General features: G+C 45.3%; 5 protein-coding genes and 1 long non-coding RNA gene across 17 annotated transcripts in view; 3 read left to right on the top strand and 3 right to left on the bottom strand.

The window, feature by feature from the left end:
• The window catches only part of LOC116992497 (beta-1,4-galactosyltransferase 4-like), a 29,337-nt gene extending 2,875 nt beyond the window's left edge, over positions 1-26,462 (top strand). For 2 of the 4 annotated variants that reach the window (XM_033052185.1, XM_033052186.2), the window contains exons 2-7: positions 12,437-12,917; positions 14,411-14,643; positions 18,049-18,236; positions 21,101-21,223; positions 25,311-25,415; positions 25,845-26,462. In XM_033052185.1, coding sequence (XP_032908076.1) covers positions 12,650-12,917; positions 14,411-14,643; positions 18,049-18,236; positions 21,101-21,223; positions 25,311-25,415; positions 25,845-25,986 — 1,059 coding nt within the window. In that variant the 5' untranslated portion in view covers positions 12,437-12,649 and the 3' untranslated portion in view covers positions 25,987-26,462. Of the gene's footprint in view, positions 1-6,761; positions 6,779-9,581; positions 9,815-12,436; positions 12,918-14,410; positions 14,644-18,048; positions 18,237-21,100; positions 21,224-25,310; positions 25,416-25,844 lie in introns of those variants that run through there. The other 2 variants (XM_033052188.2, XM_033052187.2) reach the window with 2 other exon arrangements.
• A 1,472-nt stretch (positions 26,463-27,934) lies between these two features.
• LOC116992994 (beta-1,4-galactosyltransferase 3-like) lies at positions 27,935-58,516 on the bottom strand. Of its 4 annotated transcripts, none has more exons than XM_033053198.2 (6): positions 58,498-58,516; positions 34,779-35,014; positions 33,010-33,200; positions 32,253-32,375; positions 29,493-29,597; positions 27,935-28,600 (listed from the first exon to the last, which is right to left on the bottom strand). In XM_033053198.2, exons 2-6 carry the CDS (start codon positions 34,968-34,970, stop codon positions 28,441-28,443), a joined length of 771 nt encoding a protein of 256 aa, XP_032909089.1. In that variant the 5' UTR covers positions 34,971-35,014; positions 58,498-58,516; the 3' UTR covers positions 27,935-28,440. The 4 variants fall into 4 exon arrangements, with proteins under 4 accessions (XP_032909089.1, XP_032909086.1, XP_032909087.1 ...); XM_033053195.2 differs by lacking the exon at positions 58,498-58,516 and adding an exon at positions 45,327-47,174; XM_033053196.1 differs by lacking the exon at positions 58,498-58,516 and adding an exon at positions 45,327-47,174 and having other exon boundaries at positions 27,935-28,582.
• On the bottom strand, positions 34,993-90,358 carry LOC116992993 (galactosylgalactosylxylosylprotein 3-beta-glucuronosyltransferase 1-like). 3 transcript variants are annotated; one of them, XM_033053194.2, is made up of 6 exons: positions 90,267-90,358; positions 62,156-62,300; positions 61,300-61,838; positions 59,801-60,097; positions 58,498-58,605; positions 48,684-54,574 (listed from the first exon to the last, which is right to left on the bottom strand). In XM_033053194.2, the coding sequence occupies exons 2-5, from the start codon at positions 62,265-62,267 to the stop codon at positions 58,519-58,521; spliced, it is 1,035 nt and encodes a 344-aa protein (XP_032909085.1). In that variant the 5' UTR covers positions 62,268-62,300; positions 90,267-90,358; the 3' UTR covers positions 48,684-54,574; positions 58,498-58,518. The 3 variants fall into 3 exon arrangements, with proteins under 3 accessions (XP_032909083.1, XP_032909085.1, XP_032909084.1); XM_033053193.1 differs by having other exon boundaries at positions 62,156-62,304; positions 90,267-90,335; XM_033053192.2 differs by lacking the exons at positions 48,684-54,574; positions 90,267-90,358 and adding an exon at positions 34,993-35,014.
• Positions 90,359-112,162: 21,804 nt separating this feature from the next.
• On the top strand, positions 112,163-213,333 carry ARHGAP31 (Rho GTPase activating protein 31). 3 transcript variants are annotated; one of them, XM_033053188.2, is made up of 12 exons: positions 112,163-112,208; positions 188,151-188,253; positions 188,734-188,878; positions 193,377-193,459; positions 194,058-194,165; positions 195,817-195,962; positions 197,250-197,448; positions 199,201-199,325; positions 202,112-202,171; positions 202,963-203,583; positions 203,915-204,225; positions 205,867-213,333. In XM_033053188.2, the coding sequence occupies exons 1-12, from the start codon at positions 112,202-112,204 to the stop codon at positions 208,327-208,329; spliced, it is 4,371 nt and encodes a 1,456-aa protein (XP_032909079.1). In that variant the 5' UTR covers positions 112,163-112,201; the 3' UTR covers positions 208,330-213,333. The 3 variants fall into 3 exon arrangements, with proteins under 3 accessions (XP_032909079.1, XP_032909077.1, XP_032909078.1); XM_033053186.2 differs by lacking the exon at positions 112,163-112,208 and adding an exon at positions 150,277-151,429; XM_033053187.2 differs by lacking the exon at positions 112,163-112,208 and adding an exon at positions 182,550-182,762.
• A 6,435-nt stretch (positions 213,334-219,768) lies between these two features.
• On the bottom strand, positions 219,769-246,830 carry LOC116992992 (uroplakin-1b-like). Of its 2 annotated transcripts, none has more exons than XM_033053190.1 (11): positions 246,742-246,830; positions 245,409-245,876; positions 245,071-245,133; positions 243,713-243,795; positions 225,925-226,012; positions 225,213-225,413; positions 223,672-223,746; positions 223,044-223,154; positions 222,582-222,761; positions 221,740-221,823; positions 219,769-221,104 (listed from the first exon to the last, which is right to left on the bottom strand). In XM_033053190.1, exons 2-11 carry the CDS (start codon positions 245,571-245,573, stop codon positions 221,054-221,056), a joined length of 1,101 nt encoding a protein of 366 aa, XP_032909081.1. In that variant the 5' UTR covers positions 245,574-245,876; positions 246,742-246,830; the 3' UTR covers positions 219,769-221,053. The 2 variants fall into 2 exon arrangements, with proteins under 2 accessions (XP_032909081.1, XP_032909080.1); XM_033053189.1 differs by lacking the exon at positions 219,769-221,104 and adding an exon at positions 221,129-221,538.
• Positions 246,831-247,007: 177 nt separating this feature from the next.
• LOC116992995 lies at positions 247,008-259,078 on the top strand. The gene is made up of 2 exons (XR_004417145.2): positions 247,008-247,068; positions 258,678-259,078. It is a non-coding gene; the product is annotated as an uncharacterized LOC116992995 (long non-coding RNA).
• Positions 259,079-286,599: the final 27,521 nt, after the last annotated feature.

Genomic DNA, 286,599 nt, shown 5'->3' with positions numbered 1-286,599 from the left:
TGTTTTTGATTTATGTGGGTATTTCCTTGTCATTTTTGTAAAAGCTGTTTCCTTTTCACAAATGCATTTCAGTTAGAAGTAAGACATTTGCTACTTCAACTTTGGAAAGCTTGGGGTTTTTGTTTTTCTCTTTGGTTCGAGTTGGCATGTCTTTCTCTTTTAAATAATATGTAGGAGAAAAATAGAAATTGAGGGGTGCTTGATTGCTGGCTTTCCATTATATGATCTTAAGTCAAAGTTACCTGTATGAGTTTGGTGAACTTGGCTTTTGTTAGTTTGAAGGAGGTGTGCCTGGAGATTCTGTAGCCTGGTTAAATGATGCAAGAATCTGGTTAAACACCTGTTTTGTGTGGTTTTTTTGGTTTTTTTTTTTTGGCAGATAGGAGTCCAAAAGTCACCCAGCAGGTCTGCAACTGGGATAGCTGGCATTTTTTTGCTTCAGAGACTGGAGGTTTTGCCCTGCATATAAATGGGATCTTGAAAATATTGTGAAATGATAGGAGAAAGAAAACACCCTAAATATGTTGAAAACCAAAAAGAAAAAAGGTGAAGGAAGCTAATTTAGCTTCTGTTTGAAATGCTTTGGCATGTCTACAAGTAACATGCCTTATAGCTGCAGTTGGGTCATCTTGGTATCCTGAGGGCAACAGCTGGGTAATATTGGTCAGGCAGTGAATTGTGGGATAAAGTTATCATGCATTATAATTCAGCTAATCCTTTTAAACTGATACAATGGTAATTGTAAATGTGTGCAGTTACAAGTAAGAGCAATGTATTTGGAGCTGATGTTGGTGGGGCATCATCAGCAGTAATCTTGTGCTTCCCCTCAGTCTCCAGTCCTGTAGTTGACTTGTGAACTCTTGCATCTAATTTTATTAATTAGTAAGATAGGAAGGGATAAGACCTGCACAATAATGAGAAGTAAAGGGTTGGAAAGGAGACACTTCTCCTTGCTCTGCTTCTGAGTTAAGTATCATCCCTCTTGACCTTTTCTCTTCTTCCTGGAAAGAGAGCGAGCCTGTCGGCTGCTGGGGTGAGGAGGATTGGAGAGACAGGAGCTCTGTAGTCCTGAGAGCGTAGGAGAGGAGGAACCCAATCACATCTTGTTTAATTCTCCAGACTCCCAAGCAGTATCTGGTTAGGTGGTGGAAGGAAATTAGTAGCTGAGTGTAGGAGTGATAAGCTGTCTCCCTCTGCCTGAAGTTTTGCTGAGATACTTTTCCAAAAGGTAATAATATCCTGACTCTCAGGAGTGTATTTTTCAAATTATTTATGCAAGCGTTTGATTAAAATTTCTTATTGCAATGTTGTACTATTTTTGAGCTCCAAAATGTTGTTCTAGGCCATAACACTTCCAAAGGGTTTGAGTCAGAGCTCTTAAATTGTACGTTTGAAACCCTTCTACTGCATAAAGATCCATCTGTAGATTGGTCGAAAACTGTCATAGGTGTAAATTGTGTTTTAGCACAGAAAAAGTCCCATACCTTTAATAGCTTAACAAAGCCATGCCATCTGTACAGCTTTTTGATTAACGTCTTTGCAGTAGGCCCTGAGAATTTGTAATCCTTACTGGGATAAGACTGCAGAAATAATAAAAAAGTAAATCTGATCGTGCCTAAGGAAACTTTGGCTGGAATGTCTTTGGTGCAATTCTCATGCTGAAGCACCTTAATGAGAAACAAAAAATGGGATTCTGTTTTCAATTATGCTTTCATAATGCGTGTTCAACTCTATTACAGTAATTTCACGACTATAATGTGCACTGGATTATAGGGTGCACTTCCGGGTGTTGGCAAGTTTCCGAACTTTGTCCATATATAAGGCGCAGTGGACTATAAGGTGCACTTTTTTTTTTTGCAGAGAGGATCTGTGCGCAACAAAGTAACAAGTTAGTAACGGAATCGCTTGATCGCGGGGTTTACTGGCTCTGCTCAAGTTGCAAACATTGTTTACAGGTTGGTGTAGCCTTTAAACACAGCCCCTGGCGCCCTTCCCGTGCCGTAGGCCCCGGCACTCCCGCCCGGTGCCGGCTGGAACGGCTCTTGCGGCTTGGCTTGCGCTTCTGAGTTGGCAAATTTCTGAACTTTGTTTATATATAAGGTGCACCAGATTATAAGGCGCACTTCCGGATTTCGGTCAAAATTTTAGTCAAAAGGGTGTGCCTTATAGTCGTGAAATTGCTGTAATTTTCTTTTTTTTTTTTTTACAACTTTTTTCATAGATACTTGTAAATTGAAAATTATAAATGTATTAAGTAGATGCAGGTACTACTTCTGTATTCCTTTAGCTAACTGTAGTTGACACTTTCATTTAAAAAATGTGTTATGAAGCCCAAATAAGAATATGCAATATTGTAATATAGTGGTTTTCTCAGATGTTATTTTACTGTGCAGGAGAGAGTTGAGTGAGGAATTTGACCAGGAATGTGTTGAAGTGTTTTTGTAAAGTGTCAAGACCTCTGACGTCTGTCATCTATACTGACTGATGCCACTCCAGCAAGGCAGCAGCTGCCAGAAAAAGATAGGGTATTGCTGAGTTGAGTCATGACCTGAGCATTCCATTACACATGAAGTTCCTATGTTCAGAGAAATCTGTTTTATCATGTGTTTTTTCAGGATATTCCACTCACCTTGGATAGGAACGTGTTTTTAAAAAGTGCTATATTTATTTAAAAATACTTCTATGGTAAGCATTAGGGAGCAATGGGCTGTGCCAGAGGTTTTTGCTGTATCCCTCACTCTGTTGTTTTGGCTGGGCTCAGGCTGACAGTGCCATGTCTTACAGTGAGGTCAGTGGCTCAGCTGTAGTTGTGTAACAAGAGAGGCCATTCATAAATGTGTTTCTTGGCCTAGAGATGCTAGATTGCATTTCCTAGCATATCAGAGTTCACTGTGCCTTGGGAAAGTGACAACTGTACCGCAGGATTGGAGTAGCACCCACTCATTTGCTATGGCTGGGGAGAACTCTCTCACCTGAGTGTACAGTAGTCAATCTCATGTTGTAGCAGGAGGAGATGCCTTGAAAGAAGCTGCAGCCTATGGCATCCTGGCCTAGATCAGCAACCTGATCCTGCCCAGCAGGATTAGGGTAGTGATTATTCCCCTGTGTTTGGCAGTGGTGAGGCCACACCTTGAATCATGTGTCCATTTCTGGGCCCCTCACTACAAGAAAGATTTTGAGATGCTAAAATGAATCCAGACAAGGGCAACAGAGCTGGTGAAAGGTCTGGAGCACAAATCTGATGAGGAGCAGCTGAGGGAGCTGGGTTTGTTTAGCCTGGAGGAAAGAAGACTGAGGAGAGACTTGACCTCTCTTTAGAACTACCTGAGAGGGTTGGTCTCTTCTCCCAAGTATCGACTGATACTTGGACAGAACAAGAGGAAATAGCCTCAAATTGCACTGGGGGAGGTTTAGATTAGATGTTGGGAAACGTTTCTTTATGGAAGAGATTGTCAAGCCCTGTAGCAGTCTGACCTTTGAAGTGGTCAAGTCGTTGTTCCTGGAAGTATTCCCAAGACTTCTAGATGTGGTGCTTAAGGACATGGTTTAGCGGTGGGCTTGGCAGTGGTGGATTAACAGTTGGACTTGATCATAGAGTTTTTTTCCAATCTAGATGATTCTATAATTCTGTGACCTATATTCCTTGTCCCTCTGCACTGTTGTGGGTTGGGAAGTGGATAAGGTAGGAGTGAATGAGTGAAGTTGAGCCTGGAAAGAAGGAAGTGGAAGGGAAGTGTACTTCTTGTCTCTCACCATCCCACTCAATTTTTAATTAATAACAAATTCATTTTCCCCAAGTTGAGTCTGCCTTGTCAGTTGGAAAGTGACCTCTGAGTATTTACTTCCCCCTCTTCTGTTCAGGAGTGATAAAGTGAGAGTCTAGCAGCCAGAAGATCAGGAACACACATTTAAAAGACAATGGACTTCACACATACCAGTGCTGCATTTGTCTACCTGTGGAGACAGTTGTTCAGCTTATTGATCATAAACCAGAGCAGGCTGGAACACGGGAATAGCACTCCTTGTTCAGGGTAGTGTTGAGTGTAAGAACAGTGGTGTCCATGTTAGGAATATGCAAGATAATGAGACATTCCTATTTTCTTCAATGTCTTGCATTAAAAATGTTTGGAAAGTCCTCTTTCAGTGCTTTTCTGATATGAAGTTCTCTTTGTGTGAAATGGATTTATTGTATTTAGCTGCCAAGAGTTTCCTCATTTATATCGTTGCAGTTGGTTTTTCTGTGCTGCTCACACTCCTGGAGACAGTAAGTTGTGTAAGTTAAAATATTCAGGCTATTGCCCTGGTTTCACCTGAGATAGGATTGCAGTAATTTCATGAGTATAAGGCGCACCGGAGTATAAGGCACACTTTTTTTTTTTAAGTGAGGATCTGCATGCAACAAAGTAACGAATTAGTAATGGAATCACACGATCATGGGGTTTACTGGCTCGGCTTGGGGCTGGCCGGCCCCGGCCCAGCTCGCTCGGGGCCAGGCGGGCTCGGCTTGGGGCTGCTGCAGGCTCGCACTTCCGGTTTGGCAAATTTCTGAACTTTGTCCATATATAAGACACTTCAGGGTATAAGGTGCACTTCTGGGTTCGGACCAAAATTTTAGTCAAAAGGGTGCACCTCATATGTGTGAAATTACCGTAATTTTCTTCCTAGTAGCTGGTACAGTGGTGGGGTTTTTTATTTAGTATGAGAATAAGGTTGATAACGCAGGGATGTTTTGGTTGTTGCTGAGTAGTGTTTACCCCAAGTCTGGGCTTCTCCGTTTCCCTTGTTCCACCAGTGAAAATGCTGGAGTGGTACAAGAATTTGTGAGGGGCACAGCCAGAACAGCTGACCCAAAATGGCCTAAGGAATATTCCATACCAAAGGGCATAATTGTCAGTGTATCAGCTCTGGGGAAGGCTGGCCAGGTGCAGCTGCTGGGCATTGGTGAGCAATTGTGTCGTGTCTGTTTTATATTCTAATTATCATTATTGCCCGCAGTTATTCTAATTATTATTTTCTTCTTTTTCTGTCCTATGAAATGGTTTTCATCCCAGTATGTGAGTTTTCTCACTTCTACTTTTCTGATTCTCTCCCCCATCCCACTGTTGGTGGGGAGTTGAGGGAGTGGCTGTGAGGTGTTGCCAGCTGGGGTTAAACCATTGCAGTTATTTCCTGGTATGTTATGTATTCTTTTATTTATTTTTTTTTTATGTTTGTAATTCAGAGAGTTGGAGCTGCCAGTACCTTTGTTTTTTTATATTGAGTATCAAGTAGTTATCAAGCAATAAAGAGTGTGGAGCCAGCACATCTGTGTATCTCTTTGTATTCTTGATGTGACTGGAATATTTTAGCTGGCAGCGGCTGTTACTGTAATCAGGTCCCACAAGCGTGTGTACCTTGGTCTGTTTCTTTTTAACTCATACCTTTCCTCTTTAAAATTGCCTGCTTTCAGGCAGTTTGCAGAGTATTACCAGTCATTGTCTGGAAATATCTCTTATTCTCCCAAAATAACTATTCCCAGTCAACTGAAAGCTGAACTACTGTTTTTCTGGTGGTTGTTGTGCTGGGTTTTCTGACATTTTTCCGTGGGAAGCGTAGACAAAGGATTACAGAAGGTTGCTAAAATTCTACTTGCTTCCCAATCCAGCTAGCTCCATGTTTTCATGAGAGCTTGTGCTGGTGCAGAGAAATTATAATTTGGAGACTGGACCAGAGAGAAAGATGAGACGGTGACAGTCAAGACCCAGACTGGTCTGGCTTTGTGACTAACCAGTTGAAACAAGTGGTAGTGCTAAAGGTTCTTTCTGCACTACTGAGTGTCTGAAATGAGGAAGCTTTTTTCTGAATTTCTTGTGCAGTCCTGATAATAGATAAGATCTCTATGGCACAGAGGAGGTGCCACTGACTGGGGAAGCCTTGAAATACCTACCTACTTGGAATGCATGTATTGCACAAAGAGTTCAAACAGGTTTGAGTTAGAAGAGATTTAATACTTGTCATGAGACTGTACCTATAATTTCTCTCCCACCCTTTACTGCAGTCCACCTTAACCATATACCCTGTGTTTACTCAGGTCGTTGCAATGCTTTATCCCTGGTAGTCTGAGGGAGCCCCGGATGGGTGAGATGACAAAATGACACCTCTGTTTCCACCCAGCAGATCCTGTGGGGTTAGGGGTTACTAGAGGAGTTTTACAGCTCTGAGTGGTAGAAAAAGCACCAGTGAGGGACAACCTAGTAATAGGATAAAGAGGGTTAGTGAGCCAGGCTGTTTGGGTCCATGGTGGGACTATCGTCAATGGGTATGTCTAGGTGATAAAAGGAGTGTAGTGGAGCACTGGGACTTCTCTGCAGATATGGACAAGAGGGTGGGCAATTTGATGTGTGTAAGAAGAATGACATCTCTAATGTTTAAAATCTCCAAATGGAGAAGATGCCAAAAGGACAACAATAGATTGTAGTTTGCTTTTTGGAGCAAAGGCTTGAGCCTGTGTTTCTAATGGAAGGGTTTGTTGTGGGAATTATTTCTGAGCAGTATGGCTTCTGTCCCAGTATGCCTGAGTGCCTGTGTGCTGGTTCTGCTGTGCTAGGAGGAAAGGAGGGAGGCTGGCTGCCATCCCAGCTGGTTTGTGAGCTTAGGGAGGGGCATGTGGGAGAGCACCACAGAGCCTCTTTGGCCTGAGGAAAAGTGGGATGGGTTTGCTTTTTTTTTAATGCCCCACCCCCCCCCTCCCCCCCAATCCTGTGATATTGAGCTGATTCTTTCCTGCTGCCTGTGAGAGGTAACAGAGGTCTCTTTATGGTATGGGGTTTCCTAGATTAAAAGTGTCTACTGCTTGTGAAGTGCTCTCTTGAAGTGCTCTCCATAGTTCTTTGAGTGAGTGCTTGGGAAAGAGGGATGTAGCAGAAGCAGTGAGTGGTTTAATGTGCTTTCTTCATTTGGCTTGAAATTCTGAGAAGTGGAAAGGAAGTTTGTTTCAGGATTGGATTTTTTTTGTTTGTTTTTCTTTTGAAATAGCATCATTTCCTAGTGCAGTTGGTGGGTTTTAAATAGGAAGAGGTAATAGGATTATGAAAGTGTTGTGTGAAAGAGGTGTTAAAAGTGACTGGCTTAGTGCCCTGCTAAGAAATTAATCTGTTGAAAAGAAAGAGGTGCCTGTGAAAGGAGCAGGTATAGACTCATGTAAAACTTGAAGACTTGATCTGTCATGCATAGGAAAGCTGATACTGTACAGTGATCTTTCTACCTTGCTAGTTGTCAGGAATTTTAATTCTTTCTTGGTGGATTTCATGAAGAAGACTACTACACTTGCTGAGGTACTCAGAGCTAACCCATTGCTGCTTTTGATTTTGGCCTAGATAAAACAATAAATAATCGTCTGTTTAGTACAGAGCTGATTAAATGCAGTCCCAGGGAACTCTTTCACGCTTCATTTCCTGCTTATAGTTTTTAGAGTTAGGTTGAAGTGAATGCTCGTTGCTGCTGAACATGTTCTGCTGCCTTTGGAATTTGTGTGTGAGCTTGAGGAGCTTGCAGGGGCGTCTAGAAAATCCTGCGTGGGAAATCTGTCCTTACTTGACCATGTGAAACAGGTAGTCAGAAAGTTGGTTTGTGTAAATTAAAAATTAATTTTTCTGTTGTCAGCTGAAAATATCTTTCTGGAGCTGTCCTGCAGATGTTCCCTACAGGGTGAATTTTTAAAAATATGAACATGTGAAAAGTAAAATTTAGGCACCATGTTCTCACTGATTATTTATACTGTTAGGCATAACTTTTTTTGGATAAGTAATCACTTGATTCTAAGCTTTGGCATAATTATCATAAAGACATAATATCTAAATATGTGTCAGGGAAAAATCACTGTTTGGAACATGAGTTTTTATCAACTCCAGTTACTTACTAAATTTTGTTCATAAGGTTACTTTCCTTCATTAGCATCTAGATCAGGGCTATCAGTTCTCAGTCTTCTGGCTGATACTGACTTTGTCTAGGAATTCTCCTTCGATGAAAAAGAACAGCCTTTGGTCCAGTATTCCTGGGCATTTCTGAGCTTGGTAGTGCTGCTGGTTTCAGTACAACCTTCAATGCATAGGTTGACCCTGCAACCCTTACATGGGGAACTACCTTGTATGTGTATTGCTTGCTCATTCTGTGCTTGCACAGTGTGTCAGACTCCAGTGCATGTGTATTTCTGCTGGGATAACCCTGGATGAGTATGGATGGGGTTTTGATCTTCTTAGTTTGCTTCAGAAGAAGTCTTGTCTATGCTGGAACCTTGCTTACTATTTTGGACTACCTGCATGGAAAAGGGCAAGTTAGGGCTTCATGTTTGTGCTATCAGGCTCAAAGATGAGAAATGAATGCCCCTGTTCCTGGAGGAGTCATACAGCTCTGTGTCCTGGATGGGTTCCTGCAGATAAATCTTATAAGCAATGCCAGGAACCTTCCAACAAAGGAAGGAGTGTTTGACATGTGATTCAAAACACATAACAGGCTATAGAACTTGAGTGTCAGACAAGCTGCAGAGCACAGGGGCAGTTGGTACAGATGTGATATTGGGAAAGGCTGAACATTCACTATTTTTGTGCCCCAACATGATCAGGAAGCTATTTAGAATTTTGTTACACTGTCTGTCTAGATACAAGTATATCTACATGTAGATGGAGACTTTTACCTTTTCCATCGATTTTAGAATTCTGGCCGATGCCATATTTCCATAACTGTGGCTTTGTTCTGTTTAATTTTTTTAAATTATGCATCTTGAAATGGGTACTGTGGTGATTTTGACCTTGTGGTCTGAAGGGCCATACCCTTCTAGCCAGCTGTAACTTTCTACACTAGGTTTGGTTATGCTTCATTGAGATTTTTTTTACAAGAAAGTTACACTTAGTTTCATAGGAAAGTTTCTTTGGTCTGTTTTATGAAGGTTACATAAAACTAGAGTCAGATTTCAGAGCTGTGAGAAGAGTTGCACAAGTGTTCTCCTACCCATGTTTGAGGGTTGGTCACCCTGAATTATGAAATACAGGAGGAAAAAGAACCATGTTTCCAGCTTCTGAGATACTATTGTTTATAACCAGATTTGTTCAGTATTGAATTACTGTTTTCACATGGTATAATGTATGACTAGGTGGCCTTTTTTCACCACCACCCCCAACCAATATATCAGCCATAATCAAGGGATACCAAAGATGAAAAGATGTGCTTCATTAGCTGCATCAGGAACAAAAAGGAAGATGGGAAATTGATTAGTGGGACAGGGGACTTGGTTGCTCAGGATGTGGAAGGGACTCAGCTACTGAATGTCTCTTCTGCCTCAGTTGTTACTGTCAAGACTATTAAGGCTGGAGTAGATTTTGCATGACTATTTTAGTCAGTATTTGATTAAGACTATTCCCTTAATAATGCTTTTATGTTAGTATAAAAGCCAGAGTTATAATACATACTTCTCCAAGTATGGCTTTTTAGCAGCAGACCCTGAGCCTAACTTTTGCTTTTTTTTAACTGAGGTCCAAGCTCTGGTCTTCTTGACTCTAGGTTAACTGTCTGACTTAGTAACCAAGGTACTTCAGGTTTGCTGAAAGATGACTTTTTTAAACTGAATAGTCCTTAGTGTGAAATGGTAACACAACACCCTCCAGAGAGGCAGTGGCCAAGGTTTTTCTTTTTGTTTCTTTGACAGGCAAGTTCGTATTTAGGGCTAACTTCTTGCTTGTCCTTTTATTCTCGGTTATTGTCGTCTTAAGTTCCCAAGTTCTCGGTCTTTGACAGGAGTTGTAAAAGTGACAGCTCTTCACTGTCATTTTCATTCATAAAGGTACAGTTCTTCTACATTTTTTCCTTCTCTGTTGGTAGAATCAGGTTTGCCTTTCTGTAAACATGCCATTCTCATTTTTCAGGGGAAAAAAAGCCAGGCAAACAGCCTTTTAATCTCTGAAGTAATAACCTAAGGTAAACTGGTGGGTGAATTAATTCATCTGTTTTTCCATTTAAAATACAAAAATACCTTTGTGTGTCTGCATTTTGAAATACGTGCTGTATTCTCCATAGATAACACACACACAAAAAAAAATCAAACTGCAGGATTCTGAAACATGAATTATTGCCCTCCTACATAAGTGTTGTGATGAGCTGAAGGTGACTAATGGTTGTGCTCATGTGTGCATATTTTTGCTGCCCTGTTGAAGGGCTCAAATGTATTTTAAGCACGAGCAGCATTCTGTTGCTGACATAGAAGCCAGTGGAGATGTGAGTTTAGTTATTATGGGAAATTATTCACACTGACGGTAGTATAATGTGAGCATTTGTCAGAGATAAGTAACGTGAACTTTCAGTAGTAACTACTTGTAGTCTTGCAAAGCTGACAAAGGAAATTCATATGTGTGAGATTTGGAATAGGAGTGGAGGAGAGTAGAAATAAAGTTGGTGTAATAAGTTCATACTTTATGTCCATAATTTTAACATCCTAGTACCTTAGCAATTTTACAACTGCTCTTCTTTTACAGTTCATGCTCTTACTGATATTTTAACAAGAAAAACAAAATATTTCAGAAACTGCTTCTTCTGACTAGTACTGCTGCCTGCCTCCTGGTGTTTCTTTATATCTCTATATTCCCATGGATAGTTAGTTTTAAACTTTATTTATGAACGAAAGAATTTCTCGTGGAGGACAGCCCATTTGCAGTAATCTTAGTACCAGTGGTGAGCAATGGTTTTAACTCTTTTTTAAAGATTATATTCCATTTCTGGGAAGGTGGGAAGCTGTCAATATAATAAAGACCTTTTGATAGTCATTTGCTGCATGTTAAGTTCGGTATCTTTACTTTTATGTTGTCCTTTTCAGTCAAGGTTAATCTGGAGTGCACTTGGATTGGGTGATAGAGAAGGAAATTCTCTCCTCATGCATGCACTTTATGCAGTGAGACCTTTAGTTTGTTTTGGGCAAAATTGCACCCTTTCGGGGAAGTGCTTTACCTGATGAATGCTGCATAGTAGCTGAGAGGCCATGAAAGGCAGCAATTTATATTATTCCATAGAAACTTGTAGGTAGAGTTTAGATAAGCAAATTCTAAGGTCTTTGATTTAATAATTACAGGCTAATATTACCCACGAGGTCCATGCTCTCAGATGATTCATAGAGCCTATCACTGATTTCCTGTGTGCAACTATTGCATGGTGTAAACTGATGGGGGGCGGTGGACTTTTTCTCTTTTGAGTCCCTTTACTTCCTTAGAGAATTGCTGTGTGTTGCATGTGAATGGGGAGAGCAGATTGGCTCTTCCATGAAGTGCCTGCCAGGAGGGACAGCAGCTGGTAACTCCCAGTGAACCCTAAAAGCTCAGGAGTTCATCTTGTTAGTCCTGGGTCAGGCTCCCATTTCCATGGATCAGCAAAATTCTCCAGAAGACACCGGGCCTGAACTAGTGAAAATGTGGAGTTACTGTACTTCTTGTGCCTGTGATATCTCTCCAGGGTTTCATGTACTTCAGAGGCTTGTGTAAAATAACCTTTTCCATGTTTTTGTGTTTATTCTCTTGATCTAGCCTGTTTCACATGCATTGTCTTTAATCACTGCCTTTAATTCACTTAGCTTCAGTCCTTGTTCTTCTCAGAGGTGGCGGTTTGCTTGTGTTTTCTCTATCAGACCTCTCTTTTATTAAAATTTTATTCTTTCTCTATTATGATATGATAACAGCCAAAAGAAGTAGAGTGGTAACTATAGTATGATGGCAGTGAAAGGCTTTATGAAAATAGAACCCTTGAAAGAGAGCAGGAAGTGGAATAAAGTATTGGCTCCTCAGACCTAATGCTTTTGAAAAACTGAACCTTTCCCTTAAAAAGCATGAAGATTTTCTCCCTTCAACTGTGTGTGAGAGGGGGAATACTGGACAAAGACACCGAAGGTGGTACTGAAAGGCAGCAGATAAAGAATAATGATTTCTGATACCAATCAGGTGTTGTGGGTTTCACACTGCATTGTGCAGAGCAACCTAGCATCAATAATAGTCTTTCAGGAGAAAACAGTTTATTTTTGCAGAGATTCATGTGGTTTTCATTTTGGATGGGCTTTACTCATAGCAAACAGAATCTCTTGTTTTGCAGCTGTTGTTAATTTTGGAAGGAACAGAAGTAGCAAAACCTGTGTATTGCCAGGCACTGTACACAGACATAACATGAGGTAGTGCTTGCACTTTCTGATCTGAAAAAAAAAAGAAGAAAGATTGAGAGAGAAGAACAAAACAGAAAAATTATTTGCATAAAATCATGCAGCTGGTTTGTGGCTGAACTAAGACCAAAGCTCAGTGTCTTGGTTTCTGACCAGTTGCTCATACTTGCTGTTCCTTTTATGTATGGTCATAACCTGTTTTCATGAAGTCTGTGAAGGTGTAGCAGTGGAGAAACTAATTATCTCATTCCCTTTTTTTTTTTTGTGGTCCAGGTTAAAGTCATATTTTGTGACATTTGAAGAGCAAACAGTACTATGGCCCCATGAATTTCAAAACTGCAGGAAGTGCAACAGCCCTCCCTACCTCCAGCTTTACTTCCCTACTGTGACATTCTTATTGGGAACTGTGGTTTCATCTTCACTGGATATGCAGTAACCTGCCTCGGCATCAGAGCAGAGGAAGCAGTTTGTGGATCAGGGAGAGCCATGGCCTTGGGCTTGAATGTTTTCAACCTCTTCTATAAGTTCAAAGTGTTGGTGCTTGTCACTTTGTTTGTGATGGTTCTGTGGACCACATTCAGTTACTTAGTGGACACCAGACAGGAAATTGCTAAAGCTAAGAGCATGGTGGAGTTTTTCAGGAAGGTAACTAGCCTGGAGCACAGTCAAAAGGAAGAGAAGATTGAATCCACTGCAGATGTTCCCATGGTGAAGTCATTTGAGGGTCCCTGCCCAGCTCTGTCTCCATACCTTCGTAAGTGATGGTGTTTTCCTCTCTTCTCTGACACGTTGGTTTACTGTAGTGCTGCTGACTTGGGTTTCTTCCTAGCCGTATTCCAATTGCATACCTTTCCTGTGAAACCAAAACAAGCAGTTGCAGTTAGTGCTTCTGGGTGAGGGAGTGTCTTGTGGCACCAAGTGCCTGTGCTGCTCTCTGCATTTGTTGATAAAACAGCTTTGGTAACACACCAGTGACTCGGCTACTCTGAACAGTGTTTGCACTCTGAGGCTTTGTCTGTCCTGGCCCCCTAAAATCCAATGGGGCGGGCAGGAGGCTGGGAGTGGACACAGTCCTGACTGCTGACCCCAGCTGACTGCAGGTGTGTTCCATACCCTGTGACTGTGCCACTCATCATCCTCAGCAGTAAAAGCTCAGGGAAAGGAGAAAGGAGGGATGTTCATGGTGGCAGTATTTGTCTGTTGGATGTGCTGAAGCCCTACTTCCCTAGATGTGGCCAGATACCTGCCTGCCAATGGGGATTAATGAAGGATTTTTTCTTTTTCCCTTGCTTACACATACATCTTTTGCTATTTTAAAAAATTAAATTATTTTTGTCTTAACTGCAAGTGTTTTCATCTTTCCTCATTTTTTTACCTTTCATTATTAAATATACTTTTGTGTGTTTATATTGACAATGGAAGGACTTCACAGCTCTGTTGGAATTAGCCCTAATTATGATGACAGTTCAAATGGGTGACTGTTTTCTTGGTTTCTTATATTATTCTACTCTTTTCTTGGCTTGGTACTGCTAGCAGCACCAGGTTCCTACTTTGTAATATCATGTCATTATCTTCTTTCTCTTCCTTATCATGAACCTGATAAGGGATTTGTTTGGGAAACTGGATTCTTCCGTGATGTAGTCCAAAAGCTTCTGTCTCTCTGCACAACCTCACCCCAAGACACATTTGGTTAAGTAAATGCAACAATGGCTGTAACCGTCACAGTTGCTTGTATGGTACTTTTTCATGAACTTGCTGAGTCCAGAGGAGCTGAGATGATAGCTCAGTGCAAGAGAAGGGATGAGAATTTCAATTTGGCTACAGAAAGCCTTGGTATGTTTTATCTTACTAATCTGTAACCTTAAGCCTGTCATCCTTTTCTTGTGCTTTAGGTACCAATGACTTCTTACAGCCACAGTCCTATGTCTCTTTCCACTTTATTCTCCTCTGCTTTGCCCTGTTAGCCATTTCTGGCCAATCTTTCTGCAGTAGCTTAGAACTTCTCTTGGACTTTTTAAAAATATGTTTTATTGCCACTACTTCATAGTCAGTTTAAGCAACAACATGCTTGACACCCTCTCCTTCCACTGCCTGCATAAAATCCTTGTACTTTTCTCTTGGAAGGGAGGGAAACCAGTTGGGGCTTGAACCTGGTTTTCTTTCACTGGTTGCATAGTGCCTCATTAAGCGACTGGACCAGCCACAAGCTGAAAGGACTCAGGAAAGGTTCTTGTGCTTCTCTTACAGGAGGTGCCAGCAAACTCTCCTTCAAGCCATTGGTTACACTGGAAGAAGTGCAAAAGAAGAACCCTCTGGTAGCCAAGGGCCGGTACCACCCTGTGGAGTGCTCAGCCCTGCAGCATGTAGCCATCCTTATCCCACACCGCAACAGAGAGAAGCATCTGCTGTACCTCCTGCAGCATCTCCACCCCTTCCTGCAAAGGCAGCAGCTGGATTATGGCATCTATGTCATTCATCAGGTGACGCAGCTGTGCAGAGCTTCTTTGGGTGAGGGTGATGGCTCTGTCCTGCAGCCTCAGGAGAGGCTTCTGCTCTCTCAGCTGTCTGACATCAGTCCTCCTAGCCTGCCTCTAGCAATTCTGCTTGCTGAGGAACACAGCAATGCCTGCAACCACTGCTGGTGGCACTCTGAATCTCAGGACTGGGGTGTATTGGCCTGGGAGTGTCTTTAGCTGGTGTTCATTTCTCAGTCTAAATAACTTGATGTTTCTGAGTCAGTGTGCAAGGTAAGCATCTTTTGTGCAGCTAATGTCACCTCTTGCAGTATCCACACGTGTAACTAGGCTGGCCTGTTCTGTCTTCACATTTGGAGTAATTTGGATAGAAGACCCCAGTTTGTCTCTAGCCCTTCTCTCCAGTCAGGCTCTTGTCCTTATTATGTTGTATGTATCATGTGCTTTTATTTTTGCTTTCTCAAACTAAACATGAAAGCTGCTGCTTGTAGCTGATTTATTTGCCCAGCAAGTGCAGTGGGAAGTAGTCATCATGGAAGAGCAGTTGGTTCCTGAAAGATTTATTTATTTATTTGCATTCTTTCTAGCAATGCTGTTTCAGTGGCTAAAACCTAAGCATTGTCTTAGATCAAGGTCTCATGTTCAAATTGCATGTGCTAAAAGCATTATCTATTGCTCTTTTGTAATATGTTGTCTTTTTCTTGATCTTCTGTTATGTTTACTTTCTTTTACTGTCATTTACTTATATGTTCTGCTTTGACTCTGAAAAGTTCTTTGAGATGGCAGAAGAGAAAGGTGATAAATTAATACAGTTTCTCTTCCCTCCTGATTAAAGGGCCTAGAGTCAATTAATCAGTATGAGGCAGTACTTTCTAGGTGAAAGCTTCTACTCTTACACTTTGGAATGTCTCAGCTGAACAACAATAAAAGTAATGGTATGAGATTTTACTTGGAATGAACTGTTCTTTCATTGTTTAGAGTCATCGTGTGGCCTCCAGAGTGGAAAAACGAGGGTTTTTTCCCCTGGATTAATATGTACTATAGTCATACATTTGCTGGCTCATTCTAGCAGGCAGCAGCAGTTAGGAATAAATTATTGGGATAATGGGAATAGCTTTTTAATTTATTTAAATATGTGAAGTGGAGAACTGCTGTTGTCATGTTAGCAAAAAGTAATACAGAAGTATAGAAGTTTTGTCTAATGAGTGCAGCAGTGTCAAGTCTGAACTCGTTCTATCAGAGATTGTGCTTGGAAGCCTTCACGTAGATAGGCATGCCCAGAGACTGGAAAGTGGGTCTGACTCTTCTGGGGTAAATCCATCTTTGCTCTCAGTTTGTGATGTCATTAGTTCTAAGTCTCTTTTGAGGAAAGACAAATAGGATTTAACTGTTAAAATACAGTCTACTTCACAGGTAGATTAAATGGACCTTTTGTATTTTTTTCTGTGAGCCACTGAAGGGCTTACTCCAGATTTCTTCTTTATGGGCTGCTTTTAGCAATTCTAAAGTCGTGCTTCTCTAAATGTGTGCATACATGAATGTTGCACTCAAAACAGTGTGAGTTTGTAATCCCTAAAGGGTGAATAATTTCTTTCCCAGCATAAATTTGTCTTGTGGTCAGTGTTACTCTTCGATAGAAACAAAGGGAGACAATTCTGTCCTCGATAAAAAATGAGTAAGTTTTGTTTAGTATGTGGTCTGACATGGAAAACTGCCCTTCCTGGAAAGCAGTATCAGCTGGCCTTTGGTTGCTGTGGTGGCTTGCACTGATGAGGAAAACAGAACTTCAGCAGATGGAAGAGGCTGTCCCTGAATTGGGATGGATTTGATAATCAATACAAGTGATGTTCTCCAAATGTACCTTACCAGACATCTGATTTATTCTGTTCACTCAATAACCTATGTTTTCATCCTCAGGAAGAGGATGTATTTTTTTATATGGGATGTATTTTTATATATGGGACATTAAAAAAAAAAAACAAACACCCCATTCAGAAATTTGATATCCTGGTTTTGGGTGAATTGTATCTACGTTTTTTACTGGAAGATTCCTCTCTAGAGGATGGATGCAGTTGATTATCCATCTCGTAATTTTTCAGAATGAACACTGTATTGTATTTTTCAGACTGCAGATATCGAGTCATAAATCCCCAAAATCTTCTTTATTCAGGAGCAGATGATTTTTTTAGTGAACAAATCCTACTTTAGAGCAGAGTGTTACTTTTTAGAAAAATAAAATATGCTCTCTATATAACACCTTTTCTTAACAGCTCACCTTCTCTCAGCCTGGGGAGGCCAACTTCTTTCTTATTTTCTCTGGACCCCTTTCTGTCCAGGCACCTTCTAGAAAATTTGCTAGAATTCCAAGCAGTTTCTCTTGAAAATACTGTTTTTATTATTCTTTCAGTACACAGGTTCCTTGCTCTGGAAAATAACTGTCCTGTCTATTTCTGGGAGGGAAGGGGTTGGCCCTCTGGTTCCAAAGTGAGAACTTGAGGCAAATTTTCACTTTGTCCTCAAGAGCAGAAAGCCTTCTGTAGACTCCTACAGTGTGCAGCCAGGTGAAAAATGAAAATAGCAAGATAAACACACATCTTGCTCCAAAGTGAATATTGATATAAGCTTAAAGAACTGCCAGGTTTGTGTGGATATACTTATATCTCAGAGGTGAAAAATTAGATTTTTGAAAAGCAAATACTAAATAACTTATAGCAAAAGCAAATGATGAAGCCTAGTAAAAAGGCGAAGCTCTGTGCTAGGAGCAAGTCACCCTGCAACAGTGTAATCAGGTTATAGGTAGGAGGTAAAAATGAAGAGACCTGGTTTTCATTCCCGCTCTGCCACCTGTGTGTGAGCTGAGGAAATACAGGGAACTCTTCCAGCATTGCAGTTCTCCAAACTGAGGGCATAGGCATAAATCATTGATGGCAAGGGCTCTGACATCTAGAGATTAATTAGCATGGGATTGACATGGGGGTTTGGTTTGGTTTTACTTTTTTTGAAAAGAATGTCCATGAGCCTTACTGACACAGTTGTATGGAGCGCCAGTTTCTAGACTGTACTGATATCTCTTCTGTTGTGGAGCCTGATGGTAATTCTAGCACGAGGGGCAGAGGGATGGTTAAGCCATGGAGCAGTCGTACTTGCAGTGTGCCCAGCTTAGCACAGGCTTTCCTGGCCCTGGGTGTGTTTGTGATGAATAGAGGCTGGAGAAACGCTTGGCACAGTTGGTCACTCAGATGCTGTGTCTGGTGTTATAGGGCACTCTGTGCATTTACTGCTCTCCAGGTGCTGGAAAAGCCACATGGGTGTGGTTGCAAGCCACACAGTTGGAGCAAATGCCTGGGAGCAGCTCTGGTTCAAAAGCTGTGGCACCTTCAGAGTTGTTTTTTTCCATTTTTTTTTCCACAGGCTGGCAACACCAAATTTAATCGAGCCAAACTGCTGAATGTAGGATACCTAGAGGCCCTAAAAGAAGTGAACTGGGACTGTTTCATTTTCCATGATGTGGATCTGGTGCCAGAAAATGACTTTAACATTTACATGTGTGACACACAACCAAAGCACCTTGTAGTTGGAAGGAACAATACTGGATACAGGTAGGAAACCAGGAATATAGAAAGAATACCAACAGGGAAATGCAATGTTACTGATAATGTTCCTCTTCTGATGGAGGTGTGTGCTGGTATCTACCCTTCCTCGTGACACTAGGTTTCTGGTGGTAACACATTACCTCTCTGGAGTACAGAACTGCACAGACACCTCTGCAGTCAGCCCTGTGGTCACCTGCACAAATGATTATTGCCATTGTTCTAGTTTCTGGAGTTTGACTAAGGGCTGTTTTGAGAGGAAAGTAATGTGCCAAAGGTTGTGCAGAGACCTTCTGCCAAAACTAGGTACACGTTTGCAGTTTTATGATCTGTGATTTGAGGGTGTGATCTTACTATAACAGAACTTGTCACTTCTGCTTTTGAAGAGGTAATGTCTGATATTGAGAGCTCAAGTGTGGGCATTTGCCAAGGGATAGGGCTGCCCTTTAATTATTTGACTGAACAGTGTATAACACTGGGTAATTCTGATTTTTAAATGAGTCCCCTAAGTGCTCATGCGATATAAATAGTTTCTCTCCACCTTGGAGAGAAAAGGCTCCTGAACTTGGTGAATTTAATGACTAAGAGTGTTTTCATTGAACTTGTTTCTTTCAAGATTCAGTTCATGTCACATCACTCTAAATATTGGTTAGAAGTGGGCTTTTCAAAAGCTGATCTCAAAGTACTTTGAAGTAAAGCTCTGCTTTGCTTCTGCATTTCCTTTGTTTAATATATGAGAAAGAGGTGGGATATGCCAAAGTGACACAGAATAATATTCATTTTCCAGTCATTTAGTGAAAACTGGAATAAGTATGTAAGTGTTAAGCTTGTGACAGGCTTTTGGAGCACTTGCTCCAAAAAGTGTTCTACTGGAATGCTGGTGGTTTGAGTTTGATAATTCAGCTTGAATTTATAATTACTACTTTTTCTGTGTCACTGCTTGTGTTTACATATCCATGAAGTGGGGTTAATAGTGCTCTGCTTCCAAGGCATGTCTGAAGGAATTCAGATTCTGAGCTCAGGAATGATACTTGAACTGAGCTGGTACCACAGGTTGAAATCCCAGTTGGGTGACCTCAGTGTTTTGCTCCAGCTGAGGTGAGCATACTGAGACATGTTGCTCAGATGAGATAGAGAAAACTGACCCCATCCATGTTCTGTATTAACACAAAATGTCCTGGGCAGAAATGTGTGTTGGTTTGTGTTTTGTGGGAATTTTTTTTTTTTGGGGGGAGGGAGGGTTTTTGTTGGGTTTTGTGGTTTTTTGTTTGTTTGTTTTTTTGGTCTGTTTTGTGGTTTTGAGGTTTTATTAGTTTCCTGTTGAGGGGGGAAGTGTTTGTTCCATGGGACTGTATTCTATTGTGATGCAGTGTGCAGTAATCTCAGCAGCCATGTGCCTTTGGAGATCCAGTGCCTTATCTTTAGCGACAAATTTCAGCTCAGTTTTGGATTCTTTGAATAGAATACTTATATATTAAAGCTTTGAAAATAAGGTTGGGAAAACTCTTATTGTAATAAAGGTTTTTCCTTGAAACCAACACAACATCTTTTCCTCCTGACCATTACTATTGTTTGTATTCTTCAATCCAATTTTAAAAATTCCAAAGGAGCTGATGTTCTCTTGCCCTCAGGGAAGGGGTGGTTACAGGGGTTGTTACAGAGATGTATTTTTGCAGGTGATGTCAGCTGGGAGCAAGCTATGCCTGGGGCCTGCCAGCTCTGTACTGCCTGAGGAAGACTGAGTGGGTAGCACTATCCTGGTTACAGGATCACAGAATGGATGAGGTTGAAAGGGATCTCTGGGAACCATCCAGTCCAACCCCTCTGCCAAGGCAGGGTAACCTAGACACAGGAACTCAGTCAGTTGGGTTGGGAATGTCTCCTGAGAGGGAGAGTCCACAACTTCCCTATGCAGCCTGTTCCAGTGCTCTGCTACCCACCATGGGAAGTTGTTCTTCCTCATGTTGAGGTGAAACTTCTTGTGTTTTAGTTTATGGCCATTGCTCTTCATCCTGTCAGTGGAAACCATTCAAGAGTCTGGCACCATCCCCTTGGCACCCAATTTGCAGATATTTATTTGCATTGATGAAATCCCCTCTCAGTCTTCTCCAGATTAAACAGGCCCAGCTCCTGCAGCCTCTTCTCATAAGAGATGCTCCAGACCCCTCATTATCTTTGTGGCCTCTGCCAGACTCCAGCAGTTCCTTGTAGTAGAGACAGTGTTATGTTACCTTAGGACCAAGACAGAGGAGGGCATCATAAAAAGCAATTAACAGAATGGCCTAAGAAGATAAACATTATATGTAAACATCTTTTAAAAGTAAATGCATTTTTCAGGATGGGGAAAGAAGAAGTTAGAAATTAATCTCCTTTAGAGCTGAGCTCCATTACATTGGGCTACTAAGTGACTTGCACTGTATTTTACCTTGGAATTGTTATTGCAATATCCAGTATCGAATGTCCCCTTGCTGTTATCTGATTTCTTTGCAAGATTTTCAGATTCAGCTCTAAAATAATCAATGACTTGCTGTTATTGCAGAGTTTCCACTAGATTAGTCATAGCTTTGTTGCTTTTCTATACCTCAGAGTCCCTGAAATGAAGTACCTGTTTGGCTGGTAAGGGGAATTGTATAAAGGGAGAGAAGCTTCTGAATAAGATGCTGTTCTCTCAGGTGGAGAGGTAATTTTTTCTGGCCAAAAGCAATTCACTATCTTTTTGTGAAAAGAGGAAGGGAACAGGACCATCCTTTTTGAGGATATGTGCACCATTAACTCTGTGAAAGACAAGTCTGTATCTGGGGTATCAGGGTGATGTTTTTGTTGTTGACAGAATTTGACTTTTAATTTTTCATTCTCTCTTCTTGTATGTCTAGGTTACGGTACCGGGGATATTTTGGAGGTGTAACTGCTCTTACAAGAGATCAATTTTCCAAAGTGAATGGATTCTCTAACAACTACTGGGGTTGGGGTGGAGAAGATGATGACCTTCGAATCAGGTAAACAATGAGGAATTAGTTTGAAGAAAAAAAAAAATAAAATTGGCACAACTTCATACTAAGCCTCCAAGAGCACAACACCCCAGGGGCCTTCAATCAAAACAGCATTAAACAGTATTGCAGTGGAGATGTGAAGTGCAAGATGCAGTTCTGTGAGCAGTTTCCTTGTTGCTAAGGTTAGGTATGTCTGATGCCGAATCCTCTTCCTCACAGCTCTGTTGGCTGGGTGTGGGTTATTTGGTTGGTTTGCTTTTGTTTCAGACACACAGCATTTGTATTCTCACTTGGAAATTGGTTATAATTGAACTCTGGAGTGTGGTTTGCTGGAGACACACAAATGTATTGAGTTCCAGTGCTTTGCTAGAATGTGTAAGTGTTTTGGTGGGACTGAGTGTTTTGTATTCCTCGACTACTGAATTTACTTCAATTAGGGCTTAGTTTTTGTATTTGTGTGGTGGTGATTATAGTGAAGATAGCAAATAACTTGAATTTTAGAAAGGCTACAAATACATGTACAGTAATTTCACAACCATAAGGCGCACCCCCGGGGAGTCGGCAAAATTCGCAACTTTGTAGATCATATAAGGCGCACTGGACTATAAGGCGCACTTTTTTTTGCAGCTAGGCTCCACCCCCAGCTCCCCCCGCGCGGTTGCTGGCTGAGGCCCCGCCTCAACCCAGCAGCCATGGGCCCCGGGCCCACCTGTACCTGGCAGGAGGGGGTGCCTCGGGCCCCCAGGCCCGCCTGTACCTGGCGGGGCTGGGGCATGCCTGCCGCCCCTCCGTGCCGCCTCTCCGGGGCCAGGCTGTGGCCACCGTCCCTCCGTGCCGCCTCTCCGGGGCCAGGCTGTGGCCACCGTCCCTCCGTGCCGCCTCTCCGGGGCTGGGCTATGGCTGCCACCCCTCTGTTCTGTGTCTCTGGGGCCGGGCTTTGGCCGCCGCCCCTCCATGCCCCCTCCACGGGGCCGGGGTGTGCCTCTGGAGGGGCCATCCTGCCTCCACGGGGCTGGGGCGTGCCTCTGGAGGGGCCGTCCCGCCTCCACGGGGCCGGGGCGTGCCTCTGGAGGGGCCGTCCCGCCTCCACGGGGCCGGGGCGTGCCTCTGGAGGGGCCGTCCCGCCTCCACGGGGCGGGGCGTGCCTCTGGAGGGGCCGTCCCGCCTCCAAGGGGCCAGGGCGTGCCCGCTGCCGCTCTGCCCCACCTCCACCTGGCAACCGTGGCCCTGCTGGCTCCCCCCATGGCTCGCCGCTCTCACTTCTGGGTAGGCAAATTTCTGAACTTTGTCCATCAGATAAGGTGCACCGGACTATAAGGCGCACTTCCGGGTTCTGGGGAAAATTTTAGTCAAAAGGGTGCGCCTTATAGTCGTGAAATTACTGTATGCACTTTGCTCTTTTGAAAACTCATTTTGCAGATGTGCTTGTCAAAGTAGGTGAAACCTGTTGACTGGAGAGGTTTAGTGGGACAAAGAAATCAACCAAACTTTTATGTTGATCTTTTACCCTTTGCCTAGGAATAAGTCTCTAATCCTGCATTGCTATTAGTAAACGGAGAAAAAGCCACAAGCAAACAGCAGATAAGAACCCACAACTCCACAAGCTCTGCTGGCAGAGCCTATCAGTTTGTAAATTGCTTTATACTGTCATTTTAAAGTTGTTATCCTTTTCAGTTGCTTAAATATGCAAACATTTTGGGGTCATAAAATATATATCCCTGATGATGTTATATAAATATACAGAGGATTAAGTGTGTTAAAAGTTAGCATCTTCTAAATGGAAGTGTTTCTCAGTGTCAGTTTAGCAGATTGGTCAACTCTACCTCAAAAAATCTGAAATGTCTGCTGGTGGCATGGATTTCTGTCCCTTAACCACAACTATTTTTTCCTTCTTACTCCTGCCTAGACACACCAACTTCTCTGTGACCTCCTGGGTGCTGACTTTTCTCATTTAGGGGGTGGCTTGGTGCTATTTTATTCCCTAGTTTCCCAGTGATAGTTCTTTCAGATGTTCCCATGGGCAGCAGAGAAGCAGCAGGATTTACTGAGGATCTCTGACTGTTTGCAAGGGGTTGGAAACAAGTGATGTTTTTATGTGGCACTTTGTAACTTTGCCGCTCTTGAGGTCTTGGTGGGGAAACCAAGTCATGACCCAGTGTGTACTCTGCAACTGGACTTGGCTTGTGCTTTTCCTCTTGGCTGGGCCGGTGACCGAGTTTGCAGGGGTAGGTAACTGCTAGTTTGCTGTCCGGTGGGTTGTTGTGCAGGGATCCTTGGAGCTTTCCCAAGGGAAGTCAGCAGATGGCAGCATCCCTTTGGTACCCTCAGAATTCAGGGCCGGGGACTCTCACATTCTACTGTTCTGCCTCTGGAACAAATCTGATGGTCTCTTTTAGGCTCCCTTATAATGCATGTATCACAGAGATTCTTCCCATCATTTGTTGGAGTTGTTAGGTAACTTACTGCTACAAAGTCATGGAAATCTGTAAGGAGCTCAGTTTTTTCAAATCTTGGTTTCCTATTTTTCTTGTAGCTGATGAGTGACTAGCAAAGAGGTGGACTTATTCCTTAATTCCCTTGTCATAAAGTTTCTTTCTCTCTGGTGTTAGGGCAAAGTTGTGCTCCACAGATATGTGTAAGGTCAAAAGCTCCAACTACAGTAATTGCACGACTATAAGGCGGACCCTTTTGACTAAAATTTTGGTCCGAACCTGGAAGTGCGCTTTATAGTCCAGATACGCCTTATATATGGACAAAGTTCAGAAATTTGCCAACCTGGAAGTGCCAGCCGCGACCGCCCTGAGCCACAGGAACTGTGACCCCCCCTGAGCTGCCACAGCCCTGGCGCTGCAGGAGCCCCGTGCTGTGAGGGGGAGGCAGCACCACGGTGCTGCAGAGCTGCGAGGGGGAACGGCACGGTGGCAGTGCCGAGCTGCGGGGGACAGGTGGCACGGTAGCAGCGCTGAGCCGAGCGAGGGACAGGCGGCAGGGCGGCTCCGCAGAGCCGCAAGAGGGAACAGCATGGCGCCACAACAGAGCTGCGGGGGACAGGTGGCACGGTAGCAGCACTGAGCTGCGCAAGGGATGGCGACAGGGCGGCTCTGCGGAGCCGCGAGGGGGAACAGCATGGCGGCACAACGGAGTCGCGAGGGACAGGTGGCACGGCAGGAGCGCCAAGCCGTGCGAGGGACAGGCGGCCCTGCAGCAGCATGGAACCGTGCCAGCTGGCACTGGGGGCAGGCGGGAGTGCCAGGGCCCACTGCATGGGGCTGCCTGGGGCTGCCTTTGAAAGCCTACGTCGATCTGTTTCAAAATTGTGCGCATTCCAGTAAACTCCACGATCGCGGGATTCCGTTACTAATTTGTTATTTGTTGCGCGCAATGCGGCTCATCAATGCAAAAAAAAAAAAATGTGCCTTATAGTCCGTTGCACCTTATATAATGTACAAAGTTGCGAAATTTGCCGAATCCCAGAGGTGCGCCTTATAATCCGGTGTGCCTTATGGTTGTGAAATTACTGTAAATGCCTAATGTCAGACATTTAAATCTGTGCATTAGGGCTCAATGCTTCTGGCATTGTTCTCAGAGAAATTTTCTTCATGTGAACAAATAAGTTTTGCAGCTGTCTGCCAGCTATTAAAGAAAACAAGCTTTAATTTTTTTTCTAAAAATTCTAAGTGGAGGACTATAAAGTAGAGCGGTTTTATCGCAGGAGTTGAGATGAACTTGTTGCAGAACATGTGGAGACTTGCAGGGCAGTACAGAGTAGTCCAGTCAATATTGATATAAATGTGCTCTGTTGTATAAAGTGTACTTAAAGTTCTACATCTCTACTGTAGTAGCTACCTGCTTCTGTTCAAAATAAAGGTGTATCTACCATCCCCCAGAGACCTGTTCTCTAGGAATGCAACTCTGAGCCTCATTTCTCTGGCAAAACAGGCTGTGGAAGAGATGGAGATGAGCTTTTACAACTCTCTATATTTGCTTTCACAGCATTTACAAGAGATGAACTCTCCAATTGTTGGTTGTTTTTCATTAACTCCTGGTTTATATGTGTTGTCTTCCTCACAACACTTCTCATTGCTTCTTGCAGGGTTGAGATGCAGAAGATGAAAGTGGTGAGGCCGCCTGCTGATGTGGCCAGGTACACAATGATCTTCCACAACCGTGACCATGGTAACGAGGAGAATCGAGAGAGGTAGGTCAAGAACAGGTTTCTACCTTGCATTGTCTTGGTTTGTGGCTGGGCAAGGCACCTGGGAAACAAGTTCTTTGCTCTAGGCCAAATAGGCTTTTTGTGGTACCCAGAGGGTCTAGGGAACACCTCTGTGATAACACTGTTCACAGCTGGCAGCTGTGATCTTCCTAGAACTGACTAGGTAGTGTTCCCTAGAAACTTCCAAAATTACACTTACATAGGTATGATTCAAGTATTAATTCAGACATTGAGCCAAAGGATTTTTCTCCCCATAGGTGATTGTGCTGAAAACAGGAAAAACGGGATTTTGAATTCCCAGTACATAGAAAATGGCAGCAGCTTTGCTTCCAAATTTACTACCATTAGGAAAGAGTTCAAAACTCCTCTCTTGTGCATGTGAGTGAAAATTTTTCTCCTCTTTGTCCGCAGGATGAAGCTTCTCCGCCAAGTCTCTAGAACATGGAAGACAGATGGGCTGAATTCCTGTTCCTATAAACTGCTCTCTGTGGAACACAACCCGCTGTACATCAACATCACAGTGGACTTCAGTGTGCAGCCCAAGGTCTCATAGGGGCCACCACCTCCCAGGTTATAGGAAATGGCAACAGATCTCCTTTGTGGCTGCTGTCTGAGCAGATGACTTCCAGCACCTGCTTGGAAGAGTCCTTCAGTAGGACAGGAGAAAGTAAAGTGTTCCTTCACAGCATCTCATTGAGTGGTTGAGTTTCCTTTTGTGAGGAGTTATGGACTGACCCAAGGGACAGGTCCTTGTGTTATTCTATGCATTTTTTGCTGGGACACTGGAAAAAATGTCCTTGTTTGGACCAGTCCAGAGGAAGGAACCAAGTCCCTGAAAAACAATTTGGTTTTGTAACTATTTCTAGTTATTTGTGGTCTCATTAAAAGCACAATAATTCTTCAAAAACTACAAACTTGATGAGAAAAGTTGTTTTTTTCTAGCCTAAGGAAAAATTGCTTATGTGTGAGGGAAGGGCGGTAATGGGTAAGGAGATGTTACAAGTTTCTCAATAAATGCAGTCCACTGAACTCCAGAGTGTCCTGTCCTTCACACCATAGTGTCCCCTGCTGAGGGACTGCTGATGCCATGTCCTGTGGCAGTGATGAGTCTCATTCTGCAGCAAGATGCCTGTTACTCTCCAGGGATCAGGAAGGAAAGGCAGTGGCCAGCTACGCTGGAGAGGGAGGAATTCCTTGCCACATTTTAATGCTTTGTTAGCTGTTAGCAGAGTGTGTATTTGTATACATACCCAGGCCATTATCATCTGTGAGTCTTGCTTAAGAAACAGGTGGAAGGCTGTGGATAACCAGCTGTTCTCCTGTGCTGCTGGATTTGTGCAGAAGTCTTGATTAGAGCATTTGACTTACTGCATTGTATTTAACTGTCTTTACATGCTGATGTGAAGCCAGACTTCGAAGAGTTTCTTTTAGGACATTATTCCAGTTGTGGAGAAGATTAATTAAATGTTTGTTAAGTGTAGTGACATAGACGCAGCTTTTCTGTGAGGAAGGAATTTTTGTATCTTCAAGTAACAAGCCAAAAGACCCAGTGTTACACTCTCAGAATAACTGGACGTGGCAGGCAGTGCTACAGACTGAGTTGGCAGAGAAAGAAAGTTTACAGCAAGGGCAAGAGTTTGGGCAGACTGTGTCAGTCTCACAGTAAGGTAAGTACAAATGCATTCCTGCTAGAGCCACAGCTCCACTCTTGACATGTTTGACTTAGAGGGAAAAACTAGTATTTAATTTTTCATAAGTATTTTATAGTGAAGACAGATCAGCCTTGAATGATACTTAATGATTGAGCAACAGCTGTAACAGTAGATTACAGTAATTTCACGTGTATAAACCACACCCTTTTGACTAAAATTTTGGTCCCAACCCGGAAGTGTGGCTTATACTCCAGAGCGTCCAATATATGGACCAAGTTCTGAAATTTACCAACCTGGAAGTGCGAGCCGTGGGCCGAGCTGAGCTTGCGAATTGAGCACCTGCCAGTAGAACCTGTGATCATGTGATTGTTACAAATTGGTTACTCTGTTGTGCGGTGGGGAGAGGCAGACTTCTGGCAGCGCGGCACGGCGGAAGGTGGGGGCTCCCTCCCGCTGGCAGCACGGCACGGGGGAAGATGGGCTCCTGCCAGCACCATGGGGGGAGCGGAGCTCGCAAATTGAGTACCTGCCAGTAAAACCTGCGAATCGCGTGTTTGTTACAAATTGGTTACTTTGTTGCGTGAGCATCCTCACTGTGAACGGAAGTGCGGCTTATATGCCAGTGCACCTTATATATGGACAAAGACCTAAATGTTGCCGACATCCAGATGTGCAGCTTATAATCAGGTGGGGCTTGTAATCGTGAAATTACTGTAATTTCCCTGCTCTGCGCAGGAGGTTAGACTAGGTGACACCTCGGGTCCCATTCAGTCTGCATTACTTGCAGCTACAATAAAATAATTTAAACAGTGGTGGTTCGGGTCAGAAAAAAAAATCAGGTATTTAAACTCTGGTTTGTCTGGTTTCAGGGCAACTTTCTCTTTTATTACACTCTTATTCAGTACTCTTAAGCCAAACACATAACTCTATTTTACTCAAATTCACAAAAGGTATTTATAGAACTGTAACTGGCTTCAACACCTTCTCAGAATCCAACATGTCAGAGGCCAATCCAACAGAATAGCTTGCATCCCAATTAACACTTAAATATAAAGCAGGACAGAGCTATCCAGCTACAAAGGACACAAAGGTTCCAGAAAACTTGGATCAGTTTACTGTTACAGAGAGATAGCTCAGGAGTCAGTTTTACAGTAATTTGGACAATTTTTATGATAAGCCATAGACTGTTGAGTGGCTCTCATACCCTGTTTCTGGAGCCTGTTCTAAATTTGAAACAGTCTGAAGAAAAGTAAAAGGCAAAAGGGTTAATCTCAGGTGGGGCACTCCACAGGAAGGTGGGAGTTTTTGACTGATTGCCTATGTGGCACCCAGCCTCTGCTTTTGTTGTCAGTCTCTTAAGAAAATGGGGGGACATAGCCAATGTCCACAGTGATCTTGGTATAAAGAGGGTGCTTAGTCCTGGAAAGGAGCCTGAACTGTAATGTATTCATTCCATCAGTTTTCCATGTTTTTCTGGTCTTGTGTCGGGAAGGAGGCCTGAGGGAGGAAGAATACCTGCAATTAGAAGAAAGAAGGTAACATTTGCAGCTGAAGCTGCAGAAGAACGAATCTTCCACCTGGCAGAAAAGCCCTGAGACAATTCTTCACACAAGAGAGACTGAACAGATTAGAGTGAGTTCACACTGAGTATTCCAAACAAGGAGGACAATTCAGACTGGACCCTGATCAGAGACCAGTGAGGTGGCAGCTACAGTCTCCAAAAGCCAAGAAGCTGTCAACAGCTTAGACTAGGGAGTGCTAAGCAGAAGTTTGCAGCCACGGTGCGCATAGGCTGCTATAGGTAGGTTTTGACAGGGTTGTTATGGAAACCTGAGTTTTGAAATGATAAAGAGAAATCTGCATTGTCGGTATGAGAAGCTGCCACCACACTTGATCCAACACCCTCCTCCAGCTCTTCTATATAAAACAGTCTTTGATAAAGTCTCTCATAGCATCTTTCTCATTCAAAGTAGAATATTGCTTTCCACTATTTTAATGGCACATTGTACCTCCACACAGACTGAACAGCAAGCTGTTAATACTGGGAATTTGTAACACAGTGGTTCTTTAAAACTGAAATCTCCCTATTTACAGGACAGGCAGTATTTTTTTCTTTAAGTTTTGCTTCCTGTATAATTTCATGTTTAAATCTGATGTGTTAACTTCCTAGCTGGCATGTGTCCTTCACAATAGGAAGAAAAGGCAGGAACTAGGAGAAACCCTTCAACTGTGAAGACAGGAGCTGAATGATTCAGTTAAAACTGACAGGGGGCTGCTTTTAAATAGCCTTCTTAAAGCAGAAAAAAAGTAGCAGTGACATGAGGTATATGTAGCCTGTGCTGGGGAAGACGACAGCAACAACAACCCTGCCACAAGGCCCGGAGCAGCCCCCAGCCCCACCAGGTACCTTCTCCAAGGCTCTTGGATCTCTGTCTCTTCATTGTAGTCTATCACTTGGTAGCGTCCAAGGTGAGGTGATGTCCGGACTATTTTCATTCCTGCTAAGTGAATCCTTTAAAACACCACAGAAAAGTGTTTACTTAGGCATAGAGATGCCACTTTCAGGCTTATGGTCAGACATGATTTTCAGTGCTAATGCAATAAAAACAAAGTGCAGCACAGGGCCACATGATCTTCTCTAGCAAGCTCTAGGCCAGGCTTGGGCTAGAAAGCTCCTAGCTGCAATGCACTTTGTCAGGTCACAAGGGGATTAGAGCAAGGGAATGAACTACAACATACACAGCATTTGAGAGCAGTTCCTAAGAGCAGAGCTTTTGCTGCCTAGAGGTCCATCACCTAAACTTTAAAGGGAAAAAAAAACGCCAAAAAAACCACCCTTGCAGTTTCTGAAAGGAAGCCAGTTCTGAGTTTCAAAAAGTTTCAAAACCAGATTAAGCCTCTCTGTGCTTTGAGAAGTGTCATTCATTCAGATGGCCTGATTAGACTGGCTCATGAAAGATTAGGGATAAATACAGGCACCAGACAAACATATGTAAGCTTAGCTGCAGGACAGTTAGATAAGAAAACTTCTAAACCCAGCATTTGGGTGACTTTCAAGTAATCCACAGCTCACTGCCAATAGCACCTATGTTACTTTGCATTTAAAGGTGCCTTTAATAGTGCTAGGGCTACCAAACTTCTGTTGCCACAGGACAGCTCTTAGGCAGAAAAAATTCCTGTGTATATAAGAATGAGTGTTTGCTCAACTGAGGTTATCTAACTAGCATATTTGCAGCATTTGACTACGTTCCGTCAGGATTTGACTATGTTCCATGAGGATCTGATATAGCAGGAATGTTATAAAGCTGAAAGGCTACAGAATTGAAAATATTCGTTAGGCTAGAGCCATTAAGTGATTATAACACTTAACTGACAGTGTTGCAGTTCTGTAATTTCAGATGGAGTTTTAGGCAAAGTTTATTTGTTTTCTGAATATAAGCTTATGGCACATTCAATCATAAAGAGATAAAAAAGAACACTAAACTAGCTTTGCTGTTACAGTTTTTACATTGCAAGTAAGACTAAAACTGAACTGTTAATACATTCATTTACTGTTAAGAAGAGCCCAACAACTTTCCTGTAGCTGAAAATCTTAACATATGAGTGGCTCCAATTAGAATAGTGTTTTCTTCTTATAAAAGGTAGATCCTGGTATTTGCTACAACTTGTATTATAGCGTACTGCAGTCTGCCAACTATAAGTAGCAGCTGGTAGTTTTTTTAATTAACTCTGCTTTTAATAAGCACCATCCCAGGAAAAAAAAATCATCTTGGCACAGAATTCTAAAAAATTGGACATTGAAATGTCAAAAAAAAATCATTAATTTTTTTGCTACATGGTAAGAAGTGCTTGAGCACCTCCTAAAATCCAGATCCCAGCTGGTCATTGAAGAACAGTCAATTCATTCTAACTTCTGTAGGTTGAGACTTCACAATGTGAATAAATCATTAAGCATTGTCGATGGCCTCCATGTGATGGCCTCCGTGTATCTCTGGGCCAAAACATTGCCAATCATTAGTGTAACTTTTCTCTGAAAACATAGGCTCTAATTCCCTTCCAGAAAGGGCTATTTTGGGAGCTATATAATTCACTTGCCTTCCAGGATTCTCTTCAAAGGAGTGCACTCCTATGCATAACTGGCATGACTCTACCATGGGTACCAAAAGCCAAATTAGATGCCTAAGATATACTAAGAACAGCTGAATAGACCAGCATTGTAGTACTTGATGTAAAGATCTATTTTCCTGGCATTCTATTCCTTTCATAAATGCCTCTAAACAACCATACAACCTTTTAGTTGGCTTTTTCTGAAAGGCAAAGGAGGAATTCTGTGTTAGAAAATCTGGCTTTTAATTCCCAGATGAATAATGCTTTGAAAAAAACCCATGTAACTTGTCATATTATGTAAGACAAAAACAACAAAGGCTTCCATGGTCAGTTTAGTTTTATAAACTCCTTATGAGCCTGCCTCAGTGCTGGATCATAAAGGTGCACAGTACAATTCCAAAGCTGAATAGAGATGCTGCAGCCATGATTCTGTACTTCAAGAATTTGCATTAGACAGAGCACCTGGAACTAAACTCATCTATAGAATGCTGCTGCCATGGCAACCAAAGTACAAGAAAAAACATCAACTCTTGCTGTCACTGTCTCACACTGATACACAGGCTCCTCCATCACCCAGCACTGCAGACAAAAGACAGAATTCCTCGTGTTCCTTAATGCCAAGTATCAGTGATTAGGTAACACTTGGAGCAATTTAAATGCACTTAACTTAAATTCCCAGCTGTCTTGAGAATTATTTAAGTACCTTCTTATTCCTCAAGCTTGCAAATTCCTTCCCTCGCTTGGGGCTGTCAACATCAGTGGAGGCACTTATGGTTATAACACAAGTGGTTATAACCCCTTGCACTGAAGGCAGAAGGATGTGAAATAACATTCTGCTCCCCAGAAATGAGAAAGCTTTGCTTTCCTAGCACACAGTGATTGGATTCATAAGTTCTGAGCATCTTCTGACATTAAACATTCCCAATACCAACAGCATTTAGGATTATAATGATACTGGCAAGCACTTCAAGGAACAATGTCTTTGGTTCCTTTCTTAGGGTGCTGCTATGCTTCACTTGTCAGCTTAGATCCACTTCAAGCCTGTCCTGTGCGCTGGTACCTTGTAGCAATGTCATCATTTTCACCACCATCGCCCCAGTACGTGTTGGGAAACCCATTAATCTTCATGTAATGTTCTGGAGTCAGAGCAGAGACGCCCCCAAAAAAGGACTTGTATGGCAGACTGAAAGAGAAAACAAACAGGCAAACAAACAGCACCTTCCAAAAAAACTCAATCATGAAAAACCAGTTCACTACTGAAAGTTCACTATTGAAGACTAATGCCTGTCCTCCACAACTAACAGTGTGATCCAAGTCACACATACATTAATTGCATACTTGCAGGCACTGTATGACAACACCAAACCCTGAAAGAGTAAACCCAGTGTAATTCCCATCATGCTCCATTCCCCTCATTGTTTCCCACCACCTTCCCCTAAAACTGACCAAAGAAAAACTGGTTTCAAATTTCGTATCTTGGATCAGTTTTAAGTACCTGTATCCTGCCACATCATATTCCACACGATCCGATAATCCCACCTCTATTTCTATTTCTAAAAATAGAAATAGAAACCTGACAGTCATTTGCCAAGCTGAGCTAACTTGGAACAGGGAACTACAGGCAAAGAAACATTAAAGTCTTTATGCCTGGGTCAAAAATATCCTTTTCTAGGAAGTCACTACAGCAAAAAAAAAAAAAAAAAAAAACCACACAGAAAACCTCGTAAAGGCTGTGTCTTTCACTGTTCCCACCATACTTTCTAACAGAAAGTGAAACAGCTGGAATATATCCACAGAAAGAAAATGGAGGCACTTACGTGTACTGAAACTTATCCATGGCACTGGCCATGTGCTTGGGATAATATTCATCACAAATGTAGAGGTTATAATCATTTTCAGGCACCAGGTTAATATTATGTAGGACAAGGCAGTCCCACTCTTCATCCTTCATGGCTTCCCGGACACCAACATTAAGCAGCTTTGCTCGGTTAAATGAGCCAGTCCCCACCTGGAAAAGAAAACCTACATTTCTTCACTAAAACCACAAAGATGATAACTCAGATAAAATTTGTTTTAGTCAAAAAGCCTTATTCAATTGAATGAATTAATACTGACTGCAAATTCCATGCTCTCAGCTTTGAAAATGTCACCCATCCTCTTCACAACATTCTCAACAATTGTCAGCTTTGCTGTGTCTGCCAGCATGCGCTGTGCACATTTGGTACCTGAAGAAGGCTGACCTTCAAGAGACCCATAAGCCAATCCTCAGGTGCACATTTGCACAGCAAGACTTTTGCCCTGACTACTGTTTACTAAAACTTACAAATGAGAAAAAGATCTTGGTCAAACAAAAAAGCCTCTTTGCCCTCCCAATAAACTATTGGTTTTAATTGATGACTCAAAAACTTGCTTCCTTGCCACTCATCTTTTGCAACAACAGTCCATGTCAGGTACAAAAGGCTGTCTGACCTGTACAGACTGCTCCGCAGGAGGGCCAAGCCACATGTTTGTATTTGATACAGACTAAAAATATCCAGCTTCACTTCAGCATTAAGTCTCCAGGTTTTGCTCAGTAGTCACACTGACAAGCTGCAGACAAGCCACATGCAAATCTCAAAAAGAGGAAAACACAAGTTATCACCGTCCTGGGTTACAAAAGGAAAGTGCTAATGTGGGGTGTAACCAAACTCTGTATTCTACTTTCCTTTACGTCATTTTTGGACAAACTCTTAATGATGGGTCGATCAGCTCGTAGCAGCCACCCAGTGTGCAGCCACCCCTCAGGCTGGTTGTTAAATCACATAAGGAAAAAAAGACGCAGTCCTGCCGAGGCAGGATAATGTTCTTTTTCTTCTCACCAGCGACTCAGCTGTGGTAACGCCCTCTGGTGAAGCAGCAGTCCCACCCATCCTGAAGGGTCTCTGCTAAAGTGCCATCATGAACTCAATGGCACCAGCAGAACAACCGGCAGCAACAACCAACAAGGACTCTAAAAATGTGCTGTCCCTCGTAGGACTACATCACTCCGTTGTGAAACTCCTTGCCTTCGGACACCACCACTGCTTGAGGGACCCAGAGGAGGACCAGATCTACAGGATCACTGTTTTTGACACTGCAACCATCACTTAATCAGACTGTGACCACCATCCTGACCAACAGGAGGACAGGACTGTTACTCTGACTTTGTCACTTTAAGCCAGTGTTTCTGTATTAATACATTTATTGTAATCTTTCTATGAAGCTGTAATTTCAACCTGAAATCTTTCTCAAGGTAATTGTGTGGGGGTTAATTTCTCCCTCTGGTTTGCTTTCAAACCAGCACAACCACTTAGTGACAAATTTATACACCCAGGAAAAAAAAAACACAACAGAACTGATTAACAGCAGAATCTTGATCTTGATCTTGAGAAGTGATATGGTATTTCAATCTTTAGCAGGCATGGAGATGGGACAGCATATCTGACCTCCTCTGAGCCCATGCATAAAATAGTATTTCCACATCAGAAGAGTCACATTTCTTGTTCAGAACCCAACCCTTTAGTCGTGCAGCCAAGCTTCCCAGCAGGCACATTTGACTTGGATTTACCTGCTGAATCAGGTAGATAGTGTAACTGAGCTGCTGGCGCTGCAGGAAAGGATGGATATAGTAGAGAAGATGATGAAGGTACTTCTCCTGGTTCCTGTAGACCACAAGGATGGCAGATTTGTAGCGAGCAAAGCAGTGAGGTGGCTTGTAGTGGCCACCAGACTGAACAAAAGGATTTCTTTCCATGATCATCCTTTCACTAGGGAGCACCCTGAAGGTGATGGTTAATGGACCAACTGTATGGAGAGACAGAAAAAAGTACAAGTGAAATCAGTGATGTTTCTCCACCTTTTTTCAGACCTACTAGATCAGCTACCCATGTTTGCTCCTTCAGACAGTAGCCCCACCAGAGATGAGTTAACAACATCTATGCAGATGTGGCTCCTTGATGAATTTCACTGCTGCCTGCTGGCCACCTCTCCTTGCTCCACACCGAGTGGTGCCCAGCTCAGCACCAGGACACACTGCCTGCCAGGCATTCTGAGTCCTGGCATGGCCAGCAAGTCCCACTGGGCTGCTGCACACCTGCTTCTCCCTGGCACTGGCTACCTACTACAGTCTTGTGTTGCTTAGATTAGATCCTTGAATAAATGTATTCACTGAAAGAAATAACGCTGAAAATTATTCAAGATGAACAGACACATCTGCTTTTGCTACCCATTTAGAAAATTTCTCTAAGCCTCTTTCAAAAGATGTGCAAGTGGCTATTCAGCAGGTCAGGGGAGGAACAGTTTAAAGCCTGGATGAATATGACTGCTTTAGGAAATGTCAGCTCTAATTTAAAAGCATTTCAAGTTCAATTTGATGTTATAATCACATGCCACAATGGCTGAATTTACCATATTATTTCATTTGATACACTGTGATAAGCAGGCAGTAGTTCAAAATGTTGGGAGAAACAGATGACAGAAGTGAGTAAGAAGAAAGATGTTACATTTTCAGGAACAGGCACAGGATAGCAAAAGAAACTATAGATGATTGTTCCTCTACTCAGCATTTCATTTTTAAATACAAAATATACTGGCTATGTTCAAGTTTTTTTCCTAATTTAAAAAAAAATCTGCATTTTTACATGAATTCTTCCATTCTTCAGATGGAAAAATACTGATCAGTCATTAGTGAAAAAGAATCTATATAAACTGTCAATACCCATTTTAACACAAATCATATTGTTACAATATGAATAAACAAATTCCACAATTATCTAAATGCCTGTCCTCCTCGGTAGTGACAAAAGCTTCCAGAAGTAGCAGAAGACTTGTATTTATACACAAATCAGTGTGTCTTAATGGTTTCCTACAACTATGAACTTTTAAGAAAATAAAACACAGATGCAGAGCAAGATTAACATCCAATGCTTAAATGAACTAGGGAAGAACTTTTGCCCAAATCATAATTAGAAGCTGGTAATTTCAAATGATAGTTCTATCCAAACATTCTTTGCAGGCTGTGCTACCAAAGGCAAAATGGTTTTTTGCAGCAGAAGTCTGTAAGGCAAGTCTGGTGGTGGTGTTCTGGTTTGTTTTTTTTCAATAGCTATAAACAAGATTTTCTTTTTTTTCCAAGCTGATAATTAACGCTATGGCTGCTTTCAGTATCTTGTAAGTCAGATTCCCCCTCAAACCACTGAAATAAATTATTCTCTTAAAAACATTCTGATAATGAAGCCTGAGAGAGGGCAAATATTTAGACCTAGTGTTTAGAAGCTTTCATTTGAGCAGAAGAAAGTACAGGTGTGTTTTAAGACTAAATAAGTGAATCCAGAATATGTTTCTTCTAATCCATCTTACATTCAAGTCTCTGCTACAATTCTAACAAAAACAAAGAAAAGAATTGAGCTTGCCCACACCCATATCCTGTTTAACTGACACAGAAGGAAGCAACATCCCTCCACTGGTTGTGGGCAGTTTGGCTTTTTCTAAGTTTGGTGGCTTGGTTTTGGGTTGGTTGCAGGTTTTAGAGCAGTAACAAGACTTAAGGACTAAATTTGCCATAAAATCCAAAGTGTCCATTTTGAACCAGGGAACATTTTGCTCTGAGGAAGTTTGCTACTATGAGGTACACCTCACATTTCTGATGGGAAAACCTATATTTGATAAGTGTCTCCTTTCCTACTTCAAGGAACACACAAATGGCATTTCCTGAAGGTCAATAAGAAGAGCCACTGATCCCATTTCTAACATTGGCAAAAAGTCTGGTCTGAATCCCACTGCACGGGTTTTGTTAATTGGTTTCTGTTTGTTAGTTTGTTTTCAAAAAGAAAGCATGACTTTTGCTTGTCAGCAAGATTTTGCAATAGCTGACTCTTAAATATCACTTTCCAGTCCTTCCCCAACTATTTAAAATACAGAAGAATTTGATTTTCACTGTATTACCTGCAGCAGGAAGGCCATATATTTGTACCCAAAACAGAAGGGTGATTCTTCAGAGAATCATTCTGTGGGCTATGAACCTAGGTCACATTTACAGTGAAGATTTCATTATGTTATTTCCTATTCCTGTGCATGCAGTTTCCCTTTCCACTTTTAAGACCCCCACATTTCAGTCCAGCAACCTGTAGCACATGTTGCTCTTTAGATTTCTGGACTCACTAATTATCAGATCTTTCAAACTAAAGCACCATTAACCACTGATTTGATGACAAATGAAGCTTTGCTAAAGAAGTATTATATATTATATTCATACTATATTTCAACTATAAATCATTGCTCTATGGAAAATACAAGAAAGGGAATTAATACCTTTTATTCTCCCACAAAGGCAGGGTTTTGTTTTCTATAAAACAATTGGGACTCTGTGTTGCAGAGTAAGATTCTGCAGCAATAATCCTTAAATTCCAGAAAAAATACAGTCTTAATTTGAACATGAGGGTATGAGTAAGATAATGTGAATAGCTTCACTCCTGCTCTCTCATTCCATAGCGTATCATTACCAAGCATACCATTCACGAGTGTAACATTTGCATTTTCCAGGTTTTTCAAGATATCGTGCTCCCCCATGCCATGCTGGCTCCATACTGCAAACAAATCAGCTCAGAAACTCAATCTAGAATATACCAAGGAAAGGAAAAAAACAAAACAGTGTGACTTACAGTAATTTCACGACTATAAAGCGCACCCTTTTGACTAAAATTTTGGTCCGAACCCGGAAGTGCGCCTTATAGTCTGGTGCGCCTTATATAATGTACAAAGTTGCGAAATTTGTCAACACGGAAGTGTGAGCCATGAGCCGAGCCGCGAGGTGGGGGCGGCACCATGGGAGCACCGAGCTGCGAGGAGGGGCGGGAGAGCGTGGCTGCAGCCGGTAGGAGCCATGCAGGGTGGGCGGGACCGGGCAGCCCCTGGCCAGCAGGAGCCATGCAGGGTGTGCGGGACCAGGCAGCCCCCGGCCAGCAGGAGCTGTGCAGGGTGGGTGGGACCAGGTGGCCACAGGCAGCCCCCGGCAAGCAGAAGCCGCACAGGGTGGGCAGGACTGAGCAGCCCCCAGCCAGCAGGAGCCGTGCGGGGAGGGAGGGAGTGGGCGGCCCCGAGCCACCCTGAGCCACAGGTGGCCCCGAGCCGCCCTGTACCGCCATAAGCCGTGGTGGCCCTGAGCTGCCTTGAACCGCAGCAACCCCGAGGTATGAGCTGTGGCCACCCTGAGCCGCGGCAGCTGTGAGCCACGGCCACCCCGAGCTCTGCCTCGCCAACCAGGGGCAAGTGGGAGTGCCGGGGCCCGCGCATGGGGAGGGCGCTCAGGGCTGCGTTTAAAGGCTACACCAATCTGTGAAAAATGTTTGCAAATTGAGCACCTGCCAGTAAACTCCACGATCGCAGGATTCCATTACTAATGAGTTACTTTGTTGCACGCGGCACAGATCTTTGCTGCAAAAAAAAGTGCGCCTTATGGTCCGGTGCACCTTATATAATGTACAAAGTTGTGAAATTTGCTGACTCCTGGAAGTGTGCCTTATGGTCGTGAAATTACTGTATATTCCCAAAACCTCTGGCTGCCCTACACTCCTTGGCTACAAGCTACATTCTGGCTCTCATGTCTCCCTGCCGTCCAACTAACAAAACGCTAATGCAATCTAATACAATTAAATCCCAAATGAAAATAGAGTAGTTGCAGGCTAGACCAAAGAGGGATAAATAAAACTGCCAAAGCACAGCCTTGGAAAAGGAGGAAAAAAACCATCATACACATATTAGGAAGCACAGCATCCCTGCTGAGGCAAGGTACACAATCAATACCCTGAAGTGTCCAAGCAATTTTTCCATGGTCTGGTTCCTAAGATGTTTCTGTGCCTGTACCATCACACAGAGAGTGTTTAATGAATATGAAACTTCAGCGTATAGACTTAGGTCTCCAGGTCCCGGGTTGTGCTGTCAACTGGCGCCAATGACAGCACACTCCCTTCTTGCTTCAATTTCTAGGCAACATATTTGTCTGTCAGGGGATCTATTGACTTTGACGGTAACTCCAGGACTTCTGAACTCCTCGCTATATATTTAGTTTGCAGCTGTAATGACCAAGTCTAATCACAATAATCAGAACTTACACAAGATGAACAAAGAGGAACAGTAGCATAGGTGAATGCTGCACTCAGATACTGCAGCACCACACACTACATTAACAGAGTCATATTTATGTACAGTAATTTCACGATTACAAGCCACACCGATTATAAGCCGCGCTTCCACGGTGTCGGCAACATTTCGTTTTTCCTCCATATACAAGTCGCACCAGATTGTAAGCCGCGAGGATCTGTGTGCAATTTTTACAAAGTGGCCAATTAGTAACAGAATCATGGGAATGCAGGGTTTACTGGCTCGGGGCCGTGAGGGCTCGGCCCGGCCCCCCCGCCACCGCCGCAGAGCTGCCCCGGCCCAGCTCGGCTCCCGCCTCCCCCGCCGGGGAACGGCCCCAGCCCAGCTCGGCTCCGGCCTCCCCCACTGTGGAGCTGACCTGGCCCGGCTCGGCTCCCTCTCCCCCGCCGGAGAGCTGCACCGGCCTGGCACGGCTCCCTCCTCCCCCACCACCCCCTCCCCCACCACGGAGCTGCCCCAGCCCGGCATGGCTCCCCCCTCCCCTGCTGCGGAGCTGGCCCAGCCTGGCTTGGCCCTGCCGACACAGAGCTGTCCTGGGCCAGCACGGTTCCCTGTTCCCCCACCGGCCTCGGCTCCGCTCCCCCACAGCCGCCAGGGGCGGCCCTGGCCCTGCTCGGGGCCGCGCAGGCTCGGCTCCGCTCGAGGCTGCTGCATGCTCACATTTCCAGTTGGCAAATTTCTGAACTTTTTTTCATATATTAGCCGCTCCAGAATACAAGCTGCATTTCTGGGTACGGAGCAAAACTTTAGTCAAAATGGTGCGGCTTATGATTGTGAAATTACTGTAATTCTACCAGTGCTTGGGGGAAAAAAATTAAAAATCAGACCAATAGCTTTCATTTAAACATCAGTTTCTAATAATAGAATACAAGGCTGCTACAATGGCACCTGAAAATAAATCTCAGCATTTAGCACTGCTACCTTTTTATTTGTCTTTCAATCCAAGAGAAGAAATGCTGGCAGCATTAGAAAATGTAGCAGGAGCTATTCAATACAACAGATGGTCCTGCTCATGAAAAGGTTATGACAGATGGGAGTGAAAAGCAGTAACTACTATATGAAGGGCTCAGAACAAATCCTTTCATAGCATGAGCAAATTATAAACAGCAGAGTTACAGACAGAACTTTCAGCTATTAAAGTCCTCAAGGGCCAAACCAACTTGTTCAGCACATACCATTCATGAAGGAAGGTACCCCTTTAGACCAAAACAGGAATAATAATATAAAGCCAAGTCTTCCAGCACTAAACTTCTTCATCATGAACTGAAACAAGACATCTTCCATGCAATGTGAGAAAGTCAGATTTTGAATTTAAAAGCTACTTAGTTATGTTTAACAAAGTATAGCCCTGGCATATAAGCACTTCACTTTTTCTAAAAACATAGGAGGAAGAAGCAGGCAACAGGTTATTTGTTTAGAAACTTTAACCTTTGAGGAAAGGTGAGTAATTTATTCACAATATTAATGAAGGCATTGAATACCTGCAATGCTTTTCAAGCCATTGGTCACAAAATGTTCAGTGGACACCACTAGGTGTTTAAAAAGTACCACTAGTCAGCAGGAGTTTAGTTCCTCTAAGGCAGAGATGATTAGCAATTATACTTTAATTCTTACTTCACAGCCCTGGAAGGACCAAGTTGCTGCAAATTCAGGAGACAGGAAATAGATGATCTGCAAGCTGATTTACATTAAAACAGTTATCCAAATGATCTACTACATACATAAATGGAAAAAGTGCTGCACTTCATAAAAGCCCCAATGCAGAAACCATTTAAGGTATTTGGCATCCTTCCAGGCACTTTAACACGCTTTAGAGTGAGCACAGTGACTTATTATCAGCTCTGAACTGCAGGCTGAGTCCTCAAGAATTTATTTGAAATCTCATTTAATAGAGTTTATGAAATGAATATTAAAAGGCATTGCTCTCTCCAATATAATGCTTCCAAGAAACATCAGTTTCATGGAAGATGATGGAAACAACTATTCAAGGCATTTATAAAGTATTTAAATCTCAATTCACATCTATCCATCAAGTACAAAACAAAGGACAACTCCCTCACAAAACAGCAAGCTTCTCAGTTAAGAAAAAAGCAAAACACCCAGAAGAGGCTGGCATGCAGTGATAGACGTAATAATTTACTTCCTATATTTACAGAGAAATATCAGAGTAAAAGCTAAGTTGTAGCAGAGACCTAATTTTTCCTAAGCTGAATTTGTACCAGTGCTCCAAATTACTTGTATTTCACTTCAACAATGGTTCATATGCCCAACTCAGTATTTTCATACAGCAAAGCTTACACAATGACTTTGTGTCACGGTTGGCTTTTTTTTTTTCTCCCAGACAGCTTACTGTTTGCTTCTGTCTATGACTAACATTATGTTTCCATTTTAGCTCTGAAGTACTGCCTGCAGGACATCCCCTGTTCTCAGCTCTCAGTGAAGGGCAGAAGTTCTTGATTTCCCAGCTTTAAGAGCACAAATTAGTGTAATTTTACTTTGCATCTGCCTCCTCCATGTACATCACTACTTTTACTTATCTGATGGTTTGCAGGCAAGCTGCAGAATTGTTTGGTTCTTTTTTTTGACACTAAAGCTGTCTCATTTCACTCTTTAGGACAGAGAATTTTTATCAGTAGTGGAAACAAATTAGGCGCAGTCACGTTTCTGCTGAGCTTTTTCAAATAAAACAATTCAGCCTGAAACAAGGACTTGTAGCTTCCCGGAATTAATAGTCTGCAGTGCACTGAGGCCATGACACCTGGCACCTGAGCAAAAAGGCTCCATGCTACCAGGATTTCAGGATTTACTAGAGACATTTCTGAGGGAAATTCTGAAACGCATGCCCAAAGCTATCCTACAATTTCATCATACATACTGTGTGTATTTAATTTAATTGTGAGCAACAGGGGAAGGAAGAAAACATCTCAAATGAACAAGCATCATTACAAAGATTCAGACTGAGCAGGCTCATCCAAAGGGTCCCAGCAGAGTTCTCCAGTCTTATATTAGATGCTTGACACAAGAGCACTAGCTTCCCACAGAACTTCCACGTGAACCAAGGTCAACCATTTGCTCCTAATGAGTTCCATATGCAGTGATCAGCTTTCCTACAAAAGCAGGGCCACTACTGAGCAGAAGTCCAAGGCTAGGTGTATACAACATTTAGACATGCAGAAACCTGTGCAGTATAGAAAAACCTCACAAGAATAACTTACTACACAGTAGTCTACGAAGATGATACAAACCAGCTACAGCAGCGCATGCTGATGGAACTTAATCCATTCATGGCCAGCTGAGTCAAAGGGATTCACTATTGCCTGAGCACCACCACTTTACTAGCAACACACCTGCTTTTTAGGTTTGACTTCGTACTGTAATATATGTTGTTATAATTCGTGTTTATATAATATAAGGAGGTTGTATGAAATAAAATAAAATAAAAAGGAACCACTGCCGCCAGCACCCAGAGCCATAGACAAAGGCCTTAATTAGCATATCAACAAACCTAGCTCAATGATCCTGAAACCACTCGACAACCTAACAGGAAAAGATCATCGATAAAGAACATATCAAGTACCACATACCAGACAGCCAGGAGGTTCCTGGGAGTTCCCCCATATCAATGCTAGTTCCCGTAAATCCAATCACCTCCACCAGGAAAAATTGCATTCCAAAGCTTCGGTTCCCGTAAGCGAGAGACAGCACTCCCAAGGGAAATTACACCTCAATACAGAGCAGACACAGCCCTCATCAGGATTCATCGACGCGCAGGAAGGACCTTTTGTCCAGGGCAGCACCAGAAAAGGGATTTACAGTAATTTCACGAATACAAGCCGCAGCAATTTGACACAAATTTTGGTGGAAACCCGGAAGTGCGGCTAATAGTCGGGGGCGGCTAATATGTGAATAATTTTCTGACATTTACAACCCCAGACATGCCAGCCAGGGCGCCGAGCCAAGCACTTGCCAGTAAAAGCCGGCATTCCGTGATTGTTACGGTGTTACTGTGTTGCCCTGGCTCCCTGCAGGCAGCACGGGGGGCGGGGAGAGAGGCGGGAGAGCTCCTTCTTCCCTCCTCTGCCGCAGCCCAGGGGAGGACGGGTGGGGGGGCGCGCCACCATTGCCGCAGTTCGGGGAGGACGGGGGGGGGCGCCGCCATTGCCGCGGCTCGGGGAGGACGGGAGGGGGGCTGTGCCGTCACTGCCGCGGCCCGGGGAGGACGGGGGGGGGGGGGGGGCGCGCCGCCATTGCCGTGGCTCGGGGAGCCAACGGGGGCCCTGCACCGCCATTGCCGCGGCCCGGGGAGGACGGGGGGGGGGCTGTGCCGTCATTGCCGCGGCCCGGGGAGGACGGGGGGGGGGGGGGGGGCGCGCCGCCATTGCCGTGGCTCGGGGAGCCAACGGGGGCCCTGCACCGCCATTGCCGCGGCTCGGGGAGCCGATGGGGGCCCTGCGCCGCCATTGCCGCGGCCAGGGGAGGACGGGGGGGGGGGGGGGGGGGCGCCGCCATTGCCGCGGCCCGGGGAGGGGGGGGGAAGTGCGCGCCGCCATTGCCGCGGCTCAGGGAGGAGGCGGGGTGCTTTGTCCGCGCCCGCTGCCGGCGCCACGGGCGCAGGAAAGCTCCGTCCCCGCCCGCCGCCGCTGCCGTAGGAGCGGGGGAAGCTCCGTCCCTGCCTGCCACCGCAGGGCAGCGCCGACCCAGGGTGACCAAGCCCAGTGGCAGCGGCGGGTGGCCCCGAGCCCAGTGGCAGCGGCGGCCGGCCCTGAGCGGCAGCACTGGGCTGGGCCACCTGGCCCCGTCAGCAGCCCTTAGCGGGCCGAGCCTGCACAGCCTTAGCTCAGCCAGTAAACCCCGCCCTCCCGTGGTTCTGTTACTAATTGCACGCGGGTCCTCGCTGCGAACGACAGAGCGGCTTATATTCGGGTGCGGCTTATTTATGGACAAAACCGAAATATTTGCCAACACCCAGAGATGCGGCGTATACTCAGTGCGGCTTGTATTCGTGAATTTACTGTAATCTAAATATGAGAATCTGCAGCAGAAACAAAGGAAACTCTCGCCTCAGGCCAGAAAAACTGTATAAAGCTGGACTCTCCGAGATGGCAGGGTGTGAACACGGGGGGTGGGGATCTGATGCGGTAGAGGTCAGATCAGCGTGTGTGTCCACAGTGCCGACCCCAGGCTCGGCGCTGTCGTGTTTTCGCTTGTGGCTTCCCAGGACCGTATTTTCGGTCGTAAAAATAAAAGTTGCTGTTTTGCTATTTAAATTCGGCTCGATTCGGTTATTATCTATAACAGTACTGATTTAAAATTTCTCAACTGTTTTAGTAGTCCAAAGCTGGATGAATGCTGCTTCTAAAATCAGCTCTGGTGTGGTCCTACTGTGAATATAAATTAACCTGCGACCAGACTTTCAAGTCTAACAGAGAAGTTTCTAAGCCTACAGGATGTGTAACAATCATAGACTAAAAGATGAAGAGCAAGGTGCCAAGCTACATCCTCACACAACCTCCCTAAGCTGATTTAAAGTCAATTTAATCAATTTATATTGAACTACAAGCTTGATATAAGGCTAAGACAAAGAACCCAGGAGTTATGGTCAAAGTCAGAGGTCAGTATTATGCAATTTCTGAATCACTGGGCTATTTTACACAGGACTGCCAAGGAAAAAAAAAGCATTACTAACTTGATATTATCACCATGCACTGTTTTCACTCTTGCTCTAAAATCTTGACATCTATGTAAACAAACTCTTAATATTGGGAATTTGCAGGTTAGTAAAATACTTTTCCTCACATGAGCAATAAAAATAACACGAGAAAATTTAGCCATTCTAAGTACATCAGCACACCAGTTTCAAATTTTGACGAAGATACAACCTACATTTATGACACGTTCAGGGTTATGAAAGAGGTTCTTTCAAATCACTTTTCCAAGGTATTTGAAGGTTAATACCTACCCAGGACTGGGGACTGCGCTGAGCAGTACTGCATCGTGTCCTCATCGGGAACTCGGGTGAACAAGCTGAGGTTTGTGTACACATCATGGGGCTTCGAGTAATCCGCCACCCGAGGCGACTCTAAAAACCCGCGAAACACATTCGAAGGTCCACCTCGGTAGAGGATCAGGACAAATATTGCTTGGAAGACAAATACAAACAGCAGGAAACAATGACTTTCCATGCGAGAGACGAACATAGTTTTTAGCCCATGCTCCAGGATCAGGGCGGTGAGGAGATGAATTGCCTTCCATGGGCTGTCGTTCCACGTTCTGGGCTACATCGCCTTGCAGACCTTCTCCTTCTCCTCCTCCTCTCCCTCCTTCTCCTCCAACTTTCTGAAGCGGCAGAGTGCTCCCCTAGCTAGGCTTCGTCAGGACGCCGAAAGCCAGACGTCCCCTTCCCGGTGCGAGATGTGCCAGGCAGCCTGGAGGAGGGAACGAGCTGTCCAAAACCACCCCCGCTCAGAGCTCCGGGGAAGCGGCACGGGCTCGCTGTAGCAGAGACGCAACACCCGCCCTCCCCTGCCTGACTTCCGGCGAGACTACAGCTCCCAGAATGCAGGGCGGGGCAGGGCGGACCTCGGCCGGGCCGTGCTGCCGCGCGGCATGCTGGGAGATGTAGTTCTTTCTCCCCTTCCCTCAGCGGCCGCCGCTGTGGGCGAGGTGCAAGAAAGATGGGGCGGCTGCTGTACTGCGTCCCGTGTTGTCTCCTCGGTCAACAGCCGACTGCTGTCTCCACTTTAAATTGATTAGTAAACTGGTCAGGGAGAGATGAATGGAAATGTAGACATTGCAATGGACTGCCCAGGGAGGTGGTGGAGTTTCCATCCTTGGAGGTGTGTAAGGAAAGACTGGATGTGGCACTCAGTGCCATGGGCTACTTTTCATGGTAGTATTCGGTCATAGGTTGGACTCGATAATCTCAGAGGACTTTTCCAAACTGATGGATTATGTGATTCTATGGAATGGATACACCTCAGCCAGTGCCAAAGGGACCACAGCAGCCTGGCCACTGAGAGGCCTCCTGCCACAGCCATGCTGCCCTGAAAAATTTCAGCTTTTATGCCCTTCTCTTCTCTGGCTGATTTTGTAAAGAAATGGGGCTTAGATTTTGCTGTCACTCACTGCCTGCTCTCATGTGCCCCCTTTTGCTTAAATGCAATTAGCATTTTACAGATACTAATGAAATAGAGAAATTGAGAATTAAGAATCAAGCATCAAGAAATGCTTTGACTAAAAAGGGGACTGAGAAAACTGTATTGTTTGCTATAATTTAAGGTGCTTACAAGAACAGGAGGAGAGCAAGGCTACAAGGTTGGGTCAAGGGCTGGAATGTTCAAACAGGATGCAAGGACAAAGACACCACAGGATAAGGGGGTCCTCAGACTCCTGAGACCAGGAAAACTGATATCAAACTCCGGAACATGAACGAAGGACTAAAAAGAGAGCATAGGCAAGGAGGCAAGGTGAAAAGTTCAAACTGAGAGGAAAACTATTTACTTCATCCTAAAGACCCCCAGACGTCTGCCAGAGCAACCTAAAAGGAGCAATGCGCAGTCGAAAAGAGGCGTGAAAGTGATTTCCATATGAAGCGGGGAGAGGCAATAAACATGTATTAGGTGAATTGTGTATTCCTAGTTTGTAGAGAATAAAAGGAGAGGCGCAGGTCACCAAAGGTGTGCATGTTTTTGGAGGAGCTATCCCCCATGCACCTCAGCACTGAATAAATCCATACCTACAGTAATTTCACGAATACAAGCCGCAGCAATTTGACACAAATTTTGGTGGAAACCCGGAAGTGCGGCTAATAGTCGGGGGCGGCTAATATATTAATAATTTTCTGACATTTACAACCCCAGATGTGCCAGCCAGAGTGCCGAGCCAAGCACCGGCCAGTAAAAGCCGGCATTTCGCAATTGTTACAGTGTTACCGTGTCGCCCTGGCTCCCTGCAGGCAGCACGGGGGGCGGGGAGAGAGGCGGGAGAGCTCTCTTCTTCCCTCCTCTGCCGCAGCCCAGGGGAGGAGGGGGGGGGGCGCCGCCATTGCCGCGGCCCGGGGAGGAGAGGTGGGGGGGGGGGGCGGGGGGCGCCGCCGTTGCCGCGGCTCCGGGGAACCGACGGGGGGGGGGGGGCGCCGCCATTGCCGCGGCCCGGGGAGCCAACGGGGGGGGGGGGGGGGCGTCGCCATTGCCGCGGCTCCGGGAGCCGACGGGAGCCCTGCGCAGCCATTGCCGCGGCCCGGGGAGGGGGGGGGAAGTGCGCGCCGCCATTGCCGCGGCTCGGGTAGGAGGCGGGGTGCTTTGTCCGCGCCCGCCGCCGGCGCCACGGGCGCGGGAAAGCTCCGTCCCCGCCCGCCGCCGCTGCCGTAGGAGCGGGGGAAGCTCCGTCCCTGCCTGCCACCACAGGGCAGCGCCGACCCGGGGTGACCGAGCCCAGTGGCAGCGGCGGCCGGCCCCGAGCGGCAGCACCGGGCTGGGCCACCTGGCGCCGTCAGCGGCCCCTAGCGGGCCGAGCCTGCACAGCCTTAGCTCAGCCAGTAAACCCCGCCCTCCCGCGGTTCTGTTACTAATTGCACGCGGGTCCTCACTGCGAACGACAGAGCAACTTATATTCGTGTGCGGCTTATCTATGGACAAAAATCGAAATATTTGCCAACACCCAGAGATGCGGCGTATACTCAGTGCGGCTTGTATTCGTGAATTTACTGTACTCTTAAAACTTATTTTGTGGGTTAAAGAATGCTTTTCTGTGCTTCACTAAATTCCTACATGGCTTCAAAGAAGAGCTGGCATTTGCCGTGTTTGCACTGGGGAGAGAGTTAAGAGGAAATCTGTACCTGTGAGGGGGAGCGGGCTCCCTGACCTCAACATCCTGCTCCAAGGCATAGCCCCTGCCAGGCAGCCAGCCCATGTGTGCTGGCCCAGACTAGGCACAGCACTGAGCAGGCTGCCCAGACGGACTGTGAGTCTCTTTCCCTGGAAATATTAAAAAGCTGTCTGGACGCATTTCTGAGGAATATGTTTTAGGGGACCCTGCTTGAGCAGGAGGGTTGGACCAGATGATCACCGGTGATCCCTTCCAGTCTTATCTGTGAAGTGATTCATGAAGCGTGTGTTGCTGTTTGCCTTCCTAATGGGATGGCATGGGAAGAAAATAGCAGGAGAGAGTGATATCACTTTTATGAGGAGTTGGACATACTGTTGCTTCAGAGTTGGACTAAGATGTATGGGACGCATCTATGGGAAACTTGATCTCAGTCATTTTCCTGTGCAGAACAAACCATTATTCAAATAAAGTGGATTGCTTAAGGCCTGGATGCAAATTGTCATCATTTCACATTTAATTTTGACTTAATTGGGTTTTTAAATAAAAAAATATAGAGGATAATTTTTCCCCCGGGCAGTCTTGCTTTACTGAAATCCATGCAATGCTTCTGCCACAAAGGTTGCTTTATTTGTACACCACAACGACATTCTCCTTGGGCCATTCCCTCTACAATCACAGTAAACCCACCCTGCTTGCCTTCACCTCCATAAAACCAAGAAACTGTTTTGCTGATAGCTCCATCAAGTACAATGCCAAGGACAGGAAAGAATTAATCTCTGCATCAGCTGTGAAACAAAGAAAGGAATCAAGATTTTCATGGTATGACCTGGGGCTGCAGAGGGCCATTGTTTCAGGGCCAGCAGTGCTTTATGTTTCTCTTGCAATCCCTCCTTGGGTCATAGTAGGAAACCTCAATGTAGAAAAAAATTTGGACAAAGCATGTCTGCCTCCCTCTGTCTTGGAGAAGGGAGCAGCTGGACCTATTAGAATTGCCCCACATCAGTGGCTCTGCTATCTTCCCTGCAGTCAGGGCTTAGTTGTAAAAATTGCCACACTGTGCCAGTTCTTGGCAGAAGCAGGTCAGATGGAAACAGCCTACTCCTGTATTTTCACCTGTGTGTATATTTGTTCTCCAGACTGGAAAACTAAATACAACTAGGCAGATCAGCTGTCTGCAGAGGTGCCAGCCAGCACGTGTTTCTGTGCAGGCTCGGAGAGCTGCATCTCGAGGAGTGTCTCCCTCAGAAACCTTCCAAACCAACTACAGTTCCTCTCTTTCCCCATCAGCACTGAAATGAGTGGATCATAAACCCAACCATGAACCTTTTCCTCACCAGCAAGCAAGCAAGCTGGGACCGGAGAGCAAAGTACAGGTCAGAACTTCCTGGTGCCAGCAGGTCTGAGCCTTTTCAAGGTCACAGTGCTCCTGTTTTAAACAGAGCTGGGGAAACTAGGTTGTGTTTTGAATTAAAAATTAATTGGATTGCTTAAATGCAAAAAAAAAAAAAAAAGTAACGGTCTCCACTGGAGTGTGGAAGGGAGGTGGCAGGCATTTTAGCAACCTTTGCACAGAGATTTATTGAGGGCAGTGATGGAGGAAAACAATGTGAGACTGGATCTGTAAGAACCAGGCACTGGGCTGGCATTACATCACAGTCAAAGGTCTGCCTTTCTCATTTTCACACAGCTTCCTGGGAAATTAAATTGAATGCATACAAAAAACCCCCACAAAACAACCAAACCCAAAAATCCAACCAAACCACACACCGTCTTCAAACACAGCTTGAAATTAAGTTTATGCAAGTGCCTCTGGATTGTCCCAAGGGAGGAAGTTTTTCCTCCCTCCAAATGCAGTTTCACCTCCAATCAGGCCTTAACATGATGAGAGACTGAGAGAAGTGCCTCACTCTCTTTAGTAAGATTCATTCTTGCTTGATCATTTTCTCTCCCATTCTCCTCCATGCCCTGTCTCCTGGGGGTTGCACTAAATCTCTGTTAAAAGTGCAGCAAAGTGACTTTGGGAAGCTCTGCATTGCAAAGGCAGGACCTGAGTAGGGGAGGAACAGATGGTGTAACAGAGTGATTGATACCAGGCTGTATGCTTATACAGTGCTGGTCAATGTGCATCATCCAGTGCCCTCTCAGTCCCCAGGGTTTCCTTTAAGGCAAGAGGAAGGTAACATTACTCCTTCTAAAGGTGGATGCTTTTAGCCAAGCAGAGTTGTCTCTTATTTTTGGGGAGTGAGGTGGTTTTAAATCATGACACTGTGTTTTCTAGTGAGGTGGATGTTTCAAATACTTTGGACCAGCAGTTCTTTCTCAGCCTTTTGCAGGATCTTGGCTTGTAAACTTCACATTGTTCTTCTAGCAACCCTTTGTGAATGTGTTTTTATCACACAGATATGAATTTGGCTTGTTCTCTGGTATACTAAATTTTCAGCAAGGCTTCCTCAGAAGAATTTTAAAACTGCTTCCATGTTTCTGAGAGGTGGATACCCTGCTGTTAAAAAACTCGGAGAGCTGATGTCATATAACTTGGACCAGTGACAGAGTAAATTATTGAGTGCTTTAGAAACAGGACCTGGATATCCAAGCTTCTCCCAGGTTTGTGGAATAGCTGACAGTGGGTTCCTGTCAGACTGACATTTCACTAATACAGCTTGCAGCACCCTTCCTCTTGGGATAGAAAACTGACTGCCTGGCCTATATTTTTACCACCACTCACTTCTGAGTCATGGTAAGAGCCTTTACAGAGCAATCTCAGTAGGGATGGGCACCATACCCAAAATGACTGCTAGAGATCATGAGAGACCATGGAGACTAGGTGATATTCTCCTGTCTCCTATTTCCTTTATCTCCATAATGCAGACACTGGTCTCAGGGACCTGAAATGTTTTTGCTTGACTTTCTCTTGTAACATTTAGGTCAGAGGAAGAGTAACCTTGAAATGAGAACACCTAAAATAGATACGTTTCCCATTATAGATTCCACTGTGTTTTCCTGGAAAAGGAGTAAGCACTTAGGCTGCAGACAAGACAATGCAATATCATACTATTCACATCATATTTAATAATGCTCTAGTACCATTCAATATAAATAAATAACCCTTAAAAAGTACTTTCTCAACATTCTATTTTGTTCACCAATAGTATTTTCTGTAACAGGAAATGTTAGTAATATTTGTTGGTTGGTGAGCTGGATGAATCTCACAGAACATGAATATCAGGTGCTAATATGCTAGTAAAAACCAGGCACTGGGATGCCTTCTCTTGTTTAAATACTTCAGGCTTGATCTGCGGCTTCCCTTCCTACTGCACTCACTTCCCCTGAAGCCTGTAACCCTCACAGCTGCTTCTGTCCTGGGCTCTCCCACCCTGCTGTGCTGGTGAACAACCATCTTAACTTGTGATGCCTGTTACTTAACCACCCTTAGCTGATGCACCTCGGCCAGCAGCAGCCCTTGCTGTCCTCAGGCTGCTCTACAGGAAAAAGAGTATTTGTGCTGAACAGGTCCGTCTGTCTGCTAGTGTGGAATATCAGCTGTGTACATTCATGCTGTCCATACAAGGTCTCAGTTCTGCACAATGTAGTGACTGACAGAACTTCTTGATTCACAGAAGGTTTGCTCCACAGGGCCAGGCTGAGGCAAGAATGGCGATGGTGCAATAGGGCTAGTCTTGAGAGCTAACTCTGACCAAGACTGAACTGACAGCATAGTACAGACAGAAAGAGTAACTTTTCTTTCTTGTAAGGATGTAGACAGAACAACTCTCTAAAAACATATGTGTAGTGGGATCTGTTGCAATGGGAACAGATCCTTGCTACAAACACTCACTGGCAGTGCCTAAACCCTATGTAGGACCTGTGTGAGATTAAAGGCCAGAGAATTAATCAACACATCTCCTCCTGTTCATATGGGCAGAAACTTTGCCCATCTCAGAGGAGAAAATGGAGGATCATAAATCAACTCCTTTATTCCTTTGCTCCTGCTCATTCATTGTAACCACAAAGAAGGGGACTTAATCTTGAGTTAATGCTGGGTAGAAGCACTGAGCCCACCTGCCTGGTGGTAGGATGGGCTGGCAAAGCCCACTGGAGTGCAAGCCCTGCTACCTTCTGCAGAGGGCAGGATGGAAAGCTCAGACAAATGCAGAGTGAAAAGAATTCTGTGATTGCTGGACTTCCTTCATGCTATCTGGTGCCAGTAAGCTCTGTAAGGACCTTTCTACAGTCCAGAGAATACATTGCTTTCTCAACCCATTCAGTATTTTCTTCATACTGAGAGAGCTGGCAGGGTGGCCTTGTACTGCTGGTATGTTCATCCAGACAGACCCTGGCCTTAGCCTCACTAAATGCAGTCTCTGTTTTCTAGTTGTTGCCTGTTCTTTGATTTCTCCCGTGTCTCTCTCTGAAAGGAGGCCTCTCATCCCCTTTGCTCCTCCCATACTTTGGCCCCATGCTACAGCAGGATGCACTGTATGCTCCTTCTCTATTGAGGGAATATGGACCAACTCCCTCTCTCAGATACCCTTCAAAGAGCCCCCTCCATGGACACTTCCTGAGATCCTATGGGGTCTGTCTGCTGAGGCAATCGTTTGCTCACTGTGATTGCTTGGGAGCCAGAAACTTAGTGCCACCCACATTTGTTACATAAAAGAACTGTAATTTCCTTTGCTGTATTGCCCCCCTTGCTGTGTTGCTGATTATTTTGCCAGTTGAAGACACCATTGTAAGGAAACCCCAGGGAGCACAGAACATATCAGTGAACACCAAGCTCTACTGTTCTGAGGCAAGAGGGAAAAAATTCTTTCTTCATGAATATCTCATATGACCTAAACTAAAACCCCAAACTAAACAAGGAATAGGCCGAGAAGATTTCTAGTATAAATAAATCAACAAATAAATAAGTTTCCTGCTAGCCCTGAATTTCTTGGGCAAGGGATGATTCAGTTGCTTATAACTTTCTCCCAGCTGTGAAATCCTTGATGTGTTTTGAACGCCTTAAGCCTTGTTTCTCATGGCCTGAGTGAAGAAGGTTTTAAAGATCCGCTCAGAGGGGTTTCTGGGTCATTCAAGGAATCTTCCTGGATAAGTCACAGTGACACCACTCCTCACACACACATATGGTACCAACACTTGTGCTTTTAATCCAGTTCATCCTTTCTTCGTTTCTCATTTGCACCTCCTGTTTTTAAGGGCTGCGTCCCAGCTGGCTGTCTTCCAGTTTTTTTGAGGGAAAGGGAAACTCTTCCACATGACACTGACTCCTCTCTCTTCACAGCACCACACACTCCTTTCAAAGATCAGCTGGAAAACCTTGCCACATTTGTTATTTCAGTTGTCATGTATGTGCTCAAGATAGGTTTCCTAATGATGTCTCCACATTCCTTGATGTTCTCACAGCAGATGACTGCAGGATGAGGGTTCCTCTTCTCTGAGCACTTCTCACCCACCTCCGTCTCAGAGAGTTGTCTTCCTCTCTGGAGGTCTAGGAAGCAAGTCCATGCACATGATTCGAGGCTCCTGAAGCACCTGATGGTGCTGCAGCAGGCTTCCAGGCCTTGAACACGTTCAAGTCCATCCATATTTGTCCCTACTTTCTGCTCTCTCCAACAAGACATGGAGGCATGGCTTCTGAGGTACAGTACCTGCTGTGTCTCCCAAGCAGGAGAGGAACTTCATCCAGAGGGGTCTGTGCCTGGGGATCTCAAATGGCATTTTCCAAAACAACCTTAAGTGGGGACAGTAGAAGATCTGAGCTGAGGGATGGGCACTAGATCCCTTCTGACCTCCCAAACCCCAAATGAGGTTCGTCAGCACAGCTTCCTCTCCAGGCTGAAGGCTGATCTGTGTACATATCGAAGTGCATCCCTCCGAGGGAGAGACTCTCATGCCAGCTTTGCTTCAAAGCTGTTTTGAGAGCACACCAGCCTCAGGCCAACAAGTCCATGTTTGTGCTTTAGTGACAACTCCTGTCTTTGAGCTACTACTGTTCACAGTTGCTGTACTGAAGCTCAGGTTTCACAATATGCCAGGAGAGACCTTTGGAGGCACCTGCACACATCCTGAATTTCAGCCTCTGTGCTGGCACAGCAGACAATGAAGATCATGTCTAGTAAATTTTAACAAATGGTTAAAAGTCCAGGGCCCAGTGGGGAAGGGAAGCACTCCTCTCCTAGGTGGGGAGGATCTCAGAGCACCACCTCAGCTCTGTCCCTCCTTATTACCACCTCTTTGGGCAAGGGAGCTGTTTGGCGTGGTGACATTTGGGGGTGTTTATCATCCTCCAGCAGTGGAGCAGAGTGCTGGGCAGGACAGGCAGGGTGCACAGTTACTATATGGCTGCTGATGAACTTCAGGAACAATCACAGCCCTCTGCCTCTGTCAAAACAAACACAAGGTGAGGTAAGAAGGTGTAAATACAGCATCCAGTGTAACAGAGCTCTCCCCCTGGCATGGGCAAATACCTTGCAACTGTCAGTGAACATGTTCCTCAACAACACTGTGCATGGCTTTGGGCTGGGATATAGCTGAAGAGCTGCTTGTTTTAGCTGCACTAGAGTCTTAGCTGGGAAATTTTATTTATGAATTAGAGAAAGTTTCTGACAGATTTTTTTTTTGTCTGCACTTAAAGTCATTATTTTAAGTTTTTGGATAATTTTTTAAATAGTAGAAGAATGAGATCTGAGGATTTCTATTCAGTCTGTCTGGAAGCTGTTGAAATGCAGATGAACCTTCTCTGTTTCCAAATTTCACAATAGCAGAAGTCCTATGCTAACCTAAGCATGCTCTTTTTTGGAGGCCTGTAAATAGAAGTTAGCAATAAGAATAGGTAGTTTTTATAACACAAGTCTTCTGTGATAGTTTTCAGGACTTTAACAAAGAAAAATATGAGGTCAAATTAATCTCCATCTTCTGTTCGCAGAAGGCAAAGCCTGTGTTTTGAGGGTGTTTCAATACAGTTGGCAGGCATGTATGCTGTGATAGTTTTTGGTTGCTCTGTGGCAAGCAGCCATGCAAGCAGTCCAATTAGAGATTAGGAGTACCAAATCCCACACCAAGCAACCTCTGCCTGACTCACATCTGCAGGATTTAAAGGGAAGGAGGGCTCTGGGAGGTTTTGGACTTAACTGGCTTGATCTGATCCTCAAGGAGGACTAATTGGCAGGAGGGAAAGATGGAAATATTCTTCCTATTGTGTCTAAGAACAGAAGAGTCTCAGGGGAGCAATTTTGCCTCTTTTTTGTTCTCAGTACTGGCTTATCTAGATCAGGTCTATCAAGGTTCTGAAGCTCAGCAGCCTTGATAGTAAGGACCTCCAATACACTGCAGCCTTCAGCAAAGATCTCAATTTAAAATTTTAAGAGATGCAATCTAACGATTTTGCTTGAGTACCCTTGATTGTCAAGCAATTTACTTTGCATGTGTCTCCTGGAGTACAGTAATTTCACGATTATAAGCTGCACCATTTTGACTAAAATTTTGCTCCCACCCCGGAAATGTGGCTTACACTCAGGAGTGGCTAATATGTGAAAAATTTTCTGAAATTTCCAACCCCAGAAGTGCAGCCGAGGTGCCGAGCATCTGCCAGTAAAACCCGGCATTGCACAATTGTTACAAATTGGTTACTCTGTTGCGCGGCGGGTGCAGGCCAGCTTAGTGCCGGCAGTGCTGGCGGGGAGGGAGGCGGCGGGGTTCCGTGCTGCCATCCCCGCGGCCCAGAGCACAGGCGAGGGGCTCCGTGCCGGCAGCGTTGGGGGGGGAGGGAGGCGGGGGCTCCGTGCTGCCATCCCCGCGGCCCGGGGTGAAGCGGGGGGCTCCCGCCCCCGCCTGCCGCCGCAGGAGCAGGCAGGTTCTGCCCCCGCCTGCCGCCACGGGAGTGGGGGGGCTCCTTCCCCTCCTGCCGCCGTGGGAGTAGGGGTGCTCCTTCCCCTCCTGCCGCCTCCACTGTGAGTGCCAGTGGGCTCCATCCCCACTTACCACTGCGGGTGCCGGGGGGTCCATCCCCGCCTGCCGCCACAGGGCAGCGCTGGGCCGGGGCGAGCGAGCCTGGCGGCAGCGGCAGCCGGCCCCGAGCGGCCCCACCGAGTGGCCCCACCAAGCTGGGCCACCCAGCTCTGTCGGCAGCCCTGAGCGGGCCGAGCCTGCACGGCCCGAGTCGAGCCAGTAAACCCCGCCATCCCGTGATTCTGTTACTACTTGGCAACTTTGTTGCACGTGGGTCCTCGCTGCAAATGACAGAGCGGCTTATAATTGGGTGCAGCTTGTGTATGGACAAAGAACGAAATGTTGCCGACACCCGGAGATGCGGCTTATAGTCAGTGCTGCTTGTAATCGTCAAATTACTGTAGATGCCACCTGCAAACTTGATGTGTCAGAGCAGCTGGCGCACATGACGGACAGTGGTGCAGAAGGGATTGTGGTCAAACTGACTTCTAATGAAAGTGCAAAAGATCCTTAAAAATCAGCAGGGCTGATCCAGTCAACAATCTGCTTGAAACCACTGGAGAGGACGGCTTGGATAAAGGTACAAGTTCTGCTGAGTGAATCAGTGGCAGTGTCTTGATCTTTTAGATTGGTTGCTTTCTTTTCCCACAACAAATGACTCATGGGGAGCCATTCTTATGAGACTCCATAGCTGGTGCATTGCATTTCTTATGGAGGATGGCTGCGTGTTTGGCCAAGGAGAGAGGTGAGGACAAAAGTGCCTATCTATAAATGGCACATTTGTGAAAACATCACATCCACATTGTGCATCTCCAATGGAGCAGTCAGCCCCTCCTCTGGCAAGTAGGCAAGGAGGGTCTAATCTATCTGAGTTTATATAGGCCTGTTCATCTTGTACAAAGCAGGTGATTCCTCCAGAGTTAACTGGACTGCGAGTATTTATGAGCCGAGTTTGGGCAATTATAGCTTTAGGTAACTGCAGACCTAGCACGGGTGAGTGTGCGAAATGATCCTGTTGCTGCTAGTGGATCTCACAAAAGCACTGGTGAAAAGAGGAGCTGCAGGCTAAGCACAGGTATCTTGCATCATTTATGGGTTTCTAGGATATCTGTAATATTAATAACAAGCTGTCAGAAATGGTACAGGGTTTGTGCCCTGTAGGAGGGACAGGTAGGCTACCTCAGGGTCTCTATGGTGGCACCAGGTGTTCGTATCTAGATAATCGACTCCAGTCCCTTCCATCTGCTGCTGGGTGTGCAGGCACTGGTATTCCTTTGCACTGTTTGTGTGACTGTCACTCAGAGATCATGAGGTGCTGTGGCATGAGTGCAGCTACTAGTGATGCACACAGGAGATCAGTGCAGGAGTTGAAATACTTGTGATTGCCCATATAAAAGCTGACAGTTTTACTTCTACTGGTAGAGCTGTGCTGAGCTGAGTTGTATTTTGGGGTCAAAACTAAAAGCACTCTTGGAATATCTTCCAAAGTAGGACTAAATCATTCAGTATCCTCTGCCCTGACACTGATATAAGTAATTTAAGAAAGAGCTCAGTACTCTGAATTTGGGATACTTTTATTCTTTTGGGACTTTTGGGGCAGGAATCTGCCCTTGAGATCAGAGGGCATGGCATCTGAATGCATCTTCATCATCATTTTCTTTCTAAGAACATCAGTGATCTCTGATACATTCCTGCCTCACCCATGATGATTGCCATAATCCCCCATCCTGCTACTGAACCTGGCTCTGTGAACTGCAGAGGCACTTCCTGGTATATTCACTATCTCTCTTCAGCAGCAGATGTACTCCTAGCTCTGGTAGCTCAGACTGAGAGAGTCTGTGTAGGTTGTGCTTTGCTGGTTCCTGTATTGAGGTGCTTTAAGGATTCCATCAGCCTTTCCCTGCTGCACCCACACCACAGCTGTTCATGCAGGATAAAAACTGAAGGAGGGTGCATGAAGCACTGCACAGGTGGCAGGGCTGCTGAGAAAAAAGATTGCCTGGAGAAGTGTGATCTCATTGGACAACTCGTACACCAAAGGGAGTTTGGAGCTGGATGAAAGAGTCCAGGGGCAAGGAATTTGGCTTGTCATTAATACCTGAATGAAACTGGGGAATTCTGCTGTCACTTTTCTCTCTGTCAGACAAAACTCCCGTGTGGTCTGCAAAGAGGCTTGAATGAGCAAGAAATACAGAGCATACGTGGATAAAGATGATAATCTACTTCTTGTCCAAAGGGTGGCATGGTGAATTACCAGAATAGTCACATATGCAGTTTTTCAGGAAATAATAGCAGAAATAAGGAAACAGCTACAGATTATTTGTCTTGCTGAAAATAATAAAGACAAAAATACTCACATTTTGGAGCTGGCTCTCTACTTACACCTCTACTCTGGGATCTGTAAACCCACGCTTGCCTTCATTAACCAGAGTGGGCCTCTCAGTTCTTGTGTGCCAGACCAACACCTAGAGGGAAGCACAAAGAGTTCAGGCATTCTCAATAGCATGGAAACAATCAGAGTGTTGCACCCATTCGGTGGGATCCTCAGACAAGTGAAGCTCACAGTGGTTTGAAACGTGTGATTCAAAGGGGTTGATCCTGGGAGACACTTCCTGGGCACATGAAACGTGAAAAGGAGGAGGAATCATTCTAGAGCAAAATTCCAGATTCAACCCTGTAGGAGACTGTAGGAGGCAACAGTGGGCAGGACGGTTGGGACAGTCTAAGATATTTCTAAAGCCAGGTCTTGGAACTAAACTTGTGGTTTATTGCAAAAGGGTGTGGGTAAAAGGGCCCTGCCTGGAGCTGCCAGCCGCAGCTCAGAGCAGGGCAGTAAGAGGGTAAGGAGGTAAGAGAAAGAGTACAGAGCTAAGAGAGTGGTAGAAGAGAGAGCTAAGAGTGAGGTAAGAGGAAAAGCTAAGAGAGAGAGTACAGAGCTAAGAATTAAGAGAGCTAGGTTCCCGTTACAATACAATAAACCTTCTTCTGTGTTGAATATTCTAATTTCCACTAACCAATCTAATACAAGATGCAAATCCTATAGCATTTACATACAGCCTATAAGAATCATTACATTACCACACTGTGTTACACTTTAAACCCTAAAAACTACTCTTTGGACCCCTTCTGCCAAGCTAGCAGGGTCTTCTCTGACCTTTGGACCTGCTTGCAAGCAGAGGGGATTAGTTCAGTCAAGAGGGGATTAGTTTCAGCTGGCCATTCTGTTGTTTTCTAGTTATTTAGTAACTAAGGTTTGGTATCTCAAAGATGGCTTTCATTTCAATCTCGTTTATATTTTCCATATTCTCAAAATCTTTTGCCAGGCAACCATATTTATAAGGTTTTCCTGCTTCATCTTTCCCAACACAAGCCTCTGCCAATCCTCCTGGATTTTGGAGAAGCAATCTGGGCACATATTGTACATCTGAGATTCTTTATTAACACAGAATGCCTAGCACTGCTCCTCACCTCTCTCTAAGCTTCACATCTGTGAAGAATTTAGCAGGCTTTGTCCATCTGTCTGTCCCAGCATCATTTTGCATTGACATGTGCCAGCACAAGGCAGTCACACTGACAGGTGGAAGTGTGTGGCAGGATGTTTTAAAAGCAGCCAACATCCAGCAAGAAGACTGTATCTTTGAGATTTCTTGTCCTACTCACCTTTGTGCAGTTAGCTGCTTTGGGCTCCAGCCCATCCATAGTCACCAAATCTTTCAGCAGACTGGTCTCCTGGTAGCCTCCTTTAACTCCCTCCAGCTTGAAACTGGCATGAGGCTTCTCCAAAATCAACTTGATGCTGACAGCAAATCCGGCCATGTCAATAGCAAATGGACGATTAGGGTCAAAGACGGTTTTCCAGCCCACCACCTTTCCTGCTGGGTTCACTTTTGGGGATTCATACCGCAGCCCTCCGACAAAAGCCACTGGCCAGACTGAGACCCGCCTTGTGTAGCGCATCTGTGTGCCAGAAAGAGACAGTGCTGTGAGAATTCAACTCCACTATGTTTGTCCCAACCAATTAGTTGCTCTGCTTTCATTGGCACCTGTCCTTTCCCATTGACTTCCCACACAATCACAATTGCTCTCAGCAGCACAAGCTCTAGTTCACCTATGCTGCTGCTTGAAAAGCTAGGGCTTCCACAGCACCAAGGCAAATTCTTAGCACATTATTCTCGAAAAACACACTCACTGCTCTTCTGTGCCCACATTCAGTCCCTCAGAAGAATGAAAACCTCTGGTTTTCTCATGCCATTTGAATTTTTACCTTTTATGGTAGAATTTTATAATTTTGTAAATGCCAAATACTACTTTTACCAGGCCTCTAGCTCTGTATTATCAACTCCACTCACTCCAGCTTCACACTTATAGAAGTAATTCCCCTAACTCATTCATCTTTGTCCTCATCTATTCTAATTTCTCCCCCCACCTCCTGCCTTGTTTTTCCATCCATTGCTACTCCCTAGAAGTGTGGGGGTTTATTGAAATTTTCAGAATGGATATGGAAGGAAGTAAGAAAGGATGAGCTTAACAGAGACCTAACAACTCTGAAAACTGGAAATATGTTCTGATGCATAATTCTGCTCTTCAAGCGGCTTAGTACAGTTTGGCTTATATTGGTGACAAGAGAGTTTACTGCATTTTTGCAAGTTTACAATAAGCTTGGCATCTCACAAATGCCAGGTCTCCAACAGAAGTCTGGGCAAGCTTCGGTCATCCGAGAGGCACAGCCCTGTTGTGGTCGCTGGAACCTAGAGAACTGAAGAGCAGTTAAGGAGTAAAAGTGGATAGAAAGTCAGACAACTTTTCTATTATCCCCTACCCATCATGCCCCTACAACAGTGCAGATTTACACCTTGCCAGAAGTTTGTCTTTGAGCTTATTTAAATTAGGTCAGCTCTCCCTGAGGCGAAGCATAAATTCTGAGGTACATATCCTGTGGTCCCTGGCAAGAGGAACTCCAGCTGGTGCAATGGTGTGTGAGTAGCTGTTCACATCTGCAGCCTATAGAAAGGCAAATGTGTTCTTTGCCCTTTCAGCTTGCATCTGCCCTATATCCAGCTGCCACTCCATGCAGAGTGGTGAGGTCTTTGCAAGTTCAACTTAAGAGTCTCTTAAACTCTAGCCTGCTTTTCTGTCCCATGTAATTTTAGATCTCTTACCTCTTCAAAGAGCTCCAGGCTGTAGGTGTTATCATCATCAGCAAAATAGACTACGCCTTCTGGTGGTGCGGTGTTGCTGAAGCTGTCCCTCAGCCAGTGCAGCCCCAGGTTCCTCTGTAGCGTACCCCTTGGGGTGTGGGATGGGATCCAGGACAGACCCAGCTTCAGGCTCTTGGGTGTCTCCACGTTGAGGTGGGTGAAGTTGAGCCCAGCCTTCTCCAGCAGGTTGGATACAAGGTTGGTCCTCCGTGGAGAGTCCTCCACCACCACCCAGTGCAGGTTCTGTACATGGAGGAAGGTGTTGGCCAGACGGGTCAGCTCAGCTTTTTGCACTGGCCGGGTGTAGGTAGGGGTGATAACAAAAATGGTTGGCAGGGTGTCTGACCATGGGGGAGGCCTGGAGTACACATAATTCTGGATGATTTTAGGCACTGCCCCTATGCTTTGCTGCTGCCGAGTGCATGATGGGAAGCCGCCTTCTCTCTGTGCAGATGTACCATTAAGGAGAGCTTTAGAGGTCACGTTCTCATCTGTCTCTTCTGGGACAAAACAAAGGAAGAAAGAGGGAAAAAAAGAAGACGTCAGAGGACTAATAACTAACAGGCTACCTCCTATCCAGGGAGGCACACTTCTATCTGGAGTTAGTGCTGCATCCTCTCTCCAAAGTCAACCTAAGGTGCATGTTTAACATGCTCTTAAGATCAGTTTATGTTCCTGCTGTCAGCAAACCCTGAGTGGGCCTTCAGGCAAGTCTGTCTTTGTTTAACCCTTCCTGTGAGAGAGCATCCCTGCTGGGGGTTTGCAACAGAAGTCATCACAGCTGCCAGCACATTGACAGCAGAACTTTTACACTTACTTCTCAGCAGGTTGAGGTAGTGTGTGGTTGGGTACTGGTGCCACAAGGTTAGGAGAAGGGCCCATGGCAAGGCAATCAGGAGCGTGGTAAGAAGGTTACGTCTCCTCAGCATGCTGCAGGGAGCTTCCAATGCCCAGGCATCTCTCTACCTTTCAGAAAAGGAAAAACAGTAAGGCCTCCAAAATACCAGTCACCAAAAATGCAGGGAGGCATGACAAATGTTTGGCTCCAATGCAGTGAAGTGCTGTCTACGTTTACAAGGAACTCCAATAAAGTTTACAAGGAGCTCCATTAACATTTCAGGTCCAATATGGAATAGAAACTTTTAGCTATTTCTGTTGCTCTAAAGAACTCCCCATTATCCCACGATGAAACCACTGTCCTTGAGTTAGGGTTGTTCACGTTGCTGATTCTGAAGCTGGAGACGACTGTTACTTGTCCCCCTCTTTGAGACTTGTGTTCATTCCTGAGCTTTGTGGTGACCATTTAATTTGCTTCTTTTGTACAACTTTTTAGAACTGTGTGCAAGGTTTGTGTACTTGAATGTGCAACTGGACAACATAGTCAGATGTCATGTATCCTCTAGATAGCCAGCACCTCTTAACACTTCTGCAGGGCTAATTCACATTCCTTAGGCAGATGCTTTGAGGCAATCAGGCATGCACGCTATCACCTACCAAGTGTTCCATGAAATCCCTGCCTTGGTCATTCCACTGTGCTGGTGATGCCTGCTGAATGCTTAATTATCCCACATCCCTTTCTACTTGTAGTTTGCAGTGTTTGGCCATTGCAGCATTTAGTTGAAATCACAGACTTTGGAGTACCCAACAGGCCCTTCCAGGTTCCCCTGCACTCCTAGGCTGAAGGCATTTTGAGGGAAGAGATTGATGACATCATGCTGATACAAAAGATTGAAAGGAGGTTCAAATTGTTTGGCTCTAAATTCCTGCTCTGCTAGAGATTTTTAAGTGTACTGAAGGCCAGTCAGCTAAAACCAAGATCCTCAAAGGGATACAGGCACATTTTGTTCAAAAGCAACTCCTTGCCCAGGATTTGGGTCCAGCAACTCCTCATCTGTCCAGAGGGAAATGATTGCCTTGCGTCAACCTTAGAGAGTTGTATGAGAAGAAAAATGACAACTGGTCATTTTTCTGATCTATAAGGGCTCTGCAGTGACAGCAGCCACAGGATACTCCTGAAAGATATTAGGAGATGCTATTCTAAATTCATCCTCTGCAACGTCTTAGAATCTGTCTTTAATTGTTTCTCTGACATTTTGTCTTGGTGTCCTGAAAAAAACAAGGATTATGCAATTTCAGGGCTCATCAGTGCCCTACCACGATTAACTATTAGTCCTATTTCAACCACATCTGACAGGAGACTAGCATGTCTCAGCAAGTCCTCTGATGGGCAAGTGGATATTCATAAGCCCTGTCAAGGAAATTACTCCAACACAGGCTCATTCCTTGTTAGACACCAATGGTACCAATGCAGGAGCAATCCCTTAGGGAAACATATTCCCACTGACTGTTACCCAAGCCAACCATTAATGTTGTTGTAATATATGTTGTTATAATTCGTGTTTATATAATATAAGAAGGTTGTATGAAATAAAATAAAATAAAAAGAACCTCTTAAACACCAAGCACCCAGGGCCATAGACAACGGCCGTAATTAGCATATCAACAGACCTAGCCCAGGGATCTCCGAAAGGGAAGGGAAGAGATCATCGATAAAATACCTGCCAAGTACCAATCACCTCCGATGGTTCCCACAAGCGAGAAGACAGCACTTCATTACACATCAATATGGAGCAGACACAGCCTTCATCAGCATGCAGGAAGGACCTTTGTCCAGGGCAGCACCAGAAAAAGGATTTAATCTAAATATGAGAATTTGCAGCAGAAACAAAGGAAACTCTCGCCTCAGGCCAGAAAAACTGTATAAAGCTGGACTCTCCGAGATGGCAGGGTGTGAACACAGGGGGGATCTGATGCAATAGAGGTCAGATCAGCGTGTGTGTCACCCAGCACCGATTTCCCAGGCCGGTGCTGTCAGGATTTTCGCTTGTGGCTTCCCAGGACCGTATTTTCGGTCGCAAAAATAAAAATTGCTGTTTTGTTATTTAATTTGACTTGATTCGGTTATTATCTATAACAATCTGCTGACCCCGACGTGATCCTGATTTGGGGTTTGGGTGGGACCCGCTTTCCGTCCAGGAGGGGCCTCGCTGATTTCAGTGACCTGGCGGGATCGGGGAACTCCCCAGCACCATTCAGGAACCCAAACTAAAACCAGAAGCCACAACTGAAAAGGGGGGAAACGGGCCCACAGCTCTCGGATAACCATGGCAACTTTTCACTCATAAAACTCGACGTGCACGAAGAATCCACGCAGGAAAAGGAACCGTAAGTATTGCGTGGTTGAGTGAGGTGCAACTGAGCGCGTAAGTGAGACGTGATTTGATCACGGAGCGAGTCCGGACCCCAAGATCGCAGTTCCACCATCCCGCGAGGGATGTGGTCGGTCGCGGGGGAAGCGAATGTTACGTGTAAAAATTCTTTCTCACGTGTCAAGCCTAAAACTAAGGGTGTTTTGGGGATCAGGAGGGAGGTACGTTTCCCAGGATTTGGAAAACTGGTAAACCTCTCGGTTAATGGCTAGTTCAAGCCCAAGAAAAGAGAGCTCGTCTCCTTTCTAAAAGCTCCATGGAACGGTTCTCTGTGTGAGGTGAGTAGATTGGACAAATTGAAATAAATAAAGTTTAAACTGCAGTTCAATACTTCTCAGATTCAGAAGGTCCCGCCGTGAAACACGATAAGAAGGTATACTAAGGTAGCTTCAGATTTTTTTATTTGTAAAAGAAATGGGACAGAAAAAGAGTAAACCCCAGGGGAAAAACCCCGGAGAAACTGAAAAAGAAAAAAAAAAAAAAAAAGGTAAGTTGCCGTAAATAACAAGGGACAGCCCACTGGGTTGGATGATAGAACACTGGGAGGGGAGTCCCGATAAGAAAAATAAGTCTAAAGAAAAATTAATCCATTATTGCATAAAGATTTAGGGAACGGGGGGAGCAGCTGCGGATTCCCTGTGTCCTCCACTTCCAGAGCGGGGGGGGGTCGGCAGTAAAGGCGATCGGGAGAGAGTATCGACGGCGTCAGGGGGAGCGAGCGGTGTCTGTGTGTTACGGCAGAGTGTGCAAAGATATGAGTGAGGGAATGAGCAGCCAGACCGAGCGCAGAGGTGCGGGTCTGGGAGCGTGGCCTGTGGGGACTGGGTGGGGCTGAAGGGCTGCGGGGACTCAGCGTCCGAGCAGGAGCGGCCTGACCCCTGGTCCCTGCGAGGCTGCGGGATGCCCTGGCCCTGTGCTGCTGCCCGTGCTGCTGCGAGCACCGGTGGGGGAGGAGCGGTGTTTAAACTGTAACAGGACAGAGACTGGCCCTTGGATACAGGTCTGACAGAGAGAGGGAGAACAAGGGTAGAGAAATATCTGGGAAATGCAAATTGTATGTAGAAAAATTAAGCTTCTGTTTTCTTGTGAATTCTGCTAGAAAATGAGAGTAATACAGAAAAAGCCGTGAAAGTTTGCTGAATGTGTGAAATGAGTTTGAAAAGCATGAGTTTCTGATTGTGTTTGTAATTTACTGGGAAAGTATTTAACGGAACATTGAAGAGTGTGGTGAGGAGGTAGAAGAAAGGGGGAAGAGAAAGATTCCTTCGTTCCAGGTTGGGATTTTGAGTGCTTGGGAGAGCAGTCGGGACAATCTGGGGAGATGATTCGGAATTCACACTCATGTGTGCTGTTCCCTGTAAATCAATCCTGCTCCCCAGCACACGTAAAGAGAAATGCCTGGAAGAAAAGAGAAAGAGACCTGGCCCTTCCCAGGAAATGTGTGCTGGTGCTTTAGTTGTTGCTAGAAGATGTGCAGGGACAGCGCTGAAGTGATTTGAGGTTGTGAGCAGAGCAGCTGGAAAGGGTGTTACTGTTTTATTTTGCTCCTCTCAGAAAAACTCAGCCCCTTTTGAGGAGAGGGGCGTCCTCACGGATAGTGCTGGGAAATGTCCTGGTATTTAAAGTGAAAACCGATAGTGCTACTCCACTGTGACCAAGTGTGGGGATGAAACCTCATTCCCAGGTGCTGTGTGAGTGCAAGGTCCCAGCTCCAACGGCTCTTTCCAGCCCTCTGGAGCTGTGTGTGCAGTGCTGGTAGTAGCACTAGTGTCCCTGTACTCCCCAGGACTGTCAGAGGCAGTGGGGCACTTGGATTTCTAATATGGTCTAGTTGAATTAACCTTGTTCATTAACAAAAGCTGAATTAGAATGGTCTTAGGAGTGTTTCACGTGTGTAGCTATCCCTAAACCAATGAAGTTGCAGTTGTTTTTGATATGTGTGAAAAGGGTGTAGAAAAGAGCATTCTGCTCTGTGTCTACCTTCTTCCCACCATCCTGAAGGAATTTAATCTTAAATCCAGAACTGTCTGGATGTGATGTGTGGCAGGTGCAAAGCAAGTTGTAGAGCTAAAGTTTTTGCAGGAGCTGTTGGTGTGTGAATTTTCCCTTCTCAAAGGCCTGTGCTTTGGTTTTTCCTTTTCTTTAACCTGTTTAAGTTAAGAAGAGATGTACGTTTCAGTAAAGTAAGATGGTCCAGGAAAGGATCTGGGGGGCAGAGGTCAGAAATGGGATGTTTGGGCCTGGGAGAGGATGTGGTGTCCCTGTGAGAGTAGAGAGTATCTGTGTAAAGGTGGAAGAGAAGTTTCATCGGGATATGCAAACATAGATGGGAAAACAGGGGAAGTATTTAAATCAGAGCCCCTCAATGCGAGTTGGTCAGCTCAAGCATGTGAATTGTATGCAGTTTTACAGACATTAAAAAAATATATATTAAAAGGAAAGAGAAGAAGGATATGAAGGATATTTACTCAAAATGCTCCTTTGGGGTTTACCATACACAAAAATACAGCTGGGAGATCAGGTCCTCATTAAAACCTGGAAAGAAGTTCCTCTCTCTCCTCACTGGGAAAGTCCTTTTCTTGTCCTTTTAACCACAGATACAGCAGTCCGGACAGCAGAAAAAGGCTGGACACATGCCTCCAGAGTGAAAAAGATAGAGACAACTGAGGAAACACCCAAGTGGAAAGTGGTTTCCTCCCCTGGAGACCTCAAGATAAAATTGTGCTGAACAAGCCGATAAGCAATCTAGACCAAATACAGTGTATAGCTTCTGGGTGCAGGTGTTTCCTTTTGTTCATTTCAGGTGCCAGATCTGTCGTGGGGTTTGGGTTACACATTGTGTACAGGGGGTCCAACCTGGAGGGCTCTGTACTAAGTGTTTTGAAAAAGAGCTGTCTCTGACTGACCGAATTCTAGTGCTCGCCACTGAATTGAATATCGTTGAACTAGATTCTGTAGAGCAGTTTCTTTTATACCAACACGGGATTAGTGGGAAACTAAATTGCAGAACTGAAATTTTAAGAGTGCCGGAGAACAAATAAGGTACCTTGTTGGACGGACACCATAAAATTATCAAGGTGGGATGTCTTTAAGAGGCAATATGCAGCTCATTGGTCCCCTGAAGAATACCTCTGCTGCCAAGAAGATGGTTTCCCTCGCTGCTAGCAGCAAACTAGTGGGTGTAGGCAGAGAGGTACGCCTGTGGGGAATCCTGGTGAGCCTGAGCCTAGTCATGTTCCCACCGATTAACGCATACCCAAGGAATTCTGCAAACCGTACGGCACAAAGCCATAACAATGAGTGTGGGGGATGCCCACTAATTAGCACCCCAACTCGCTCTGTCCTGGCCAACTGCACCCGTAAAGGAAAGGAGGAGTACTGTACCTTTAATGGCGCTCAGTATGTGAAGTGTAAATGGGGAAAGAAAATTATATGCTATGATCTCAAGGCAAGACATGGGAAAGGGCAGTCAGAGACATTTGCTCACAATATCCAGAAGAGAAATGCCAATCAAACACCTCTTCCCACTTGTGGACAATGCAATCGCTCGGTGTGGGTAGGGGGAAAACAAAAGTCGATATTTGTGGCTTATTTTCAGGTGAATGAATTATGCAATGACAATACCCGATCAGGTATGTGTGTCATGGAAGGAAAAACATATTGGGTGGGCAAAAATCTAAAGTTTGAGAATGGGTTGATCTCAGATGGTAAACCAATCATCATCGACTTACTTGAAGAAAATGATGAACGGGTTTGTGCCCAATTTGATAACACTTTTTGTTTCTCCAGAAATAAGGAAGGCATGGATCCTGAAAGTAAGATAGAACAAATAGCCTTAGAAATTAAAAGACAGGAGTCAGAAATGAGAAAGAGGAGACTAGAATAGGAAAGATTAAGAACATTAAGTGAGCAATATGATTTACTCGAAAAACAGTACGACAATTTTGGTCTGCCAAGATCGGACAAAAATTTGTTTATTGATTTGATGCAAGAAATTGCAACTGAATTAGGATTGTCCAACTGCTGGATTTGTGGAGGACTCAAGTCAGCAGAAAAATGGCCCTGGAAAGGTGAGAGTTTAACTCCAGAGCAGCTCCTAAGGTGGGACAAAACATGAATCTCAAAGTCACTCCGAAGACCTGAGGGTTGGGTCTTAGATAAAAGAGCCATTGGGACCATTTGTGTCAGTCAGGAGGGCAAGGAATATACAGAGGTGGTGGGATAAACCCCGTGCATCTCCACCCTAGCAGTAAACTCAAACAACAAAAGCAAAAACTTGACAGCCAGGCACCCCCGTTGGATACTAGAGCCTAGAAAGAAGGAATAATTGTGAATGGAGTGACAAAATTGGACTTTGTTGGAACAAAGGCTCTGGAGCTAACCTTACCAATCACTAGGAGAGATAAGTACTTATTGGACCAAACCAGAAAGCACAGAAATCACCTGGAAAGCTCCAGATGGGATATACTGGGTGTGTGGAAGGAAGCATACAGTGAATTACCACAAAGGTGGAAGGGGTCATGTACTTTGGGGATAATTCAGCCTGTTTTCTTTACCTTGCCAAGATCTGACAGTGGATGTTGGGGGCACCCCTCTACGAGACACTGAATGGGAAAAAAGAGAATTGAAAAAGATACTCCCTGATGTGGGTGGTAGCCAAACTTGGGGAGGGGAAGAATGGCCAGCTGAGAGAATAATAGAGTATTATGGTCCTGCAACTTGGGCACAGATGGAGTTGGGGTCATGGACTCCAGTGTACCTGCTAAATAGGCTAATAAGGCTGCAGGCAGTGGTGGAAATTGTGTCCAATTACACTTCAGATGCTCTCAAATTATTAGCTAAACAGCACTCCCAGATGTGAGCTTTTGTATATCAAAATAGAATCGCCCTAGACTACTTGTTAGCTGAAGAAGGAAGGGTTTGTGGGAAGTTTAATGAATCCGAATGTTGTGTGGAGATTGATGACTATGTAGAAACTATAAGGGATCTTGCTACAGAGATAAAAAGGGTGGCACATGTCCCTGTCCAAAAGTGGAATTCCATTCTCCAGGCATCTTGGTGGGAACAGTTATTCTCGGGAGCATGGTGGAAAAAGATTGTGTTCTTTATCCTGTGCTCAGTAGCTGGAGTCATCTTCCTACCATGCTTGATACCTTGTTTCATCAGATTAATACACTCAGTAGTGCAGGGCATGCAAATAGCTGCTATGCCCATGGACCCAGAACTTGCATCTGGGAGAGCGAATGGCAAGGCATCCAAATTGCTAAAATTGGGAGAATGGGAGGTGGATACTAGCGCAGTAGAGGCACTTGCAAAATTTGAAGAGTAAATGGGGAAAAATAAACACCCTTACATAGATTATCGAGAAGAGTCAATGGAGGAATGGGATAGCAGTGATGAATCTGAAGAAAATTGAGAGGGGAACATGAATTAATTTGGTTATATAGAAGGGGAGGGATTGTAATATATGTTGTTATAATTCGTGTTTATATAATATAAGAAGGTTGTATGAAATAAAATAAATAAAAAGAACCTCTTAAACACCAAGCACCCGGGGCCAGAGACAACGGCCGTAATTAGCATATCAACAGACCTAGCCAGGGATCTCCACAAGGGAAGGGAAGAGATCATCGATAAAATACCTGCCAAGTACCAATCACCTCCCGATGGTTCCCACTAAGCGAGAAGACAGCACTTCATTACACATCAATATGGAGCAGACACAGCCTTCATCAGCATGCAGGAAGGACCTTTGTCCAGGGACAGCACCAGAAAAAAGGATTTAATCTAAATATGAGAATTTGCAGCAGAAACAAAGGAAACTCTCGCCTCAGGCCAGAAAAACTGTATAAAGCTGGACTCTCCGAGATGGCAGGGTGTGAACACAGGGGGGGATCTGATGCAATAGAGGTCAGATCAGCGTGTGTGTCACCCAGCACCGATTTCCCAGGCCGGTGCTGTCAGGATTTTCGCTTGTGGCTTCCCAGGACTGTATTTTCGGTCACAAAAATAAAAATTGCTGTTTTGTTATTTAATTTGACTTGATTCGGTTATTATCTATAACAGGTGTTAAATATATAATGTTTCTTACATCCTCACTCAGGAAATACCATGATGCCTGTTATAGGAAAGAAATGAATCAAGGCAAATTAAAAAGATTTAAGAAGCAATTTTTATTTTTGCAACCGAAACATGGTCCTCAACAGCCACAATCAAAAAGGACAGCACCAAGCCCGGGTTCGGTGCTGGGTGAACACACACACTTTGATCTGACCTCTATCACATCAAATCCCCCTGTGTGTACAAATGCCATCCTGGGTAGCCCGTTTTTATACAGTTTTTCTGGCCTGGGGCTAAAGTCCCTTCGTTTCTGCCATGGATTCCCATATTCATGTAGTTTCCAGTTTCAGTGCAGCTATGAATTTTGATGTGTGCAGATTTTTGTGTACTGGAACTGGGTATTGAAATGCAGGTTTTCCTGAGGACCCTGGTTATCTTGATTGGTGACGATTATCAAGTCCTCATGGCCGGGGAGTTTCCTGGACTGTTCCATAATGAGTTACCTCCATTGGGGCTGGTTCTATTAACTTGCTAATTGCGCCTTTCTTAGGCATCTGCAGCGCTGGAATCCAGTGAAGGCAACCTTTCTCCTCTCTGTGGCTCAGCGTACCTAAAGTTCCTTTATTAAATTCTTTATCTCTACAAACATTATTTATTTTTCACAAATCACTAATTACTTTATAACATATATCACAATGCCCATTTCACTACTCTCAAACTACAGAAAACTAGTGAAGAAGTGGACCAAAGGAAGCTGTGTGGCCAGGGGCACACAGCTTGTGCAGCAAACATCCTGGCTCTGCTTAACTTCATTGCTTTTTGATGACTGGGTCTGGGGCAGGTACAAGAGTGTCCTTCAAGCTTTAGTGCCAAAGGCATAATATTTAGTAAGCTACAGATTCAGGCTGAATACAGGGCAGGATGATGTTACCTGCACCAGGGATTGCTTTCCCTACAGGAAATCTTTTCTCTTACCAGCATAGCAGTGCAGAGTAAAGCTTCCCATCACTCATGGTTGTGAGAACAGTCAGAGCTACAAAAGAAATCCAAGGATTGCTATTAACTGCAGATACCTAGGCCCACCCAGGCCCTGGCTCAGGATCATCACAGCTCCTTGCTTCCTCTAGTATGCTTGCAATTACCAGTGTCTTTGCACCAGAGTCAAGCAGCCAGTGCTTTTTCCCTTTAATAAAGGTCTTGATTATACAGACACAGCTTCTGTGCAGCAGATCTGCTACTGCTGCAAACTCAGGTTGCTTCTGGAGGGAGAAAGAAGAGGACACAGCCCTGGCAGCCATGTTACCAATACAGCACAGAGAGGAGAGGGGATCAGTTAGAAGAATTTTTAATGAATTCCCTTTCTAGTTCTTTCTCCTCCTCCCTCTTCCAGACAGCCCTGTTCATGCTTCCCAAACACTGCAAACAAGTGGAGATGATGTCTGTGTGTGCAGCTCCCTGGTGCTCCGTGCTCATTTATTTCTGCATGCACATTCTGTCTATTGCTTTTCCAAAGCAAGCAAGGCTGAAAAAATTAAACCCTGCATAAAGCCCCAGGTAGCTTGAACCTCACAGAGGAGCTGACTTCTACCCATTAAAAAAAATCTCTATTGGAATACTTTACTTTCTCTTTAAAATGTTACTTTGTCTCCCCCACTGTCTCCCCTGCATCCATTATGCGTGGTCTTCTCTGTTGCTTTATAGCTTTCATCTGCCTTTTCTTAGGTCCTTCAGAGTTTCTTCCCTGTTTCCAGAACTACGAGAATCCCCTGGATTACTAATAATTTTAGCCTTTGTCTTCTGTCCTTACCCACACAAAGGCCCTTTGCATTCTCTTAATGTCCACCCCTCATGGAATATTTCCAACAAAGTGGTCCATTAAAGCATCAGTCCATCTTTTGAAACGCAGCATCAAAATCCAGTCACATATTGATGCCTCTGGGTAGCCTGGTGATGGCCCCAGTGGGGCTTACAGAGGCTTTACTGCACATATTTTTACCTACTTTTTATAATTAAAACAAAGTCTCCTAAGTGGTTCAGATTAATTGCATGCCTGCTGGCAAACATTACAGTGTGTATTCCTGGCACAACCAACTACCTTCCTTCTGCCTTTAATTCCTCTCAGAGTAGATCCTATTAAATGAATTCAAGATCAGAAGAAATTTTTGTGATCACCTAGACCCATCTCCTGTGTTCATCTGGTAATTCCTGGGTTTAAGCTGTAGAGGGCAGGGACCATCTGTTAATGCACTTATACAGTCCAGCACTGATCCCAACAGGAGCCTTTGATGTCATGGCAAATATTATTGATTGTACTCTCTTGCTGGCTGTTCTCCTCCCTTGCTATTTCTCCTGTCCTGTTTATTCCCCATTATCTTTCCTTTTATTCTTTTCCCCTAGTGTCTCCTGCAGCCCTTGTCTTACACACCCTCAACAACATTAGCTGAATGTTTGATGGATGCCTTCAATATTCTGCCTGTAGCCTTCTTGTAGCCTTCTTGCCTGTTTTCCAATTACACATCCCTCTTCTTAATTTTATCCATCAATCTTCTGTTTTCCATTAAAAAATAAACTTACACACAGAGCACAAAGCTGAGTATGATAGGGACAAAATGTTTCTCATACTACTGTGGCTTCACACTGCTTTGTCAGACTTCTCAGCTCCTGGGATGCAACACCATTCAGTCTCCATTTAGGCTCTTGTGCTGACGCAGGGGACATTATTCTGAAAGGATTCAGGAGAAGACGGTGAGAGAAGCATACAGGAGGAAGAGCTGGATTCCCCAGAGTAATGCTGAAGAGAAGCAAGATCTGTCTGGCTGAGGTTCAGACCATTGCATGTGACTGATCCCTTCATCTGTTGTTGACTAATTAACAACAGAGTGCAATTTGTTACAGGCAGGACAACCCAGATGTTGAGAGAGGGATAAGGATTCCAAGGCAGCAAAATTACCCAGGCAGCGACTTTCTCCCCAAGTTGCAGAGTGTTTGAAAGGACATGCTGGGTGAATGGGAGAAAGGGCAAAGTTAGGGAGAGGACACAGCTGACTGAGGATTATAAGGCTGACACGTTTCCCAGTGCCTCTGATTTTCCAACAGCCCTGTTGAGAAGCTGCTCAATTTACATCCTTTTTGATAACTCAAAAATGGTTAGGATCACACCGTGTTTGGCAGTTCTCCCTCTGAGGTTTTGGTTCTGCCCTCTGTCTGCCTGATCCAGAAAGAGAACCACACCTTTCAAAAAAGTGTGCTCTGCAAGGAAGGTGATTTTCCAGCCTCTGGTTCAGGGCAGCTGGCCTGTCTGAGCCAGGCTTAGAAGACTCTGAATGTTGGACCAACCCCAGCCCCAGGGCTGTACGGCTCTAGTCAGAGACACAGGCTCTAAAGATCCTTACCTTCCCAGAGGGACAAATTTTACAGTTCAAACTGTCCCTTGGGAATATCCCACCATCCAGTGTAACGATTTTCTAGGCAAGCACCCAAAGTAAACTACTCTGAGGTAATGGAGCCAAAAGTTTCAAGAAATGCTCCCTAATCTTGGATTCAGCCATGTTAGCAAGCCTAGCATTTTGTGTGTGCCCTGAGAGGAGACAGGTTTGGAGAGGGGAGGAGACAGGGATGTGAGGAGCAGGGCTGGAGCAGACCTGCAGGTAGATGCAGATGACTCTTAATTTCACACACCAAAGCTGTCAGCAGGGTTTTTGGTTTGTTTTGCCTGCATTTTGCTGCCTCTCTCCACCTGCCCCTAGCCACATTGAGGAAGTCTATGCAGATTTCATTAGTTCTCTAACTCCCAGTGTGGGAGATGTGATGCTGAAGGCAGAGCAGGGAACTTTCAATTATTGATGAGAGCAACCTCTCTTAAACAAGGAATGCATAATTCATGACCACGCTGGTATTTGTGGTGAGTTGCTGCCTTGCTGAAATGCACAGGAAGCCACTGTCCCCTCTCCCCTCATTCCCATGGGCCCATCAGAGTCTTCAGCCGAAACTACAATAGTCCTAAAAACTGAGATAGGCCAAGATGCTGCAGCACTTCCCCTCACCAGGTAGCTGCTGTCCTGTTTGAGATGTGCACAATAAAGTGGGAGGATGGATTCAAGGAACCACAGAAGTGGGTGGAATGGATTATTGCTCTGGGATAAGCATGGGTAATTACTGTGCAAACACAGCCAAAACAGGGTATTTCTCAGTATTGAGACTCCTCCAACCCCCAGACAGGTCTTCAGGAATGGCATCATGGCATTGTTGTAGGACAGAAGGGTAGGTTAGATCTAAAGGACAGTGCCTGAGGGTTCACATCCAGCTGTATTTCTTGTGAGGTGGGAAAGAGAAGGGAAAAAGGTAGATTTGATTTTCTGCTCAGAAAGTAGCAATTTCTCCCCTAAACTCTGCTGGAACTGGGTGACTGAAAACCAAAGGGGAAAAAAAAAGCAGCAGATTTTCTAGGAAGGGAAATATTAATCATACAATCATGGACTGTTTTGGATTGGAAGGAACCTTAAAGATCATCTAGTTCCAATCCCAGTGCTATGGGCAGGAACACGTTCCACTAGACCAGGTTTCTCAATGCCCTATCCAACCTTGCCTTGAACACTTCCAGGGATAGGCTATCCACAACAACTCTCGGCAACCTGGGTCATTGCCTCTCCACCCTCAAAGTGAAGAATGTCTTCCTTTAACCAAAGCCTACCCTCTTTCAGTTCGAACCCATTCCCCCTTACCGTTTCACTACATGCCTTTATAAAGAGTCCCTCTTCAGCTCTCTTGTAGCCCCTTTTAGGTATTTGAAGGTGCTCTGAGGTTTCCTCAGAGCCTTCTCTTCTCCAGGCTGAACAGCCCCAACTCTTTCAGCCTGTCTTCATAGGAGAGGTGGATGGAACAGGGAAGAGAAAGGCTCAGATCCCCACTGGGATCCCAACTGGGATCTTGACCTCCCAGTAGCCCAAGAATAGTAGGAGACTGTGTTTCTGTCCCAAGGTGTAAGACTGCCCTTCTGCTGGGGGTTTTAATAATTTCTCTGCTGCAGGTCTGGTGAAGGGCTGCAGGAAAATGACACCCACAATGTGAATAAGGTGAGCACTCCCCTACTGCTCATGGGGAGAGAGGGCAAAGGAAAATTAACCAAGTCCCCTGGAGAGACAAAACCCAGGAAACTACAAATAATAAAACAATACATGGAAGGATGGCCAGGTCCTTCCCCTTAGCAGGAAGAGCAGAACTACCAGCAGTTGTGTAGTTTTAAGGTTCAGCCCCATCAATACTCTGTCCCTTCGTGCACAGGCTCTTGTGGGGACAACTTCCCTGGGAAGTGAGTCACTCGCAATGAAACAGATTCCCTTCCCATGCCCCTTTGCCTTTTCCTCAGATGCAAAGAAAGGCTTTATCCTCTCCTGCCAGCTCTGATCCCCTCACCAAACAGGAGCACAGTTACTTCAGCCTAGAAGCCAGGCTTATCACTCAGGAATACACCATGCACAACCCATATCTCTCCACTGCCCACATGAGCGTTCCTCAAAGCTTAGTCTGTAAACAGCTTGACAGCACCTTTCCAAAGAGCATCCTTGTCCTAGACATGTGGCTTGTGTGTGGGAGCCTGGACTGGAGGAGTGGGATGCTTTATACAGGGATTTCTTCCAAGTAAAGAAACAAAAAAAAACCCAACAGAAAACAAAAGAGAAACTTTGGCGGAGCTACAGTAACTTCACGATTATAAGCCGCACCATTCTGACTAAAATTTTGGTCTGAACCCAAAGTGTGGCTTATATAGGACAAAGAACGAAAAGTTGCTGTTTTAGTTTGGAGGGCAGGTGTCTGCTGAGAAAGGCAGGAACTTCTCTTTGAAATGGAGAATGTAAACCCCCTCCCTCCAAATTATTTAATTTTGAAATCAAAGGGCTTTCAGGCAAAAATATGGGAATTAGGAATAACAGTTCTTTTCTAGGGAAATTAAAATAGAAATACAATACTACAAAGAAACAAACTCCAAACCCTGACAAAGTCAGAGTACAACCTGACACCATGTCAGGCAGGGTGTTGGTAGCAGTCCCATTAAATGGTGGCTGCAGTCTTCTTGCAGTGACAGATGTGGTTCAGTTGAAGCAGTGGTCCTTAGAAGGTGCAGTTTCCCTCCGGAGGTCCAGTGGTGATGTGGAGAAATCCGGTTTTCCTCTGGAGTCCAGTGGAGAAAGGGGCTACCTTAGTGTCCCAAAACCTCTCTTTTTATTTTGGTAAGAAATGTTGGGCTCTTCCCCCTGGCTGGAGCAACTTCCAATGGGATGGAGTAATTTTATCAGTCACACAGTGGGACTGAATGGGCCATTAGCAGAAAATGACTCGCTGGAGGAAGGATGGGTTGTGAAAAGATAAAGAACAATGCCCCCTCTGGCTTCAATGGATGGCCCATTAGCAGAATATATCCTGCGGAGATAAGGATCACTGCTCCCACCCTCAACAGATGGTGATAGAATAGATACCTTTTATCACACTCTGTATTGTAATGTGGGGCTTATAATCAGGTGTGGCTTATGTATGAACAAAGAATGAAAAGTTGCTGACACCCGGAAGTGCGGCTTATACTCGGTGCGGCTTATAATTGTGAAATTACTGTAATTAAATCTGCTGGCGAGGTCCCATGGTAGCCAATATTTTAGAGATAGCACGTGGCTCAGCCTGCTATCCCCAGGTAGGTCAAGAGTATCCAGGCACTGGGCTATCAGCAGGAATGGAGGTAACCCAGTTTGAATACAGACTAGTCCTTGAACTTGCCTACAAAGCCCATCCTTGCAGGGAGCCTTCCAGAGCCTGAAAAAGGAGTTCTAAGCCAGGCTTTTTTAATCAGCCCAGACCCAAATGTCCTTCATGATTGATCCACATAACCTGTCACCACATTCCTGCCCCCTGAGCATAGGTGAGGGACAGAGGGACACAGCCCTCAGCCTCATCGCTGCACTGCACTGCAGAGCCATAATCCACGGGTGCCAGAAATGCCTAGAGAAAGATTAGCAGCTCAGGCCTGAAGAGAAGCAGGATGTACCAGATGTCTCCAGAGAAAGCTAGTTCTCTCCTGAAAGACCTCTAAGCTTGGAGTTATCCTCTCTTGAAAGGGAACTCAGGGGCTTAATTCAGACATCAGTTTTTCTTCTTTGCTGCTGAGCTCTGGCAGAATTGAGGTTCTTTTTAGATGCTGATGACTATCACAGAATAATAATTCCAAATGTATCAGCATGAATCAGCCCAATATCTGCATTAGCCAACAGAAAGAAAAGTTGTGGGGTTTTTTTTCCCCCAAGGAGGCAAAATAATTCTAAGGAAGCAAAAACAATAGTGGATTTTTCCAAAGTTTCTGTATATCTCATTCAGAGTTTTCCCTACTGAGTTAACAGCTGATGCCTGTTCAGCAGGAGTGTTAACTAATTTTACAGCTTTTTTACAAAGGCAGAAAGGAAAAACCCATAGTATTTCCTTCTAGAACATTTTTAAAGATGGAGAGGAATTACTTTTTCAGAGAAAAAGGCATTAGGCATTATTTGATGGATAATTACATTTCACAGGTGCTTGTTATGGGGAAAAAATTAAAATTGATCATGAGCTCCCTTGTAAAGATATGGGGCCCAAAGGCCAATGCTGTTCCTCTGGTAGCAGCCAGGATATAGCGACGGGCTTCGATCTGAGCTATGTGTCAACATGACATCAAATGCAGACCTCCAGAGGAACATGCTATCACTAATGCACACTCTTGATTGATTTAGACAGCTTATTTTCCTCCTGCCTTCAAAGGTGATGTTGAAATGCTCTTCCCTGCTGGACTTCCCCATTATTCCTAGGGATAGCAAAAGAAAGCAAAGGAGAAACTGCTCTGGCTAAAATCACAGTGTAAATGAGTGGGGCAGCAGTTATGCCATTTATAACACCAATGTAGCTAGATATGTCTACTGTCTTCCCAAAATCTGTGGAAATACTGGCATTTTAATGGTTACATGTATGTGCTGGCCCCCTGAAGAATCAGAACCCTGATCTGTTATTGTATGGAAAGAACTGTGGGCAGAGAAAGAGTGCAGTGTAAAGGCAAGAAGCCCCCTGAGTTTTTATTTGGGAATGCTGGCTAAATTATGCCATCAGTAAAAGCGATTGTGCAAACAGCAACATTGTGTGGAATGTTCTTGTGGGTGGCTGCTCCGTATGGATTAAGACAGAGAGGACACTGGACAGCACTAATGCCACATCATGCAGGTGTTAGTTGTGTGAGATTAGAGAGAGGAGAAATGGCACTTTAGTGTCTTTGATAGACATTTTTCTGTTGCAGCTCTCTGAGCTGTGAGAAATATGCTTACTTTGTAAATGGCTGAGATGGTCCAAAATGCTAATTCTGATTTCTTCCTCCAAATAAATCATCAGCACTCATATTTGCCACTTGCACTGCAGCATCCAAGTGTCGTGCAGACACTTTTAGAAACAAATGTAGAATGTATAAATTAGCACCTAGAGAATTGTCTTCTGCCAAAGATAAGCATTATGGTCTGCTGCTTGATTTGTACCTTAAATGCCACAGCTGATCTGTATAGCTTGGGCTTGATTTAAAGAAACACTAGAATGAAAATTAGAATCAGCAGACAGTGTTTATTTGTCTGCCTTCTGCATGTGAAATAAAAAGAGAAGAAGAGAGCAAAAGAAATAAGGGGCAGGAAGCTGATGGTCAGTGTCTTGCTAGGACTGTCCTAAGAGAGAAGCTGTTGACTCTGGAGTACAGGCAGGCCATGTTTAAATTATGTGCCAAGGTATCTGAGATCAAGAGACCCATATGTAATTCCCATCTTCTGGGAATGCCAGGGGAGCAATACCTAAGTTGGGTACTAGCAGCAGCTACTAATATATATCCCTGCATCATGATCAGAGTAAGCTTTATTTTGTAGAAAAAGTAAGCAGTGGATTCATTTGGGTGAACAGATGGAACTGAGGAGTAGCAAAAGCCACATGCCCCTTTCTAACAACAATCCAAACCTACCAGAAAAAAAAGGTGTGGGTTTTGGTTTCTGTTTTTCCATGTCTTGCACAGTTAAAATTGAAGAGTCTATTGGGAAGGCAGGGAAGGCTGTGAGAGAATTGAGGGCAGATGAGCTCACAGCATGAGAAACAAACTGCTCTCTCTTAGAGTGCATGGAGCTTGCCATAGGGCTTGCTTGTATAGGGCTTGCTCTCTGCCATGCTCCTTAATTGCACATGAAAGCAGCACGGTCTAAAAGTGTCTTTGCATATAATGTTGATAAACCTTTCCTTGGGAGGGAGGTCAGCCTGTGCTGTATTGTACTTGTGGGCTTATCTGTGAAAAATTGTGTGCTTCAGGCTGCCCTAGGCCTGGATGCAAAAGGGGGGTTCTTATTACCCCCAGGCTGCTGAGTTGCCTGCTCTGTTTCCTGAGATGGGAGTATCGTCTTTGCGCAAATATAACCACGAGAACCCTGGGAAATGTGTCTCCCCTGCTCTTACACTTCTGTACTCAGGGCATGCTGGGCAGTGCTATCCTTCCTTCCTTACCTCCACATTCATGCGCTGCCAGTTGGCCTTTAATAACTGATGAACAGATACTTCTGGCTGGAGAGGGAAGATGAGCTAGGCTTTTTTTGAACACTTCTCTGAAGTTTGAGAGCCCTTGGAGCTTCAAAGGCAGACCAAGTTGGCGTGGAAGTTCAGGGCAGACAAAGAGTGGATTCTTGTTAAAACCAGAAATGGGCTGCTGCTGTAAATCTGAGAGGTGGATATGAATCTCTCCTGATTCTGAGGATAAATCTGGCTCCCCCCTTGGGCTCAGGGAAGGAAAGTTCTCTCTGGTTATGAGGATATTTGTGGAGGTCAACAAGCCAGGTTAGGTTTTTCTAGCTTCACATATGTACATGTGAACTAACTCCACCCATTACCAGCTCTGCAAATAATACCCCTGAAGGGCCAGCGACAGCTTCTCAGCAGAGGATACATCCAAAAATTGCTTGAGAAGTAAGAAGGAAGAAACTGGATTTTTGCTTCTGCTGCTGTAACTAATTTCTAGGCCTTTTGTGTTTGTTCTGGTGCTCAGGTTAGCACCCATGTTTGGGTTAGGAAAGAAATATTTGATATATGATTTTATCAGTCTGGTAAGTGCACTGCAGAAGGGAGTATAAAAGCAGAAATCTTGCCTAGTGACTATTTTGCACCAGTATTTAATAGATTCATTACTTGGTTTGACTTCAAGAGAGCTACAATCCAAGTCTGGCTTGGCTTGGTGGCTTGATGGACTATTAACAAAACTTGTTGAGATGGCAGCTTATCTACCACAGAACAGGAGTTGGTGTTGACAAAAGAGCCACCAGCATCCTTTGCAACATGTCCAGAAGAGGCTGCTACATGGGAAAAAGTGTACAGGGTTTGCCTAGCAGGCTGACATGATGAGGAACACAAGTGTGGAGACTGGTCATGATACAGGATCAGTCTTGGATTTATTCTCAAGAGGGTGACAAGAGAGGCTCTTTGAGGTGGTAAGAGCAATTTTAAATTATCCTTTCCCAAGGAATCCTGGTAAAACTATATTCATTCCCAAAAGTCAGCACAGACGTCAGCAGTGATGATCTTAGCAAAATGCTTTTCGGTGTCCTATGACTTCCCTTGTAATGGAGCTGCTGATGCATATTGAGTAATAAGAGATTTATTGTGTTTTCCTGAATGCTCCAAGAGTCCTGTTCTAACATAGAAATTAAAAACCTCACTTTGGCCGTAAAAAAAATCCAGTTAAATTTGGATGTCATGCTGCTGAGCACTGTAGGTTTGAGGAAAATAGAAAACAGTATGAGAGTTGCTAACCAGAATGGGAAGCACACTGGGATTACTGGAGGAATTACGGAGAAGCTTGTGGGGTGCTACAGTTCAAGAGGTGCTGGTATCCCATGCTGGAGGGCAGACATGAGTTAAGGCAGAGCAGGGGACTGGATTGGAGAGACCACCTGAAATTGTTCACAAAACAGAAAATGTGAGAAGTTGGTGGGAGTAGGATGGAGGAAGTGGTTCGAAGGGCAAAAAGAAAACAAAAATAGGCTGGGGGAACAATGTTGGCCAGGCTGAGATCTGCCACTTACTAACACTTGACAAAATGCAAATAATTTCTCCTTGCTAAAGATCTGCCAGGGGATGCCTCAGCTATCTGGGGTCAATGATTAACACTCCTACCTCCTTTCTTATTGCTCCAAAGAGAGAAGGAGCTGGCACACATGTCTGAAGGAGGAAAAATACTTGTTGTGGACTGTGGAGCAGCAGTATTTGCCAGCTTGCCTCTCACTGCCTAGCCCGAGCCCTGAGATACAGCTCAGCTGGGCTTGTGTTTGGCTTCAGCAGACATGGCTTGTGGGCTTTGTAGAGGTGCACACAGATAATCAGGATTTGGTGTCTATTTGCTTACTCATTTCAGCACCTGCTGTGAGATTTGGATGTTTCTAAGGATTCTGTATTAGCTTTAATGACTGAAAAATTATTTCAATGCTTAGTGAAGAAGATGCATGATGCATCGTTGGAGCCGCTTAGCAACAGGACTCATTAAGACACATATTAGTACAGAAAGATATCCTTGCCCCAGTGCCCTCTTGGAATGGCTATCTATTCATCTAAACAAGAGGAAGGTCTTTGCTGGCCTCCTCTGAGGCCGGAAGATAAAGCAGTCAACTGTGAAACAAGATTTCTTGGTTCTTTTTCTGGCTTCAACTATGTGTCAGTATGTGGATCTGGGCAAATCACCTGCTTGAGTGCCTCAGTTTCCCCACAGGCAAGGTAAGCACAACAATGGATAAGCACTCTGGGGAAATGACTTTGAAGTGCCTAAGCTCATTAGAGAAAAAAAACAACCAGTGCAATGAATAAAACTCTCTCAGCCCCTTGCTGGTAGTTTGTACTAACCACACCCGTTCATTTTGTCCTCCTGAAGCCCCACATACAGTTAGTTAATTATGGGGGAGAAAAGAGATCTTCTCCTAGCTCATTACCTCCTGGTGGTAGCCAAGCACAGATGTTAAAACTTGTCATTTGGCTCAAAATAATTAATTTTAGGCAAAGCATTTCTGGTTATCCTTCAAGGAAGGAAAGGTCTTCCAGTTCTGGGGCAGGATCTAATTTTGCTTGAAGGAACACTGTTAAATACCACGTCTGAGAGGAGAACAGTAATACTTTGTGTTTTGTTCCCACAGTCATTCACTGAATCTCTCAGGCAGCAACATCCTTTGGAGGAAAAACAGAAGTGGAGAAAGCAGGTGTAAGAGCAGACATTTCAGTCTACAGTGAAAAAGCTGAGGCATTCCTGATTCTTCGGCTTACATGCAGGACATTGAACTTCATACCTGGATGCACAAGCCTTGGTCACACTGGGCTAAGGGTGAAGGAAACATAAATGAAAGGAAGACAAAGGAAGAAAAATAGGTGCAGGTGAGAAACTAAGATGTGACTGGAAGTGATTCCTGAGGAAGGGAAAGGGAACAGAAGAAATGACGTTGATGGGAATGCAAAAGTCAGAGAAAGGAGGAACAGGAGACCAAGTGGGATAGCAAGCAGGAAGGCACAGTCAAATCATCCGAGTGCTCTCTGAAGAGATTGCCTATTTTGTTTCTGCCTTATTTTTGTGTGTCATCTTGCCTTAAAATTGAAGAATGTGGCAGCACAGCACTGGCACTCTGATTTATTAATTCCATCCCATCCCACAAGCCGATAAAACAAAAGCATCCGTGTTTGCTCAACAGAAAACAATGAAGGGCCTCATTCACATCAGAGGTGGAGAGAGAAGCTGGCAGATACAGGAAAGTCCTCGTCTCCTCCTTCCTTTTCACCTTTGTGTGGATCTGACCTGGGGGAAGGGCCCTGGGAGAGAAGGATCCAGGGGATGAGATCTCAGCAGGGAGAAAGTTAAGATCACCCTGGCATTTGTGCTGGAGAAAGTGTAGGGGAGACACAACACAATGGCTGGACCAGGGAGGAAGGCACCTCAGCATAGCAGAGAGGACAAGATCCCTTGCTGCCACCGAGGCTCACCTAGCACTGGTCTCTGAAGTGGCACTTTGTGCAGTATTACCCCAATGAGCATCATTGCTGTGGTCACAGTCAGAGCATTCATGAAGCCTAACACTGTTGTCTAACCCATAGCTATGAATATAACCATAAAAATAAGTTAAATCTGCCAGTCATAGGAGAAATACCCCTTTATAACTGTTTTTAGCTTTCAGATAGAGGGAGGGTCAGGACAAGATGAATGTTAACTATCCTACTTTAACAATCAGGGAATAAAGGGAGAGAGGAGCTAGCAACCTCTACTCCTGCCAGGCAAGGATCAACTGTGCTGTTTCTACCAAGAGGCACTGGGATATTTTTGTTGGGAGCAGAGGACCTTGTTAAAAACTTGCCCTTAAGGACAGTATCTTTAGAAGCCAAACTGCTCTGCAACACCCCAGGCGAGCATCACCTCAGAGGAAGCAGGGTCTGCAAGTCACTGATGCCTGCCTGATCCTTGGATTTTCCTCCAAGTTCTCCCACACAAGGATTGACAATGAGCAATCCTGCTTTACTTAGCAAATCACAGTTCCCATGTGTCCTGTACTCCCACACACAGACCCACCGTGAACTTACAGAACAAGACAACACTGTTGCTCTAAAATCTTTTATCAAGAGCTGATATTGCCCAATGGCTAACCCTGTCCAGCTCCAAGTAATCTCAGCACTCTGCTTGGCTAGAGGTTGGCTGTACTGAGAATAAATGCCCTTGCTCTCACTGACAAGGGGTAACATCCAAAGAAAACCATTTCCTTTTGCAATGCATAGATCTTTTTGCATAGATCAGCACCACATAAAGTTGCCAGGATACTGGCAGTTTGCTAAAATCTCCATAATGGGCAGGGGAAGTGGCAGCATAAACACCACTGGACCAGCTCAAACCTCAACAGAAGTTAATCTGAATCCAATCCAGCTGACAAAACCCAAACCTACAAGAGCTAAGTACCAGCACACAGGCTGGAAAACAGTTTCTTTTGCCTGGAAATTAAAATATGCCCCAGTGATCTTCACTTGGACATGTGTGTGTCCTTTTGTCCTTTGTCTTACATTGATCATTGTGGGTTTTGGAAGGTATAAAAAATCCTATGCTAGAGGATGTGGGAGGTTTAACCCTGAAGATTTAGATCTATTTTAAGTGGATTGCCCTGTCCAGTGATGAACAACCTACTATCACAATCACAATTTCTCCTTTTCCTGAATCCTATGCTCAACACCAGCAGCATCTTGTAGCACAGAGTTCCTTATGTCACAGTGCACAGCATGGGAAAATACTTACTTTTATCATCAAATTGCTACCTTTCATGTTTTCCTGAATGCAGTCCAGTTCCTCTATTGAGAAAATACTTGTAGAGAAGCACTCATTCTCCCTCTTCTGTTTTGTTGATTGCTTTGTTTTTCACTCCAGTGTTCCTCCTCATGTGTCTACCTGAGGTAACTAACCCCATCTTAAGGAATCTCTCTATGTGCACCACGCATTAGTGGGATTACCTGATCAGAGCAGGGATGAGCAGCAAACAAAATCTGAAGGTCCCTGTGCTGGGAGCTGTGGATCACAGTTCTGTGTCTCAGACCTGGGAAGCTGTGTCTTGTGAGGAAACTTAGCTCATGTTTTACAAATCTCAGGAATTTGCAGAGTGCAATGTTTTCATCTCAGGGAGAAAGATGATCAGACAGCCCCCTACACTGCATGGTGGAGGGAGCCAACAAGACAGTTGAACACTTGGGAACATTGGCAAAGTAGATAAATTTGAGTTTACAGAAAGGCATTTGGGAGCACTAATGTCACATGAGAGCAAGCTAGAAGGGACTTCAAGCTCTTAATTATTAGCCTATGCAGACTAAGATTAAAATATCAAGTTTTTATAAATGTGCTGACCATGGGTTGAGGTGCTGTTTGGAGATGTACCCCAACCTGGAGGAATCAGTGGGGTCTGACCAGGGTCCCTTTGAAGAACTGGCCTTAAGCAGTCATGTGTGCACCCAAGACGAGGGTGCTGACAGCCACAGATCTCGTCCATGCCCTGTGTTCATTAGTCTTTTGTGGTACTGTAGGTTTTAAATTGCATTCATGTTAGGTTGAGCTGCTTCCCAGCAAGTGCTTCCCAGAGAAGCAGGGGCCGCTCGCCTGTGAGACAGATGATATGGGGCTGTCTCAGCTCTGATGCGATGAACTGCTGTGTCTCCCTTGTAAAGAGGGAGTAGTCATCCTGACAAACAGCTTTTTATGTGGGCAGGGAGTGCTCTTAATCACACACGCACAGTACTTGGAGATCTCAGGATGGGAAGTGATGCAGAAGAGCGTAATGCTTATTATTAGGCAGAAAGGTCAGGAGCAAAAAGGGCAGAGTGATTTTAGTCTTCTCTGGGGCTCTGGAGGTGTGTGGGACCCAGATTCCAGTCTGGCTTATTACCTCTTTTTTAGGCTTCTTTTATTAGGAACAATTAGATACAAGGAGGAAGGGGACAGATATCATCTTTCCTGTGTACATCTTGCAGAATAATTACAGAGCTTTCTTAGAGCAATTTTGCATGCTCAGTAAAATCTTTGAAGCCTATCAAATATCTCATCCCTTGTAGGCATACATATAAAGGCTTGCAGCACATCTTTATTGACATCCTAAATATTGTGAACAGGAAAGACCATCAAAAGTGCTAAGGAGAGGAAGTAGTTCCAGGAGGTGGATGGAGTTATGGGGTGGCTTGGAATAGGAGCATTGCTTCCCAAAGCACTGGAGGAAAGCAGGAGGTGGCTGCCTGCAGCACCGTCACCCTGGGAGAGAGGGGCAGCCAAGGCTGGAGTTATGAAGGCACAGAGAAACACAGGGATGTGTAGAGCACTGTCACAGGCAGGAGATTACTGTGGTGAAAAGGGGAGGAAGGCCATCCAGGGGTACTGCTGGAGTGTAATCCAGCTGTAGTCCAGCCCAGACTCCTGCCAGCAAACTGCCTGCTAGATATGACTTTGGTCTCAGACACTAAGGACATCTCCTGGCCTGCTGCTGAAGCAGAGGAAACTTCCCTGCCAAAAGGCACCTTTACCAGTGCAAAAAGAAAGGATACACAGCAGACACAGCCTTGAGCTGTCCAGTACATCCTCGGACACTCTGCAGGGAAGATGCCATTAGAGAACACCGGCACTAGGCACCAAAATACAGTAATTTCACAAATACAAGCCGCACTGAATATAAGCCGCATCGCTGGGTGTTGGCAAACATTTCGTTCTTTGTCCATAAATAAGCCTCACCTGAGTATAAGCGGCTCTGTCATTCGCAGCGAGGACCCGTGTGCAACAAAGTTGCCAAATAGTAACAGAATCACGGCAGGGTGGGGTTTACTGGCTTGGCTCGGGCCGTGAGGGCTCGGGGCTGCCGACAGGGCTGGGTGGCCCAGCTCGGCGCTGGCGCTCGGCGGGGCCACTCGGGGCCGTCCGCCGCCACCACTGGGCTCGCTTGCCCTGGCCCGGTGCTGCCCCGCAGCGGCAGGGGGTGCACAGAGCCCGCCGGCACCCGCAGCGGCGGTGGGAGGCGGGGATGGAGCCTGCCTGCTCCTGCGGCGGTGGCATGCGGGGATGGGAGGCCCCCGAGCCGCGGGGCCAGCAACATGGAGCCCCCCGCCTTCCCCCTGGGCCATGGGGCCAAGCAGGAGAGAGCCCTTGCCTCCCCCCAGCCATGGGGCCAAGCAGGAGAGGGCCCCTGCCTCCCCCCAGCCGCAGGGCCAAGTAGGAGAGAGCTGCCCCGCCTTCCCCCAAGCCGCGGGGCCAAGCAGGAGAGAGCTGCCCCGCCTTCCCCCAAGCCACGGCGCCAAGTAGGAGACAGCCCCTGCCTCCCCGCAGCTGCCGGGCCAAGCAGGAGAGAGCTGCCCTGCCTTCCCCCGAGCCGTGGGGCCAAGCGGGAGAGAGCCCCTGCCTCTCCCCGAGCCATGGGGCCAAGTAGGAGAGAGCCCCTGCCTCTCCCTGAGCAGCGGGGCCAAGCAGGAGAGAGCCCCTGCCTCTCCCTGAGCCATGGGGCCAAGTAGGAGAGAGCCCCTGCCTCTCCCTGAGCAGCGGGGCCAAGCAGGAGAGAGCTACCCTGCCTTCTCCACCCCCTGTGCTGCCTGCACAGAGCAGCTCCACCCACCGCGCAACAGAGTAACCAATTTGTAACAACCACGTAAATGCAGGGTTTTACTGGCAGGATGCTCGACTTTGCAGTTTGCACTGACTTGGTTTGCACTCCTGGGGTTGAAAATGTCAGAAAATTATTCACATATTGGCCGCTCCTGAGTATAAGCCGCATTTCCGGTGTGGGAGCAAAATTTTGGTCAAAACGGTGCAGCTTGTATTCGTGAAATTACTGAACCATGGAAAGCATATGAATTTAAGGGCTGTACATTGTGGAAGTGTTTTCTCTCTTGCATACATTTAGCTGCTGTATAGCTCTGTACAGCTCCCTAGGCAACAGTCTTCCCAGATGACACTGTAACAAAGCCCAAAGGTGCAGGAGCTTCCCTCATTAAAACAAGCCCTTGTTGTGGGAGCTGAGTGTCCTCAGCTCAACTGCTTTGCTTTCTATCCTGTGGCTGTTAAACTGTCTTGCAAGCCAGGCTGAAGCCCTTTGTTGTAAAGGTGGCTGCATCTCAGCTGTGCTCTGTCAGCTGGTTGAATTGCTTTGGGATTGCCAAGTTGCCTAGATGATTTTGCTAATATTATTATTACTACTACTATTATTGTTACTACACTGAAAATGCCAAAGAAGAGCTTTTACGTTGTCTCACCAGATTCCTGAAACACCCAATACAACGTGTTAGCTGCACATCTACCTCTGTATGCTAACTGCTCTGCAGAGCCTTAATTCAATGCAGACTGAAGTGCCCTGAAAGCAACACCAAAGTCACTTCTGGGAGCAGGGCGGAGAGGGTGGAAAAGGGCAGGAATCACAGTCACTGAGCTCCTGGCCTCCCACCAGGCAGGCACAGTGTGTGCTCAGCTACTGATGCTCGTGCTTGGTCTGTACCCTAGGTGTGCCTGCCAACAGATAGATTCCAGGAAACCATGGAACAGGCACCAACCAAAGGTTATGGAGCCCCCACATCCTGCTTCGGCATGGAGAAAAGGGGATTGGCAGCATGCATGGCTGCAAACAGATGTGACATAGGCTGTCACACACAGCTCTGCCAGTGGCCTTCTCCTGCCCTGTAACCCTCTCTATTGCCTGAGACTGAGGTCCCCATAATTTCCTACTGAGGAATCACATTTTGGAATAATGATGGCTTCCCTCCTGTGAGGTTCCTATCCTGCTGTCTCTGCACTTGTCTCCTAGCTTGCGGAGCTCCTACATGGCCCCTGTTCCTAGTCCTGTCTGAGGCTAGTGAGATCAATGCCTTTGCACTTCTGCTAGCTGTGCAGAGGTACAAGGTGTGAACCTCCCCACCCATTTTGCTCTTTTTGCATCTGATGAGATTTAAGCCCAAGCAGAACAGGGTGAACAGACTCATGTGTTAAACTGCTGTACCTTGCTACACTCCCTGCATATGTGCTTTGCACGAGGATACCTCCTCTGGGTCCGAGCTGAAAGCACCTGCAGGGGCTGCATTGCTCACTCTCCCCCACTTATTTGCTGAGCTGTGTGGACCTCACGTTATCAGATGGGTATTTATAGCTTGTCATTATTGTTCCACTGTGGTGATGCTTGGTGCTGCCCTGCTGATTCCAACACCCCTTCTCTCCAGCTGCACAGAAATCACCCCTTGGCAGGTTTCCCTAAGAAGTTACTGAGAAACTCGCTGCTTCTCTCCAGATTTGCAGCACCTTGAGGGGATTCTCTTTGTCAGGCATTAGCTGCTGAGCCTCCCCCTCTTCTTCCCTGGCCTGAGGCTGGATGGGTGAGTGGCTGGAGTGCGAAGCCGAAAAAAAGTTCTTTCCAACTCACCTAGCGAGATCCACACCAAAGTGCTCCAGAAAAACAGCAAATGCATCCCTCGGTAGACGCCCGTGTGCGAGGCAGGGGTAGGCAACGGCAGAACCCTTCCCCAGACCTCCTACTTTTGCCCTCTCCCACCTCTCTAGAGGTGCACACTGGGGACGCCCACTTGGGGTCGGTTCCCAGCGGGGCTACCTGTGCCTGCACACAACCCCCCTCGTCGCCCTTCTGTAATTTGGTTTCTCTGGTATTTGTCACCAAGAGACGAATAAAACCTCTCCGGGAGCAGCGGTGTACCCGGGACCCGCGTTTGGGTACCCTAGCTCGGAGATCCCGGTGGCGATATTCCCGGGTGGACACACACCAGGAATGGGGGCATTTCCCACGGCTGGAAAATTCCACCCCGGGAGTGGGATGTCGCTCCCCTGGAACGTGTCCTGACCAAGGGTGGGGGGATGCAACGATAGGGGTTCCCTGTCAAGCGCGGAATCCGTTCGGGAGCTGAGCAGGGATGAAGTTCGTGGATACAGCAGCCGGTCGCGGGGCAGGGCACTCTTCCAGCGCCAAGCGCCGGGGACAGCAAGGTCACCACTGTATCCAGGCGCCGCTCCCACCCCCAAAGCCCCCGGTGCCCGAGCGCAGGATCTCCGCTCACCTGGTGAGATGGGCCGGTCACGGCGGAGACGCCGGGGCGCCGGGCGCGGGGCGGCAGCGCGACAGGGGCTGCCGGGGGAGCATCGCCCGCCGCCGGGCGGAGGAGTGTCCTCCCTGCGCCTTGGGAACGGCACCGGCCCGTCGGCGGATGGCGGCGCCCTCCTTCAGACGGCGCCGGCGATGCGGATACGCGCGGCGAGGAGCCGATTTAAGGCCACCCCGTGCCGGGGGTGGGGGGAGCGACGAGGGCCGCCCGTAGCGGCTCCTGCGCGCCGCGCTTCCCGCGGGGCCACCTTAAGCGGGGAAGAGGCGAGCGCGGAGCCAGCGAGGAGTGGGTAGAAGGCGACCCAAGCCGGGAAGAGGGGGAAAGACGAGCGGGGCCAGGCACAGCCGCAGCGCTCTCCCCACCGCTCGCAACGGGGACGAGCACCCTCGAAGGAGGTGGGTTCCCTGTCCCGGACCAGCCGCTGCTCTTCCCGCCGAAGGTGGGGTTTTTTTAGCCCGTCCCGAGGGTCTCTCTTTGTCTCTGACCGGTGCTGGGGTAATTTCCTACTCCGGCTGCTTCAAGATAGAGCCACCTGTCATGGCTGTAGCCCATGCGGATTGGCTGTACCTAGGTAACCTAGGAGTTACAGCCCGAACCCAGCGGCCACAGCGTTTCTGGGATTTGGACCCCCCAGGTGCTGCTTGATGCGCGCATCGCCATTGCGTGCCTCAGTTTCCCTGAGGTGGGTTGATGGTGATGTTGGTGCAACCACTTGTCACTGTAGCAGCCGCTAGGCCATGCCTTGCTCTGGCCACGCCTTGCTCTGGCCACATGAACAGCCACAGCCAATGCTTTGTCTGGCGGCCTCTGCCTCGGAGCAGATTAAGTGGGAGCAAAAGACTGGCCCGTTTCAGTTTTCCCCTTCCTACCTCCCTTAGGAGCTGTCTCTCGGCCATAACTGAGAGCCATCTCGGTTCAACCATGCTGCTTGAAGAGGGGTGAGAAGCAGCTCTTCCTTCACCCTCCCAGCTGGGCTGGATGCACAGAGGGCAGAATTGAGGGCTGTCACACCTCAGCCATGCTCTAGACTTCTTGCGCTGGGCTGCACAGCACACATCTATCCCTCCCTTACCTTTCTGAGGGTTGTGACTGCCATATTTCAGAAGTTTCTCCTGAAGAGGTTTCAGCAAAACAGCTCTCAGCAAACCATGAGGCACAGAAGGTAGCACAGTCCCAGGCTCAGGTGGGAGTTGTTGATCACATTTGGCTTCAGGGAACAAACCTCCTGCCATGCGATGCAGGAAGCAGGACAAAATATTATGAGATCCTTGGCTGGCAAGTCTTGGAGAGCAAGAGAAGTCTGTCTTCTTAGGATAGCTGGCAGGTCTTGGCCTCGTTTCTTTCTGGAGCAGGCATTTCTGGAAACACCTTGGAAAGAGGACATCAAGTGACATTTTATAGCCAAATGACATTTACAAAGTGGAACACAGAGGCGAACCCAACACAGGCAAAGCAGCAGGCCAGTGCCAGTGCCTTTGCTCGCCCACTTCTCCCTTTACCAAGGGGACATTTTGAGTGGTTGTGTTCAGTTCCCAGGAGGACTATGATCATGCACACCACTACGGTGCTTATGGCTGTATAGACCATTGGCTGTGTCCTTCTGTACCTCTCCCCCAGCTGAGCAGGGCGCGAAGTGCTGCTCTTCACCAGGTGTATTGAGGGATGCTCTTATTCTGCCCTGGCATGTCCTTAATGGTAGGAAGCCATCCATCCATCCATCCATCCATCCATCCATCCATCCATCCATCCATCCATCCATCCATCCATCCATCCTCAGTGTTGGAGGCACGAAGTCCCCAGGTTGCACAGTCAGCCCAGAAGGGTTCTATGTGCTTGTGGATGAAAGCCAGCATGTGGGTGTCAGGAAAATGGTGAGATGCTTCCCTCAGATGGCTCAGCAGAAGCCTGAATTCCTCTTGCACTACTGGCAGAAGCATTACCCAGCTCCAAGAATGAATTAGCTGGATTGTTCCAGCTTTGCAGCACCTAGATTTCAGGAAAATCTGCATCAAAGGAATTGATTGCCTATGCCTATAAGGCAATGAATCTTTCAGAATTCCCTGGGATAAGGCACAGACTTTATCCTCATGTGGCTAGGGAAAGAACTTGGGAAGGAGTTAATTGACTAATTGTTAACCACAGGTATCTTGGGTGGTTAGCTCTTGGGAGCTGCAGGCAATCCTTGGGTGAACATCCTAACCCTGGGACCTCTCTAGGAGAGGTTGGTTAAGGACTTCTACTCCTAGTTTCTCTCTGGAGTGAAAAAGCATGAAGATGAGGTCAGATCCAAGGCTGCTGGAAACTTTGGAAGTCCAAACCACTCAAGCGTTGCTTACTCATACTGGAGGCTCTCCCTTTTTATGTACCCAACCTTTGACATGGCTGTTTCACTGTTACACACAGAGCCACAGTTTAGTCAGTCTATCCTGTAGTTGGACTTGGAGTGCTGAGAGTCAGCAGTGCAGGAAGATGTTTCCTCTTATGCCACAGTCAGAGCTGGCTCCTGGTAAAAGCTATGCACTTCTGCAATGAGACTCAGTTCTGGTGCAAGTGGGTCTGTGCAGGGATATGTTTCTTGGATAGGGCATCCACAGTAGATTTGTTGGAGGGGACAGTGGAGTATCCAGTGTGCTACAGTCTTCTTTATCCCTCCTGAAGGCAGTGGCTGGAGCAGTCCTAACCACATGGCAGTGGAGATGCTTCCTCCTTCCACTGCCACCACAGCTCTGTCCAGCACAGACATATGCAACAGTACACACTATGATGCTCTGGGTGGCAGCTCTTCCCTGGCATGCTATTCTTTCCTAGGCCATCTGCCCCTCTCTCTACCCATACTTCCTCCACTGATGTTGCCACTAAGCTAAGCTCCTTCCCAAGTGATAAGTGCTTCAAGATCCTGGGAGAGATGCTGTTGGAGAAGGTAGCTTATGGTTGCAATCTGTGTGAAATTTGTTCCTGCAATTTGCTTTTCTTCCTTTTTCATGCCATGACCTAAGGGGCCTGATGCTGTGTCAGCCTTGAGGCAGACCCACAGACCACATCCCTGAATCTTGCAGCAGTAAGTCACAGGAGAGGAAACACTGTGGAAGATGCTCACTGACTTGTGCTGCAGAGGAGGAAGCTGTGCTGCAGCATTGTGAGCCTCCTGAGGTCTTACTCCATTTGGGCTGAATGCCTGCAGCTACTCCCCACTCTCCTGACTCACCCCTTCTGTTGCAGCTCTTAGAAGCAATGCATGGTCAGTACGTGTCTGAGGCACCTTATAGGATGGGGGGAGCGAGTTGTTCACACTTTCACTCTTCTTTTTGACAGGGCATTTGTCTACAGGGCAGCAGGGGCCTTGCTGGTGTCCTCTGCTGTGGGAATGTGTGTGGTGCTATGTTGTTGGAACCATCTGTTCCCAGCTGTGCTGAGAACTTGCCTCTTTAGTGCCTTCAAAGCCGGGGAGAAGCAAAGAGAGCCATTTCTGATTCCCAGCTGGCATGGTATATTTTGCAAAAAAAAGAGCTGACAGGAACCCTGGAGAAAGGCACACAGGGGATGTGGATTTGGGAGGGAAACCTACTGAAAAGGTCAGTCAAGAGTCATGCCTGCACCTGACATGGTCTGTGAAGTATTGCTAAGTAGTGGCATCGCACAGTCTCTGTAAATACAAATCTCAAAACACTACACACACATATTAAAGTGATATGTGAAATGGGAAGGTGGCACCCTTACTGCTGAGAGGGAGGATAAGTCCTGGAGGAGACAAGTTATTCCCTCAAACTTACTTCTGAAATCCATATCTGAGGGATGCAATGAGATACCACAGGTCTTGCCTGCCAAGCCCCTCCCTGGTTGGGCTACATACAGCCTGATGGTATTTTCAGAGAGCTTGCTGAACTATCTTCTCCCTAGTCCACACCTCTGCCCCAGGACAGACTCCCTCCCAACTCCTTTTCTTCCCAATTTTCTGGATGTGGTTAAAGAGTAATGCCAGGGGATGAGGAGGGGTGTCAGGTGCATCTCTTCCAAGGTCCAAAGCTGCAGCGGGGACTCTCTCTCTCCTCATTGTAAATCTGCCTGAGAATATATGTGGCACAACAAGCAGTCCTAGATCTAAAATCTGCCATCTTTTGAAGAACCTGTGCTTCAGTGAAGCAGCCAGCAGTTGCTGCCTGAAGAAGGCTGAAAAGCTACTATGCAAAGCTCTGCAGTTTCATTTCTCTCACCCTTGAAGCACCAGAGCTGTACACTAATCAAGCTATTTCTGCTAGACGCTTGGGAGGAAAGAAAGAGAGATTGTTAGTGTTAAAGCTATTTTTAAATACTTTGCAGACTCTTGAATAGGATGATGATGTGGGCCGAGTACGGATCCAGACAGAGACAGATTGATGTGTGGTAAACATATCTGCTATTCTGCAGCTGGGAGGCAGCTCTTTCTGCAGCACCACTCCAAAGGTGCAGTAAGGAGCTGCTGTGAGGGCTCTGCTCACAGCCTCTGACAGGACTTTGGCTTGGTGCTTCCAGCACTCTCTGCTCCTTCATTGGCCACCTGCAAGGCAGTGTTACTGCAGAGGGGTTTAGAACTTGCAACTCCTCAGGAATCAGCTTCCAGTCGCACAACATGTGTAAGAGTTGCTGTATTGCAGGCCAGAGCCCTCAAACAACTTCTGTGTGGGGGGGAGCAATTGCCTGCTTCTGCATGTACCTTGCACCATAGGGATGGGATCTGTCCATGAAAGGCTGGAGAGCGCCTGAGTGACTGCCTTTCCTCAGATCCTCCTGCCCACCAGCTAAAGAAATGCAGAACTAGAGAAAGTCCCTCATCCCTCCAGGAGAGAATGTTCCCATGTGATAGGGAGAGAACAGAATGGGAGCAGGGAGGTGAGAAGGAGAGTCATACTGATGGAGAAGTTTAAAGAAACCCTGAACCTGCACGGGGGCTCCTTGTGCACCCCAAAGATTGCACTTCAGCATTCTGCCTCTCTGGAAAAGTTTTGCAAAGGGAAAATGTTATATACCTTTTGATCTATTTGTGACCAATTCTTTAGTGTCAAGCAGACAGCTTTATCCTGAGGGTTGATCTCTATAGAATGGCTTAAAAAAGGAAGATACTCTCTGTTAAACTGCCAACTTTAATAATTATTTCTACGCCCTTCTGTCAGTCTCATCTCCATTAAATTCCATAAGACTTTTCTTAAAGGTAAGTAACTGCTTTCGTAAGAAACTAAATCTTAAGTGAGCTATCTATTGAAAACATGTGTGGATCCTCCATCCCATTACAGTGAATCGATGCACGAGTAGTTTTGAAAGCACTGTCATAGAGACCCTGACCTCAATAAGGAGATGTTGCTATTCAAAACACCGTGACTACAGCACTGCCATTCCTAACAGCCAGTATTAATCTTGCATCCAGAAGGATGTGAACGGCCCTGCTTTCCATAACTGCTCTCCTGACAGTGATGTCAAATCCTTTTTCCAAAAGCTGATCGTGACATGTCCTTTGTCTGTTCCTTCTGGGAGGCGGAGGGAGGTTGGGGGTGGAGAACAGAGCGCAGTTGTCACCCAGCTCCTTGGCTGTATGAGAAAGTGGCTTCTGTTTCCGAGCTTCTCTCTGCTCCACATCTTTCATCAACATCGAATTGAACAAGACTTTCTTTTGTATGAGGGAAATGAATGGTCCGTGCAAGTGCCCAATAGCACTGCTTACCCAGTCTCGGACCTGCCTCACAGAGTATGGGCTTGTCCTCGAGGCACACAATCACCATCAGTTGTACGTGCCCCCAAGGCTGGCCTTTCCTCTTGGCACTGGACACAGGGGGGCAGAGTCCATGCATCCATCCAGCCATGGAAGGAGACAAATGTCAGGGCAGTACTGCCCTCTGCAACATCCAGTGCTGCATCTATGCAACATCTAGTGCCTGGGGAGGGCTTTTCTGCACTTGGTGTCCCCCACTTCCTGATTTAGTGCTTGAATGCAAGTCTGAGCATGCCAACACTTCCATATAGTCACAACTGTGAAGTCCTGTATGAAAGACCTACGTATAGAGGTCAGATAGGAAATTTCTCGATGTGGTGATGTTCTGATCTGGGTAACAGCTCTAGTTGCAACTTTTGGTCTTTAAATGAGAGGCAGCCAGAAATCCCTATGGATTCTCCGAGTCAGCCACATGCCTCCTCCAACACAAGCATGCAAAGTCATCTCATAAATGCAACAGAAGCTTTTGATCATCGTCTGCTAGAACAGAGTCTGCCTTCTGCTGTAGGTTATGCATCACAGAGATATGCATACTGGTCTTTGCTGGTGAACAATTAGATGTTTGTTCATCCAACCTTCTAGTGCATATGGGGCCCTCTGACTATGTCATATACTGATGCCAGCCATCTGAGGCTGGGTAACCAAGTCTGGGCAGAGCCTTCCGTCTTAGAAGGGCTGATTCTGTTGATGAGAAAGCAGAATTTGTCAAGGCAAAGAAGTACATGGTGTCCAGTTTTCTTTGCAATGCCTTTTCTTCTAAGCCTGCAAGCTCTCCCTCAACAAGAACAGCCTCTGCTACTCCAGTGTAATCCTACTTAGGTTTCTGCTTGGGACATTGTGTGGACATTACAGATTCAGTCCATCTAACATTCTTTGCTCTCTGGAAATCTCTTGAGCACTGTTCAGGCCAAGGTGATTACAGCTGTGCTGAGTAGAGCAGCAAAAAAAACCCAAGCCTGAGCCAAATGCCAAGACAGGCTGTTTCTGTGTTAGTCAGCAATGAAGAAGTCTGTGTCCATGGGAAAAACCAGGATATGAACAGGACAAGAGGCTGCAAATGTATCTGTAGAAGAACTAAGGACTCTTGGTGATTGCTGTATTGTGCTACACCAGCAAATAGAAAGGCCACTGTGCTGGGCTCTTTGTTAAAGACATCTCAACCTCTAAGCTGTCAGGTTTAGGTGCTTGTAATGCTTGGCCAGTTAACAATAACTTTTTTTCAGTTCCTGAAATATTGCAAAGTGTGCTAGACCAGTGTGACATGACAATGACATAAGAGGGCTCAGAAAGTTTTCAGACCTCTGGGCAAAGGATTATACTCCTGCTGATGGACTGTCTTTAAGAACAAGAGGGAGTGCCACCCGACCTGAAAAAGGTGGAAAGACTCTATGAGCAAAGAAATGGAATGAGTTCATGAGCACTGATAGGGAAGTCCATTCTTCTCCATCCTACTCCATCTGTTGACCTCATCTCAGCACTGCAGAGGACGCTCTGCGTGGGAGATTCAAATGTTAGTCCAGACTTTGGGCTTGCTTGGCTCTCAGCACCTCGCCCACACAAATCCTGCCAGTAGTCATTATTGTGATGTCTTCAGAGCTAGTTCCAGTGAGAAATATTGGGAGAAAATGATGGGTGGATGTAATATAATGTACTAACAGCACATGCACCTTGTACGCCAGTCTTCATTTCAGTCTCATTTGTGATGAAAGTCCTCCTTGCTATTTATTTGCTTTTCATTTCAGAAGCAGAAAATGATCAGGTGAGGGATATGGAATGAACACAGATGTGCATACGCTCCATGTATGTATGCATGCATGTCTGTTTGTACCTGTGTTGCACAAGGAATAAAGTCAATGATGCCCCCTTGAGTAAGTCACGGGTCACATGTCACTTGTATTTGAAACTCTAATTTTTTCAGACAAGATTGATTTTGTCAATAGGGCATCCATATGAAACACTGTCCTAAAAAGAGCTGATACTCTGAATGAGAAAAAGACTACATATGTACAGTAATTTCACAAATACAAGCCGCACCATTTTGACTAAGATTTTGTTCCTAAACCGCAAATGCGACTTATACTCAGGAGCGGCTAATATGTGAAAAATTTTCCGACATTTACAACCTCAGAAGTGCCAGCCAGAGTGCCGAGCCGAGCAGCTGCCAGTAAAAGCCGGCATTTCGTGATTGTTACAAAGTGTTACTCTGTTGCACCATGGGTGGAGCCTGGCTCCCTGCAGGCAGTACGGGGGGCGGGGAGAGAGGAGGGAGATCTCTCTCCTTCCCTCCTCTACCGCAGCCCGGGGGAGAGATGGGGGGCTCCCGCGCCGCCACTGCCGCAGCTCGGGGAGGCGGCAGGGGCCCCGGGCCGCCATGGCCGCGGCTCGGAGAGGCGGCGGGGGTCCCGGGCCACGGGAGCGGGGGGGTCTCCATCCCTGCCTGCCACCGCGGGGCAACGCCAGGCCGTGGTGACCGAGCCCAGTGGCAGCGGCGGCCGGCCCCGAGCGGCCCCGCTGAACGGCAGCGCTGAACTGGGCCACCTGGCCCCATCAGCAGCCCCGAGCGGGCTGAGCCTGCACAACCTGAGCCGAGCCAGTAAACCCCGCCCTGCTGCGGTTCTGTTACTATTTGGCAAATTTGTTGCACGTGGGTCCTCGCTGCGAATGACAGAGCGGCTTATACTCGGGTGCGACTTATTTATGAACAAAGAACGAAATATTTACCAACACCCAGAGATGCGGCTTATACTCAGTGCGGCTTGTATTCGCGGAATTACTGTACTTTTGTATCCTTTAAGACTTGAATACTCCAGGAAGCTGAATTGTGTGGCAATAGAATAGCAGTTACTGTTCTAGCTATGTTATTTAAAGTCCGTCATGTGCACAATCTGTTCTGGAATAGGAATAATCACTCCAAAGTAGGAAAATGCTTTTATTCTAGAACAGCATCTCCCCAAGGATGAATTACACTGAGAGCAGAATGTGAACTAGTTTTTCCTGCCTTAGCAGACTTTAGGATGTAAAAATTGTTTTCTGATCAGCACCAGAATAAAAATCAAATTATTTTGAAATTTTTATCAGTGAAAATAGATCAGTGAGATCAGGAAGAGCTCCTTAGCAGCCTACTGATCAGTATCTGCTGTGGGTGAACAATCCACAGTTTGAGGTCCCTTGACTCTCTGATTCATGGATGGAAATCCATTTACTTGGAAATCCTGCTTAGAGAGAAATGTCCTGAAAACACTTCACTGTAAAAAGTGTGTGTTCTGACTCTTACTATCTTCTTAGTTTATTTTTCTTTTAATTTGAAGTGTGCTTGTTCTTGAGAAAAGTTTCATTTTGATAAAATCAGTTGGTATTTTGCAATGAAACACTGGTTTGTTAAAAAATTCGTGACCAGCCTTAGCACTATTAGCATAGATTTAAAGGTATAATTATCTAACTATAGTTATGCTGGTCAGTTCCCTGAGGTACTGAAGCTCTAAGCTCATTTCTTCGTGTGTGTGCAAGTTCAAATGATAATGCAAGTCAAGTAATCCTCTCCCCTGAACATGGGCATGAACTCTTCCTTGTAACTACCCTCGCTAGTGGTGCGTGGTAGCACTTACCTGATCCTGCTATGCAGCCCCCCGGGCTACCCTTCCCAGGCTCACATATGCTAACAGCTGGGATTCCCCTGAGGCTCCTTTAGACCCTCACCTTCCAAACAAGAAAAATTCCTAACCACTGCATCCCTTACCCCCATGCTCTGCATTTGCAGCCCTGCCAGCACCCAGGACTGCTCTCAGGCTGGTGACCTTGAAGCAGCGAGCTCTGTTATCTCCTCACCAGCCTGCTTGCCCACCAGCTTGCCTTTACCTTCCCAGTGCATCCTCCCCCTCCACAACCACCACACTTGGAGCCTGTTGTAGCATCTGCTGACCTCTCAATTGGAGTCATAGTGAATGCTGCTGCCCTCAACTAACTTCAGTATTTATGATGACATCCCATTAGCACAATCCACACTAATGACTGTGAAAGATGCATCCATTTCCATTTTCTAAAGGCCTTCCACTAGCTGGAATCCAGCTGCAAGATGAGGCTGGGGAGGGTAGCAGGGGGACAAATCTTAGTGTTGACAGAGCAGAGCATACATATCATTACTGAGTGCTCTTCTCTCTAGCAGCTCAGCAGCTTCCAGGGGTGAGTGAGGGATTACTCTCTTGGCAGCTCAGCACTTGGTTGGGATGCTGCAAGGTATGAGCTGGTCCGGGGAGGGGGGGAATTGTCTCCTTTTTGCCATCTGCATGAACAGCACAGCTTTCCAGTTCAACAGACTGCAATTGTCCGAAGCTGCCATTTCTCTCTGAAGTATGTTGAGAATTAAATCTGCAGTTGCGTGCCTGGTGTGGAAGAGCCAGGAAACAGGATGCAAAAAGTTCATGGTCAGTATGGTGGGGAGAGGAGACAGGATTGGGGAATCATGATGCAACCTCTCCCTACTCTACACAACACTCAGTTCACCTGGTGTGCAGGTCTCAGCTCCTGGGGTCTATGTCTATAAGGTCTCTGATGTGTCCTCCCCAAATGACTCCAGTAAGGAAGAACTAACTTCTCCCATATGTCCAGCACTCTTGCCCACTCCTTTCCAACACCTCCTTAATTCAAATCTTGTGTCCCTTTGTCTCACTGAAACTACAAAGGAACAGAGAGACTTCAGTGTCAGTGTTGTGTAGAGAGAGGGAATGGGTCCATGGAAGATGCTCAAAGCTCTTGCTATGATGTCATCTTGTCAGTCCAGATGGAGATAAGTCAGTTCTGTTGCACTGAGACAAAAAAATGAGGGTTACAAGAAATCAGGTTTGTATCCTGAGCCAAATCCTGATTTCCTGCAGCAATTCCTGATGGGTGTTTTGGTTCAGGTGAAGGCAGAAGAGAAGGCAGAAACCCAAGGCAATCAAACATAGTAATGCCATTCCCTTCTTAGGACTTCACACCATTTTCTCCTTGTCCCTCTCAAATTGTGACTCCAAAACCTCCCACCCACTGCTGGCACAGACCACTCTGTGCTACCCACAACAGAGGCCCACTATACAAGTGAAATTAAGTGGAGAGAGCTTCCATCTCTACTATCAGGAAACTTTTCCTCAACCCAGTGGCCATAAAACTGATACTGAGTTGTAAATATCCTCTTTTGCTCCTAGCTTGTCTCCTACCTCTCTAGCAACCTTACCCTTTAGCTATTGATGAATAGCTGTGTTTGCTTTTGGTCATCTGTTACCCTACAAGTATAGATTCAACTTCTGTAATACTTGCTGTAAATTTGACCTTCTAGCTCTCTTACTGGTCTCATAATTTTTCTCTGATCTTCAGTTCCAGAAATTGCCAGAAGTGCACAAGTACACAGTTCATGTAAACTCTTGCCTGTCAGATTTCCTCCCCTCTTTCTTAGGTGCGCAAAGCAACAAGGACCATTTTCAGCACATTTTTGTGTTAAAACCTTCTGTTTACTTGGTACTTCCTCTCCCTAGGGCCTATGCTGTTACCTGAAACATTTCACATATCTTCTATTTGCTAAGTATGTGCTAGCAATATTTTAGCCTTTACTTTTAAAAATTAATCCCATCAGGATGTTTCTTGCTGAAGTTTCCAGTCTCTCTTGCTCTGTTCCTGGTTTGCTTTGGTCTTCATTATTTAATCCCCAAGGAACCATTAAAGGTTTCTATAGTCCTCCTTTGATTTCTCTCCTTGTCTCAATGCCTGTATACTTTCCTTTTGCATTTTAATTCATTGAGAAGTTCTTTGCTTATCCAAATGGGCCCTATACTAAAATACCCAGTCTTCCTGCTGAACAAGATTGTTTGTTCTTGAGCTCTTGATAATGTTGTTTTAAGAATCAATCAGCCCTGTTGGTATCTTAGCCCCTCACAGCAACTTCTTTTTCATATGAATCTTCTTAGAAAGTCTCTAAAAAAGAATCCAAATTAGTTCTGGGAAAATCCAGGGTGTTAACTGCTGTTTACCTTCCCAAACATTCTCTAGATCTTAAACTCAGTGATTGCATGGTCCCTGTGGTCCAGACTACTTTCTGTGACATCACTCACCATTATTACCCCTGTCTGTGGGAAGGAAGAGCATTGCTTTATCCCTGCAGTGTTTTGAGGTTCCTAGGACATACCTAGGTTTCCTGTTGCTTTCCCAGCAGATGTCTGGATGATCGATATTCTCTGTGAGGATCAGCATCTGCACTAAGGAGATTTCTGTTAACTGTTCTTAAGAAGCCTTATTTATTTCCTCCTCTTGGTCAAGGGGTTTGTGATGGAACCTCAATGCAACCTCCTCATGTTTCTTTCTTTGCCCCTGCCTGTCCTTCCTTAAGAACATCCATGACCTCCAGTTGTGAGTAGCATCCAACCATATTTCTGTGATCTCACATGATCCTTCCTTGCTCTCTGCAGTCTGGAAGATGGGGAAGAAGCTAGATGAAGAGCACAGTCCCTTCATGTGAATTCCCTTTGGGTAGGAAACTGCTTGCACCATGTTGGTTCCCAGCTGTGTTTGCTTATCTTGTGGTCATCAATACTGTGGCACACTGGTTCCTCCTCTGCTGCAGCCTGGAAAACTCTATTGCCTGGTGTTACTGAGCAGAAGGAAGTGATTTCTGAGGCATGACAGCAAAACGAAGTTAAGCAAACACAAAAAGACAGATACTGAGATGTTCAGATTCAGAATGAGGATAGAAATAATAAATAAGCCTTAAGAATAAAACGTTTTACAGTTATAACCTGTTTTTCACTGCTACCCTCTAAGAAGATGGGTACTGTAAATCATATACTGTGACAAGGTGGTCTTGCTAAAAGCAAAATGATATGTGATGTGAGTAAGAGATTCATGGCGCAGTGGAGGACTGTCTTGTCTTGCTTGTTTGGCTGAATTTTGCGAGAAACTGTTAGACTCTGATTAGCTCTGATAATATGACCTGGTGGCCAGAGGGACCTCTACTACACAGCACTACTGCAGAAAGAGCTATGCAAGGCTTGGTTACACATTTCTGAGTAGGCTGAGAAACACTGATGGAGTAGAGTACTTCCAATCTTTCCTCCCCCCAAGAAAAGCCATTTGAAGGTCTTTTGATCATCACTGGATAGAAAAATTAGTCAAGAGGATGAATCAAGCCCTAAGAAGAAATGTAAGCAGGTGAATGGAGCTCAGGTTATTTTTGTCCTACATTTTTTGTGCCCAGTGGGAGGTTGCACATGATTCAGCAAAACCTTCTCTGTTTGATGTCTTGAATGGCAGACAATCTAAAGCCTTCTGGATTTCAGTCCAAAGCTAAACCCCAAACACTTCCATCACAGTTTAGAGATAAGAGAGAGAAGTATAAAGAAAAATCCCAGACAAAAAAAAGCAAGGCAGGCTGGCTGATAAAACTTACCAGTCTGGCAATGAGGAAGAGCTTTATTGTTACTACCTGCAAATGAAGATAAACTGCAAAATAGCAAGAGCTGTTTGGGCTGAGCAGGGAAGGAAGTTGTGAAGATTATGGGATTGAGCAGTCTGAGGAGACTCTTTGAAGTTGATTTACTATGTCTCTGGCCTGAATGAAATCCCAGGAAGCTCTGAACTGCACTGTGGATGTGGAAAAAAAGAAGACCCCTCTTTTTAAGTTTTTTTTGTAGGTAAAAATACATAGTTGTGGAGGGAACAGGGGATATATAGCCAAAGGGGCAGTTAGCAGGAAGCGCTAACATCTTTAGCAAGTTTGTCAACATATTTGTATATATGTGCAATAGGCAGCAATGAAGGGCAATGCATCACATCAAAAAGACATGCTTCTTCCCACAAAACACTCCTCCAAGTGTTGGGTGAAGGAAGGAAGCAGCACAGCTCTTGGTGTCTGCAGTGAACAGAATCACTGCTTTTTCTATATCTTCACATCACCTGGTGCTTCCCTTTGAAGCACCAGCTACCCTCTGCTTCACTGAGGTGAAGATGTGCCAAACAGAAGCAGTTACTTATGAGACCTTGCCAGGGTTTATGGCTGATTGCCCTGGAACTGGGAGGCAAATGGATATCTCTGCAAGACACCTCTGCAAGATTACACTGATGTCTGGACTCTTGAGGCCACAGGTGGCCTTCCAGCATCTCATGGATTTATTTCTGCAGCTCCAAGTGGAGGATACAGCAGCCTAAAGGACATGATCTCTTACAGAACTGACTGCAACAATGTTCAACCTCAGTGGAATTAATCTGAAAACTAAAGAGTCGAAGCTGGGATAACTATTCTATCGTCCTGCTAAATATACACTGACTGGTACAGAGAGTTGATACTTAAAGTATCTTAAGGACACTGGCAAAATCAAAACCAAGTAGTTTCTAAAGTTGAAATTGTAGGGGAAATGCTGAATTACAGTAATTTCATGATTATAAACCGCACCTGATTATAAGCCGCACTTCCGGGTGTTGGCTATTTTTCGTTCTTTGGCCATATATAAACCACACCAGATTATAAACCGCACTTTCATTCGCAGTGAGGACCCGCGTGCAACAAAGTAACGAATTAGTAACAATCGCGTGATTGTGGGGTTAACTGGCAGGTGCTCAAATTGCAAACATTTTTTACAGATTGGGGTAGCCTTTAAACACAGCCTAAAAACTAAAAAACACACAGAGAAAAATCACTCACTTTTATTAAACCTGTCGGCTCCACTCTCGCCCAGGTGAGGGGAGGGTGTGGCCCAGGGGGGCGAGGGCAGCAGGGCCGGGTGGGCTGGGGACCTGCTGCCCTGGACTGTCGGAGGTGGCAGGGGCCACAGGCGGGAAAGTTTCCTGGCGAGCAGCGGAGCCCCCCCAAGCACCACACCAGCCCGCCCCGGAGCCAGGGTGGCCCTGGCATCAGGCAGGCCCCGCTCCTCACCAGCCGGGCTGGTGCCCTGCCTCAGGTGCTGTGCGGCAGCGGGCGGGAGAGCAGAGTCTGGGCCCGCCGGTGTCCGCGGCCGCACTGTGTGCATGGAGTGAGCGCGGTGCCGGTGTTGGTGACATTAATCCTTTCAGTGAAAGATTGTGGCAAGAAATCTATGTAAGGGGCGGTGAGATCTGATGCATGAAGACAGTTTAAAACAACTAGAGATGTGTACTGTAGCTTGTCTAAACAATTCACACCTGCCAAGTGACACCCACACATTTTATTGTGCCTGTCAGTCTGCCCAAGCCCAGAAGGGAGGAAAAAAGCTGGTTTTCTTTTTCTCCTCACTACTCCTGTTACTGCCCTTCTGGGCATTTGTGGGGTAGGTAACCTGCCTTCTCCTACTGACCCACTTGCTGAGGTGTCTCTCATGCTGAGATACTGCATCTTGAAAAAAAGAAAACCAGTCAGGTATAGCTCTTTGAAAAGGGTCTCTGTGGAGGGTAGCAGACAAGCAATGAAGAGTACTTGTGCCAGGGCTTCCCCAGGGCAGAGTATAGAAAAAGTTATCTTCAAGGAGCAGTACACAAAGATCACAGCTTTTTATATCTCTGACTACTTCAGACCAAAACTCCAGACCAGAGAAATAGTTTTTTTCCAAGCCTCATGATTTTTCTCTGACTACAGGTCCTGCAGCATTGATGTCTGTCTGAACACAAACCATGCTTGTGGCATGATATTCTCCTGGAGCAGAAAAGGCAGTGAGGGCTTAAAAGAGGCATATTCTTCCTCTGCCCCTCTTTTCTGACTTCATTGCATCTCATCATCTTCTTTCAGGAAGAAGATGAGAGACAAATAGGGAATACATCTATCTTTCATCCTTCCCTTCAAGCACAGAAAACTGCAATGAGAGCAAATTGTGCTTGAGTTACGTTTACCAAGCCCTTTTAGGCCTTGGGAAGGGAAATAGCCTACTGCTAATGCCACCTTGAGATGCAGATTTTCGGAAAGGAGAAGTAGAGCTCAGCCAGGAGCTGCAGGAGCAGATCTGGAAGAATGAACTTGCTCTGGAGATGAGGGTCTCCAAAACATCTGCGGAAAGGACAACATGTTTTTGGGGCAAACATGAAAGAAAGTACAAGCATCAGTTGAATAAGGCTTTAAGAGGAGAGCTGGGAAATCTTCATCTTCAACAGGGTCCAAATCACTTTGGCTTTATGCATCTTGAAACAATGAGTGTAAGGTCTTTTTTAATTCCCCCAGCCACATATATGGATGCAGACAGTGGTAGAATGTCCTTCTGCATATGTCTGTGTGTGTCTGTGAGAAAGAGGGAATAAAAAAATGCACAGTCATCTTCTTTGCTTGGTCTAAGGTATGTGGGAAGGCATCTGACTCAGCATTTGGGCCAGAGACAGAAGTAACTTAAGATAAAAGTTGGAAGATGATACAGTTTACAGGGAATCTTAACATAAGCTGTAAAGGGTTTCATAAATATTGTTCCTCTGGTTCTTCGACTTACAGCAGGTTGTGCGCCATCTAAAACCAGGACAACTCAGAGAGGTTTGCAGGAACACAAGAAGGGGTGGTCCATCAGCCTGGCTTAGCACTATATCATTAAACAGAACTCTGCCTTCAGCTCTTCCTGGGAGATTTCATGCATCTGATTTACTGTCATAAATAAGATATCAAATATTAATACGAAATATTGCCTCTACTTCAAGAACAGAAGCTGTTCTTGCCGTAAACTCCAGACTTTCATTAAACAGGCTGAGGCTGCAGCTGTATTTTTTCTTATAAAAACAGATCACTTTTCCTGTGTCAGGGCATTGCTGTGGTAGAGTTATGAGAGAGGGAATATGAGAGAAAATGGTATGGAGCAAAAGAGATGATGGAAGAAGAGATAGAGGGAACAGAAACTGGAAAGTAGTAGCTGGAGAAAGATAGATCAAAGAAAGGAATGAAGATGTACTGATGATGGGGAGGAGAAAAGAGGTAAAAGGATGGAAAAAATATGTAGCAATTACATTGGCGAAAGAAAGAGAAAAGGCTTGTTTCTGATTTGCAAGGCTAACACATGGTCCTGAGGGGATCAAGCAACTACTCTGGAGATTATGGAAAACTGCATATAATTAATAACCAGCGGCAAGATAGAGTCGAATTTTTTTCCTTTTGGCATTTTCAATTCTTTTCCCGTTACTCAGACTGCAAGTTCACCAGATCGATCTTCAGGAGCCAGTCCCTGGGCTGACAGCAGAGGAACAATATCCAGGCATTCATACCTCAATTGGGAGGTGAGGTGCTGTGGTGGCCTCTGGCAAGAGGGCACTACCACGTGGTGTATCACTGGTGGGGATACCTCATAAATCTGGGCAATTCCTACCCTCCTATGGTCTGGGCTGTGCATCCAGTCCTGGCTCGACCCATAAACCAGCCCCCAGCTGCTTTGGAAGTATTATTGGTGCTGTTTTGTCCTGTGAATTAAAGATCTTTCCTGGTTCTGCGCTGCCTTTAGTTGGTTCTGCTTTTTACAAATTCTTTCCCTGCTTTACTACAGCACAACACAATACTAGCAAGTAATGCCAGAGACTTTGAGCAAAGATGGACTTCCAAATGAGCAGTGACAAACACTCTCCACAATGCTATTCCACAGGTGATCTTGTGGTTGTGTTTTGCTGATTTCTAGGGGATTGCTATCCAAACCTCTAAAGGCAACAATAAAGAAGACAGATGAAGGAGCAGCACAGTGTTAGGTTTTCGTTCTTTAAGGTCCCCATCTGCTTCCACAGTGGATGGTCAGTAGAAAGGAATAACACATTTGCAGGTGGCAGAAAAAGACCTATTTTTATTTTTCTGGAGATTAGATTTTTACAGTGAGGCTCATTTGACCAACAGAACACAAATGCAATTCCTGGGCCTGCTACATTTCAGCTAAAGGAATCACAGTTTGATCAAACAGTCTGACCTTCTGTGCACTGTGGGTCTTTCATATTCTTATTCCATTGCACTATAATGGCAGGAAGAATTAGTGTTTCATGAAAATATCTTTTTTTTTAGATGAGCATTAGTCTTGATTCAAGGAGAGCAGGGGATATGACGTCCACATCTTATGTCAGTGCTGTTTCCTGGCTGACCATCCTCTTTGTTGAAATTCATGCTTTGCCTCCAGTCCAAATTTGTCCAGCTTTCAATGACTCCTCCACTATTTCTTTTCTGCTAGATTAGAGAGACCTCTTTAGTAGCTGTTTTTTTCTCCCATGAAGGTACTTGTAAGTGGCAATCAAATCACTTCTCTGTCTTGGTTTTAGTAAAGATTCTCTGAGATTCTCATAGAAAGGCACTTTCTTCAGACCTCTAAAGATTTTAGTTGCTATTTGTTTTTCTCTTTGATTTTTAAGCATCCTTCAAAGGATGGACACCAGAGCTGAAAGTGGTATTCTTGACGTAGTCTGATTAATGAGGGGAGACCCCATTGCAGTATACAGCTTCTGTGTGTGGGGAAGTGGAGGGACAGTACTGATGTCTTCTTGCTGACAACCAGGACCTGAGGAAATGGCTTGAAGTTGTGCCAAGAGAGGTTTAGTTTGGGATACTAGAAAAGGTTCTTCACCCAGAGGGATGGTTGGGCACTGAAACAGGCTCCCCAGGGAAGCAGTAACAGCATCAAGCCTGACAGAGTTCAAGAAGCATTTGGATAATGTTGTCAGGCACAGGGTGTGACTCTTGGGGATGTTCCTGAGCAAGACCAGGAGCTGGAGTCCATGATCGTTGTGGGTCCCTTCCAACTCAGCATATCCTGTGATTCTGTAATACTCTCATGCAAACATAAATAACTCTTTTACAACAGAGAAGTAAGAAAGACTTTTTCCTTCTGCATTGGAAGCTCTTATTATCTCTCTTTGTCAAAAGGTGATACAAGGTGATCATTGCTTGTCTGGCTTTGTCACTAGAAACATTCAGAGTTGACGTATCACAAGACACTTGTGGTAGGACTAGCTAGTGCTCTTTCTTCTTAGTTTTTTATTGAGCCATGTCAAAATGGTTTTGTCTATAAGCATCCACTTGCTGTTGGATGCAATTCAGGGTCCATGACGGCTTTTTTCCTTGTATTTACTGCTCCTGCCAAACTTTATCTCCCTATAAATTTTACTGACTGTGATTTTTTATTACTGCCAGATCATTAGCCATCAGGCCCATTTCTGATTATGGAGCTGTGTGAGACACCATCTCCATCTGAAGAGTTGTTCTTCCCAACAATTCTTTTTAAAGGCCTTAAGCTGTTTATTCTTAATCCATTTATGATGTGCTTTATGGATGTTGTAAAATCATCACAGGTATATATTTTTTTTTAAATAAGAATATCATGCACTACTAAGTGAAGAGAAATCTGTGTGGTTAACTTCTTCAGCTAAACTTGCAAGTCCAGAAAAATCACAACAGATTTGACATGTTGATTGTCATTAATTATATATTTCTGCTCGTTACTTTGTCAGCAACGGGCATCTGGCTATCTGACCTACCAGTGGAACAAGTTTCCTGCATTTTTTTTCTACATTAACACAGCATTATAATTTTCTCAGTCTTTTGAGATTTTGCGTCCATGCCAAGATTTGTTTACTGCAGTTTATTGACTCTAATCAATAGGTGAGACAGTGAACTTCTTTGGACTCTTGGGTAAAAAGTAATTCAGATGTGGAAACATTAAAATATCTAACCATAGCAGATAGCTCAAGACACTAACGGACTGGAAAACACTTCTTCATCCTCTTAAAATGTTGCTGTGTTTTAAAAATACAGACCAGAGGAAGTACTTAAGTTAGTCTCTGTTTTTTCCAATATATAATAAAATATTATTTCCACTATCTATCTATCTATTTCTATCATGAACCTTGATAGAATTTATTTTGTTCCTTATACACTTAAACTTCTTACTGTCCTTAGTCTTACCACATACTTATTTTCAACTTACATTTAGTTTCCTTTATCAGTTTTCTATATTCATGACTTCTAATTTATATTGACTGTCATCTGTTTTCTGATACAGTATAACTCATTTATTGTACATGTCTTCCCAGTTTCTGATTGCTGCTTTGATTTTGCAGCTGAATAAGGATGATGAGCTCTCAAGGCAAAGCATCCCTTTTGTTGATTGAAAATATGTACAGTAACTTCACGACCATAAGGCGCACCGGACTATAAGGCGCACCCCCCGGGAGTCGGCAAAATTCACAACTTTGTAGATCAGATAAGGCGCACCAGACTGTAAGGTGCACTTTTTTTTTGCTGAGAAGATCCGTGCTGCGCGCAACAAAGTAACAAATTAGTAACGGAATCCTGCGATCGTGGAGTTTACTGGCATGTGCTTGGATTGGAAACATTTTAACAGATTGGTGTAGCCTTTAAACGCAGTCCCAAGTGCCCTCCCCGTGCGCAGGGCCCGACACTCCCGCCCGCCCCTGGCTGGCGAGGCAGGGCTTGGGGCGGCAGTGGCTCACGGCTGCTGCAGTTCGGGGTGGCCACGGCTCACATCTCGGGGTTGCTGCGGTTCAGGGCGGCTCGGGACCATCCGTGGCTTGGGGAGGCGCAGCACTACCCATTCCCTCTCTCCATATGTGGCTGCTACTGGCCGGGGGCTGGGCAGTGCTGCCCAGCCCGCACAGCGACTGCTGCCTGGGGGCTGCCAGCTCCCCCTACTCCTTGCAGCTCGGCGCTCCTGTGGCACCGCCCCACCTCGCAGCTCGGCTCATGGCTCGTGCTTTTTTTTTGCATCGAGGAGCTGCACCGCATGCAACAAAGTAACAAATTACTGGCAGGGGCTCAGTTTGCAAACATTTTTCACAGATTGTGTAGCCTTTAAACGCAGCCCCAGGTGCCCTCCCAGTGTTGCGGGCCCCGGCACTCTGGGCCCGCCCCTGGCTGGTGCGGCTCCTGGCTCCCACTGCGTAGCTGCGGGTCCTGGCTTCCCCTGCCCAGCGGCTGCAGCTGCCGTGGGCCCAGGCACTCCCACCCGGCGCTGGCTGGCACAGCTCGAGTTCTTCTTCCTCCTGCGCCCGAGCCGGGACTGGCGCCAGCCGCCTTCTTGTTCTGCCCGGTTTCTCGTTCCGCCTGGCACCACCCAGCTTCCCGTTCCTCCTGTGCCTGGTGCTGCCTGGCTTCTCGTTCCTCCCCCGCCCAGCACTGCCCAGCTTCTCGTTCCACCCGGCACCAGTCAGCTTCTCGTTCTGCCTGGCTTCTCGTTCTGCCCGGCACTGCCCGGCTTCTCATTCCTCCCCCGCTCGGCGCCGCCTGGCTTCTCATCCCTCCCCCGCCTGGCGCTGCCCAGCTTCTCGTTCGTCCCGCGCCCGGCACCGCCCACGCTTCTCGTTCCTCCTGTGGCTGCAGTGGCCGCGACTTCCCCTGGCCACAGGGGTCGCACTGCCGCCACTCTCCCCCAGCAGCCCGAGTCGCGCTGCTGCTGCCCTGATGCCGCCGCCGGGCGGGCTCTGCTCAACTTGGGGCTGTTGCGGGCTCGCACTTCTCGTTCCCCCAGCAACCGGGCTGGGGTGCCAGGCTTCTCATTTCCCCCATGCCCGGGCCGGGGACAGCACCGCCTGGCTTCTCGTTCCCCCCGCGCCCGGGGTGGCGCCGCCCGACTTCTTGTTCTGCCTGGGCTGGGGCCGGTGCTTCCCTCCCTCCCTCCCTGTCTGCGTGGCTCCTGCTGGTGCAACTGCCCGCTCCTGCCCCCCCTCACGACTCAGCGCTCCCGCGGCACCGCCCCCTCATTGTGGCTCACACTTCCAGTTTGGTAAATTTCACAACTTTGTAGATAAGGCGCACCGGACTATAAGGCGCACTTCCGGGTTCAGGGAAAAATTTTAGTCAAAAGGGTGCGCCTTATAGTCGTGAAATTACTGTACTTTTTTTCTAGCAAACTTTTCTGTAAAACCTGACAATTTTCATTCATCTTTCATACCTATTTTTTCCCCATTAATTTCACTTGTATTTCTCTTTCGCTGTTGAGAAATTAGCTCTTTGCCACTGCCCTCTGTTTGCCCACATTTAATGCAATCATCTCACGGTCATTATAATTTATAATTTTAGAAACTTTTAAACTCTGTCAACCCCAGCGTATATGCTTATAATCAAAGCTCATTAGAACAGTGCTTTCATTTTTTTAACCCTTCTGCATTAGGTATGAAGAAGAGACAGGTGCTTAAACAATAACTCACCTTATTTTCTGCTTTGATTTAGCACTCTGGAACATCCCTGTACCTGCATGCCTCCTGAGTTATGTTAGGTAACGTATGCATTCAACATCCTTTGGTTCTGGATTATCGATAACTCTAAATCAAATAATGACATCTTTATTGCAGGTTGCCATCTCCACTTCTTTTTTCTGCTCACTTATTCCTAAATCAATTAAACGCATGGATTTTAACATTCCAGACGTGTGAATTGTCCCACCAGGTTTCAGCAATGCCAATTATACCAATGAGTATTTCTAATTCTTTTGCTTGTTCAGAGTCTCTTTGCGCTGCAACGTGAGCAGCTGATACATTTCTTTCCCTATATGCTGTCATCTCAGTGCAGTTTCTCTGTGATGAGCTGTGTTTCAATGTCAGTTTTTCACTCTTGCACTCATGGCTTGTCTCACAGGGTGTGGAGTGTGTGATCTGGTGTCAGGATTGTATCAACATCCATGTTTTATAACAGTGCTAGAGGCTAACTTTTAAGATGGCTTGCTCTTTTGCTTATAAGAACCATAAAAATTACTGTATTGGAACTTGGCACCTGTCAAGTCCATCTGTCTTCAGTAAGCTCACGATAAGATATTTAATGCCAAGACATGCTAAAAAAAGGAAGGCAAAGATGTCTTTGTTTGTCATATTTGCAGTTGCAGAGTTTTGTGGCACACTTCTTGCGCTTTGGTCCAAAGATAAGATTGAGTCCAGGACACAACTAGATCTGTGCAACTGTTCTGGAGGGAGGAATTCCCTTAGATAGTAGCCATAAGGCAAGACAGAATATTTCTCTACCTGCTTTTCAGCTAAATGTTTTTTTTTTGTCTAATTGCTTTCCCTCTAGCGAATTATCACAGGGTTTGTTGAAATGGGACCAGTGGTGCTGGCCATGTCACATGCTCAGTTGTTTGACAATACACTGGGAATCAACTGCATCTCCCCATCTTCCCAAGGATTTTCAGAGGGCAGTGTTTTAAATTATGCAGGCAGGAGCTTCCAAAGCAGATGAGCAAATGTCCATGATAACAAGATGCCTTGTCTGCAGCCTCTCTGGGGCCTGGGTTACAGGGGCTGTTTGCTGAGCAGGGGACAGACAGATGGAAGAAAGTCCTTTCAGCAGAGGACATCAAACATCAATAATAAATGTGAGACTAGAGATCCGGAAGTAGTGATAGTCGTATACAAATAGATAGAGTGATAATATAGATTGAAATTTCTTTATTATTCCTTGAAAAATTTTTGGTTTTTATAAATGGCCAATCCCACAGATGTGATCTCACTCATCAGTTTCAAATTCTTGAGATCACCAGGAAAGAGAAGTTGACCCAATTGACAAGTGGTTTCTCAGCCCATAGCACACTTGTTGGGGTCTCCAGGAGCAGGCCAAAGGGAGAGAGCCAGCATTGGTTCTTCCTGAAGCAAGAGAAGCATCTACTCAACCAGCATCCTCACCTCTTCTGTAAGGGAAAGACTCCTTGGTCACACTCCAACAATGGCTAATAGGGAACCAACCCAAGCAAGGAAAAACAACTCCTTAGCAAAACACATATCTTTATCAGAAATTTGCTTGTGGTCCATGCTTATCATTAGACTCTCAGCCTAATGTTTTATCACTAAGTGCAACACCAGACAAAGATGTTATTTGGTCATATGCCTCAGTTTGCTCTTGTTCAGCATAAACAAACAAACAGTAAACACCCGTGAGGGCAATGAGAGGTTTATCTGGGAAATGCAGTATGTAAAATGGCAATTACTCTGAAATCTGCTTCCAGTGTATGTTCACAACACAGCTTCTGTGCAAAAATATGTGGGATATTGTTGTCCAGCTTTCTGCAAGCCATAGTTTCCATTGCCATTGGACACGGGTCAGGATGGGTGTCTTATTATTCCTTTGCCCCAGACAGCAAACATTTTCTCTGCCTGCCTTCACCTCTTCCCCTGCCACATTCAATACATTGCAAGTGTCAAGTCACCAAGTGCCAGCACTTGTGTCACTCTGGGCTAAGAAAAAACCCAGGTACCTGCTGCAATGCAAATCATTCAGGAGATTCTTGGTCACCTCTCTGCTGATTCAAGCATATAAAAGAGAATACATCACAGGAAGGCAAAAATCAGCTGTTTCCTCAGCCTTTCATCTGTGTTTGTGAATGATAAAATGGGAGAGGAGCTCAGCTCCATCTGAACAGAATTAATTGTGGCTGGATTGTCAGCGGTGCTATGGGCGAAAAGGTTTAGCAGTAGTGTGGGTGAAGAGAAGCATATGTGTCACAACAGCTTAAGGCTCCTCTGTGTTGGGAGGGGGTTCTGGATTGAAACCGTGGGATGATGAGGAGTGTCAGGTGACTGTTACCTTTCCTGGCATACTGACATCCCAGTGAAGACTACAGACAAAAAAATCACAGCACTGCACTGCAACATGCCTTGATGATGCTTAAAGAGTGCTTGTGGAGGGAGCTGGCTTAAGACATGGGCACCACAGTTCCTACTGCCTAAGCTCTGAGCACAGCATGATTTACATCCCAAACCTTCGTGTGCAAATGTACTCCATGGCTTCAGGTCTGAAGTGTCAGGATTTATTCTACCAGACTGAGATAATATGACAAGTTTGCATCTTCAACTAGATCTCACAAATTCCACCAATTTCCCCAGTATGTAGCTCTACTTTGGTCCATCGCTAGTGGCTCTCTTTCTTCCAGCAGGAATGAAATATTCATGGTAAATAAAAGAAATAGCAGATAACACTTAGGTGTGTAAACTGTCCTATGGGTCATATATTAACCCTGCAGTGGGAAGAACCAGGAGTATGACCAGAAGTTTAGCTTGCAATGGACAAAAATCCTGCAGGCTTTCATGATGGACACACTACTATCCTGCTGCTACAAAGCAGTGCTGTGATTTGGGAACATCTGAATCCAAGAATTTTCCAAGGTGATACAGTCCACTCCCTGCTAACAAAAGCAACTGTATCACAGGGCTTCTTGTAAACTGATCAAGTCCCCAGTAGCCCCATGCGGTTTGACCCCTCTCTCTCGGATGCCAGGAAAGACTAAAGGCTATGAAAGACTTTGAAGCATAAAAACAAAGAAGATACTTGCCACAGTGGCAAAGAACGTTCAGCTGCTGAATATTGATATATTCAACGGAATCATCTCACTGAGCCCTAAATGTTGCAGAACCCAAATTAGCAGTCCCTAACAATCAGGTTATCGAAAACTTTTGCTAAATTCCAATGTTAATCCAAACCAAACAGGCAGAGGAAAAGGAAGAACTATATGTGTTGGTAGAAATATTTATTGAAACTTATGTTTGTAAATGTAGAATTTTCATTCTGTGGTGGCTTCTGCTGACTGAGAGTGGTTACATCTGTTGCACTGGATAGTGAGGCTGAATGCTGAGTGGATGCTTTGTGTCTTTAAGTCTGTCTGTAAAGCTCAGTTTTAAAAAATGCTGCATTAAACACTAGTTATTATAATAATATACACATGCAAAAATGATCCAGGCCCAGAATTTTCACAGTGTTTGTATTGTTGGGAAGAGTCCCAAGAAATGCTAACCCTATTTTTGGTCTTCCATGTGCTGTTACATATTTCACTAGCCTTATTCTTCTTATGTGTATCTTCTTTAAACTAAGAGATCACATCCTTCTCAATCTTTCTTTAACAGGACCGTCCCAAGCAGATAATCATTCATGTCACACATCTCTGAGCTACTTCTATTTCTAGTGCTACCACTTGATGGCTGGTGACTAGGAATGAACACAATATTCCACATGAAAGCACACTATTGATTTATTGAATGGCTTTATATTTTCAGTAATCTCTTTCATGCACACTTTCTTGTTGCTGATGCTAGAGGAGTAAATGGATAAAAAATGTCTCTCAAATGCACTAAAATGGAAAATCTCAAGTATAATCATTTCCTCCCTCTGGGAAAGTATCACATCTGACACTCTCTGTGTTGCAGAAAGTGTATATCCATCTTTGATTTTCAGAGGTGAACTTTTGACTTTCAGTATGACTTACAAGAAACTTGCTATTTATTGTGTTACTGCCCATTTGCAAAATACCTGAGAACTGGGATTCAGTTAGCCGAAAATGTGAATAGCTTTGTGTGGGATTAGTGTGGGGGCGGGCAGGATGGTCGGGACAAACGGGGAGATCTCAATAGGCAGGTCTTGAAGTTTGCAGTTTATTGCATAGGGTGTGGATGAAGAGGGCCCTGCTTGGAGCTGCCAGCCGCAGCTCAGAGTAGGGCAGAAGGAGAGTGCAGGGTGATAGAAATTCTAAGTAAGAGGACTAGGTAAGAGAAGTAAGAGCTAAGAGAGGGAATTAAGAGAGTTAAGAGAAGGAATAAAGAGTTAGGAGAGCGAGTTTTCTGTTACAATACAATAAATCGTCTTCTGTGTTGAATATTCTAATTTCCACTAACCAATCTAATACAAGATACAAATTCTCTAACATTTGCATGCAACCTATAGAAATTGCTATATTACCATGTTTTACTGCTTTCTTATCTCTAAACCTTATCTCGGACCCTTCATGTTATGCCTGGAGAGGGTCTCTGCTGGCTCTTTGGTATTTGTGGCATCTGGCATTATCTAAACAAAGAAAGGAGGCCTTCAAGCATCCACATTGTTGCTCTCAGCCACACAGTCGAAAACTGCTATCATTTCTATCTCGCTTATGGTTTCCATATTCTCAAAATCCTTAACTAGACAATCACATTTATAGGATTTTCCTGATTCATCCTCCCCAACAGCTTTGATTGGGCTGAGATATGTTAAAGAAGGGAATGCTAAAGGACTTTTCTTTGCCAGAAACCATTTCTGTAAGTGTATTTTAGCAGTAGTCATCTATAACTGTTTAAATAAAGTACAGTAATTTCACGAATACAAGCTGCAGCAATTTGACTAAAATTTTGGTGGAAACCCGGAAGTGTGGCTAATACTCGGGGGCGGCTAATATGTGAATAATTTTCTGACATTTACAACCCCAGACGTGCCAGCCAAGGCGCCGAACCAAGCACCTGCCAGTAAAAGCCGGCATTTCGCGATTGTTACAAAGTGTTATTCTGTTGCCCTGGCTCCCTGCAGGCAGCACGGGGGGCGGGGAGAGAGGCGGGAGAGCTCTCTTCTTCCGTCCTCTGCCGCAGCCGGGGGAGAGACGGGGGGCTCCCGTGCCGCCATTGCTGCGGCCCGGGGAGGGGGGGGGCCTGCGCCACCATTGCCGCGGCTCGGGGAGCCGACGGGGGCCCCACACCGCCATTGCTGCGGCTCAGGGAGGAGGTGGGGAGCCCGCACCGCCATCGCTGCGGCTCAGGGAGAAGGAGGGGGGGGCTCTGCCCCTGCCCTCCGCCACCGTGGCGGGAGCAAGAGGTGCTCCGTGTCCGGCCGGCACCGCAGTGGGAGCGGGGCCGGGGCGAGCGAACCCAGAGGCGGCAGCCAGCCCCGAGCAGCACCACCGAGCTAGGCCACCTGGCCCTGTCAGCAACCCCAAGCGGGCCGAGCCTGCACAGCCTTAGTTGAGCCAGTAAACCCCCCGCCATGCCGCGGTTCTGTTAGTATCTGGCAACTTTATTGCACGCGGGTCCTCGCTGCGAACAACAGAGCGGCTTATATTCAGGTGCGGCTTATTTATGGACAAAAAACGAAATATTTGCCAACACCCAGAGATGTGGCTTATACTCAGTGCAGCTTGTATTCGTGAATTTACTGTATTCTTTTTTTCATATAAAATATACGGGTTGTCCATAGCAATTATAAATATGATAGCATAAAAATATATAGCTAAACTGAATTCCTGAAGTCCAGACTATGTACAGATTCTCTCAGACTAGGTAATAAATGCCTCATTTTCTTTAGGGCCTTTGCTTTAAAATTTCCCCTATATTCATAGGGGAATTCCACCCCCTGGAATTCAACACATTTGCAAAGTTTGTCATGCCTAAAAAAATAGTTTTAAGAGGGCACCCTCTTTTACACCATCTCCTGTGGAAAATAAATATCAAGAATTTTTAGGAAACCAACTGACTCCTTCTGGCCACCTCTGGCATGCTCTTCTCCACCATCTCCTGGATCCCTAATAGGTGCACTTTAAGAGTAGAAGGAACCTTTTCCTTGTGTCCCAAAAGCAGTAGTGTGGACACACTCACAGCCAGCTGTGGACTGAATGCTAGCAGCCTTCCTGCTGACTCTAAGGTTTTTCTCCTCCTCTAAGGACTTAAGGATGCAGACTGTAGACGTACAGGCACTTTGACTCTATCTATCTTGGCATATGCCAGTATAGATAAAAGAGTGTATGGTTACATGTTGAGGCTGCCTGCTGGAGCCAATTTACAAGAAATAAATAAAAAGCACAACAGTTGTCATTGTCATCAAGTTTCTTCCAGACACTCTTACTGACCAGGAGTCCCATCTCACAGAATGTGTAATGAAAAGGCAGTAAGATGACTTTGCATCCACCTTTCTGTCTGTTGTTGTCTCCAGAGTCCAATATTGAAGTTTCTTAATGCACAACCACACTGTATGGTCCACTAAATGGTTCAGGAGTTACCCCTAATAAAAACAGGCAGCTGTGTGAGTAATGAACAGTCATTTAGTCTATTTTTGGCGTTGAAAGTCAGCAGAAATTATCGTTATTGATGTGGAACTAATCCAGTCCTGGAGAGCAACCTCAGTTTCCATTATAGCCATGACTACAGAGAAATTTGCAGAACTTTATTTGTGAGTCATGACCTTTTGTTAGCAGGTCTCCTATACATAAAGATCTTTCCTGGATGCTAAACAAGCACTGAGCCATTAGTACGGACTTGGAAGTACAAAGTATGAATCTTTAACTCTGAGTGTATCTCAGGGACTAAGAACAGTTGTGCCTCTGAATTTTAGCCAACACGTGTTTGACATCAGCCTATCTGTCATCAGGTAGCACAGATGCTTAACAGACAGGCATGTAAAAGATAACATCTAAGGAAGTTAGGGCTCCATGCAAATAAAAATTAAGAGTTTGCTAGACATGACACATTTCAAAGCAACATGGAGAACTTCTCAGTCTGTTGTTTGATCATGCTCATGTTTATCACCAAAGAATCTGAATATTTAACAGTGAATGCACCCAAATCCTAAAGTAAGGCAGCAGGGCTAGAGACAACTCCTCTCTAAGCAACTCTTTTAGCATCACACTCTACTGCTATGACTGGAGATATTGCTGTGGTGGGAACATGAAGAGATAAACAGATGCATAAAACAGATTACAGTAAATTCACGAATACAAGCCGCACTGATTATAAGCCGCATCTCTGGGTGTTGGCAAACATTTCGGTTTTTGTCCATAGATAAGCCGCACCCGAATATAAGCCGCTCTGTCGTTCGCAGCGAGGACCCGCGTGCAATTAGTAACAGAGCCGCGGGAGGGCGGGGTTTACTGGCTGAGCTAAGGCTGTGCAGGCTCGGCCCACTAGGGGCCGCTGACGGCGCCAGGTGCTGCAGCTCGGGGCCGGCCGCCGCTGCCACTGGGCTCGGTCATCCCGGGTCGGCGCTGCCCTGCGGTGGCAGGCAGGGACGGAGCTTCCCCTGCTCCTACGGCAGCGGCGGCGGGCGGGGACGGAGCTTTCCCGCGCCCGTGGCGGCAGCGGCGGGCAGGGACGGAGTTTCCCTGCTCCTGCCGCAGCGGCGGCGGGCGGGGACAAAGCACCCCGTCGGCTCCCTGAGCCACGGCAATGGCGGCGCGGGCTTCCCCCCCCCCTCCCCGGGCCGCAGCAATGGCAGCGCGGGGCTCCCGTCGGCTCCCCGAGCCGCAGCAATGGCAGCGCGCGCTTCCCCCCCCTCCCCGGGCCACGGCAATGGTGGCGCGGGCTTCCCCCTCCCTCCCCGGGCCGCAGCAATGGCGGCGCGGGCTTCCACCCCCCTCCCCGAGCCGCGGCAATGGCGGCGCGGGCTTCCCCCTCCCTCCCCGGGCCGCAGCAATGGCGGCGCGGGCTTCCACCCCCCTCCCCGAGCCGCGGCAATGGCGGCGCCGGCTTCCCCCCCCCTCCCCGGGCCGCGGTAATGGCGGCGCGGGCTTCCACCCCCCTCCCCGAGCCGCGGCAATGGCGGCGCAGGCTTCCCCCCCCTCCCCGGGCCGCAGCAATGGCGGCGCGGGCTTCCCCCCCCACCCCGGGCCGCGGTAGGGGCGGCCCGGGTCCCCCCTCTCCTCCCCGGGCCGCAGCAATGGCGGCGCCGGGCCCCCCCGTCTCTCCCCTGGGATGTGGCAGAGGAGGAAAGAGAGCTCTCCCGCCTCTCTCCCCGCCCCCCGTGCTGCCTGCAGGGAGCCAGGCTCCACCCGCGGTGCAACACAGTAGCGATTTGTAACAATCACAAAATGCCGACTTTGCAGCTGCTCGGCTCAGCACTCTGGCAGGCACTTCTGAGGTTGTATTAGCCGCTCCTGATTATTAGCCGCATTTCCGGTTTAGGAGCAAAATCTTAGTCAAATTGGTGCGGCTTGTATTCGTGAAATTACTGTAAATGGTTCAGGATGATAAGGTTCATGTGCAGTCCCCATCCTTGTATGTTTCCAAGACCAGAACAGACAACGCCATGAGCAACTCAATCTGATCTCATAGTTGGTCCTGCTTAGAGTGAGGGATCAGACCAGATGATATCCCTTTCAATCTGAATTAAATTACTCTGTGATCCTGCTGCCAGGGTCCCAAATCAGTGCTCTGTTGCCAGAGCTTCTTCATGCATTTGTAACTGACTCCAGTCTTGCTATTAGTTTCACTCTCTGCAATGAACACTTTGAAAACAATCTTCATTCAATGAAGCCAAAGGACTAGGAAAAGAATATCAACAGGGTATCTGTGGCTGTGAAATTCACAGCCAGAGCTCTGACTAAAACTGATGAACAGTAACTATAAACTACCATCAACTTTCCCCAAACACATTTATGTTTCATTAGGAATAGCAAAATATGGTGCCTGTTTTCCAGTCATGACATCTCCTCACAAATATATAACTTGAAAATTTTTTCAAAGCTTCCTTCACCCCAACCTTTGTTTCATTTAGATATGATCACTGAATCATAATTTCTGTTTCATTTCATGTGGACCATCTCTCATCAGTCATATTAAGGAATTTCATCCTATTTGATTTCTAATACAAGAATATTTGTTTGTTTTAATACCCCTTCCTCAGCCAAAACAAACAAAAAATTAGAGAAGAATCAAGAAGTGCTTAATTTATTCTGAAGAATTAAAATCTCTAAGGGAACAAGCATTTCTCATGAGCATTTTTCCTTTGAAAACTCAGTTTTCTTCAAAAAATAAAAAGAAAAGCAAGCCTTTGATGGATGTATTAGCAATTCATTCTAACCAGGATAGTAAATTAAATCCTCTCAAAGCAAAAAGAGTCCAATAGCCTCTTAAAACAGATAACTGCCTGAGATAGCTTTTCATGGACTGATGAATTTGGCACAGCATGCTCCTACCTTGCTTCCTCAAGACACTTTCCCACCTCCAGCTTAAGGCTACTGTGCTAGAGAAATCCCTACACCATGGCAGAAATCTCTCTGTGAATATCTACAGTGCATAGGGGTTATGTATATCTCAAATCAGGTTAATTGTCTATAATAGTACCCTTCACTCTCTTTGTCAAGTTTATTGTTGCTGAAAGATGTTACCCTGACAACTGATCAGTCTGAAATCCCCCATCTTCCACAGGAGAGTGGGAATATACTCCAAATGTATGACAGACTCCAGCAACTTTTCATCCCTTCTGATGAGTTTGGGTATAAGGGGGACAACAGCTTTTACCTTGACCATCCCTCAAGAGCTGCAGAAGAGTATTATCCACAAGAGGCAGCCATTGGTAGCCACTGGTAGCCACTTATGGTTACTTTTGAGTGGAGGAGATTTGAGGCAGTCACATTATTTCAAAGTCAGAAGTTTCACACATTTTTATGTGCATGCATCTTGATATATACGCATCTTTGCCACTCTGTGAACTCCTGGCGCAATGTTGTGAATAAATGGCAATTCCTTGGAGTATGATGTTCATGGCATGCAGCAACCAGGAGAAATTATTATCACAGCCCAGGTGGCGCCCTCATTGACCAAGCACAGTCCCACAGCACCAGGCAGGCTGACAGCCGCAGGTAAGGCAAGGTGACGAGTAAATTCCAGGTTCCCACCAGGGAACAAGACCAGGCCTTCTACAAGGCCGGTCCAGTATATCTCCAGATAAAGAATTAATTAAACTAGGACAGCACTGAACGTGGGTACACAGGCAACATAACCCAGGAGACTTATTGAAACTTAGGTCTGGGCTAATGGGTAGAGGTAAACCAGCCAGGGCAGTTCAGGTCTGTCAGTGCCCTCAAGGCATGGCGGATAAAAGTTGTAAATAACGGGAAGCACCATTAAACAGTGAATTTGAACACTGAACCACAGGGAGCAGGCTCATAGCATCTTGTGAACAATTGCCTTAGGGCTATATGTGAACTGATTATTCCAAATGTTGGGGTTTTTTTTGTGGTGTTGTTTTTTAGTTTTTGTTTTTTATTTTGATTTTTTTTTTTTTTGTAAAGGACGGAAAGTATTTTCTTTTTGCATTGGGGTACAGGCAGTAATAGACAGACACAAAGGATTACACATCACCTAGCAGAACAGCTGTGAATTCAACACTGTACAGCAAGGGATATTAGGGAAAAATCAAGGACAGGGGAAAGAAATACTTTAGACTGTGCAAAACAACAGAATTTGTACAACAACCCAGTAGATGAAAACAACCACCACTGCCAATTGTTGTGTGTCAAGGTCTAAACGAATTACAGTCAGGAAGACATTTCTTTCCAAAATATACATGAAAACATGAGGCATGTCATCAGCTATTTTACTACATCTTAGAACACATCTGTCATACCATTTTTTAGGAAAGTGTACTATGATGAACAGAGCAGCTCTAGCATGAAAACATTTGCTATTCCTCTGGCTCCTTCAGATATGCCAAACTGCATGCCCCCGGGAGATAGGCTGTGGGAGCCTGAAGCACAAGGTATGAAGATGAGGCAGCAGTGGGGATTATAATAATCAGAAGGATCTTTATTTCTGTCTGGAGACATGGTTAGGACTTACTAACTTCTTTGGGCCAGTCCCTAGAAAAATGTGGCATACTACTGTCTCTGAGCTCTCTCTGCACATGCTTCATGTGTTATTTGCACATGAGGAGGAGACTTAGACAACAGATGCTGCAGAAAAGGGAATCAGCTAATATTTATTCAGATTCTGCACAGCTGCTCATCTCCACTCCTCCCCTGCTGTCTTGTTTCTTATTCATGAGGACGGGTCTGAGTGGAGTTCTGTCTGACACGTGTGTTTGTGACACAGCTGTGGCAGGGGGATTTCTGCATTAGGAAGCAGAAATCTTGTAATTAAAAGCATTCTGACATGCAGCTCAAGAGCTGTAAAGCTCAGCACATCAGCGAGGGAGCCACTTACACAGCCTGAACGGGAGAAGGAAGCAAACTGCAGATACCACTCACTGAATGAAGTCGATTTGCATGAACCACTCAGGAGATAATTACCAAGAGCAAAAAAAAGCAAGGTCTGTTTGCTAATGATTCATGAGCTGGATAAAGGCTTGAATTAGTTGGATAATTTATTTGCAAAAATAATCTAGCCAGCTGTAATTAGAAGGCTGGATAGAGTGATCTAGAAAGAGAAGGACATCATTCCCAACAGCACATGACCTTCCAGAGGGTATTGCTGTTTTTGAACAGAAGCATTCCTAAAAGCCTGTGAGCTAACCTGGGTGCAGGGTGGATCTGGTAGAAGCCTAAAAAAGAGGATGCTCTTTTTCTTCCCAAAGTAGGGATCCTTTTCTTTCTTGGCATTGGCCTATTTGAGCAGTTGGTACTATTCCCAGTGGCTTTTGGGTGTAGATCAAAGCATTGCTGAAATCACTTTCAAGTCAAGCAGAGAGTATTAGGAATTAGATCATTTAAAAAGATTTAGAGATTTTCTGTTGAGAAAAAAAAGTTTTTTATTATTATTTTTAACATAGTAAGGCATTAATCTTCCTACAAGTTTATCCTTATAGTTCAGGTCTCCCCCCCAACTCCAGCTCTTACAGAGGCTGAGATAGGGATGCCCTTTCTGTGAGGCACCATCCTCTGGAGACAGCACCTCTAAACCGTCATGAATATCCACAGCCCTGTGTGTGATTGATCCAACTGCTGCTTGTTTCACCTGCCAAAGCTTTGAACTCAAAAGGTTCCTTGTCTGTCAGCTGGCCTGACCCTGACACAGGCATCAGGGCCTGAAAATTGTGCCTTGTCCTTGTGTTTGCTGCAGGGCTGTTCCCGTCTCTGCTGGGTGAGAACATGGAGGTCAAAGAACATGACTGGGCAGTAGGAGGAGAGGAAAGGGGCCACAGGCAGCTAGGAAGCTCTTGGTGGGGTCGTGACACTGTGAGGAGTAATCCACCTATTGCTTTGCACAGAGCATTGTCCTGTCATCCTCATGGAGGAACAAGCCAGCTTTTTCTATGGATCTTCCCCTCAGCACTCACCTCCAGCCACATATGCATACTAACAGTATGAAAATGGTGAGGCAGCCCTTTAGGAAGCTATCTGACTCCCTCTCTGACCTTAGTCTCCCTGCTTTAGCCTAGCAAGCTGTGTGACTGAACCCTTCTCTGTTCAAAAGGAAAAACAGGCACTGGCTGACCTAACGTCAGCAGTTGTGTCAAACTCACCTCTGCTGATCTGTAGTTTAATACAGTAAATTCACGAATACAAGCCGCACTGACTATAAGCCGCATCTCTGGGTGTTGGTAAATATTTCGGTTTTTGTCCATAGATAAGCCGCACCCGAATATAAGCCGCTCTGTCGTTCGCAGCGAGGACCCGCGTGCAATTAGTAACAGAACCGCGGGAGGGCGGGGTTTACTGGCTGAGCTAAGGCTGTGCAGGCTCGGCCCACTAGGGGCCGCTGACGGGGCCAGGTGGTCCAGCACGGTGCTGCAGCTCGGGGCCGGCCGCCGCTGCCACTGGGCTCGGTCACCCCGGGTCGGCGCTGCCCTGCGGTGGCAGGCAGGGACGGAGCTTCCCCTGCTCCTACGGCAGCGGCGGCGGGCGGGGACGGAGTTTCCCCGCTCCTGCCGCGGCGGCGGCGGGCGGGGACAAAGCACCCCGTCGGCTCCCCGAGCCACGGCAATGGCTGCGCGGGGCTCCTGTCGGCTCCCCGGGCCGCAGCAATGGCGGCGCGCGCTTCCCCCCCCCTCCCTGGGCCGCAGCAATGGCAGCGCGGGGCTCCCGTCGGCTCCCCGAGCCGCAGCAATGGCAGCGCGCGCTTCCCCCCCCTCCCCGGGCCACGGCAATGGTGGCGCGGGCTTCCCCCTCCCTCCCCGGGCCGCAGCAATGGCGGCGCGGGCTTCCACCCCCCTCCCCGAGCCGCGGCAATGGCGGCGCGGGCTTCCCCCTCCCTCCCCGGGCCGCAGCAATGGCGGCGCGGGCTTCCACCCCCCTCCCCGAGCCGCGGCAATGGCGGCGCCGGCTTCCCCCCCCCTCCCCGGGCCGCGGTAATGGCGGCGCGGGCTTCCACCCCCCTCCCCGAGCCGCGGCAATGGCGGCGCAGGCTTCCCCCCCCTCCCCGGGCCGCAGCAATGGCGGCGCGGGCTTCCCCCCCCACCCCGGGCCGCGGTAGGGGCGGCCCGGGTCCCCCCTCTCCTCCCCGGGCCGCAGCAATGGCGGCGCCGGGCCCCCCCGTCTCTCCCCTGGGATGTGGCAGAGGAGGAAAGAGAGCTCTCCCGCCTCTCTCCCCGCCCCCCGTGCTGCCTGCAGGGAGCCAGGCTCCACCCGCGGTGCAACACAGTAGCGATTTGTAACAATCACAAAATGCCGACTTTGCAGCTGCTCGGCTCAGCACTCTGGCAGGCACTTCTGAGGTTGTATTAGCCGCTCCTGATTATTAGCCGCATTTCCGGTTTAGGAGCAAAATCTTAGTCAAATTGGTGCGGCTTGTATTCGTGAAATTACTGTAATCCCTGTCTGTTATTGTTGACCTGCTCTGAAGTCTTTGGAATAACACTTAAAGGGGCCTTTCCTTGAAATTTCCTTGCAATGAAACATCGAAGAGACTGTTGCAGCTCTCCATAGCATGAGGAAGCAACAAAAGATGCTAGCCATTCCCTCAGTTTTCTAGCAAAGGGCTCTTCTAGAGTGTCTTCCCTCTAAATTATACAAATATTCCCTTACACAGGAGAGGTGACAAAACTCTCTTTCTTACTCATGGGGTGTTGCAATTCAAGCCAAGCTCTTCCTGATGTTCCCATTGCTAGAGTGAACTCTATCCTGCTGCCAGGGAGAGTCAAGGCTCAGCTGGTGCCAACCAAAATGGGCTGAAAGCTTCATGTAGGGGTTAAAAGGACCTCACAAGGGAAGAAGTCTATTTTTAATTAACTTTGCAAATTAGTGTAATAATTTTAATGATTTGGAGATTGGTCCTCTAAGGTATATCTGGGAGCTACAGTGGATTTTTTTATCTCTCCCAGGGGAAAATCAGCAACATTCAAAGATAAGCAAGTACCTTAGATACTGAAAAGCATCTGTTTCTTGCTATCTATAACAGTCCTGTACAGAGGGGTTTGCGAAAATGGTAGGTGGGAAGGGTTTCCACCAGATCAAAATAAGACTGTGAATCATCAATGTCACACTGTTGTGAAAATGTGTAAGACCATACTAAGATGTATGGTTAGATTCCTGTGAAGAGCCTGGGTAGTAATCCTTCAGCACCGGTGATTGGTATGATCTCATTTAGACAACTGGCATCACACTTCAAAATGTTTGTGCATCAACTGGGCAGAGTCTGGGAGGAGGATGTCAACAAAGGTCAGTGGTCGAGAAAACAAGATGTGAGAGAAAAAACAGAGAGTACTGCCTAAGGTAGAGAAAACAACATTGCTTAGGGAGGAGGATGTGATGCAGTCTTCAATATATAACAGGCAACTGGAAAAATTATGGTTTTTTTTTTCTTTGTATTTTTTCTGGGGAAAGGAAATGTAATGAAGTGCAGCAAGAGGAGTTTAAGACTACAGAGGCACTGAGGTAGATTGTCTTGGATGGGTGAATTTCCATCATAGCAACATTAGATAAATATCTGCCAGGAATGGCCCAGATACAGGTAATTCTCTCTTGGGCAGAAGATGGGTAAAATTAATGTTTTAAGTCCCTTTTAGCCCATATTTTTTCCACTAGTCTACGTTCAACATTATGGCAGTACAAGCTGGCTAGTACTGGGCCAAATATGGAAAAAGCACACTGGAGGGACACAACCCACCAGGGAAAATTCTAGAAAAGTCAGAGGGTTGGTCTGATGGTCCTTGGTCAAAAAGAGGCTCTACAGCCAGACTTTAAACCAATCAGAATTGCTTGCAGAGATACATTTAGGAGGTTATAAAGTGAACTGTTTAGAACAAAAAAGTGCTTTTGGTCGAAAGAATCACGCATGCCTGTGTCTCTCTTGAGGGGCTCGGGCATGAAAGCAACACAACATGACAAAGCCTCCCACTAGTGACACAGAGGGGGATAGACTTCTGGCACTGGAATGCAGGGATAAGGAATGGACACTTGTTCCAAAGGTTGCTGACCCTTGAGAAGAGAATAAGAGAATTTCCAAGTCAGAATACGGCTTGAAAAAGGATTTCATGCATTATAATGCCAAGCAGGATGCTGTCCACACATCATTAGGAGTCAAGGCTTTTAAGATCTGCCCAGGAAACAAAATTTGTCCCAGTGGCCTGTTTAATAGCCATAAAAATAAAATTATCCCTCATGCCTTGTTGCAATGCACTGGCTACTGAAGAAGATTTGTTTGTCACCCTCCAGTTTGGTGATAGTCGCCTTCCAGCGGCACTGCCAGAATGGCAGAAAGGTGCACAGAACACTTTGGGATGGAAGTTTCTCCCCACAGAGCCATATGGCCACAAGCAGATAATGCTGGGAGCCGCATCCATTAACAATTTCCAAATTGCAGCAACTGGAGTGTGGGATCATTTAAAACATGACTGATTTACTTCTTGCAACCTTGAAAAGGAGGGATCAGTTGGAACTCACATGCACAACATATTTCTCTGAACTTATCAAATGAAGTCACATGCATCTCATTAGCATCATACACACACACTCACAGAAGTTACCTCTTGCGGAGGGTACTGGAGAAGGTCACAGGACAGCTGCTCAGTGGTGCATTGGCAGGAGACCAAGTATCCCAGTTGCTGGGGTGACTCCAGAAATTGAGCAGAATGGAGAAAGTGGGAAGAATATTTATAATAATCCTGATGAAAACAAAGTGTTGAGCTACTGTTTTATTTGAGTTTTTATTTATTATTGAGAGCAAGAACAACAATAAAAGCTCTGAAGTAAGGACCACTCTTTAGCCAAAACTGTTCTGTGAAGGTTTGTAATGAGTTGCACTTACCTAAAAACAGCTTTCAAGTTAACACAGTGTACCCTTATTTGCGGGACAGTGATCCATTTTGTGCCCACCAGATGTTGCTTCATTAGTTATTGACAACTACATGGCATTTCTATATCACTTCATAGCATTAAGAGACTTTTATAAATAGAGAGATAAAAAATCAATCAATTTTGTTAGACAAATAACTAGCATCCACTGCTTTAATCTGAGATGATGCAAAGATTTTCCTTTTTTTTAAAGCACGCAAAAACAGAAAGACTGAGCTTGCCAGAAAAAAAGAGAGAAATTACAGTAATTTCACGAGTATAAGCCGCACTGAGTATAAGCTGCAGGTTACAATACAGAGTGTGATAAAAGGTATCTATTCCATCACCATCTGTTGAGGGTGGGGGCAGTGATCCTTATCTCAACGGCAGATATTCTGCTAATGGGCCATCCATTGAAACCAGGGGGGGCATTGTTCTTTAAATTTTCACAACCCATCCTCCCTCCAACGAGCCATTTTCTGCTAATGGCCCATTCAGTCCCACTGTGTGACTGATAAAATTAATTCATTCCATTGGAAATTGCTCCAGTCAGGGGGAAGAGCCCAACATTACCAAAATAAAAAGAGAGGTTTTGGGACACTAAGGGAGCCCCTTGCTCCACTGGACTCCAGAGGAAAACCGGATTTCTCCACATCACCACTGGACCTCCGGAGGGAAACTGCACCTTCTACAGGACCACTGCTCCAAATGAATCACATCTGTCACTGCAGGAGGATCCAACCACCATTTAATGGGACTGCTACCAACACCCTGCCTGACATGGTGTCAGGTTGTACTCTGACTTTGTCAGGGTTTGGAGTTTGTTTCTTTGTAGTACTGCATTTATATTTTAATTTCCCTAGAAAAGAACTGTTATTCCTAATTCCCATATTTTTGCCTGAAAGCCCCTTGATTCCAAAATTATAATAATTTGGAGGGAGGGTATTTACCTTCTCCATTTCAAAGAGAAGTTCCTGCCTTTCTTAGCAGACACCTGTCCTCCAAACTAAAACAGCAACTTTTTGTTCTTTGTCCATATATAAGCCGCACCTGATTATAAGCCGCACTTTGCATTTGGACCAAAATTTTAGTCAAAATGGTGTGGCTTATAATCGTGAAATTACTGTATGTTAAGCAATGGGGTTTAATGTTTAGAGCTTCCAAAAATTTTGGGCACTGGGATGGAATTAATCTCCCTCCCTTGATTAAATGCAGATGTTTGCATCTAAGCTCATCACTGTGGACCTCCTTTAGAGTAAGCACAAAGAAATGAACCGTGCCCTTCAAGTGCCTGTTAGTTGTGACTGATTGTAAAAAGAGATATTTTAGATGTCAAGGTCTGATGTAGGCATTGCACAGATGGGGGGAAAAATTCCTCCCTGATATCTCCTTTGAAAATCTGTCAGGAAAAATATTTTGAGCTCCGGCCCTGGAACTGCTGCAGTTTAGCTCTTTAAAGAGGATGCAGGATGGTATCTCAGGGGAAGGATGGCCAGGCACGTGGGGGGCACAAGGCCCAGCTAGCACAAGAAAGGCACTTGCTCTGCAAAGGCATTGTGTAAGGGTGGCATAGCCAGAGGGCAGGGAAAGCTCTGCTCCTCCACTGCCTCTGAGTGGGCTCTGCCTCTGAGCTCCACTGCCACAAAGAATACAGTGATTTCACAACCATAAGCGCACTGGACTATAAGGCGCACCTCTGGGAGGCGGCAAATTTCGCAACTTTGTACATTTTATAAGGCGCACCGGACTATAAGGTGCACTTATTTTTTGCAGCGAGGATCAGCCCCAGCTCTCCCTGCGCAGTTGCTGGCTGAGGTCCTGCCTCAACCCGGCGGCCATGGATCCTCAGGGCTGCCTGTAGCCGGTGGGGCTGGGGTATGCCTGCTACCACTCCATGCCGCCTCCCCGGGGCCGGACTATTCCTGCTGCCGCTTTGTGCTGCCTCCCCGGGGCCGGGCTATGCCTGCTGCCACTCTGTGACGCCTCCCTGAGGCCGGGGCATGCCCGCCACCGCTCCGTGCCGCCTTGCCGGGGCCGGGCTATGCCTGCCACTGTTCTGCCCCGCCTCCCTGGGGCCGGGCTATGCCTTCCACCGCTCCGTTCCACCTCCCTGGGGCTGGGCTATGCCTGCCGCCCCTCCATGCCATCTCCCCGGGGCCGGGCTATGTCTACCATCGCTCGGCGCTGCCTCCCCAGGGCAGGAGTATGCCTGCTGAGGCACCGCAGGCCCCCAGCGCCCCCTGCACCCAGCAGCCGCGGCACCACAGTCCCACCTCCTCCCGGCAGCTGCGGCCCCATGGCCCCGCCTCCACCTGGCAGCCATGGCCCTGCCGGCTCCCCCCACGGCTCGCGGCTCACACTTCCAGGTTGGCAAATTTCCGAAGTTTTGCCCATATATAAGGCGCACCAGACTATAAGGCCTACTTCCGGCTTCGGGCCAAAATTTTAGTTAAAATGGTGCGCCTTATAGTCGTGACATTACTGTACGGGTCTGAGAGCTGAGCTGTGAAGGAAACTGTTGCCTAGGAATACACGAGCAGATCTATCCTGGTTGTTCCATTTGTGTTTAAATTGTGGTGTTGCTGGGGCTCCTGCTGGTTGCTTTTAGCACAGTGGGTCATGGTCACCGGCTGCTGTGTACCCTGCCACCCTGGCTCTGTGCCTTGCATGGCCTCTGTGGGCTGAGAGGGACTGGGGCAGTAACAGGAAGCCTTAAGCTGAAGAGTCATTGCTGATAAATAGGAACAGTACCAAGTAACAAACAGTGGAAATCCTTGATGTGTTGTTTCTGCAAAAGAGCATCAGAGCTGCTGATGTACTGAGATATGTGACTTCTTTCAGTCATTTCTCCACAGCAAATGAACTGGTGTTTGTTTAAATGTGCAGAAATGGGAGCATAGAGAGCAAGGTGCTGAGGAAATAGAGAACAGAAAGATGATATTGTGCAGGGAATAGAGCATGCCCTCAAGGTGGAGAGATTTGTGGTTGTTAAACACCAGGAACAGGGTTACCTCTCTGCACAGCAGAAACCAGCACTCACCTGAGTACAGTAATTTCATGAACACAAGCCGCACGGACTATAAGCCGCATCTCTGGGTGTTGGCAAACATTTTGTTTTTTGTCCATAAATAAGCTGCACCTGAGTATAGGCCGCTCTGCTGTTTGCACGAGGACCCACATGCAACAAAGTTGCCAATTAGTAACAGAACCGCGGCATGTCAGGGTTTACTAGCTCGGCTCGGGCTGTGCAGGCTCGGCCCGCTAGGGGCTGCCGATGGGGCCAGGTGGCCCAGCCCGGCGCTGCCACTTGGCAGGGCCGCTCGGGGCCGGCCGCCGCCTCTGGGCTCGCTCGCCCTGGCCCGGTGCTGCCCCGTGGTGGCAGGCAGGGACGGAGCCCCCCCCGCTCCCGCGGAGGCGGGAGGGGATGGAGCCCCTGTTGCCTCCCCGAGCCACGGCAATGGTGGCACAGGGCCCCCGCCTTCCCCCCGAGCCGCGGCAATGGTGGCACGGGGCCCCCGCCTCCTCCCTGGGCCGCGGCGATGGTGGCACAGGGCCCCCACTGCCTCCCCGAGCCGCGGTGATGGCGACATGGGGCCCCCTCGTCTCTCCCCCGGGCTGCGGCAGAGGAGGGAAGGAGAGAGCTCTCCCGCCTCTCTCCCTGCCCCCCGTGCTGCCTGCAGGGAGCCAGACTCCACCCGCGGCGCAACAGAGTAACAATTTGTAACAATCCCGAAATGCCAGCTTTTACTGGCAGGTGCTCGGCTCGGCACCCTGGCTGGCACTTCTGAGGTTGTAAATGTCAGAAAATTTTTCACATATTAGCCGCTCCTGAGTATAAGCCACATTTCCGGTGTGGGAGCAAAATTTTAGTCAAAATGGTGCGGCTTGTATTCGTGAAATTAAAAGAACATAATGGGAGAAGAACAGAGAAGGAAGAACTCCCATACACAGGGATAAAAATCCTATTTCTTCCTCCTGTTTTGAAGACCAAGATCAGAGCAATTCTTATCCGGGGGACAGCAGCATCCCCACCACTATTTTATGAATGTCACTAAAGGCTTCCCTGTCATTTTGTTCTAACATAACGTATAATCACAGCAAAATGCAACAAATGTTTAAGGGAACAATACCATATAAAGCAACAGCAGCATTGGTTATCATTATCATTATCCTTATACTTAGACTTATCATTATACTTATCGTTATCATTATCAAGATCACACTAACAAGATACGAAGATTTAGTTGTTGGGAGATCAAAGACATGGCCATTATCTTTTCAGCTTTCTCCTATATAGGCCTTACTGTGTTCATGTGAGTTGCCACTCTCCAAAATATTAATGTGCTATTTAAAAAAAATACATTCATGGAAACTTCTTAAAAGTACTCATAATGGTTTAACATAGATGCATATACTTTCGAAAGAATGCTTAAAAATTTCAGAGTTTTTCTGTGTTTGTACTCCTGTGCGGTAGTCCTCAATGGGATTTCATTGGCTGTTCCCAGGCTTGGAGATGGACATGCAGCTACACCGATGGCAAAGATGGGATATGTAGGAGAAAGCTACAAGGTCTTTTACGAAGTAATGCCATATAATTCTGTTTTTAACTTCCTCCCATCAAAAGAAGTCTATATACTTTCATGTTGATAGTAGTATCTTGATTATGAATAATCTTTCACTGCTTGTTTTTTGATAGTCTTCCTTTAAACATCTATCTAAACAGATGTGTAATCTTATCGACTACAAATTTTCTTTCATGATCTCCACCAACTAGAAAACATTAAAGCTGCTACTGGCCAAGCTGTTGTTACTGCTAGATTTTCTCCTCTTTCTGTGGTTTTACCTGGTTTCTAGAGGTAACCTCCAGGAATGTTACTTTGCGCTACTGCTCAAATCACCTGAATAATTTTGCTCTTCTTTAAGTTTTCTTTTGATACAGTTGCTTCTATCAGTGCATCATTGTTCAGTTCCTAGCAGCAGAGCAGCTAAGAAGACTCTCCTGGTTGCAATCATTAATGGCACCAATCAAACCTGAAGCTGAAATATCCCAAATTTATTTAAACTCAGCCTTCTGCCAGACTTCAGAATTAACTATTTGCACATCTTCTGTTGTTTTAGTTGTGTTAAGATCTTCCTGCTATTGCATAATAAACTAAGGAACCATAAGCAATGAGATCAAAACACAAATCTTGAAAGATTTCTGGATGAAATGTGACCTGGGTCTACTCTTAGCTGGTTTTCAGCCTTAGTCAAAAATGAGTGCAGAATAAGAAGACACATAACACTGATGCGTGGCTTTGCATGCAGCATACCAGCATATACTTCACCTTTCCTCATACAGGATTGTGACCCTTGCACTCTCTGTATGAGCTCTGGGATTATACTACACGTTACCACTAGATGTCTAACTGCGTCCCAAAACCCACAGATGCCTCCAGTATCAAGTGAGGGAGGGCCCTACCTGCTGCTTCTGTTGCAGCAACCGTGTCAGAACAGATTTCAATTATATTTCAGAGGAAAATGGTAGACAAATGATTGAATTAAGGGGCTTTAGTTACTGCAGACACAGGGATTTTTAAAAGGGTTCTTTGCCCAGACAGGCAGGATAAGGTTTAACTAACAGCTTCTAACTATGATTTTGTTCAAAAATTAAATCTACCTGCTTGCATTGTCCATGAAACAAAAAATTAATACAGGGGAAAGAAAAAAAATTCCATAGGGGAAAGAGCTAACTTACCAGCAAGTGAGGTTGTATTATTCTTTTGTTCCCTTTTGACAAGTTTAAGTTGATTTAAAACCAAAATCAGTAAGAAAAACTGAGGACTCCTTAGCTTAGGACTCCAGCTCTAGCAGCATTTGTACATGAAGCACAAAAATTGTGATCAGCATTTGGATCAAGGATTCCCCTGCATGCAACAAAACCCACAAGAGCAGCTTATTCCTTCAAGTAGCTTAATCTGGAAGCGATGGAGGTGCTTCCTTGCAGATGAGCTGCATGCTGAAACCCCTAATGAAGGGTGTCAACTACGAGTCCTGTGTCTCCTTCCTCAGGAGAGGCTATGGCACTCTTATCCTGGACAGGTTTGAATGCCTACCTACCATGAGTTTCATTTCTCAAATGTGTGCTTCTTTTTGTTACCTTTGAGTTTAAATGACAACTCTTTTACCATCCAGACAGAGTTGTTTCTCAAGAAGAGGTGAAGAAATTACCACCTAACTGAACGCTTTCTCCATGAAAGCTGCTACCTTAAGGATGAGATCTTGCTTTTACCATGTGTTGGAAAGTACAGTTGTAGGTGTACGCTTGTGAAAGGACATGGCTTGGGCTCTTAGCCTCACCAGCATCCTTCCTGTTTCTACCAAGAATCAACACAGACAAGTTTTTCTTCTTTAGCACTTTTAAACTTTTTTGGCTTTGTTGTTGTGCCACAGGATGTCCCACATCACCACAACATACTGTATCACCACAGCATGACATGGGCTGAGGTCAGCTGTGTCTGGGGAAGTGTCTTGGTCTCTCCTGCCTGCAGTTCCTTGTCATCAGCTCCCACTGGATCAAGAGTGATGAAATACACTGGGTGCAGAGCCTCCCTCCATAGCCTAACCATGAGGATTTCATCATCTGGCTTTGACCGTCTCATTTATCAGGGGTGTCTTACACCTCTGAAGGGTGTAAGGCACCCAAGCGCTACCCCCTGAGTACAGCCTCAGTTCTTTCCATTTCTGTTTTCCACAAACACCCAGCGTGCTAAGTTTAGTCATGGCGTATGTCCCTAATTGGTTTCTCCTCAATTCCCTCCCCCTGTGGTCCTCTTTTGTGGCTCACAAGCTGGTAGGAGGTCCCAAGTCGCAGCTCTGTAAGAACAGAGGTTCTGGTCCAACATGGCATGGTGGCTGTCTGCCTCCCACACAGGAAATGGAGACTCTGGCTGTGTGGGCCAAAGAGCTGTGTGGAAAGGAAAGGCTGGCTGGACCAGAAGTCATTCTCTGAAGAGATTGTGTCAAGGCCCACAGCAGTCCTCCTTGGCAGTCCTGCTTTACTACTTGGAGCAGCAGGTGTGAGAGGAGGGTCTCCTGGATGAAACAGGCTGAAGAACAAGCACGTCCTGGGTCTGCTTACCTGTCCCTAAAGCTGTCTCTCCAGCCAGAAAATTTCATCTTGACACATGAGGAGAATCTCCTCAGCAGGTGTGCTCTATCCAAACCAGTAAAGAAAGGCCCTTGTGCCAACAAAACCAGGTCAAAACTATGCAATCAGACCTCTAGTATGTTTTAAAATATCTCTGGGTCCCTTTCTGTTTCTCAATGTGAGGAAGGGATCTCTAGCTAGCCAAGGTTTGGGATGTGGTTGAGACCTTTCTGTGGTAAAAGGGTGGAGTTCCCTTTTTTCTTCCTTTTCCACAAAGTGCTCTGGCTCTTTGACAGTGACTGTTCAAAGAAAACATGCCGCTTTTCCTCTACACACCCTGCCTCTCCTTCCCTCACACAGAAGGTAAATGAAGAAGCTCAGGGATGACAGGAGCAAGCAGCAAGCCTGAGCTTTGCACCAAAGCTCTCATTAGATCAAGGTGAGGCCAGTGCACCACAGCAGAGGCCGAGACAAGCGCTTTCCTTCAAAGGGCCCTCCTTCCTACCTACTTCCTGACACTGGGACACCCTTTCATGAGATTTCCTTACTCTGGCAACCCACACTCACATGGTTTTTAAAAGAAGGATAATTTTGGGCTTATCCCTGTGTCACTACCTACTCCACTTGCCTTAAAAGTTGCCTTGAGCAACCAAACAACAAATTAACATAGGCAGCGATGGGGACCTGGAGAACACAAGGGTGCCCCAGGATAGCAATGAAGCAGCTTTTGGCAGCTTGACAATATAATTTCTCAGTCATCATTGCTCCCTCTGAATTTTATATCTGAGGCTATATTCTGTCCTGAATATAATGAAAAAGTTATTCCCCTTTGATGGCATGCAGTCTTACATTTAAATTTTTCTCCCGTCAGCATCCTCCATAAGTGAAAGATACAGATGTAAAAGTTAACAGCTCCCGAAAAATACAGTAATTTCACGATTATAAGCCGCACCATTTTGACTAAAATTCTGGTCCAAACCCAAAGTGTGGCTTATAATCAGGTGCGGCTTACATATGGACAAAGAACAAAAAGTTGCTGTTTTAGTTTGGAGGACAGGTGTCTGCTGAGAAAGGCAGGAACTTCTCTTTGAAATGGAGAAGGTAAACCCCCTCCCTCCAAATTATTATAATTTTGAAATCAAGGGGCTTTCAGGCAAAAATATGAGAATTAGAAATAACAGTTCTTTTCTAGAGAAATTAAAATAGAAATACAATACTACAAAGAAACAAACTCCAAACCCTGACAAAGTCAGAGTACAACCTGACACACCCTGACAAAATCAGAGTACAACCTGACACCATGTCAGGCAGGGTGTTGGTAGCAGTCCCATTAAATGGTAGCTGCATCCTCCTGCAGTGACAGATGTGATTCATTTGGAGCAGTGGTCCTGTAGAAGGTGCAGTTTCCCTCCGGAGGTCCAGTGGTGATGTGGAGAAATCCGGTTTTCCTCTGGAGTCCAGTGGAGCAAGGGTCTCCCTTAGTGTCCTAAACCTCTGTTTTTGTCTTGGTAAGAAATGTTGGGCTCTTCCCCCTGGCTGGAGCAATTTCCAATGGAATGAATTAATTTTATCAGTCACACAGTGGGACTGAATGGGCCATTAGCAGAAAATGACTCGCTGGAGGAAGGATGGGTTGTGAAAATTTAAAGAACAATGCCCCCTCTGGCTTCAATGGATGGCCCATTAGCAGAATATCTGCCGTTGAGATAAGGATCACTGCCCCCACCCTCAACAGATGGTGATAGAATAGACACCTTTTATCACACTCTGTATTGTAATGTGCGGCTTATACTCAGTGCGGCTTATAATCACGAACATACTGTAATAATGATGCTCTTTTTACAATCAATCATTGTCATGAGACTGTGCTCTTGATTTTCTCAGGCCTTGCAGTATCACTCGTCACATCAGGTCCAAATGCCTGAAACCACAACTAGTCAAAGTTCACAGTCAATCCATGGACGAGAGGAAAAAACCGCAAAGAACTTGTCAGATATCCTAAGATAATAAAGAACCTGAGGAAATTTCCATCTGCTCTGGGATACTCCAAAGGTAGAAAAAGAAGTTAGATTTGATGAATAAACAATTCTTGGCAAAATTATTCACTGAGATTGAAAGCCAAATAAAAGGAGAGAGAAGGATGCAGAATGTTTATGGTAACAGAAGGTATGATGGTATTGGCACAGGAGGAATGTACTTCCTGGGAGAGATGACAAAGAGGATCTGTCTTCTTATTGGCATTTTTCAGAAGCACAACAAGAAGTAAGACCCTAGAAGAAAAATAGAAGCCGTTTTTATCCCCAGCCTATAGATCCTGGGGCCCCAGACCTGAGCTGTCACATATTATTTTTATATCCTTCTCCCAGTATGTGAGTGTTTTACAAAGATGTTTCCTTTTCTCTCGTTTCATATTTTCAGCAATTGCTATTGTTCTGCAGTCTCCAAACGGGCTCTGGGAACCCAAGAACAGCATGAAAAACTGAAGTATGGGAAAGATTGCACCCAGAAAAGGCAGAGCAGGAGGACTGATAGGAATGACAGAGACTCCAATGTCTTCTGGAAATGCAGCGCCTAACTATCCCTGATACAAGAGCTATATTCAGGTGCTGTGGCATTTCACAGAGAGTTCAAAAAGTGTTTATAACCCTCAGGTATTGAGTGGCTGTGGTTTCACATGCATGTAATAAGCAGGAGCTAGTGTTAGCCTAGAGTGAACAGAGAAAGTGACTTTTGTAGTTTTTGTTTTGTTTTGTTTTTTGTTTGGAGGCTGCTGAGCACATACTGAGTGCTGGGGGTCTCCACTATCTGCTTGTTCTCTGGCCATAATGAATGAGCAAAGCCAGCAAACACATGAGAAACTGTGTTACTTATTGTCAAGGCTAACCTGAAAAGAGATGATTTAGCTCAAGCTCATTTGTGGGTAGCTTGGATAGTTAAAAAGGGAGACAACAGTGAGTTGGCACAAATTAGGGTATCTTAGAAAAGTGTTTGTAGTTTCCACATGACTGACATAGGACTGTGCCTTTACTATCAGATAGTAAAGAAAGGATGATTGGTGTAATCTATTTTAATTACACTTCATATTTGTAGTTATTTCTAAAATGCCATAAAAACCACCAGAAAACAAAACAAAACTGAACTAAAAAGGTTGCTTCCTGTTAGCTGGTAATTAAAACATCCTGATTTGAAACTAAAGATAGCCCTTCCTCTAAATTTGGTAATTTTTTGCTAGACTGGGCTCTCTGCTCATGTATATAGAACAATCTAATCTCTCACTTTTAATCAAATCCACAATTTGCATTTACTTATGTTAGAAAATAGTGAATGGTTTTGCTTATTTATGTGATAATTAATTTTTTTTTAACTTTGGTTTGTTTCAAGCTATTTTTGGATAAGAACTGGAATTCAATTAAGATGCAGAAAGACAGCATTTAAATTCTACTTTTTATTTGATAATGGAGCTACTCAGTAGTTGTGCAGGGCACAGAAGCTGATAAACTGATTTAGCAAGGAAAGGAAATAGTATCTGTAGATGTGAATTTAATTGGTTCTTTTTGGTTCATATGTCTTACAAGGTTTCAGAGCTACTAGATCTCAGCCTTTCCAGCCTCACTTATAGTGAGTTGAAAGAAGAAAATCCTTCCTTGGTTTTCCAACTTGCTATGAACTTAGTAATGCTGATAAGAGCAGTAGTTGTTGAATCAAAATAATAATAAACAATAAATAAATTTATGAAAATCTCCCAGAACTTCCAGAAAAGGCTGCAAATTGTAGGGAAAGGAGCTTGTGGATTTCAGCAGATTTTTCTAGTTTTTTCACTGGTGATTTACCTCACATTTCTGGTGTGAGATTTGGCCTTTAATACTCAAAATTTCCCATTGATTTCTCAAACAGCTTCATTTTCTAAAAGGAAGGTCCATTTAATAAAAAAGCTAAAAATTCGATGAAAAACTCCCAAACCAGCTATGATTGAACTGCTAGCTCCTACTCGTTTCACATATAAACAGAAGTTTCTGCAAGAGGTTCCTCCCAAAACAGGACTCATTTTTGTGATCACTAAACACAGAATTTTTGCCATCCCTGAGTTTCTCAGGATGTCATTAATCCACCTTCTTGTCCTGATTCTCCCTGCTAGCAACCTTTTCTGTTTCATGTTCAGCTGTAGCCCAGGACTTCCTCCACCTGACTGTGCTGCCACAACAGGTCACAAGAGGACCCCAAGCACAAAATCTACCTGTTACAGTTGCCCAGTAGCTTTCTTATAGGTAAGGGCCTGCAACACTACCTTGGAGAATCAGAAAAGCATGTGGCTGCAGACCAATCCCTTTCATATCTCCTAAGCAACCACTGAAATATCCATGAACAATCCTTTCAAAATGGTATAATGATGAAGTGATTTGGCAAAATGCAAATATAATTTCCTGTTGACTGTAAAGGCTCTATAAATGATCTTTAGTCACTGAGCACAGCGGATCTGTGCTCTGCAATAAATAGCAAGTATGAAATAACTTCCTTCTCTATTGCAACACAAACCAAGATCACAGTTTTCTTGTCCAGCCTGTGTGCGCTACACAGGAGCTGCTACAGAGACAGGCCTTTGCTTCTCAGCTTGACATCCAAAATTTTTAATGTTTTTAGAGTTTGTGTCTTTAAAATGTCTCTATATACTAATGATCACTATAGCTTTTTTGGTAGTGGTTTATCCTGAAATCTGAGAGTCTTACAAGAAACCCCCTGACACCAGGACCTGGGACTTTATGGCAGTTGCTGTGTGACAATAATATTACAATCCAGAAAACCCAACACATATTGGGTTTTCTAATAACTCCCTTATCTCCTATAACAAAGGCAATTGCCAATTGATTCAGTTTTATTAGGGGCCTTTGAGTTACTCAAATTGTCTTCTGTGATAAGATGAAGTGCAACACTGTAGGGTCTTGCATGCTGTATCCTATAGACCCTGTCTGCTGGGGGGCAGTCTGAAATACAGTTTCTCCTTGCCCCACTAATTTGTCCCTTTTACTTATTTATCTCTAAAACATGAATTGTAGCACTTGAGTGGTTCCCTGTACCTTCCATTCATCTACAGTTTCTCTCTGAGACTGCTGTCCTACAAAGCCCATGAATCAGTGTTGTGTGTCCATGATGTCAAAATATTATTATCTACTTATTTTTGCTCCAGCTGCGTTTTTTCCTGACAGCATGCATTCTCCTAAGCTGTTCTTAAAAGTTGGTTCAATTTTCAAGCTGTAAATATTTGGTATTGTTACAAAAAGATAGTAGATAACTTCAACTCAAACCATTGGATTTGTCTCAGCATCTTTTAAATTTGCCAGAGAACTGTATGTATGGGGTGATCAGAGGAGTGAGAGTATGACACTGACACTTGGGGTCGCATGCACTCCTGCCCTCCTCCTCACAAGAGATTTCTATCCCTCTTCTCAGGTGGGACTAGCAGATGTCTTTGTGGTTTAGGCAGATAATTTTTAGCTAATCTTTCTCTTTCCCTAACCTTTGCTATCATTGTGGTACTCAGCAGGCTTTTTTTTCCTTTTTTTTTTTTTTTTTTTTTTTTAAGGAAAACTCTGTAGTCCTTATGGGTCTAAAGGAAAACCCAAACCTGATCCAGTGCTGAAGGATGTTTTTGGAGTCTCCCTCAGGGATGCACATGTCCTTTTCTGACCAGAGATATTGTGGCTCAGAGGGCCAAAATAAGCAGCAAATTTGGAGCTTAAGGTAATGGGACAAATCCATTTTGGATGCAAATCTGTGATTTCCAGGCTCTCATCATTCAGGCTTCTGTGGATCAGGCAGACCTCTCAGTGAGATGAAATGAATGAATGAATGAATGAATGAGTGAATGAATGAAAGAAACTTTCATTCTCTTTTCTCCCTGTATGGATTGTTCTTTTGTTTGTTTTCTCCCCCCTCTTTGTTTTTTTACTTTGGCTCCATTTTTTTTAAACAAGTAGAAGTAATCTTGTTCTTACTCTGCACATCAGTAGGGCTGGGGCTGCTTTTTCTCTCCCCTTACAGTGCTGCTGTAGCAGAGAATGGTGGCGAAACACCACAAGAGCACAGAAAAGGAAAATGGGATGAGAGAGAAGGTCATCTGACCACACCTGTAACCCTATATGCACATGAGCAGCTTCTGCTACAATCAGGGCAGAGATAGCAAAAGCTCTCCAGGAACAACCTGGAAATGCGCTTTGGAAGGAATACAGGATTTGGGGTGAAGGAGAACACAGAGCAGATCTTACATTGCTCCTTGCCATCTTGATTTGTTGTCGCTTGGCATTCCCTCCGTGTCTTCTGACACCTCCCCAAAGACAGTCCCTGGGACAGGGCCACACCACAGAGCTCTCAGCAAGGGGAAAAACTCATGGTGAAGGTTGAAGTGAAGAGGCACAATTGCTTCCCATTTCCCAGTACAGTATGTTACAAGGGGCCCATTGCAAATCTTGGCTGCCTGACAGTTTTGTTTGCAAGAGCATTGGCCCGTTTCCAAGCAATTCTTTCAGGTCTCATTGTTTGGTAGGAAACAAAGGGAACAGCACTGGGTGGGCACACCAGAAGAGGGTCTAAATATAGCAGGGCAGAATTCAGGAGCCAGGCTTCTTAGCCAAGCTTACTCTAAAGAAGACAAACCCACTCTGCTAGTCTACAGAAATGACATCAGTTCTGCTGTAGGCACCCCAGTTACACAGGAGATGGCTCTCTAGATTTCCCAGTCCTCTTGGCCAGCTACAATGATGCTACATGGGCCATAAAAGCTGAAAGTAGCCTATTAAACTAAGTACAGTAATTTCATTATTATAAGCTGCACCATTTTGACAAAGTTTTGGTCTGTACCCAGAAGTGCGGCTTGTATTCCAGAGTGGCTTATATATGAAAAAAAGTTCAGAAATTTGCCAACCGGAAATGCGAGCACGCAGTAGCCCCGAGCTGAGCCGGAGTCTGCCGTGCCCCGAGCAGGGCCAGGGCCGCCCCCAGAGGCCATAGGAGAGCGAGGCTGGGGCCAGAGGGGGAGGGAGGAGCCATGCCGGGCCAGGGCAGCTCTCCGGTGGGGGAGGGGGGAGCCGAGCAGGGCTGGAGCAGCTCCGTAACGGGGGAGGCAGGAGCTGAACTGGGCCGGGGCCGTTCTGTCGTGGGGGAGGGGGGAGCTGAGCCAGGCCGGGGCAGCTCCCCGGCAGGGGAGGGGGAAGCTGGGCCAATCCCGCAGGGCCCTGAGCCAGTAAACCCCGCGTTCCAGTGATTCTGTTACTAACTGGCAACTTTGTGAAAGTTGCACGAGGATCCTCGCTGTGAACGAAAGTGCGGTTTACAATCTGGTGTGGCTTATATATGGAGGAAAAATGAAATGTTGCTGACACCCTAGATGTGCGGCTTATAATCAGGTGCAGCTTGTAATCGTGAAATTACTGTAATTGCAAAGCACAAAGAGAATATTACCGGTTTTAGCCTGAAGTCTTCCGAGTAGTTTCTGCTATAATTTACACCCAGTCTAACTTCAGCATGAGTAGGGGAATAATCTGAATGACAGATTTAGGCAATGAGGCATCAGAATGAAGGCAAGCCAAGCCCTTTCAATCTGTGATGGAAAGAAGATAACTTTGTGCCACCTTTGCCTAGAGGTGTTGAGACAGTAGGATTCAAACTAAATAATTTTGCTGACAGCACTGCAGAGCTGGTGAGATTTCTGAAAGCAGAGGAAAAGAGAAAACAAGTGTGCTTAAGAAGTTTAAAACCATCCTCCCTAACTTGGCATATCCCCACAGAAAACACATTCCACTAGAACAGCCAGGGCATAGGTAAGGAAATGTTAAAGGAGAAACATTGGCTTTTCCTTAGGGAGTATATGGAAAGCTTTAATTTCACACATCCTGAACAAGGGGACACTCAAATCTCAGGCAGAAGGAATCTCACCACAAAGCTGATTTTCCTGTTCAGTACCTTCAGCATTTGAAAGCACAGGAGAAAAGCAAGTTGTTTTTGCACTTAACCATGGTCAGGGGCACACCTGACCATGAAGAGAGATGTGGTGTGAGGCAGGAAGAAAAAACATGAAGGAAGAGGGAATATGATTAGCCTTGTAGAGGAGACAATAGGAGATCATTTGGGCAGACCCCCTAGAGCATTTCCTACAGGGATTTAGCTCAGCAAGCAGAAATAAGAAATGACAAATGTGCCAGAGCCTGCCACAGGCAGAAACACCTGGTCTTGCCTGATGCAGCTGCCAGCACTCTCTACCCCTCACAGCTGCCAGCACTCGTTAGAGGTGTCTGCAAAGAGGATGTGTGACTTTTGCAAACTTGTATTTCCTCTCTTCCCCCTTCCTGCCACCAAATCATCCTTTGCCTTGTTAGAAACAGAGAGAAGGTGTGAAGCAGCAGACTGTCCGAGCTGTGATTCTTCTTAGCAACTCATTCTTGTGCTGGATGTTCAGGCACAATAAAAGGAATCTTAGTTGAAAGTGTGTGCTAAAACAAGATATAAGTCTCTCATGCAAAAGATGATTCATGCAAGTGATCAAGAGAAGACCTCAGAATAAAAGAAGTAATGTTTTAAGTGACTTTTAAAAGTAGCATGTAACAGACTAGCTTCTATCCCTAAAATAGTAAGTGTCCCCTGAGTTATTTGTTGGGATTTTTATTTCCAAAACAACAAAAAAAGATTATTATGAAACAGTCCTTATCTTCTACAGAAAGTGACCAAAATGGATGAAATGAGTGAACCCCTAAACCCACTTCTTCCTTCCAGCTTAGTCCTTATAATAGAGATTAATTCTTAGCCCTTAGCCTTGAACCACCATTAAAATAATGCACGGCTGCTGTTGTTGTGCAGTCAGCTTAACCCACAACGTCCTTCTCTCATGGCAACATGATTAGCAGAATGGATGATGAGAGATCTGAAAGTGGCAATACAGGCAGTGATGTGGGTGCTGGTTTCAGTGTGGTGGTGAGCTGGGCTAATCAGAAATTATACACGTGGGGTTTTTTTGAGTGCTGTCACAATGCTGTTGTTTGGCAGAACTGAGGACAGGAGAGACTAAATAGTTTTTTTTTTAATTATAAGCCTCTGGCTCAACAGATTTTTCATTACTGTTAGAATAGTGTTTATAGGCTAAAGCAACAAAACCTGTGGGTTGCAAATGTGGAGGAAGAGATTGAAACTCTCCTATCTCTTAGGCTGTGGTAGCAAAGCTGCCACATAGTGACAAAGCAAGGGGTATCTGAAGGGATAGATAGATAGATAGATAGATAGATAGATAGATAGATAGATAGATAGATAGATAGATAGACAGACAGATAGATAGATCGATCTCAGCATTTTCTTCCCCAGCTGAGATTTCTGATCTCCTAGAGACTCCATCTGTGCTTAAAAACTCTGATTATCCCTTGTATTCACAGGCCGGTAAGACATGAGAAGAAACGCCTCATTGTTAAGACATACCTCATGTTCACAGGTGTAGCTGATTCAGCTTTTTGCTGTGCTATAGAGTCACAATGTAGTTTTAAGAAAATTTTTAAATTTCTGTGGGCCTCTTTGGTTAGCTGATTAAGCAGAAAAAAGAAGGCAAAAACATTTCCTGGTTTGGTGGGAATCCTTATTGTTGATATTTGCAGTGAGGCAATGTGTTGAAGAAATCAGCTCTGTGACACACTACCTTGCTTGTACACAGCATAAAGTTACCAGCTGTCTCTTTGAAGTTATTCAACAATTTGCTAGCAGGATGCTCTCAAAAAGGCCTGCGTGACTTTGGAATGTCTCCATTGCAGAAGGTTTGTGGGCCTCCTGCCTCACCAAATATGTTATCCTGATCGTAAGATGCTAAGAGGAGGTTCAGACCACGCCTCTGAGATGAAGGAATCTTTTGCTAGCTATGTGGCTTGTCTGATAGATTTCTTTTCTCTGAATGTTTGTTTTACAATACTGTCAGATATTACTGAGCTATCAATAGAGTTTTACAGGGAGACATAACGATTTTCTTTAATGGCCTTTACGTTGTTTAAATGATGAACAGTTGGAGTCCCTAGTCAAGAATTAGAGATCCTCTGTGCTAGATGCTGAACAAAAACAGAATTCAGCAAATGTCATGGTTCAAGCAAGTTCGTGCTTCGAGAATGGGAATGAAGATATGTTCCTCATCCTGCTTTCTGTATCCAAGACATCTCTGAAAGGACTGTGAACAGTTAGAGAAGGCAATTTGGCTAAAAACATAGTTACATGTTTTGTAGTTGTTCTCTGTATGGTCAGTACTAAATATCATGTTATATTGGGGTACTTAGAATAATTTAGGTTGGAAAAGACCTTGAAGATCATCCAGCACTGCCAAGTCCACCACTAAACCTTGTACCCCTGGTTACACGGTCATGTCATGGACAGGCAGTCAGCAGCAAGGAGACTTGGTAGCATTTGTGGGGTGCCTCCTTCATTTGTATCCGAGGTGCTGGGATCTGCAAAGTAGCTGACAAAATAGTTGCACAGAGAAAAGAGACACACAGAACAAGGTATGTCAGGGTGTAGGTCAAGAGGGTGGAAGGCAAAAAGGGAGATGAGAGCTGAGGAGACTGGGCTTGTGTGGCTGGGAATGGATGAAATTAGGAAACAACAGTGAAAGGTGCCCTGTGACAAAGATCAACCCTATAGTCTATGGTCCAAAATGTACTCAGAGAAACAAAAGACTCCACGCCAGCCTTTGGCTTCACAATGCACTCCAGCTTTGGCCACAGAGATGGGAGTAGACAGGAAACTGCTCTGGAGAGGGGCAGGAGAGGAAAGAGAGTATGCTGAGGTGTGGGGATGGAGAGTGAACTAGTGTGTCAGAGTCTAACAGTGAACTGTCTGTGTCAGGAAAACAGACGTACTTGGCAAGGCTATTTTTAGGGGTTCAGATCTCCACCTCTCTGAGTCTACCTACCCCCCTCTTCTGTACTGAGTGGCGCCTGGCAGATTGGTGGAGATTTAAAGGCTACAGATAGGAAAGAGCTCAAATACAATGAAGGAAATGCAGCAGGGAGGGGAGAGATGAGTGCCCAGAAATAGCCTGTGCAACGCCTCAGCCACGGCCCTCAGATCTTAGTGGAAGGGGAAGAAATACCTAGACTTAATGGCCAAAGCTCATTTGCCAGGCTCTCGGAGTGCTTATGGTGTTACCAATACCTTGTCTGTGAGAACAGAGAGAACTGTAAAGAACTGTAAAGTAATTATCATTGCTGTGTTCATTCACACACAAGGCTGGTTCACCACATCCGTTCTCAAGCCAAAGGGCAGGTGAGGCATTGCTGATCAGCAGTGAAGCGGGGTGGGAAGGTGCCCCACCTTCCTGTGAGAACCTGTGGCCCCCACTGACAGGGAGACCTTTGTAACTAACTTAAAAACCTGACCTATATTTACAGGTTCAAAGGGAAGGAATTAAAGTCATTTTCAGGGGTCATGACTTCCAGACTTGGGCTGTGGCACTGTGGGGCCACTGCCACCACATTCTGCATATGTTGGCAGAGATGAGGAAGGAATCTCTATGGAGGGATGACTGCTATGAAAACCCCAGTTTGGCTTGGTGTTGCCCTATTCCACACTCACATTTTTCTTTTTTTTTTCTTTCCTCCTTCTTTTCAAGCTTGAATTCCATTTTGCTTTCCATACTTCTTGTCTGAGAACTTTTCCTTTCCAGGTTTGCCTGATCTTGTCTGTGAAATCTTTTCTAGGATGAACTCTGGCTTACTCCTTAGCCCTGCTCACTCAAACTAGTTCAGAGACCTGCCCTGCCTCCTGGGTTGTGCAAATTCAGACTTCGTATTTTTTCCTCTCTAGAGAACTTTGACCCTTTACCTCAGAAAAATCCCTTGGCTCAGCACTGATTTCAGGCTCCAGTATGAAGTGCTTTACTTGTAAAGCCTCTGCTTGGCTCCCACTCACCTTGGACCTTGGACTCACCTTGACCTTCTCCTCCTCCTCCTTCTCCTCCTCCTCCTTCTTCCTCTCCTCTTCCTGGCCACAGGCTCCCTGGGCAATCCTGTAGCGACCTCCCCTCTGTCCTCTTGGTATGGGAAACACCCCTGTAGCCCAACCTCCCTGGCAAGAGCTCTCCTGGAGCTCCTAATGTCTTCTTTCTCTCACTCCAGCCCTCTTCCCTCCAAGGGAACAAGGAGCTGGGCAACAGCATGAGGCAACAGGGCAGCAAACCTACAGCATCTGAAAGAGCTTCTGTGAACAAGTGGGAATATTCCCTGTTTTGTTTCTAACTTCTCTTCCTTGTACTTGTGCTTCAAATACTGTTTTTTCTTGTCATGAGGGTAGCAGTCTCTCTGCTTTCCCTACTAAGATACCATGGTGGTGTTGGCTGGTGGTGGGTCCTGCAGCCTGGTGCTGACACTCAGGGTCCGGGGTCCTGGCTGGGATAAGGACAGCAGACCACAGACCCCAAATAACCAGTACTTAATTTCTGCAGTGTTTGTCAGCCAGCAGGACCCAAGCAATGGTGTTTTCAGCTGGAAATGCCTACCGGCCCGTAGTAAACACCCTGGGGTGAGGGTGACATACTTGACCCAGCAGCGCTGCTGAGTCCCCATACTCTGGGACTGTAAGCCTTGGAGCAGGCCTGTGCAAGGGACAGGAGGGGTTCCATACTGCACAGGGTTCTCCCCAACCTCGGGACCAGAAATCCCTCACTTCCTCACATGAGGAAACTTTACATATGCAGGGGGTGATTTTATTTTTAAAATTTTATTTATTTATTTAAAAATTAAGGCATCGTCTTTTGAAGACATTCTGTTTGGATAAACTTGCAAGAGAGGAGTGGAGAAACCATATCTAGGACAAGGGAGGGAAATGGAGATGGGGCAGGAGTGTGATGTAGAGGGTTACCAGACAAAAGTACAGGTGCACACAGACCCTGTTAGTGATTGACCTCCCTCTGATGTAGAGCAGTGAAGGAGACCAGCACAGTGAGATTAAACATCTTGTTTAGCTCAGGGAGGGAGGGAGGGAGCCGTCCGCAGAATGGAATTCAGGACTTGCAGGTGTGGCTACCTGCCGTGGTGAACCTGTTCTCTCACCACTGGTCCGGTGTGGGGGCTCAGCCATGTGGGAAAGGGCTGGTGAGTGCAGCAGGACAAGTCTCCTCCCTGAGTGGTCTAGGACAGGGCTTTGTCTTCCTGAAGAAGGCAGCTGGCCACCCAGACAGTGGGAGGCCTGGCCAGGCATCCAGATCTGAGCATCCTGTTGTCTGTGCAAGCTGTGTGAAGTGTGGCCCTTGGCAGGCAGGCAGGATGTGCTGTGGCACGGGATGGCTTTGGTGGCACACCTGTGCAGGGAGGGATCCTGTGCTCTGACTCAACATCAAGGTGCTGTGAGAAGCCCAGAATAAATTCAAGGAAGCTCTAAGTGTTTCATGAGGACTGAGGGTTCCTGAGAACAACCACTGGTCTGGTGGTGAGAGCTGAGTTTTCCTCCTTAGCCTGCAAGCGGGAACAGAAGGCAGGGAGGTGACAGGCCAGACAACTCTGTGACACATTCTGCAAATAATTTTCCCCTCAACCTATCAGACATCAAGCTGTAAAATGGGGATAATTCTGATAATTGAAGTGATAAACTGCACATCAGAGTTATAATTGTGCAAGGTTCCTCACTAGGTCCTTTGGTGTTTTTTCTTATGCTTGAAGTGGTAATATCCAACACTTCTAAAAGAAAAAAAAAGACACCATACCAACAGAACTTGAATTGATTTTGAAGTGGTCACACCTCAGAAAGAGGCTTGATTTCGGTGAAAAATTGCTCTCAAGTGAGTAAGGTGGTGAGTTTGCAGAGGGGTTCCTCTGCCCCATGAGACTGCAGAGCTGAAGCTTATGAAGGCAGGTGGCTTAAGAATGTTCTTGGCCCCATTTCTGGTCCAGTTTTCCTCCAAACCAAAACCACTTTCCTTGTCTTTGGCCTGATTTTTGGTAAAAAGATGCAATATCCTATTTGTCATTTGTTTTTTCATTTTTAAACCCAGATCCATACAGCTACATTTGGCACAGAGTGTCAGTGAAGCCTTGGGAGAGTTAATTTTGCCTCCCTGGCCATGCTGTTGGGCATTCCCATCCCTGTAAAGAAATCTGAATTTCTTGGATGAAAAATGTGAAGCAAGTGCAAGGAACTGCTCTGATGAGGTGTCCTGAAAATGGGACCAGAAAAGAGTTTGTGGTGTGGAGGGGGTAATGACACAGACAAGGCTCAGGGCCTAAAGGTAGACCTGTCCCATTTCCCTTCTTACTGTACTGAGTCATTTCAGTTCCTTATCTAAACCCCTTTGTTGATCAGAGGGAGCCTTTTTTGAGAGCTGACTCAAAAGCACATGAACTTAGATGCCCGGACAGCATCTGTTTCTGCTTGCCTGGGAGGAGGGAGCGGAAGGTTTCCCATCTTCCCCCTCTCTTTAATTTCCCAACTCTCTGTCTCTTTCTTGCACTTCAGCAGCTCCAGCCTGCACCTCTGTAGCGGAAGGCAGATCCTGCAGTGACAGAGTCATGCTGGAGGGCAGGAAGACGCCTTGCAGCGAAGGACTCGGCGCGCAGAGGCAGAGATTTATTGGAGAGGCTCCTGGTCTCTATGCTTCTCGCCGGACCCTGCTCGGCCTTTACCGAGCTGCGGGCTGGCCGAGCAGGAAGAGCCTGCCCACGTCAGGGGCTGCGTCGCCCCTCAGTGATTTCCTCCCGGGCAGTCCGTTGTCTGCCGACTGTCAGGGCAAATCTTCCCTCTTCCTTCCACGATCCCCATCCCTGTTCCCCAACTCCTCTCCCCGCCTTCCCTTAGCCTCTCGCTCACACGTACACACATACACACACACGCACACACGCACTTTACTCCCAAAAACCGTCGTCCGCCCCCCTCCTCAGCTAACTTCCTTTCAGCGCTTTTTTGAGCTGGATAATCCTAGGATTTGTAAAAGCGGGGAAAGGAGAGAGCGAGCGGAGCGGGAGTCAAGACAGGAAACTGGTTTCTCATTCCTCCAACTGTCCAAAGCAGGAGGAGGGGAAGGAGGGGGAGCCAACGAGGAGCCTTGTGCAGACTCTTCCCCAGTCCCTTTTCATTAGTCTGTTTGAACTTCCAGTCTCCTCTGAAAGCCAAGAGGAGGACGACCATACTGGGACGCCTTCTGCTGTAAGCGGCGACAGCGCGACTGACGAAACCCAGAAGGTGGCTGTGGAGGGTCCGGGATTGCGCTGAGGGAAGAGACGCCCCCCCACCATCTGCTACACCCAACTTGCCAGCTCTGATGCGGGCACTCATCCACCACCCACTTGCCTCTGATGAGAACCCTTCTGGGCTCAGGCTATGATCGCTGCTGCTGCCGACTGTGGAACCTCTTCTGGCCCTGACCTTCTTCTGCTACAGGAGCAGCCCAACATCTGGTGGGGATTAATGTTTACTTCTCTGGCTGGACGCTCTACGGGACCCCCGATGTTGCTCCCTGGGAGCGGGACACGGGCGATGGTCTGAGGAAAAGAGCAAGAATTTTGTCGCCCAGCGTAAGGCCGGGGGGAGGGGGGCAAGGCAGGAGGGGAGTGAACCTCTTTTGGGACTAACCTCATGAAGAACAAGGGAGCCAAACCAAAACTCAAGAGGAAGGGAGCCGCGAGCGCGTTCGGCTGTGACCTGACGGAATATCTCGAGAGCTCTGGGCAGGATGGTAAATGCTTCTTTATTCTCACTTTGGTTGCAGAAAAGCCAAGCATGTGTCCTCCTATTCTAACTGGTACGACTGCAAACCAGACTGTTGCTGATTTATCCCTGGGAAGTGGACTCACTGCCCCATTACTCACAATGAATGAACGATTGGAAGATCGTTTTAGTGATGCATCTGCATGACCCTTGCATGAGTAGTGCTGTGTGTGTGGAAAGGACTGGGCTGGGGTTCTTGGGCTGCCTAAAGTGTACATAGACAGCCCGACATCAGTTGTGATGCCCTCTCCCGTCTTCCTGACTGTGGAAAGGAGTAACAGGCTTTTAGGGAGTCAGGTTTGGAAATCTGAACTGTGTTCAGTGTTGCCTCCTCCAGCAATTCAAAATCCACCCTAAGTGCATGAGACTAGAATTTTGGAGGACTCTAGGGAGGAACTGGGCTCCAGTACTGTTCCCATGTTATCCTCGGACTTGTGGATGGAGACAGGACGGAGACTGGGTTATGGGGTGGAGTACAGTGTATGGTGTAGGAGGCATCTGAGCTAACACATTCATCACCCTGCTGGTTGGCTTTCACTTTTCCCCAAGATTTCATGCTTCCAGGTGTCAAATGAGAACAGTAGCTCAGACAAGACGTAACTCCAATAAAATAAGGGGATCCTAAATTTGAAATGGTCAGTCCTTGATGAGGGAAGGAGCATAACATTTTTTCTTAAAGTGGGTTGGATGACAAGAGAAGTGGTTGTGAGTTTGGCCAGAAGAAGGACCTGCAGTTTAGCATGAGGAAAAACTAAATACATATCTCTTACCATCCCTGATGTTAGCATTATGATCCAGGTTTAGCATTATGTTCCAATTTGAATTAACTAATTTTACCAATGTCAGGTCATTTTCAGAAAAAAAACTAGCAGCAGTGTCAGGTTTGTGGGGAGAGCTGTACAATCAGGTCTTTCATTTGATGATGAGCATGACTGAGGAAGTGCAGTGTGGAACCACACTGGCAGAGGGATGGACTGTGTAACAGGAGTCCTTTCTGTTGCACAGTGAAGAGGGCAGTAAATGTATCACTAAGATAAAATGTCATATATGTGCATTTATTTAGGTGTAGGGGAAAACCAGCCATTCAATTGCGTTGTGGGTTGTCTGTAACAGGTACTGGATCTTTTAACTTAACTCTTAACAGCAAGTGAATTGAAATGTCAAAAAAATAACACACTAAATGAGCTGATGTCCCTTTACCAGTGTGAGGTGCAGACAGATAAATTCTACCCAGTGCTACCGTGAACCTCTATGGAGGGAGAACTGTTTACAGCTGTTTACAGGAGCACTGGAAAACAACACAGGGAGGGTGGGTACAGGCAGTAAATTCACTTGAAGCAACAAGGGGAATTTTAAAGGTGAAAACATAGTTACTGCAGTTGAAATTAGGTCAGTCGAGCAAAATCTATTACCTAAAATCCCATCTTTTATTTTAAAAAAATAGGCTTTTGAAAACAAGAAAGAAGGACGTTTTCTCAAATCTCATCTGTTTATTTGTTCATGGTTCGCAGTTCCAATGTACTTATCTCTCCGTGCTGAGCAGCAGTGAAGGAGAATAGGAAGTTCCTTTCCTTTATGCAGTACTGCTGTTTGTTCAGTAGCACATCCTATTGCTCAGTACTGTGGGGTCCAGAAATAAAAGGCTCCATTGTTATAGGTTTATTGGTAAGGGTATAAGTTAGATTGGAAGTTCCAATTTATCAGGACAAGGAGAAAAGAAATTAAAGGATTGGAGATATTATTTGTTGGTAGTAGGACTCTAAGGATGAATAGGAATGACCAAGAATGCTGAAGTGATGTCTTGGGGAAAAAAATGAAGGTTGATATGTCACCAGGACATCACAAACTTGCAACCAAATTGGAAGAGCATTTAGGGTATGAAAGATGGTTGTTTTGGGGAGAGTTGAATTGTCCTGCTAAGAGTTATTTCCGGTGACAAATCAGTGGTCCTGTAAGCAGCAAGTTTTATAGGGACATAAAGCTGTAGCTTTCTCACTGCTTTACATAGTGATGTGTGTTTAACTGGTGGGATACAGGTTCAGGTTGTTCCCTACTAAGAAGCAACAAAGTTCTTGGACTGTTCCTGGTATCTGAGAGTGATGAAGAGCAGGAAAGCACTTTGACTGCTGTTCTGCAAATGTTTGGTTGTGGACCTTTCTGAAAGCAGGTTTTAAAATGCACTCAGAAGGGCTAACTGGAAAGGAAGATGCTGTGGGCCCGGCAGGACGTGAGTCATACTGGTTGTGCTTTCGGTGCTCAGGTTTGCTTTACACCATTCTGCAGTTGCGTGTGACGGGAGTTGCACAGGCAAGGGGAGGCCGAGACCTGTGTTGCTGGTGCTGGCCAAGGGAAAACAGGGGATAGCCAAGGCTAGTGAAGATTATTCCATTTGGAATTTTCCCCCCTGAGTTAGTACATGACTTTGCAGTTGGGGGTGCTGCACTGCTTGTGCGATGCTTTGCGGAGGAGAGGCACTTGAGTCCCTATATGCTTGTGGTTGTTGATGAGCAACTTGTGCTTTCTGTAAGGACCTTAGTCCCTGTGTTGTTGCCAAATTCCAGTGAAGAGAATTATATCCTGCTAAAGGTATCAGCATTTCATCTCTTCCCATTAACTCTTTAATAACTTGCTATGGTTCGCTTCAGAGACAACCAAAGATCCTGCTGTCTCCCTTACCAGATCCACGTACCTAAGCCTTTGTTAAAAAGAACTTTACAATAATAAAATAAAAGCTGCAGCAGAACTATAAAGAATTTAAAAACTATCAAATAGGAAGACTTTAGAAGGTAGAGTGAAGCAGCTCAGGAGATGTGATACAAAGCCTTTAGCCCTAAGTTGATTCTTCAGATCTGATACAGGTCAGTGATGATGGGCAGATGTGGATGTCTGCTGGCTGGTTAGAAACTCAGATGTGTTGAATTTACTATGTTTCAAGTCAGTTCCTGTCAGTACCACATTTGGCCCTACTTGGCCTTTTCTTGCTGGCAGTCTCTACGCTGGCACTGGTCACGCTCCTTATGAGGGCAGACTGCTATCAGTGCACACAGGCATTTAAAATAATGACTCAGGCCACAAAAACCATGATATAAAATCAATGCTGGGTTCTTTGTCTGCTTTCTGTTTTCTAAAACTTCAGTGTGCATCTGGGTTATATTTTCAAGACTTTCTTTGGTAGGAGGGAAAAAGGAACTTCTCTTCCTCCTCACCATAATTATCAAACAATGGCTTAAATAGCAACATGTATGAGGACAAATTCACATCAGACATAAAAGAATGATGGCTGGTGATACCAATGAGGAAAAGTTGTCTAATTTAAGTAGTACCTCCTGTGTCACTTCCAGCACTGAATCCACACTTGAAGACAAGCAATGTTTTGCAATATAAAAGCTTCACTAGAAAGTAGTGTCCATGCCCAGACTTTGAACATGGATAGGCATCCATGCAGAAGGAAGTGAGTACTAATGCCCTCTACTAAGATATTTTTCTGTGCCAAACTTTGTTGAAGTGCAATGGAGCTAACAGATAATAGTTTTGAAGGATTAACATTAGTCATGTTTTGGCCTCTTGATAAGCAGCTTCACTTCCAGAGGAGAAAAATGCAATGTGCTGCTGCTACTGAATTCACTGGGGGCTGCACATCAGGCACTCAGTTGCTGTAATAACAACAGTATAATTTTCTGGTGACAAATGAGCTAGCAGAAAAGATGAGACAAATTTTTGCACCATCTTTAGCTGGAGCAGGACACTCTGAACTGCTTAAGCAAACAGTCAAAAGGAACAGTCTTGCTTCTGCTTGTATCACAGAAGTGTTCTAAGAGGATGCTGTTGTAAGAGTCAAAATTGTTAAAGTGAGAGGAACTAAATCAAAAGGGAGTTTAATATTCCCAGTGCTTCTAACTGTGGGAGATTCAAGCTGGGATTTCAGGTATACAGCTAGGTACAACTTCCACTTTCTAAAATGGAAAAGCACACAGCATCTACAAGAATTGGATTGTGATGGTAAAAAATAATCCAGTCTTTTGCATAGGAACCACTACCAGTCCAAACCTGCTTCATATGCTTAGAGCCAGGTAGGACTTGGAAAAAGGTGGAATTATTTCCTTTGGCTTGATTTGGTATGTTGGTGCCTAGGTATTGGGCTAGGAGGTGTTACCAGGTCTGCATGAAGCCAAGTCTCAGACTTCATGCCTTGTTCTTATGGTGCAGGTCAACTCTGTGTGTCTGAGATTCCCTTATTTACTGGAGAGTTAATTCTGCTGTTGCTGTACCCCTCTGTGGTTTCTTCCACATCTGTTTCCTGCCTGATGTTGTCTGGTTGGGATGCAATGAGCTCAGCTTTTCCCCTCAACCCCCTCCCACACTCCCCACAGCTCCCTCAATGGTTCTTATCCTGAGCCTGTAGCACCCAAAACACTTTCTATCTCTTAATCTAATTCAGCTTATTGGCTTTGTTTGTTGCTTGCTTTAGAAAAAGGGCTACCTCGTTTGAGTTTTGAAGCCACCAACTCCCTTGTTCTCCCCACTTGAGACTCCTCCTTCCCATGGCAGAGGGAAGAAGTCCTTGAGGCTAGGGAGGGAAGAGGAGTTGTTGTCATTAAATGTAGACAGGGAAGCACGTGAGGAACCCTTACAGGTCCCTTGATTGTAGTATGGGAAAGGAGACAACAACATGGCTAGCTCATATAACATTCCTTTGTGCTGTGTGGCTGTACAGTGGCTGCTTCTACCTTGTCACAACTGCATTTGAATCCAAGAATAAGGTAAGTTTTCATTTTGCAGTAAGTGGTCTCCAAAACGTAGTAGTTCTGACCAGTCCTGGCTCCACAAGCATGTTTTTAAATGTGTCTGAGAGCTGTGGCAGGCAAAAACTTTACTGTAGCATAGGCAAGTAGTTCTGAGGGAAAGCAGTAACAATAATTCAGCAGTAACATTCTGGGTACAAAGGAAAGGTGGGCTTGGATACTGCTTGCTTGTTTTGGTACAGCCCCTTAAGCACATTGTCCTCTGTGTGATTTTGTCATCATGTGTTTCACTGTGAAGCAGCCTTGTCCATATGTGACTGGATAAGGAGACTTGTCACTCAGGAAAAAAATTTCTTGCTTCAAGAGCAGACTCCCTTTGGAGCCAATCATTAAACCTGCTACACAGATGTGAAGCAGCTTTTCTGGGCCCTCTGGCTTTCTTTCCTCACCCTTGCTTGTCTTTTGGGATAGGAACATGCTGGCATGAGCATGAGGGTGCATGCAAGTCCATAGCACAAGTAAGTGTGTGCCACACAAGGCTGCATTTGTGTTTACAAGACTGCATTTATGTTGTCTTAGGACATTTTTTAAGCTGTCTTTCCTGTAGTGATGTTTCAAAGTGAAGGCATGCCCGTACTTTTGGTTAGGTGCTTTTGGCTAGTGATGCATGCAAGAAATCCTGAGAAAAATGCTGAAGAATCATTAAAGGCAAAGTGGAGGAAAAAGATGAGGCTTTTATTTTTTTTTTTTAAGTCCCCTTGGATAAATGAAAGTGCCATGCACTCATTTAATCTGCTGCAGAAGAATGAAGAGCTGCATTCATCCCAGTCTCAAAATTAGAAACTATGGCACTGGAGATTTTTGTCTCATGAACTGATCAAGCTGAAAAGAGACCTTTTTGTGGAGCCAAAATGCCTTCAATCTAGATCTCTTTCTTGACCTACCTTACTGGGTAGCTGTGCAAACACTTGTCTTCATTCAAGGAAGGAAGTGGCAGGGGCTGGGAGGAGGAAAGGACAAGAATGGCCTCTTGGGCTGGCTCAGAAATGCTTTAGTCCTCTTTTTTGTGTGTGATGTGCTGCTGGGGTCTGATTGACATTTTCACACTGCTGATATGCTAGAAAGCCACATGGTCTGCACTCTGTGACATCTATTCCTGGCTCTAGTCATGCAGGCTCTGTGGATATTTAAGGCTGCATCCCCTCATCCTTGTGACAGAAGCAAAAGGAACAGTTGAACTCTGAAGTCTGGGGGGGAAAGAAAAGGGATTGTGTTATTATACGGTGAAGGACAGCTGTGGCAGTGGAGCCTGAGAGCTGAGTACATGTAATGGCAGTTGGAGGATCTAGGCTGGGCTTTGAGGGAAAGACAGCTCCTCGGCCTTTCCGTGTCTGCCAAAGCATGGCCAGTGGACAAGAGATGGGAAGCTTTGCTACCAAAATGGATACTGTGCAGGAAATAATTAATAATGTAAATTCTTGCATTTTCTCCACCCTCTCTCACAAGAAGAGCATCACATTTTTGAGTCCCAGATACCAGCGTCTATGGCAACAAGTGTGAGCAACAATACACTGGAAACAATGTGAACAGAAGCCATCTGTTTGCTTCTGTTAGTTTGCTGTTCCTGCTTGTTTTTGATGATATTTGTGTTACTTCCTCAATCTGTTTCTGGTTCCTGGGACCTGGACATTTGTGTCTCTGTGGCACATTGTTACTGATGTTTAACATTCATGTTGCAAACTCAGCTCCTTGTTCTGCATTGACTTTCCATTGCTAGCACTGTGTGATTATCAGAGAACTCTTGCATGTTGCCTCCTGCTTTACATTTCCCTTACTGAGCACTGCAGGAGGCATATGTGTGGTTTGCATGCACTGAGCCTCACTCTGATCCTGCCTTCTCTCCCATACCCTGCAAACAGCATAAATCACATCTTGCCTGCAGATTTTAGATTAGGATACATATTTTGATTTAGCAAATGTTTTCTCTTTGTTGGTAGCATCTGATTTCATCTCAACTTGGCAACCAAGGAGTAGGGACTTCACTGCTTGTAGTATCACAGCTCTCAAAGGTTCAGGGAAGCAGCTGTAGTGGATGAAACACTGGCAGTGCATGGGGTGGATGTACAACACAGGCTGATCTAGACGTGATGAACAAGTCTGGGAGACCCCCATTGGTCTGGGGTGCTTGGGTCCCAAGCTTCGGTGTAGCCCTGGTTCTGGTTTGGAGAGCTCAGAAAGTAATCACCTGTAACTCGGACTTTGCATATATGACACAGTCCTACAGCAGCAGCATCTTCTGTCAGTCAGGGATGTGCCACAATTTTATGTTTCAGTATTTCTCCTTTAAAGGTAATAAGGGAAATGAAAATAACCTGTCAGTAATTGTATAACCAGCCCTGCTCTAAAGGGCTGGGATTGGGATGGCTGTCAGATTGACTGCCCACATCATGGCTTGAACTGGATCTCTGTCTGGAGGGTGATTAAGGATGGAGAGCTACCATCATTTGTCTCCAGTCCAGCACCACCAACAAGATGCCAGATACACTTAGAGCTGTGATGTAGAATGCAGGAGCCGAAATGAGAATTCCAGAGGGGGTCTGTAAAATGCTGTTTATTATATCCAACTGATGCAGCAATTCACGGGTCATGGGTGACAAGAGCCCAGCCCACAACCTTTTCAGCCACAGCTGTGGATTCACATGAAAGCTTCCTCTAACTCTGGTTACAATGCATATGATATACTTTTCATTGTAGATAATTTTAATACATGACAACCAATCAATACCTTTACTATGATAGCCTATCTCAGCTACTAACATTACCCTATCCATGTTACTATGTTCCAATCACAAAAAGTTAGTATGTTACAGTTTACGTTAGAAGTTGTTTTTCAGTTTTCTTGCAGTGGAAAATTCTTAGATCTTTTCCCTACTTGCAACATGGCATTTTTGTTTGTCTGTGAAAAACTTTTTGCTTGGTAAAAACATCTTTTGTTTGAGGTGGGTTTATGCATTGTTCAAAGTCATAAAAGCCGCTTTCAACTTACTTGCTCTTTGCCTTCCCTTCTTAGTTACCCAGTAAGACTGGCTCAGCAATTATTTTCCTCTATATCACAACTTGCTATCATTTCTATTCCTTCCTCAGAGTCTACATTCAAAGATCTTTCTGTTATACATACATATGTGTCAAATCATTATCCTTCCCAACAGTGGAAACCTACAGATACCTTACTGCAATGCAAAGCCTGCTAAATGGCTGTGCTGCTGGTTATTTCAAGGGCAACTAGCGCTCCTAGCCATCTACTAGTGGCTCCTATCCATACATTCCTAGAGCCTCAAGCCTCAGCTATCCTTAGGTTGCATGCCAGAGTCTTCAGCTTCTCTGCTGATGATTTCAGTTAATGTGTTTTGCATTGTCAATGAAAAAAAACCCCAAAAAAACCTACCAAAAAAACCCGAACCAAAAGAAAAAAAGAATCTGCAGTATGTTTACAATGGACACTGATAGACAACAGTGTAACGTAAATTGAATTTGGTGTTAAATGAAATTACATTGTGCAACTGTGCTGACTGTATTTTTAACTTTCATACTTAATTCAATAATGTAGACTTTGTTTTCTACATTTATCTGAAACCACAAGCAGATTTTCTGATCTTCTGCACCAGTGTGATTGCAGATATGAAAGTACTTAACCATGGACGTTAGAACCTACCTTTTTGTCAGATGTTGGGGCCTTTGCCTATAACAAAATTATAGACACCAATACTTACCTTCACTGTCACTCAAGTGCCAGATCACTGTTACCCCTGTGTGTGAGAGCAAGGAGTTCAGTGCCTAACACTACAAGTCTTTTGGCACATAAGTACTCAGGGAAGTGCCAGTCCTCTTCTGTTTCACTCCCCTGCCTTGAACACTGCAGCTGGGTTAGATTCCCCATTTTCACCCAAATGGGATCCTTTTTGATTTTAACAGTGCACCAAAAGGGGCAGAGCAAAACTCATGCTTTTTGCAGTTACCTTCAGTTCCTCCACCTCAGTTGCTGTGTTCCCATTTGGGAGCAGCCACTGGCCTAGGCTCAAACCAGCCTTCTTCCATCTTGGTATGACGTGTGTGACAGACTCAGTTCCAGGCAATGTCAGGTTGGCCGGATGGCTGCCTCGACTTAGGTGAATTAATGTCTCTATAGGAAGAGTTACCTTAACAGCAGTATAAAATATTACAGAATCACAGAATTACTGAGATGACCAGGGATTTCTTGAGATTAGATCAAACCCTCTGCTCAAGCAGGGTCAGTTTGAGCCAGTAGTCCGGGACTGTGTCCAGTTGAATTTTTAGTATGTCCACAGATGAAGACTCCACAACCTCTGTGAGTAAACTGGTCCAGCCTCAGACTACCATCAAAGTAAAAAAAATATTGTGTTCAGATAGACTCTCATGGTTTTTAATTTATATATCTTATATTGTCAATAGGTACGATTGAGAATAGACTGGCCCCCTTTTCTTCATTCCCCTCCAGCAGATAGATCCTTCCTGATCCTTCTCTTATGCAGACTGAAAAATCCCTGAATGATCTCTCCTCATATGAGAGGTACTCCAGTCTCTCAGTCATCTCTGTGGCCCTGAGCTGAGCTTGCACTGTAGAGGCCAGGGCTCAGACAGGACTGAGCAGAGGGCAAGGATCACCTCCCTCAACCTGCTGGCAACTCACATCCTAGCTCTTCTGATATTCTTAGTAATCTATAAGTTATTAGCAGAGATTTTCCCTGGTATTCCAGTTTTTGCTGGCAATCAATCAATAACTCAGGTGCAATCAGGACATTGTAAAGGATCTGTTCTGCCTTGCTTAATGCTCTTTCTGCCATGGTTAATGCTCAAAAGGTATTGTCTCTTCATAGACACAGTTCTTTAATGGCTTCTGAAGTTTTGCTGCTGGTCAGCCCAGATAAATTAATTTATATAATACTCTGCTATGCTGCATCTTCTGAAAGCCATGCAGAACCTTGGCTTAATAGAAAGTCTACAAAAAATGTTTTGAAGCAGCACATCTTTCTCAGGTGGTATTTGTAAGAGCTCCTCCTCTCCTCTTCCAAAGCAACAGTGCACAGAATCAGGGCATTGTGGCTGAGTTTCTTCCTGCCAAAGCATGTCCAACAGACTGGAGAGTGAGAAATTTTGCTGTCAAAATGGATACTGTGGGGGCAATTATTAATAATGCAAATCTTGCTTTTCTCCACCCACTCTCACAAGTGGAGCATCACAATTTGAGTTCCAGATACCAGTCTCTACGGCAACAAGGGAGAGCAGAAAGGCACTGGGAACAAGGGGAGCAGAAGCCGTGTTACATCTCCAGCATGGGGATTGAGCAAGGGGAGGGGAAACATGCATACCTTTGCAGGATTCTCAGCTGTGTCTGCTGCTCTTAGAAATATGCCCTAAGTGGCTGACTTGGGTTTATAGCAATTTATCTCCAGATCCTCACTGCCCTCTTCTACACTCAGGGCTCAGCAAACTAAATGCCTTTAGAAATGATAATATCTCATGTGCTTTCTGGGGCCAGGGGCAGCATGGAGATTTATCATCTGGAACAGGAGGCTTTGTTTGGGTCTATAAAGCATGGAAGAGCTAAAGAAAGAATAAAAAATTATTGCCAAACCAAATGCAAAACTCACTTTAAATCTCATGCTCTTTATTTGCTCTCTCCAATCTGGGAATGTGCATGCATTTTGTTTTGTAATGTCATTAGATGCTGTCACATGAGGAAATAGAGGAGATATACCTCTATCTCTAGAAATAGGAATTGAGCATGCATATGGCCAGGAGATATTCCTGATGTAACTAAGTTGAGTAATTTATTTCCTGAAGAGCATCAAACAGGAGACCAGGTCATCTTCTCTGATAGAAACTTCATTTAAAGGATTCCACTACTGGTTTTCACTAAACACAGCAGCATTGATACTACCTTTTTACCTGAAAGATGCTGAACATGCTTGCAAACTTTCTATACATGTGGTATGCAAGGTTGAGAATCCAGGCTGGATCTGTGCCTGAACTCACCATCTATATTCACTAGCTCATCAAAAAAGTGCTGATTCCGCAGACAGAACACTGGAAGGAAGGGTGTGTGTGTGTGTTTATGTTCAGCTGAGTATTTCAGTTGGGGTATTTTTGATACATTGACATTCTACATTTGCCATCTCAGCAGTGAATGTAACTGTCAGTCTTGTTGCAGACAGGCAGCTTGGCAGCACAACAGAGCTATCCAGCACGTGCAACTAGTACTGTTTTTTCTGCTCCTCTCCCATTGTGGCGCTGCTGCTAGTGGTGGCAGTCACACCTCAGGAGGTTCAGAGGTGAACTTCAGGCAGGGTGAACTTCCTTTTTGAGCCATTGCATCTGTGCTGCTGTTTGTATGAAATAAATAAGCTGTCAGTGGAACTGAACTGTTTACTTTCTTTGTGCAAAATCAGCAAAAGAAACAGCTTTACCATTTTGCTCTTTCTGTTTTTATCTTCTCAGTGTGCTCCAATTGGTAGTGCATTCTCCTTAACCTTGTTCTGGTCAGGTAATTTCAGATACACGAGAGGCTAAATGAGAACAAACTCTCTTGTGAGATTTATTGCATCTTCTGCTTCTAATCAAACCAGAGAAATAGAGAAACAGACTTCCTTCTGGAATCCTGTTCTTTCCATTCCAGCCTCACCTGGAAACCAGAAGTACAACAAGGAGGAATGCAGGAGAAAAAAAAAAGTTAAAACAAATGTCTGGGACTCTCTAAGAAGAGCATGGGGTTTGATGGGGTTTGGCCTGAGGCGATGGCTCCGGGGTACAGAGGGCGCATGGAGGATTCTCCCTTCTCTCAAGTTTTCAGTTCCCCCTACTTGGTCATATTTCTTACCTCCCCCTGTCCTCCCCTCCCCATCTCCCTCCATTTTGATAACTTTATTGCCAGGATGGCAGTATGCACACGTTGTCAAAATCAGTGCATCAAGCCCTGTGCCAAATGCAGGCTTAGGAGCAGTAAATGAGAAGAGCTGGTCTCGATCCACTGAGTCCATTCTTCCGTCCTGGCTTGATAGTGACTTACATACAGCTGCCTAATGTTCACTGTGCAAAGCCACAAATGGGGGCCGAAATTAATTTAGGAAATTCAGTTCCATATCCTAGTAACTTCAATTTTGGGTCACCCTCTAGACTTGCCAGAACCTAGATAAGGAATTGAATCCCCTGCAGCCCCAGCTGCAGAGCAGGTGGGTGTAGGTGACCCAGTGCCTGCTGTCCTCCTCGAGGTGGCAGGCAGAGCACGGTGGTAGAGGCAGCCCTCCATCACTATTCACAAACCTGCCTGAGATGGAGAGGAACTGATGTGACAAACACAAAGGAGGGCTAGGAGTCCTAATTAGTCCTCATTTCTATCCTCCTAAAATACCCATCTGTCACTCTTCTGCAATAATGAGATTTGAGAAGATTAACTGGATACTACTGAGGCCCCTCAGAATGGTAGCTCAGTAAGTGTGCCATTGTTCAACTTTAAGCTACACTTGCAGGAATTACACCCCAAGCAGGTTTATGTCTGCTTAGCACTTGCACAGAAATGGCCCAAAATTTTTCGCTAGAGGAATGGGGTGGGTGATTCAGAAGATGGCAAGCACAGGATCTGCTCAGTCAAGTTGCTATCTGGGAATAATTTGGTGAAATGTTGCAATTTGGGCACATGGTAAAACAAGGACCCCAGTACTTAAAAAAATCCCTGGTTTTTCTTTTTCTTTCCTAGAGCATAGGGTCTCTTTTACATGTGCACTTGCTCTGTTGTGTCTTTTCCTTTGCAGAAGCAATTTCTGCTGGAGCTAGGGTTTTTTTTTTTTTTTCCATTGTCCTAAACTGTCCTGTAATGTTGCTCTGCCTGGCTCAACAGTTGTCACCTCCCAACCTAGAGGTGGGTGGAGTGAGTCTTGTTTTTGAAGTTTGTGGAATATTTCAGGATGGAAGGCACTCATTAAATTATTGGTGTTAGCTCTTGGGCATTAAACAGATGTGAAATGCAGATCTGGATCCTAAGGGTTTTAGAGGCTTATCCCTGCCCTAATGATGGTTCCCTGCTTGGGATATTTCATGCACCTCTTACTACAGAAATGAACTCACTGCAGGATGGTGGAAGGATTTAGCAGATGGACAAAGAGTGATTGCAAGGCTTGTCTTTGCAACATTATATACCTGTGAAGCAAATCTAATTGAGCTTTGCTAGAAAAAGGGAAAGGACATGTGCATGTTTTCTTTAGGAGAATGGGAAAAATTAGAAAAATGTCTTCCTGCCTCTTGACAGAACATGTTTTCAGGGTGTGAAAAGATTTTGAATAGTTGTGATTCAAGGAACGGTGCAGGTGCACCTGACATCAATTCTTGTGCTTAAGGAAATATATTTTAGCTTGTAATGCACCTTCTTTCTATCCCTTTCCCCAGCCCTGCCTCTTTGAGAAGTGGCTGGCAGCAGTACCTCATGGTGATAGCAGGGTGCAGGCTGGGAAGTTGGGACTTTAAATGCAGCCCTGTCTCTGCAGTACTTTCAGCTCTTTAGCTGGGTTGTGGTGGTGAAAAACAGCATGTTGGCTGATGTGAGACAAGGAAGGGAGGGTAGAAAGCACAGTACCATGAGCTGTTGAGGTCTCTGGGCAACTTTGATGACTGCTTGCTGGTTCCCAAGGAACAGACTGCAAACAAAACTCTGGGTATGGCAGGAAAATCCTCTTCTGGGTTTGACATGGGATCCTGTGTCTGTGTTTGAATGGGAAGCACTCAAGAGGCTTCTGCCTTCATGTCCCCTTGCCCACCCATTCTCCCCTCTCTGCTTTGGGGCACTGTGGGGGCACAAAAGCCTCCTGTTTGTTTTGGGGCAGAAGAAGTGTGAGGACCATCCCTGACCCCCTCCTCCCCTCTGCAGTTTGCATGGTAATTAACTTGTCCCTACCAGACAAGCCCACAGCCCAACAGAGCAGTGATTCAGAGGCTGAACAATGTCCAATTATCTCAGCCGTGGGAGCAAGAGGCTATTCCCTGACACGTGGGCTCCATGTCCCTGGCCAGATGGCTCCTCAAACTCCTTTGACTGTTCCAGTAACACCGCTTAGGGAATTTGACATGTGTCAGCAGTTTTGGCTGAGTGCTTTCATGAGCTACCAGCAGCGCTGTTGCCTGAAATATTGGGAAAAGCTCCGTGTGCACCCTGGGCAGTGCCACCCACTCCATGGCTTGTGCTGAGTCAGGGCTGATGGCTGCAAGGGAACATGGGTGTTCACGTGTGGAGTGAGATTCTGCAGCCTCAGCTATGTGACCTGTATCTCTCCAGTTTGGTGACCTGCTGGAGATGCAAACAGCTTAAAAGCACACCCTGTGTTTTTGTCTTTGCATTCCAGCATTTGTACACCAGTGAAGGCTGAATTGCTCAGATTAGAGTTTTAATTGTATGAAGGAGGTGGCAGGAGTCACATTCATGGCATGCCACAGGCCATGGCAAGTTCTGCTCCAGCCTCTGCCTGGCTTGAGAGACCTTTGGGCACTCCTCTTTTTCCACATCCTACATCCCTGAGTGATTAAATGGTGCTGGTATAATCTTCTTTTCAGTGCAAAGCTCTCATTATTATTATTAAATGGGAAGAGTCCTACTTGCTTTCATCATCCAGTACTGAAAAGTGGGCTGTTGCAGCTCTGGGAAGCAACACATTAGGTGAGAGGGCAGGAGAGTATTGGGCTCACCCAGCTTGCCTGTCTTAACAGGTTCCATACCAAGGGAGGTGTGAGGAGCACCAGGGTGGCATTACATACCCAGAGTACTTCATTCTGACTTGGTGCGGCTTCTGCCCTGAAACATGACAATTTAGCTTTGAAGAGAACATGACAGCCATTAACCATTCAATCTCTGGGGTTCGGAAATAGAAAAAACAATGCAGCATGGATCTGAAATAGCAGAAGAGATTACCTAGACTGGAACTGAGCCAGGATGCTTCTGCTAATCCTGAGGAAAAAAGAAAAAAAAAGAAAAGAGAAACCAAGCAGAAAAATAAAATTTAAAAAAGGCTACAAAGAACATCTGCAAGACTGCAAGCTTTATTCTATAGTCTCTGATTTAGAAGGGAGAATATGCAATAACACAGTTGTCCCTTTGCACACCATGGAATGGGTTCATTACTGACTCATGGATAGGACTGCCCCTTACAAGTTGCCTGCAGCAACTTCAGTTGATTCTGGTTTTGGGACCAGGACCAACCTTAATTTATGGATAGAAGTTAATGATAATGCATTCAAAGAAACAGCTTGGAGGAAAGAAGTGTGGCAGAGAAATGGAAAAGGACACTGGAAAAAATGGATGGGAAAAGGGAATAAGTGCAAGTGTGGAATGCAGAGAAGCATGAGGAAATTCCAATATGCTTGAAAGGAAGGAGGCGAAGGCTGGAAAAGCTAGTCTGAGGGCAAAAACTGACTGTGTTGAAACAAATGGAGACTGCTAATGAATGGTGGAAGAGAGAGGGCAGTAAGTGGGAAAAAAATTCTAAATCCTGGCAGCTTTGTTAGTAGCAGTGGAATAGCGGAAGAGGCACTGTTCTGGGTACAGACAGCTGAAGGATAGACAGTAATAAAGGAACATACCCAAAGTTCGACCACTCTTGTTATCCAAAACTTCTCTTCCAGATTTTTATCCAAATGTGAGACAGAGCAAGAGGTAAAACAATCATTTCTGACTCGTTTCAGCCCTTGAAACAAGCTTGGTTTTATGAAGTGCAAAGGAGATGCCATTGAGTTACAATATTGTAAGTGACACATTTTTTCATCAGTTAACTACATTTTTTCATTCCACTTTTGGTGCCTAACTGATAAAATGAGCTTCTGTCTCTGATTCATTCTTAAGTCTGTGGGTGTGAAAAAGAGCAGCTTTGCCTTGCTTGGATATACTTTCAGTACTTAATGTTTAAACGTACTCATCTTCCTCACTTGCTGAAAGATGTGGTGCTTCAGCTTCCTTTGCTTTGGAAGCCTGTGCTATGAATCAAAACTTCTCTGATTTTACAGTCTCCAGTAAGGTCCTGCTTTTAGATTATTCCATTCATTCCGCTTTGAGACATACCTGTACAAGAATATGAACTTAGCCTGGAATTTTCTTCCCTCTGAAACATATCAGCCATGTACTAAAATCAGGACACAGGTTGTGGCTTGAAGTGTGTGGCTCAGCTGTGTTGGCTGTGGAGAATTGCAAAGTCAAAGAGAGGATTGACTTGTACAGCAGTACTGCAGCTATCAAAATGTAAGGAAGTTTGATTAAGTATGATCGCAACGCCCTTTTCCTGCAACACCCCTTCTTGTGTTTGCAAAGTGTTTATTAGTGTCTCAAAGCGCTTAGTACAGCAAGATCCAGGAGTCAGAAAGACAAAAGAAACACAGTCCAGAAACCCAATTCCTAGACGTATGCCTTTGAGAAATGTAGTGCATTAAAGGATTTTTTTTTTCTCTGGTTGCTTCCTTTTTCCTTGCTTCTTCCAGTCTTTGTTATTCCCAACAACGACTTTATTTACTTATTTGCTTCTTCCCAAACCACTGGAGAGACAGGGAGCAGTTTAGCTGGACTGGGCAAAACAATGAGGCTTTAATCAGGGTGCCTCCAGCAGCCATTGCTGGCCAGAGGTTTCTCTGCATTCCCAACACGGAACAGTTGCCTCTTTCACGAAGTGCCTGTGAGATGAACACAGGATTGCTACACCCAAAGCATTTTCATTTGGCCACAACTCTCTGAAATGTAACACTGCTGAGGACACCGCCTGCAACGCCCCAAGCTACTGGGATGACCAGCATGAGAGAGGCTTTCTTCCAGGCCTGGGCTGTGTTTGCCTTCCACATGCAATCTGTGAATAGCTCAAGTCTGGAAAGTGTTTAGGAAAGCATTGAACTTTTCTCTTAAAGGAGTGGAGGGGGGAAAAGAGGGAAAAAGAAAAAGAAAATGTCAGGGATAAAGAAATAGTTTCCAGTGACGATGCAGTGTGGCCAAACTATTTGTAATAATTTCCTTTAAATTCCTTTAATATAGAAAGAATTAAATATAAAATCATGAATCAGGAAGCAGTCATCCTGCAGCCAATGACATGTACAGAGAGATCAGAGCAAAGTGAGAAAGACACAGAACAGCAGGAGACTTGCAGAAACCTTTTTTAGCCCTCTCTTTTTCTTCCTCTTTTTGTTTAGTGTACACATTCATATATAACTAACATTTCTGACCCAAAAGAAGCTGTGGGAATCTCCTGCTGTTCCTTGTCTCTCCCATGGCAGCCCTAAACCTTCCTGTCTTGATGTGTCTCATCTGTCTGTGTTTCCTGATGGATGTTGCAGTCTCCAGATGTTTGGATACCTGATTCATCTCAAAGAAGACTGTGAAACATTAGGTATTTTTAAATACCCAGCTTTATAATTGCTTTGTTTAACTTTGCAACTTTCTGAACTCACGTAAGGCAATAATAAAAATCATTGCTGTTTTCCTTCAAAGTTTTTTGCCGTTGCTGCTTCTAAATTTGTGTGCGCACAATGGCTTTTGCCTTTGCACTAGCAAGGTTATAACATTCCTGCTTCGGGAATTTTTCCAATGGCTTTTTTTCAAACCCTCTCTAAAGGTTCCTATCAGAAGTGCCCAAGCTTTTGTGTAAAGGGGATGGACATTACCCTCTACCAAACTGAAGTTAAGAAATTTCCCCAACAAAACTGAAGCCAGAAGAAACAGAACTTTTGCCTGTTGTCTACAAAGGTCTACAGGCCCACAAAGCTGACTTGAGTTGCACTTGAGTTTTGCATATCTCAGGTGTCTGCTGGATTACACTTTGGAGCTCTCACTGGCCTTTGCCACGTCTTGGCCAAAACTGGAGATGAAGAAGCCTCTCTGAAGCCCTGTTCGTTCCTTGAACTTATTCTTCTCATATTGCTCTGATCAGGGCTGAAGTTGAAGTACAGACACCTGAGTTCAATTTCCCTGAAATGCAGGGTATTCAGCTGCAGGATTTTTGTCTGAGTCTGTCTGTAGCTCGGCTCCAAGGGAAAGAAGAATAAATACTACAGGCCAGGAGACTGCAGATGCAAAAAATTATAGACTTTAAAATGTCACTAGCTGAGCACATAATAGATATTATTCACATTTTATGATCAGTTGTTGTGTTCTGTTGGCCAGTGCTGCCTTCCAGATGCAGTTTATAAAGGAGTCTTAGGTCAGGGTGAGGCAAGCCAGATTCAAAACTGGATTTCCTGAGAACACCACTATCTTTTGCAACTTTTCCTTGGTTTTCTCTGAGCAGGACAAGCTTGCCTGTGTACACCTGACTGTGACTCCCATCCACTTTGCCATCTCCCCTTCCATTCCAACAAGACATCATCCACCCAAATATCTGCTTGTATACTGCAAAACCAACTGGTTTATGAACCAGGTTGTGCAGCTGAATCTTGCCATCATGCCCAGCATTTCAGATCAAGGGAAGTGCATTATGTGTGGGATTCATACTATTATCCCCCCTCTCTGCCCAGAGCCGTCTTAGAAACCAGGATGACTTGAATGTTGTGTGTGAAACCAGTCTCTACATGAGGCCATCTATGCCTTGGGGTCCAGGCAACTGGTCTTTAGACCCTGGCAGCTATATCTGCACTTAAGGATTTGTATTGATGTGTTTCCTTGCAACTCCTTTCATCAGCTGCTCAGGTAGGCCAGAGGCACAGCTGGCCTCACTGAATGTCCCCTGCCCGGCATCTTCTGGTGTTTGAAGCTGTGGAGTAGAAGAGGATGTGCAGAGCAGTGTAGCAAAGTTGGATGGAGCAGGGCTGTACAAGCCAAGGGATCCAGTTAGGAACATATCCCTTGTCTGTACGTTGTGCCACAAACCTTCCCTAGCATGGGGCTCTTGTCGCCTGGTGTGTCCTTTCAAGCACTCTATACACAGAATCTTTTGCAGTGGGACACAAACAATTGAAGGGATTTTCATGCTTTCAGAAAAAGAGTGTCTTCATTTTGTTGATGTGGCTCTGAAAGATTTTTCCACCACCTTGTGGCCCTCTGACTCCTTGCCTCCATTTCAGCATGCTGCCTTTTACCACTGAGCTCGTCCAGAAGCATAGCCTGCATGGCATGGGGCCAGCCTCTGACCTCAGTGATACTAGTATAAATCTGGGATACTGCAGCCAACTGGTATGGAAGTACTCAGCTCTGAAAGTATTCCCAGCCATAAAGGGGCTTATGATTTAAGTTAGTGAAACAGCAGATCAAAAGCGACTTCTGTGGGATGGGGATACTTACAAATCTCTCTTGTGACAAAGTGTTTCTGCAACATCCACACTTTCCCTGTTACTACCAGAGCGAGCCATTAATTGATTCCAGGGAAGTCCAAGGAATGCACTAGAACTCAACTGATGCCAAGAATGAAAAAACCCCAAATTTTAGGTGGATTTGTCAACAGAAGGTAGACTGTTGTGATTTGCTGCAGTTGACATTGAAGACAGTGGTGCTTTCAGCTCCAAGAGAAGTAGATTTTGTTGGCCTAGAATACTTTTCAGATTGCTGACAAACTCTTGGTGAGGCTGGATCTTGAGGAGTTTTCAAGTTGAAAGCTTTGATGACAGTGTCTTGATGGGAGGTATTGAAGACCTGGAGACAAGGTTCTGAGACCACTTGACACAGAATGACCTTCCTCAACTAAGCTGCAGATGATTAAGATCTTTTGTGAGAATTGCAGCAAAATTCCTCTTTGGCCAGAGTCCCTTTTTGCTGTAATTGAAGAAAATAAATTGATAATAAAGAGTGGGAAAAAGCATTGTGATAGGAAAAATCAATTCAACCTGAGAGATGGAGAGCAAAGAGCAGGAAGAGCATCAGCTCATTCCTAAATTGGATCACATCCTTGCTGTAATGCTTCCCAGGAAGGTGCAGTAGAGTAGCATTGCTCAGGCTTCTCAGGCTGAAGCCAAACATGTTATTTCAGAACAACTGAGAGGCCATGACCAAAATTTTGCAGCATATTAGTAGGCAAAGCAGAGAGAGAGAGAGAGCAGGACAAAAGCCCTGGAAGCCGTAAAGATCCCCCTTGGTACAAACACTTCAGGTGGGTTGAGGAGCAATGCTAGGACTACCCATACTGGGCAGTACAGGCTAAAAGTGTTTCCTGTGATGAGGCAGGAAAAGATGGTCTGTGGTTGGTAGTTGACTCAGCTGATTTTCCCCATTCCTTCCAAGAACTCTACCTTGGGATGCCTGCTGGACAGCAGGCAGACACATTTTACGGGCAGTTTCCAGAGGTCAGACAGAGCCTGCTGGGCTCAGCAGACTCTCCTGCAACCTTACAGGGAGCAACATAGGTCAGGAAGGTCCAAGGTCATCTCAGAGCAGTCCTGGGGACATCTAAGGAGGTCTCTGGGGTGGGATGTGCTTAGTCACTCCATCCAACACACATACACTTGGACTTGAGAGAAGCCATTTCCACGTGGAAGTCAGCAGAGCTAGAATAGTCTTGAGATCTGAGTTCTGACAGCTCTGCGGTCTGTTTGCTCAGGAGGCAGCAGTAATGCATGTATTTGGAATCTTCCTCCATACAAAGCAGGGGATGTGTCTGAAGAGGTGGATATCCATTCCAATATCCAAGGAGAGCCCTGAGCTCCCAGCATGGTTCTCCTGTCTGCCTAGTAGCATCAGCAGCTGCTGGTTAGGAACAGTCTGCATGTCCTTGTGTGAGCCAGGACAGCTGGAGGTGGGTTTGTTTTCTGTTGATTTCATGGCAGTGTTGCTGCTTTAGGCCACTGCCTTGGTGTTAGGAACAACATCCAAGAGGAGACACCCAGTGAACTGCTGACTGCTCTACGGCTACCCAATTTGCATGCCCAGCGTGGGAAGTGGTCAGGCCACTCTGATGGCATCAACAAAACCATCATGTTTTCTGACATTTCAAGGGAACAGAGAAAGGAACAAAAGCTGGGAACGAAAGTCTTTGATGCAGTTTAGAGTTGCGGTTGGAAGATACAAGCCTGAATTGTAAATGCCAGATCCAAGTGTGTTTTTCCTGGGGAGGGATTTTAAACCTCCATCCAGGTACCAAAGGTGGGGCTTGAGTCTGAATTCCAGGGAAAGAAAATTATGCTGAAAACTGAGTTTGCTGTGAAATCAAAATGAAAGGTAAAAAAAGGAAAACAATGGGTAGCTGAGGAGATGGAGGAAATCAGTAGGCAAGGAATGAAAGAAGTATGGTATAACTGATTTGTAAACAGACAGCACATCTTTTCCAAGGAATTCAGGCTTCTCCTCATCCACCTCCTACCCCCAACCTCCCTTCCCAGAAAGGATCAGAAATATTACAGTTTATCCCTAGATGACCCCTTGGTAGTATCTTACTATTGTTGTGGCATTCAGTTATGAGACAACCATTCAAAAGGAAAAACAAAATATATAGAAGTGACACCAAGCCACAAGGCACAGGACCAGTTCCAAACATTCCCAGGCATAGGACTACTGAAATCTGTTTGGCACAAACTGACTTCTAGGACAATCAACCAAAAAGGTTTCTCTGACCATCTGATCTGTGATCTCTGATTCAAATCTCCTGAGATTTTAGCCTGCATTTTCAGGTTTAGGGTTGAACTTTGGGTAGGGAGATTCTTTCTGGTTTGGTGGAAGCTTGGGGGAAATTGATCCTCTTCCAGAAAAACACATTTGTGTGAGATTTTCAACTCAACTTTCTGGGTCAGTGATTCTGACAAACCACTTGCAACTTCCGCATGCTTTACCAACTTCTGAATTTTTGAAGGTAAGTTTCTATTTGCCAGGAGTTGGAGATACAAGAAAACTGGCTCTTAACCTTAGGTCTTCCACTATCTCAGTGCATGACTCAGGCTGCCAAATCATTTCTGTTTCTCCTGTTTGCACCTATGAGATGAGAATGATCCTTATCCTCTGCTAATTCATGACTCCTTGACAAGGGCTTAGATTTTTGCTGACAGAAGCAAAGCACATTTTGTGAGACCATGCTGAGGTTTTATCTTCACAAGCAAGATTTCAAATGAGGGGTTTTTGCATCCTGAGGGTTGAAAAGCAAGCCATAGGACACTCACCACTTTTTTCTCATTCATTGACAAGAAACACATGCAATATTCCAGGTTTCAACTTGCAAGGAACAGTGCTGCCATCCACAGAAGTGTTCAAAGAGGCAGGCACTGATAATATCACTCAATGTCCATTAGAGCTGGTTCCTGTTTTGCACTATACTGTACTTCATCTTCTCCTACCACAAGATTTCCTTTCATCCAGAATTGGAATAAAAAGGGAGAAACTACCGCTAAATAAAATTTCTCTAAAATGTTTAATTACATTAAAAATAATGATAAAGGAATGAACAGATTTCACCTTCTGTATTTGAATGTTTGGTTGAAAAATTGAACAGAATCCATGCATTCTGGTGAAACATTTTGATTTTGTGAAATGCACACTTTCCCACTGGAAAATTTTTCAGCTGGATGATTTTCAAGTGGCCTTTCTTCCTACATGCTTTAGTATCCAATTTAAACTCCAGCTGCTGGTTGTTGTTGTCCATTGCTGTAGTGAGTGCTGGCACTTATGCTTTCCTTCAACACAGCAAACTCTTCCAGGGAATCTTTCTGTAGCTTAAAAGGCATCACCTGTTAATGACATGGGAAGGCCCGTGAGACAGTTTTGTCTTTGTCTTGGGGTGGTACAGAACCCTTCTGTTCAGAGTTGGTTGATGGATTTTGAGTATCTAGGAAGCCTGCCCCCCACCCTCTCCCTGAGAAGATACTATTTCTCAGGAGGTTTTCCATACTCTTTAATATTCTCTCACAGTTTGATTCACTCATAACTACAAGCCCTTGATCACCCTGTAGCAGCTGTTTCCTTCGATGTTATGCCTTCCTTGTGCAGACCACTACTGTGTGCCTTCATTTATCTCCTGGTCATTTGGGCTGGCTGTGCCTATTTACCACCAGTTCTTCCTTGCTAGTTAATCCCTGTAGGTCATTAGAGTTTCTATTTCTTTTCTCTTCCTCGTCCCCTTATGCCGCATGGTATCCTGTTTTCCTTGTAACTGTAGCCACACTGCAGGGCTGAAAGGCTCAAGGATTTTTCTGTTAGCTATCCCCACGCCCTTTTCCTGGTCAGAATACTGCTTAGGAGGGATTGGGGTAATTAATTCACGATTAGCATGCAGTACTTAGAGAGGGGGAGAGAGCGACAGGAAGATGGGGGCTCAGTGGAGTCTATTTCTCTTGTGCGACCCTTCATCCAAGGGCAGTTTTGCTGCCAGAGCAGCTCGTGGTCCCCCCATCCCATGTGTGTGGGCACTAGCACGGCTCCAGCTATGGGAGGCACACCCTCTGTGCTTGGGAATGCTTGCTCCAATGTCAGCACTGCAAATTTCAGCAGCCCTGGCCAAATCCTGCTGGGAGAATGTATGTGGGCTTTTATCCTTTGTATCTTACACCTTCACCGGCTGTTAAGATTTTGCAATTACACCTTGAGTAGGAATTTCTTCTGGTGAGGAAAACTAAGCCTCAGTTCACTCTCCTGCAGCTCTGCTGGCTCTGCCAGACTTGGGGCCACATCTGCTGTTGGCTCCAGTTTCATACAGCTGGAATAATTTTCTCAGTCTCTGTGGCAATTTATAGACAGAAATTGGAAGTATAGTCCTTCGTTGAATTACTACAGTGTCACAGGAAGGTGACTAGGTTACAGATAGGAAAAAAGGGGAGAATCACATTATAACAATATGTTTTATTGTCGTATAGTTTTGACTCATCCCGGAGGACCATTAGAAGCAGTAGTTCTAGACAGTCTGCTAAGGGACAGGTCCTATTCTAGTCATTGCTGCTCACCCCTTTGTAAACACCCTCCCCATCCATCTGTCTATACCACATCCATGCCACCATACAGTGGTATGGATGTGGCATAGGAAGTGCTGTGGGGCTCTATTTTGCTAGTCATGTGAAACCCTTTTTAGCTTGGGTGCATGTCCTAAGGGGACCCAACTCCTTGCTCTGTGAGGGAGACCACGGGACTCTCGAGGTTGAAATTCTCTGAAGGGCAGGCAGTACTGTTGCCCTGACTGGCCATGCTCCCTGCCCTCTGCCTTGCTGTGTGTCCCTATAGCCACAGGCTCCACGGCTGTTTCTTGCACTATGCGGTGAACTGCAGCCTTCCTGGTGGGAGATGGGACAAGCCCATTGGCTTCTCTAAGGGAACAAATGCAAACCTTGAATGTCATGGGCTGGGGGAGGCCTGAAATTATGTCTGGTTACATTTCGTCTTCTCTGCTGTGCCAGTGACACATGCGATGGCAGTCTATGGAGTTGAAGTGATTTAGCTTGGTGTGAGCTGTGTTCTGCACATTTGTCGCCCATTTTCTCCACTGTTGATGAAACAGTGCTGCCAGTGGTAGTGATTCCTCCATTTGAGAGAATAAAAAAGAAGGCAATAGTCTGGTGTAAAGGTCTTGGCATTTCCCACAGCTTATGACAGCACTGCTGGAATGCAGGGGCTGTGGCTGTAGCTATCCTATTGTGAGCTTACATTTGTTAGCAGCAGGAAATTGGCAGCTGTAATTAGTCTCTGATGTTCTCTGCTAATAAGTGATTTTCTCGTACTTGCAAATATCAGCATCCCTAAGACATAACTGTATTGTTTTGACCTCTTATCTCTTCTCTCTCCTCATTGAGAGGGACCCCAGATGTTCTCCAAGACTGCTTGGAAAAAAACCATCCATCCGTGCTCCTCCCTATTACATCCCTTTCTCCAGTGCTATTTTGCTTTTTCTTTCCCTACCACTGTGTAGGGAAATGGTTCCTGTTAATCCTCATGGAAGAGGACACAGATGCCATCAGGAAGCCCATTTGCTTTAGGAGGAAGAGGACGATGACATCAACAGGAAGAGCTGTGCAGCAGTGCTGCTCTTGCCTCTGAGAGAGGGGGGCCTTGAAAACAATGTCAGCTAGCAGTTTAGGACTGGCCAGCAGGAAATGTATGCACCCTGGTGTTTGCTCTGCAGAGGAAATGATAAGCACTACCTGACCTGACTTGGAGCAGAGATAGCATGGGGAGAAAAAAGGCAGGGGGAGGGGAAGTGGGAAAGCTGTTTTTCTTCATACTGGTTCAGGGCGTGTCTTTCGCAAAATGGAAAACAAAATGAAGAGTGAAATATGGAATATATCAGGAATCCGTTGGGGGGCTTGGAAACCAAGGAACACAATTGCGAAGTGATTAGATTTACTGCTTTAGTAACTGCTTGATATTGGGTCTTTTCCCATTGTTATCACTGAGAATGACCTACAGTTTGATAATCCCTGGCATGCGCATTTATTGAGAGGTGAAGGGAGTGAGAGGCTTGTATCCTCTGTGGAACTGGGAGGATTTTTTTGTGCAGGAAAGACATGGGGACATAGCTACCACTGGGAGCAGAAGGGCCTTGGGAATACAAAGAAAAGTAATGTATAGATGGATATCTTTCCTGACTTGTCCTTACTAGATGAGGGGATAGAAGCCTTCTTGAGAAGTAAGGAGTTACCTTCATGTTGAATATTTTATTCAGTTTCGTTTCTTTTCCTCTTTTACTAGTGTCTTTGAAAGCAACATTGTGCCTCTTGTCATCACTGACCATCTGACAGAATTAATTTCTGTTTCTGATGCCCTTACACCTCTGGCAGGCAGTTGCAGAAGTAAAGTCCCTGCAGCTAGCCTTGGAGAAATTATTCCTTGTCCTCTGGGTGCATCTCAGTAGTTGTGTGCTGACATCCTGAGGTGGAGATGGACAGACACAAACAGCATGGCAGGAAGCATTCTAAACAATCCTAACCCAGCGTCAGACTCTAGAAGGCTGGGAGGCATTGTGACACCATCTGCAAATGTTGTTCTGCCTCCCTTGCTGTCCTTGCTGATTCTCTCATGCTCTGGAGAGCAAGCAAACTGCCCTCTTGCAACATATGTGACCACTGATGTGCCACAAGGCTGGCAGATGGAGCAGTATGCCCTGGTGTTTCTGAAAGAAGCCCTGAATGAGCAGCACCACATCCAGATATTTAAACCAGGCTTCTCAGGAGCTTCTTCTTGAGCTCTTTACCCTCCCTGGTGTATGGAAAGGAAAACAAGATCCTTGTGAACGTGGCTGTAAGAGTACACTTCAGAGTACTGCAGCCTCTCAAGATGAAAAGGTGTAGCCAGTATGACCCATATCCCATGGGCTGCCCTTCTTAACTAAACTGCTGGGTGAAACCAATCCACTGGGACTGGGTCTGAACTTGCTGATGCAGATATCCATGCATGCTTTCCTTGGCTGTGAATACTTCACTCAGCAAAGCCTTCAGCATCAGCAAGCAGGGCAATGCTTCAACAAGCAAGAGCACCAGCATGTCATGACATATCCTCCAGACCTATGACATTGACCTAGCATAACTTTCACATCTTTTGGCTCTGTTAGGCTTTGACTGATGCCTCAATAAAACCCAGCTGTTTCTCTAAGAAGAGTTTCCTGGTAATGCACATGAAACCTCTCTCACACACACACATACATACAGAAACACATATATTTGTATATGTAAAAAATACATATGTGTATGTATGCATACATATATATATAAATAAAAATATATTAATCATTATGTATTATATATATATTATATATATATTTATTTATTTATGTGTAAGGTTATGTATGTATGATCAGGTGCTGCTTCGGACAGAATTTTCTCCATCTTTTTCAGACACAGAAACAGCCCACAGACAATTGTGATTGTATACCCTGGTTACTACTTAGTATGGGTAGAACAGCACCTTGTTTCACCAGAAAGACATCAACCATATGAGTCACACATAGCTTACAGTAATTTCACGAATACAAGCCGCACCAATTTGACTAAGATTTTGCTCCTAAACCGGAAATGCGGCTAATACTCAGGAGCGGCTAATATGTGAATAATTTTCTGACATTTACAACCTCAGAAGTGCCAGCCAGAGTGCGGAGCCAAGCTGCTGCAAAGTCGGCATTTTGCGATTGTTACAAATTGCTACTCTGTTGCACTGCGGGTGGAGCCTGGCTGCCTGCAGGCAGCACAGGGGGCGGGGAGAGAGGTGGGAGAGCTCTTTCCTTCCCTCCTCTGCCGCAGCACGGGGAAGAGACGGGGGGGGTCCCGCGCCGCCATTGCCGCGGCTCTGGGAGGCAGCGGGGGACCTGGGCTGCCACTGCCGCAGCTCTGGGAGGTGGCGGGGGACCCGGGCTGCCCCTGCCGTGGCTCGGGGAGGCGGCGGGGGACCCGGGCCGCCACTGCCACGGCTCGGGGAGGCGGCAGGGGGCTCCGTCCCTGCCTGCCACCACAGGGCAGCGCCAGGCCGTGGTGACCGAGCCCAGTGGCAGCGGCGGCTGGCCCCCAGTGGCCCCACCCAGCGGCAGTGCCGGGCTGAGCTACCTGGCCCCGTCAGCAGCCCCTAGCGGGCCGAGCCTGCACAGCCTTAGCTGAGCCAGTAAACCCCGCCCTGCCGCTGTTCTGTTACTATTTGGCAACTTTGTTGCACATGGGTCCTCGCTGCGAACGACAGAGCGGCTTATATTCAGGTGCGGCTTATTTATGAACAAAGAATGAAATATTTGCCAATACCCAGAGATGTGGCTTATACTCAGTGCGGCTTGTATTCGTGAATTTACTGTAATCCTCTTTAAGTAAAGACTGACCTGTTTTCAGCCTCCTCTGTGCAGGACTGGGGGGAGCATTTCTAGGTGACCTTCCACTGCCAGCAGAAGTCTTAATTCTCCATTCTGTGCTGAAACTCACATCAGCATTTTGTGCTCCTGTGAAGCTGGTGAAAATGCTTCTATTATTTGTATACCTCCTTTGATAGTATTTGCATGTCACAGTAAAAGGTAACAGGGTGTAGAACAAATTGATTTTATTTTCTTTTGTGGAACATACTGATGAGTCCAATGGGATTTTTTTGTATGAGTGTGTTTCTTTGGGTCAGGCCTAGGCAACCTAGCAATGAAAACACTCAGTGTAAATACATGCCCAGCAGCTGAGCAAAGATGGAATGGGTTTGATGCTGCTTGGCTACAAATTATAATGCCTGATTATTGCTAGTGCCTTTGCATGTTTGTTTTCAATCAGATTGACATCCGAAAGCTTTATTTACTTTTTCTCAAAAGTCTGTTTTCATTTGCCTTTCACTTCTCATTTGCAGCCATTATGAGTTTGCATTTAGCATCTTATCTGTCTGCCTGTGATATGTAATGATCCTCAGCGATTTTTCCTGCTGTTTGCCCTAAGTTGTTGATTGTCTGTAAAAGAGCCCATTTGAAATAACCTCTGGAAATTGCTATACTGCTCTTGACTAGAAGAGCCCTAGAGGCAAGATCAATGAGAGGCCTGAGTGAAAGAACATTGCTGCATAACCTAGTGCCAGTCTGCATCAGTCCATCAATATGACAGAGGGCAAAATAAAAAGAAGGGAGAAGATATAAATCAGTCGTGTGGGATTCAACAATGCCATTTTTCTTCCACATGAGAACTTGGTCCAGGACCAGTTTCTTTGTTACTTTGTACCTTGCTACTGAATGATAACCTGGGCCTTCAGTGGTGTGATGGGCCCCTGTTCTCCCTTTCACACCTGAGCTCATTGGCATTGCCATCCTGAGTTAGCTGGCTGGCACAGCTGGATGTGTACGTTAACACTTGGGAGTAGCTGCTATGTATGCTTGTGTGGTAAGTATGGAAGGAGAACCATGAGTGCTGGTGGACCTTCATCCTCTCTTCGCACATTTGAAGAGACAACAGAAATTTCCTGGAAAGACCAGCAGTGAGAACTGCAGAGCAACCGCTTTGCTGCAGCATGGGTTCATGAATAACAATCCAGTTCCTTGCTCCATCCTGTCTCTTCCCCAGCCTTCCAATAGCATTTATTTGGGAATTAGTTGCTTTGTCACCACCATGCCATCACTACAAAAGTGATAAGGATCTGTCTAACAGTGAGAGATCATTACAGAGCAGCACAGAAACTGCAGGCAGATTCCATGTCCTCTAGAGATTGCTGCAGTTTTCAGTGTATGGAGATGGTGTTTGAGAAGGGCACACCACAAAGGGCTTTAAAACTGTTTACAAATGCAGGTATTTTTCGGGTGCACATCAAGACCTAAGCACTCAGAATTTCTTTCTAACAGTCCCAAAAACCTTGTAAAGAGAAACCTGGAATCCCTATTGCCGCATACTAGAGTCCAAATTAAAAAGGACTAAGGGACAAATTAACCCTGACAGACAAGTAGCATTGATCCCCTTGAATTGCTGCTCTCCTGATTCTGGGATCCTAAGAATCCCAGGTAGGAATCTCAAAGTGTCAAAGGAGATTTTGGTTTCTACACCCTTATAGCAGTCAAGAAGCACATGTTAAAGCTTACAAGTTGCCTCCAGAGTAATTTTGTGACTGTAAGAAAATGAGAAGGTCTGCATGAGTTGGCAAGCCCAGGTAAAAGATGGAGACTGCGCTTGTTTTTTAACTTTCTTCTGAAGCTCTTGTAAATGAAAACATGTAGATCAAAATCTGATGAGAGGAAGAAGAAACTTACGGAGTCCATATAATTTTGCTCTTTTGTTGCCAATGGTGAGCATGGTTTACTTTGGTTTTTATGCTTAAGAGGACAGCAGAAGAAGAAAGGAAAGCGTGATACAGAAAATTTGCCATAAGCTTGTTTATTGATCTGGATGAAAGACAGTAGCCTCTCAAGAGACTTCAGATGAAGCCTACATTACTGGCTTTCCATCCCATTACCCAACACTTACCTGGACTCTTCCCTGGCAGGCTGCTTCTCCCCGCTCCCTTGAGCTGCAGCATCAGCATCACCCTTGTCTTGCGCTCCATCAGCTGATGCAGCCTTTGGATTTATTTGTGGTTTTAGTACATGTCACCAGAATCGAGGTCAATGGCAGAATTCCTGTCTTACAGCTTGCTTATCATCACAGTATCTAGGCATTTACTAAGACAGAGGTCAGTTCATTACATGCAGTCTCAAAACTAATCTGATATTTTCTGTACTTACGCCTGAGTCCATTTCCAGACACAGCATAAATTGTCCAGTTACTCCTATCTTCAGAATTATTTATCTCAATTGCTTGTGCTGTGGTAAACAAAATACTGTACAATATCCACCCTAATCTGCTATGGATCAGGGCTGTAGGAGTTGAGTGGTTAGCTGAGGACGTGCACAGCTCATTGACCTGCCATGCAGAACCTGAGCCACTGTTTTCTGAGGTGGTTGCACCACAGTCATAAAAGTTAGGACTGGAGATATCCTGTTCTGTTTTCTGGGGTTTTTTTGGTTTCTTTTTCCAGGAAATTGTCAGCAGGATGTTTTCCTAGCAAAACTATTCTAGTATTTAGTACAACCTCTTTCAAAAGTGTCTGCATGACAGAATTTGCCAGCCGTGCCAAGGTAAAGTCGTATTTCAGAGGGGCACAGTGACTGTCAGGGCTGAGATTCAGCATTCAGTGTCTGCTTTGGCAGTGCTTTCTCTTAGGCTTTCTTTGATGCGTGCTGTCTATGAGCTGGTCAGTTCTGCCATGGGCATTTTCATTCCTGCTTCAAACATCACAGTTGTCAGATCTGCTCTGGAAAAATCATGCGTTCCCACATGTCTTATTTAAATATGTTAGATGTAAGCTGGGTATAATATCAATGGGAAAAAAAAAATCCTTGATGGTGATGCCACTGACTTCACTCAAACTCACAGCTGAGCCTGCAGGTTGTGTTGAAATGTGTGAGCTTGAAATCAGAAGGCCACATCCCAAACAGCACTCAGTGTTTCCATTTCCCATGCAGGCCATTGAGGGTGGTGGCTCACAGCATCTGACAGATTTGAGAACTGTTTTTCCTACATTTTTGCCCACCAAATTACAACCGTGCATAGGATGGTGCTTTCATCACAGGGAATGGCACCTTTGTGACATGGCAGGGGCATTTGTCACAGGAGCAGAGGGGAAAAAATACATGAAGTGCATGACTTACACAGTGAATCAATTGTGTTGTCCATGTGGACAGGATCACCTTGGTGCCAGCCATTCAACCTTTTAAACTATGTTTATGGCAGCTAAGGGGGAAAAGCCAATGTGAATTGTAGCAAGTTGGTTTGTTTTTAAGCCTGTTTGGTGCTGTTTACCTGTCTCATGCTGTTTAAATACAGGGGTGTGTGTGTGTATGGAGTGGCTGTGGCAGCTTAGCCTCAGCTAATAGCCAAATTTAACACTCAAATTTGAGAGTGAGACAGGTTTTGCTTTTTTATTTTTGTTTGGGTTTTTTGTTTGTTTTTTTTCTTTGCTTTGATTCTGTAAAATTAATTTAGTGCTGGTAAAAAGGATGTACAGACATCCTGCATCCCGGACACTGAAGCTCTTTGTCCTTGTAGCATTTATGTCCTGACAGGTCAAAAGAGACCCTCTGCAGGGAGTTTGGATGCTGTGGTCCCTTCCATCCCTGGCTGCTACTGGCAAGGAGACAGTGGAAGGCAAAGGAAGTGCTATGTGGTGGGAAGGTAGGATTTATCCTTAGTTGCCACTGGTTAGGGCTATGCACTGGGAGAAAATCTAGTGTTGTGACTGATGTGTTGCACCAGGGCTCAGGTGAACTGCAGGGAGGAGACACAGTTTGATCTGCTCTCGAATCTGTTTCTCAACCAACCTTATGCCTAGTGAAAATCAGGCAATGTCAGCAAAAAAGAAAAAAAAAGTGAATCAACTTTAAAACTTGTGATTTACAGTAGAAAGTCAGGAAATGCAGAAAAATGTATCAGAGATACTGATGATCAAGTATGTTATTATTTGTACAACATTATTCCTTTCCTGTGATTAGGATGCCAGTATTAGTTTGTTCTGTTTAATTTTTTTTTGTACAAAATAACAACTCTTGCTTAGTACAGACTGAAACACTTTTTAAAAGGAAATATTTCCTATTTTAGTCATTTAAATTGAGACAGGAGACTTTTGACCTTTATTGTCGTGGTATTGACATAGCATGATAGGAAGCATGTGCTACTATTGAAGATAATTGAAGACAATTTAAAAAAATACTGATGTATAACAAAACTAAAATGATGAAATAAAAATGCCTACAACTATTTTTTATGGTGCAGTATTCATCGTGGGGAGAAATAAAAAAAAAAAAAAAAAGCCAAACTATTTCCTGCAAGTCAAAAATCAAAAAGTTGGTGTTCCAGGTGAAATGAAAGGTCTGTATTTATCCTCCCAGTAGATGAACTAAAATTAAAATAAAATTAGAGAGGTAATGAAACCTCCACCATGTGGTAGAAACCAACTACCAAGGAGGCCCTGACTATCTTTGTCACAAGTGCTTATCCTTACAAGGAGTAGTCTGAGAAAGTAACAGAAGGATAAAGTAAAAAATTAAGCCTGCTGCTGTTCACTCTCATTCAGTGCAGTGTACCCTGAACACATGGCCCAGTCCAGGTTAGCTTACTGTCTAACTGGGCAGTATTCACACTGACCAGTTAGGGTGTCTGACTTAGTAACCTCCTCCCTGGGGTCCTTCTGTAGCCCATGGAGACTCAGAGTTTCTTCTGGAAGGAGGCACTGAAAGTCACTGGATATTGCATGCATCTCCCACTGGACCAGCATCTTCCTTGCTCTTTTCTGGCTTTTGTGGGAAGCCAGGAGGCCATCATCCCACTGATCACTGGATGGGGTCACTCCCTCTTTTCCTAGTGACCTCTCCTGCTTGGGCTGCTTAGGAATTTAAATAGGGACATGCTTAAAGATCTGTGCAGATTAGATCCAAAATTCTCAGTCCAGTGCCAGTAGAAGCCTTTGTCAGGCAGGCAAAGAATGGGCTTGCTGGTGGGGAGGTTTGGTGGGTGGTAACACCATGGCTGGGAAGGGACAGGAGAAGGGAGAGCCAGCAGTGCTGGGAGATGGGAATTTCATTGCCTATTGCTGGGTGGATCAGAATGAGGAAGATGTGGTGCCTGACCCAGAGAGAGTAGCAGACACGTGTAAAGGAGGCGGGCATGAACTGTGATCTTGGAAAAGACCCTGGTGAAGGTGCATGTCTGTGTACACTGAACTTGGAGATGACATCCAGTGAGAGTGGAATAAGTTACATTGACTGCCTTTCTGGTTTGTTTTGTCTATGGAAGAGAAGTATTGTCTTTTGTGTGTGGTATGTTTATAACTCAATTTCCCTTCTGACTGATGCCTTGCTCCATGCTCTCTCATCCTCCTCCATCTGGTTTCTGTTGTAGTTTTAAATGAGGACAGTTTGGCTGTCTGGCAGAACAAGCGGGGATCTGTGTGACACCAGCTGCCCTTCCAGCTTCTAAGCCTTCTAACCTTCCAGCACAGTTTTAATTATAGGAGTGTCAAGATTGGACTCCCTCCCCCATCTCCTTTCTGTGCCTGCACATACAGCCACTGCTGCAAATCCCCATCCACATCTGATCTTCCTTTGGGAGAGACCAGTCCTATGATTTATATGCCCTGTAACTCTAATAGAGACCTGTTATAAAGCGCATGCCAGAGCCTGTACTTCCTGCATTCAGGGTTGATCCTAGCCTCAGTTCATCAGCCATGTCTGAAATAATCCTACCATCTCAGAAACTCCTGGAAGTCGGAGAGAGCTGCTCACTACTGTTCTAACCTCACCACCCCCAAAAGCCCAAATGGCTAAGCTTTGTAGGAGATCAGAGCTGCTCAGGAATGGGTCGTGCTCAAAAAAACCCATTTATTGTGCTTCAGTTCCATACAAGTGCTGCATTTAGAGTCTTGATTTGCAGGAAGTTGATGTAGTTCCTTCACCTCCACGGATCTGAGGTTGAAGTCTGTAATTTTCAGTTGCCGGTGAAAAGCGTCCTATGTGGGATTTTTTTTTTTTTTTACATCACAAAACTTCCAGAAATTTGGGCATGACTGACTGTTTCTCTTCCTTTGAGCCAAAGACCTGGTATGGCAGGAAATCTTGTACATGATGAGTGAAGGGCACTGGCAGAGATATGTGAGAAGCCCAGAGTTGGAAAAGCAAGGAAAAATGCAGGGCTGCAGTAAGAGATACTGGCAGAGCTCAGTGCATATTGTCTATTTGCAAGCTATAGGTTGTCTCTGCTGTGGAGTTTTCACCCACTTTTAAAAATGGGTTGAATTTTATACATTTGCTACAGATTGTTCCCCTCAGTCCCCTGTTTTTTGCTTACCAGTCCTCAACAAATGGATCTAGCCTTCTCTTCTTCTTCTGTATAGGGGGTTTGCTTACCAGCCTGAGACCTCTTGACCTAATTTACTCCACGGAAACTTAGAATTCAGCCAAAAAATGGTATGATTGAATAGATCTTACTTTCGAGAGGTCAAATTAGTCACAACAAATATCAGTATCTGCAGTTTTAGCTGGTTTTCTTATTCTTAACACTGAGGTTTAAAAAAGTATCTAATAAAGGATGTTTCATGCATGGACCCCATTTTTTGGCCACCAGGCACCATCATATGAGGCTTGTCTCCGTGAAAGACTGTTGACCTTTAAACAAGTCATGTCATGTGGCTATCTTGATCAATTATGTTTTCTGTTCAATTAATTCTTCTTTTTTTCAGGTTGCATGGAGTTCAATGGTTTCTATTCTTTGACCCAGATAGATCTGAGGTGGACATGGATCTGCCTAACTTTCATTTTTACTAGTTACATGTCATTTATTCTGAGAGCCCTAACAAGAAGGTTAAAGGTTGATTTTCCAGAAATGGAGATGAGGCCTGAAATAATTTGTCTTTCAATTTTAATTTTAATTTTAATTTTAATTTTAATTTTAATTTTTATTTTTATTTTTATTTTTTATTTTTATTTTGTTTTTTTAAATTTTAATTTTATTTTTAGCATTCTCATCATTATATGATCTGAGTTCCCTACTGCAGTTCAAGATAATCAGGACTTACTCAGAGATAGGAAGGTCCTCTTTTTTTGATGTGTCACTTGGACTTTTCTTGGAAGGACATTAAGGAATTTCATACTACTTTTTTTTTTTGCTCTGTCTTCTTCCATACTATTTAGCCCACATAGGAAGTAGGTGTTACATGCATTGAAAGGAATGCTTCCCAGGTTCTTTCCTTTCTGGAAGGCTCTGATGTGCTTTCCCTGCCAAAGTCCTTGAGGAGAGAATACCATAACTCTGTGACTATTGTGGACAAAGCTTTGACTCTGTAGACTTCACCTGTTCTCTTTGCAATTTCATGGTTTCATGAATTTTGTTGTAGGCTTAGGGCCTCTGCAGTGAGCTCCACCCAACCACCTGAGGTTCTTGAAAACCAGCACAAGGGCTTTGAGTGTGACACAGCATGACCAATGTATTCATGTTATGAGTGCCTGCTCAAAAAACACATAAAGTCAATTTTTCCCTGTTGTTTTGGAGCAGCTTCTTTGCCTGAGAAGAATTAGTCTGTTTGGATTGTTCAGGCTTCCAAGTAATCACTGAGACTTTGTATACGCCTGCATTTGGGTTGGCCAAAAGACAAGAGAAGGGACACACAAAAGAGAAGGAACACAGCAAGTTATGCTTATTATTAAAGCTGCCTGTTTCTTCTTTAGTTCCCTCAGCGAGTTAGGAGGCAGAGGGGTAGCACTTCCCTGGCTGACTGGCTGAGTAGCAGTGTGTCACTGAGGTGGGTGCAAGCTTGGAGCCCTTCTCAGTAGAGCCTGTGCCCTGCAGTACTTAGCAGGGACAGGTCTACCCATGAGCTGGCTCTGCCCTCAGTGGCTCCCATGAGAAATAATAAAATAATGAAAATTAATAATATACCAACTGGTTTTGTTCAGGCTATCGTTGGAGTGCTGTCTCTGGATGCTATCTGATGAAGCACATGTTAATATGTCATTACACTCCTGAACTTTGAGCAGAATAACTCAGGGAAGGTCCAGCCAGAGGCATTGTCTCCGCAGTGTCACAAAGATGCAGTAATTGTTATGGCCTGGCTTTCAGTCAAATCTATGGCTTAGCTGGTTCTCCTCCATACAGCTTTTAAAATGTGCTGTGCAGTAGAGTCAGCATTAAAGCAGGCAACTTTTGACTTGTGCATTTACTGACTTTTGCGCCTATGGCTCTGTGAAGCACTTCATTAAATACAGAGTAGTTTCTAGCGCCTAATAAGGAAAGGCTTTCTTACTGTTATTGTTATATCTTGGGTTGTTATAGTACTGGGGACAGGGAGGCTTGATCTGACCAAGAGAATGGGGAGTTCTTATACCTATATAATAGGGAAAAAATAAACATATACTTTGGGTCCAAGTCTGGATGTAAATGTTGTGCTTCAGGCTCCTCTCAGCTTTAAGACTGGTTAAATCTTTGTCTAGTTGTGCTGATGGAGTGACTTTGAAGCCAATGTCAGATTTTGTCAGTGTGCAGATCTAGTCAATATTTGAACTTTATACCCCCTCAGTGGGATTTATGAGCACTAAACTGTGGGTATATAGGCTTATATGGAAGTGTGAATGCTTTTCTGATTTTTATCCAAGCACATGAGACCTCCTGACACAATTCAGCAAGGCTGGAGCACTATACTGGGGAGGGTGGAGGTTCCCAGGACCTCGTCCTTTACCACATGCTTTCAATTAGAATGAAAGAGCTTTTATTTCATTTTGGAAGAAAGAGGAAGAGAGGGAAACCCTACCTTTCTTTTTGCTATGTTACTGTGATGTCAGGGCCAGTCATTGTCACATGTCAATGAGAATTGCATGGCACAACAACAGCATATCCTCACGGCTACTTTGCAGGCGTTGTTTTTTATCTGCCCTGTATTTGTATTTCTCTCATTACTTTACCCTTTCCTGCATCTAGAGAGAACCTCTGCTATTTTTTCATGGAACTGTCTCCTCTGTAATGACTTGTGAGAGCTGTCAGTGTGTATTCAATGGACATTTTGCTTTTCTCTCGTAGTCCCTTACGTACTGAAGAGCTGTGCGGAGTTCATTGAGACTCATGGCATTGTGGATGGGATCTACCGGCTCTCAGGAGTGACATCCAACATACAGAAGCTGAGGTAAGGGAAATGTTTGGGAGTGTCAGAGGGATTCAGGGACATAGTTCAGTACCTGTTTGGTGTTAGTCCCTCCGGTACAGACTGTGGCCAACAGGGCTTCACATTGAAGCAGAAGATAAACTGTCTTTGAAGCTGATAACAGGGGAAGACAGTATTTTAGGGATTAGCCCCAAAATCCCTATATCTCCCTCTGCATCTGTTAGGGGGAAAGGCATGGAGGGTCTCAGCGCAAATGCTCTCTCTCACTTTGGGACTAAGCAATCTCTTTGTATCAGTTTGAGGTCCATTCCTTGTGTTAGAGATAATGAAGACTAACTGAAACCTCAGGGCCTGAACTTGGGACACAATCTGGGCCAGCTGCAGAGACATCTCTGCTTTGCCATTTGTTTTTTCTCTAGATGTAAGCAAGTCATTCATGTGGAGTACTGGACTGCTACAGCTCTTATTCACCCATATTGTTATGTTTCCATGTTGTTTCAGACAAGAGTTTGTTTCTGACCAATGCCCAGATTTGACAAGGGAAGTTTATCTCCAGGACATCCACTGTGTGGGGTCACTCTGCAAGCTGTACTTCAGGGAACTGCCCAACCCTCTCCTCACTTACGAGCTCTACAAGAAATTCACGGTGAGACCCTTGGCTGTTCTTGTTCCTCTCCAGCAGTGTGGATGTGCTGCAGATTCCTCCATGACAGCTGTTTGGGATTCACTGTGGCTTCTGGTCCACCTATCCATATAAACACTTCTCAGTGCTTTTCCCTTCTCATCTTGTGTTGGCTCTCTTTCCCTGTCCTTGTTTCTTTTCACCATTTCATGCTTATTTCTCCCAGTTTGTCTGCTGTTCCCTCCCCTTCATCTTGCTCATTTTTTCACTGCGTTACTTCCCTGCTGCCTCTTTTTCTCCCCACCGTGCACCTCCTCCCAGTACTACTAATTCTATTTCTTTTCCTTATTACTGTCTATTGCTGAGAGTCTTCTAGATCACCTGGGCTTGTGTTCATAATCACAGAGGTGCAGTTTCATCGTCCCTATCCCTCCAACTGTCCCTGACACCTGCACAAACTGATTTCCCAGCCCATGTGTAAAGCATCAACTTTTCTGTCACATTTTTCATATTGTTTGTTGGACTGCAGATGAGGATATTGGTTATGCCAGATACAGAATATCAGGTCCATCATGATCACATTTATAAATACAAATGGCAGAGGAAAGTGACAACTGGCCAAGCAGAAATTTCTAACTGACTGCAGAGGAGCAGATATATAAGACCATGAAGCCTGAATTTTTAAGAGACTTGGCTAATTTCGATGACACATAATATTTTATTAAAAGGTGGCACAGCAAGCTATGCTTGTTATTAAAGCTGCCTGTTTTTTAGCACTCTAAATCTACTTTCAGTTTTTATGATGCCAACAAATTTACATCCCATCATTGAGGCTGAAATCTTGTGTGCTGAAGGTATGCATTTTTTTCAGCTAGAAGAATTCACAAACTTCTCAAGATAACTGGTGTGGGGGATGGAAAGATTGTTTTCACAGTGTTAGAAACATCCATCCTTTGTTAAGAATTTCTGTCATCCTACTCTTTCCCATTTGCTTGGGAGAGGGTGGTGACAGTGATTGCCAAAAATGTCAGATGTCGCAGAGAAGTTCTGCAAAATCAGGTGTTGTTGTCTGAGTTGCCTCTATCCCGAACCAATCACTACCAAGTGACAGTGCTGAGGCACAGGAGGCACTGGGAGAGATACACGGGGTCCTTACAAGGAGATGCTCTCCAAAGACTCCCTGCTCTGGGAAGAGGCATCAGTGCAAGGAGTGCTTGCCGTGCGGCAAAGCCAGATGGGACTAATGAAGCAGGAACTTGCTGTAAGAAGTCAGAGAGATGTTAGAGACATGACTCTGCTGAGGATCATGGGGTGGGGAGTAGAGTGGCTTGCTGTGCTTCTTGACAGATGCGCAGTAATGTTGCCAAATTTTGAGTAAGATTGGTCTTTGTTTCAAGGTGATGTAGAGCCAAATCTTCAAGGAAAATCCTGAGCAGATTTGAAATGTTGACCTGCAGCCTCAGGATAAAAGGATTCTGACTATATGGAGTAGGATTACTGGAGACAGTCAGGAAGAATAAGATCTTGAAAATACAGGGTATCATTCAGCCTTTCACTATAACTGGTGAATCTCATTCTTGTTGGAACTATTTGGCTGGTGTCTTCCTGGCTATCACTACTGATTTATCAAAGAAAAAGTACTCTGAAGGAAACATTAAGATTTAGATGGAAACTTTTTTTAGGAAAGAATATTTTCTGAAAAGTGAAGTTTTGGGCTTGCAGATTTTCAGTAGATACATTTGGCAAATAGCTTTATTCAAAAACAAAAGGGAAAACATTTCAGTAATGAGTGTTTCTTTTACAAGTACATTCTAAAGGAAATGTTTCAACATTACATCAATACATCAAACTTACATAAAATGTCTTTCAGAAAAGGGTTAAATAGTTCCAAATTTAAATTATAATTTCTGTAACTAATGTTTGGGTGCAATGCTTTTGGTCAACCTTGAACAGTTGTTTTCTAAAATCTTATGCCAGCTTCCCAAAATGTTATGACTTTGGGTTGACCAAAAAGGTTTCTTTTTTTTAATCTCTGGCTTTTCAGTTTTTCCACTTAACCACAAAATCCATTATTCATGTAAGCCTGCTCAGTAGGGATTTATAATTGGTAACCCGGCTGACAGGAAGCACAGTCAGATACCAGGAGGAAAGAAAGAAACAAGACCAATTCCTCAAGGAGCAAGAAAACTCACTGGGAAGGTGTGTGTGCATGGGGTGTCTGAACAGGGAGCAGCAGCAGCTGTACCTCAGCAGACAAGTGCTGGTAGGAATAAAGAACACATGCTAATCCCAGCCTGACTGAGCCAGAGCTGTCTCTGAGTTGGGATAGGCTGCGCTATGAGTCACCATGGTGATTCAGACATTTCTGCCTAAGGAAAATCACATTCTTAATGATTAGGGAGGGGTTGGCCTTTTGGTCATCACTGTGTCAAGTTCTCAGTTGCAACATCCCAGTCATGACCTCTCTGGCTATATTTTTTTTTGCCACTTATTGCCATCTTGTATCCTAGTAATGGATGTTTGTTTCTCAGGACAGAGAAGTTGACTCTGCTTGGCTTGTTCTAGACTGGGTATAGAGGGACCAAGCACTTCCTCAGAGCAAATCAGCTCTAGGAGGCCAAGCTTACCTTCTCTCTCTAGACTTCATTACACTTGTTAACCAGGGTTCATGAGCTGTGCACTCCCAGAATCACTAGAGGAGTTGAAAAAAAATCTTAAATGGCATAAATTCATACTGTGATGAACAGACATACTATAATCGAAAATATTGGTTCTTCCTTGAATTCTGCATTCTGCTGCTGTAATCTGCAGTTTTGAAGGGCTCCTCAGATTTCAAAAGCACAGCTCACATGGGTCAGACGTGGCTTGGAGGACTGAATGGGTCAGGACCTCAGAGAAGCTGGTATTTGCTTGCTGTCTAATTATCTTTGGAACCTGGAAGGTTGAATATGTGTATTAAAATGTGCAGCAGGGAAGAAAATATTGTGCACAATCTAATTTAAATCTAATGTTTTAGGTACACCAGTTAAAGTGTTTATTTTCCTTAGTCTCCATCTTTGGACAAGGACACAAGATTACAAGAGCTCTTTTATTTTGGATTTCTGCGGTCCTTTTTTTGGTTTGTTTTTTGTGGGGTTTTTGTTTGTTTGTTTGTTTTCTGTTTTGTTTTGGGGTTTTTTTAGGTTTTTTTTGGGGGGTGGGGGGGTGGGGGGGCTGTAGCTATGTGTAAAATCACTAGAAGGAGTTAACCTGCCTCTAATTTGGGCAAACTAAATACATGTGCATCTCATATATACCTAACTAGTGAGCTCACTTGTTTTGATCTTCATCACTTCTCTGGCCTGGAACTGGAAACTGTCAATATTTGGTTAGCTGATGGTTGTAGAGAAGAACTGATCTGCAAGAAAAAGGGCAGTGACAAAATCAGCAGTGGTAGTATCATCAGGTGGATGCTGTAGTGACTGCTGCAAGAAGATGCTTCCCTAGTGGTGGCTGGTAATTTCAGGTTCACGATGTTTAAGCGATAGTTGGCTTGTGAAGGGTTGTTTCCTTCCTTTCCTTCCCTGGCAGTGCTGACATCTCTCCAGAGGCAAAGCTTGCACTGACAGTGTGGGTCGCAGCATCTTCCTTTGAACTCTCTCCAAACTCCAGAGGTAGTTGGGTGGGTTAGAAGAGGGTTCCCAGACAGTCATACTCTGTTTGGACTGCCTGGTGGCTTGTCCTCCCACAGCACAAATATTGAAAGGGAATAGCTGGTCAGATGAATACCAATGCAGTGAATTCCTAGGAATGCTGACAAAAGCTTCTCAAGGCTCTCTGAGCTCTTGGTCTGTAGAGATTTGTTCAAGACTGAGGTATATAATCTTGATTCTGTCTAACTCTGAGTATAAGAATTTATTAATCTGCTGGACAGGGATTCTGCTAAGACTTCTTCCATCATGAAAGATGCAAACCCACACAAACAATCCCCTCAGCTATGTTCTTATGACAGTCAAAATATTGCTTATTTTGAATATGGAACAAGGTGCTCTTATAACACAGAGCTTTAAAAACATATTTTATTTTTAACAGGTTATTTTGGGGGGTGTCATGGCTTTTTGCTTTTTCATTATTTTCATTTCTCTGTTTCTTCTCTTTTTCTACTTCACCTATCATTGCCCAAGTTAAAAAAAGGGAAAACAACCAAAAAAATACCCCAGGAAAAGAAAAGCAAAACAAACCAACACAAGCCAATAAAACCCCTGTAATTTGTAATTGAAGGTCTAAGTCCTTGAATGCCCCTTCTCCCATAAATACTGGCCACCATATCTGGGCATGGTGTACTGAAACATGGAATAACAGTGCAGGAAATCTCTTCTGTGCTGGGGGACACACAAGAAACTTCTTCCAATAGCTTTGTATGGTAACAAGAGAGCATTCCCTTTGAGACAGGGTGTCTCATGTGACCCTTCTTATCCCTCTTCCTTTCCTCCTGAGTCCATTGCCAGGGTGTACAGTGTACTCTTTCCTTGTATCCCTGCAGGAAGCAGTGTCACGCTTCCCTGAGGATGAGCAGCTGGCACGAATTCAAAATGTCATCCAGGAGCTCCCACCATCACATTACAGGTAAGACTATGTCCACAGAGGTGCTGAGGATCAGCATGGTGGCTGCACTCTCATCAGGGAATATGCCTGAAATAGCTCTGAGATTAATTTCCAGAAATCAGTTTCCAAAGGCTGACTCACCATTTCCAAATCTGGCAACAATTTATCCAATTTATTTAGATATCATTGAACAAACCTTTGTTAGAGTCAGAACAAGGTCTCCCTGCTTCAGTCTTACCATCCTCCTTCCCCAAGTATGACTGCTGTGGCAGACTTGGACGGTGTCCTGAGTGTAGTAAGGAGAAGATGATCTGCTGGAGGTGCTTGAACTAGAGCTAAGAGCTCAGCCTTGGCAGCATCCCATTCCCTCTTCCACTCATCTCCTGTCATCTTTGCTCCCATCATGCTAAGGATAGTTGGGTTAATGCCCCACCTTCGGCCACCCCAGAGCCCAGCTGCTCAGGTATTCACTGCCATCCCATGTAAATGCCCCATGGGCTCTGTTGTGCCATTTGCAGACATTTGAGGGAGGAGACTGGGCTGGCTCTGAGCCTTGCTGTCCCAGCAAGCAGACACTGTTAATGACACATTTTTCTTTCTTTGTGTGAAACCACTGCAGAACATTGGAATACCTGATCAAGCACCTGACTCACCTGGCCTCCTTCAGCAACATGACCAACATGCACACCAGAAACCTGGCCTTGGTGTGGGCTCCAAATCTCCTCAGGTACAGTAGAGATTCCTCTAATCCAGAACACCATGCAGAGTTCCAAGGGGAGCGGCAGCATCTGAGTCTGATGACTCATCACCTGAGGGAAATGCAAAAAATAGGGAAAAGCTGAACAGCTAAAGGGAAGAGCATAGCAGAACAAACAGCTTTTTTCCTAGGTTGAATAATCTAACGTTTCACTGCCAGTGTCCAAGGAAGCTTGTGGGTTTGTGTGTTTCTTATTTTAAAAAGTTGTTATTTTGCAAGTTGAGCATAGATTTAGAAATGAGGACTTAACTCAATTACTTGGGAATGCGAATGACATTTTTATTGGTGATGGTGCTTCTGCAGCAGGGCAGCGAGAGACAGCAAGGATCAGAAAAGAGAGAAACAGGGCAATAATATTACAGACCTGTTCCCAGATCTCCTTGTACAAAATGGCAGCCAGTGTCAGATCTCAAGACCACCAGCTAGTTTTTCATGTTTGTTATGCCTGGCACTCTGCTGTGAAGAAGCCTGGATTAGGCTGGATTAGACTGCAGACAGGGTTTGGCTGCTATGTTGTAGAGCTAAGCAGAACAAGGAAAAATAGCATCTGGGGGAAAAAAAAAACAAACCAAAAAACCTTTATATCTTGTCAAAATTCCCTTTCCATCCATCCAATACCCATGGATTTAGAGGAATGAACTATGCAGGGAGAGTCCAGGACTGGAGCTGGTGAGGGGAGGAGGAGGGGAGGGGTGCAGGAGAGGGATGATGGCAAAGCCATCTGGGTAGCCCTGGGCTGGCAGAGGACGTTTGCTAAAGAGGTACAGGCCTGAAAAGCATGCTCTAAAGAGTTGTCTCATCCTTCTGAATGCCAAAAATGGCAGAGCAGGTTCTGAAAATGAATCAAATGTTGGCTTCTGTTCTTGTAAAAAAAAAAAAAAGAGGTCAGTTTTTCCTGTGCAATCTTCATAAGTACAAGTCCCCAGGGAGGAAAAGAAAGGAGAAAGCAATGCAACTGCAGTATCCTTACAGGATTATCTTCTTGGCAATGCCCCAAGCTGTTATCTAATGCACCAATCATTAACTTTATAAAGGATCCATTGCCCAAAGATAATTTCTTCAGCAACACATTGGCAAGATAAGGAATGTTTCTTTGCTTAGAGCAAGATTGAGAATGTGGGAACACAGAGGGGCAGAAAAGAGACTATTGGGCACATGGCAAAGTATTGAAGAAATTGGCATGAGGGAAGACCTGGGCAGGGTGTAAGGGATTTCACTGAGAGGTGATTGAAGCACTGAGTAGGGATCTAGAAGCAGCACTTGAAGACTCCTGTGTTGTCTTTCAGGCCTTGCCTTGAAATAGCTAAAATAGGAAAAAAGGAGAAGAATGGAACTTGACAGTCACAGTTTTACATGCTAAAGAATGTAAAAGCCAAATGGGGAAAATAACACATTCAGGAAAGGAAGTAGCAGAGGTGGCAAAGAAAACAGAGAAAATAATTTTTAAAAGAGTGAAAAGACAAAGAGAGGGTGAGGGCCTGTGAGGGAAGGAGAGGAAGAAGTACAGCAAGAGTGGGGAAATCATCCCTGTTGCTTTGTTTGCAGGAAGAAATCTGGTCTGTCTTTGCCAGGGGCTGTGTGTGGCAGCGCTCACTGCTGGTACCCCTCTTTCCTCATGCAGGTCAAAGGAGATTGAGGCAGTCGGCTGCAATGGGGATGCAGCTTTCCTGGAGGTGCGAGTGCAGCAACTGGTGATCGAGTTCATCCTGAACCATGTGGATCAGATCTTCAACAAAAACAGGAAAGCCAGTTCTCCAGAGAACATTGGTAGCAACCTCACAGAGCCACTTACCATGTCACTTGCTATGTAGTTCAGCTCTCCCTTCAACTATTACTACAAGCACAGTAACCCTTGCTATCACCACAAACTTCCCCAAAGACCCCTTGAGCCCAGTATCTCATTTCTCTTGTCTTCTTCATCCCTATCTTCAACATTTTCTTTTTGAATACTAGCCTCCTTTAGTGTCTTCTCAGGTTGCCTTATGTCTCATCTTTTACATGATCTCATGTGGCTTAACCCTTTCCACAAAAGACCACCAGACTGATTCTCAGTCTTGGTCTAAGCTTTCTCTATAAGTCCATCAGCCACAATCTCAGCTCTTCTCTCAGATTCCCCCAGTTACAAATCCTCATTACAATACCTGCCCAGCAGCCAGCATTTCCACCCAAGTCAGAGGTCACACTTCCAGGCACTCTGGGAAAAAAAATTAATCCTGTGCTCCAAAAACTTATATCTTGTTCCTGAGGACATTTTATAAAAGAGATTTTTTTTTTCCTGGGACATCAATAGTTTTCAGAGATGCTGATTTTGCTGTTCAGTGATGTTGGCAAACACTGAGAAGTGAGAAGGCATGGATCCACAGTGACCTCACATAGTTGCAGAAATAAGCACTTTCCCATATTATGCACTTGAAAGACTTCTGATACCTTCAGCACTCAGGCAGTATCTACCTTTGCAGCCCTGTGTCAGCTTATTCTGCCCATCCTTACCTTAACATGGCTTTGCCACTGCCCCCATAAACAGACACTCTCAGTTCCCTGGGCTATCAGTGACACTGCTTTCTGTGGCCCTGAAATGGATTAGAAAGTTAAGGTAATGCTGGTTTTTAGAACGATCACCTGTCCTAAAAATAGACAAGGAGAAAGATGTGGAAGTGAGAGAAAGAACTGAGCACCAAATTTGGATCAGGGCCTGAACTGCTTCAAAATCAGGGGTGAATGTGGGCAGAATGGAGAAAGGGAGTGAGGGAAGAGTAAAGGGAATGTGTGAATCCTGGTGGTTTTCAGAGACACCTCCTTCACACAGAAGCATCTGCAGCAGAGGAAGCAAATCCACACAACACAGCCTTTGGCAAGCATGGCCCCTGCTGGGAATATACTCAGATTGATAAGGTTGCTGGGGAGCTGAAAGGCTTATCTGTCAAAAAACCTTTCTCCCTGCATGTGCCACTTCTTTCACCCCTCCACAGGAGATGTTCCAGTCAAATAAAGTCCTGAAGCTCTTGCTCTCATCTCTCCTCACCCCAGGCTGGAATGTATTTTCTTGTTTTTTAGAGAGTGCATCAGTTGTGAAAAGTTTGACCCTCCCCTCAGCCTCCCTGCCAATGAAACTGGTGAGCCTAGAAGAAGCCCAGGCACGGAGTCTGTCTGCATCCCATCCTGCTCGGAAGGAGAGGAGAGAGAATAGCTTGCCTGAGATTGTGCCTGTAATTGGGTCCCTCTTCCACACAGTTGTTGACCTTCCTGACAGCAAGTAAGTGCCACGAGGAGTTTAAAGCACATAAAAAAAAAAAAGTGCAGGCTCCCCAGTGTGATTGGGAATGATACCTCCCCACACGCACTCATATGAATCTTGTGCCACTATCCAAAGTAAATTCATGGTCCTCTAAAGAGGCAGAGCTACTCCTGAGAAGTATTGCAGGTGCTGAGTTCATAGCTTCACTAATTCTCATCTCCAACAGGGCAGAACATCACAGACCTCCTGCAGGACAAATGAATTGTCTTTGCATCCTTGTGCCAACTCAGAAGTTGGCTAAACATGGGATGAGCATGGAACAGGTTGGGGCACAGCTCATCTATGAGTTTCACTTGCTGTTGGCTGGTTCAGGGCACACCTGATGCCATTGACCTGCTCCAGATTCTTCATTCTCCAGATTCCTCTGCAATTACAACCAAGAAGGAAGGCTTATTTTCACTCCCAGCATGAAGAGATATTTACATAGGGGCACCTATGCCAGCTATGTTTATGCCAGGAGAAGAGTGATTTCAGCTGAGGTTGCTGCAGTTGTTGGCACAGCTGCCCACAATAAGTATTTATCTATTGGTCTATCTAACTGTTTATATATAGCCACTCTACTGCCTGGTTCTGATAGATTATAGCCTCTGCAACAGGAGACTCATTAATCTACTGACCCAGAAAGCAACTGGAAAAAAAAATTATTGGCACGTGATATAGTAAAACAAAAAAGACTCATCTAACAGAATACTGGCAAGAGGATAACCAGCTTAAGACAAAAGGATGTTTGTCCTTCTAGAGTGCCTTCTGCTTTTTCATTTGAAGAGAAAAAACCTATCCCCAAGATGGGATCAGTGCCCTTTGTAGGACTGATTTGTGCTTTTCTGTGGACTCATCAGAAAGAAAAGCAGAAGTATGGGGATAGAAAGCCCAATATAGACAGCAAGACAGGAAGATAAGAGAATTCTTGCTCTGAAGGAGGGGAAATGGAAGTAGGAGTCAGAATGAGTATGAAGGAAGTGAAACAGAATGTCCTGAAGAAATTGCATTAGGACAAGCAGCTTCTTTCTACAAAGGCTGGGATTTCCAAAGAGACATAGGGAACTGGTGTCCCACTTCCTCTGACAGTTACGAGAAATTGATTTATTTCCCTTAAACCTCCTCCTGCTTGGTTAGTATGTTATACTTGCATATGAGTATATAACACCTGTGATTAAATAAATGTTGGCCTGAGAAGCATTATTAGTTAGTTTGCATTAAGGAATCCTTTTAATTTTTTCATAAGGTGTGGTCTTTAAAGCATAACTTTGTGCACTGAGAAATGATATCAATTCCATCAGTTCCCTGGAATTTATAATACATTGTGTCATTAAAACCAGTTTAAAAGGCAATTTTACTTTGCTTTATTGCAGAATAGCCTGAGCCTTCTCTCCTTTCTGGAGACAAGCATGGTTGATTGCTCAATCACTGTTACTGTAGCATGATACCAGAGCTAACTATGTGAAGGCTTGGATGTCTTTCCATCCATGAAATAGTTAAATCAGTAGTACAGATAAATAACTTATAGCGTGATTGCTTCCTATGTAGCCAACAAGAATTGGTTGTATACCTATGCCTTGCATGCTTTAGAGTTAAAAGAGGAGTGAGAAGAAAAAAAAAAGTGAAGTGTTGAGGGGAGACAGCTCAGAGGCCTTTGAAAGGGCCTTTGGAGGGTATTGAAATGGTAGAATCTCTAAGATTTGGTGACTACCTGAGCTTTTTTCCTTCCAGGAGGAAATTATCCACGAAGTCCAAGAAATGGAAGTCAATATTTAATTTGGGCCGCTCTGGCTCAGAATCAAAGTCTAAACTGAGTCGGAATGGGAGTGTCTTTGTAAGGGCACAGAAGCTATCTGGTAAGAGCACTTTTCAACTGAATGCTTCACTCTGAAGCTTTCTCTTGTGTTGTTGGTAGCACGGAACAATCTGTATCCACTTGCCACTAATGCCATAGACTTGAGACACTCTAATCGGGTCATGCTTGTTGCCTGGTTTCGTGCACATCTCATTTTCCTTTGATGGGAAGAAACACCCTTCCACGAGAATTTGACAGACAGCTACAATAAATATTGCACTTTGGTACCTGATACATGGGCTCCTGTTGTCCAGCTGTCAAGAAAAATGCTAGGTAAGGTTTGGATTAATCCACTATTCAGCCCAGCCAGGACAGCCATTTCAAGAAAGGGAATGAAATCTTGCGATTTCAATGAGGATTATTTGGGCAAGCTTTGGTCCATTTCCCTGCACTTGTTCTCATCCCATTCACTTTTAGTGTTTTCACTTGGCTTTGGAATTCTCAATTTTCTTTTTTTTTAGCCTTTCATTTCCTTAATGTCTTCTCCTCACTCTTTGTTTACCTTTCTTCCCTGATGTCAGGATTTTAATTGGATTAAATTTGTGAAGTTTGGGTCCTCTTCACTGCATCTTGGTCCATTTGGCTGTAGTCACTCCATTTTCACATTTTCTGTTTTTTTTTCCATTGCATTTTATTTGATCATATCTCTTTTCCAGAGAGTTTGTTAGACTTTGCTGTCTGATTTCAAGATTCCATTCTCTTTCCTGAAAGGGAATTTTGTTCCCTTTCTCTGTCTCCTAAGGCTACATGACACTGGGTGGATGGCTGTCCTTCTAGGCTGTCTTTGCACTAAAGGACATTAAAGAACCAATTGCATTCAGTGCCTTTGTGAAAAGCAAGCCCCAGGGGTGCATTCAGCTCTGGCTCTCAGCACTTTGAGGGAAGCCATTGCTTTTGCAGAATTTACAAGAGAGAAGTTGTGTTTTCTCCTGGCTGTAATCCCAATTTCTAACCTCTCCTGTGCTGCAATCTCTTAAACACTCTGCTTCCTAGAAAATCACAGGGCAGTGCCAGTTCCCACTGTTGAAAAATGATGACTCAAGCTCTAAAAATAATGAACTTCACTTAAAAGTAATCACATTTTTAAAAAGAAAGAGTGGCTTTTAAATTTAAATTCGTAAATAAATGTTTTGGGTTTATATGTTCTAGATTTTTTAGTACCTCAAAGGAATTTATTTTCAATAGGGAGATGAAGGTGGATTTTTCTTTATATTATCTCATTACTCCAGGAGCTGGTGTTTGGAGAACCACTGCCTAACATTTCAAAACTTCTAATAAAATAGTTAATATTGGCAACATTAGCTACCACCACATATAAGAGATGCTGTACTTGGGTCAGAAATGAGTGTGAAGCCAAATGCTGGATCCAGTTCTTTTTTGGATCCCTGCCTTCCCCATGTTTTGCATGTACAGGTGGCCTCACACAGTGTGCCTATGACAGACTTCAAAATAGCTCTCTGTCCTATTTTGATCACGGGATCACTTCTCACCTTCATAAGGAATACTCTGTCTCAAAATAGTGCTAACCCAAGGAGGCCCAGGAATGATGGCAGCCCCAGAGATCATGGCTGAGCCTTGTTGCAAGGACAGTACTGAGTGACAGGGTGCTGGACATTTTCACCCGCAGGACACACAAATGCACAGCCGTGAACAGAGTTTTCAGCACTGCAGCAGTGCTTTTCAGAAGCCACACTTTTGTGCTGTTGTGTTACATTTTTCAGTGCTCTCTGCTTAAAGGCTAATGGGAGGGAACAGACAAAGTTGCTGCTGAAACTTAGCACATGCTTTAGCACTGCTTGAGTCTGTGCACACAAATCTGTGACTTAGACAGCTCCCCAGCTAGAATTCTGTTCCTCCTGGAAAGTAGAAACAGTGCTCAAGACATCACATCTTATGAACATAAAAAGTAGCCAGGACTCCATATAAATGTAAAAAGTAGCTGGAGTTTCTCCTCTGCTCACACGAGAGTCGGAGACAGAAGCCTCAATTATATAAACAAATGAAGTCCAACAAGCCAGCTGACTTTCTGCTTACCTACTTTGTGCAGCTCTGTAAACAGAAAACTTTACTCTCGGACATTTTCCAGATCTCCATGGAAGCTTTTTGGGCTGCAGAGACTAACTTGTCTTCCTTGCCAGCTACATTTCCCTACCTCCCTTCCTTTTTCAGAGCAGTAACAGTTACAAGCTTCTAAAACCTCTCACAAACAGAGCTGTAGAGTGTATAGTAAAAATGACAGCTTTTTTCTGGACAAGCAAGTCCAGTGAGGATGACCAGCAAAATAGGTTGCTTACTGCCCTCAGAAATTTCCCGGAGTTCCTGCTGGAGGCAGGACATGCTCACGTCAGCAAAAGAGCCATGAGTGCAATGTAAAAATAACCCAACATTTGCTATCAGGAATGAGACGTGAGAAGGCATTTATGTCAGTTTAGTTAAAAAGTCCCCCACAACCAATAGCCCAACTAAGTTAGACAGGAGAGTGGCACATGACAGTGTTGGGGATGCTTAATTGCTTCAGAGTGGAGGTGGTATTGACTGGCTGGGTTAAGTATAGCTCTCCAAATAGCCAACAGGTGCAAAGCTGTTGTTAGCTCTAGCAGATCTCCAGCTGTGTGGACAAGTGTTATGGGTGATAAGCCGTTTGGTGTACACACATGGGGGAATGCTTGGAAATGGAAAATGTCTGCCTGGCATGCCTGTCTATATGTATGCAGCCTTTGATATTTATGGGCTGAAGCCTGCAAAGCCACAGGATCTGATACCTGCTTCTAAACTTTTTCTCCATAGAAAAAGCAACTGTTCGGCCTGCAAAGAGCATGGACTCATTGTGTTCCCTGCCAGTGGAAGGTGAGACATCCATAGCCTGCCTGTAAGGGGAAGGATTGCAGCTCTGCATTTTCAGCAGCAGGGACATGGAATGGTTTGGGTTGAAGGGGACTTTAGAAATCTCCTAGTTCCAACACCCGTGCCGTAGGCAGGGGCATCTTCCACTACACCAGCCCTTGAACACTTCCAGGGATGGGGCATCCACAACCTCTCTGGACAGCCTGTTCCAGTGTCTCACCACCCTCGATGGATGAGTGTCTATCTCACCATGTTGTGTATCTTCATGTACTTATGCCCTGGTTGCTGACATGTGTCACCCACCTCTGTGAGTGTGCATTTTTGACTCTTTTCTGTGTTGCTTATCTCAGTGCAGCCACCTGAGAGTTACCACTGTGTTTAGCTGCACCTTTATTGGCAGTTGGACTGCTTTGATTTCTTTCTTGGTTATTCTGGACACCAAAATCCTACTCATAGATGAAAAAGGCTTACAAAATACCAACAAAGCCTGACGTGTGCATTGTGGGCAGTATGTGACAACCCTAGACCCAGCTGCATCTGTTGGAGAAGAGTGTCTAATAAAAGTCTGAGCTGATTTCCACTGGAGGGCATTCAGTCCTGTGCTGCCTGCACATTTTGAAGGAAGCCCTAGGGCTAGAGCACAGAAGGTCTTCAGTGCCTGTTGTCTCCATCTGTCTAGGGATTTCCAGGGCAGGACTCATCCCTGGAGGGATTGAGGAGGGCTCCTTACAGAGGAAGTTTTGTTTGCTTGTGCTTTGCTTCTCACTGACTTGCTCCTATGTTTCCGTCTCTAGGGGAGGATGACAAAAGCAGGTTCAAACGGTCAGTAACTACTGGAGGGTTCTTTGTTCCCACCAAGATACGGACAGGAGGCACAGGCAGCTCATACGACCTCAGCAAGGAGAATGAATGGGAGCGGGAAGGATCTGCCATGGGGGCCAAAGGAAGTTCAGAGCTGGGTGGGGAGAGAGTTCTTCCCTGGACAGCACAGGTGAAGTCACCCCCTGAGCAGCTGAAAGTTTTCCGGGTAGCAGAGGATGCTGAAAATGAGCAGACTTCAGCCAAAGGAGTGCTCATGTTCTACACCTCTGAAAGAGCCACCAAGTCGGGCTTCCCAAGCAGCCTCTTTCCCTTGGAGGCTTCTCCTCATCACCAGAGAAAAGCCCTGAACATCTCAGAGCCATTTGCTGTCTCTGTCCCGCTGAGGGTATCCGCAGTCATCAGCACCAACAGCACACCCTGCCGCGTGCCCAGCAAGGAGAAGCATTCCCTTTCCAGTTTAGAGGAGTTGTCTTCTCTAGTGGAGAGCATGAGCCCCTCTGCCCTGGAGGCAAGGACCCACACAAGGGCAGAGCAAGCAACAGAGTGCGAGGAGAAACAGCTGGGGCCAACTCTGCCAGTGGCAGCATCCAGAGGTAAATTGTGTTAAGGAGAGGGGTATGGATCTTCATTTGGGCTGCTGGAAGTGCCCTGCAGCTTGGTGGTGTGGAGGTCTCTCCAGCTTGAGCTTGTGACAGGAAAGAAACCAACCTATAGCAGGGTGGGTGTTGACTTGATAGCAGTCAGGATGGTGCTTGTTGCATTAAGGAGCCTGGGGAGGTGGGCGACCTCCTGGAAACATTTGGCTTTGCCTGGGGGGAGCTCTCTAGCTTTGTTAGTTGGTGTTGGCTCTTGGCAGCACTGCTTTGTCCCAGGACACAAGCTTTCAGTCTCAGGTAGTTACATTCATTTGTGTTTCTGATCCAGGGTCTCATCCTGAGGAGCTGGTGGCAGCCAGAAAAACGGAGTCCTTAGAAACATCACAGCCAGCAGCAGAAAATAAGGAGACGTGTGGGCAAAGCAGCTGCACCAGTGGCATCAGCAGCCCCCTGCAGTCCTCAGAGCAGAGTCCCACCTTGGAACAAACGCCAGCATTGGAGTTCCATAAGGGACCACTCTCAGCAGGGAAAGCAGAGCAAGGACAGCTCAGGATGAAGGATGTCTCCTCAGGAGGCAGCTGTGACCAACAGGAGATTGAGATGGCTAAGACAGAAGAAGCATCATGCCTAAGAGATGTGGTAAGGAAGAAGGCATGAGAAAAGTGGGGAACCATGTCATGGTAGTGACTGGGACTGGGAGGTTTCATTGTGTGTCTGTAGCTGTGTAAACTCAGTCTATAACTTAGGCAAAGCAGCACCAATGATTGACCATAAATTGATTTATTTCACTTCTGTGAAATCACCATGTGGTGATTTACCTTTACGTAACTACCTACTGTCCCCTTTTGATCATCTTTTCCTATAACTGTACAATTTCAGTCTGTACCATCTGTCTGCTCTGAGACTCTCCAGAATTGAAACTATCCGGATGTCTGAGCATTTTGACCTGTGGTCTCTGAATTCTCCTTCCATTTTTGCTGTCCCATTTGTCCTAGACAGCCTGAACAGACCTTTTTACTCCCAGTCTCTGCAAACTTACAGTAATTTCACGACCATAAGGCTCACTGGACTATAAGGTGCACCCCCCGGGAGTCGGCAAAATTCGCAACTTTGTAGATCATATAAGGCACACCGGACTATAAGGCGCACTTTTTTTTGCAGCGAGGATCCGCCCCCAGCTCCCCTTGTGCTGTTGCTGGCTGAGGCCCTGCCTCAACCCGGCAGCCATGGGCCCCCGGGCTCGCCTGTACCCGGTGGGGCTGGGCTATGCCCACCGCGGCTCAGCCGCACCTCCCTGGGCCCCCGGGCCCGGCTGTACCCGGCAGGAGGGGTGCCGCGGGCCCCTGGCCCCACCTCCACTTGGCAGCCATGGGGTCCTGGGCCCCCAGCCCCGCCTGCACCCGGCTGCCACGGCAACGCGGCCCCGCCTGTACCCGGCAAGAGGGGTGCCGCGGGCCCCTGGCCCCTCCTCCACCCAGCAGCCATGGGGCCCTGGGCCCGGCTGGAGGGGCACCATGGGCCCCCGGGCCTGCCTCCACCTGGCTGCCATGGCACCGCAGCCCTGCGGGCCCGCCTCCACTCAGCTGCCGCGCCCCTGCAGACCCACCTCCACCCGGCTGCCACGGAACCACGGCCACGCCTTCACCCAGCTGCCACGGCCCTGCCGGCTCCCCTCATGGCTCGCAGCTCACACTTCCGTGTTGGCAAATTTCCGAACTTTGTACATTATATAAGGCGCACCGGACTATAAGGCGCACTTCCGGGTTTGGGACAAAATTTTAGTCAAAACGGTGTGCCTTATAGTCGTGAAATTATTGTAATTTTAAATTCTTACTATTTTTTGCATCTTCTGTTTCACCAAGTTTCTTACAGTGATACTCATCTTTGGACAGCTATTTAAAGATCGGTTGGCATATCTCCTTGAATAGATTATTCATTTGAGAATGTGCAATTTGGGAATTCATATTCTCTGGCAAGGCTAAGTGAGCCTGAATGGTAGTTGCTGAGAAATGGGCTGGAACATTCCAGCTACTTATTCAGCTCACTATTTCATTATGTCCGTCCTAGGCCCCCTTTTGGCTGCATCTTAGACCTTCTCCTCCATAAACTCACTTGTTTATAGATTTTCTTCCTTGAACTATAGAAGTCTGTGCGTCTGTGTTTCTGTACCTGTGAGTACATCCGGGAGCCTGGCTATTCTAGGAGGGCTGTTTGGAGAAGATGGAGGGGTATTTACTGGTAAGTTGTGAGCTCCCAGGTGATGGCATTTATGTTTTTCAGAGTGAGGAGGACCCGCCGAATGCCTTTCTGGAAGCCCTGTGGCCAGAGATACAGCAGGAACTGAAAATTATTGAACCTGAAGAGGAGCTCTTGCTCTTGACAGCAGCAGTCCCCAAGACAAGCTCAATTTCTGAATCCCCTCCTTCAGCACAAACTGATAGTCTTTCCTCTGGCGCAGGGCAGAGTCCAGCACTTGCTGAGCAGAAATCTGAAAGCCAACCATCACAGATAACTCAGGTGCCTTTATTTGGTGCCAGTGGCATGGAGCAACAAGACAGCCTTCCCAGCTGCCAGTCTGATACAGTTGTGCAGCAGAATGGTGCTTCAGCCCTACCCAAACTGAGTACTCTTCCAACAGGCTCAGCCACTCCAAAGAATCACCAGTCAGTGGTGGAGAGCAGGAGTGAATGTCTTATTCCTACCCCTGACTGGAAGCTTCATAGTCAATCAGAATTTAGTGAGATTGCCACTAGTGATGGATTATCTTGTTCCAAAGGAGCATGTCCAGACTCTGGGAAAGAAAAAGATGGCAGGTACCAGCTCCAGAGGGAAGAGGATGGTCTAACCAGAGTCCCAGAGACTCAAAGGGAGAAACATGAGATAATGACTACTGATGAAAGGGATACATTCTCCTCCAAGGGACTGAGTGGAGCTGGAATCCAGGAGATGAAGGAAGGCAATGCTGTTAGCAGAACTCAGGATCCTGCTGACCAGGATGATGAGGACGCCTGGACAGATAATGTGCAGAGCTTAGAACTTGTGGAGCCTTGGGAGGATCACCAGTGGGTTACAAGCCCTCTCCATTCCCCCACCTTTAAGGACATTCAGGAGAAGATGACCCAGGAAATTCACCCACAGAGCCAGAGAGCAGACACATGCCTTTCTCTTAGACCGCGGTTCAGTCGAAGCATTTCCTTGGACAGTAAAGACACAGTGTTGAGTATGTGGACTACCCCATTCTCTTTCATAGATGCCACTGACCACCAGCAGCCATGCAGTGACATTCTGCATTCAGTGACTTGTGAGCTGTCCAAAACACAACCCATGTCCCCCTCTACTTTGGGCAAAGCTATGCAAGATGAGAATGGCCTAAGTCCTCCAGAAGACCCTTCAAAACCTGAGTACCCCCTTATCAGGGAGAAAGCACCAGGTGAGAAAGCAGGACCCTCCAGAGTTCCTCTTTTGGAGACAGAGGGAAAGAAAGTGCATGTGAGCAAAGAAAATCCCTGGAGCCTGAAGCTTGAGTTGTCTTTGCCATACCGAAACAGCCCAAGCAGTTCTTTACAGACTAAGAACACAAAGGAGGAGTTACCCATCTCTCAGGACACTGCCCTGAGAGGAGAGACTGTCACCAAAGCATTGTGTTCTGCTGCTGAGTCACAGCTGAGTAATAAAGGTGAAGAAACACCTCGCAAAGTAAAGACCAGGCCTTCATCCCTCAACCTGGATTCACTCCTCCCAGCCCCAGATTTCTTCACATTTGAGAGCCTGTCCATGCCTTCTGCCCCTGGGAATCTCCTGTATGGGCAGAAGGAAGTAAAAAGCAGTGATTCTGTCCCATCCCTGCTGACACACTGCCCTGCTGGCAGTAGGGGTGTTCCCTGGGGGTCTCGTTTCAATGCCCCCGTGGATTTAGACTTGGATTACCTAGCAGTGGCCCATGCCACCACCGGCCGTCGTAACTCTGCCCCCGTGAGTGTGTCAGCAGTCAGGACCTCCTTCATGATTAAGATGTGCCAGGCTAGAGCGGTACCCGTGATACCACCCAAGATTCAGTACACCCAGATCCCCCAGCCTCTGCAGGCTCAGAACACTGCTCCAGCTACTGAGAAGAAGGAAGCAGAAGCCAAGCAGGCCATCAGGCAGGCTCCACGGGTGGCATGGAGCCACCTGGAGGCCCCCAAGAGCCCACCGACAGAGAAGAAAACCAAAGCAGAGAAAGAAAACAGTGACCCTGCTCAAAAAGACTCAATCTGTCCTTGGCATGGCAGCCTGGGCTCTCCGCTGGAGCCATCTCAGTCCAGTCATCACCCTGCTCTGGATGCCCCTGTCCTGCGCCGAAAGCGCACCTCTGGTGGGGAGGCAGCTGGAGATAACCCACAGTCTTCAAAGATAGAGAGGCCATCAGGATTCTCCAAACCTTCCTACAGATCTAGGCCTGGGAGGCCCCAGAGTCTGATTCTCTTCAGTCCCCCATTTCCCATCATGGACCACCCCACCTCCTCAGCAGACTCCAGGGTATTGTTGTCACCCATCAGGAGCCCCACTCAGACCACCTCTTTGAGCCCCATTTGTGGCGATCTGTCTGACCCTGCACGGACAGTGCCTGAGGGGGTAACACTGCGGAACAAAATGACCATCCCCAAGAACGGCCAGAGACTGGAGACCTCTACAAGCTGCTTCTACCAGCCCCAGAGGCGCTCTGTGATTCTGGATGGACGAAGTGGGAGGCAGATTGAGTAGCAGCTGCTTCTCCTATTTCTTTTCTGTGATGGTTGGAATGGGAGTGTCCAAGACCAACTCTGTTGCAATTTTGCTGTTGTTAAAACTATTCTGTGCAAGATGGACCTGAATCCTTTATGGTTTCATGCAAAGCTTTTGCTATGGAAGGTCATAGTATCTTTGTCTTGCTTTTCATTCTGTTTATTGCTCCTGCCTAGTCCCTCACTGTCTATTTTTTTCATGGTAAGCCAGTCTCAGAGAACTTGCATTTCTCACATCTATTTTCTAACAAGCCCTGTGAAAGTCTCATCCTCCCTATAGAAAAAGGAAAAGCGAATCTCTGTATAATTGTTACAAAACACTGCAGCTCAAGGGCGCAGAGGCACAACATCTGCTGAGGTGGTAAGTCCAGATGTTTGAGAGCTACTACCATTGCTCCCCAGACACCAGTAAAAGACTTTTTGATTTGCACAGGGTAAATAAACAGTGCAGGAGGCTGGAGATAGCTGGAGAGGAAGGTGAAGCTGGCATGAGCAAATCACACAGGGTGTGAGACACTCAAGGATGTTCCAATGATAAACATACAACCCGAAGACGCTGCCTCCAGCTCTCTCCTTGCATCAGAGACATGCTCTTTCCAGCATGTGCAACGGCTGGAATGAAAGCAGCTGAACAAGAAATGCCTAGTTGTTCTTTCAGTCTTCCAGGTCTTGCCCATGAGTTTTGTGTGCTCAGTCACTTGTTCCTTGGGCACACAAGATCCATGTGGCTGAGGAATGAGCATGCAGCTGGCTGCCCAGCGGTAGAGACCCCTCAGGCTGAAAGCAGTGAAAGCCAAGGCAAGGTCATAACAAAGGCCAGTATCAACTATTTTCATCTTTGCTTAAAGCCAGATGACACCTCTGCAGCTGCCTCCAGCTGAGCTCCACACTGCCAACAGCAGACAAAAGCAAGAGGATCTTCTTATCTCCTTATCCTTGGGCTATTGCCCTCTTGCACCCTGACTGATATGTCTTTGACCCTTGGTCTTTCATTGTCACTATGTGGCATATCCCCAGGTGCTTCTTCATTTAAATTTTGTCTCCTGTGATTTTACACTGTTAATCTTTGAGAGTGTGGCTGGTTGCCACCTCCCTGGACCTCAGTGCTTTCAGATTTATTAAGAGTATGGTAAAGAGGATGATTTGTGGGACTGCAGAACAGATCCTGAACAAGTCCTGAGAGAGGGGTTTGAAGTGAATAAAACTCTCTCCTGAAGGGAACAATAATGTTACAGGCAAATACGTGTTCAGATATGCAACAGCTGCCATGGGAATAGAATTAAAGCTTCCTTTATAAAGTCTCTAACTCTGCATTCACCACAGGTTCATCTGTTGCCTGATCTATGACTGGGAGTGATGGCAGTCAGGTACAGCCTGTGCTGTCTCTGCAATTTAAGTGTCAGTGGTGACTACAGAGGAGACGGGAACACAGGTGTTGCTGCCAGCACTGAGATTGTCCCTGTAATGTGCTTTCAGGGGCCATCATTCCTGGAGATGTCTGAGTCTGCAAGCCTTCAGATGGGTGTGATAGGCTACAGTTTGAGCAGTAAACTGGTAGCCAGAATGTCCCAAGAGAGTGTGTGTTTAGGGCTTCATTTTCTGAAGTACTGGCAATTTCCAATGGTTAGTAAACTAAACCCATGTAATCCCAGTCTGTACTGACTGTGTCACTTTATTAGTGCCATTGTGGCTGGAGGGCCCTGAGCCTCCCCACACAGTGTTTTCTCTCAACTGTAATTGGTAAAGGAGAGATATGCTGGAGTATTTTTGAGAAGTTATGGGCCCACAAATGCAAGAAATATATCTTCAGCAGAATTTTCTCCTTCCATTTCCAAAGGGAATGTGAAAAAACAAGAGGGCTTTTCCTCGTCACCAGTTGTAGTCTTTGATCCTCTTCACCGCACTACTTGTGTATAGTGCCACATGGGAACAAAGCAGAGGACTAAGTCTCTGCTGTCAGTTTTGTCAAGGGAGATTATTAAACAAGATAAGGGCATGGAGTTCCTGTTTGGGTCCATGTTCTTTCACAGGCAGAAGCCTATGCTTTACCTGGGTAAGCTCTGGGCAGTAGGCCCAGAATATGCAGCTTCATGACAATCGTATTATTCTACTCCCAGACCATAATATGCCTGTGCAGCCTCTTATTAAAGCTAGGGAATTCCCAGTCATTCATGCTCCTCATAGTTAGCACAGCTCCACACTGCACTTACATGGCTCTGCCTTATGAGAAAGCTTTTAATCACCATGGCTGGGTTATTGACAAAGGGAAGGTGTAATGCAAGGTATTGTGGTAAGGTTTTAGAGGATGTAAAGGTTGTGGAAATGATGCCCAGGTTTTTTTGGCATCAACAAAATAGTTTACTTTGGACAAGGATTTATAGTCTCTCATTTTCTAGAAGATTTGACTGCCAAGCCACCTGGAAGGGAGCTAGAGAAGCTCACAAAGTAATGCCTCAGAAGGAAAGGAAAAGGTGGCATGTTTAACCTTGACATGTTAAAACCATTTATTTTGTCCTTCTTATTCTCATATAAGCTGATGTATGAACAAGAAATGATGTCTGGCAATTTGTATATAATACACTGTCTCAACTCTTAACCAGCATTTCAGTAATAGCGCTTTTGGCATAAGTGGTGAAAACTCCTGCAACAGTAAGTTATTAGAAATCTTTACTTGATATTAAAGATCAGCTTCAACTAAAATCTGTTTCCAGACTATACTTTTAAAAGGTGTTTCAGAATTGGAACTCAGATCTGGGTCCTGGATTTTAATTAAGCAGAGAAGGTGCAATGATATCTCTATTTTGTAGCTTGATCCCATTTCTTATCTACAATTTCATCCCCAGCCTTCAGCTGATGCATCCAGAGCATTTAAAATAAAGCCCCAGGTCCTGCAGAGATGAAAGCACATTCTTAGCTGCAAGGTGCCCTGTCGCATAGGTGTAATTGTTCTCAGCTCCAGACTCAGCCTTCTGCAGAGTCTGTAAAGCTTGATGAATACATGCTGATGCTGGTACCTGCAGTCAGCTTGAAGGACCAGAGCTTGGGAGTTGGACAGGGCCACAACACAGATACCACCTCCCATTGAATGGTGCTGACTGGGTGGCAGGAGCTTCCTAAGATCCAGCTTTTCTAACCTATCCTCAATGTCAGTTTCAGGGTCAGACCTGATCTCTTTAAGAAAGGATTTTCTTCTTTCTTGCGTTTTTTTTTCTCCTTGGTTTTGGGTTTGGTTTTTATTGTTTCTGTTTGTTTGGGGGTTTAGTTTCTGTTTTTCCTTTGTTTATCTGTGAAACATTATGAAGATGGACAGATTGGATTTATGGGAGATGAGTCTTGCCCAGTAGAACTAAGACAGTTTTCATTGGTGTTATTGAAAGGACCTTCCTAAATAGATTGGCTCAGCATCTGCAGCTCCACAAGGATCACTTCAGGGACCCTGCAGTACATTTCAGTTCTCCTGAGACTGTGAAAAGTAAAGGCTGTTTCCCAGTTTGCAGATGGTCCCAGTATCAGACATGACAAATTATCACCAGCATGTGTTGTTTGTGGGCTTTTACAAGTGGAAGACAAGTGGGTAAATATCACTTATTCTTCCCATGTAGTCAGAGGGTTAGTGCAGCTTCTCTTCAACGTAGCTCAGAGTGAAATGGCTAAGCTGGCAAAGGTGAGAATTCCTGATGGAAAGGAGGGACATGGATAATGTTAGCTCGTGTGGGAGCTGCCTTACTGGCAGGAAAGTAAACAGAAATGAAGATTGTATTTTACCTTATAAACCCCGGTCCTCTGGGCTGTCCATCTCGTGCTATCACTGTAGAAAGACTGAAGTACTTATTTTTTCACCTTTAGAACTTCAGAGGAACTTAAGTCTGTATTAGAGAGCATCTGTGAAGCCTGCAACATTTTCTCTCATCCAGTATCCAAATGGTGCAATCAAAATATTTTTTCTTTCTTTATGGATTCTGAAACATGTGTAATGGTGAATATTTTTAAATTTTATATCAATATATAAAAGATCATTCTATATAAATGTATTAGAAAAAGGAAATGTAATTAACATGAAGGAATTGCCTAAATAGTATTTTACACATCTGTGAAACTTGGGCAGATGCGTGGAACTGTTTTCTGCTGCTATGTTTACAGCACTGAGAGTGTGAGATGAAATGGCTTTTTGCTCACAATGTAGCTAATTAGTTCTGGTTAATCTGGAGTGGGCAGAAGGCCTGAATGTGCCTTCCTGAGAAGGATCTTGTCCTGGGAAAGGAGGGACAAGATCAGGGGAGACCAGAGTTCAAGGGCCGATTCAGCTTTCCACCACAAGCATTTCCCTGGCCTTGAAAATACGACCAATTTACTGAAGCATATACTACCTTTCAGGCATGCCCAGGTTTGCAGTTGTCATTTTTGCTTCTCTCAATCTCTAAAAAAAAAAAAAAAAAAAAAAAGAAAATCTCTAGGGGTGGGGGAGAAGCTACAGCTGATCCCTATTTTGTTTAACCTTTGCATGCTCCTAACTGATGTAAAGGATTGGTGATAACTAATTCTGCTCCGAGCAAGGAATGGAGGACTTCCCACTGAGTTTGACTGGAGATGGAGTTTGACTTTAACAGCCTCAGAAAGGAAGGATGGCAGAAGGCAAGAACTTTCTGAGGACTCATACAGCAGTCCAGACTGTGGATCTTGTGCTTGCAGGCGCTAGTCCCCTTTGAAATATTATTTGCTGCCAGGTCAAGAGAAGGGCTGGAAGTTGGACACTATGAAAAGGACAGTCTCCATCCCACTGGCCCTGGTTTTGTGATTATTTTTCCTGCTAGCTCTGATGAATTGCAGTTTTGTTTAGCTTTTTTTCTCTGAGGACTTGCCTGTCTCTGTGCATGATTGTCAAAAAAAAAAAAAAAGAAAAAAAAGAAAAGAAAAGCAACAGCCACAAAAGGGATATTTTGCCAGGTCTCAGCCATGAGATTAAACTGGAGTTTTTATAAAAACAGATCTGTGCCCTAGTGATGTTTTGGAACCATTTATTTTTTTCTGGATTTGGTTTATGAATACAGTACAAATGCTTTTGTCATCCTCTGACTTGGAGTTTGAGTTCCCCTTTTGTTTTGTGAGTGGCCAGGGCAATTGTGTGGGCTTTGATTGTGGGGATTCAAGGTTAGGGCCTGACCACACAATTTTCTGATTGGAGGGTATGCAGTTGCTCTGCAGTTGCTCTGCAGCTCTGAAAATGAAGTGAGATTTGGAGATTTCTGTAAAATTATTGTTATCTGAAATGCTTTAAAATTTTCAAGGGTAAAATAATATTTTTTTTTCTTACCATTGCTAGTTCTACCAGGCTGAAGTTTCAGTGATGTGCAACTATATCCTCCTGTTTAGCACATCTCCTGCAGAGCAATTCAAAGTAGAGTATGGAAAAACTTTGTGATCCCAGTGCTTGTACAGCAGAATTCAAGCTGGAACAAGAGAAGTTACTATGAAAGCTTTTGGTGCACCATGCATGCATTTCTGTTGATTTGTAAAGGACAAGCAAGAACTTAAACAACTTATGAATTTAGTTCCTTGGCTCTCATTAAACCAATCTTTGAGCTGTGGCATGGAAGTGAATATTGTTATTGTGTGTCCCTTATTCCATCCTAGGATCAGAGAGAGGAAAAAAAAAAAAAAAGAGGTGTGTTCTTATGTTTGTAGCCACAGTTGGAACTATCTGCAGTGCAGCTTTCTCACTGTTCTCCCTAAAAGGCCGGTGAATCATCAGGTTAAATGAAATAATTTTTCTCCTACTCAGCAGCTGAACTCAGGGCTTGACTCCCTTTCCTACTTCCTTCATGACTTTAGTTTCCCTTTAGGAAAATGCCTGGGTTGTGCTTCCTGCTTACCATGGCAACTGGCATACAAATTGAGAGAGAAAACCACATTTGTTGAACTCTGGGATTGTTGTTAGCTGGAGCCAATTATTAGTGCTATATGATAACCAGTATTTTCCTATTCTTTGTGCCACAGTCTCACAGTGACTTGGCCATAAGGCAAGGGGAGAACCTCAGACTGCCCCACAGCATTCCCATGGTTATGAAAATTAGGCCAAAGGGACACTGCAGACCTGCTCATGCTCCAGTCAGCACTGTGTCCTAAATCAAGGTGCTTAAACACATGGAATACTGTTTCAGCCAGTTTCTTTTACCTGCATGACTCAGCACAATGCCCTGTGTAGGTTGTATTGAAAGCCACAGCTACAGCATTTTGCATACAGTAAATTCACGAATACAAGCCGCACTGAGTATAAGCCGCATCTCTGGGTATTGGCAAATATTTCGTTCTTTGTCCATAAATAAGCCGCACCTGAATATAAGCTGCTCTGTCGTTCACAGCGAGGACCCGCGTGCAACAAAGTTGCCAAATACTAATAGAACCGTGGCATGGCAGGCGGTTTACTGGCTCAGCTAAGGCTGTGCAGGCTCGGCCCGCTAGGGGCTGCTGACGGGGCCAGGTGGCCTATCCCAGTGGTGCCGCTTGGGGCTGGCCGCCGCTTCTGGGTTCGTTCGCCCCAGCCCTGCTAGCGGCGCGGTGCCGGCCGGGCACAGAGAGAGCGCCCTGCTTGCGGCGCGGCGCCGGCCGGGCACGGAGAGAGCGCCCCGCTCGCGGCGCGGCGCCGGCCGGGCACGGAGCACCCCCTGCTTCCGCCATGGCAGCGGAGGGTGGGGGCAGAGTCCCCCCCCCCTCCCTGGGCCGTGGCAATGGCGGCGTGGGCTCCCCCCATCCCCCCCCGGTCCGCGGCAATGGCGGCGCGGGGCCCCCGCCTGCTCCCCGGGCCGCGGCAGTGGCGGCGCAGGCTCCCCCCACCTCCCCGGGCCACGGCAATGGCGGCGCGGGCTCCCCCCATCTCTCCCCTGGGCTGTGGCAGAGGAGGGAAGAAGAGAGCTCTTCCGCCTCTCTCCCCTCCCCGGGCCGCGGCAATGGCAGCGCGGGCTCCCCCCACCTCCCCGGGCCGTGGCAATGGCGGCGCGGGGCCCCCGCCTGCTCCCTGGGCTGCGGCAATGGCTGCGCGGGGTCCCCCCATCTCTCCCCTGGGCTGCGGCAGAGGAGGGAAGAAGAGAGCTCTCCCGCCTCTCTCCCCGCCCCCAGTGCTGCCTGCAGGGAGCCAGGGCAACAGAGTAACACTTTGTAACAATCGTGAAATGCCGGCTTTTACTGGCAGGTGCTTGGCTCGGCGCCCTGGCTGGCACGTCTGGGGTTTTAAATGTCAGAAAATTATTCACATATTAGCTGCCCCCGAGTATTAGCTGCACTTCCGGGTTTCCACCAAAATTTTTGTCAAATTGCTGCGGGTTGTATTCGTGAAATTACTGTACTTTCAGTTAAGCCAAAACCGGGATTAAGCAAGTTCCCAACCTGGCTGTTAACCAAGAATCAACCTTACCCAGCACCAAGGAGCATTTGACACTGGTGTCTCTTGCATCCTCACTGCAACACAGGACTCCAGCAGCTCTGGGCAGCAGGACATCCCACTGGTATCCCACTGGCTGGGGCTAAAGCTCAGCTGGCAGCAAAGGGGAGGCAGGCAGTGCAGGGAAGGGAGACTGGCACAAGGCACCACCACCAACAAAAAGAACAGAATCATAACAGCCAAAATAAAGAAAGGCAGTGAGGTTTCTGAGTTCATTTTCCATCTGAGCAGGATAAACTCTTCAAAAAATGTACCTCACCACAAGGGTAAAGGATGAACAGTTTCAATGTTAAGGATTAGAAATTAATGGGATCTGCAAAGCTCAGATCTCCCCAGATCTGCTGCCCTCAGAAGTTAGTCATAGTGTGGTGTTAAAATTCAAATGTTTGCCTCACTCCATAATTAAACAGGGTAGGTATTTTTGTATATCTTTTTAGCAAACTGCAGCGTGAGATGAGCAACAATTTGCAAACCTCGACAAGTCCTGGGAATTATATTTGCAATTTGGGTCCAGATCCGTCTTAAAATGGGACCTGTTTACTTCCATAGCACATCTGCTATAGAGGGTGCATTTCTCTGTCATCTAAATCCCTTATCTGAAAAGACCAGGAATTATTTGAATGCAGTGAGAGGAAATGACTTAAAAAAACCCACAACTTTGTAGCTGCTTAAGAAAGAATCACAAGGCAAACAAACATGGGAGCAACCAGAACTGGAGAAAAGAGAATAATACACATGTTGATTATTCAACAGAGGAAGTTTCTAGATAAGTAAAACTCAAAAGGGAAAAAACCCAACAGCCAACAGCCATAAGATTGAATTGAACAAGTCTGAAGAATATAAGGTAACATTCGCTTTCCCTCTTCTTTCACAGGGATCAGAAGAATAAATCAGGAAAATTTTTTTTTATTTTTTTTTCTTTTTCTATTTTTTTTCCCCACTGTGTGATAATTTGCTTTAAACATGAAGAATCAGACAGTATAAAAGGACCAGGCTTGTTATTTACAGGGATTTTTTGAAGTGACTTGACTTTAGAGTCTCCAGCCTCTGTGCCAGCCACAGTACCCTGCTAAAGCTGAGCATTGTTTTGGGAAAAAGAGAGAGGTCCTGCATTGGCCTACAGTTAGCAACAGCCCTGGGTAACCAGAGCAGCTCACTGCTCTTTTTCCTGTTGAGGATAAACCCTGAGCAGTCATAATCCACTTCTCCCAAAGTGGGATCTCCTAGAGACAGATGCCTGAGATTACAGGGAGAGCTCTTGGAGGAGGTTCCCAGCATACCATATGCTGCAGGGGGTTTCCCCATTTGCCAAGGAGAACAGGCTGCCAAAGATGGGAAGTAGGAGGATTCATTTATGAGCTAGTTTTAGGTCATTGGTCCCAATAAACCTTTGCTTGGCATGAGACCCTGTTGTAAGGAATGTGAAAAACTAAGATGCCAGGGCAGTGAGCAGGAAAGGGAACAAATCACCCGAATCAGAAGATACTGAACACCACTGTCAACCTGGTTCCTAGTTTTCCCAATGAGGTGTGTAGCCAGATGCAAGTATGGCACGTAATGGCCATTGTATGTCGTACATGAATCAGCAAGGTAAAGAAAAACAGCGCCTGAAAAAGTGTCTGTGCAAAGAGGTCTCATGCAGAAGAAGTGAGGGGAAAGGAAGAAGGGGTGGGAAAACATGTTGGAAAAATGGGGTTGGGGCACAAAATACACAAAGGCAGCACCACATTGCTTCATTGCCTGAAAGAACAGAGACCTTCAGCACTGCCAGCAACAAACATTCAGCAGTGTGAAAAACACCAGGTTAAGTTTCTGTGTGTGTGGGAGGGCAGCAGCTGAGGATGTGAGATTCTTTTTGGATTGGAGGACTCACCACTTCATCAGCTGTGAACAGAGGATGCTTCTCAGCGAGACTTTTGGTTTCTCAGAGCTGGGAGTATTGCAATAAATTAATAATCTAAAAATACATTTGGTAGCTCCATGGGAAGATTGGAGTGTGCTTTTATTGCCAAGAGAGAGCTGTGAGTATTCACACCCACAGAGAATAAACGCACAAATCAAATCTGCAAACAAACCAAATGACTTTCACCTGCAGCATTTTTTCCCTCATCCTGTCTTAGCAGGATGTCTTAGTCCAGCAGTTCTAATACACACACGCATATTGCCTTCTCTGAAGACCATGTACGTCCATGCCTTCAGTAAGCAATCCAAACAGCTGAGAATGGCCAGGATTTTTTTTACAAGTCTCAGCTGACACATAAGCCTGTTCACTACCATTCCTGTCACAAACTCTATCTCTTCTTCACCCTTTTCCTGGCATCCCAGGTAATTTCAGAGGCTAGAATCGACCTTCAGAAGCACAGTTTTTTTCTGATTTTTCAGCAGGATTTTTCATTACTCTGATCAAGATCATTCTGTCATCAGTCTAATCTTCTCCTTCCCCCTTAATTCAGGCAGATAAAGGTGTGTTTTATGTGGATGCACTGTGATATGTTTAGCACTCCTGCACAGATCCACCATTGCCTGGATCACTTGGTCAGAACTTTTATTTATGTAGTACACAAATCATAAAGTGCAATTGGAGAGAAGGGCTTAAGAAATGGAAAGCAAATTTGAGGAACCCAAACCAAATTGACTTGAGCTGCTATTTATGTAATAAGTCAATGGTATCATTTGCACCTGGTTGGAGCAGTTAATACTGCAATAGTCTATTTAAAGTAGTCTCAGTTTATCTTCTTCAAAATTCTGCAGCATTTTCCTCTAAATGCAGTGCTGCAAGCATACCATATTTAGATGGAGCAGAAAGATTTGAAGCAAAAGACCAGAGGAGGAAAATAATATTTGATCTTACCTGCTTCTGTGGTCCTACAGTTTTCTCCAGCCAGATGTCCAGTGACATCCATAGTCAGAAGGCCTTACTAGCTTCTAGAAAGTCCCACAGCCAGTTGCCTCACCCATTTGCAGAGCTGCTTGAGTTTCAGAAAAACTCAAACAGGAGGCCCTTATGCAGGAGGGCAGCTATCCACAACGGCTGCCACAACCAAGAGTTATTGGAAGTGTTTTGCCAAGCAAGGACAGAGTCTCTGTGCCTGCCGTGTCCTTCCTGCCCCATTCCTCTCCTCTCCTCTCCTCTCCTCTCCTCTCCTCTCCTCTCCTCTCCTCTCCTCTCCTCTCCTCTCCTCTCCTCTCCTCTCCTCTCCTCTCCTCTCCTCTCCTCTCCTCTCCTCTCCTCTCCTCTCCTCTCCTCTCCTCTCCTCTCCTCTCCTCTCCTCTCCTCTCCTCTCCTCTCCTCTCCTCTCCTCTCCTCTCCTCTCCTCTCCTCTCCTCTCCTCTCCCTCTCCTCTCCCCTCCCTCTGCTGTTACACTTGGCAGGAATTTGCAGTTGCTGACAGTACCCAGTCTTTACCATTGCTCCCTAACTTGGCAGATGCTGATTCTCTTTAGATTTCTTTACATTTATGTATTACTGTAGCTTTCAGCAGCATAAACTTAAAAACATTCAACCCTACCACCAAACTTCCCCCTCACCTCCTTGAAAACCAAACTCTAACCACTGACCTAACAGTCTGCATGGTCAATGCATGACTCAAGTCTCACAATGAAAGTGCTGAAGACTAATTTCCTTATGGAATTTCTCAGAGTCCTGAGTCTCCAAGACAGTCACCACACCACTGAACCAGGGGAGTGCCTGATCCGTGAGAATTGCCAGTTCTGAAGGCATAGTCTTATGGAAAACTCCTTCTGTGTTGAAGGGATCCATTTCTTTCTCAAGTTCTTCACCCGTGTATCTTCCGCCTCCTCTCCCCCAGCACTCTGACAAAGAACCATTTGGCTGCTGAGTTTCTGTAGCATGCTGCATCTCGGTGCTTTAGCATTTCTGTTACAGGATGTTAGAACCTGTCATTGTCCTGCCCCACATGTCCCAGACACAGACCTTTATTATTTACCCTTCCCAAAGACACAATCCTGAACAAGAGAAAAAAATTCACTTCCACTTCTTTTTAATCAGTATTTTGGTGAATATACAAAAACAAATAATCAAAGTAGATGGCAAGCAACAGGACCCGAACCAGTACATTTTTGGAAGAGGCTTCACTTAAAACAATCTATGTTGCTCTAAGAAACACTCTATGCTCTAGGAGCGGATTTCTCACAATACATCTAACTACTGAAGCATTCACTAGGAAAAACACCAGCTCAGTCTGGGCCAAGGTAAACAGCCTTTACTGAACAGAGTGAAAACTGCAAGTGATGATGAAAGGACTGGGTTTGGTTCAGTTAGCTCCTTGTTTGTATTTTTTTCACAAGAGTTACTCATGGCCATTTTTCGCTTTTTGCCCTACCTGGGATGTGAAGGGAAACAGCACAGTGACCATCTACACACAGGTAGCTGAAGCAAGAAGTACAATAAACCAGGAACATGGGACAGCCATGTTTGTAAAGACAACTACAGCACAGAACCCTTTGTATTCTGCACAAATTCTAGCCTGTAGATGTTTGAAATCTTGTGTGAAGTACGTAACAGCTTTTTTGAAGGAGCTGCTTGTTAGCAAGGGAAGCTTTTCCTGGAGTGGCACTTCTGAAGGTAGGATCACATGCAGTAGTTTCAACAGTGACAGGAGGTAGCCTAGCATATAGGTAGCATATTGCTGAGGAGTATGCTAGCCTTTTTTTAGGCTTGACTAGCAACTGACTTTTTATCTGTGACATGTTTTTATTGCTGACGCACTTAAATGCTCAGAGAATCTGCCTTATTCTAAGGCCAAGGTGACACTGACCAGCAAGAGAAGTTGAACAGCAAAATATAATATATAGGTCTGCAGTCTTCCTCCTTGCAACATCCGTCCTTATCGGTCACAAGAGGTTACAACTTTGCTCACACAGCCCTTGCCGGAGCATTGTAATTCAAACTAATTTTAGAGAGACATTTTTCTGGAGCAAGTGTATATGGACATTTTCTTTTCTGATGTCATCAGAGAACAAATCAGATCACTTTTTTTCTCATCTTATGCTCCATAATTTCTTGCACAGTGAAAGAAGGATTGTGCCTCAGCCAGGAGGCATTAAGGCTGCAGAACAAGGGGCAAAGCAGGGACAAGAAGATTCTTTCCTGCAGTCATCAGTTCTTTGTGTCAAGTTTTTGGAGGCGCAAAAGTATAAATAGGAGAGGTAGTGGGAAAACTTCAAATCCTCCATGGAGAATAGTGAGGGAGGCAAACAAATGCAGTTTCACATGGCTTTTCAGGACACCACTGTGGACACCGGGCCTTCAGTATTCAATTCTACTCCAGTAGAACATGGTGGCAAGAAGGACGCAGAACTGAAATGACAACACTATTAAGTTTCTCTGCCCCTCATTTCCTTCTCTTCACCTCTCCTCCGGCCCCATTTAGTCCTACTAGTAGGAGAGAGCAACAGAAATTCTTGAAAAGCAAAGCCTGTTCAGGCAGCGGAACCTTAAAGTTTTTTATCTGCACAGAAACTACACAGTAAAGAAGGAAGATACATTTAGTTATAACTATTTGACAGTATCACTCATCTCACTGGGGACTATCTGTCATGAAGCTGGTGAGCCCTGAATATTGAATACACTCATACAAAATCTTCACATTACAAACTGAATTATCTATCATGATGATCCAATATCCTTCACAAAGAAGCATCTGCAAGCTGTGTTTGTTGTGTTGTATTGCTGAGATGGCAGCAGTTTGCAGCAGGCCATGGCAGGCTGGAAGGCCTCCTAGTTCCACACCTCTGGAAGCCAGAATGGAGGGGAATTTGCAAATGTAGTCCTTACTGGAGCAGGCTACAGGTAGATTTGTGATAAATGAATGACAATAATCTATGGACATTTTAAATATGTCAGTCCTGTCATTTACCTCCACCCAACTGGGTGCAGTAAAGAGAAGAGCAAGAGAAGAGAAGAGGAAGTAAAGGCAAATATTAAGTACTTACAGTCCAGCAGAGGATGGCAAAGCCAAACCAGGCAACACCCCAGGCATGTGTGTTCAGTGGCCCAGAAATAGCATCATAACAACCCTGAAATACAACCAGGTATGACTCAACACCAGCACTGAGCCTGCACTGCAAGGTGACAAACTTAACCACCCCTGAGAGAGACTGAGGTGGCATGGTGGCATGCTCCTCTCCTACTGCCCTTTGAGTAGCTCAGATCTCAAAAAACCAAGCCAGAGCTACACTGCTTATTGACAACTTACAGATAACCTACCTGTTTCTGGTTCCAAATACAAAGTAGACCCATCACAAGCACTTAAGGACAACTTGCTGTGCCATCCCCTTGCCAAGTAGACTTAGATAACCAAACACAGTTGACACAGAATTGACCTTCAGAATCAAGAAGTGTCAAGAAAATTTGGAAGCTTGAATGACTTCTAGAAATGCAAGCTAGTGCAGAAGGTGATGTTCATGACCCAGCAGCCTATTGAATAGGACATGATGGTCAACTGAAAAGTACTTCCTTGAGGAGGAGAACTGCTGATTTGCTCACTCATGTTGTATACACTCATCTTCAGGCTAAGTTTGATTTAGCTACTGTCCATCTACCTGTTAGAGATGTCACTTCTTACCAGCGGCTTGGGAGATTTCTCTCTCCATCAGGAAAGCCTTTATCCTAAAAAAAAATAGTCAGGACTCTGCAGGCATTTCTTCTCCTCCAGAAAGCTTTTGAATGCCTATGACTTACAGTGAAGGAGAAAGGCTATTCACCGTGTCTTTCCCTTCCAGCAAGGCACTTTTGACTAACATATGATATCTGAAAAAAGCAGGTATGATCTTACATTGCTGTTATAGTAGCCAGGCACTCCAAGTTTGCAGCCATCGAGGTTGATGGGAAGCCCTTGTGCATCCAGGACGCAGCACATCCGTGGCCAGGGGTAGTCAGCATCACTGTGCATGTGGCGGAAGGCAGACGTGTACTTCTGCCAGTCGGAGGGGCCCAGAATCCCACAGCAGTGGTTCTGCAGGGACAGAGAAGGGAAAGGTCTTTGTGGGCCCAGGTCACAGCCCTGCATGTCAGGACACTGGTTAGGCATTAATCACAGATTTATGGGAGAGATTTTTGAAGTACCTGCCTTTGACAGTCTGCCATCTGATAAACGAGCGAAAGGGGGGCTGTGTCAGAACTTTCTTTAAGGTTCATGGCAGATGCTATCCTCTTTATTATCCAGCAGCCCCAAGGAGAACTTGAAATTCCAGGCTTGCAGAGCATTTAGTAATTAGTGACTTTTCAGTGTTATTACCTGAAGCATGAGTTCATCCCATGTCTTTGTGACCTCATTGTCGCTGTTATTGGCTGGCTCTGACTTCTGATATCTCTCCAGCATTTGCTTCAGGAAGAGCTCTGGAGTGAGCTACAGAAAAAAAAGCCAACAGAGAAAAATGAACAACCTATGTAAATACGTGGCCGTATAAAGCAAACACAGGGTTATTTGGGGAGGGTTTGTTTTCTTGTTTCAGTGTCCTGCTGAAGAACAAGAATGTTGCTTCTCTTGTTTTACACACAAGAATAAAGAGCAGGATTTGAGGAGCAGGATCAACAAAGATGAAGATTTCAAGCAGGCACTACTAGATGTAGATCACAAGAGCTGTGCAGAAGCTATGGACTGTTTTTAGTATGTTGGAACTAAAGCACCACAAATAATTTCCCTCCCCACAGTATCTCAAATAATTCATGTAATATTTCCCTCACCTGTAAAGCTGCCTGGAGCAATGTTAACCCATGCTATTATTTCCTTAACTATAAGATTGTAAACATTTTAAAATGTTAAAAATAACAAAACTATGTTAGAAAGAACAAAGTTATTTCTTTGATTAGAACTTGTGTTTCCCAGTGCATTTAAAAGAATACATGAAGAAAGAAGTACTCACGGAGTCTTGGTGAGTCGCTGCTGTGATGCAAGAAGCCATTTCAAATGCAAAGGTGATCAGCATCAGAATGATGTACTGTGGGAGAAAGAGAGCAGAATGAGTTCTTGGAGAAACAGTTCAGCATTTTTTTCAAGATTAAGCCAGAAACACTGCTTGATGCAAAGGTGGCCAGGCTATCGTATTCCCTCTCACACAGCCTGAATGTTCTCATAGCCCTTCCCTGTGCTTGTTTCATTTTGCAATCTGCTTTCTTGAAGGGGAGTAACGAATTGTTCTCCATCTCACAGAAAAGATTTCATCAGAACCTCATGGCATTAAGACTACCCTGCCTCCATGGAAAATACTTTGCCCTTTTCTTTGTTGAATTTCATTGGCAGCCTATGTTTGTGTCGTATGTCCTCCTTTCACTTCCACTTGCCAGCTATAAGCTTTTCAGCAGGAAGCTGTTCACTCCTAGTAGGAGAGACTGTACTTTGGGGAAACAGAAGGTGCAATTTAGGGTGTCATTCAGATCCCCCTGATTTTTCATAATCAGATTTCCTGAACACTCCTACATTGTGAGCAAAGATTCCTCATGAAAACAGATTCCAAGTGTCACCTCTCACAATCTTTTTCACTCTTTCTTTTCCTTTCTTTGGAGTTCTCATGTACTTTTCCCCCTTCCACACTTTATAATGCTCCTCTCTGATTTAAAGCATTTTTTTCCTATTTACCCCAGCTTCTGTCCCTTGTACCCTCTCATATATCCTAAACCAGAGCCCTGGGTTTCAGCCAAGACACCAAAATTCAGAATTAAGGGAATTCTGTTTCCTCATCAGTCTGCTGGCATATTCCCTGGCCCAAGAGTTCAGATTTCTGACTGTGTCTTGTCTAAAACAGACACTCTGCAACTGCACAGTAATCCATAGAGAACTCATTCCAAAGTTCTTGTCTCTACCCTTCATTAATGAAAGCATCAACTAAGTTTTGCCATTTCCAAACTAAAGGACTAAGTAAGACATTGTACAGAGATTTGTCTGCATCTAAATATTGTCCTTGCATTATCCAAAGCCCTGTCCCCACTCCTATAATTTCTGTCTGCCTGCTGATGTCTTATGTTCTTGATCGCACCCATATTTGGTATCCTGACACTAATGCCTTGTACAGAAGTCATTACTTATCAGCTCCGAAACTGAATAGTGTATGATAGCTGAAAAGCAGTAAGGCATGGGGAGAAAAAAGGATCTAAGCCACATCCCGGCTATATGTGATTGCACAGTGCTCCTGCATTGCTTCAGGGCAAGGTCAGGGTCAAGCCAGTCAAACCTTCACTGCGAGTATCTCCACTGATTCCCTCAGCCTGGTTCAGGAGTTTCTTGCGCATGAGTCGTCACAGGAATCACCTTCTGGGACACCATAGCCATGATCAAGAGGAACATTTGGCTCCTTTTCAGTATAAAAGCTGTCTTTGCTCATTGTTTGATTCCCAAGGTGATCAGGGATACTAAGGCAGTGCTTATTCAGTTTGGCAGCAGTACGAAGGTAAATTTTGCTACACTTACCACCAGCAGCAAGGTCCTGCTGGCCTTAATGACGCCAATGATACCAAGGATAGACAGGGCAAAGAGTGCAAGGCCAACAAAGATGCCAATCCAGGCAGCAGCGTAGATGTCACTGTTTACTGTGGCTTTCAGCAGAGGGTTGAGATCATGGGAGCCAGACACAAAGTAGATAGACTCTGCTGTCAGGGCAATGCCGCACATCTGAGAAGCACAAGAAACCCATTAGTTCAAGGCTCTCCAAAGAAATAGAAAGGACAGAAAGAGGTGTAGAATGCTTTCCTTTCATTCAACTTCCTACCAAGTGGGAGCTACCCAACTCCTCCCCTGCCCAGCTCTACAATCTTTTGTATTGGGACTTCACGTAAGAATTGCAGGCAAATCTCACCCAGCCTTGATCTGATAGGTCATACCTAGGATGTTAAGAAAGAATGAATAGAACCATTCCATCACTATGGAGAGAGGTGGGTGGAAAAATGTTGGTCTGCTCCTGCTGACAGTTCTAAGGCTTTTCCCCTAGCACCCATCTTGGTATTGTGGATCTGCCCCTGCTGTCCCTTTCCCCCCCCCCAAGTGATCATCTAGGACAGCTCTCCTTTCCTCTTAGTTCACACTATCTATGTGTGGACTTCACACGTGAAGAGGGAGAACTGCTGTTTCAGGAAGTGTCATACTGGAAGGAAGTCTCCACCCATACTTGTTCCACTTGACTTACCCCAATGACCACATTCCCAAAGACTAACAGACCCTGCAAGATATGTACACAATCATCATTTTTTGCCATCTTTAATTCTTCATGTAACCTAGAAAAAACAAATGCAGTCTTCAATTAAATCACTAGTACAATATGCTCCACTCAGAAATACAAAATATCCATGAGGAGAAGGATAGACAGAACTTGCCAACCTGTCTGTACTCCTCCCATCCCTTGCTTTACCAGAAGTTTCAGAGGAGACCTCCCCAGGTGTTAATCTGCTAGCTCAAACTGTCTCTGATACTTGACCTACAGAAGGCTGGGACCACTTTGGGGGCAGCGGGTGTCTTCAGCTCTCTTTTGGGTAGGATTTTCCTCATCACAGCAGCACTCACAACAACCTCAGCTCATGATGTGTCATTTCTATCTGGACAAAACCACCAGCTACATCTGGATGGAGAGGGGAGAAGTTCAGCACTCTCACCTCACCCCTAATGCAAAGGAGCCAGCATTACTCCAGGGCATGCTATCCTGGGCCATTTTGACCAGCACAACCATGGGACTGAACCGGTAACCACAGTGCTCTGGTTGTATCCCCCACACACCTACAGCACAGGGCTTTGCTAAGAGTAGCCCCATCTCCCACCTGTACTGGGAATGGGAACTGAGTTCCCAAATCAGGTGTGAAGGAGGAAGAGAAAGAGGGAGGGGGCAGCTCAGGTTGCAGCTGGCTCATGGGAGCCAGGCTAAGTAGCATTCCTACTGAATTCCTGAGAGTGTATATATATGTGTGTGTACATATATATATATATATATATCTTGTGCAGTCTAGAGTCATGTGCCCTGCATCAAATTCATCCCCTTCCAGAGAGAGCAGCATAAAAGCATCACTCAGAGGTATGAGACCTCTTGGAAAAAGAAGTTCAGACAACCAGAGCCCACCAAGATTTTGTTTCAAAGGGATGGAGCACATGTGCATGGAGACGGCAAGGGGAAAAATCCCAACCCTGAGACAACTGTATTTATCAGGTGGCTAAGAAAATATAAATCAGGAAAGAAAGGCTGCAGTGAGCCCAGCTTGAGCAAACAACAGGAAAAACTGCTTGAACATTCTTCTTCTGCCAGAGTACCTGGATTTGTGCCTCTCTTTTAGTGGGGCCACTGACTTCACAATTCTTCAAAGAAGCTGTTGGGAAATATGAGTAGACAAAGCTGTCAATGAAGGGGAGCTTTCCGAGGAACAGTGCACTGTGAGTCCTCTCTAACAATGCCACCTCCTGCCTCCTCAGCAGCTGCCCTTTTAGGGGTATGCAGGACTTCCAACAGTGACAGATGAAAACCAGGAACTTCCTACCACTCTTTCTGCAGTAGTTTGAGGATTAGGCATGCTGACATCTCCAGTGCTCTTACCATTATATCAGCAGAGTGCCTAAGTATTTTTGTATGATAGCATGTGTAGGAATTTTTTAATAATATGTGGCCATTGTTTTTAAGTTGAGAAGACATTTTTAGTCCCAGATGGCTGTTTGGAAGCCAGACCCAGTATACATGAAACTGTATGGCTCTGTATTTGAAAATGGCATGCTCATGAGGTCAACCTGGATCTCTGTCCCTGCCAAACTTCCCGACCAGCCAGGGTGTCCAGGCTGTCTTACAGGTCAAATCTGAATCTGAGCAATGTGTCAGCCATGTGCTCTATAATACAACACTGCAGAGTCTGCCAAACCTAAGATAAATCCATATCTTTCAGTCATCTGAAAGCTAGAGAGACCACTTCCTGGCTCATGGACCTATGTCCTGCAAAATCCAGAGGCATTAGAAAACCCTTTAGTTATTGCCATCTAAGGGACATCACAAGCCAGGCAGGAGTCCAAAAAGCAAGGAATTCCTTCCTGCTTAAACACATCTGACTGCTACATGGAAAAGTCGGTCTGCTCCAGTTGCAGTGTATAAAGCTATGTTGAGTGTGTTACCCTGTTCAGTGTAACAACAGCACTCACACCTTGTACGTGGGCCATCCATCCAGCCCAAGCTCTTGCCACTCCTCAAGCTGGCTTTCTCCTCCTTGGCAGGCAGAACCTGGCTCAATCCTGTCTCCCCTTGGGCAGGTAGTATTGCAGTCACATTCACTGGAGAAAACAAGGCCCTTCTCTCAAGGTGAGCTCACCTCCAGTGGGCTACCACGATTGTGAGGAAAGCTGGACACAGTCACCACCACAGGTATCAGCTGGAAAATGGTAAGTTTCCAGACAATCTAAGGTTCTCCAGTACCTTTACTAAGTTTAATGGGATTGCAGTGCAGGGGGAAGCAGAGAGACCAGGAAGAGGAAAAGGGAAGGAAAAAGGATTTACTCTAGAACTAAAAAACCCCACTGTTGCCATATTTCTATGAATTATCCCTCTGCCTCCAAGTGATTGGTGCCAAAAGAGTTCATTTCCTGGTGTCCATTTTATTAATCCGTGCCACCTGGGTCAACCCCTTATCTGACCTCTTCTCCCTTGCAGATAGTCCAGTATCACCATCAGCAATGAGAAACTAAGCAGGTCTCTCCAAGGCCAAGCAGGCCAAGGCTGTGACAACAGTTAGGTAGCTGGAAAGCTGATCCTCCAATGTGTCCCAGAGGAGAAGTTGTTGGAGATTGGGAGCTTTCCACCTGCTCCTCATGCCTTGGAGATGAGCTGCATTTAGCAAGAGCGGATTGCGCAGTGGATGACTACAGAGGCATGAGGCAAATTTGGCTGGCATGCCTGAGGCAGGCTGTGCACACATGTGACTTACAGGCACCCCCAGATGCAACAGCGGTGGATAGCCCTCCTCCCAACCCCCAGAGACACAGCTGCCAGTAGCCTCTGCCTGTGGACACAAATGCATCTGGAGGTAGAGGAGTCTTCTTCTTGGGCCTGTTAAGATTAGTTTTATGACCCAAATGCAGTTTCCTGAGTTTCAAGAAAACCCCTGAGGAAGCTGGAGCTTCGGTTGCAATCATTATCCGAAAGTTCCACATAAGAAGGCAGCCAGGTCATGGAATTTCAACCTTGACCTGGTGTTCCTCGGCACGTCATAGAAACCCTGCAATTTAGGCATGACCTATCTAGGTCTGAAGTATTCAATTACCATGATCACAGACTTTGCTCCATGCTCAACGCAGTTTTGGAAAAGTGTCTGTTGCTCTCATTGTACCAAAAACTCCTGTGTCCCTCCTGTGGTACATACTTCTTACTCTTCCTGACATTCTTCACAACCAGTACAACTGGTTGTAACTTCTCCCCTTTCCCCTCCCTTCACACCCTCAAAACATCCCTTACACTCATGGGGGTCCAGCTGAGCCTGCCAGAGCCCAGGAGAAATGGTAGCCTTGCCTCCCTCTGGTGCCCCACAAGCTGCAGACAATCAATTATTTCCATGCCCTTGAAGCTTTCTTGACCTCCCCTCACTTCCTTTACTCTCAGTATCTCTGACACCCTCAGCACAACTGTGGGAGATGAAAAGGAAGCTCCTTTCCAGAGGCTGGCTTCTGTCTTGTATTTTAGGTGATAATGTCATGCAGGCTTTGAAAGGATGCTCTTCTGGCAACAATTCCTGGATTCAAATGGGCTTTGGGGTTTGTTGTGCACCCCTCACACACATTGTACTGGTCAGTCTTTCAAAGCCTCCACACTCTGTTTCTATAGGTTGGGACAGGATTTCAGTGGACTTATAGATGAATTCCCCCATCTTAGCCTAGCTCTACTCTGTCTCTAGTCAACAGCAAAAAAAAAAAGGATAAGAATTTATCCCAACACATTGCCCAACACAGAACGAGGTGGAATTTTGATTGCCTTACATTTTGCGCTAGCTGTCAAGCACTGTGACAAAGGGACTTTCCAAAACATTCCTGTGAGCATAATTTTCTTCTACACCCTGCTCTTGAAAGTTTCTCAGCATGGTGGTGGGGCTTGCAGGGGCTTCCAATCACCCCTTGCTATCTCCCTTTCCCTCAGCATTCCTGCTCAGGGCGTTGTATTCTCACGCCCTGGTGCAAGGAGGCAGAGACAAAGGATGCATTTGTTTTATGACTCACGGGCTCTGCCCACCTTGGCTGAAGGGCTCTGCACCACTCGAGCATAGCTGAGCAAACCTGGCAGCTCAGCAGCAGAATCCTGGTCCCTGCCTGTGCAGCTCTGTGGGACAGTAGCCTGGGCACCACCCCTGTCCAAGCCCAACTGGAGAGCATGTCTCTACAGGCAGGAGCAAGATGCCCAGGCTAGTCCTGGGGTGCTGATGGAGGGAAGTCATCCAGATGGAACCACTGTCAGAGGTGCTGTGCCAAGGCCAGTGCTGGTGCTATGGGAAGCGTCTGTGAGCCACAGTGCACACATTCAAGACCTCCTGTTGACCCCAATGCAACAAGCAATAAACTTATTTTTGGAGCTTTAAAAAATTCATTATAATGGAAAGTTTAGCCCCTAAGGGGCTTAAGAAGAAGATATTTTCCAAGTGCTTGGGACACCTTGAGAATTACACAGTTTTTAAGAGGATGTAATTTAATATGTTAATGATGAATCGCTTGAACTCTACTGTAAGAAGCTGAATGTTTTACTGAATATCAGTTCATCATATGTTTACTTATTTTAAAGCTAACATCTCCAGGGAACACAAACCCATGCACTCCTCCTGCCCTGCTGCACTTTCCCCAATGCTCCACCTGCCCTGAAATGCAGCCACCTCTGACAGAAAACTGCTTGTGAGCTAGGAGTCAACCACACTCAGAAATGGAAGAGGCAGACAGTTATTTCATGCTACCAGGGGAGAAAAATAAAGCAAAAACACAGCTCAGCATCAAGCAGGGGTCACAGACTAATAAAGTTTTCCTACAAAGAGATTGCTATGAAATGAAGCCTGTGTGAACAGCGGTGTGGCTGGTAAATCATCATCAAGCATAATTACCTCAGTAGTAGAGCTGAGAGGTAGGTTTTTTCTCTCTCATTTATTAGCTCAGCACAGCCAAAACAAGAGGGTTTTTTAACTTTCCTATTTTCACAAGTGAGGGGGAACTACAAAATTCATCTTCCTCTACAACAATTTTTCCTTTTTTTTCTTTTTTTTTAACACTCAGATTTACAACAGATTTAATTTTTCCATTCCTGCTCCCCAGTCTTTAGGAGAAAAAAAATGAAACAAATTAAAAGAGCTATAGAGAAGATACAGCCTGAGGTAAGAAAAATTAAATACTTCATAATTTCCTACAGTTAACCTTGTTCAGGTACTAGACTCCCACATACCAAACACAATCCAGGGACTAAAATAAAAAACATTAAACATAAAAGCTGTCTTTTCTCCAAACAGACACTTACGGCTCACATGCCTATTTAAGAGGAAGACCATGACCAAAGCAAGGCACTCACCACTCTCTTCTTGTGATGCTTCCCAGCAGAAATTCCAACCAACCTGCAAAGCTGAAAAGGCCCCTTTCTCCCACCTCCGCTGCTCTTTAAAGAGCCCAGGTTGCTTGAGGAACATGCTGTGTGATTGGTGGGGTGCCCATCACATGACGAAAACTTTTTTTTCTAGCCAAACCTGTTCCCCAGTCCTCCTGGGACTGGAGGTTGTCTCTGTGATTCTTAGATCATATCGGAATGCCACTGTGCTGAAAACACAAAGCTTTAAAGAATTTCTATTATTATACTCTCAAAAAGGTGGATGAGTGAGTCACTCATACAAGGTACTTGAACTTTAAAGAGGATGGGCAAGTCGGAAAGACGTAAATATATAAGGATTGCTGGATCACTGTTTGAACATAAGTATAAGAAGAATGTACTGAATAGAAAAAGAAAGTAAATTAATTTTAATGTCTTCATTTAATTATGTAGCATGGGAAAGATCCAGTGGTTTGGGTTGGATCCATTTTCATTTTATTCAGCTTGGAATTTTTTTTGGAAACAGAAGTGTAAGTGTTGGCTACTCTGCAAGACACTGTGGATGACATGAAAAGTGGGGAGAATATTCCATTTCCTTCGGCACTCTGGATTTTTCACATAGTCCTGTTAAGATGGAGCAAAGTCAAGCACAGATATATATATTAATTGGCCTGTGATGAACTGAGAACGGCTAAGGTTGAGGAACACAACAGAAGAGGAATGTCTCTCACCTTTCTCTCCCTCCCTCATTCCAGCACAAGTTTGCTAAAACTCATGATTCACATTACTGGTGCCTTGAACATGTCTCTGGCAAAAGCACAAGTGGTTCTACTTGTTGTTCTTCATCTGCTAATGCAAAAACCAGCGAAATAAATAACAGGCTTGGGAAGGGTAATGGGAGTTCCATGATGTTAGTGCCCTTCAAAAGTCAAAAACAAACACGAAAATAACATGTATAGGTCCTATTGATGGCCATCCTGGCAAATATTTTGTGTGAAATTAGTGAGCAATAGTTCTAAAGTCTTATGGATTCCTTGGTACTTGTAGACAACCGAAGAGAGATCCCGCTCTCCCATGAGATCTGCCTAAGATTAAACTCTGAATAAAGGATAGTACTTTTGGCATTTCCAGTTCAATTAGGTATCACAGCCATAAGCAAAAGGAGACCCAGTCATTGCAGCCAGCCTGATCTAGTAGAAAAGCACAAGAAAATAGTCCCTTGGGCCCTCAAGAATACAGATGCAGATTTGTCTGGAGTCAAATGACTCAGACCTTCTTGCCTACTAATTTTGCTCTCTATAACCCATGCAGTCTATTTTAGTGCAGTTGCCACCCCATATTTTGGCAATGCTGGTGGAACCAGGTGTTTCACACCAGCTGGTGTCCTGGGCTCTGGGAAGGGAGGCTCCCATCATCATTGTTGGACATTGAGAGCAGCTGGCAGAGGTGAAAGCAGTGCATCCATCTCCTGAGCATCACAACTGGGTTGATCTTGAGGGCAGTGATTAGGCAAAAGCCTGCCATGGTAAAACATCCCATCACATCTCAGCTGGGAGGAGAAAAGAGGCTGCAACTGTGGAAATACGGTCTTGGAAAAACAAGATGAGGAAAGCGAGGAGGGAGAAGTGAAAGCTGGTAGTGAAGTTCATGGTCTTGCCAATCACCAGCACTGAAAGTGGCTGCTGGGAGAGAAACCTGGTGCAGCTGAGCTCTTGCAGCTCTGTAGCCCTGTCCAGGACACTGCAAAAAGCTGTTAGAGCGAATCCTTGTTGGGGCTAGAAGAGTGGTTTAGGCTGGACTGGGTGGTGGCCACCCTTCAGCTGTCATCACCACTTGGCTCTCACAGTTTGTTAATCTGGTTTAGAATCTGGGTAAGAATATTTTTATGGTCCCTGGAGAGAAATATGATATAGGAAAGGAGAGGCTTGGGATGCGGGTTTTGTTTGTTTCTTTGCACTTCTTTTGGTGTGTGCTAACAAGGTCAGACTATGAGCTTACATGAATGCCTGTGCAGAGCAGAGGGTCAGACAGAGAAGAGAGATGGGAGCAGAGTGGGGCTGACAAGTCAGTGCTGGGAAGCCCCTGTTCCCACAGGGGTACCTCTAGAAGGGTGCCTGTAGCTGTTTTAGCCTCCCGTGTAGGACTGTGTCTGTGCTGGCCTACTTCAGATGCACCAATGCTTCTATACAGCCAGACCCATACATTTGTATGGGCCACGAGCTCTTGCACTTGCGAAAGCTCCAGACTCCTGAGAGTGCACACCCTGCACAAAACCATACCTGTGTACATGCACAGGTACAAACCCATACATATGTGTGCTTTGTGTATCCAGGCACAGGTCCACATATGTGCACACCTCTGCTGCAAGTAAGTTAAAGGTAAAGTGGGACTTGAAGTGAAGACACACTGCCATTTGGGGTTTCATCTTCAGGGACAGTCAGATGCTGAGGCCCCAGCCTGGACTATTTTCAGATGAAGGTGGAAGATGAAATTTCTCAGGAGATCTATCACTTGGTTACTGCAACGTGCTCAGTGGGTGACAGGGCAAAGTTAGAACATGCCTATCACAAAGTATGCCGTGTTTATTCAAAATTTGCATGGAAGGCATCCTGGAGGATGCCCAAAATTGCTGAAAAGAGCTGATTAGATGTTGTGGTTAGTTCCAGTGGGTTGGTTCCACTCTTCACCTCTAAGAATATTTTCCTGCCTTCCTGAATCCTTTGAATTTCTTCTCTTCATAGTATTGAAATTATGATTTAAGGCTGAGATAATATGAGCAGGAGGAATTAAGGAGGAAGAGAACACACAGAGAGGAAAAGGAACTTGTGGTCAAAGTAGCAGACTTCCAGGATTTATCTCTGTGACCCCCCTCATGTCAGTGTGATGACGGAGCCACTGCCATCCATGAGCAGGACTGCATTTTCGATATTGCACGGTAAAATCAAAGCTCACAGTTGAGGGACTGGGCTTAGGAAATCCCTTGTTCCTACCAGTACGGCTTCAGTGTTGGCCAAGCCCATGTTCCCACGCACAGGTTCAGCTTGACACAAACTGTCTGTCCCAGGGAGGGGACTTCTTAAATGATTGTCCCTCTAGTATATGGTGGCAAGCTCACAGCAGTGATGCTGGGAGTAAAGACAAGCATCCCTGTTGCAGCATGCTGCAGAAGGGTTGCCCATGAATGGATGGCCTGCCACATTTCCTGGTAGAGTCCCAACCTCATCAGCTGGGTCAGCAACCTCCTCCTCGATAGCAATGCTCCCTATGGCCCCAGTCCCAATTGCTGCCATCCACCTTTGCTCCTGCATTTCCAGGAGGGCTGCAAACAGCTGCTCCCCAATCTGCAGTTTGACCTTCCTTCCCTGGGCCAGATTTCGGTTTGAGGCTCATGTCTGCCACCCAAGCTCTCCACATGCCATAACCAGGAGCCAGCTCCTCCCCGGAGTAGAAGGGAATTCCTAATTGCTGCCTTTTCTCCCATCTCAGTGTATCTGTACAGAGAGTGAGGATGCAGGTGGTGGACAGACGTCCACTGTGCCTCTTGCGTTTGCAGCTGGCCTGGCCTCCTGCCAGCCTTGCCTCCCACCTTCCCAGCTGAGGTGTATTTTTTGTTACAGCTGCCTCCTCCCCCTCCCACCCTTGGCAACATTTTTGCCCATTTTTGCCCCTTCTGAAAACCTCAAGAGAAAGGTATAACAGTGGGGTGCAGAGACTAAATAAGTGACCACCACTTAGGAAGATCAGGGGAGAGAAACTCTGTGTCTAAACTTGTTTACCAAACAGTGCTGAGTGTGGGGAGACAAACGGCATACCATGAGCAACAACCATGGGCTAATTATAGTGGGTTAGGATAAACCACTGGGCCATTGGGCTGGCCACCCCAGCTAAACCTGCAAACATACAGGCTGAAAAGAAGAACTGAATATATATATTTAGCATGATATAGAATGCAGTCAGTAAAGACTGTTTGAAACCTCAGCTACCTTGGCAAAAAGCATTACAGAGGACACAGATACAAGCACCTTTGTGATGCTGGTAATCCTGGAGTGGTGCATTTAGCAATGAATATGGCTTTGCACTCTTCATTTCTAAGAAGAGTGCTCATAGGGCCCACTCTCAAGGACTGGGGTCTTTTTGTATTTTGGGTTATGTCTTGGGTTGCAATACAAGATGTGACCAAAAGTATCTATTCTATCACCATCTGTTGAAACCAAGTGGGGCAGTGATCCTTATCTCAGTGGGAGATATTCTGCTAATGGGCCATCCATTGAAACCAGGTGGGGCAGTGTTCTTTATCTTTTCACAACCATCCTTCCTCCAGGGAGTTATCTTCTGCTAATGGCCCATTGAGTCCCACTGTATGACTTCATCCCATTGGGAGATGCTCCAGCCAGGGGAAAGAGCCAAGCCTTTCCTACCAAGATAAAAACTGAGATTTGAGAAACTAAGGGAGTCCTTTTTCCACTGGCTTTCAGAGGAAAACCGGACTTCACCACATCACCACTGGACCTTCGGCAGGAAACTGCACCCTTCTACAGGAGCACTGCTTCAACTGAACCACATCTGTCACTGCAAGAAGACTGTAGCCACCACTTAATCGGACTGCTACCAACACCCTGACTGACAGAGGGTCAGGTTGTGCTCTGACTTTTTCAGTGTTTGGGGTTTGTTCTTTGTAGTACTGTATTTCTATTTTAATTTTCTTAGTAAAGAACTGTTATTCCTAATTCCCATATCTTTGCCTGAAAACCCCTTGACATCAAAATTACAATAATTTGGAGGGAGGGGGCTTATATTCTCCATTTCAGAGAGGCTTCTGTCTTTCTTAGCAGACACCTGTCCTCCAAACTAGGACAGGTTAGCAGAGGGATGCACCTTATCTTTTCAATATTGTAGTGTAGCTTTATTCATGAGCTTATAACCACGTCTGTATCTCGGTGTCATTAAAACTTGCAATGTTGGGTGATTGTGTAAAGCCCAAGCTACCAGAATCATGAGATTGCATTAAAATCTATACTTTCAGTCTTTCAGAAGAGAATGTTTCTCCCGACATGTGAGCAAGCAGAAAGGACAAACAACTTGGAGAAAGCTGCCCTGTCTGGTAAAGAACTGAGGTCAGGCAAGGAACTGCTTCCCCAGGGAGTTTTGGGCTAGTGCTCATAGTGATATTTGCATGTGTGGGTAAATGGAGTAACAAATTATATCTTGGTACTCTACTGCTAACAATTAGACCAGCTGCTTTTGCTCCCTTCCTCAATGGCCTAAGCCCAAAAGCCTAGAGGAGTAGTGGATTCTCATAAAGATTAATCTCCATTGGCTGCTATTGCTGTTAATAACGGACACCCTCAGGGTGCCTTCTTGTACTCACTGAGAGAGATTTGGTTCTAAATCTCACCCTAAAGATGTCTCTTACTCTGCTGACTATGAAGGGGATTTGTAGGAGAGCCTCAACACATTCCCAAGGCAAATATCTGCAAAGGAAAATCCAGACCGAAGTATCTGCATCTTAGAGCTTCTGATCTCACCCAGGTCTTTCAGCAACCCATAGGTCACATTTTTGTAGATGCAAGAACCAGAAGATAAAATAAACATGGAGGAGCATAGGAGGTCAAGCTCTGCCCTGATTCCCCTCCCACCAGCAGGAGTTTCTCCTGGCAGGGAAGGGGAGCCATGGCCAAGAGTGATGCTCCGCAACCAACACCCTTGATGGCATAAAGAGGTCAGTAAATGGGACATGGTGTTCTCTTGCATCTCATCTTCAGATGAGGGCAGGCCAGCTTATTCTGAAGAGAAGCCCAGCCACAGGTAACCACAGAATCATAGAACCATAGAACGGTTTGGGTTGGAAGGAACCTTAAAGATCATCTAGTTCTGACCCTCCTGCCTGGGCAGGGATGCCACCCACTAGACTAAGTTGCTCAGAGCCCCATCCACCCTGGCCTCGGACACTTCCAGGGATACAGCACCCAGAGTTTCTTTGAGCAACCTGTTCCAGTGCTTTACCACCCTCTGAATAAAGAATTTTTTCCTAACATGTAATCTAAACCTGCCCTCTTTCAGTTTAAAGCTATTGCCTCTTGTCCTATCACTACCTGCTCGTATAAGAAGTCCATCTCTCTCATTTTTATAATCCCCTTTTAGGTACTGGAAGGCTACAATGGGGTTTCCCCTAAGCCTTCTCTTCTCCAAGCTGAACAACCTCACCTATTGCAGCCTGTCTTCATAGGAGAGGAGCTCACAGGGAAGGCTCACAGGAGGATAGAAATCTCATTGTGCCTTGGCAAATGATTGCCTGGGATTTGCAGAGATCTTTGGCAAGTGAAAAGACTTTTGAGAAGGCAGAAATTTTCTGCTTATCTTTTAGATGAGTCTTCTTTAAAAGGCTGTCCACGGAAGGTCTGCTAGCCAGTGTCTCTGTATTGCTCTTGGTTATGATATCAGGCCTATGAAAGACTGAATATGCCAGTGTCAATACAGCCATTAGGATGCGGTCCAAGATCCTGAATGGCCTTGGCACTATGATGTTCATTTACTACTGTTGGTTCAGTTGAGTTTTCCATAACAGACTGGGAATAAGCTGTTCTGTTTGGATCTGGTGACTGCATTGTTCTTGCTGATGGTTAAAACCCTCTCCTCCAAAATCCCCTCTCTCAGTCATGAGCCACAGAATGCTTCAAAGATGACTTGTTTTGGAACCTTTACAGCTTGTTTGCAAGGGCCCAAAGAAACTTGTTCACATTGATTTTAGCTTATTATTGAAAGGTGTTTGGGGATACCTCACTGCTCCAAACCCACTACTTGTCTCCTCTGCATTAGCTGCATCTGATGCAGGAGGCCACAAAGGGCTAGCAGTGGAGCACTGCTATCTACATATGGTTGCTTGTCAGTACCAAGTTTCCAACACACTTGCTGTAAGCATATGTCTCATTTATCTCAGCATTTCCACCATCAACCTTGCCAGAGGTCTGATGCACTCAGCAGAAAGAGGGAGAACAGTCAATTAAAGCTGCATCACAAGAGTCTTGGTAATGGGAGGAATGGGGAAAAGCTGAGGGGCGTTGGTTGGTGCAACACTGCAATGGAAATACCTTGGGCAAGTTTGTAGTGCTCCTGAGGTGACAGCCTCTGCCTTGGCAAGGGTGTGGTTGATGTCTCACACTGACTCATTGCTTTAACAGAACTGTAGGCACTGTCCAAAATTCTTCCACTAAAATTCTTCCAAGGTTCCAGTACCTAACTGGAAACTTCCCTGAGAAATCTGAGAGATTCAGATCCTGCCACACACCTGAGGTCTGACCCAGTCAAGCCTGTACCGAGCTGTACCTGGGTTTCAGTTTTAGGTGGACAATGGATGAGCTTATGCTTTAGGCTATCTAGCCCTTCTACATAGACCTTTTTACCTCTTCTTTCAGCTGCTCCATAGCTGGATATAAACTCAGGCCTCTGAATAGCCTTTAGCAAAGGCTCAGCTGGTCTGTGCTGCCCTCTCACGGACACACATAGGAAAAGTTACATTTTATTCTGTTTTTTTTTAGTTCAAGATACTTTTAAACCTGCTATTCCAATGCCGTTTTTCCACAGGTGATTTCTGAAAAACCAGGAAGGCTTAGAAAAACTTCTAAGAGGTCTATGGAAGCTAACCATGAAAAATTACTCTGTCTGTAATTGTGCTGGACCCTGCTCAGCTTCTACCTCTCTAAAGGGTTTTGCTCTTCATTTACAAAGATTTAAACATCTAATGGGGCAAAACGTAGGAAGTTGTCACTAAACTTCTCCCATATGCACTCCTATCTGCCAAGGCAAACATATATTGGCATCATGGCACCACACCATGGTCAAGCAGTCTCTCAAGACAGCTCTGTTATGCTACAAAAGGATTCAGACAATGGGGCCAAATGCTGGGTTCTGCAATGGGCAGTGCTTGCTTTCACTACCATGGGATTTCAGCAAACTGGCACTTCACTGAACCTCCATGCAAGGAGGCAGGATACTATGCTAGATCCAAGGGTAGGCTTAAACAGTAATGGAATAAAGCTGGCATCGATCTGTTCTTCAGAGGGACTGTGGTGTTCATGATGTAAATTATGTAAATTTGAGGCACTATTAAAAACCTTTGAATCTCTGAACATTTGCCTGGATGTGATACAGCCTTCCCCCTAATGTCCAAACTCCAAAAGCTCCTCAAGGTGGGAACTGTTTTTCTTCAAAGGCTGGTATGACATGCATTTTTTCCATTAACAAACAACTGCAGTAATTACACATGCCTTTATTCACCTGTTTCCTGTTGTATGCTAGAAGTTAAGCTGAGGGACAGGAAGGACAGAGGTCAGCTCTTTTCTTTAAAAACTCCCTAACCCTAACATGGATCCTGCTCACAGTTAATAATAATTTTTAATGTTGGACCACATGATTCTAAATAAGGCATTTGCCCTAAAGGCCTGTAAGTTTATAGTGAAATTTCCATGGCAAGTGTTAACTAAGAGTTGCATTTGCTTAGCTACAATGCTTCCCTTTTTATTTTGAGAACTGCACTAGATAGCTGTGCACCTTCATAGGTCTGGCTCTGTGCAGCCCTGCTCCTCCACTTCTTGCCTCTTTAATGGCAATGAAAAAGATGCTCATTTTGGTCTCAAAGTAACAATGTCAGAAAGAAAATTAGCCCACTTCATTGTTTGTTTCTTTCCTGGTATTATTTCACTGCAGTTTATGAGATGACACCAGCAGTTTCTCCTCTTTTCTGTCCTGGAAGATAGTTTACCCCAGACTGCTGGATGAATAAGTCATGGAGATGTCCTTTCTAGTGCTTGAGAACAATAAGGTCTGTGACAAAGGAGGATGAGCTATTCCCATCTGTGAGAGGAGTTGCATGGGGAATTGAAATGATAGCCTTGAAGAAGAAAAGCCACTCCATTCATTCATACGAGGAATTTCTAAAACAGACCAACTACTGGGGTGTCCACAGTCAGTTTCCAGTCTTGAAGTATATATACAGAAATCTCTTGCACTTGCTTTGCCTAAATTAATCTGCTCTGCAGTGACATTCCAGCCTAATGCCTTTCTCCAGGAGATGATGAATGACTATTCATCCAATCCATGTCTCTTTGAAGTTCTTCTTTCCATTAATGTATGTCAAACTGTGCCCATGAGCTTTTGGTGATGCTGCTATATCAGTGTTGTCCATAAGGACAGTCCCCAAAAATGGAATGCAGCCACGGATAATAATGCCTGATCATAAGGAAATGTTTTTCTCATTTTCTCCTACATTTCATCTGGATGAAAGAATGGCCAAGAGAAGCTTTCCTGGGAATACAACCTGGAGGCATGTCAGACAGAGTTTGATCAATCTGCCTCAGTATATTCCCTTTCCAAGCACTTCCAGTCTTCAGCCAGAGCTCTCTTTAGCTAAGCTCTTTGTTAGACTTTACCCAGAAATTACTTTCTTCCATTTCAGACATGCAAGCAGTTGCTGCTGCCTACTATGAGTTTCAAACAACTGTGAAACTTTGAAATCAATGGCATTTAACTAACGTAAAGTTGGTTTTATGCAGCAGTGATTCATATCCGGTGAGTCACAATGGAATGTCTCATGCTGTAAGCAGCTGTCCATTGAAGGGAGGTCTTGCCTGTGCCCTCCACCTACGAACCAGAGCAGAAGCTGTGTGAAGTTTCCAAAGGATTTTTAATCAGCTGTTAGAACATTTTTTCCCCATTGGTTAGAAGCAGTACACAGGCAACTTCAGTATTGCTTGGGGCAGCTGAGTCTTTTCAAGTTCCATACCGAGATGGCAGGAAAAGGAACTGATGTTTTGGTCCATGAGACATAATTTACAGGGACTACACTTTCCTCCTGATTGGCTCCTCTGTATCCTGCCTCTGGAGAAGCACAAGGGTCACAACAGAAGCAGTCTGGGCACCATGAGACCATGCCATTTGGCAGATGAACTGGATGTTCCAACCCTGGGCCTGTCCATGAATGAACAAAAAAATCTCTTCCTTGAAAATAATGTGTTTTCTCAGTACCCAGCTCATACTGTAGAGGAATAGTCCTTGGGAATTACAAACTACATCCAACTTCCACACTTTCCACTTCATGATTTTTCTATTAGAAGTACACAGAAATACACAGGTGTGGTAAAAAAAACCCTCAAACCATCCTTTCTAAAAGAATGCACTTCAGCGCACAGCCATTTCCCTTGGGGAGCGGAGAACGAGCAAACAACAGATGTTAGTCATGTTGCTTAGCACTCTGGAGGGGCACTCAAATGTGTTGTGACTAGTGTGCTATAAGGATTTATACGGAATAGTTTCGGTTACACAAGAGAAACTACAAAGTCCTTCTGAGCACACAAGGCAAGAAATTTAATGACAGTTTAATGTCATGCTGATAAATGCCCACTTAGAAGAAATAAGGATCCAATGGTTTTGGAAAGAGATTGTGGAAAAGAGACAGTCATTCTGGAATTAAGACTACACTAAAAGTTGCCATTTTAAATCTTTCTTCTTTTCTTCAGCACAGAAAAGCCTTCTTATACACAAACAGCAGTGCCTTAACATGAAGTAGATTTTTTTCTAGAGCTAGAGTGTGTTTTCCAGAATAATTCTGAAGCAGATCAATAAATACAGCTGTATGACACTACCTTAAACACCTTAATCTGCAAACATTCTGCAGAATACTTTTTTGTTTTCATAAAATTAAGTTCAATCATCTGAGTGGCTCGAAGTGAAGGAAGCGACATTTCTCCTAAGCTCATAAGTTCTCCAAGATTTCCCGTCAAGTCCTTGCTCAGAGATGATATAATCCCCCTGTGCCCCACAACTCTGTGAACATGGAAGGATTGTCCTTGTCGCACTGCCTTCCCCAGTATCATGCCATCTACACATGCCAACTCCAAGCACATAGAGCTTGTCCTGGGTACAGTCTCATTAATTTCTAGAAAACTGCTCCTCAAAAAAGAAAGACCTCTCTTTACTAGAAAGAAAACACTGTTATCTTCAAACAGACAGGACAGATGCTCTCTCTTATGTGTACTGGGGAGGACTTCTTGCTACCACACAGCAACTTTGTTAGTATTAGATGAGGTGGCCAGGCCACCAAAGGAAAACTGTGTCTCTGAGATTACTGAGGAACACTGGGTACAGCCTGTCCTGCAAAACTTCTGTCACCTGTTAGAAGACTGCTTTCCAGTTCATTTCAACCAACCTGAGAGAGGAATTAAGGATCTTCCCTTGCACAACTCCCTTAATGTTGACATGAAGTTGAAGGCATATACTTATAGTCTGAGAACATATTACAGGTCAAAAGCTTTTTTTAAATAAAAGAGAACAACAAAAGGCAATATCCAAATGACAGAAGCAGGAAATCTACAGTGAAGGCTGTACCCCAAGGCACCCTAATTCTGTTCTACAACAAAATTCAAAGACATGTCAGCTTCTCCATCTCCTGGGACAATGTGCTGACAAATGACCATAGAAATGAGAAGACTTCAAACACTGTCTTCATCTTCCATATATTTCCTGTTCCCCAGAGATACACTATGACACGGCACATATACATTGCTTTTCAGCCTGATACATTTTTGGTCAAGAATTTGTAAGCAGATCAATCTCAGATTCTCAGTGTCAGATTTTTCCAGTTGGTGGAGATAAGTAGGCATTTCAAAGGCATCTCACTTCTGCAGTGGGACCTAGATGCCCAAGTCTACATTAAAACAATAACCTTGAAAAAATCCCTCCCATATAAATGACAGGGGTGCTTACCTGCCTTCAGTCTTGAAACACATGAGTTAATTGATCCTTTTTGAGGAACTCAGATAGAAAGGAAACTCATCTCATACAAGGAATTTGTATGCCAAATACTTGCCCTCTGTTACTGCCGGACTTTTGGTGCTCAAGCTGTGCTGTGGAGAATCTCACAAACCAATCATTATTTATTTATTTTTAAAAAATAGATAAATGAATGTTTTTATGCTGCTCTCTTCATAGCCATAGATAGTCATTTGTGAATATGCCACCATTCACCAGGAAATTAGAGCACTTGTCTAAAAAAGAAAAGCCTATAGCGACATAAAAACTGCACACAGACAATTTATAAAGCCAAAATAACAGTATGTTCTGTTGCACATTTACAGTAATTGTCAGGCAAGAGACAAGAAGAAAAGTTTTTTTTACAGGGTAGAAACAGACACTTGGATAGCATGAAAACAAGGATTTTAAGTTTTTCAAAAATCAAACACAGTTCAAATGATGTGTTTGCCAAATGTACCTTGACACTCAGTTCTCTGGGCTGCCAGTGCTTGGTTTTGGTTTGTTTGGTTTTGTTCACCTCCCACATTCCTGAGTGACAATATCTTCTGAAAGCATAAAGGGTGTGCACAACTATTGCTTTACTGTTCTGATTATACACTGTACTTACAATGATATAGGCAGGGCAACCTCAAAAAGCAGAGTGATCAGTGTCCAACAGTGATGACTGAGGGTGAGACAGCTGTATTCAATCTGTGGAAGAGGCAGAGAGACAGCTTCTTACATTAGAGGAGCTCTGGAGGCAGTGCAAAAGCTCAGACACAAACTACCAGCATATTAGATAGGCATTGGTGCTGCTGCATAATTGAACACAGTAAGCCACCAATGCAGCATGAAAAAAGAAGGCGGTGGGTTGTCCAGGGCTGCTTTTTCACTCTACTTGCTTTTGTCCTTGCATTGTCTGAGCTGCACAGAAAGGTAGAGTCTGGAGTGGCCTAAATATGAGATTTATGCATTTATATGCATATAAGTTCAGCAGACCTGCCTCTTCAAGATACAGATCTATGCACACTTAGATCTCAGTCTGTGATTCCAAACCAAAACTCAATTGCTGTATCTAAACCCAAGGGGAAGCACAAGCATACAAAACAGAGAAAACAGGCAAGAGACAGACAAGCAGATCTTTTCCAAGTTACTGCCAATGACTACATGGTGCTCTGAAGTCATGTTGTGGCAATACCCCAACAGCAAGGTCAATGGGGGCCAAAAGGAGTGCGCAGGCCCTCTTCTAGAACACCTACACATCTTTGTCCTATTCTGATAGTCTCTCCGGTTCTGCTTGCCTGGCATTTATCATAGACTGCACCTGGGCAAAAGGAAAAGGAAAAGAGTCATTTGGGAGCTTATTTGCTTTCACACTGATGCCCAGAACTGACCTTGACATTCCTCTGGAGTTTTTGTGCTTTGTACACCGTAAATCCAGTAGCAAACCACAAAGATGGTGCCTCTCCTGACTGACTAGAGGGCAATAAAGGAAGACACTCTTTTCCTCTGTCTGTTTTCTTTCTTCTAACCTCTTCCTTCTCCCAAGAAGTAACCCTCACTTCTAACTCACTCCCAAACTATTGTCTCACTTCACTGACTTTGAATTCCTGTGTTTTAAAACCCTGCAGGATCAGCAGAGACAGCTCTCTTAAATAGGGGGGAGTGGGCAGAAAAAGCGCTCCCTTCCAGTTTGGGATAGAGGCAGCTAGAGAAAGGTCACAGAGATCTCTGACATGAAAATTCCCTCACATCTCAGGTATTTCCAGGGCACATTCACCCCATTCTTCCCCCACCCTCCCAAACCTTTCCTCCTTCTCAGAGCACACATGGTTCTTTGCACGCCAGGCACTCTGCTTCTGCCTGTGCTTTTCCTCCTACCAAGACAGTAGACACAGTCAGAGAAAGAGTCCCAGGCTGATAGTGATTCTGGTGTGCTCAGCAAAGCTGACACCATCCCCACAGAGCCCCAGGAAGGCAGCCTACCTCCTGCAATATGAACTGCAAGGGGTCATCAGGCTTTTGGATCAGCAGTTTTTCTGTGATATCCTGAGACAGAGACAGACAGAAGAAAAGAATTATTGATCCTTGGATAGATGGGTGCCTGCACTTCCTGTTCCAATACTATCTGAATTTTAAAAACCAAGAATCTCTTCAGATACAAAGATGACCAAAGGTCCTTTTCTACTGCTTTTTCTTATGGCTATACTCAAGAAAGTACAGGACAAAGAGAGGTTTGGGGAAGGGATAATTTGGTTCAAGCTAACTTTAGGCCAAACTTCTCATGTAAGCCTCTGAAAGGAGATGAGAAACATGTATTTCACCTGAAATATCTGTAGAATTTTATGTTCCTCCACATAATTCATGGCGACTTGATAGGGGTCTCCAAAAGCCTCTGGATTCTCCAATGATTCAAATGTAATCTCTGCTGCTGACAACACAGTCTCAATAGCGTTACTGCCATCCTGTGTGGATTCAGAAGTGTACATCTTGACTTTGGAACCTGGAAGTTTACCCACAGGTGATCTCAGGTGAGCTTTCCTTGGATGCAGACTATACAATGAGCACGAAGTGGTGCTCAGCACGTGGTGGTTTCTTGACAGCCAGCTGGTCTGCAGACACTGGCAATTCCACTACATATAGCTGGGCTGTAGATGCTGGTCCTTCCACGCCAGTTAACTCATCCAGTGATGATGGGGATTCAACTATACGTGTGTGGTCCTCAGGTGGTTCAGCAGGTGGTGGTATGCAGCTTCCTCCACTTCAGATTCTGAATGATCATTGAACCCTTGCTACAATATTTAGCAGACAAAGAACAAGAGTATTTTTAACATCTCCACAGACTAGACACAGCACATTACTCCATCCTCTGCAAATATACTGCAGCCACACTTAAAGCATGCACTAATAGGGTTTATTTCTGTGACTTGTCCCACCTGCACCTTCTACATAATCACAGGAACTCTACTTAAGCTCTGGCCCAGGCCTTCATTACTGGTCTGAGCCATGCAGCAGTTGTACTTGTGCCTGATGCTCACTTACTGACTAGTTGTCCTAGGGTGAAATATAGAGTGTATAGTCTAGGTAGCTTTGTCTCTATGGAAGTCCCCTGGATGGATCCCGGACCCGACTCATGACCTTTCCTTGCCTGTGACTGTTGGTGAGCCCTCTTATGCGCACACTGCCTGCACTGCGGCTGCCCTCAGCTCCTGCCTCATTTCCTGCTTTGTGCAGCAACACGTTTGCTCCCTGACAGCAGCAGCAGAAATTTGTGCAGGCTTTACCCATCTACCCGTTGTGCAGCTGGCTGTGGACCGTGCTGTATTCTTGCCCCATACTCCTATCCCTAGACTCGTGACTGAGTGCAGGCAATCCTGCCCTGTTTACTCCTCGCATCCCGAGTCCCGGTTGCTGCAGTGTTGCCTGAAGCGGGGTGCTGGTGGAGGACCGAGGGGAAGCAGGACCTGCGCTTATCCCCCTGGAACTGGGAAGGAGGGTATTGTTCCTGCGGACAAAGGGTTGTTGATGAAGGGGTTCGCTTCGTGCAGAAGGGAGGCGGTGGGCGGTGGGAGGCCGGGCCGGGGCGCTCAGGGGCACGGCGGGGTCATGTAGCCAGGGAAGCGGGGGGAGCAGATCCCGGCCGAGGCTCTCCCTCACCTGCCCCCGGCTCTGCAGGGAAAAGCAGGGGGCTCTTAGCCCCCCACCGGCACGGGCTCTTTCTGCTGCTCGCCGCTCGCCGTAGTCGAGGGTGCGGAACGGGCGCGGGAAGCCGCAGCGGTTGCCCCGGTAACCGTCGTCACCGGCTCGGCGGGCGGTGCTACCGGTGTCACGCGGGCGCTGAGTGGCGCGCGGCCATTTTGGATGAGGGCGGAATTGCAGGGCGGAAATGCAGTGCGGGGGCGGGGGGAATTCCGGAGTTAGTCAGTGGGAAAAGAGCTTCCCGGTCAACGAGTCCAGGCGGTGACCGGCATCGCCATGGCGGCAGTAAGTGCCATGTCCAGGGACGGTGACTCCACCACCTTCCTGGTCAGCCCATTCCAGTGTTTAATCACGTTTTCTGTGAAGACATTTTTCCTGATGTCCAACCTAAATCTCTTCTGGCGCAGCTTAAGACTCCTGCCCTATCGCTGGTTGCCTGTTAGAAGAGACCAACCTCCACCTGGCAACATTCTGTTTACAGGTGGTTGTAGAGAGTCATAAGGTTCTCCCTAAACCTCCTTTCCTCCAGGCTAAGCATCCCCCAGCTCCTTCAGCTGCTCCTTGCAGCTTGTGCTTGAAGGGCAAGCTTCAAGCTTGTGCTTGAAGGGCTTGTGCTCCAAGCCCTTCACCTGCAGTGCCATTGCCCTTCTCTGGACTCATTCCAGCACCTCAATGTCTTGTCGTGAAGGGACCCAGAAGTGGGCTCAATTCAGAAGAGACAGGATTTGAGGTGTGGCCTCCCAGTGCTGAGTACAGGGTGACAATCACTGCCCCGGTCCTGCTGCTCACACAATTCCTGATACAGGAATTGTACAGGCCAGGATGTCAGTGGTGATGGTGCCTGGTACTGGCTCTAGTCCTGGCTCTGGTTCAGGTCTTGGTTCTAGTTCTGGTCTTGGTCCTGGCAAAGGACGTGTCCAATAGCTTGTGCAGGGATGCAGGAAAGTAAGAGGTAGGATAATAGAGTGCTGAGAGAAATATTTTCATGTACATTGATGTGAGAGGTACTTTCTCCTGTCCTCAGTTTTACACAGATCTAGACAGCTGGTGTTCTGCATGATGAACTTAATCAGAAAAAACAAAGACTGCCAGTTTTCCCCAAAGAGGAGATGAAAGGATAAAGATAAAAGCTGTGCTGGGTTACCACAGGAACCAGCTTCTGGCATATTCTGGTTCATGTTCCAGTCTGTCAAGAGCTAGGTTTGAAACAACTGGCTGAAACTGCTATGGGGGCTTATGGGGATGGGAGGAGGGGAGATCCAGGACTTCATAAGCTGTTCTAAACTTACAGATGTCACTTCCATTCAGAGCAGTTCACTTTGTGTGTGTTTTTCAGATTATGCCATTGGGCCTTTTAAGAGAAACAGCTGCCTCACTGCTCCAGTGCTAGGTTCATGACAGTGCTGTCCATATCCTCAGCCATGCTGACCACTTAGATCATCTTGCACTGGAGCACTGCTGTTTGCACTCATGGGATGCCGGGATACCCTGTCTGATCCCTTCTTGCATCTCCCATTTCTCCATGTGACAATGATGATTCCAGACAGCATGGAACTGCTGGCTTTTTGTACTGCTGATACAGTTTTATCTGAAAGTGGCATCTTGATATCAGTTGTTTGTTAGGGTGGTTATGTGCTGAGCCATCCCCAGTGCTGTGTTCTCCACAGCATGGCTCCCTTCAGGACTTCTCCCATGGGTTTCTCCTCAGTTCTCAGCTACCTACTGGCTTCAAATAGTGTCATGCTGTGGGTAAATCTCGAGCCCCATGTGTTCCTTTCATCTGTGCCTCATCAGTAAACAGCAGATCTCTCCATTTCCAACCCCACTGCTTAGTGCAGGGATCTGGCTTCTTGGTCTGGAAAGCTAGGATTTTGCATAGAGAACTAAGATGAATGAATCTATTAAATAAGCATCACTTCTCTGTTTATTCTTTCAAAAGAACAGATTAAAAAAAGCAGAAGATGTGTTGTAAATGCATTAAAAATTCTGAGCAAAATAATGCCTTAAATGTAATGCTTATGTGAGATAAATCACATGGCTTTTTTCTATACAGGCACATGGAAAGCAAAAACATATTATTATATTATTATTTATATGGCACCATATGCTAAGTCTAGAACTTAAGCACTTTGAAATAAATAAGAAAACACCAGCTGCAGATTAGCAATATACTCCTTTATTGGGAGTCACTGTGTAACTGTGGCTATCATTCATACTGTTAAGTTAAAGCTTAAATAAATTGTCAGAGAAATAAGATAGCCATTAGAATTCAGTGTATGTCTCCTGGGGATGCTTTTTCTAACAGCTGTAGCATAGACCTGCTGCTAGTTTTGTCCTATCTCTGTAGTAACTCACTGCATTTGTCCCTGCAGTATCGCACAGTTGTTCAGTAGAGATGGTTGAGCTGCTTACTATAAATAATGTTGGTTAACAATGCAGTCCCTTTCGGGTTAATAAATTATGCTCAAACCACTCTTGAGCCTTTTTGTTTGGTTTCTTGTAAGTCTGCAGTGGAGTTGGAAGAAATCACTTTCCACAGTCTGTTTACTTTGAATATTTCTTCTTATTTTATTGAGCTGTAAATACACATATATAATAGCCAAATCCTGAAAATTCCTATCTCAAATTCTGGTCGCCTCATCTGCTACTTGAAAATTGTAATGAGATGCATGGGAAGAAACATATAAACAAATTTAAATGTCGTTGCTTAAAGGGGTAGGAGGGCCTTGGTCAGCCTCAGGCTGGGTGATTTGTCCCCCTCCTTTGTGTAGGATTTGCTGTCAGAAGCTGAGGTTTCCTCCAGGCTGAAATTGGTGCTGGAGCAGAGAGCTCACCTGCCTCATGATCCATGAACTGTGACAGCCTAGTCAATACCCACAGCCGGGGCCTCATGATTCTCTGCACGCTGCAGTCCCAAAGCTCTCCGACCTTTGGTTTTGCACAGCTGCAGTCAGACATAGTTAAAACCTTCCTGAGCTCTGGTGAACAAAGAGCAACTTTAGGTCACAGAACAATGGTCAAAAAAACCCAGGCTGTGAGGCAGAGGCTTGGGGTCTGTGGGGAGACATCTCTGCTCATCTGTGTCCTGACCGGTAACTCTGTGAGGGTTATGAGGCTGCCCTGCATATTGGTTCCTTACCTCAGTGGTGGGTTAATTGTTCTGCTCTCCATCCAGAGGGTTTTTGAGAAGAAAACAGGCTGGGAGGAGAGCAGGTGTTAGTGCAAGAGAATGGAGAAAGCCAGCTCCTCTATGAGGTAGAGGGCTGGGGTGCAAGGGGAAGAGACGTCCCTGGGGCTCCTGATTTGCATCCAGACTGCTCCTGTACTAGCAAATGTTGATATGGGTGTGCTTCTGGCAGCGATTCTGAAGAGGAGACTATACCCATGTGTCTGGGCTTGTACAGGTGGCTCTGAGTGTTTGTGTGCTGGCAAATGCAGCTTTTCCCCTAGCACTTACTGCAACTCGGTATCTGCCCGCATTTCCCAGCAGAGAGCAGCAGAGCCTCGTAGCTGCTCACCGGGCCTCGGAGTGCGGCAGCCTCCGAGACCTTCTGGCAATGCTTGCCTCCGCAAAGCACAGCGGTAAACCCTTCGCTGAGCTCACAGGCATGTCATCAGACCTGTCAAGAGCATTGGTGTGGGCAAACAGAAAACACATGCTCTCAATATCAAAGATTCGGGGCTTTCCTGAAAGCCAAGATGTTTGTGGAAGTCAGTGAAACCTTTCTTGAAGGGGAGAACACCTTCAAGAATTCTGAATTCTGTCTTTCTGCTCAAAGTTTGCTGAAAGGGAGTGCCTCAAGTATGGCTTCAGGAAGTGGGGGTGCAACAGGATAAGCAAACCTCTTTCATAGATGACTGGCACAAACTGGGTAGCCCCTTGAGGTCTCCTTCAGTCCAGTCTTTGGCAATGCAGGAAAGAGACATGTTACTAGGTTCTGTGTTTGAAAATATTTGCTTTGGGAACCTGTTTAGCCTACCTTAGATTGAACCCTTTCTGTTAAAAATAAAGTTTCAACTGACTCTTGCTCCCTCATTTGTAATGTTACCAGTAATGTTACTAGTGCTAATGATGAACCAAAAAAGTGGGATGAAGTTTCTTTGCCATGGTGTCAAATCTACAGTAATTTCACGAATACAAGCCGCAGCAATTTGACAAAAATTTTGGTGGAAACCCGGAAGTGCGGCTAATAGTCGGGGGCGGCTAATATGTGAATAATTTTCTGACATTTACAACCCCAGACGTGCCAGCCAGGGCGCCGAGCCAAGCACCTGCCAGTGAAAGCCGGCATTCTGCGATTGTTACAGTGTTACTGTGTTGCCCTGGCTCCCTGCAGGCAGCACAGGGGGCGGGGAGAGAGGCGGGAGAGCTCTTCTTCCCTCCTCTGCCGCAGCCCAGGGGAGGACGGGTGGGGGGGCTCTGCCATTGCCGCGGCCCGGGGAGGAGGGGGGGGGTGCACCGTCATTGCCGTGGCACGGGGAGCTGACGGGGGCCCTGCGCCGCCATTGCCACGGCCCGGGGAGCCGACGGGGGCCCTGCGCCGCCATTGCCGCGGCTTGGGGAGGAGCCGGGGTGCTTTGTCCGCGCCTGCCGCCAACGCCACAGGCGCGGGAAAGCTCCGTCCCCGCCCGCCGCCGCTGCCGTAGGAGTGGGGGAAGCTCCGTCCCTGCCTGCCACCGCGGGGCAGCGCCGACCCGGGGTGACCGAGCCCAGTGGCAGCGGTGGGTGGCCCCGAGCCCAGTGGCAGCAGCGGCCGGCCCCGAGTGGCAGCGCCGGGCTGGGCCACCTGGCCCCGTTGGCAGCCCCTAGCGGGCCGAGCCTGCACAGCCTTAGCTCAGCCAGTAAACCCCGCCCTCCCGCGGTTCTGTTACTAATTGCACGTGGGTCCTCGCTGCGAACAACAGAGCGGCTTATATTCGGGTGCGGCTTATTTATGGACAAAAACCAAAATATTTGCCAACACCCAGAGATGCGGCTTATACTCAGTTCGGCTTGTATTCGTGAATTTACTGTAGTTAATATGTGTCTAGTTTAGATAACATTCCCAAGAAAAACAAGACTGTGTTCCTTGTTTGGAAATTTACCTGCTGTTCCCGTGGCATTTAAATAAGTCAAATTTGCGATTATATTAGAAGCTCCTTAGCAGTATTAACTGAGACAGGTTTTGTCATACCTTTATTGTCCCATTCTAGTTCCTTAAACTACTATGGTCTTATACATTCTCTTGCAAATTAATCACAGACCTTCTGGGAGGCCCAGTCCTTGTAAGATAGAAGGCCTAAAGTTGGTCTCACAATCACATGGCATGAGAGGGAGGGGATGCTATGTTCTGGCTGAAGTCCATAGTGAACTTTCATTCAATTCCATCTCCATCAGCTATGAAACCGCTGAAGGAAGGAAGGGTCCAGATATGAAGTTCAGATGAGGGAGTGATGCCTGTGGAGGATGCTGGGCATAAGGACAGCATCTGGGTACTGGGAAGACTCTGGTTTGTCTTTTTGCTCCATCTTCTGAACACTGCCTTATTGCTGTGCTCCCCTCTGATGTGAACCTATTCCTGGCATTGGAACAGGAAGGCAGGCAGGGTATGGAACAGGATTTTGGAAGGCAAACGTATCACACAGTGCTGTCAGTAGGTCCCTCTTGAACAGGCTGTAATTCACAGATGGTTATGAAAGACTTTCTGCATTCGTCAAAGCCTTGTGGCCAGAGTACCCTCTTCATCTTCTCTTTCCCATGCCGCCTTATTTGACCTGTATGCCAAGATATTTTAAAGTGTGATACAGACCACCTAAGCCCAGGGTTACTCAGCTGGCCTCTACAGTCTCCAACTACAGTAATTTCACGACTATAAGGTGCACCCTTTTGACTAAAATTTTCCCCCAAACCTGGAAGTGCGCCTTATAGTCCGGTGCGCCTTATCTGATGGACAAAGTTCAGAAATTTGCCTACCCGGAAGTGAGAGCTGTGAGCCGCGGGGGGAGCCGGCAGTGCCATGGCTACCAGGTGGAGGCGGGGCGGAGCAGCGGTGGGCACACCCCGGCCCCATGCAGGCGGGACGGCCCCTCCACAGGCACGCCCCAGCCCCGTGGAGGTGGGATGGCCCCTCCAGAGGCACGCTCCGGCCCCGTGGAGGGGGCACGGAGGGGCAGCGGCCATAGCCTGGCCCCGGAGAGGCGGCACAGAGGGGCGGCGGGCATACCCCAGCCCCGCCGGGTACAGGCGGGCCTGGGGACCTGCGGCACCGCCCCTGCCGGGTACAGGCGGGCCCGGGGGCCAATGGCTGCCGGGTTGAGGTGGGGCCTCAGCCAGAAACCACGCAGGGGGAGCTGGGGGCGGAGCCTCACTGCAAAAAAAAGTGCGCCATATAGTCCGGTGCGCCTTATATGATTTACAAAGTTGCGAATTTTGCCGACTCCCCAGGGGTGCTCCTTATAGTCCGGTATGCCTTATGGTCGTGAAATTGTTGTACTCAATCTAGTAGGATCTGTCCTTCTTTATTGATGCAAATGATACTTTGTCTCTGAATGTAGCTGTACATGGGAAAGGTGCAATTAGCTGCTTCAAGGAGAGCCAGGCCTATCTGCCTTCCCTTGTTTTACAGAGGCTTTAATTAAAGACCCCCTGATGCTAAAAAGACACATTAATTATTCATCTGAAAACATTTACGTAGAGTCCCCCGTTTCACTTCTTCAATAAATTATCAGCTTCACATCTCCATAATTCATCAAACTGACTAAAAATACATTTTCTCAACCTCCATCACCTCCCTTTTCACTTTGTCTATTCCTACTGTGATTGGTTCAGTATCTTAATGTTAAGGTCTCCTACTGCTCTTAAGTTAGAAGGGAGGATGAAATATGAGGGGGAGAGGGAAAGATTTGGTAGTCATGCAGATGGCAGTAATTTTTATTTTTTTTTCTTTCCCACAAAACTGGCACGATCCTGAGGTTTGAAGAAGCTCATTGTGTATTTCTAACAAGGAAAACTCCACTGAGAGGAGGAAGAAAGATGCTTCCAGGGACAGAAAAGATGTAGGTTTAGATGATTTCTATGCTCAGATGTAGACAGCCCGTGTGATCCTTAGCCCAGCAATTAATCTCCCTAGATCATCTCTGCATCTCACCTGTAGATCAGGCCAGCAGTTCCCTCTCTACATTGTCGAGGGATGCTGCTTTACTAATTATAAGCTGTTCCCATATAGATGTGTGAAAAAGAAAAAAAACAACCACATAAGCTTAGGCAGAGGGAGAAGTTTTGCAGGAGTTCACAACAAAGATGTCGCTGCAGGCACAACTGAGGGAAAATTCACTGCAAATGGTTTTCTCCAATGCATTTCACTTTGTGACAAAGTGAACCATCACATGAGAGAGGAAAAAAACAGTCCTCTGAGGGCTTGTTTACATGGGGAGTTAAGACAAGTTAGTGTGAGGTATGAGGTAATGTGCAGAACTTGTAGTGCACTTATCCTCTGTGTAGGGGTTCTTATACAGAAGGAAAATGGTCATGGTTCACTATGGTATAATTAAACAAAAGCAAAGCAAAGCTCACTTTATCTCCAAATATTAATGCAGGGCTTAATATGCCTTCACATGCACTCATTTCACATCTTTGGTAATTCACCTTAAATTTTATGAATGTTCTAATCTTTAGGGATCGGAGAAGTGCACGTTCCATCTGGCTCCAGTAATTTCATGAATACAAGCCGCACGGACTATAAGCCGCCTCTCTGGGTGTTGGCAAATATTTCATTCTTTGTCCATAAATAAGCTGCACCTGAGTATAAGCCGCTCTCTTGTTCGCAGCGAGGACCCGCGTGCAACAAAGTTGCCAAATAGTAACAGAACTGCGGCAGGGCGGGGTTTACTGGCTCAGCTAAGGCTGTGCAGGCTCAGCCCACTCGTGGCTGCTGACGGGGCCAGGTGGCCCAACTCGGTGCTGCCGCTCAGCGGGGCCGCTCGGGGCCGGCTGCCGCTACCACTGGGCTTGGTCACCCTGGCCCGGCGCTGCCCCATGGTGGCAGGCAGGGACGGAGCTTCCCCACTCCCGCGGCAGTGGCGGCGGGCGGGAACGGAGCCTGCCTGCTCCTACTGCAGTGGGCAGGGACAGGAGCCCCCTGCTTACCCCACAGGCCACAGGGATGGCGGCACGGGGCCCTCGCCTTCCCCCCAGGCCGCGGGGAAGGCAGCACGGGGCCCCCCCGTCTCTCCCCTGGGCTGCGGCAGAGGAGGGAAGGAGAGAGCTCTCCCGCCTCTCTCCCCGCCCCCTGTGCTGCCTGCCGGGAGCCAGGCTCCACCCGTGGTGCAACAGAGTAACAATTTGTAATGAAATGCCAGCTTTTACTGGCAAGTTGCTTGACTCAGCACCTCGGTTTCCACTTCTGGGAGTGGAAATGTCAGAAAATTATTCACATATTAGCCACTCCTGAGTATTAGCCGCATTTCCGGTGTGGGAGCCAAATTTTAGTCAAAATGGTGCGGCTTGTATTCGTGAAATAACTGTACTCTTTCTGGAAAACCTGGAGCAGTCTCGGTGCCTATAGAAACTAGACCAGATGTGCTCTCCGGGGAGCATGGGGAGCCAGATGCTACAAACCGGTGATCTTCTAGGATGACAGGTGGAAGGGTAGGATGGATACTGGCAACTTTCTGGGGATGTGGTCAAAGAGGGCATTAGAGAATGAACCAGGAGAGGAGTGCTGGCTTCAGAGGAGTTGGCCCACTTATCTTTAAAGGGTCAGTGTTTTCAGAGGAAAATAAAAGGGTTTATTTTTGGCCCTGAGCACACACAGGGACTAAATCTGAGACTAAAAATGGGGTGCAACTGGTGACAAAGAGAGTGATAGGCTTATCTGAAGCATTACTCTATTGACTTCTGTGGGTTTTTCACTTTTTCTTGCCCCTTTTGCTGTTTTAGATGGGCTGTCTTGTCTCGACAGTGAATAACATGGTGACAGAAACCTTATCTGAGCATGAGTGCTTCGGCAACTGCTGCCTTGACGCTGCAATCTTAGAGCTGAGAGACTAGAAGCCCTTCCTGCATTCAATACATTGATTAAATTTACTAAGATATGAATATCATCTATTACTTACCAATTAAATTATATTTTGGGTTATGTTGTTAAGGGATCTGAATTAACACTCTTCTGGATGTAAGAGAATCATATTTTTGCAGGCAATAGTTAAAAGCTTCCATTCCTTTCTTCCATCTAAACAAGTTGGATTAAAATTTTCTGTAGTGAAGTTTTTTAGAACCCATGTTGTTTTTGGAGACCCCTTAAAAATTGTTCAGGCCATGGCTTTCAACCAAATGTATGTAACTATCAGTCTTGAGATACCTCACTCACAATCCAGCCTTTGCTGTTAAATTTGTATTGGCTTTGACGTGCTTTGAAGTAATAATCAGTGCTGTGTCTCCAGGGGGATAGGACAATATGTAATTGGCTTAAACAGAAGGAAGATCTCGTTAGACATTAAGAAGCCTTTACTAATGGTACAGTAATTAAGCAGAGCAATAAATGGCTCGAGGCCTTCTGCCTGTAGAGAAGTTTGGATGAACACACTGAATCTTGTCTTCTTCCACAAGGAAAGCAGAGATCATTCTTCGCATATGTCCACAAAGTTTTCTTGCCAGAAGTGGTAATAGCAGGATTTTCATTGCCACTGCATTGTCATTGAAAATGCTGCCCCATCAGAGCCTCGGTGGAAGAACAAGCTGAAATAACAGAATGCCAATGAGAGCATCCTTTCTTTCCAAGCTGTCAGGAGCAAGCCATTCTGGAAGGTGATGTACATCTCCCATAACCCATACTCCAGCTTCCTTGGTTGAGCCAAACTGTCTTCCCTGCTTGTCAAATGGAAGAAGTGTTAACACTGTAATTAGAAACATTAAAGCAATCAAAATGAGCATACGAGCAAAATGAAGGCACTCTTGGTTTATGCCTCCTGCAGGCATTGTTTTAAAATAAATCACTTTTTGGTTTAATTTAAGCCTCTTCCAAAACACCACTAAAACAAAGGGGCAAAGGAGTTTCTATCCATGTATTCACCAGTAAAACTACTTAGTTGTCAATCTCATAACCTAGTTTATACTGGTAAAATTTCCCTGCACTGACAAAATCTGGAGGATATTGCTGAATAAAGAGCTTAGCTTGAAAAGAATAAGTTGAGTCTGGACAACAAGAATCAAAGAGAAACAAGAGAAACTTCACTGGCTCTGGATCAAGCCCTTTATAAAAGAGGAATTAGCTGTGCTGTGTCAGTATGTTGGACATGGTGTTATGAAAGTGCCATTTTTTCCTGAGAAGAAAAGGTACAGTAAATTTTTTGACTAAAATTTTGGTCCAAACCCAAAGTGCGGCTTATATACAGACAAAGAACAAAAAGGTGCTATTTTAGTTTGGAGGACAGGTGTCTGCTGAGAAAGGCAGGAACTTCTCTTTGAAATGGAGAATGTAAACCCCCTCCCTCCAGATTATTATAATTTTGAAATCAAGGGGCTTTCAGGCAAAAAACATGGGAATTAGAAATAACAGTTCTTTTCTAGGGAAATTAAAATAGAAATACAATACTACAAAGAAACAAACTCCAAACCCTGACAAAGTCAGGGTGCAACCTGACACCCTGTCAGGCAGGGTGTTGGTAGCAGTCCCATTAAATGGTGGCTGCAGTCCTCTTGTAGTGACAGATGGGGTTCAGTTGAAGCAGTGGTCCTTAGAAGGTGCAGTTTCCCTCTGGATGTCCAGTGGTGATGTGGATAACTCCAGTTTTCCTCTGGAGTCCAGTGGAGAAAGGGGCTCCCTTAGTGTCCCAAAACCTCTGTTTTTATTTTGGTAAGAAATGTTGGGCTCTTCCCCCCAGCTGGAGCAACTTCTAATGGGATAAAGTAATTTTGTCAGTCACACAGTGGGACTGAATGGGCCATTAGCAGAAAATGACTCCGAGGAGGAGGGATGGGTTGTGAAAAGATAAAGAACAATGCCCTGCCTGGTCAATGGATGGCCCATTAGCAGAATATCTCCCACTGAGATAAGGATCACTGTCCCCACCCTCAACAGATGGTGATAGAATAGATACCTTTTATCACACTCTGTATTATAATGTGTGGCTTATAATCAGGTGCGGCTTATATATGGACAAAGAATGAAAAGTTGCTGGCACCCAGAAGTGCGGCTTATACTCAGTGCGGCTTATAATCGTGAAATTACTGTACATAGAATAATTAACAAGGCTGGAAGAGTTTTTTCCAACCTGAGTGGGTGAAAAAAGGAGAGATGAATATCAGGAACGTTGAGTGAGTATGGAGGAGCTGCAACTCTTCTGCTGCTCTGTAAGACTGGAGTGGTGTTGCACAGTGAAAGCGGTTGAGCCCCACTCACAGTGCTCACTGGGTTAAGCCTTAGAGAAGTAGATGTTCAGCTCTGACTTGCTGAGACTGAGCTGTCTACAAAAAGTAGCCACAGCCTGTCTAATTGAGAAAGATGGGCCCAGCATCATGTGTGCATGTCTATGTGGCGTGATTTGGGTGCTGACAAAGAAGCATAATTGCTACCCATTAGAACAGTTCTGCTTCATGGTTCCTCATTCTACCTCGTCTTCTCGTGAGCATGGTACTTGTAATGGTTAATTCAGTCTGAGAAAAGAGGCTCAGGGTTACCCAGGGGTCAAGGCTTGCACACAGTATAGAATGGTGTTAGGGATTGGGGGGGTTTTTACTCTTCCTCCTCCATGGAGAATTTTTCCCATTATCATGGTAAGGAGGTCTGTTGGGCGGCTCCCTCAGCCTTTGATTGCTCAAGAGAAAAGGGGTGGGTGGGGACTGTCTCCCTCCCTAGATCGCTTGATAGGGTTTGGGGGGTCTGAGTGGCTTTTTTTTTTTCTTCCTTGGCACACAGCTGTTTTTTTTCTTTCTTCCTTGGGCCACTTGCTGGTCCAAACACGGAGGAGAGAGGTTTCTCTGCAGTCGGATTTGCCCTGCACCCTGCACTGCCTCCTGCTTCCGAGACCACTGCTGAGAACCAGGACCTAAACGGTGAGCAGGAAGTCTACCTTCACTCGTCATCCACCTGGGACACTGCCCTGCCGCCTCCGTCTCCACCTCCCTGCGATGGTCTGCTGCCACCACAGCTGCAAGGGCCCTGCCCTGGTCCCCACCAGGACCGTGTGGAAGAGAAGAGTGTCTGCGACTGGAAAAGGGACTGGGACTGAGTTTTTCTGTTTTGTTGCTGATTTTCATAGCTGATGTTCTCGTTTGTCTTGAAGATATATCAGTCAAGAACTGTTATTCCTAAACCCATACCTTTGCCTGAGAGTCCCTTAATTTCCAAATTATAATAAATTGGAGGGAGGGGATTTTCACTCTCCAAACCAGGACAAATGGGAATATGCACATCCAAATATGTGAACATTTTCTGTCTTAGCTGCCTTCTGCTCACAGGAAGGTTAAGCAACTGGAGAACTGGCATGTGACTTTGAGGTTGATGTTAACCTTTCCACTGGTGGGAGGTGTCAGTGTCTACTGAGTATTTCTAATGGTCTGGGTAGAATATTCAAATTTGACAATATGCAGGGATTTGATCCTACAATATGTTCTCAGAAATGTCTTCCTTGTGTCCAGTCATCCCTGTTTTAATGAACTTCGGGTCTTTGATTTATCCTCTGATGAGATTCCATGCAAACCCTCAGTCTGTCTGGTACAGGTGAGAAACGTAGCAGAACCAGCTGATGGTGGTACAGATGGAAGGGCATGGCCACTTTCTTCAAGGACGTGTCTTCCTGACAGGGTTAACAAGACCTGTGTTAACACTGTGGGGTCACTGTCCCGCTCATGGCTATTGCAGACTCAACCATTTGCCCATGAGCCAGAAGAGTGAAAGCTCCACAGCTGGCATCTCCCACCACTCGTTACTGGACTTGGCTGCTGTGAGTGCAGGCTAAACTCATCATGTGTTCCTTCATACAGGTAACATGACAAGCAACAGGTACTGCAGGGTACTGATCCTAGCACTGCCTTCACAGGTACGAAGTGCCATCCATCAGGATCTGAATGTTCCTGTGCTGGACAGCTGAGAGGTAAATAAGAGACTCATGAGTCTAAGTTTCATTATAGTTCTTCATGCTAAAAATGAGCCATGGTAAGTGTCAATGGGTCAGGGATGCAAGGGTTTTTTTTTTTTTGTCTCATATTTCAGCATACACATGAAAACCAGAGCTGTGGGAATTACATTTATCTTTACTCACTCTATCTCTGGCTAAGATCTCTGCTGTCATGGGATGACTGGAGTGAGTAGCTCTCTTATCCCAAAGCCCTAAGGCAAGCCCAGCTAGTGAGGCTGCTGCTTCCCCTGCTTGCTTGGCTTAGTTTCCCTGGGTTAGGATTGCTGAAGTTCCTGGATAGGGAAAGAAGCACAGGAGAACTTTTATGCTGGAGAATCTCCTGTAGCACCTTTGCAGATGGGCACAAATGCCACTCTTTTACCTCACCTTTTTTTGTCCCTGTCCCCAGTGAATGTTGCCACAGCTGACGTGCCATCTGTACAGAGCAGACCGATGGCCCTTTTCCTTGCTCCACGCCCTCTTCCAAGGCAAGGGGCTGGCAACTGGCTGCAACAGACGTGCAGAAGGACAAAGTGAATGTCACAGGCACCATCAAGAAAAGAAACCTTGCTCCATATGGGGAAGTGCAGTTCCAGCTGTTCAGCCTTTGGAATAAGCTGGCTCTGAAGCTGCTGCTAGCCTGGCTGTAATGCTAGGCAAGCACAGCCCCATCAGAGCTGGTGAGTAGGGGGAAAGCAGCAGGGGTAGCAGCATCATGCCGATACAAGGAATCTCATTATGCTATTGCTCCCCATGATTATTCTGTTAACAACCAAACAGGGTAGATTTTAATGAACAAAGGTCGATGAGAAAAGGAAAACAGCTGAGACAAGTGATGTTTAAATGTGATGGCTCATTAAACAAAAGCTCTCTGCTATGTTTCTTTCCTTGATAGCAGCAAAAGGGACAATGACCATAAGTAAAAAGCAACCCAGTGACAACAGGAAGGATTTATAGAAAGTAACACACTTAATTTAGCTGCTCCAGCATGAGTGAGCAGCGAAATTTTGCATCAAGCAACTGAAGTGAAGGGTTTTACAATGTCTTTGTATGAGAGAGAGTGCTCTTTTCTGCCCATACCCTAGGAGCTTCTCGCTATTTGAATATCAAGGATGAGTCCTGCTTTTCTTCATATCTGAATTCCTGTTGTCTTCAGCAGATGTTTTGCAATGCAGAAGTCAGTGAAGTGTGAGTTGAGGGCTTCACACTGATGTGTCAACCATCTTGTCTGGCCTGGCTTAACAAGGCCTGTCTGTGGGACCTTGATCCTGACCAGATACTGTAGCTTTTACTGAAGTGTAGGCCTTCACAGATTTTGAGCAGTTATGCTAACCAATTCTACTTCAAAAGACAGCAACAGCTTCACTGGGGTTCTTCCTGACTGATGTAAAACCACTTCCCAAAGCATCTGTGTGGTAGAGGCTCCATGCCACCCCAACAGAGCAACTATTCCAGTGTTTCATTGTCATAATCCACCTTGTCAGTATATTGCCCTCTCCAGTTAGGATATGGAGGACAGACTACTTCCTCCTTCTTTGCCAAAGCCTTACTATCAATTGTATGGTAGATTGCCTTTCAGCTTTCCAACAACATGTGAGAAAAGATCTCCATAATGTTCCTCTGTCTTAGAAGGCAAATGGCTACTCTGCATTTGTGTAAGTCATGGAACTGTGTGTGATTTTCTGCCTGAAGAGAAAGATGCAGTCTGTCTTATTGAAGTTCCTATTGTGTTACTTATGAGACTGGTGAAGGCAATAGTCTTCAGGCAAGAAATACCTCAGGAATACTCCCAGGAGCTCCCACCATTAAGCTCTTGAGCTGAGAAGCTGGCGCTGCAATCCAGCAAGAGTGGAGATGGGTCCCTGGACTTCTTTGCCAGTTCAATATGTGTCAGGAATGAGAAAGACTAAGTACGTGATCAATTCTGATGTTAGGACATCTTGGATAGAAAGACAATTATATATTTACTGCTCTTGTCTTGTTTTCTGCATGGGCAACTCAGCCTAATCAGAGATTATGTTGTCTAGTATTGAAAAGTTTAGTCATTTGGATGCTGTAGCAAGTATGCAGATAGGTCTCTCTGTAACAAAAAACAGCAACTTTGGAGCAGATGCAGAGAGATGAGATTTAATCCCCTAGTCACTGACTTTTTTGAAGGTCATGTGCCAAGGAACTAACACAGGTTTTAGTATTCCTGTTGAAATGAGTGTGCACAGCAACAGTGGTTTTGTTGGTTGAGTTCTGCACATGACTGCACTGACATCGTAAACCACAGTAAAACAGGTAACTTTGTTCTGTCTGATGTAACAGAAGGTCTTCTGTCTCCCAAATTTCATTTGATACAAGAGGAATTGAACTGATTTGAAAGCAGCTTTCATCAACACCCTTTCTGTTCCAAGTAGGGAGTTTGCACCATTGGAACTACCTATTCACAGATCTCATGGGAAGGCAGCCAGCAAAATGCAGTCTCCATAAAGAAAGTGCTTATTGGTTAAGAGATGGCAACTCTGTGAACAGGAGAAATGCTTCTGAGACACGCTGAGACAGTGAGGAGTTTAAACTTTCAGTTCTCACTTCCATACCACTACATCTCCTATTTAGTGGATGTCAAAATGTTGCAATTGAGCAACATCTCATTTTGTGCATAGAAATCAATGGTCTGATTGACTGCCCTCTGACAGGTTTTTGTTCAAAATTGCTGAGACCTCATTACCTGGATGACATGAGTCATAGAAATTAAAGTCTCACTGATTATAATGTTTTAAAGCAATCTGAGTGTGCAAAATAATAACCTACATTTGGATATCAGGGCACGTTGTGTTTGCAATTGATACTTTGAAGGCAGATACCTAATGCTAGAGTAAGCTACAAGAAAAGCAGAACACAGCAATAAGGCAGGGCCAACTGGATATGCAGTGACTGAAGTATGTTTCACCTTAGAATCTGGCAGTGAGTGAATTTCCAAAACTTCTTACTGACAGAAAGATTTACCTCCAAACTGCATTGCTTAAGTTCAGGTATGTGGAAATCTCTGACATAGCAGAGATCAGCAGAAATCCAGTCAATGCAGGTGGTGCATTGGAGAGTTGTGGTGCTCTTGTTAGACGTAGTAGACACAGCTGATGGGTTAACTGGCTCTCCCGAGTCTGCAGCCTGCACTAACTCCTTTACTGTTGTCTATAAGCAGACAGTTGGCCCCAAGTTCACATGCAGGTACTCACAGTCCAGATAGTCACATATCACACTGGCTGTGAGTACATAGAGCTCTCATTCCTGAGCTGCAAACCTCCACACCATTGGTGTGCACCGTGTCAGTCAATAACAGAAGCAAGCAGCTGGAAAAGGGGGTTGCCGAGGAATAATCTCCGGTTCCCTGGGAATAATATCAGTTTAGTGTTTAAGACCAGTCCTTCGACCTTATTTCACACTGTAAGGATGTAGAAAGTGTTTGGAGACTGAGTCTTGAATTTCTGAAGGGTGTTTTCACAAAACATTCAATCCCAGAAATCAAGAATGTATAAATGCATGTATACATGTCTTGCTCTGAAACGTTTTGCCCACCACATCTATCTTATGACTTCTCCTGACTTGGCTCTGATACATTTCCTGGAGATTTCCTAGTTCTTTCCAAGTGGCCTTTCTCCAGTTTCACATCTAGTGATGGCCACATTTTCTTCCTGTATGTATTGAAGGCAATGACCACTGTCTGTGCTGCAAAACAGCTCTCTGTGGACAGATCCAGGGAGCCTATCACGACAACGAGCAATTTGATGTTCATATACTTTATGCTGACATGTAAACCCACCAAGGATGACCAGAAGAAATGAAAGACCTGTTGGTCTTCATAAATTTCCTCAAGCCCCCGGTGGGTAGCAGAACATACTCTTGTCAATGACCTCTGGGATTGCAGCATAAAGTTAACCTAAAGCGTCTAAAAAGCAACTGGAGAAGGATGTATTTTATGTCAATTCAGTCAAAAAGGCCTCAGAATTAGTTGCCTGAAGTGCTTGGGAAAGCTGACAAAGTATAATAGCACAGAGACTATTTTCTTGCTGCTCAGCAAAGACAGCATTAATCATCTGGGCTTAATATAGCCTTCCACATGCCAACTGGGTGCAAAATTATGGCTGGTATTAGAAAACCACTTACCATGTGGACAAGCTTAAAATGCAATAATCTCTGGGGTGTGGATGCAGATGGAGTATGTCTAAGGACAAATAGTGATTTTGAGAATTGTATCCCATGTTTCTGGAGATATAGTGCCTCTTCATTATGAGCCCTGACAGACATGGAGCTCTTCATCAGTGTGGGGCAAGGAAGGACTTAGATTTTAAGCCAGGCTTGAATTTTGAAGTCCAGGTATATCTAGAGATGTCTGAGCATGAGAAATTTACTGGAATGGGTTGTATACACCATTATAATATCTGTATTCATAATGTATAGGGCAATATACATCAATAGTGTGTCAGAGAGAGAATCCACAGCATTTGAAGTTTGCAAGAATAGCACGTATAGAAAAAACCCATCCTTTTCTGTACTCAGCCTGGCTTGATTGGTGTCTCTTCTGCCAAATAATTATCCTTATTTTGATAGAAAAGGAGCAGAAATAGGGCCGAGCATCTCATCTGAGACTTTGTTTTAGCACTTGAAGAATGCAGAGTACAGTAATTTCACGAATACAAGCCGCACCAATTTGACCAAAATTTTGGTGGAAACCCGGAAGTGCGGCTAATATTCCGGGGCGGCTAATCTATTAACAAAATTCTAAAAGCTGCCAACACGGAAGTGAGAGCCCGCGGCAGCCCCAAGCCAAGCTGGAGCCCGGCCGGCCCCGGCAGAGGTGGGAAAGCCTGGCAGAGGCGGGGCCAGCAGTGTCGGGGGCGGGCGGCAGAGCCTGAGCCAGCAGGGCGGGGGACCCCGGGAGAACTGGGGCTAGCAGTGCAGGGGAGCATGGCAGAAGCAGGAAGCCCGGCGGGTGGGGCTGCCTGGCAGCGAGGGAAGCCCAGCATAATCGGGGCCAGCAGCGTGGGGGAGCCCGGCGGTGCGGGGGCCTGCAGTGCCGGCCAGGGCGAGGAAACGCGGCGGCGGTGCAGACGGGAGGGGGCGGCCGGCGAGCCTGGTGGCGGCGGCGGCAGCCCTGCCGGCGGGGCGAGCGAAAGCGGCGCTCGCGAATGCCCGCCGCGAGCCGCGAAAGCGCCGCCGCGAGCCGCGAACGCGCCGATCGCGAAAGCGCCGCCGCGAGCCGCGAAAGCGCCGCGGGGCGGGCGCGGCGCGGGGCGGGCGCGGCGCTCGCGAGGCGCGGCGCGGGGCGAGCGAAAGCGGCAGCGGAGCGGACGGCGAGCCCGGCGGCGGCAGCCCTGCCAGCCGGGCGAGCGAACGCGGCAGCGGGGCGGTGCTGATGGGAGAGGGGGGCCAGCGAGCCCGGCGGCGGCGGCAGCACCACCCGGCCAGCCCCGCCGAGCCGTGGCGCTGAGCTGGGCCACCCGGCCCCGTCGGCAACCATGAGCGGGCCGAGCCTGCCTGGCCCCGCCCCGAGCCAGTAAAGCCCGCTATGCCGCGATCCTCTTACTAATTGGCCAATTTGTGAAAGCTGCGCACGGATTCTCGCGACGAACGAAAGTGCGGCTAATATTCAGGGTGCGGCTTATCTATTGACAAAGACAGCAACATTGTCGAGGCACCGGGGGTGCGGCTTATAATCCGTGCGGCTTGTATTCGTGAAACTACTGTATTTCAAATAACGCCAAACCCTTTAGCACCTTTCATTGTAACATCTGTACAATACAGCTTAGAGATTGTTGTTCTGGTATTACTACCTAGTGAAGTGGGCTCAATGGTGCAGTGCTTATATAACACTTTTTTTCTGTGCATGAATTTTATTTCTCCCAGTAGATTTTCTCAGAAGTTATTAATAAACAATTTTAACTAAAGGTTGTGCAATGCATTCTTCATTGTTCTATCTGTAGTTGGCCTCCTTGGTTATGCAGCAATCTCTCTTGGTGGTCTCTGATGAGAAGATTAATTTTAAGAGCATGGTAATAAATATACTGTTGTTAAAGTCTTTTGGACAAATGTAAATCTTTGCTAAAATTAGAAGACATTCAGCACAGTATTTCCGCAGTTATCCAGACATTGACATGCAATGTCATCACGCAGAGTGAATCAAGCAGAAGGCTGATTCATGGATTTTTGATAATCAACCAACACTAGTATTTAGGTAATTATGTCTGTACAGGATGTTATGACATCTCTATCTTATGTGTAATGCCAGTTACTGAGACAGCTTCTTTTCATTACTAAAATACAGCTTTCCTTCCTGAAAACATCATGATGATTGTGGGAATGTCTCTTCTTACTGAGCCACCTACCTCTTGATGAAAATGACAGAGCTCAGCGTGTGTGAATTAATGCTGAAAGCACAGAGGAAACTAGCTATGACTCTTCATCTGACTACTGGAAGTATGAAAGGTGTGGCAGCAGGCTGGAACTGACAGAAGCAACTAAAAAGAAGGGGAAGTGAGAACATCCCAGCATTTCCAAGTGTCATCTTCTCTTGTTAGTGGCCAAGAGGACTAGCTGGAAAAAGGGCCTCAGGGAAATGGCTGCATATTGTGCCACTGCTCTGCTATTGCACCTATCCAGAAGTAGGAACATCCTTTACTACTGCACATGTTTTGGTGCAAACCCTTCTCCTGGACACAGCCAAGAATGGAGAGTTGACTTCATGAAAAGTAGCTGCTGTGCACTTAAAACCAACACATCTAGTAACAGCAACACAAAACATGTAGTAATACTGTGGATCAATTTTCCTTCCCAGCCTGAAACTGGGAAGCATAGCTGTACTCCTCACTGCTAGGCCATTATTTGGGCTGTGAATGGAAGGTCAGCCCTGTCTCCAGACCACAGACACACACTGATCTCTGACCGTCTCACTGGCAATCTTCCAAAAATTCTGCCCCATTTGGGGAGAAGTAGCCTTAATTGCATTCTAGACCTCTGATGCACACCTTGCAGAATCTGCTGAGGTATATCTGAATGATTAAATAACAAGGCCCAAGGTGCTTCCTCTGAGCTGGAATGCTGTAGCTGTGCTGGTGTTCATCTGAACCCAGGCAGTCCAAGGCTGCTCACTGTGCTTCTTCCACTGGATGATACCTCATCATTCCTGCTTTCTCTCCATTTTCCACTCCATCCCCATGGCAGGAAAGACTCCTTGGCTTTTAGGTGGGGGTAGGTCACTGCAGATGTGTGTTCTCCTTTGAGACTTGCCCATTGCTTGGCTTAATTAATCCTGACACATTGCAGTTGCTGTTACAGAAGAAACGTCAAGAGAAATTAGACCAGCTGGTAGCATGAAAACTGGGGAAGCGTGGTGCCTCACTTTCCTTCATATATTTGATTTGCTTTCCTGGCAGGGGCTGTGGGGGACTGGATGGCTGTGAGCAAAAGAGGCTGACCTATGTCACCTGCTCTTGCCACAGTCACCTTGCAGCAAGATCCAGCGAAAGGACAGCAAGGACCTGTTTGCCAAACAAACCAAGCAGGGGGTCTAACCAGGAGCAAATGGCATGGCTGGGCTTTCACAAGAATTGGAGCAGCCCTGGAATTTGGATTGGCTTAGAGCCCTGGTTACCTGAAGCATAAGGCTGTGAGGAGTTCTGGGGCTTTGTTAAACTCCTCAGGGAGGAGACAAGCTCTACTGAGTTGCTTCTTTATCTTACACCTTTAACAACTGTTTTTCATCATTTCCTTCACATTTATATCTATTTACTTAAATGTTTTCATGTACCAATCAATTTTGTAGGATTTATCAGCAACTTTCATGCTTTTTTTCCCATAAAGCAAGCAACCTTCATGTTTTGATGTTTCATTAGACCATTGCATCTGAGCTCTTTCCTTTCTGCAGTGATCTGATTTAATAAAATGAGAATCCAGTATAATAATACACAGTGCAGCTGCACAATGTGGATGCCTTGTGAGTGTGTATATCCCCCATATGAGCATCTCCTCCTCTGTGCTCTCCTGTGGCACATCAATTTGTAAGTCTGCAGATGCCACGGACCTGGAATAGAATTGCACTTGCAGAGAACTGGCTTTAACACTTAAATATGGCCCAAAGTTCAGGAGTAATTTTTGTACTGTCTTGGGGATGCATGCAAAGTAAAATTTCACCTCTGCTTGATGATTGGCTGAAAAAAATTTCTTTGTTCTACCAGACAGGCACTTACTTGCCAAGGACATGTTACTCATATTTGAATATCAAGAACTAGATCTTGCCATGGCATGGTATGTCTAGCTTGAGAAGCTCAGAAGTAAGTTTGGCTTCTGGTAGGATAAAAGGGATATTTTTCTCCTGTTTTGAACACATAGATTGCACATCCTATTGCAGTGTTGGAGTTTTCACTCCTGATTTCTGTGCTGGGCTCAGTGCAGGAATGCTCCTCTGTGACTCCTCTGGGAGTGGATCATGAGTTGGGCTGCATCAAGAAGCAGAGAAGAAACCAGAGACTCAGAGAGGAGAACAGAGAGGAGGAAAAAGAAGGATGGTTTTGTGAGCGCCATGACACTCCTTAAGGGACAAAGGCCTGCCTGCAGCAGACATTTTGGTAGCTGTGATGGCACTGTCAGGTTCTTTGCACTGCACCAGCAAGTTCCAAGCTCAGGGATTGGTCTAGGCACAGGGTTGCCCAGGCCAGGAGGTTAGAGGAGGCAGCAACACTGTCACAGTTTCTTGCCCATTATAGCTATTTGTGCAAGAGAATGCTGGGCTATTGTTGGCTAGTGAGAGCCCCTCTGATCTGCAGCAATTGGTGCATTGTGGTTGCTGTGTGTCCACCAAAACTCAGCTGATCCCGAGAGAACAGTGCCATAGTCTTGTGCGTTGTGTCTCTCATCCCCATCCTACTTCATACTCCTCAAAAGGTCACAGAATTGTTTATTCTCTCTCTCTCGTGATCAGGGAAAAGAGGGATGTTCCATTGTGCTGTGGAGGACTTGGTTTTTGGAAACAAGCCCTTCTCACTTTGGGCTTGGTCTGAAGCTTTCTGCACATATCCAAGGTGTAAGAGGGCAAAGGGAATGGGCTTTGGGAGCTATGAAAAGCATGGCTCAGATGTCAATCCCTGACCCCACATCCATTCATTTTCCCTTTGCTGTACTACTTTCAAGACATCCTGCTTTAGAGTCCTAGAGATTGCTGGACTGAGTGTCACCAGGCTACAAAATATACTTGCTCTCTCTGGTAACAGCAGGTCTGTCTGCCCTCTGGGTGGTGAGTTTTCAGTGAATTTATAGGAGACCAGAACGCATCAGGCATCACTGCTCCATGAGTCTGTTCATCCATTTCCTTTTTGGGAGAGCTAGAGGAGCTGTGATCATGGGAAGCAGCCTCATAGCCCTGTGTGAAGAGGGGTGTGTGTTTGCATGGTGCTGATCATGCTGCATGAGCTGAGAATGCGCTTCTGCCTGGGTCTCTGCCACATATTAAGTCACTGCCTGAGTTGGGGCTGTCTCATGCTGAGAGAGGTACACATGTGAGGGCTAATCTGGTATTCTTTTCCATGAGTCGCATGTATTTCACTGACCAAAACTGCCCACAACTTAGAAGGGGATGGCCAGTTTAAGTAATTTTTGCACAAGCACACAAGGGCCCCGTGGTGCTGAAAGGATGGATATCCCAACTCACTGCTGCCCTGTTGGAAGTTGCCAGCCCTGCACAATCCGCTAGGGAAGCTGTTCAAGTTTCCCTCCCTTATCAAAACTGTGCAGTCCTCAAACTTAGCTTACATCAACCATTCTGATGGCTTCAGGTAATGTGCCGAATCTGTAGCTTGAATGTGGGAGGTTCCTGTGCACTTTTTCCCCAGCAGTGCTGTGCAAGCTCCATCCCTGCAGAGGCAGGGAGAGGATATTGAGGTACATCTGCTCTTCCACTAGCATGGCTGAACCTGGGGGAAGGCACCTTCATTGCCAGAGGCCTTTCTCACTGACAGCCTTACTCTGGTTTAGTTAAAGCATCACAGTCCTCTCCCTGAGCTCTCTCATGTTAGTCTAGAAGTGTTTTACATCTGATTTTTAATTCCTAAGTTCCTTACAGACTTAACTTGGATCATCATAAGCTTTTCTCAATCCTGTAGAGTACAAGTGAAGCTGAGAGGGCCTTCAACTAAATGCATATTACACAGCGCAGTTTTGGTAGGCTCTGATCTACATGACTGAGGACATGTGAAATATTTGCAGCCATTAAAATGGGTGACCTAATAGATTCAAACAATCAATGCAGTAGCAGGAGCTACTGTCAGTGTTCATGAACAGAGACAAAGCTCATTCAAAGAAATGAAAAAAGTATATTCAATCTGCATTATTTACCCAACCCCAGCTTCTCAGGGAATCCAAGCTGTTAATGTCTGGAATGGGAGAAAGCAAAGCAAAAAGTGCAAGAGAAATGGAAACAAAGTATTTTTTCATGTTTTAGCTACTGGGAGTAAGCTATTAAACATGTTTTCTCAGGATGGAAGGATGTGAGGTATGAAGCCCTCAGGCAGGAATATTGGTACACAAATATACCTTTTGGGCTTTTCCCTTTGGCTCTGAAAAGTGCTCCAAGGATGGTTTTCACTGGACCCACATGAAAGGAGAGACGTCCTTCCCCCACACCCTTTCCTGTAGGAGTGCAGGTAGTAGGAATGGAAGGACTAGAACCTGGCTGCATCTGGAGGGAAGACTTACTGATGGTTCTGCTGTCCTCATACTCATATTCTTGAATAAACCACTAGAAGTTAACTATCATTAGTGTCTCAGCAAATTACAAAAAGGTTTGGAGACCTGCTCCCTTGGGCACTTCAGTAAACCTGGACCTTATTAGACATCTTTTAGAAAGTCAGAAAAGTCCTTGCACATTTACTTCAATGTTATTAATTTACAAGGACTATGCAATTAAAAGAGTCCATTGACTTGTAAAACTTTACTTATTTACCCTGCTTCTTGGAGAAGGATTTTCTCAGAGCGTGATGGTGATAAGCTTAGGCATTACAAATCCTCTTGCTACTTTTGTCAACAGGCAGCCTGAGAGCATTAATCAGAGAGATGCACGCTTCTCAGCAGTGGCCGTGCTCCAGCTCCCTGGCACCTCCCTGCTTTCCCTCTCCTACGGGGCACCAGCTTCCCTCCGAGTCTGGAGGAGCTCTGCACACCAGCATTAGCTTTTACCAGGGTTAGGGACTTTGTTTGAAAGGCAGCAGGAAATAGGGATGCTGCTCATGACTGCTTTTTAAGCATCAAGCAAGACAAGACTGTGTTTGCCTCAAAAGCAAAGCACTCTCCCTAAAGTGTGCATTTTGGCTCAAGGCAATTTTCTCACACCATGCATGTCTCCAGTCCATCAGGGCAAGATGTGGGGTACACTTGGGCTTCAAAGCATGCTCCAAATCACTTTCCAGACAAATGAAAAATTGCAGTTCAACTTGCTGCTGCAGAGAGGGGAAATGGGAGTGTAGGGTGAGGAGGACTGGGAGTTTCGTGACCTCCAAGCCCTCCAGATCACCTTTAGGGATCTCCCAAGGCTCAAGGCTCCTTGTTTGTCTAGGAGCCTCCAAGTCATTTCAGGCCAAGCCAGTTATGCAGCGCTGTGTTACTCACACAGCAAATGTGGTAGGTAAATGCTGCTGCTACTCCTGGGAGGTGCTTCTATACATTAATGGTATGAGGAACTTGAAATTATTTCTGCCCTGCCCCAATCCAGGGTGTTATTTTTCCCTCTGTCACTGCTGCAAGATTTATCATTCCCAATAGTTACTGAGATTTTGCTCTGGGCACTGGGTGAATTCCCATCTCCTTGATGTGCAAACACTGTGGGTGCATCAAGTGCGAAGTTTGAACCCACCTGGCAGACTGGGACAAGTCCTTCCTCTGTGATGGACTCACTGAGATGGTGCTGCAGAGGGTGAATCAGTTGACTAACTATTATGGGCAAGAAAGCCACTGTCACAGGCAGTGGGAAAGAAGAGTAGCATAGCATTCATCTGCCTGAACAGGCAGATATTAGACATATGGAGAGTTTGACACAGGTTGTATAGCAGTGAATTATTGTACATTTTGACCCTTTGTCCAGTGTCTGCCTCTATGGCTACTTGGACTTCTTGCTGTGTTATTCAGAGCATTATCCTGTGTATTGAATTTTGCCTTCTTTGAAAGCTGCATGGAGAACATTACCCACTGCTTTCCTACATGGAAAATGCCAATAATGAAATTAAATGTAGTGGGTTCTTCCTTCACTAGGAGCTGCATGGCTTCACAAGCATGTTATAAGCATGTTGGCAGCCTTCGCTACGCTGAAAGGGTTTGCTTCTTGAAGCAAATTGATTTCCCCTCTGAGTCAACATGAAAGCAAAGTTTTTCAGCTCTGACTATTCTACAGGTGCTTGTGCAAAATCTAATGAATGTGTTAATGTGCAATGCAAGGATGTTGCTAGGAAACTTGTGAGAGCTAAATGAGGAAATTCTGTTAATAGAGGCAAATGGCAGAGCCTCAAAATTTTCCTTTGCAGTCCTGCGGATGGTTACTATTATATTAACAGGGCCAGCTGTGACACTGTGTTGGGTCATCCTCTGGTGACAGGACATTTGCTTAAAAAACAGTAAAAGTAAATTTCGAAAAGGCTTGACTCTTATGGGTTTTGATGTTCCTCCATCCTGGATAAGCTTTACTGTACTGTCTGCTTCTGTAAAGGGTGGGTAATTGCCTTCTCTCTTGATGTGCTGATGGGGACTTTGCTCTGCCTTGTTTCACTGTGCCTATTTGACTCTCACTGGTGACCAATCTGAACCAGCCTGTGGGCACCTGTCCAAGCCCCAAGCTGGGGTAGTGCTTTCCCAGTCACCCTGAAAATTTTGTGAGCTCTTGAGCCACTGAGGGAGGTGATTTTTTCCTCTACCTTTGTCTGTCTCCAGTGGGCCTCTTGGAGTTTAATTCAGCTCAAAGTTGATATGGAATGAGAAATGTTATTCCCCTCTTCCCTTCTTCCCCTCTTTGATCTATGCCTATAGATCCCAATGGATGAAAGGTTAGCAGTAACTGCTAATATCTTATGTTCGGAAGAGACCAAGAAACTTTTGGCTCAGGTTGCCTTGTGGGCACACTTAAATGATTGTCCCAAGTTAATCCCTTTTGCCTTTCCTTCCTAATGGCATATTGTTTCTGTAACAAGGGTTGCTCTTCATGCCATTACTAACCCAAAGAAGCAGCCCATTTGCTTCTTCCAAAGGTTAGGGAGTGCTGAGCTTGTTCTCTTTTGGAGAAACATTAAACTATGTATGTTATGTACTTTCCAACTGCCGAGGAAGTTAGGACTGGCAATCCTGGCTTCCTCCCAGCTGAAGCTGTGACATTCTGTTGCTTTAGTTTTTCTTCCAGCTTCTTCAGTACATAATACTTCTCTTCATGTCATCACTTGTTGCATTAATTTTGATCTTTTATTTTTTTTTAGAGACATCTAGGGAAAACAAATCCATCCAACTAAAGTAACAAAACTCCAGCATCAAAGGTTTTATTTGGATGTAACTGCTTGTTCTCTCATCTAAGAGTGACTTGCAGGTGCCAGCTGTCAGCTGGAAAGTCTTTGCTGTGGTGTGATGTGTGGATGTGGGAGCAAGCTGCATGCCAGGAAAGCTTTGTTTTGGAATGAGTTGACAAGGGAGGTGTTCCTAATGTGTCATGAAGTACACATTGTTTATGTGGCTCATCCTGAGGAGGCCCTGATAACCTTTTAGCCCACTGCATGCCAACTGCTGGGGAAAAAAACAACAACCCGGGAAATAATGTAGTGAATTTAAAATGTTGTTTGGAAGAATTCTTCCTCCTTGGCTCCCTAGTGTTCAGATCAGAGATAGCTTTTTTTTTTTTTATCTTCTCAAACTTGAAGGCTTTGCAAAAGATTATCTGATGTATTTTTTCATCTCTTAGCTGATGTATTGAAAATTAATTCCTTTCCTTAGAAACGTTGTCTCAGCTACAACCTAAAGAGTTCACAACTACAACAATACCACTACTGTAAGCAAAGTTACCTCCATCTCAATGAATCCAGCTGAGTCAAATTCAAAGGGAATTAGCTATGCAACCATTTAAAAGCTACTCAAATGCCTTTCTATGCAGAGAAAGTAATAGCATTAAAATCTCAAACCTTTTCACGACATGTCCCCTTTGTGCAGCTGGGAATTGCCCTTCCCTAATAGCATGAGGCTTGTATTTCTATCCCTTCACAACCACCAGGCATTAAAGATGAGAGGGGTTTTGTTGTACAGGGTTTTTATGCCTAGAAAAGCATAACTTGCCCAAGACTGAATCTGAATCTTGTCTGTTCTGAGTGGGGATAGTTTTGGGAGAAATGCCTTTGAATCCGATGAGTTATTTGTCATACAAGAATATATCTTGGTGAAGATGAATTAATGGGTTGAGTACAGCTGAGCTGGTGAAAGTACATGATTAATTCAGTTTTGACAGGACTGTATAATTTATAGCCTGGATCACACCTTCAATTAGGCATATCACATTCTTTATTTCTATGACTGTAGAGCCCAGGAATACCAAACCTGAATGTCAGCCATAGTGTGCTCAGTGCTGCACCCAAACAGAAGTACAGAAATAAAGGTGCAACATGAAAGAGAAAGAGCATACCTGATTAATACTGAGACTATTTTGGGAGGCAATCCTGCTCACCAGTGAAATATTGAACTGTTGAAACTTTCATGCTTAATGACTACAGTAATTTCACGAATACAAGCCGCACTGAGTATAAGCCGCATCGCCGGGTGATGGCAAACATTTTGTTCTTTGTCCATAAATAAGCCGCACCTGAGTATAAGCCGCTCTGTCGTTCGCAACGAGGACCCACGTGCAACAAAGTTGCCAAATACTAACAGAATCGCGGCAGGGTGGGGTTTACTGGCTCGGCTTGGGCCATGACAGCTCGGGGCTGCCGACAGGGCTGGGTGGCCCAGCTCGGTGCTGGCGCTCAGCGGGGCCACTCGGGGCCGGCCACTGCCACCGCTGGGCTCGCTCGCCCCGGCCCAGCACTGCCCCGCGGTGGCAGGAGGTGCACAGAGCCTACCAGCACCCATGGTGGCGATGGGAGGCAGGGATGGAGCCTACCTGCTCCTGTGGTGGCCACATGCGGGGACGGGAGCCCTCCGAGCCGCGTGGCCAGCAGCACGGAGCCCCCTGCCTTCCCCCGAGCCGCGGGGCCAAGCAGGAGGAGCCCCTGCCTCCCCCCAGCCGCGGGGCCAAGCAGGAGAGAGCTGCCCCGCCTTCCCCACCCCCTGTGCTGCCTGCACGGAGCAGCTCCACCCACCACGCAACAGAGTAACCAATTTGTAACAACCACGTAAATGTAGGGTTTTACTGGCAGGATGCTCGACTTTGCAGTTTGCACTGACTTGGCTTGCACTGTAGGGGCTGAAAATGTCAGAAAATTATTCACATATTGGCCGCTCCTGAGTATAAGCCGCATTTCCGGTGTGGGAGCAAAATTTTGGTCAAAACGGTGCGGCTTGTATTCGTGAAATTACTGTACCTGATTATTTCCATAAATGTCCCAGTTTCTATCTTGCAGGTGTTCCTTCATGGAGGCCAACTTTGATTCCAAGGAGAAATAGCTGAGAGAGCAGGAGGAGCATTGCAAAGGCGGATTTGTAGTGATGCTGTAGATGATGTGGGGTTTGGATGCCAGGGTCACCAGAGTTTTGCTCATGAGGGATGTGTGGGTTCCTGCCTTCTGGTGAGCTGAAACTGTAAGACAGAACTATAGAAGAGAAAGAGAATTTTCCTGTAAAGGAAGGGGTATATCCCAGGCAGGAACAGGTTAATGTACCTCTTTGTAGATGATCCAAGTGATGAGGAAAGCTAGCTAAGCTGGAGCTTCTGATTCCTGTAAGGATAGTGGCTGCCCTTGCTGTGGGCCCATCTTTCAACATCAAACAGCCTAGGGAAAGTAGACTCAAAATGGACTCTTGCCCCTTTACACTGTGGGGGAACACACCCTGCCAATGGCTGTGAAGTGGATGTCGGTCAAAACCCCATATTGCTGTCGTGATACTGAAGATCTTGCTGTCCTACCTATAGGTCTTGGAAGGCTGTTGTAGTGTCCTGGTTTAGAGGACAGTATTGCCAGGAAAAAAGGCAAGAGCTTTTTTTTCCAAAATGGAGAGTGAAAATCCCCTCCCTCCCAGTTTACTACAATTTGGAAATTAAGGGGCTCTCAGGCAAAAGGTATGGGTTTAGGAATAACAGTTCTTTACTGATAAATCTACAAGACAAACAAGAACAACATCAGCTATGAAAAATCAGTGACAAAACAGAACGAAACTCAGTCTCAGTCCTTTTTTTCCTAGTCACAGATGCCCTCCTCCTCCGCACGGTCCTAGTGGAGCGGGGTGACCCCCCTCTCAGTTGCAGCAGCAACCGGAGCAGGCAGGTGAGACAGCAGGGCGGTCCCAGGTGGGAGAAGGGTGAAGGAAAAAACTCCACTCACCGTTTGCTTCCCAGTTCTCAGCACTGTTCTCAGAAGCAGGAAGCTTTAGCAGTGCCGGAGTGCAGGGCCTGGTCCCATTGCGGAGAAAAAAGAACCTCCCTCCTCCACGTTCCGTTCTGGCGTGAGAGTGGTGTCCTCTCGGAAGAACAAAGCAATTCACGGCCGTCCATCCCCACCCCTCTCTTTTGCCTTGAGCATCAGAAGCCAAGGGAGTTGCCCGGCCAGGTTTCTTTAACATGCTAATGGGAAAAATTTCTCCACCGAGGGAAAGAGTAAAAACTCCTCCAACCCCCAACATGTCGGGCTTTGCTGTGCACCTTTGGAACACCTTGGGGCTGCTGCTCATTGCAGAGCTTGTGCTCCCCTTGTTAGTGATTTCAGAAGTATCACTGCATAAATCAATATGCAGGAAACTAACTTAGCATCTCTGCCAGGTGTCTGTTTCCCTGTAGCCTTCCCAGTATTTCAGACTGGATTGGTAATGAGCAGAGAGCTATATTTGTGCAGAAGTGAGATAGCAGCTCCCTTAGGATTCATTTGTTGGGCTGCAGGCCAAGGAATATTTTGGCCCTTGATTGCACATTACTTGCTGCATTTACTTAATCAAATGGGGAAGCTTTTAAACTTTCAATCCAACAACATGAATACGTTATTGTACAGTCCTCTGATTTCCTTACTAGCAACATGTCAGTAATGAAAATGGGGCTAAGGAGGAGAGAATCAACAGATTCTTTCTTTCTCAGATTATTGTCTGAGTCACTCTGGGATCCAGGTATGGATAAGGACTGTGCTCTTGGCTCTTTCATAACATCAAGATCCATTTTATGCAATGCCTTAGAAAAATCTGGTTTGTAGCTGCTTGATTTCCTAAAGAAAGCTTAGCTGCTTTTTTTTCTCTTTTGGAAGAGGGACTCATCCTTGGAGATGACAGCTCCTGGAAATCATTATAGAAAATAGTATCCGTGGTAACTGGAGCTGATATTTCCATACTCAGAAGAAGTCTGTGCTATCTTAAATTGGGAGTTGGTTGGATGGGGGAGGATAACTTCAGGAAAAAAAGCTGCTTTGAACCACTAGAGAGAGAATCAGGAGGCCATGTGCTCAAATGTAAATTTACATGCCAGTAAATACAACCTTATACACAAGTGTAAGCCCAGTCCTAAATTCAGTAGTGCCTTCATCATCTTTCAAATGCTGGTATGTCCAGAGAAGTCCTTTGGATCTTTCCTGTCCTGAGGGCACTTTAAGTTGTTAAACTACGATTATGCCGATACTATTGTGACTTGCTTTGGTTAGTATGCCCTGTTAGCAGAATGATCTTGCTGTCATCTTCTGCTGATGAAATCAGATTGAGCTGAAGTACTGGTGCAGGGATGTATAGGCCTTGATCCATTACCACAAGAAAACAAGAAGAAGCTCAGGAAACTGGGCTTCTTCAGCCTGGGGGAGAGAGGGGATAGGGGAACAAACAAGTATCTTCCAATATATATGTGGAAGTCATAAAGAAAATGGAGGTAGAGCGTTTTTACAGAGGATAATTAGTGGAGAAGTGCAGAGAAGTTTTGGAGTTTGTGTCCATGTAGATTTTGAAGAATTGATGGCTCAAAGCTCCAAGCAACCTAGTCTGAATTAATTGTTGACCCTGCTGAAACTGTTAATTTACTAATTAATTTTTTTAAAAGTGAGGGGTATTTGTTTTTTTTTTTATTACTTTTGCTAAACTTAGTCACCTCATAGACAACACTTTTCCTTCAAAATTTTAAGGAAAAAGCCTCTAAAACTTTTTCTGTATCTGAGAACCTCAAATATAGATGCTGAGCTAGAATCTCTTGACAAAAAGATGCAACATGGCGAAGAAATAGTTTTTGTAGAATTTTGATTTTAAAACTCTGTTCAGGTCTATGCTTGCTTTCAGATGTGTCTAGGTGAAGTGAACAACACTGTGGGTAGTTACTAGGACTCCTCAGAATTATTTAATATTCATATTCTAGTTGCACCGAAGGGCCCACTGGTAATGAAGTCCCCCATAGGTTGGTTCACATGTCTTTGAAGAACAGGCTGATGAAGAAAAAAGGGAATTTTTTATTAAGGGGCTAATTTAGCTAAATTGAGTTGAATCTATGCTACCACACTGAAAAGTCCAATTAGTTTCCTAAAAGTCTGGTCCTCTGTAGTCCTCTAGCTGGGTCTGAAGTGCTGTGTGCTTCCCCCGCAGAACATGCTCTCTTTGGCTGACCAACCCGCAGCTGCTACTACTTTGTATCGTTTTGGAAGCCCCTGTTTTCAAAAGGACAAGCTCAGATGAGGTCATATGCTCCCTGCTCCTCATATTGATACAGTAGAGGGAAATGCAGGCATGGTGTGATAACAGAGGCCTTGAAAGAAGAGACAGAGGATGCAGCACAGAGGAGAGGCATTAGGGTGATGATAAGAGGTGCAAGATACCAATGTAGACATCAGGTCTACAAACAGCTCACTAGTGATCAGATAAATAAGTGGGGGCATGAGGGCTGGACAAAACAGGTATTAAAAACAATAAAAATTCAATATATGCAAAAATTGTCCATGCATAATAAATCTGGATGCTGTGCAGTCTTGCAGGCCAAAGAAAGAGGAGTGAAATATATCATGTTGATAAAAAATGTATAAACCCTGCTCCATATGAATCTTAGGTGGAGGAGGAGGAATATATGCATTGTGTTCTTTCCTGCAAAGAGAAATATGGGATGTTTTCCAGGAAGCATGGAAATTGATTTTAACTGTATTATTACCCAGATTTTTTCCAGATAATAGTTTTTATTTTTTTGCTTCTAATAATTAGGTTTAGGTAAATAGTATTTCTTAATTAGACTGTTATTATTTCAATTGCACTGACAGTAAATTCCTAGGTTTGCATATAATACTTATTTCTTTATTGTTTGTATGGAAGGGTTTGAGTGCCATTGTGGCACTCAGCAGAATCACAGAATCCTTTAGGTTCGACCTCCAAGATCATTGAGTTCCACCTTTGACTGAACAACCTTGTCAACTAAACCATGGTGTAAAGTGCCACATCCAATTGGTTCTAAAATACCTCTGGAGTGGTGATTCCACCACTTCCCTGGGCAGCTCATTCCAATGCCTGATAATCCTTTCCCTGATGCTTCTCCCTATGAAAGGAATATCTTCCTAAAATCCAATCTGAACCTTTCCTGGCACAGCTTAAAGCTGTGTCCTCTCCTGTCACTAGTTGTCTGAGAGAAGAGATTGACCCCCACCTGACTACAACCACCTTTCATGGAATTATACTGTGATAAGGGCCTCCTTTTCTCCAGGCTAAACAATCCCAGCTCCCTCAGCCACTCTTCATAGGACTCGCTCTCAGACAGTTCCCCAGCTCCACTGCCCTTCTCTGGACATGTTCCAGCATCTCAACTTCCTTCTTGCAGTGAGGGACCCAGGACTGGACACAGCACTCAAGGTGCAGCATCACCAGTGCCAAGCACAGGGGGACAGTCACTGCCTTGGTACTGCTGGCCATACTATTTCTGACAGAGGCCAGGATGCCATTGGCCTTTCTGACCAGTTGGGCACATGCTGGCTCATGTGCAGCCACTGTTGATCAGCATCCCCATGTCCTTTTCCTCTGGGAAGCTTTCCAGCCACTCTTCCCCCAGCCTGTAGCACTGCCTGCGGTTGTTGTGACCAGTGTACAGGACCTGGAGCTTGGACTTGTGAGGAGGTGAGTGATAGCAATGAAAAAATAAAAAAGAAACAATGAATGAAAGAAGGAATAACTTCTTTAGGCATCCGGCATGAGACATTCTCCTGCTCTTCCAACTTATGGTCTTCTGTAAGACCAAGATCCTCTCGTGATATTGTCTGGAGAAGCCAGCAATGCGAGAGAGATACTATAGATTGCTGCCAACCACAAGTCAATTGGCACCAGGGGAAATTTTTCTCTAAGGCAGGAATCAAGCAGACTTTTAACTTACTGCCTCTTCTAATCCAGTTCTGTATTCAGTGATGCATCTTTATTTCTTTTCTCTTAATGTGAGAGGAACACTGTTATGATTCCTGGGGACTTGATTTCTGCATGCAGCAGATATACTCAGTCTTGGCTGTACTGCAGCAACATCTACAAAACCCAGAAATAGTTTTGACAGTGTGACCTGTTCTGTCCCAGACCATTTTGCTAAAATAAGCAAAAAGAAAGGCAACTGGTTAGTGTGTTTTGTACTGCTGCGTGAGGCACCTTGCTGAGACTGCTGCTCTCATTTCTTGTACTGTAACTATCCTCATTGAAAGCATTCATTGCCATTTACCTTTAGGAGTTTAATTCACATAATCTTTTTTTCTTGCAGGGCTTCAGAATTGGCTGATCTGGACTCTCCACTTCAAAATATCTTAACTGTGCTTTTCAATATGCACACAATGCTGTGAGCTAGAACAAAACGATCTTGTTGTGTTACCATAGAGACATCCAGGGTCTAGGAAGGGTTCCTGCTTGAAATCGGACTGTTAAAGGGACAAGGCTGTTAAAATTAGATGAAGGGCTTAATCCTTGACCAGATACTGGCGTAAATCAGTGCCACCAGGGTGAAACAAACTGGCAGTCCCAATGCAGTTCTTTACAGACAACACTCTTCAGTCCAACTGGCCTAAAAGGGCCTGTCTTCTTAGTAGACTCAGAGAAAAAAAATATAAAATAGAAGAGGTGGAGGGAATGGGGGAGAGGTCCAGGAAATTAACTTGGAGATGTTGAATCACTTTATGCTTTTCCTTCATTTTTGCCCCTCCTCTTTTGATTTGAGTTCTAATTAAAAGGCTTTCCTTTGCACTTAGACAGCTCAACTTTGCTTTTTAAGCATACATTTTTTAAGCACCACTAAATGAAGGCATGAGGGAAGGTGCGGGGCTGGCAGCTCTGCTCTGGAGACTGAAGTCCTTCACACACAATTAAAGGCAAGTGGTTGAACTATAGCTGCATTCCTGTATTGTCCTGGAGAAAAGAAGATGTGGACTGAGACACCTTTTATAACCCTGTAGCGGTCTTAGTGTTGGTGCTGTAGTTGCCAGTTATAATGACCATTTTGTGCAGTGTAAGCAGCCTTGTTATGTATATAAAGGGAAGCAGAAGCCAGTTGGGAGTAGATTCAGAAAAAAAGTCTTCTGGCATTTGTGTTTACTTGGGACCACAGTGTCTGGGCTGCTTATGTGAGCATCAAAAAAGTGCTTAAGAGTCCTACTTGCCAGTTTATTAAAAAAACTCTAGTGCAAAATGGAGAGAGACTCTTTACTCTGACCCATGTTAGTTAATTGGCATTGACCGTGCAGTTAAAATCCCTAAATGAGCATTAGAAAGAGCATTGGTGAACGCATGTTGAAAATTCCCCTTTTGCCATTGTCTGACAGTGATGGGAGGTACAGATCTGCCTTATGTTATACATGGAGCTATTTTTTAATTCTCCAACAGTGGCTGTTGATTCAGTCCCATAGGACATCCTGGCTCTCAAATCTGGTGAGCGCAGAGTTTAATCCTTCCTGCTGTCCTTAAGTCAGCTCTGGTGACTTCTTCCTCTGGCTTAAATCCTGGCTCTGATGGACTCACCTAATGACTTTCATTATATAGAGAGCACTGCAGAAGACAGTTCTGCTCTCTTTTTGCTGTGAAACAAATCCTTTCTGGCCCAGGCAAACATGAATTATGTGCACCCTGCCTTGCATAGGCATCCATGTCATATTGTACCAGCGAAGGATGTTCAGCAGAGCTAAATTTGTGAACATCCAGGACACTATTAAGTCTTCAGGTGCTCTATACTGTTTGGCCCATGGCTAGCACTCGGCAACAGCAAGAAATGCTGTCAGTAATAGCTTGGGAACTTGCATTCCTGTCACCAGTGATTTAGAGAATGGTTTAGATTTCTTGCAAGACAGATGAAAGGAAGATCAGCTGGCATGGGCTCTGGGTAGCTTCCCAGCAGCCTAGCAAATGTTGCAACAAGGAGAGGTTTGAGTCTCAAATGGAGCATGGGAAATTAGAAATGTTAGCCAGCAGGTCATGTCAAAGTGCAAGCTTAGTTTTGTTCTGATATTACCTCATTCTTAAGTTGCTTCTAAACAGAAGACTGCATTTGCTGCCACATGGCTGCCGATATTTTGTAGGAGTCACCTTTGGGATGCTGTTGACTCCCTGTGTGGAAAGATTAAGTCAGACTCAGAAGATGCTGAACATTTGTCCCATGAAAACACTGAGAGGGGGGTTGAGGCGTATTTAACAGCTACTTCAGTGCAGTGGTAATATGTACCATCATGCTTTATAGGGGTGAAACCTTGCCCAAACTGACGTTTAGGCCAGTAACGTGTGTCCCTCTCATCATTGCATAGGTCACCTGTCTCATCCATGGGTACATTGCACTGTGAATCTGAACTGTCTCCTCCATCAGTCCAACAGAGATGTTTTGCTCAGCTGCAGAGTAACATAGACACTATTGAGGTCCTTGAGCTGAGCAAGGAACTGGAACTAGAAGCAGCCATGAAGGTGTTAGAGAGATACCTACATTGCTCTATGAGCTTGAAAAGCTGGTGTTTGCTGCACGTGGATCTTTCTGTCCTGTTCTCTCCAGACTGTCCCCAGGGTATATCCCCACGGTTTTCACCATTACTTGGGATATCTCTGGCCTTTGTAGGTAACTTACTGGATTAAAAGTTATTTTGCAATTTATTAATACAGGCACCATTAGTGATATCAAAATTATGAGAAGTGGCCATATGTCCACTTGCAGAAGGATTGGAGCCTCTTTCTCTCCTGGAATCTTTATCCATTTTAAGTCCTCATTGGAAAAGCAATTTAATGGCTGAAAAAAACATTGTGTGGTTACTAGTTCTCAATGAAAATCAAAGAGTTAAGAAATACAGAAAACAGCAATATCTTTTGTTAGACCTGCAGATGTAATAAGGAAAAAACAGATTCGTTTTCGAGCCTGGAAGCTCTTCTTCAGGTCAATGTGCCCAAAAGCATGTTGGTATTTTCAGCTACATCAGCTGGCCTAGTAAAACTTATTGCTTCTCTGTAGAAATTATTGCACCTCACATGTCTTTAGACCATCACAGCCACAGCAACACTGCTACTAAACAAGATTCTCAAAGACCCATTTTGTATCAAAACTGCAGGAATACATCCACACGAGTCCTAACTTTAGTGTATTTCTTCTCAATTTTGTCATCTATTTATTTTCTGTCACAGCTGTGTGTAATAAATTTTTTCCGCAGTTCTGGGGGGAAAAAAGGAGTCATTGATTTCCATTTTCTGGGCTTTATGGGGTGTGCTACTTAGAAAAGTTGTCATTACCACCGTTTGCTGGTGTTTAGTGGAAGATTTAGTTCACCTACTGTAACGATTTGGGGAAATCTGTCGATGTACAATTTAGAAAGCTGTTTCGTAAATGGATTTTATGTGGATGCAGCATCCCCTGTTTCCTAAGACGGATGGCAGCGTGTGTCTGACAGGGTACAATGGACAGTTGTTAACCAGAGTAAGAACAGTGTGTCCAAATAAAAGATTTAGTCAGAACCTTGGGGACCAGTTTGTTTCAAATATGTCTGCATGGGCAGGATTGGGGGGAGTGAGTGAGAGATGAAGGATTTCAAAATGTTAAATTAAAAGCTTCGGTTTTGTAGACACCAGAACACTGGGGGACTTTAGGCAGGAGAAGAGGGGAGAGAAGAGGATTTTGTAGCTGAGGACATTTGCTTTTGCTTTGGGAAAAACTCAGGAGATGTAAAAATATGCAGATTAGATTGTGGATTATCTCAAAGTGCATTGGGGTACTCCAGTCAGAAATTGTATGCATGGGATGCATAGAAATTTATTTATTCCCTATACTACTGTGGACAGGAGCACCTTGCAGTGCACTAAGCAAAATCAGCATGTCACAGGTACTACAGGCCTTGGATGAAGAAACCAACCAGATCAGTGTGCCCATGAGGATAGAAAGGTCTAGGGGAAGCGTCTCAGTGCAGCTCCTGGAGTTTGGCTATATGGCTCCCTGCCCATGAAGTGGGGACAGCAGAGAGAGATGGCTCTTGACATTTGGGTCAAAGTGGCCTTGGAGAAAGAAATAATGCAGTGGCCTTCAGTGCTGAGAAGTTTGATAGTATGCCTAATCCATCCAGATTTCCATGGACACATCCACTCCTGCCATTGAGGGAGTGTGGAAAATTGCTTGTTGTTTCAGGGCTGGTTTCACTCAGATATTCCTGAGGTCTCACTACGTGGCTGACATGCAAGCATAGGCCATTGCTGTTGCAGGGATCAGGTTATCCTGACCAGCATGGACAGGGCTCCCCCAAAAGCCTACATAGGCTGTGCATTGGATTCGAAGCACTTGCACTGGAATGCACCTGATGCTGGACAGCGAGGGCACATGAGAGTAAGCCAGTAAATACCCACCACTCAGTACTGATGCTTCTGCTTGTTCCACTATGCAGGCTTTCAAAAATACAAATCTTTGCACTTGGGACAGCATTCCCACATAACCAGTCCTGTGGCCAGTAGAAAAAAATCTGTGATAGATGAGTTGACAGGCTTATCACTACTTATTCTTCTATTTAGTGATCTCTGTTTCATACACACAGGTATTCAGCAAAATGAATCTAAGGTTTTGTTTGAATTAGTTTTATTGAAAAGGTATAGACATAGTTAATTTGGTGTATATTTGAAGGGCTGTCATATTTCTTCTCAGATAGGATTAAAACAGTTCAGTCTGCAAACTATTTTGTCTGTCAAAAGGAGATAACCAATTCCACAGACTGAAGTTATTAATGATCAACTGAGTGAATTGTATCCATCTTTTTATATCTTGGAAGGGCACCTCACTGAAGCTGATTTTGATCAATTTGTAAGCAATGTCATCTTCAATGAATTCCCATTTGATAATAGATACCCCAGTAACAAGCTGGGAGACTGCAGTGATGAGGTAAGACCTGGCATCCTGGCATCTGTTACAGTCCTTGAACCCAACTGCATCCCCACTGGATTTTTAGAGCCATATTAAGGCAAAAGGGGAAAAAAAAGTAGCATCATCCTGGAGAAAATCTTTCTTTTCAAATTTGACTCACAAAGATGTTTTTCACTGAGACATGAGAATTACATTACTTGTCATAATTCTTTCAAAAGGAAAAGGTGGGAGTCTTTCTTTTTCTTTTTCTTTTTCTTTTTCTTTTTCTTTTTCTTTTTCTTTTTCTTTTTCTTTTTCTTTTTCTTTTTCTTTTTCTTTTTCTTTTTCTTTTTCTTTTTCTTTTTCTTTTTCTTTTTCTTTTTCTTTTTCTTTTTCTTTTTCTTTTTCTTTTTCTTTCCTTACCTAGCCTAGCATGCACAACCTTGGAAGTATCTTGGCCATTCAGTTTAAGGATTCTGTGTGTGTTCTTCTGAGCAATGCACCACATCTGAGTCCTTCAGTAGTTATCTGCCAGCATCTGATGTCTGGGATATGGCAAAGCATATCTCCTCTATCCATGATGTGCTATTCCATCAAGGAAGAGGTATAGACACTGGTGGGAAAATAGGCTGCTAAAGCAGCAAATATCTGTGTTCATAGCTCTAATATCCAACTGACTGAAGTGTGCTGCACTCGCTGGATAAATGGTTGGCATAAGTCTAATATTTTGGGGAAGGCTCAAGGGCAGCTAAAGTGGAAATTCAGAGTTCCAGGAACAGTATCTCCTCGTCAACATCCTTTCTGTACAATCTGCAAGCTATTTTTGGAAGTGGTGGTGAGGTGAAGAGGGAGCCAGAGTGAGAGCCAGACTGGTGCATCTGAAGATTATTATTCCCTGTGGCTGCTCCATCCTTCTGGAGTGTGGCCACAGATTGTTCTTGCAGTTGCTGCAAGAAGCAGCTAAAGTCACTTGCTGTGTCATTGTGGTTTGTAGGTATGGTACAGTATCTGCTGTGGTGACCAGATCTGAAAGCTGATTAAAATCTTGCTTGGTCCTAGCAGCTTGCATCAGGAGGGAGTAATTTGGTTCCATTTTGGGCAGAAATGATTTCTCTGACCACCAGGCTCTCGATTCACATTATGCTCACTGCACTTTTTAGGAAGCACATTAATTCATTTACTGTACAGGGTGAACTGATCTTTGCTGTTTACCTGCCAGCTGATGCACAGCAGGATGCAAGGAACAGTCCAAAGTGAGCTGGGATAGCATTTGCTAAATG

This window comes from Catharus ustulatus, chromosome 2 (genome assembly GCF_009819885.2).
Source record: "Catharus ustulatus isolate bCatUst1 chromosome 2, bCatUst1.pri.v2, whole genome shotgun sequence".
In the NCBI taxonomy this organism is placed as follows: Eukaryota; Metazoa; Chordata; class Aves; order Passeriformes; family Turdidae; genus Catharus; species Catharus ustulatus.
Note: the sequence above shows the minus strand (reverse complement) of the source record. Positions and strands in the feature narration are given on the sequence as shown.

Bases quoted from the DNA above. Each gene is read 5' to 3' on its own strand.
- LOC116992994 (XM_033053195.2), bottom strand. From the start codon at position 45,564: ATGTTCGTCTCTCGCATGGAAAGTCATTGTTTCCTGCTGTTTGTATTT. The intron at 32,376-33,009 runs GTAAGTGCCTCC...TTTCTCTTTCAG, and splicing joins ATGGATAAGTTTCAGTACAC to TCTGCCATACAAGTCCTTTT. The intron at 29,598-32,252 runs GTACCAGCGCAC...GGTGTTTTAAAG, and splicing joins AATGATGACATTGCTACAAG to GATTCACTTAGCAGGAATGA.
- LOC116992993 (XM_033053194.2), bottom strand. From the start codon at position 62,267: ATGCTGAGGAGACGTAACCTTCTTACCACGCTCCTGATTGCCTTGCCA. The intron at 61,839-62,155 runs GTAAGTGTAAAA...GTTTTGTCCCAG, and splicing joins CTACCTCAACCTGCTGAGAA to AAGAGACAGATGAGAACGTG. The intron at 58,606-59,800 runs GTGAGTAGGACA...GCTTCCCTCTAG, and splicing joins AAGCAGCTAACTGCACAAAG to GTGTTGGTCTGGCACACAAG.
- ARHGAP31 (XM_033053186.2), top strand. From the start codon at position 151,330: ATGAAGAACAAGGGAGCCAAACCAAAACTCAAGAGGAAGGGAGCCGCG. The intron at 188,879-193,376 runs GTGAGACCCTTG...GTATCCCTGCAG, and splicing joins AGCTCTACAAGAAATTCACG to GAAGCAGTGTCACGCTTCCC. The intron at 202,172-202,962 runs GTGAGACATCCA...TTCCGTCTCTAG, and splicing joins GTGTTCCCTGCCAGTGGAAG to GGGAGGATGACAAAAGCAGG.
- LOC116992992 (XM_033053189.1), bottom strand. From the start codon at position 245,573: ATGTACACTTCTGAATCCACACAGGATGGCAGTAACGCTATTGAGACT. The intron at 243,796-245,070 runs GTAGGCTGCCTT...CCTCTTCCACAG, and splicing joins TGCAGTTCATATTGCAGGAG to ATTGAATACAGCTGTCTCAC. The intron at 226,013-243,712 runs GTAAGTACAGTG...TGTTTTTTCTAG, and splicing joins GTTGCCCTGCCTATATCATT to GTTACATGAAGAATTAAAGA.